The sequence below is a fragment of the Vanessa cardui genome, chromosome 27, assembly GCF_905220365.1.
Source record: "Vanessa cardui chromosome 27, ilVanCard2.1, whole genome shotgun sequence".
Classification (NCBI taxonomy): Eukaryota; Metazoa; Arthropoda; class Insecta; order Lepidoptera; family Nymphalidae; genus Vanessa; species Vanessa cardui.
The window spans coordinates 4,614,307-4,839,697 of record NC_061149.1 but is presented as its reverse complement, the minus strand read 5'-3'; the positions used below and the strand labels follow the sequence as shown (position 1 = coordinate 4,839,697).

Sequence of the window (225,391 nt, the reverse complement as noted above, 5' to 3'; positions counted from 1 at the left end):
GACTCTTCAATCCCAAACCGGTGGTAGCTTTACTCGATGTAGTTGTTAAATGACGATTCAAAAGTGCTTGTAAAAGCCTACTTGAACAAAGTATATTTTGATTATGATTTTAATTTTGTCACGTCATTAATATGAAGGTAATCAGAATAAGGAACGATTCACTTGAGACACCATTTTACAATTTAAAAAAATATATTTTTAAGCAATAAATAAATTACGAAAATAATACTTAGTGTTAAACGTATATAAAAAGTAAAAAAGACTAATCGTGTTCTTAATGTGACATTCAGCTTCCAAATTGGATTACAAATCCACATATTTTCAACGGTAACTATAAAATGACGTGTTATGTATTTCGATAACATTCAAGTAATGTTATAAGCATTTTTAAATAATTTACAAAATTCATCACTACATAGTATAAAACAAAGTTGCTTTCTCTGTCCCTATGTCCCTTGTACGCCTAAATCTTTAAAACTGCGCCATGGCTTTTCATGCTTTTTTTTAATAGATAGAGTGATTTGAGAGGAAGGTTTTTATACATATATAACACATGGACAATATAGTGAAGAAACGCTGATAATTTTAGAAGTTTGTAATGTGATGTCGTAAAAATAAACAAATTCTATAGTATCAGTATTGCACTCGTGGGAGGCCATGGCGCGTCGCTAGTAAAAATAAAACACGCACCAGTTTCTAAATTTGATTGTATCATCAACGATTAAATAGAAATTCGCTAGTCACTATTTCCACCAATGAAATGACCTAGGTATATTAATCAATAAAACTAGCCAATCAGATCGATCGATCACGTGCACACACTAACACATGTAAAAAGAAATCGAACGTTATCTGAATTCCATTTTTGATTTGCTAACTGCCATTGTCTATTCTATTTTCAACTGAAAAACGGTTTTGAATGATTTAAAGATATATTATTTTTTTTTGGTCTTATTTTATTTTTGAACTCATGTTTTACAGACGTGAGTCCCATGTACCTTCTTCCTTTTGTTTTGACATTATTGTTACCATTAAGTAGAACTCCAGGAGCATCATATCAGATTCTGACAAAGGATCTGCTAGAATACTCTGAACAAATCCAACAAACATACTTTTAAACTAGATAAGACTGTCTTGCCACATTCGATCAATATATCTCCAGAAACCATTTTAAATATATATAAATAAGAAACCTTAAACTTTTTGACTGGAAATGGCCGGACCTAAGCCGATGAGCTGTATTAATATATAACCTGTCTTTTTTAATCTGGCAAACCAAGGTATGTGAGGAGGAAATATATTAGATCAGGCTTGTACTCTTTGTATTTATAATTCATCTCGTGCTCAGCAGTGAAGGAAAAACATCGTGAGGAAACCTGTGTCTAATTTTATAGAAATTGTGCCACAATTGCATTTCACTAATACACATTGGAGCGGGATGGAATATGATATTATGAACTTCTCTTCCGTGGGAAATTTATATGATGTTGATGCATTGTCCGTTTTATTTTCAACTGATTTAATGAATGAATAGGAAATATATTAGGCTTGTGTTTTTTGAAATATTTCTTATCTATTTTCATCTATCTTTTATATTTTCCTAACATTATCAAATCATACCTGTAGCCTACATAATATTTAGTAATTGATCGCCCCTCGTCTTCAATCAATACTAATTTAGCGCACGCCAGTGCACTTGTGAGGTTTCTTTGGCTTAAGGGATTATTAAACTGTGTGTGTGTCAATAGTGGTGGAACCGAAATTCATTGTTTCACGACAAAGGGTTTGCTTGATACTGAATTTAAAAAATGAATTTTCAATTTAAAAATCGAACCTCTGATTGATTTTAGGCATTCATATAAAGTTCCTTGTACATGGCACAGATGTAGTATTAAAAAAAAAATTGTACAATTTTTTTCCACCCGTGAGTTTTGAGGTCTGAAGTGGAGTACCTTATCTGTATAGCTACGTGTATTAATTTGATCTGTTGAGTAGTCAATTTTATATATAATTTTTATTTATTATATAGATACTTCTTACTGACCAGATATTTTATTAATGAATCATTTACAAGATTAAATCTGTACTATATAAATGGGAAAGTAACTCTGACTGTTACGCTTTCGTAACTAAATAATATAATCGAATTTGATTAAATTAGCTTGAACACCAAATACATAAACTACTTTTTTATACCTAAACACTTCAAACATAACACGCTGGGCATATCGCACCCAAAAATATTTAAAAATAGAACAATAACTGGTTTCGAATGTAGATTGTACCGAAAACAACCGAATCGAAATATAAATTTCCACCAATGAAATGGCCTGGTTTTAATAATTAAATACAATGAAATCAACCAATCAGATCAATCGATGCGATCACGTTTACACACACATGTAAAAATCGAAATTCTCTGAATTCCTTTTTTGAATTGCCGATTGTTATCGACAACGATTATTTTATTACCGTGTATACATACGTTTTTGAAATTGGTATAGTAGGACACAACTTAGATGTAGCATCGATAAATTCAATAAAACCGATTATAGCCGATTTATGCAACCAATAGCTCCCTATCGCGCCATTCGACGCTATTCGTCGCTACATATAAATCGACATGTCAAATTGACGAATTTATTAGGTCGTATGAAATTAAAAGTTATTACGTTTGTGTAAAGATCATATTCACGTGAGAAATAAATATTGATAATTTGGGATGGCTTACTTAATTCGGATGTGATCGGTTTTACGAATCTTGCCGATGCTACATCTAAGTTGCGTCGTACTATACAAAGTAAATATCGTAGAGTCAATAAGAAATAAGTCAAAAGCAAAGCCAATATATCAAAAGATAGATTATGACGTATGGCGGGAAGACAATTTAAAAAATAATCATTTCGTATTTATTGAACTTTAACTTTTTCAATCCCAGATTTTTAACAGCTTGGAAGCGATCGATTTATCTCGTTTGACATCTAAACAATTTTTTTTTACTTTGTACAGAGTTAACAGATTTTTTTTAATAATATGTGTATTTTATTATCGTTAACTTCTGTATTTTATCGGTAAATGATAAAAATCATCGAGTCAAAATTCGGTGATTTTCATACAGCTTTTTTATCTATTTTTTGGGACTTTTCAGCGGCTTAGCCAAATCTCATCGTTCGCTTAATAATATTGCCACCACAACCAACAATAATAATAACCTCATGACCGTAACTTATTTAATTTAAACTGGTAAATCATTTTTGCCACGTCTGAGTCGAGTATAGACAGTGCGTTTTGAAAACGCCGACATCCTTTAAATTTACATCGAAATATCGCGACAACTTTTGTGTCATGGCAGCATTTCGGGCATATACCACTAGGAAATTACGTATATCACAGTGATCACAGTTTGGGGAGTATAATTCCATCTTACAGGATAAATGTTAATTTGATTAACATACCATAATGTTATTAAGTTTGTCATCGTTTTCAACAAAATTTGGACGTTGACAACAACAATAATAGCCTGCAATTTGTCACTGCTGGTCTAACGCCTCTCTCTTAGAATAGAAGGTTTGAAATATTTTCCACGCTATTCCAATGTGAGTTGGTAGAATACACATGTGGCAGAATTTCTATGAAATTAGAAACATGCATTTCTCACGATGTTTTCCTTCACCACCGAGCACGAGATGAATTATAAACACAAATTAGCGTTGGCAACTACTAATAAAATAAATAACACACAAACCGTGACCCTATTTTACTAATGGGATGAAATAAAAGCCTATGTCCTGCCCGTGGACACGAACTATATCCATACCGATTTACATCTAAATCGGATCAGCAGTTTAAGTCTGAGGCATAGAGTTACTTTCCTATTTATAATATTAGTACGGACATTTTAGAAAAGACAATTCAGAAGTTCTTGTAAAAATCTACTCGATAAATGTTTGTTACCCATTAGTAATTTTTGTTTCAAAAAAATCTAAGTCAAAATCAAATTTTGCACTTTTGAATCGTCATTTAACAATGAAGTGCAGAGCTACCATCGGTTTGGAAAGTAGATTATACCGAGAAACGGCTAGAAACTCAGTAGTTACTCATTTTCTTTCTTTGTATTGTCTCATGGAATATTAATGTAATCCATGACATTTGTTTTAAAAGAAATTGCTTCAAAACCAGTCATCATCCTCACCATACCCCTTATCTCAATTTACTTGCAACATCTTCTTCCTTACTTCATATCTGTCCTCATCTCACAAGTAACATACTTTCCAGCCGTATCTTTCACACAATCCAACCATGGTTCCTTGGTCATCCCCTTCCTCTGAATCCAATATTAATATTGCCTCAAAACCAGCATGAAATAATAATAAGCCACTACACATCCCTCTGATTGTTGACTAATATTCCACAGCTGTTTTCAAGCACGTCAGCATATTATTAAGCATACCTAAATCATATCTCATTACTACATTATCTAGTACCGTTAAGATCGTTATCATTCTCACGAAGATTCACATGTTTGACATTGATAAGGAAAAAGTATTTTTGTCTAAATGCTGCTTCTCCGCTTTACTCTGAAACCGATTCTGAAGATTTAACTGCACCATCGATTTTGTGCATAACTTTAAATTAGACCAATACCTATGCTAATTTATTTTTAACAAAAATTTTCCCTTTCGTTTTAGTTATTTTCCTATTCCTGGTCCTAGAAAGCGTACAAAATGCCTCTGTTACCAAATTAAAAAAAAATGTCTAGGGACGCTCGTGTGCGAAATGTTATTATACAATTATTGGGTTCATGGTTGATGGGGTACTTTGGGAATGAAACTGACTATCTCCAATTTATTTCTTTTTTGATTTTGAATATTTTATTATTAATAATCACAAGTTCCAAAAATCTTGTGGAGTCTCTTTAGCCAGTTCTTGTCATGAATTTTCGTCATTTCAGGGTATTTTTTTTTCCGAAACGGTAGTGTTAGGCTTGACAATAAATAAGTAAGTATAGCTTCAATATTGAATAAAGGTGATTTGATTTGACTTAAATTTCAAGATTTAAAAGTTTAAGATGCTCGTTTATTTTCCGGGAATTGCAGCAAATATTCAAACTGTATTTGCAGTTTAAGACAATGTTTCCTGTTGATTTTACCGCCGACAATATTCGATGATAAAGCAATTGTCATATTAGTCCTTAAACATTGATTTGGTAATCGATATTCGCTGTAATATTGGACTAAGATTTGACAGTTTGTAGGCGATGACCTCTGTAACTACTGTACGATTCTTTAATTGATTATTTTTTTCACTATTCCAAAACTAATATACCAAAAGTGACTTAGGGTATATTTTATTTCAGTATAAATTCTTATAATTACGGAAAGCTACGGGCAAATATATTTTTTATATAAAATAGTAGCGAGCCGCCCCGAATTCGTACTAAAAAACATACTACAGAATTTGTTTATTTACGACATCACATTAGAAACTTTTAAAATTATCACTGTTTCTTTACTATACTGTCTATGTATTATATACAACAACCTTCCTCTCGAATCACTCTATCTATGAAAAAAAACTACATCAATATCCGTTGTCTAATTTTAAAGATCTAAGCATACTTGGGGACAGACAGCTTTACTATACTATGCATTGATAATGATGATGATTTATTAACCTTATTATTTCTTAGGCTGTCAATGATACTTGAGAAATTACTTTAGAATTTTATGATATTGATTAAACTTTTTTTTGTAAAGATAGGTGGACGGACTAATGCGCCACGTGGTGGTAAGTCACCATCGTCTATAAATATTTGCGCTGTAAGAAATATTAACAATTCCTTACAAAGTCGATGGGCCAACTTGGGAACTAAGATGTTATGTCCCTTGTTACACTGGCTTACTCACACTTGAAACGGAAAGACAGGAATGGGTAGCCAGTAGTGTTTTAAATAACTTTGTATTTATTAAACTAAAAATATATCTATACTACATACATACACACATGACTGTACTTTTAAATGTTGAAAAAGAGTGACTACTGTTTCGAGCCGGTTCTTTTCGGTAGAATCTACATTTCCAATGGGTGGTAACTTCACATAATATAGTTGTTAAATGACGATTCAAAACTTGTAAAAGCGTACTTGAATAAAGTATATTTTGATTTGATTTGATTAAACAATGTAGTTACAATATAGGAAAAACTAGCCTTCAAAAATATGCCGCGTGGCTTTGTACCCAAAACCCTGAGACTGCTCTCTGAAGACTGAGACTATTCTCTGAAGTGCTTGGCTCATTTTTTGAACCTTTGGATCACCAGCAGTGTGAACCAGTTACTTAGAATGCTTTCATTACAATTTTTCTAAGTAACTCATCATTATGAGATGTGTGGTCATCAAAACCTAGCCCCGATTATAATAATTGGTATGATAATCTGAGCTCTGATAAAAGTGAGTATTTAAGCAGCTTCAGCGGCTGCATTGGCTTTAAATTTGTTTAGTAAATTAGACTACAATTTTTACAAGATCCTTTTTAGCTTGAAATTTTTATTGGTTGGCTTTGGTCAAGCTGGATTTGAACCAATTAATCTTGTCCTATGAAATTGAAATTTTACGTATTGAATGAATCCAACGCAAGTATATGCTTCAAATTAATTGGCCTATATATGTTTCAAATAAATATATATACAAAGTTTAAAAAAGAAAATATATTGATAATGTTAAATTCAAAATTTAACATTATTTTTGGATGATAAATTTAAATACACATACATACATATATATTTAAAATAAGTGTTTATATATATTTAAAATAATAAAAGTCGCCACACATACTCACCTATATATTTCACGATACGGTCAAACCACACGAATATAAACTAATTTTTTTATTGTTTTATTAAGAGCGCCCGTGTAACACTGGATGGTGGCGTGCCATTGGATGCCTTTTATAGGGGGTGAAGATGTCGCGTATAGATCGACCGATTGGTCGACTGGTCGTTAGATTCATCGGGTATTACGTTTGTGTATAAGCGGAAGCGATTTTTAAAAGCGACTTAATTTTACTAAGAACCAAGTTCAATGTTAAGAAAACGAGCATGTTGACTTAGAAACTGGTAACTTTTGTCACGGTGACTGTTTCGTCACTCTTGTCGAGTCCATGAATATGTATAGAAGTGCGCGCACGTTACGACGTGACAATTGGGTGACATTTGTGTCTGCATCTGTATATATTCACGGACTTGACAAGAGTGACGAAACAGTCACCGTGACAAAAATCACCAGTGCAAGCTAGTTCTTAACCGACAAAAGAATTGAGATTGAAATGAATGCCAAGTTCTGTTAATAATCGTGAAATATATTATAACAATATATACATTTATTATATAGAAATATTATATAGATCACAATTAGGAAAATATCTATCATATCGAGATTATCATTGTTATAAATCACATAGTAATCAAGTAAAAGATTTGGACACACAAATGTCACGATAGCCGCCCTCAGTTCAATCGAAAAAAAATTGTTTTGATGCAAATTTTAAAATTTTATTATATATTATCATCATTGGTTTTATTAGTTAGAATTTTTATAATGTTTAAAAAATCTAGCATAATTTGTACCTCTAATCATCAATTTGTTTAATTTGTATTTTTAATACATATTGTGTAATGTGATCGTACATGGTGAGACTTCCTATAAATATTAGAACATAATATGTCGAGATAATTTTGAAAAGTATTTTTTAATTTGCTATATGTGTTTTGTGCACCGCCAAAGAACAAAACTTACTATCGTTATAAATATGTTTCAGTTCAAAGAGTGTTCTAGCTAGTATAACTAAGGGCCAAAGACATCTGTTTCCAAGATTGGTGGTGCATTGGTGATATTGGCAATTGGCGATGGCGTAATGAATGGTTGATATCTACTACGGTGCCAATGTTTGTTGTCAGTGGTGACCACTTATCAAGTGACCCAGTTGCGCTGCATAGGTAAATTAAAAAAATAATAATGATAAATTTCTACCAAAAACTAAATTTAACCTGAACAGTGTTAATTATCGTCATTCTTTAAGCAAAAAAAGCTTCTATCAGACGATTATTCTAAGCTTACAGTAGGCTGCAGTCCCATTGGTCATATAGATTTAAGCGTCAGTCCAATGAATAGTTATTGTATTTTTCTGACAAGATATTCTTAATTTTAGACTGATTATAGAACTTGTAGTATTGAAAACAGCCAGTAAATTTCCCACTGCTGTTCTAAAGCCTCCTATCCCTCTGATTAGAAGGTTATTAGTATAGGTAATAGAAGTTTAGTAGTATATCCACCACGCTGCTACAATAAGAGTTGGTGACACAATATGTGAAATATTTTCTTTGAAATTAGACACATGCAAGTTACCTCACAACCAAGCTCGAGAACTACAAATACAAATTAAGCACATGAAAATCTAGTGCCAGGGTTTGAAGCGACAATTATCGGTTAAGATACGCGTTCTAACCACTGGGCCATCTCGGCTCTTGTCTTACTTACGTCGCTAATTATTAACCCGCTCCGCTCATGACCAAGCACCGCGTAATATACAAAGCAGAAAACGTTACTAGTAAATACTTTTAATAGATTTTCCGGATAAACTTCAAGCGATCGTTATCTTAATATTATTTTATTATTGTATGTACATACATACATACATACACATGGCATATTGTTAACGGTCTTCATATTATCTAACTTTTTTTTGGACAATGACTGAATTTTTTTTTTTAATTTAAATAGTAAAATTTCGAAAACACTTGTTTCGAATTTCAAATTATTTATATATAGTCTTCAGACGGATTTACGATATTTAATGTATGATGTATGTTCGTATTATTTTACTTGTTTTTGACAATAACTAACTATTTTCGAATCTGTTATTTTAATTTAATAAAAGTTAAATTTCGAAAATTATTGTTTCGAATTTTAAAATTATTCATACATAGTATTCACGGTTTACGAGATTTTATGTATGTATATAATATGTTCTGCGTATTATATTTTATTTTGCGTTTTAAATTTGACCATCTGGAAAATTTTAATCGTCGAAATCAAATGTTATTGAATTAATTTTTAGTCCGTGAAAAACAATTAATGGATATTACTCTCTTGGTGGGGGATTTGTGACAGTCTGGGACCGCCCACTCATCGACTATTCATCCGCCTAGCTGTATTACTCAATATTGTTGTATTCCGGCTTGAAAGGTGACCCAGTGCAACAAATATATGTATCTACAAACGCATTATGTGACGTATTTATATAAGGAACCACCGGCCCCGCCTTCGCACGGATGCAATACTGATACTAAATACTCTACAGATTTTTATTAATTTTTTAACTTTGCCGTCTCGTAAATTCAAATCGTATATAAAAAATACATTGGTAAAAAAGGCTTATTATTCGATACAACATTTTGTAGATGATAAAAAGGCGTGGAATTAATACCTGTTGACTTCCAGGCAGGATATGTTAATTTAAATAATTGGATTAACTAACATGAGTGTATTTTTTTAAATGTTGAAGCTACTGAGTTTCTTAGCCGAGTTGCCGGTTCTTCTAGGTAGAATCTACTTTCCGAACCGGTGGTAGCTTCACTTAATTGTTAAATGACAATTCAAAATTGCTTGTAAAAGCCCACTTGAATGTCCATATATTATATACAAAAACCTCTCGATTCTATCTATTAAAAAAATCTTATCAAAATCCGTTGCGTATTTTGAAAGATCTAAAGCATACAATAGGGTCAGACAGCGGTAAGCGATTTTGTTTTATACTATGTAATGATGATCATGGTTGAAATTTGCAACGCCAATACTACACTGATCTAATATATAAGGTTATATATTATATAAGAAAAATATTCGTGCATTTTTTTATTGCATAATAAATTGTAATCTTATATATTAATCGTGTAAGCCGATTTTTGTCGCAGTGTTTATAGGACGACAACTGCACATAAAAAGTCAGTGTCAGTGGCATTTCCAAGGGCTCCAGCCGTAAAATGTGTAAAGTATTAAAAAGGATTATTGATTGCAATTTAATAAATTATCAAAATTTGACATTTTTTTCTTTTTGTGAAGGCGGAAAAAAGGTTCTCGTTAGAGAGCGGTGCTACGGCTATATAGAACCTATATATAAGAAAAAAAATTAAAGTATATTATTTGACATTCAAATATTTTTAAAATAAAGTTTCATTACCATAGCACCACATTTATATGTGACTTGAAATTGTATCAAAACAAAATCTATCATAGGTTACGAAATACCTAAAAGACTTCTGAATAAGTGTTTAAACAAAAGTTATAAATCTTAACTCAGTACGAGGACACAAAAATTACCTATATATTAATTGTTAAAAATACCTGTTAGGTCAGATATAACTTCAATACAGTTAAATAACATATTAAAAATCATTTATAATAATTAAGGACTTAATATTATAATGACATATATATAATATATACATAGATTTTTAATTAACATATATACAGCCTAATTCAAACGACATAGCTTTTAACAAATCTAAGATGTATATATTATTCCGTGGGACTTTCTAATAGGACTAATATTAGGTAATAAAATATAGTGTCAAAGACGCGTTTCACAATTTGAGATTTTCACGTTTGTGATCTACGATGAGTTTTGAGTGTATTTATTTTGCCAAGTTATATGAAAGATATGGTTTTTTTTTAAGGTTTAGGTTGGCGGACGAGCATACGGGCCACCTGATGGTAAGTGGTCACGATCATATAGACAATGACGCTGTAAGAAATATTAACTATTCCTTACATCGTCAATGTGCCACCAACCTTGTGAACTAAGATGTTACGTCCCTTGTGCCTGTAGTTACACTGGCTCACTCACCCTTCAGGCCGGAACACAACAATACTGAGTACTGTTATTTGGGGGTAGAATAACTGATGAGTGGGAACTTACCCAGACGGGCTTGCACAAAGCCCTACCACCAAGTAATTGGTAAATTAAATGGTTTAGGTATGTAGTAAACGACTAGAAGTTTCTGATGAAAAGCGACTACAGCCGCCCATGAACAGGACGCTGACACTTATCTTGAACGTTCCCAAATCGTACGTCGGAAAAAACAGGCCAGTGTTTTTTGAGGCAAAAAATGAATGAAACTTCGAATTGTTACGCGATGTCGAACGAAATTCAGCAACCAGATTCCAGTCAAAGGATCAAACAGGTAGAAAGGTCGATAATTCGAGTCTGCAGTGACTTACATACAGTTAAATGAAAGAAGCTGGTACTGGGGCACCCGCCCAGAGGCAATAGCACTCCAAGTGAAGCCAAATTTGCGACCTGATCAGTTACAGGTGATAGGCTGATGGGACCTTATTGCCCTAATGAGTACACCAAGCCGACAGCGCTTAGTGTTTCTGCTTAAAAACTGGCGGTATCCATTCTTTTAATGGTTTGTCAGGGGATCGCTCATTAAATCGATCGAATATCTATACCCCGAACAAAGCCTACTATTCTATAATAAATGCTAAAATCTATATTCAATCGAATTGTTTAATAACATGATCATTACATAGCATAAAACAAATTCGTCTACTGTTGTCTGTGGCTATGTATGCTTGAAACTTTAAAATTATCCAACGGATTTTGATGCGTATTTTTTATTAGATAGAGTGATTCGAGAGGAAGGCTTTTGTATATAATACAAAAAATTAACAATTCAGTTACTTAATGGATATATCTTTCTTCATGAAATTTTTTGCCAAGTTCTGATATCACCCATTTTTATGGTATATGTGGTAAACGAGTAGAATATAGTTAAGAAACATTGATCACTTTAGAAAGAGAATAGAAAATTGTTTATTTACGACATTACATTAAACACAATGTTATGCCGTAAATAAATAAGTTCTGTAGTGTATTGAGCCGAGATAGTCCAGAGGTTAGCATCTTAACCAATGATTGGGGGTTCAAACCCAGGCAAGCACCGCTGAATATTCTTGTGCTTAATTTGTGTTTATAATTCATCTCGAGCTCGGCGGTGAAGGAAAACATTGTAAGGAAACCTGCATTTGTCTAATTTCATTGAAATTCTGCCACATGTGTATTCCACCAACCCGCATTGGAACAGCGTGGTGAAATATGTTCCAAACGTTCTCTTCAAAGGGAGAGGAGGCCTTTACCCAGCAGTGGGAAATTTAAAGGCTGTTGTTGTTGTTTGTAGTATATTTAGTAACAGTATTGTATCCGTATCGCCCGGGTACAAAAATCACGTATAACACTCTTACATTCATGAATAAAACATACCTAGAAATATTTTTATATTTTTAGGCTAGAAAAGTGAAATCCTCGACTACTAAAATATGCATATATTATATATATAGACTTCTTGAATCATTATGCTTATTGATTCAAACTGAATGTAGGTCCGTTGCGTAGTTTAGAAGATCTAAGCTTACAGACGGAAGCGAATCTATTTTGTAGCATGAAGATATATGAGTTTTCCAGTAACTGGAGACATCTTTATAAATAAAAACATAAATATTGGACAACATCAGACACATAATGTTGTTCAATGTAACTTTAGATAACTTTTTTTTATGGTATAGGTTGGCGTACGAGCATATGGGCCACCTGATGTTAAGTGGTCACCATCACACGCAGACAATGACGCTGTAAGAAATATTAACTATTCCTTACATCGCCAATGTGCCACCAACCTTGGGAACTATGTAAGATGTTATGTGCCTGTAGTTACACTGACTCACTCACTCTTCAAACCGGAACACAACAATACTGAGTACTGTTATTTGGCGGTAGAATTACTGATGAATGGGTGGTACCTACAGGCTAGCACAAAGCCCTACCAAGTAAAGTAAAGTAAAATAATAGCCTGTACATTTCCCACTGCTGAGATAAGGCCTCCTCTTCCATTAAGGAAAGGGTTTGGAACATATTCCACCACGCTGTTCCAATGCGGGTTGGTGGAATGCACATGTGGCAGAATTTCGATGAAATTAGACACATGCAACCTGCATCGCGATGCAGGTTGCCTCGCGATGTTTTCCCTAACCGCCGAGCATGAGATGAATTATAAACACAAATTAAGCACATATATATATATATAGTGGTGCTTGCCTGGATTTGAACCCGCAATCATCGGTTAAGATTCACGCGTTCTAACCACTGGGCCATCTCAGCTCTTCCACTCTTCTACCACTTTTCTACCACCAAGTAATTTATATAAAGAGCGTAAAAACCTTAACTACATATCTATACATATAATAAAATTGGAGTGTCTGTTTGTAATATTAAAATAGCGCTTTTTTACTCAATGCTTATATATTAATATATGGCACATATACCAAAATAACATTTTATGTCTGTCTGTCTGTGTGTTTGTTTGTTCCGCCTAATCTATGGAACGGCTGGACCGATATTGACGGGACTTTCACTGGCAAATAACTGATATAAAAAGGAGCAACTTAGGCTACAATAATATTTTTTTTGTTAAATTCATACGCGTACAAGGTCGCGGGCACAGCTAGGATTATATTATATGTTACAAATGAATTACATAAGAATATTTATAATGAGAGCGAGAGAGAGATTTATAACCGCGTAAAATAAAAAGCATAGTTGCCAGTATTTCCCTGTTGAATCGCAATTCCGATCCTCTGGACAAATAATGAATCAACCTTCCTATCACCAATAGATAGGTTTGTACTACTAATCTAGGGTCCAAGTGTTTCAACAATAAAGAATTTAATTATTTATTTGCGATTCAACGGGGAAATGCTGCTAGCATTCTTGCCACCATACCAGGCGGTCAAGATTTATACAGTTACCAGTTTTAGAACATCGATGGTTTAATAGAGGATGAAAGTGTGTGTTATGGATTAAATCTTATAAATTTAGTGCAAGCAAAAGCAACTGGTTCAGCTAGATTAAAACGATCACAGTTCACTTTTATACTGCCAATGACAAAATACTTAATCCCTCATCTAGAACGACATCGTCACAATGGCAAAAATTATAAGTGTTATATAGATGTCAATCAAAAAACTATTGAAACAATAATTCTGACAACATTACATTAGAAAGTATGTACGAAATGAGATCGTTTGGAATGAAAAAGTCATTTTAGCCATTGTGACGATGTCGTTCTGGATGAGCTTAATGTTAAACAATAAATGTTTTTTTCTTGGTGGTAGGGCTTTGTGTAAGCCTGTCTGGGTAAGTACCGTCCACTCATCAGATATTCTATCACTAAACAACAGTACTTGTCATTGTTGTGTTCCGGTTTGAAATTCAAGTCAAGCCAGTATAGGTAACTACAGGCACAAGGGACATAACATCTTAGTTCCCAAGATTGTTGGTGCATTGGCGATAAAAGGAATATTTAATGTGTACAGTGCCATTGTCTTTGGGCGGTAGTGACCACTTACCAAGGTGGCCCATATGCTTGTCCAACTAATAGCCTAAATAAATCAATATTTTTTTTTATTTATTGACAAGGTATCGTCCAACTGAGCCCAATCTGTTATCATTCGAATCAGTGAATCTTATAGTTTTATTACTAATTAATATCGGACTAATTTACACTAATGAGCAACCGATACAAACATCTAACGGATGTCTCTGGTCTATGGTGTATAAATAGAGCATATGGTGTATGGTGTAATATTTGTTTCTGATTGAATACTTCAGTGGGAGAAATTGTATAGAAATATATTTACATAGATATCCATTGTTGAGCAATACTTTTGAGAAGATTCGATAAGGATGAGATGCTTTCGTCAACTTACTCCAAAAACTCAAATGATCGTTTCAAATATAATATCTTAAAATCTAAATATTCTTTACTAATGATACGTCCTACGTACAGCTTGACACGATTGCAATGCTGATACTAATTATACTACAGAATGTCTTATCATGTTCACTGTTTTTTAGTGACTCTCTACTATATTGTGCATGTATTACATATAAAACCTCTTGAACCAATCTTTTTATGAAAAAAAAAAAACATATAAAAAACCGTTGCGTAATTTTCAAGATCTAAGCATACATAGGGACAGACAGCGGTAAGCGTCTTTTTTATAATATGAAATGATCATGATTTTATAGATGCACTTTTGAAACGTCATGGTACAATGTTGAAAAAAAATGTAACCATTTCGGAGAGTAGATTCTATTGAAATGAATCGAAAAATATAAGGTCGAAATCGTCAGGTAAATTCCTGATTCCTTCATAATATTGAAGGTATATTGTTAAGCAACTGTAGGAACACTCCCTTTATCAAAAACACCCCAAAACGAGTTTCGGATCCTAAGATTATAAATAAACCAACTAATGAAGGCTTTCGAAGAGAATTTAAGGTTGTTCAGTAAGGAAGTTTCAAGGTTATTGGAGCTGGTGATCACAATCGATGATTACGTGTTCAAACCCAGGCAAGTACCCCTGAATATTCATTTGATTATTTGTGTTTATAATTCATCTCGTGCTCGGCGGTGAAGGAAAACATCGTGAGGAAAGCATGTGTCTAATTTAATAGAAATTCTGCCACATGTGTATTCCACCAACCCGCATTGGAACAGCGTTGTGAAAGATGTTACAAACCTTCTCAAAGGGAGTGGAGGCCTAAGCCCAACTGTGGGAAATTGACAAGCTGTTGTTGCTTTGGTTGTCGTTATAAATAAAATATAAATATGAGAGACAACATCACATACATTACTCTGATCCCAATGTAAGTAGCTGACGCACTTGTGTTATGGAAATCAGAAGTAACGACGGTACCACAAACACCCAGACCCAAGACAACATAGAAAACTAATGGTAATCTACATCGACTCGGCCGGGAATCGAACCTGGGACCTCAGAGTGGCGTACCCATGAAAACCGGTGTACATACCACTCGACCATGGAGGTCGTCAAAGTCGTCAAATCGTTGATCAATTACCATCAAATGGACCATTTGCTCAAGCAACCAATCTTGAATTCGTTGCATGATGATCATGTTATGAAACACCAATTCTTTTCACTCAGATGCCTAAGTCTTCCAACGTTACCTGGAAAAGACCGGTTCTCGTGGAATTTATTGATCTTTCATAAATATAGCAAAACATTATGTTATATATTAAAATTCATTTGATACAGTGGAACACAACTCATAAAGATTTTATCTCTGTTACGATATAAATATGACGGTTGTTTTTATGTTCGTTTTAACAACAGCCTGTAAATATCCCACTGCTGGGCTAAGACCTCCTGTCCCCTTGAAGAGAAAGTTTGGAACATATTCCACCACGCTGCTCCCATGCTACATGTGTATATTGTGGAATACACATTTGGCAGAATTTCTATGAAATTAGACATATGCAGGTTTCCTTATATGTTTTCCTTCACCGACGAACATAAGATTAATTAATTATAAACACAAATTAAGCTCATTAATATTTAGCGGTGCTTGCCTGGGTTTGAACCCGCAATCATCGGTTAAGAGGCACGAGTTCTAACCACTGGGCCATCTCGGATCTCTTCTTTCAACGCGTTTCTGAAACTATCCGTCAGATTTTCTTATAGAAGGTCTTATATGCCGCTGCGGTCTACGACGGGAAATGGCGTCAAAAGCGAACGCAACCGCGCCGCGTAATTAGTATTCGTTCATTAGTTACGTTTCGTAATTTCTTATCTATATGGAATCTACGTATACTGATTCTTATCATTTAAATAAAAAACTTTTAATTATTCATAATTTTATTGATATATTTTTAATATTTTCTGTCATGTTTTTATAACAGTAAAGGTCGTAGCTTAATCATCAATATAATATGTTAAAATGACTGATTGCCTCGTGGCCGCAAATCCCAATGTCATGGGTTCAAATTTTGGAAGTTTCAAGGATGTAGGTATTCTCTTATCGTGAGGCAAACTGTTAGAACTGGCTCTGTATTTCAGGTGCTATCAGATTTTCGTCATTGGATTATAAGTCTGAGAATAGAGTACATATGTGTTTGTGAACATACTTATGCACTTTATAATATAAATTTAAATATACTATAAACATAAAACGACATCGCATACATTAATCTGATCCCAATGTAAGCTAAAGCACTTGTTATATGGAAATCAAAAGTAACGATACAACAAACACCCAAACCCAAGACAGAATAGAAAAGTGAATCGAACCCGGTACCTCGCCGTTTTACCCATGAAACCCGGTGTACACACTACTCGACCACAGATATGTTAATATATCTTTTGTAGTTGGTTTGTAACCCTTAAACACTGGCAACACACTTGCACGCCCCCTGGTGTGAGCCTCTTGTTCGTTTGCCACCTATCATCAAAAAAATCTCTGTGATATGAGGCCATGAAAGAAGCGCTTATATACTAATTACTTCAAACACTTTACATATGTCAAAATACAAAAACAAATTATTTATTGATAAAAGAAATATGATTTACAACCTGAATACCTACAGCAAACATTTTAAGTATATGTGGTTAATATAATCTGTGACAATGTAATTAACACCAGAGGCTTTGCTTGCTACCCTCGGCATTACCAGATATTACGAATGTTCAACAACGATACACTGATCCTAGAAAAATAAATCTTAAGTATCTTGTAATACTGGTCATTATAGTGTAAAGTAATGTTGATTGTAAGCCAATAATACATTAACTACCAAAACTTTGAACTAAAATTATTTCATAATAATATTGTATAATATTTATATATAATATCCGTTTAGTTAACAATCAATCAGACAATTAATTTGCAAATCGGAGGGTGCACATTTACGACCTGTTGTTGAACCATGAAGAGCCAAGATGGCCCAGTTAGAACACGTGCATCTTAACCGATGATTTCGGGTTCAAATCCAGGGAAGCACCGCTATATATATGTGCTTATTATGTGTTTATAATTCGTCTCATGATCTGTATCTCCGGCTACTCGCATCCAGCTCCTGCCTGCCGCCTTGCATAAATCATCACTCCACGCTGCCTGAGGACATCCTACATCCGAGACGCGGTCTCCACTCTAGAACACGTTTTCCCCAACGGTTGTCGGTTCTACGACAAATATGACCAGCCCACTGCCACTTCAGCTTACTAATCTGGTGGGCTATGTCGATGACTTTGGTTCTTTGACCGATCACCTCATTTCTGATGCGATCCCTCAGAGAAACGCCGAGCATAGCCCTTGCCATAGTACGCTGAGTGACTTTAAACGTTGTTTAAGTGACTTGACAATCAAATCAAAATGTATGTGTCAAGTTGGCTTTTATAAGCACTATTTTAAGTGAAGCTACTACCGGTTCGGAAAGTAGATTCTACCGTGAAGAACCAAGTAGTTTTCAAGCGCCGTTACATCGTGTATATTAATAGCATAAGCCTAAGATTTTTATCTAAGTAATTATGGTATTTATTTTATTTGTACTTAACATTACAAGAACATATAACAAAAAAGAGAAGCGTGCAAAGGCGGTATTTTGTTTTTTTTTTTATGGAAAATATTAACTATTCCTTACATCGTCATTGTGCCACCAACCTTGGAAACTAAGATGTTATGTCCCTTGTGCCTGTAGTTACACTGGCTTTACATGGTACAATAGCTGCACGTAGATCGGTTATGGTCTTACTTTGAACAGCTTCAGCCGTAGAGGTGTAGAAAAATAAATAAGATTCTTGAGTGGAATTTATTAAATTATCATGATTAAACAACTAATTATTTTTAGAAAACAAAATAAAGTTACCGGCCACGTAGAAAGCGCAATAAAAAAAGAAAAAAATACAAATCGTGTGACAAACGTAGTATATATTAATCGTCTAATGATATATAAATATATACGTGGCATTAAAATCAGGTAATATAATTATGATAACATAAATATATTATGTTATTGTTCCGGCGTAGTTTGGTTTTTACTTGAGAATCGCTCAATCGTGATATATATATCACGATAAATTAAGCACATGAATCTGCGGTGCTTGCCTGGGTTTGAACCCGCAATCATCAGTTAAGATCGGCCATCTCGACGTGTATATTAATAGCATAAGTCAATTTTTGTCCAAGTGATTATGGGTCAATTTTTTATGAAATATATTTCATCATAATAATATATAATATAATTAGGTGAAGTGGTGCTGTCTTCTATACCTAAAGATTTCCATTATATTACAGTTTTCTTATGTATATTTATTTTAGTAGTAGACTCGATATCACATAAAATATGGTTCAGCAATAATAAAAATTTGTATAAATATATTAAGACAATTTCATACTTATATATAAAAACAAAATGATAAGCTCATCATAGGTAAACAAATACATTGATTAATTACAAAAAGTATTTCAATAATACTAACAACTAAACAATAAATGTAAAATTAAACAACAAAAAGTATGACTTCGTTTTACTCAATTATAATTAATGTACAATATAATAAAAATATATATAAATGAAATAAATAAACCAAATATATAAAAAAAATCACTGTAAACAGTACTGAAAGCTATAAATATGGACTTCTGAAATTTCATTTAATACATATATAGCCTCTTTGCAGGTGGTTTCAGCATACGCTATGACTTTACACAATACATATTAAACAATGTAGAAATTAATTAGGCAAGCTTATTTACGAATACAGCCCATTTTCAGGTAGTCGCAGCATATGTATGACCTTACCCAAAACATATTAAAAGATCTAAAAACATTAATGAATTACATTTATTAATAAAAACTGAAAACAGAACGATACTTTAAAAATATTAAACACATAAAAATTTGTCCTAATTAATAATTGTTGATGTGTTTTAAGGAATTTTATTTTTAAACTATTTTATATGTATATTGATTAGTAAAATCAATAAAATATGTGATTATATTACATTCCGACTAAAACTTGGTTCTTCTCGGTAGAATCTACTTTCCGAACGAGTGGTAGCTTCACTTAATTGTAAAATGATGAATCAAAAGTGCTTGTAAAAGCCTACTTGAATAAAGTTTAATTTGATTTTTGTTTTTTTTTTTTTTGAGCACAGGAGGTTAGGTTAATATAAGATAATGGTTCTTAAAGATTATTTCACCGAATAAAATTTTTAAAATACTCCTACAGATAATAACAAATTGACAGTCAACTGAAATAAGTATCGGGTCAGTACTCAGTATTAGGCAACTGTTTTTATAATAATTATGTCTTGTAAAACTCACATTAGTATTTGTTACTTTATATTAAATATAATATGAATTATTTTTATCTGTACCGACGAGTACCTGTCACTTTGTGTTATAAACATTATATTTTTAATCTGTTAATATGAACATTGACAGATGACAGTTACTCGTCATGGCGGGAAAACTGATAGTCGAAATTTTAACTGAGTATCGAGTAAAAAATTACTGAAGTTGTTAGTTTCGGGATATTTACCATATTTTTCATTTTTATTCGGTGGAGCTCGTGAACAAGACATTCGTAGATAATGTCGAAATATCGAGCTCTACCGAATAAAAATAAAAAACATGGTAAATATCCCGAAATTACTAACTTTAGTAATAAAAATAACCATGTTAATTTAAAATCTTATAGAGTAAAAAATTGTTTTAAAATTGTTATTATTATAAACGGTATAAGAAAATTTTTATGCATCGTTTTATTTCTGAACACACGTATACATATATGTCAAAGATATTTTTTTAATTGTATTAGTGACAAGGTATCGTTCAGTTGAGGCTAATTTCAAATGAAGGACGTAAAACTATTGTTGGAGTCTCTTTGGTCGACAGTGAGGAACCAGGGGGAGTGATATATGAACCCAAACACTGTTTAAATGGTCAATGAGCAATTGTCACTATTAATCTTTCAACATATAATATAACGCATATTATTATATTATTATTATTATATATGTAAAATTAATATTACGAACGATCCGATTTCTGACTTGATTCTTGATAAGAATCAACTTTGTCATATTGATCTTATAACTTAATTATTAATATATTATTAATTAGTTATTAATAATATTTTTATATATGATTGCGCAATATGATATTGGTTATCGATACAAATGATTGGTGCAGGTCAAGGATGATTCGAGATTATTTACTACTAATTTTTGACAGCGAATTTAGTAGTTAGAGCGTCTTCACACTAACCGATGTCGAGATAGCGCAGTGGTTAGAACGCGTGCATCTTAACCGATGATTGCGGCTTTAAACCCAGGTACGCACCACTGAACATTCATGTGCTTAATTTGTGTGTATAATTCATATCCTGCTCACGGTGAAGGAAAAACATCGTGAGGAAACCTGCATGTGTCTAATTTCATACAAATTCTGTCTCGTGTACATTCCACCAACCAGCATTGGAATAGTTCGATGGAATATGTATTGCGGAGAGAAGGCTTTAGCCCAACAGTGGGAAATTTATAGGCTGTTGTTGTTGTTGTCGATCCAAAGACGGTATCTGACAGCCGATAGATAACAAAATCGTTCTGACTCGACCATTTACTAAATAGATTCGTGCAGGCAGGTCATCATAGCATAGTAAAACAGAAAACTTTATTTACTGTGTATATTATATTTGAGACGCAATAAGGATCTTGTACGGAGAAAGGATTGGACACATCTCATTGTGGAGGCTATATATTTTAATTATTTAATACTTTATCTGTTGTAAAAAGTATTTTATGTATTTTACTGTAAAAAGTGGCCTGGTAATACTTATTACAGAATATTTTCCATTTAAATATTGTCTTTAAGAGTATCTTTAAAATATTTATTCATTCGGTGAGATAAATTCAAATTACAAATTAAACCAAGCTTATACCGAGATATATTGTTGGATTAGTAAGAACAATCCTTTCGTATTAATTCAATATCATTTGTTGGTAGCTTTAGTCAAGTCTCATTAAGCCAAACCATCCAGCATCACATACCAACTAACAGCTAAAGTATCGGCGGTTTACAATTAAGTACTGACTTTTCTAAAGCTTTCGATAAATTATCTCATACTTTATTAGTAGAAAAACTTAGAAATTTTGGTATACACGGTGATTTGCTTCGGTGGATTGAATCTTACCTAAGAGATCGTCACCAAGCGGTAACTGTCAAAGGTTACTGCTCATCTTTTGTACCCATTACTTCCGGGGTACCTCAAGGCTCCCATCTTGGTCCTTTGTTTTTCAATATTTTTGTTAATGATATAAATTTAATATTTCAATACAGTAATATACTACTTTATGCTGATGATTTAAAAATTTTTAAAGAAATCAATTCCATCAACGACTGCAACTTATTACAGAATGACTTAAACAATCTATGTAACTATTGTGATAAGAATTTTTTGACTTTAAATGTTGTAAAATGCAACACTATTTCATTTACCCGGAAAAGAATTCCACAAATGTATATGTATAATTTAAATAACATTTCTTTAAATAGGGTGTTTGAGGTTAAAGACCTCGGCATAGTCTTAGACTCTAAGCTTACTTATGCTTCTCACATTTGTTACATAACATCAAAAGCTTATCGAATGCTTGGATTTATTTTAAGAGTTGGTAGGGACTTCAGACAGTGCTCAACTTTGGTTCTGCTCTATAACTCATATGTTCGGTCTACCCTTGAATATGCCTCTACCGTATGGAATCCTCAGTATAAAACTTATATAAATGAATTAGACTCCATTCAAAGAAAATTCTACAAACACATGTGTTATAGAGCTGTATCTTCTGCTAAAATGCAACTCTTGTCTCCTCTTACTTTACGAAGACAAGCTAGAGACCAACTTTTCCTATATAAAATAATTAACAGTTTCGTAGATTCACCTTTCCTATTGTCTAATATTGAATTTAATTGTCCACGAATAAATTCTAGATATAAACCATTATTTAATGTGCCGATTTGTAAAACGAAAAGTACTAATAATATCTTCTTATATCGTAGCTGCCAAAATTATAATAAAGTTTACTCAGATATTGATATATTATTCGAAAAAATGTATTCTTTTAAAAATAAAGTTAATAAGATTAATTTATGTATCAATTCATAGTTTGTTCTGACGTGTATAAATGTTTTGCCTGTAATTTAACTAACCGATGTAGCCATTAATGCCTTCAATTTTGTTTAATGTGTTTTGTTACTTTTTTTTTTTTTTTTTAATTTTAATTTTGTTTCGTTTCATTATATTTATGTTAGATTTTATTCATAACTGCCGAAGAAATTCGTCAGTATACGTTTTTAATGTTTGATTTTATGTATGTTAGTCTTTTTTTTAACTTTAATAATATGTGTCTAATTACCAGTGGAAACTTAGCTGATATATGTAATTTTGTATATTCCTATCCCATAAGTTTATCTTATTGTTTGTTTCCCTAAAATAAAATAAAAAAAATAAATAAATAAAAATAAAAAATAAAATACATTTTACTATGTATCAACGCCATCTATGTTTTAAGTTTGGTACTACAACATTTTAAGATTTCTCTGAACAGATGTAATTTTACAGGTGGATTATTGGCTGTAGACGAAACTGAATACTTATAATACAATTTTTTAAGTGAGTTTTTGACAAAAAAATACTATTTAATAAGTAATAAGAATTAAAAATTAAAACCTTTGTAAACACAAGAGGAAAGTCCAATCAACAACTGTAACATTGAATGAATTCGATATAAATAGTTGTGATATTGAATGTATAGTTTTCATAATGGATTCGTGTTAAAATGGCATAAGTATACAAGCGTACAAGTGAATATAAGACGTTTCGCACGTGACATTAGCCATATAATCTGTCTTTTTGGCACAAATAAAAGTCAAAATAAAAAATATATAAGATGTTAAGTGGAATAATAATATTATATGTTGAAAATACGCATGTATCAGTGTGTAATATTAACAAATAACATGGAATATACCAATTTAAGGTTTGTGTATCTTTATTCATTGGATTTAAAAGTAGGCTATAAGTTTTAAATATGTGTGCCTTTGTAAATATAACGGCAAAGTATATGTTAGTATTTTTGACTATCGTTTGCTTGTTTCAATGAGATTATTACATATACACACACGCAAAACATTTACTTACACATGTTAATATACTTTTTGGCGTATTTGAAATCATCGTAGTTTTTAATGAAATAAGGATTTATGTTTCAAGGCAAGACACCTGCCTAATTTTATGGGCGAATCAGTGGGAACTGTCTAGGGCTCCAGCTCGACTGGATGAATGTAGCTAAAAATATTGAGATAACTCAGTTGATTATTACGAAAAACCACATAATCAAGGATCCCATCTGATCGATCAGGAAATAATGATTATATGATACAGAAAATTCCTTTCCCTGACACTTATATCATACGTGGTTAGACCCCAAGGGCTTAAGGTTTGAAAACACCTAACACTGTGACACGAAGAGTCTGCGATAAAGATGTTTGTTTCATTTTCAAAATAAATATATTTTTTTAGGAAAATATTATTGATCGTTCCTTACATCGATAATGTACCTTTAGTTACACTAGTCATACATTTCAAACAGAAAATCAGCAATTAAGTATCACTGTTCAGCGAAGAATAGGCTATTTGACTGGTTTTTAAAATCCATTTTATATTATTTAGTAGAAGTTTAGGAACCCAGTAAAAGTTGTGTTTTTTATTTCTAGTACTTATTTGCCGAAAAAGATCATATTAAAATTTCCATATTTAAATAGCGCGCAAAAACGCTAGTTGGACAATATGGCGCTGCAATGGGGTCGGTGACGTCACTTTCCTGTATTTTAATCTGTGGTACATATAGTAGAAAAGCAAAGTTTACAAGAAAGTGACTTCATCATTAGCCCGGCCAATCAGTAGCGTTTTGTGTCACGTGACAAACGTTTGAAATATAGCATTTTTATTTATGGATTTTTGAATAAATTAAATATTATTTTCAACTTTCGATAGTAAATAACCATTTTTAAACTCATAATATACACTGATTACAATAATTCACAATTTATTTTTCGGATTGTCAAATAGCCTATTAGATTAATTAGAAAGAAAAGTGATGAGTATAGTATAGGTACCTCCCCATGTAAGTTTCCAGAGCTTACTACCAAACAGAAAAGAAAGTTAATGAAACACGAAAAAACCTCGTGATCGACCTTTTTTTTTCTCGCTGGAAAAACGCATTACGCGCTTTCGCATGCTACCGTGACGCCCTGACGGTCGGCCCGTTTATACGGGCCTCCAACAGCTAGGGGGGATTCCCAGGCAGTGGCGTAGCTATCGTAGGGCCAGGAGGTGCAGTGCACCAGGGCCCCGGAGTGCAGGGGGCCCGCTAAGCTAAACCTTAAGCTTCTGAAGCTAGAAAATCATGACCCTGCGCACAAGATTTCTTATTTGGTATCTATAATTTTAAAGTGTAATTATTAGTTATAGAGGGATGAAAAAGAGGAGATAAGGGCCCGATGCTTTTTCTATGCACTAGGGCCCTTCCTCACCTAGCTACGCCACTGTTCCCAGGGTACTAGGACCCCCCCTGGTCCCTACGGCGCCTATTGAGGCGGAAGGAGAAGGTGCACGTAGCGCCTTTTCCTTCTCCCCCGATCGTCTTCTGCGGAGCGAATCAGCGGTGGCATTCTTTTCCCGCTCCCGCTCCGCGGCTTCCTTCTGCGACATGACACTTTCGCAGAAGGAGCGCATCTCCGACCAGCACATCTCGCTACCGAGCATGGCGTTGATAACGCTCGGCAGCGAGAGGTCTCCGCCCATACTCGCCGTAAGGGTGTGCCTCTGGGGCCCCCACGCAGCACACTCGTACAGGGTGTGGTACGCCGTGTCCACTGGCGCACCACACTCGTGGCAGGAGGGTGACTCCTCCCGCCGCGCTATCCCGTGCAGGTACTTACCGAAGCACCAGTGTCCGGTAAGTACCTGTGTCATTCTGTACGACAGTGTGCCGTGCTTCCTCTCGACCCAGCGACTCAAGTGGGGACGGATCGCCTCCATTGTCGCTAGGCCCGCCGTGGGAGTCTCCAGATCCTCCTGCCATCGGGCGATCAGGGCTTGCTGGGCTAGAGCCCTGATCCGCCCGACCTCCGCCGACCCTGGACGGTCGCCGCGGTCCCTCGCCTCGACCCGGAACCGGTACACTTCCGCGAGCACCTCCGCCTGGAGCTCCGAGGGCGGATCACCCGCGAGAAGCGTCGCATCTCGTGATCGACCTTGTACTACTACTATATCAGTCTATATACCTTGGTAGTCAATTTATCTTTGGTATTTATTAAATACATATTTGAAAAAAAAAATCTTGCCGAAGGTACGACAAATTAACAAATATCGAATATTCATATATCTAGCATAATTACTATATAAGAGAAACAACGTTTTTAATAATAATATTTGTTGGTGAATAATATTCTGATTCTATTTTTAAATATGTTTTTTTTTTCAACGAGGAAAACAAACAACAAAGGACATTATGCATATTATTTATTTTTAATCTGTGATATAAATTAATGATATACATATAAATGAAGACACCATGTTTTTTTCTTTTGATTTCCTTAACATTAATATCATTGGTGCAAAATCAAAGACGTAATCACAATGACATATCTGATGAACTCTGTGGTCGAGTGGTGTTCACCGGTTTGCATGGGCACGCCACTCCGAGATCCTGGGTTCGATTCCCGACCGATTCATGAAGATTATCATTCGTATTCTATGTTGTTGGTTTAGGTATTTGTGGTACCGTCTTTACTTCTGATTTTCCATAACACAAGTGCTTTAGCTACTTACATTATGATCAGAGTAATGTATGTGATGTTGCCTTATTTATTTAAAAAAAGACATAATTAAATTATATACAAGTAAATAATTAATTAAATATATGAGACATCAAAGATCAACAATTAAAACAAGGCTAGTCAAAGAGTCATGGACGCAATACTATAATAAACACACTAACGTCATCTAGTTTAAATAAAGAACAATATATATTTAATATTATAAATGTGAAAGTAACTCACGACCAAACCGCTGAACTGAATTTATTGAAGTTTGATATGATGCAAACTTGAATTCCAAGAAATGATAGGCTTTTTTGCCTAACACTTGACAACCAACACCCTAAAAACCAAGCGACCCGTGTGCGACTACTGGTTTTAGGATATTTTCTTTTCACCAGCTTTTATTAAACTTGTTTAAGTAAAATTTGAATTGGAACCAATTATACTAGACTGTTGAGTCTTCACATGTTATGATTGACCGAAACTTCTACTCTGAAGTGGATACAGATTAATTAATAGCAGACTCGTAATTTATTTTAAAAAGCCTTTGCGCTCTGTTCCGTTTCAGAGTGTAAATGTCACTCGTCAAATATTAATCTATATCTATACAAAGATAACTTAATTAAATAAATTCTTACCTATAGTACGACATGACTTAGATGTAGCATCGACAAAATTTGCAAAACCGATCACATCCGAATTAAGTACGCTAACCCAAATTATCAATATTTATTTATCATGTGAATATAATCTTCATACAATTTCGCTTTCTCAGGCCAACCTGACGCGAGAACCTATAGCGACGAATAGCGTCGAATGGCGCGATAGGGAGCTATTTATATTGGTTATATAAATCGGCCGCAATCGGTTTTATTGAATTTTCCGATGCTACATCTAAGTTGTGTCGTAGTATACATGCAAATATAAATATAATTTCTGAAACGATTCAGTCTTAAATAAAGTTTAAAATGTGTTTATCAATTTCTTTATCATATCAACAGATTCGTTGTCCCCGATCTTATCAATTAACGCCATCGCTTTCTTCGCGTGGTCCTCGTAAAGCATCTTTGTCTTATCAACAGCATCCGTCTTCAGGATATTGAATTTCAAATCCTCATAATCGACGTCATTTACGTTGTTTTTCGCTTGATCGATTATTTTATAAAGTTCCGGGTTACCTTCTAATGCAAATAGAACAGGGGCGCTTGCCAAGCAAAACTGAGCTTCACCCTCTTCTGTTAAGGTTTGTAATTCAGCAGCAGCCTGCCAAGCCAAGCCGACATGACAGCCGAATTGGTAGGCATAGTTTTGATTTTCGCGACTCTCTTTGCCAAGGACCATTGCTGATTGGCATCCTCTACCAAGCAGACTTACGCCATTGTAGACAGTTCGAGCAGTCCATTCCTTTCTTGGCTTACCCAGGACATTATTTGCTGTCATTGACGTTGTATCAAATGTGAAACTAACATCATCGTTGGCTAATTTAGGTTTGCCAGGTAAGGGCATGTTTTGCTCGTCTCTGTCGCCAAAAAATTCGCTTTCAGATAAATCTTTGAGTGCGCTAGATACTATATAAAGCACATCAGCGTTTCTTAGGCCAGCGAGCATGGCGTTTGCTGTTACGAGGAGGTAATCTCCGAGTAGAATGGCTATTTTGTTACCGAATATCGCCGATTCCGTACTTTTCGATCGTTTCGCGAAAGGTACGTTGACTATACCGCGGTGAATGAGGTGCCCAGTTCGCATCATTTCCGTAAGCTCGGCTAGTTCCCTTTGCTGTTGATTGATCGCCTTCGAATTTGAGGTCGACGATTTGACGGACTTTGATAGGAGGAGGATGACAAGGCCCCAGGGCTGAAGATTCTTGCAGTCCCCGTACAGCACGTTCTTCGCTGTTTGCATCACGAGCTGATTGCTGCCGATCTGAAATTTTATTATTGAACGTTTTAGGAAAGTCTGATGCACCAAATCTATCGCATATATGAATAGATAACTAAGTTATAACTTAGTATTATTTCTTAAACATAACTTAATACATACGCTACTCAAAACTAACGAACTAAACACGGTTATCCGTGTATCGCTGGTAGAAGTTAGTTTAAAAATTGGCCCACCTTTAGATAAGGATTATTTTATGTAATATGGGGAAGAAATTGGACAGATAGTTGATTTTTTTTTATGTTATAAGTAGGCGGACGAGCATATGGCCCACCGGATGATAAGTGGTCACCATGACCCATAGGCAATGACGCTGTAAGTAATATTAACTATTCCTTACATCGTCAATGTACCACCAACCTTGGGAACTAAGATGTTATGTCCCTTGTGCCTGTAGTTACACTGGCTCACTCACCCTTCAAACCGGAACACAACAATACTGAGTACTGTTATGTGGCGGTAGGTCTACCCAGACGGGCTTGCACAAAGCCCTACCACTAAGTGATATTACTCTATTGAACGTTACGTTGTATTTTTTAACGATTATTTAATTTACGAATCAGTGGGGAAAGAGTTGGTGTGCTAAGTGGTAACTAACCCGTGTCACGTTTTTCCATTATTTTAGGATATTGTGCAGGTAAGGTTTCCTCACAGTATACGTATAGGTCAATGACATCTTTTAATCTCGGTCCCTGCTTGGATTCCCGGCCGCATCGATGGAGAAAAGTTCATTAATGTTCTATGTTATGTCTGGTTGTTTGTGGTACCGTCGTTACTTCTGATTTTCCATTACACAAGTGCTATAGCTACTTACAATGAGATGAAAGCGTCGTACGTGATGTCTAATATTTATTATTTATTTATCAATAGTATAAGTAAGTGTGAGCTATTACCTAATGACATGGAATACACAAAGGCATGTATAGGCTATATTTTTCATAAATTTTATTTTCTATGTTACATAGAATGCTGTATTGCCATATAAAAAAATAATCTTCCTTAATTCTAAAATTCGTCAGTGTTACAAATATTATAAAAAGAAAGCTGTTGTTTTTTCGGTTCACGCAAAATCTAGTCAACCTACTGATGTTTTACTTTCACCAAAATAAGCTTATATATATTATAATGACTAATATAACGTGATATATCTAAAATATAATAAAATTGATGTGTCTGTTTGTAATATTAAAATAACTGCTTTTTACTAAACGCATATGAATCTATACAAGATACATATACCAAAACCAAAATAATATTATTTACAATTTATTCTGGCTATTTGTTTGTTTCGGCTAATCTCTGAAACGGCCGAACCGATTTTGACGTGACTTTTACTGGCAGATAGCAGATGTAATAAGGATTAACTTAAGATACTTTTTTTTAGGAAAATTATATTTTATACATTAAATAAAAACACGCAATGCAATGTCCAAATTACTTAAATTCAAACGCGTACGGAGTCGCGGGTACAACTATCTTTATATATAAAATGTATGTCGATATTTATCCGAGCTTAAAAAACAAACAAGTGAGGATCGGATTTATTTTCTCATGGTTCCGTAGCACCAGTCAGATATGTAAACAATACTGTAGAATTATTTGCCAGTATCGCTATTACCCGATAAATACAGATTTATCGTCCCGTTTGCAAGTATCTTCAAAGCAAGCTTGCTACATCCTATAACATGTTTTCTTACTTTCATCTTACATCAACTTTCGAGGATGTAAAAAGATGCTACTAAAAAAAATTATGTCTTTCAAATTTTTTCCTGTTACTTACGCTACATGATATTGCTTCTTACAAAACTTGGTACTAGGTCAACGAAAATTGTGACATAAGTGATCATATCTTTTAATTGAATAGATTTAGAGGTTAATAATAAATAATAAATAAATAAATATGAGACAACATCACACACATTACTCTGATCCCAATGTAAGTAGCTGAAGCACTTGTGTTATGGAAATCGGAAGTAACGACGGCACCACAAACACCCAGACCCAAGACAACATAGAAAACTAATCTACATCGACTCGGCCAGGAATCGAACCCGGAACCTCAGAGTGGCGTACCCATGAAAACCGGTGTACACACCACTCAACCATGGAGGTCGTGAAGACGTTTGATGTTTTTACTACTCAAAGAAACTGCTAACTCAGTATTAGGAAATAATTTCAACTTCTACGCGTTTCTGAGTAAAAGAGTTTTGACGGACAAACACACAGGCAGACGAACGAACAGTGGAAAAGGAAATAATCTTATTAGAATTCCACTTTTTATTACACATACAACAACAAACAACAACAGCCTGTTCCAGTGGTGGAATACACATGTGGCAAAATGTCTATCAAATGAGCCACATGCAGGTTTCCTCACGATGTTTTCCTTCGCCGAGCACGAGATGAATTATAAACACAAATTAAGCACGTGAATATTCAGAGGTGATTGCCTGGGTTTGAACCCACGATCGGTAAAGATGCACACGTTCTGACCACTGGGCCATCTCAGCTCATTATTATACGTACGGAACCCTAATTAAAAATTTTAAGGTGCTCTCACTTTTGACGGATTAACAATGAGTCATTGTGGACTACGGGAATTTGTATTCGTTTATTTTGCTTCTTTCCAATGTACTACGTGCTCCATCTGATTTTTTTTTTAAATCCGAGTTTACCTCCTCGAGACGACCTCCATGGTCGAGTGGTATGTACACCTGTTTTCTTGGGTACGCCACTCTGAGGTCCCGGATTCGATTCCTGGCCGAGTCGATGTAGATTACCATTAGTTTTCTACGTTGTCTTGGGTCTGGGTGATTGTGGTACCGTCGTTACTTCTGATTTCCGTAACACAAGTGCTTTAGCTACTTATATTGGGATCAGAGTAATGTATGTGGTGTTGTCTCATATATATACCTACGTAAGGGAAGTTAGCGAGGAAAACATGTTAACTACAGTTAGGAGCATAAGTTTACTTTTACGGCACATTGTTTACTCGTGAAGCTGAACCGAAAGTTATCGTAAACATGATGGTACCACTCTGGTACCGTCGAGCTGGTAGGAAGTCTATATGAGGGGCAGATTGGACTTAGTGGTGAGCTTTGGATTAACACAGGCTAATCATCATAATCATCCCCTCTCAAAACAAACTTTGAGCTTAAAAATAGGGGTCAATAGTAATGGTATATAATAGGGTAATGCTACAATTATTTTATGTAATAAAACATCTGAATTCTGAAAGTATCATTACTCGGATTCGAATCGGCAATTTTCTACATATAATAACCTCTGAGCCATATCGTTTACAGCTTACAGATGATTTTAACTGTAGTACCAGTTTTCTATCAGTAATACTGTTACTGTATTATAAAATAGCAACATGAGTGAGTCACTGATTCACGTGTGAAGTGAAAAGTGAGAAACGTAAATGACTTTCGTGTTGTTAATTTAATTTCAAGTACATAAGTCTACTAGTTCCGCATAAATAAACAATCTATAAAAAACATAAATGTTTGAAACTATGAGCAATTTTTTTATACGGATTATTCATGTATATATTACTTAGTATGAGTTCTAGTTGATTGTTCCGTTAACATTCTTAATTCAAAACAAACACATAACATAACATATAACTAAAGTCGTACACAGTCGGTTAAATAGCTTAAAAAGTTTTTAATACTATAATTTATATATAAAAACTCACCAATTTCCGTAGATAAAGAGCCAGGTTAGCGAATTCATCGCTCAGAAGACATCGCAGATTCATAAAAGATGTCGGATAACCGACCACTTTCTCTGCTTCGCGTATAATATTACTCCAATTTGAAAAAGGAGGTCGCAACAGAACCATAATCTCGTCCTTCGTCAAACTGGCGACCGTTGATTCTAGCCGTTTTTGAAAATAGAACGTCGAGGCGCGTCTAAAGACGCGGGAAACCGTGTAGGTGAAAGCCATGATTCTTTTTTTTTTTAATTTCTATAACGGGTTATGCGTGCGGCTCGACAGCCATGCCGTGTTTGAATGTTTAGATGTTAAATATTAAGACGGTGTTGCTAGCCTTAGAATTCAATTAGCAGGTTTGTGTATTTATTGTTTAAAGTGCTTTATCTAGTTTAAGGTTGTGTTAATATATTTAATAGATCATCTAGTATGATGTTAATCTTTACGTAGAGTCCGGTAATATTAATGTGTTTGGAAGTGATATATTTTGGAACATATTTAAATATGTTGCTATAATTTGTCTAGTACAAGTCTAGTCTCGTAGAATTTAATTCCATTATTATATCATAATATATGTACATCTCTAGAACTACAATTTACACTAAGTCATAATTCAATATACGCCTTAATCCTCCTCATTAATTAGTAGCATAGTATTATTATGATAGTTTTTCGTTTATCACTTAAAAATGCAGTGGAGGAAAAAAAAAGCTAGAAACTTATATTTATTATCTATGTACAAAATTGACTACTAGTACAGGGAACTAAACTATTCTGTCTTTGACAGAACAATGCAGCACATTTTCCATCTCTTTTTATCATTTTTTTTAATAATTCTTGTTAGACTTTAGTATTATTAACATTTAATTAGTATATATAATAATTTCGACCATATAGCGAAATGTATTTCAAACATAAAACATATATCTCTATTTCACAAATAAATGTAATTAAAAGTAAAGTTCACTCATAATGTATTTTATTAGAAAACTATGTGTACATTAGTATTGGTATATAAATATTAAAACTGTTGATTTTTAATAAATATTATTATTATTTTTATTAGTCTTCCGTCAAATTATTGCATCAGGAATGTTTCAACTGCCATAAAATTTTCAATCGAAAAAATTTAATTAGTGATATTATTTTACCCCAATTAAAAGTAGTTTCCTTAAATCTGGCAACACTGAAATGCACTTGACCGTGAAAATTGGTATACATTAGATTCACCGTAACTACAGACAACAAAAATATAAAAAACTGAACTCAAAGGAATGTAAACCTTATTCCGTTACGATAAGGATAAAAAATGAACAAACATAATTACGTATGTGCAATCATAAATTTGGAAGAATTATCCAACCAATTTGTGATGACCTGTATCAAATTATAATAAAACATAAATTATACGACGTTATGACGTTATGAAGGGTCAATTTAAAATGGACTTTTATTCTGTTTCGAAAGTTGCCGAGAAAGAATTTTAATAGACTAATAGTTTCCTAATAAATAAATAAATTAATGTATTATTTTGAAAAATCCAAGAATTTGCGGATTAGATTCTACACACACATATCCATAACTAGGTATATATATACATTTGTAGGACAAACTCATCATTTTCCAAAATGATTTTATGACTTGCCCTCACATTTTCCCCATAATGACTTGAGATGAAGGCTTGCCTGCCCCATACACACACACCCACGCCCCTTGGCGTGTGTACACACGCCAAGGGGCAGCCATCTTGCATCAAAAGTATTAATCTTCCATTAACCAAATCAATGGCATAGGTGATATACGAACACAAAAGTTACCTCATGGAAATTCTACCATCACCTATGGATTTCTGCAACATATAACGCTGGTTAAAACGATATGAGATGGCTGTCTCTACCACAGACGTGGTGTTCCACTAGAGTGCCAGTAACATGCCAGTATTTACACAGTCCCGCCATCGTATTTACGTCGTAGTCTGCACGCACGTTTCCCACTCCAGGTGGTGGTAAATAGTGGAGGAATCTAAGGGGGGAGACGGCCAGTACAGTCAGGAAGAACTGCAGTTGTCGCCAGTCTATTGTGGGAAGTTGCCACTATTCTAGCGGCAAGATACGATGGCCGTCTTGACACATTAAAAAAATGATGTGAAATGTAATTTTATTATCGATATAATATATTAAAATTTTTGTTTTTTTGCCAGTAATTTAATTCAAGTTTTTGTTGCAGGTAGTATCTGATTAAAAGTTTATTATTATTAATTATTAAGTTTAAGTAATATATCAATTTAAATCAAAAATTGGAATTAGAATGAATAACTTTATTAACACATCACATGCAAGAAATAAAGAAAGATATAAAGAACAACAATTTGCTCCTTTGATGTAATTATTTATTAAATACGAAACTTCATGAGCGGGCAAACGTCAAAACGGCCATCATAGCGTGCCGCTACTATAGTTTGCCAGTCTTCCTGCATAATCTAAATGAAAAATGTGATGAGTGACTGCTACCTACTCAAGACAGGCTACCACAATGCCCTACCACAAATATGAAAAGAAATTTATAACTACAGGCACAAGGGACATAACATCTTAGTTCCCAAGGTTGGTGGCGCATTGACGATGTAAGGAATAGTTAATATATTTTTACAGCGTCATTGTCTATGGTCACCATCACGGTGACCACTTTACCATCAGGTGGCCTAAATGCTCGTCCGCCAACCCATAAAAAAATATTTATTAAAAAACCTTAATTCATTAAGATTTTCCCAATAGATAAAGATCTATACATATAATAAATTTGGAGTGTCTGTTTGTAACATTGAAATAACCGCTTTTTTTCTAAATGCATATATGCATACACGGTGGACATACCAAAATAAAATTTTTCACAATTTTTATCTATCTATCTGTCTATTTGTTCCGGATAATCTTGAGCCCGGCTGGACCGATTTTGAAGGGACTTTCACCTGCATGCACTTAGCTCATATAATAATGAGTAACGTACTAATCGGGAACGAAGTTACTGGTACTGCTGGTAAAGGTTCTACTAAGCACACAGATGTAGAACACACACACATACAAACATGTACGTGATACATAGTAATTAAATTTCTATTGCATGATATAGAACACATGACACGAATTAATACACATGAAAGGCGTGACCTTAGTATTTTCATAATTAATAATCTCATTCCGAAATATTGAGTTTTGAAATATTTATTACAAATTGTTACAAGATTAAGTAAGTGTGATAATATGACATGAGAAATTATTTAAATAACGATAAATTTTTTTTGTTTAAGTTTACAAAACTGACTAACAACTAGTGTATACAAAATAAAATCAAAGCTAAAGAGAATGTTATTAAGTTGCAGTCTTCTGGATGTAAACCTAGCATGCTTTAAAAAACATATACCTAGCTTAGTTAACAAGAACAGTACTTGTGTATTTACTGACTAATTAATTATTTAATTATTACATAAAATAATGTGACTTTGTTTTAAGTTTATTTTTAAGAGAACCAACAGATCCACTGAAGACATCTAGAAATTAATAAATTCCAAAATAAGTATTTTAGGTAATTGGTCCGTGTATGCCTCCTAGGGGACTAACCATAATATAAATAAAATATATTTTACTGTTGACGTGGCAAGCGGTTGGCAAGCCTATGTTCATTTCAGTCCGATAAAGACAGTTCTGTATGTATTCTTCTTAAAGGACCACATTATAGTATATTAGCGCATAGCTATAATAGGAATTTAAAACTAATACGTTAAGATACATTTGCAGAGAAATTTAATTCATCAACAGTGTCTTTAAAGTACTACATACATTATACACATATAACATTCATCAATCATTTTGTGTTATCGCGACGAGCTTCATTCATGTAATTACTAAATCTGCAGTTTTTACTTAACAAAACCGTACCTGTACCTGTAAATGCATAAAATTCGTGCTTATTAGATGTCTACACTGTATAAGATACCTACTCTATTTTCAAGTTTATAACTGTTATACTTTCTGAGATTTCGTCAGTAATCAGTGAGTGATATTTCGCTCTTTTATAAATATAGATAGATAAAATAGATTACAGAACTCTAAGTTAACGCCACCGAAAGATTATAACTCAATATGATGCTTATATATATACCCAGGAATGAATGCAGGATTTTGCTTAAGTAACATATTTAGTGGTGATGAACACATAAATGTACGAATTAGCAGCAGTGTCGAAATTTATAAAACTTTGTCTAAATCACACGAAGCCCCCATTCTACTCCCTCAAGGGGTGAATTGAATAAAATATTTGCCTTTTTGGGAGTCAAATGAACTCCGTTTAAGCGTTGAAGTAGAGCAACAGTCTATTTCAGCTTCTTATGTTGCAAATCATGCAACGCTTGTTATTAAAAATGTCTAATTTATTTTACATTAAATAAATAAATAAATAAAAAACAAATCACTTTATCTAGCTTATTACCTGACATAGACAAGGCAGACGATAAGACAAAAAAAAAGCAAACCAAAAATAATTTATCAATTGTTTATTAAAACTTACAAGCATTAATTGTGTGTTGATATGTTACCTTTTTTTCGTGACCTGATCATATCGATTACCTATAATGAGGTCAAATTATATATTATATAATTAACTATGATTCATTAACGCAATTAATTCATTCATTCTTACCGAACATTATAAAAAGGCGTATATGTAGGCAAATGCAAAACTGTTCAGACCAAAACTTCATCGGGGCACAAATTTACTTTCATAGGATTTAAAAAAAACACCTCGTTACAATCGTTATATCCCGACTTTATATGTATATATATGAAAACACCAACAATTTATTTATTATTTACTAAGAATATGTTAAAGTAATAAAACTATTTATTTATTTATTTATTTATTTATTGCTTTAGAAATACCATCGGCATATTCACAAATCATATTTAGGAAAAACAACAAAAGAAAACTTGTACAGTGTGATACACCATTACAGGTATTTACATTTTACATTTTACAACTTACATGTTAACAAAGGTAACTAAACACTACACTCAAACATTTAATAAAATCTGTGAGACTAAATTTTAAACAAAAAAAAAATATCAATACAATAGGATAACAAACAATCTTTGATAACAAAAAGGATATTATAATTATTTGACTTACCAATAACACTAATATTTTTAAATATTAAATATTAATTACTAACTAAAACAGTATTTAAATTTTTCTTAAAACTATCACTACTTAGTTCGTATATGTCGATTACATGGGAGTCAAGTTCATTGTAGGATCTCATACAACGAATTAATGGCGAAAATTTTCCAACATTTGTGCGATATCTAGGAATGGCGAAGGTGCTTTTAATTGGATATCGAGGAATGGTTTTCGGAACATATAAATTTATTTGAGAAAGAAGCCTTGGAGAGTCTATGGAGTTGTGAATGAGCTTGTGTAAAAACATTAAATCGTTCAGAGACCGTCGTTTCTCCAATGTATCTAGCTTAAAGTATTTTAAACGTGTCACATAATCTGCTCGATATGGACAGCGCCTGTCTTTATATGCTAAAAATCTTGTAAAACCCTGTTGAATTTTTTCAAGGCGACTTTTATAAATTTTGTAACTTGGACTCCAAAGTGGTGATGCATATTCTAAAACACTACGAATCAGGGAACGATACAACGTTATAATAGCTTGAATATTTTTAAAGTCATGACATGTTCTTTTAATAAAACCAACGAGTTTCAAGGATTTTTCTAAAATGTTGTTTATATGATTACTGAACTGTAATTTTTTGTCAATAACTACGCCCAAATCTCGGACCTCTTCAACTTCCGCTAATTCTTTATTGTTAATAGTATAGTTACATGAAATGATGTTTCTGTTTTTAGTGAATCTGATATACTGACATTTATTTGCATTAAGTATCATTTTATTGTTATAGCACCACTGTTGTACGGAATTTAAATCGCGTTGCAGAAGTTCTGCATCGTGAATAGTTTTAATTGGCCTGTATAACTTTAAATCGTCAGCGAAAATTGAGTATTCACTATGACAAATGTAGTTCTCGATATCGTTTATAAAAAATAAAAATAATATGGGACCGAGATGGGAACCTTGCGGGACACCAGAATGCGCTACAAATGGTTTAGACTTGAAACCGTTTATAACTACTTGTTGTAATCTATTTTTCAAGTAAGACTCTAACCAACGCAGTAAATCCCCATGTATTCCGTAATGTTTTAGTTTCTGCAATAGGATAGTGTGATCAACCTTGTCAAAAGCACTACTAAAATCAGTATAAATCGCGTCAACCTGGATACCATTATCAACGTAATTAGAGATATCTGAAATGTAACTAACTAAATTACTTACAGTTGATTTATTTTTACAGAAACCGTGTTGATTTGCTGAGATAACATTTGAACTATACTTTGTAATTATTTGGCATATAATACGCTCAAATACCTTTGCAAAATGACTTAAGATGGATATAGGTCTATAATTATCTACTAAATCTCTGTCGCCTTTCTTATATATGGGAACAACATTAGCAATTTTCCAAGCTGACGGAAATACTCCGGTTCTGAAAGATGTTTCGAAAATTAGTTTTAATGGCAGCGTAATATTGTTGTAGGTCATTTTAATAAAAATGAATGGAATCCCATCAGGACCTGCTCCTTTACTAGGGTCAATCGATTTCAAAATATTTTTAATCGAGCGTTCATCAAACTGTACAGAGCTTAAAGAAAATTGGTGGTAAGAGTTTTTAGATGAAAGAGGTAAGTTGTAAAAGCTGTTACAATTATCTTGTGTAAATATGGACGCAAATTTCATTCTGAAGAGATTACAAATTTCTTCTCCAGTTCCAGCAACAAACGAACTATCTGCATTTGCGTACTTCATTTCTTTGGGAATACTTGAAGAGTTTCCACGTGTAGCTTTAATGAAAGACCAAAACCGAGCAGAGTTTTTGCAAACAGCATTTTCAGTACCTTCTTTATAACTGGCATAACAACTATTCGTAACCCTAGCAACACGAGAATTTAAACATTTGAGTTCTAAAAGATCTCTTGGATTGTTATATTTTTTGCATTTCGTTCTGATTTTTTCTTTTTCGGCTATGATTTTTAATAAACTGGATGAGAACCAAGCAGGATATTTTTGATTTCTCGGTTTTGTCTTAGGTATATGATTAATAATAATTGTTTTTAAAATATTATAAAAAATTGAAACCATGCCATCGACATCACCCGCAGCTGATCCAAGCTCTGATTCCCAATCAATCGATTTGAGTTTATCGTTAAGTAAAGCGTAGTCAGCTTTTTTAAAATTATGTGTAGCAAAAGTTTTGTCAATTAATGTACACGTATTATGAAATTTCAGTTGAATTTCTAAAGGTGGATGATGAGAATCAACTTTTGTAAATATATCAGAGCTGTTATCAACGGTAATACCTGAAAAATTTGCAAAAACTAAGTCGAGTATTCTACTATTACTATTTTTAACGTTATTAAATTGCGATAAATGATTTAAAGCCATGAAATCCTCCAATAGATACCCTAAGTATTTAGTATTATTATTTGGTTTTAACAATCCATCCTTGTGACTAGAAACCCAATCAATGAAACTTAAATTAAAATCACCTAATATAATCGTTTCACATAAATTACTTTCCATTACTCTGCTTATATTGTTAATAATATTTTCTAATGAATCAGGTGATACAGGTGGTGGTAGGTAAACTATACAGAACAAAACGTTTTTAGTTATTCCACTCTCACTTAAACGAACGGAAATCCATAAGTCTTCGTTTTTACTTTCAAGATGTCTTATGCGTTTAGATTGTAAACTACTCGATACTCCAAATAAAATGCCGCCTCCTTTTTTCCCAGCCAATGATGTGGTGCACCTATCTCTTCTACAAATCGTATAATTTTTGTTTAAAATTTCGTTGTCATCTATGGAATCATCAAGCCAAGTCTCTGTTGCAGCAATAATATCATAATCATGTGTTAGTGAAGCTAGTTTCATTTCTTGTAGTTTGGTTTTCAAACCACGGACGTTTTGATAGTATATATTGAATTTTTATGGTAATTTACGGACTAATATATAACGGTGTTTTATGATGTTTCAAATATTTTCTAACGCTTCAATGTGACGTATCTGCTTCGCTGGAGACGTATCATTTTTGCGCACAAAGATACGCCCATTTCGGATCCACACATATGTAACACCTTTTTCATGAGCTGCTTGTCTAGTACGGGCATACAAATATTTAAGATGGGGTGATAAATGTTCCGAAACGTAGATAGGTGTTTTTTTGGTGCCAAAACCAAGATGGCCAGTGTGCAATTTATTTTCTCGGTTTGATTTATTAAATTTGGAAACTGCGGCTAAAACTTCGTCTCTGGCTCTGGTACTAAGAAGCTTAACAATAATGGATCTTGGCTTGCTACTTGTTTCGTCCATTTTCCGTACCCTTACACAATTTACTATATCAGCATCTTGTAGCGGAGCTGAAACAGTAGAAGCCAACTGCTTTACAATGGTAATTAGGTTCTCAGACTTATTTTCAGGTACGCCGCTTAGTTCTATATTGTTTTCTCGTGAATGTTGTTCCAATAGAGTCATACGATTTGATAGATTAATAATTGTATGAGACAGTTTTTTATTTTCTTCGGAAAGTACTTTCACTTTATTTTCATATGCATTTAGATCAGTCTTAACTTTATCGTAATCAGCGCTAATAAATTCTATTGTAGATTTAAGATCCTTTAAAGTGGCCAAATCATTTTTAATTGAGTCAAACTCTTTCGCAAAATAAAAACTTACAGCATTTTTGACAGCCTCAGCAACTGCACTTTGTATTTCTTTCCTGATTATAGGCATTAAATTATGAACAAAAGTAAGTGGAAAATTTACACTTAAGTCTTCAATTGAATTTTCAGAAGTAATGTCATGTTTATTTTTTTGTGTTATTAAAACATCGGTTTCTATTGGTGATTGTGTTGGCTTTAAAGGGGTATTAGTATTATCAGATTTCTTGTTTTTACACATATTACACTTCCATTGGTTCCTTTTTTCGATATCCATCAGAGAAAATGACTTGTCAGATATATTCGTACAGGCAATTTCAAAGAACTGAGAACATATCGTGCACCGTAAAAATCTTCGATCTTTTATAGCTTTTTGACAACCCGAACAGGTCTTTCGAGTTGTCGATATTGTTTGAAATTGTATTCACAATTTTATAAGAGTTAAGTTTATTGTTAAATTAACAAAACAACTCTTTATTCAAACAGAAAAAACGGATTGTTGTGTTAAAGACTCACATTAAAAAGCATACAGCGCTTCAAGTTTCGTCTAGGCGTTGGAAGAGAACGGTTTTGCAATACAATTGAAGCGATGGAGCGCTTTATGTTTGTGGCCGGCTCGGAATGCTAAATAGCGTTGTATCCAGCGATGTAAGTGCTAGCGTCAACAACTAAGTGCGTTGGACGCAGTAACACTGCAGTGGTGAAGCGCTACAAGAGTACGTAGCAAACCTCGATGTTGCGGGTTGTCGTAGGTCGTGAACTCAGCACTTATTAAGATTTTGTAAATTGTTTTTGCTTATTACTCACAATTAACTTATAATTTTAGTCAGATTTATACATTGTAAGTTAGCACTGTCCATTAGCAAAACTATGGTATAATTGTTATGAAATATAATTCACTTTTTACTTGAAAACAAAAAATAAACAACAGAGCGTAGTGTTAGCGTGTTAACGTTTTCGGCGGGAAAAGCGTTGAAACTATTTATTTTGGTGCAAGCGATATATTATAGCTATAACATATATTGTTCTTAAATGTTACTACAAATAGCCTTATGTAATGGGACGGTCAAATAGTCAACCAACACTTGCCACAGACATTGGTGCTATGAGAAATATTAACAACTCTAATCAAACCAATGCACCACCAACGTTGGGACCGACATTGGAAGCCAACATGCTATATCTCTTGTGCCTGTAGATACAAGTAGTGTATATATTATATTCTCGATGAGTGCTCTGTGTTTTTAGTTTAGTTGATCAAGCTATTTTGTGCAAAGGTATTATAACTACTTAGAGAGGTAACTTAGTAGTTTATTTTGCGTCCTTCCTCTTTACAATATAGAATAACACCATAGCTATAATTTATTAGGCAAGTCATTTTAGTGATGATTATTTTATCGATATCGATACTTCGTCTAAGATCTCACTTATCGATTATTTTCACTGCCAAGCAATTTAAAGATGCTTATAACTAATGCTCGTGTTCTATATACTAACTCTGCTAATACTTGCTATCCCTTTCTAACACAAAACATTAGAAAGAGATAACGGTATTTTGTTCAAGTTACGATATGTTGCTTAAAGAAATCGCCAATAAAGTTGAACATATCATTATGATATAAACATAATATCACAATAAGCTTATGTTAAAAAATCTGGTATACACATATATCGAGTTATGACTTTACACAATGGGCCTATAATAATTAGAAAGTAGGTTTTAATTACTTTTAAAAGATCCATCAACGTCACCCCGCTACCAACACACACAAACACACAAACAAATAAACATCATGTTAAAAATACTTCTTTATGCTAATACATTTATATTATAATTATATATTTAAAACTCATATTTTCTTAGTGTATCCGTTTTCGTTAAAAGTGTAATCGATTTTAGAACGTCATTGGTATGGCTGTATAAAATAATACAAGATGTTTTTCCGCGCAAACGGATTATTAAAAAAACAAAAGAGAGTCGCCCATGGAACGACGTTTACAAATTATTATAAAATACGATTTGTTAACTTCAAGGCAATAATATTTTATATAAATAAAACCAACAATAAATAAATACTATACATTCTACTGGCGTATTTATTAATCATAATATTGCAATATTAATTGAAATTATAGAAAAAAAAGTATCCATTTTGTAGTCATAAATCGACATATTTACCAAAAATTGCAACATATTATTACATCATTATCTATTATATTATCTATATTTGTTACTAGTAATACCGCTGCTTTGCTCGCGTTTAAAAGTGCTTGTTATCATGTATTAGGTTAGGTTAGTTCAAAATAAGTAGCACATGTTTCTTCGAGTTCAAATAGCTTCATAACAAATTTCATCAAATTCATTTCAGCGGTTTGTTTGCGAAAGAGCTACAGACAGACAGAGTTACTTTTATACTCGTAAATATTAATATAGATAATATAGATTACATAAATGCCCCGTATTGTATCATTTCTTTTTCATTGCTTTCTTTTTCCTGCCCCATATGAGCTCAGTCAGATTCCATTGGAGGTAATAAAACGTGATCGCCAGTAAACCTATTATCACGGGCAGTAGAGGGAAGTATATCGTTCCGTAGAGCAGTCCAAAGATTGGGTAGATCCATATGCCCCGTTCTACATACGTGTAAGTTAATCTGTGAAAGAAATATTTAAATATAGCGTTTATCTATACTTATAATAAATCTGTAGGGATGTCAATTCTGTACATGAAATATTTTTCCAAAATAACTATCAGGGAGTGATCAGGGGTCGATACTGATGCCAAAAATGCAATCAATAAAATTTTTGTCTGTCTGTCTGTCTGTCCGTATAACCGTTATAGAAACAAAAACTACTCGACGGATTTTAACGAAACTTGGTACAATTATTTTTCATACTCCTGAGCTGGTTATAGTATACTTTTCATCACGCTACAGTCAATAGGAGCAGAGCAGTGAAGGGAAATGGGAGAAGTTACTCCATATTTTAAGCTTCCGACGCGTGTACAACCTAAATGGTTACAGCTACATAGAAATTGTGTATTACGGAAAAGTTCTCCTTAAAATTATATAAAAAATATCCCATGACAGCCTTTGTCTATCTTTTATGGTTGTCTCAAAATAACACGTGTCACTCCCAATAGCTTAGTAGTTCGAAGCTTTCTGATTATATTTGTCTATTCCTACGCTTAATATAACACTCTCAATCATCCCAAATTACAAAAGTTAACAGTATTATAACTATTCCATAAAAAAGAAGCATAGAGATCGGTATAGAAACACCAAAGTTATACATGAAATACGCTAATAATAAAGCTATCACACGTGAATACTAAATCTATACTACTATATAAATCTTTAGAGTCTGTCTGTACACTTATTTTTGTCGTAATTCGTCATAAGTATTCTTTTTATGATTGACTGACATAATTTTTACCATTTATGACATTTTTGTCTGTCTGTATGTTCTGAGAACTCGAGAACAGATGCACCGATCTTTATAAAAATTGTTATACAGGAAAAACATGTGCTTGCGCATATGATAGGCTATCTATATACAAAAGTGGATGTGTTTGTATGTGTGTCATCGATAAACTCAGAAACTATTTGATCGTTAAGATTAAATGAATAAAGAGATTATGCTATCCCCATTGATGTAACTCGCCACCAGGTAGCGCTGCGATATAAATATATCTATACCGTTCAACCGATTGTCATGAAAATGAGTACCTACAAATATTTTTTCACGAAGAAAGTGATTATTTCATCCGTATCATTAAAAATAACCATCAGATGGCTCCTTACGTATCACGATACATTTCTATGCTGATCAACCATTCATTGTGCCATCAACAATATATGCGCAGCGTCATCCAAAAGAGCTACTGAAACAACATACCAACAAAAAATACGTTTAGAAACAAATATAATCCGAATATCTACTTTGAGAGTTGCCAAAACAGTTAGTCAACGTAATGATAAAGTTCTAGATCGTCGTTCATCGAGAGCTACTGAAAAATCTGACGAGCGAGCCCAACGACTGAATTATCAATGATTAAAATAGACTAAATCAAGAACTATAACCAATCTCAATAAATCAGCCTTCGATTACGATATAGGTTATGATAACAAGATGTATCCTGATGTGATCATTGGTTCAATGAATATAGTATGTCCATATTGTCACGCTATGATGTTTAAAATAAACTGCTGGTATGTGCTACTCCACTGGCAAAATGTATTTACCACAACAGGTGAACCACCAGAACCTCTTCTTACCTACGTTACGGGAACTACTAAGAAGTCAAAATATTTCCTTCAGTATATTAGAAATTACAATTCTTGCTTTGAAATGACATCATTTGGAGCAACAAATATTGTACAATACAATAATTTCGCGTCTATGTTTAAAGTGTATCATATGATTGGTGCACTTCTTCCAGTATCTAAATAAAATCTCCAGTTTCTGGACATTTATTCCATGGACAACGTATAAAAGGTTGATCTTCGATGCATGTTCAGTACCACAACTAATCAAGATATCATCGCTTTTAGGATTGTGCTTTATGAAAATAAATGTTTAGTTAAAGATTTTAAAACTGATCTAGAAGGTGAAACGACAAATGATTCAAAGTCATTATCAATGCAGATAGAACGTCATTGAATGCAGAGCATGAAAGGCGTTTTAATGCTGCCTTAGCTCCTGAAGTCAGCTGTAGTTGTCGGTACGGAAATTACTAAACGAGGTATTGTTATCACTAAGCGACACAAAAACAATCAAGGTATCGCTGAAACACATCAATCCTATGACATTTATTACGACTATCCAATTATGTTTATGCGAGCAGAAAATGGATATCGTCTCGGACTGTATCAAAATAGACAGGCTCTGTGACATCGAAGAGTTAATTGTATGGTTTTTTTGCGTATCGTATAATGATTAGAGATAATCAATCTAACCATATTCTGAAGTGTCGTCAACTGTTTCAACAATTCATTGTTAACATGTACGCTTTGGTCGAGAACGAATGATTAAACTACATTCGATACAACCAATCAAAACTCTGAGCCAAAGAGTACATTTATTTACGAGATACAATATCGAATGATAAAGTAGCTGCTGATATTGATTAAAGATTTTCGTACAGTGGAAGTCCAAGTCATATGCACGAATATGCTCAGGATGCTTTGACGTACGTTCGCAAGTATTGACAAGGTTGTAGATGTAATAACATCGATATTCGATATAACCGGATAAAAGAGGACGTGTTGGTTTGATGCAAACTTTTACAGACTATAGAAATTTAACTAAAAATTTCATCGTAGTTATATATAACATCGTATAAGTTTATGGGTGTTATGACCAATCTGCAGCCTATCGAGAACATCATTGAAAAATATGAAATAGATGAGGAATATTAAATAATTTAAAGAAGTTCATTAGATCTCGCACGTTTTTTTCTCTTTATTTGTTTCTTTATTATTTGTACATTGTTGATGATCAGTAATTAATTACAAAATAAAAAATGTATTATATTTTATTTCGACTAATGCCCAGCGAAGCGGGCGGGTATAGCTAGTACTACATAAAATTCTATTGTATATAGCGTGTTACTGTTAGTGTAGAGAGAGTCAAGTAATGTATATATTGTGTTTTATAGGTTGCTTCTCAAATTATAGGTATATGATAAAAATGTTTGTAAATATATCCTTTCTTGATGTTTACTAAATTTTATTAAATTTAGTCCAGTGTTTTAACCGTGAAAGTGTTAGAGACATACGGACAGAATAATTTAAACATTTATAGTAGATAGATACATAGGTGTGAAGGTATGTGGTCACGCACCCAGAGACATTAGCAGTGTTAGAACTCTATCACCACCAACCTTTAAACTTGAACACAAAAAAACTAATTGCAATTGGTGGTAGAATATCTGATGAATGAAACCTACCCAAATGAAATTTCCCAGATCAAATCAAATCAATTTTATTCAAGTAAACTTCAGAATGAAGCGTTTTTGAATCGTCAACGATTAAATACTACCACCGTTTCGGAAAGCAGCTTCTAGCGGGAAACGACAAGAGACTCGCATAGTTGCTCTTTTCATATAAACAAATTTCCAATGCTGTTATTTACAGTAATTAGTGTCCTATCATGGAACCCGAGCCTAACTCCAGGGGTTTCTTACCAAACAGTACTCTTTTAATGAATGATACTAGATAATACAAGATTTTATAAATGATAAAAAAGCGTGGAGCTAATACCTGTTGACTTCCACGCAGGATATATTAATTTAAATAATTGTATTTAACTAACATGACTTTGTATTTTTAAATGTTAAAAAAGAATAACTACTGAGTTTCTTGCCGGTTCTTCTCGGTAGATTCTACTTTCCGAACCGGTGGTGGCTTCACTTAATTGTAAAATGACGATTCAAAAGTGCTTGTAAAATCCTACTTGAATAAAGTTAATTTTAATTTGATTTGACCTCTAACACCAAATATATGTATATATTAGTGTCTCTGTGTATATGTAACATATGAAGACTGATCGAGATCAACAGCAAAGAAAAAGGCTTTAAAAGCTTCAAATAGAGTAAATATTTTAATCTCCCATAGTTTGGGCTATTGCTAAAAATATCATGACTTTAAATCCCAACTATTATACTATTATACTGGCATAGACCTTGGTTTGAACGTATTAAAAATAAACTAGCCAGCTATGACACACGGGTATAAAAAAAGGTCCTACATAATGTATATATAGAAGAAAATATATACAAAGACAAATGGGAAATATTTAAAGGTGAGGACTTTTAGACGTACACATGAATTTAACTGAATTCGTATAACAATTAATGACAAAATGATAAACAAACATTACTTTTAATTTGTATAGAGTATACAAATACTCTATACAAATTAGAGTATTTACTTGGTGGTAGGCCTTTGTGCAAGCCCGTCTGGGTAGGTACCTCCCACTCATCAGTTATTCTGCCGCCAAATAACAGTACTCAGTATTGTTGTGTTCCAGTTTGAAGGGTGAGTGAGCCAGTGTAACTACAGGCACAAGGGACGTAACATCTTAGTTCCCAAGGTTGGTGGCACATTGACGATGTAAGGAATAGTTAAAATTTCTTACAGCGTCATTGTCTATGGGTGATGGTGACCACTTACCATCAGGTGGCCCATATGCTCATCCGCCAACCTATACCAATAAAAAAATTAAGCTACTTACATGGAGAAATATAACAGCAAGTGAAAGGCAAGGTGACAGAGATTCCGCTTGTGTGAAACAGGCACGGTCCTTGGCTGGAAGCACACTTCCCAGAGCACAACGCCGATTATGGCAGTATGCATTATGTGGTTCGAAGTGGGTGTCACAACTTTATCCGCGAAACTAGGGAATATCAGCTTTCTGTCGTATAAGAATAAGGACCAAAACACTATGGTCACAACCTGGAATTATGTTAAAATTTTTATTAAACAACTCTTTATCGCCTAATTCACGCGCGCGTTTTCGATTGTCAATTGTTTTCATTATATTCGATGCAGTTTTGAGTAAAATTCATAAATATAGACTATATATATATATACGCACTCATATATATATGAATATAAACACACTAATATATCTACACAAATATATTTATACACTGATATTTAACAACAACAACAGCCTGTAAATTTCGGAAATTTACTGCTGCACTAAAGACTTATCTTCACCGTTTGGAACATATTTCACCACGCTAATCCAATACAGGTTGGTGAAATACGCATGTGACAGAATTTCTATGAAATTAGGCACATACAGGTTTCCTCATGATGTTTTACTTCAACGCCGAGTACGAGATGAATTGTAACACAAATTAAACACATGAATATTCAGCGGTGCTTGTCTGGGTTTGAACCGCGATCATCGGTTTAAATGCACGCGTTCTAACACATTGATATTTAATACGTTTTAACTATAAATACATAAATATACATAACGAAAAACATATATGTAATTAATTTATTAAATAATAATTCTTACTTTTAGCTTTTCACTGTTATGTCACATCAGATGTATACTAAACATGTGAATATCACTACATAGTATAAAACAAAGTTGGTTTTTTTTTGTCCCTATGTCCTTTTGTACACTTAAATCTTTAAATCTACGCAACGGATATAGATGCGGTTTTTTTTAAATAGATAGAGTAATTCGAGAGGTTTTTGTATATAATACATGGGCAATATATAAAGAAACAGTGACAATTTTAGTTTGCAATATGATGTCGAAAATAAATAAATTTTGTAGTATATTGAGATAGCAGGGGCGGATCGATAGTGTTTACATATTTCCTCTATATCTATCACAACCCCATATAGGTCAAGTAATTCCATATGCTTTATTAGCATTTGTAAAAACGACATAAAACACTCACCCAAGTTGAAGGCCATAATATCGCACTAAAGAGAGTGTTCTTAAAGCCTTGGAAATATTTGGATGGCTTATAGTCCTTTTTGGAATTCGACAATAATTTGAAATCGCTCGTCAAACCGACCACTGCGTACAGGATTTGAAGAAACTGAAACAATAGAAGATATTTTATTGATATTGAACTTTAATGTGAATAAGTTAAGATTCAAAGTCAAATAAGATTACGTATCTATTGTATGTATTTACTTGGTGGTAGGGCTTTGTGCAAGCCCGTCTGGGTAGGTACCAGCCACTCATCAGTTATTCTACCGCCAAACAACAGTACTCAGTATTGTTTTGTTCCGGTTTGAAGGGCGAGTGAGCCAGTGTAACTACAGGCACAAGGGACATAATATCTTAGTTCCCAAGGTTGGTGGCACATTGTCGATTTAAGGAATAGTAAATATTTCTTACAGCGTCATTGTCTATGGGTAATGGTGGCCACTTACCATCAGGTGGCCCATATGCTCGTCCGTCAACAAACACACAAAAAAAAAGTATTAAAGGAAGCTTAAACGAATTAGGCATGTAGATTTGTGTACAACAAACCCATTAAATAATAAGGTACAGTCAGAGTTAGAAAACCTTCGTCAGTTAAAAACTAAAGCACTAAACTGACAACTGCATATAAAATTAAACTTACATAGTATGATAACTTAGTTCAAAATAGTGTAACATCTTTAGACTACGTCTAGTTTTATATCGACATGAAACCTTTTTAATGGCGTAATTAGTCGTTAAAATTTTAAAATAGATGTGATATCTTCTACTGAATTGTCAAAATATGTCTGTCAGTGTCGTATATTCGCGATCGAAACGCACACGAAAATACATCTTAAGGTGACGAACCTTTTCCTACCCCGACTGTACATTTAAGATTTTGGTGTATATGCCCTTTATTATTTCAAAATAGATAAGCAGGCTGACGAATAGATCACCGGATGGTAAGGTCACTAATAATAACAACTATTTACATCAACAATAAGCAACAAACCTTGAAAACTAAGATGTTATGTCCTGGGGCTGTATTTACACTGGCTCACCTACTAATGGAACGGATCACAACCATACCAAGTATACATGGCAGTCGAATATCTAATCAGTGGATGGTACCTAACAAAACAAACCCCCACCACCAAATGTGGTATCCAAAATGAATTTTGTTTATAATGTGTGCAAACGATAAAGCATAGTAGAGTTTAAGTAAGGTTATCTGGGTTAATCATATACGGTACCACACTGATGGTATTCATATGGTGGTCAGTGGTAGGTGGTATTTTAGGTGTATATTAAAAGTAATTTGTAATATATTAAATATTATGGCGCTATACAAGGACTTATCTCATTTATCACTTAAAAATACATAAATCAGCATAATAATTAAACATTTTCCTTTACATTTATTACTTCAAATAATAGCCAGTTGCAATTATTAATAATTGCATATTTTATGGTGGCACGACCTATAATGATACAGGTAATTATAAAACAACACAGGAAATGTAATTAATGTTACCTTACCTAGCGCACAATGTTACCTGTAATTGATAACAATGCATATACTTGAAATTTTTTGACGTATTGCAACCGATGGATCGAGAATATTATGACATTACATAATATCTATCTGGGTAAGTGAGCCAGTGGAACTACAGGCGCAAGGGACTTAAAATCAAAGTATTCTTTATTCAAGTAGACTTTTATAAGTATTTTCGAATGGTCATTAACGAACGTTTCATATTTCTTACATCGTCAACGTCTATTGTTATCAGTGACCTTGTAAGTCATTAATCCGCTACACATGTTATAAACAAAGATGATGATGATAGTACCCTGACTGATTTCATCTTCCACTATTGATAGAATCTTGCAAAATTCACAGGATATTGGAATAAAACTAGTTTTAACGGATTTGAATCGCGTATATTAATTATTTTTTACATCCCGACGTTTTGAGCACTTTACCTGTACGGGTAGACCTGTCTACCCGTGACCACGAACGCTGTAATTTCAAATCCGTTATAACGAGTTTTATTCCAATGTGTAATAATCGCAAAAATTTAAGACAACTTTACAGGATGTATTAAATCGTCTTACTTTTCGGGGGTAACACAAAGTCACTCATAACAATCGATGGGGTGACAAATAAGACCAGAAAGAAAATAGGCGCAGAACCAAAGGCATCTGTGCAATCTGCATGTTTTTATACTTTGGAATGCTCCTGAGTACTTAAAAGAATAACCTAGTATTATTGACTCGTGGCTTGAACCAAAGATAAAATTAGCAGCTTTAAGAACTGGTACTTGATTAATAGGGAATAAGGATCGTATGTTAACACAAGAATACCTATAATAATAGTAAACACACACACCACTGTACCACCTGTTGTTGGTTGTTACGAAGAGATTTGGAATTTTACCACATCCAATATGGAATTAATTACAATTTAAAATATCAGACCTCAAAATGTTTTATATGTATAATGAAATGTCAGAAAGTTCCACGGGAAATTAATCTTTATCTTGGGCAAAATATGTGCAAGCAAAGTCAATGACCTATGTTAAAGATAATAATAATAATAACTCTTTATTGTACACACACACTAAAAAAATAAATTTTACATTCAATAACACAATATATAAAAAGAAGAAATGTACAACAGGCGGTCTTATCGCTTAAAATCGAATTTCTTCCAGACAACCAGCGTGGAGGAGTTAATGTGAAAAAGCGGAAAGCGGGTGTATTGCACAGGGTTAAATACTATATGAAATTATATTTATACACAAATTCTTACACTAAACAAGGTAGATACACTACACCAATACCTAAATATATATCAAAACTTATAAATATACATACATACACATACATAAACAAATACTCACGTACATATATAAATAAAAATAAAGATAAAGATACATACATACATACATACATACATACAGATATAGACAGCATGACATAAACTTATGTACGAGTACACTTTGAATACAAATATGAATAGCTAGTAGCAATGTAATTGACAGAATACTTAAAGTCCTAAATACTATTGCTTGACCTTAATTTTAAAAGATTCAAGTGATTTCGCTTGTCTAATGTGAACCGGAAGGGTATTCCACAAGCGTGCTGCTTCAATACAAGAGGACTTGCCGTAATAAGTAGTGGAGTGATATATAATAATCAATCACTCCCAAAGTGTAAATAATCTTAATCAGAAATATTACACATATATTAACAAAATATACACATATCAAATGACCACATCAATGATTAAAGAAGGGAATTATTAGTACAGCACTGAATTAACCAATCAAATCAATAGCGATGAATTAAACAACCAATCAAATCACTTACAAATGTCCAACAGGTAAAATATCGGGGCTGTAATTGGCTGAAAGTGGTCAGTTCGGGATCGTTGGCCAGTTCTCGTTTCATACAATAGTTCATATATACTATGTTGCCGACGTGCATCGCTATTGTGACTGAGTAGCCAAATATGCGAAGATATGTTGCCTTCGACATTGTTATCTGTAAATAAAAAAATAACAAATATTAGTTAAAGATGGAAGAGTGTGTACAACGGTTTTAATGGGTACGGTTGCCAAGGTCCCAAGTTCGATTTCCCGCTTGGATGTTGAAAAAGTTTTTTATGTTGTCTTGGGTCTGGATGTTTGTGGTGCTGTCGTTACTTCTGATTTCCATAACACAAGTGTTTTAGCTACATAAATTGGGATCAGGGTAATGTATGTGATGTTGTCCAATATTTATATTTATTTATTTATATGCCTTCGTTTGCGATTCTAATGACATTAATCACTTAACAGGTTCAGCGCGGAGCAAGGTCTAATACGCCTTAATAGTTTCTTAAAAGTTACGGGGTCAATAAGCCCCGTACTTGGAAAAATATAGTATAGAGTATGATAAGTAGGACTTAGTTTATGAAATAAAATGTATGTATGTATGTATGAATGTCTTTTATGCTTTTTACAGTAGAGCGAACTTACATCAATCGTAATGTTAGGTTAGATATTACAAGCGATATTGTCGTTTCTTTCTTTTTTTCCTATCTCTTTCTATTACACAGGGTCAAAAACAAAAGTTAATTAAACTATTTTGTCTTGCTTTTGTTTTAATTCACACGGTATTTTCATTATTGTTTTCTTTATTATTTAATTATTCTTTAACGTTGTTAATTTATTCCATTGTCTTATTAATTTAATACATATTATGTAGTGAAAGCGACTTCGTTTCTCAGCTGAGTCTCACGGCACATATTTAAGTTTATAGTAGACTAGTTATGTGTTAGACAAAAAAAGTAGCCTATGAACCTCTATGAACTATAAACTCCTTGAAGATCAAATTTGTTTCATACCAAATTTCATCAAATTCGGTTTGGTAGTGTAAAAGCGACAGACAGACAAAGTTACTTTCACAGTTATAATATTAGTATATGTATATTGTAATTTATCATAAAGTTCTGCTCCGTCAAACATGATAACTCTTTTTGCATAATTTCTCTTAATTTTTGGAAGAAAATATAAATTAGTCAACAATTAAACTGACTTGTTACTTTCCATTAATGACGAATTACAGCGTATAGATTAACTAATGATCATTATTTTAACAATAGAATAATTATCTTTATATCATCATAAGTAGTTTCATCATCATCAAAAAGATTTCATCGCTTGCGCCAAGATTGACTTGTTATGTTTCGTTATTCTTAAAAATCTTTTGAATTAATCTAAAGTTTCGCGGGACATTTGTTTTAATTAACAAACAAATCAATTAATAAATTCACAGTATATATCAATTATATAAAGTTTAACGCATGTATCATTGAATCAACTACAAAACAATAATGTCGGTAGTTGACAATTCGTTGCGTCGATAATGCGCGGGAAATTTTGAAAGTAACTGTCAATCCAAGATGGCCGCCCTTTGACGCGACGCGTTAATTACTATACCCTGTACAAGATAGCTTGGTCTTTTTGACACACGGGCTAGTAATGGAAAAATAAAATATAACATATACAAAAGATGGAATGCGTAATTCAAATTAGAATTAGATATTTTCTTAATTTATTTTTCTAAAAAGTGTTATACCAGCTAAAGAGTCCCCAACACACAGTTGACTATAAATTAACAATGATCTTTAATAAGGATTTTTTGTAATCGATATTTACCCTATATTGACACTCTTTCCAACACTTATAAATAACCAAGATGGCGCATGATGCGCTGTCATAAAAAATTAAAATCAAAATAAACTTTATTCAAGTAGGCTTTGACAAGCACTTTTGAAACGTCATTTTACAATTAAGTGAAGTTTCCACCGGTTCGGAAATCTACTATTCTATTATCTGGAATCTACTATTCTACCGAGAAGAACCGACAAGAAACTCTGTAGTTACTCTTTTTTAACTTTTAAAAAATATAAAGTCACGTTAGTTAAATACAATTATTTAAATTAATATATTATTATTATATAATTCAGAAACTATTTAAAATGTAAACAAAAATCTATTCCGCCATTTGCTCCGATTTATATTAAGTTATTGTATCATAATAATTTTTTTCTTTTTAAATTTCTGTTGAGGGCGTAGAATGGATATCAAAAAAAGTAATTGCTTTTGGAGATAGTACTGATTAATAAACAAATTTAATCTTGAATTTCTTGGACCTTGGACTTTGCACATTGTAATTAATATATAATGATAATAATCATTGAAAAAAAAATAGATTTCAGCGAAATGCTATCTGAACTTTGGAATATAAATTAATGTATGTACGACTTTTTATTAATGATTTGTACCTCCATACTGACCGTGCATTTCAAATGTATCTTTAAATTCTTTTTTTAATTTTGGCCTAACGCATATGTTTTTTTTATTACTTGACAGTCATAAATAAATTTGAGGATTCATTCATTTATATTTTTTTTCGACGTGTGCTATTAATTATAACAAAATAAATGTTCGTCCGCAAGTCGTAGTTTCCAAACGAACATTCAAAATATGTCCTTGAAAGGTTATTAATTATTATATATTATATATGTCGAAGCTTCAAAAAGTTTAATTAGGATTTTTTTTTTATTGTACATGCTGGCAATGGCGGATAGTTGATGTAATAAGTAGTAACTTAGACATTTTTTTGAATACAAACGCGCGGAAGTCGCGGGAACAGCTAGTATGAAATACAATCAGAATACATTACATCCCATTTCTATTAGAAATCCTCGTACCAACAGTCGAGCCGAGATAGCCCAGTTGTGTTTGTGATTGATTGCGGGTTCAAATCCAGTCAAGCACCACTGATTCATTTGCTTAAGGGGACTACAGGAGCTAATTGCCCTTGAGAATCACGCGCACACACTTACACTAACGACAAAAACGGCATGTCCCCGCGCGCACTACGCTTAGCGAGGCGGCGAGGTTACGCCTGAATATTCCAACAGATGGCGCCGAACCGCCGCGCGCCGCGCCGAGCGAAAGCGAAGCGAAGTCAATTCTATCAATTCTATCAATCATAGATTTCATAAAAATAGACAGGACAACAAAATTATTTTAATTTCTTTGTGTCATTTAAAAAATTATGATAAAATTAAACTGAATTAATTAAACTTAAATTATTATTACTTTATGTACAAAAAATAGTTAATTTAAACATTTTTTTCTTTAATTTTTACTGTATCAATTCAATTAGTTGTAATACTAAATATTAAATCGTACCTATTTTTAAATTTTGTAAGTTTGTTAAGCGATTTATTAAATAAAATTGGAACTGTTCGTAATTTGTAAATTGACAAAAAGCGTAGAGTTTGTTCGTTTTACTAATATCGGTACACAAAGAAAAAAAATTAAGTTAAAAAAGTTACTATAAAAATAATATCGTCAAGTCGGTTTAGTAAAATTATTGGTTAACTCGGTCTATCACAGTGGGTTTAGTCATAAATCTCATAAAAATAGTTTGGATATTAGAATTATTTGTATTGTTTTTGACTGATATTTGAAATAAAACTGATTTAATTAAATTCAAATATTTTCATTTATTTTTGGTTTAACAAAAAAACAAATAAATTTCGTTTCAATTTTTTTTAATTATTCGTTCGTCGTCGTTCGTTATTAAAATATCTTGGATACTTGCAATCAATATTACACCCACTTTCACTGAAGCTACGAGCTAAAATTTTTCAATTGATACTATTTCCAATCTTTAAAAAATATTGAATTACGTATATGACACTTCTAAATATTTTAGTTCTTTGGTTCACAACAATTACATATTTCAAGATGGCCCAGTGGGTAGAACGCGCGCATCTTATTGCGGGTTCAAACCCAGGCAAGCACCACTAAATATTCATGTGATGTGCTAATTTGTATTTTTTTTTTTTTATTATTATTAAATTTCATCCATACATAACTATATTTCCTATTATAAACAAAATTGATAAAATTAAACTCTAACGTAATAGAAATAGCTTCCGTGTTATTTTTTTCGATTTTCTTAATTCTGAAAAAATAAATGCATAGTTGTTAGGAATTAAATTTTAATAATTATAATATATATATATATATATATATATATTTAAATATAGTCCTTTAAAAATAATAAAATTTTAGTTCAGAGCGCGGGGATCGAACCCGCACATTCTTCTTGGACTTGCTTGCATTGACCAAATACTCCATGGTGACTGTAAGAAATCTGTCGAAAAATCTGATTCTATGCGAACTAATTGCATTGTTTTTAATAAATGTTTCTAATAATCATTATTTATAAAATATATATATGTTTACTAATTAAATACTCTTACCTTTTCATATTATCTTTCATATGTTCGGCTTTTTAATTTATATAATATGAACGTTTTTTAGTTTTCTTCACAGATTGTACTTTATTTCCCATGTTTACAAAATTAAACTTTATAAAAAATAACTTAACAAAAAAATAAATGGCTAACTACAACTAGACTATTTTAACTTAATATATTTATTTACATAAAAGAATAATATTCGACAATTAATTTACAATTAAAATTACACAAAAATAAAATCTACGAGATTTTATTCGCAACGATGCGGTGAAAAGAGCGACACGTCTGTATAGCAACAGGCCTCGGCCGGCAGTGTCTGTACGAGGCGCTCACGCACACATGCTTACGCATTTTGGTCGAAAATAAGAAAATCTGATTTAAAAAAAATCTATTGATTTTACTAAATAATTAAGATAATAAATTTTTAGTATATTGTTTGTAGAATAACCTGACAAAAGACCAAAATTATTGAAGGTATATAAGTGTAGTTAAAAAACAAAAAAAGACTTTTTTAGAGGTAACTTTGCGATTTTTTTCTATCGTACCAAATTAATTACATCATGTTTTCAACACAATTAATAACTAGCATCTATCCTGAAGATTAACATATATTTTTTTCATTTGGTTTATTGCATTGGATTATATACTTTTTGGCATTTTAAAACTTGCATTTAGCTCATGTAGTCCCCTTAATTTGTGTTTATAATTCATCTCATGAGGAAGACATCGTGAGGAAACCTGCATGTGTCTAATTTCATCGAAATTCTGCCTCATATGTGTTCCACCAACTCACATTGGAACATTATGATGGAATATGTTGTAAACCTTCACCTCAAAGGAAGAGGAGGCCTTAACCCAGTAGTGGGAAATTTATAGGCTGTTGTTGTTGTATCAAATCAGGAATAGTTTACCACAATAAGCCTTTGACGCTCATTTCACTAAAACCCAATTAAGCACAAAGAAATTCAAAGGTAAGTTAAAGCCAGCGATTCCCAAACTTTACAGTCTAGTTCCTAAGTTATGTCGACTAACATATGTGCAAAAAGATTTTCTGTTCTATAATTAAATGCTCATTAAATGTAATTAATTATACGAGTGTACGTTGATATAATTAAGGAATTAATTAGAATTTAAATTGCCAATCAACGGAGCGACAATTAAAAGCCTACTTAGATACAACTATTGTTATTGTTATTTTTGCAATAGCATTATTGTAGATGTCAGGACTTTGTATGGGGAACTATTTTTATTCATAGGAGATTATATGTATGTATATATTTGAAACCTCTCTGTATTTATTTAGGATCTTTAATTTAAAAATAAAAAAAGAATAACTGCTGAGTTTCTTGCCGGTTCTTCTCGGTAGAATCTATTTTCCGAACCGGTGGTAGCGTTATTTAATTGTAAAATGACGATTCAAAATTGCTTGTAAAAGCCGACTTGAATAAAATTTATTTTGATTTGATTTAATTCGTATTCATTTTTCACCCACCATTGATCGTTGCGCCTTTATAATAATTATATAGTTCCAATTTATTGCTTACGAACTAAACCGAAACCAAGATGATCCAGTGGTTAGACTGCGTGCATCTTAATCAATGATTACGGGTTCAAACCCAGGCAAGCAGCACTGAATTTTAAACAGGTTTAGACAGTTTAGACAGTTTTAGATAGGTTTTCTCACGATGTTTTCCTTCACCACCGAGCGCGAGATGAATTACAAACGCAAATTTAGCACATGAATATTCTAATAGCAAGTGGTACTTCCCTGGGTTTGAACTTGCAATCATCGGTTAGATGCACACGTTCTAACCACTGGACCATCTCGGATCTTTTTGAAGCTGACACGCGTTTAAGATAATAAAGATGACGCGTTTATTTCAGTTCTTTTGTAGTATGACTATCTAGATATATAAATAATCTGAGGTCAAAATGAAATAAGTTACGAGTAATCAGCGTAATGCTATAACTAGAGAGATTTCATTGTTTGCTTTTTGCGCGTTTACGTAAAAACCACAGATAATATCAGCATCTAAATAACATATAATGTTTATAAATTCAAGGCGAATGTGAAACTGATCGTTTAACTTATATATGTATAGTGTATATGTAAACTTATAAAATTGTTTATCCTGTATATCATACACAGAGAATTTGTGATCTGGATTGCATTTTTAACCGACTTCGAAAAAAAGATGGTTATCAGTTTGATATGTCATGACATAATTATATTTGAGTATTATTTTCCGTTGAGGCTTCCAAGCACGTGTGCTTAATTTCTAAGTGTATCTTTGTGTGTTTGTTTGTACATAAATTTTTATCACTAAGTTAGGTACATTTTAACTTAGGAAACACTTTAATTTTCATAGATATAGAACAGCGTGGTGGAATATGTACCAAACCCTCTTCTTAATGGGAGAGGAGGCCATTAGCCCATCAGTGGGAAATTTACAGGCTGTTACTTCAAGGTAACCTAACTGAAAAGGGACCCTTATAACATCACCGTTTTATGTCTGTCCGTCAAGACTCATTTACTCAGGAATGCGTCGATGTATATTCAAATTAATAATAAGTCCCTACGAGCTGTAATCTGATCTAGCATCTAATTCTTCAAAATATATGGCCGTTACTTTCCATACATTCGCAAATGAAATCAAAACTTATACGTTAAAGAGTTTGTCAGTTACCCTACCTATGACATAGTGTATCTGAAGTAGTCACATCGTGCGTAACTGTCTATCAATGTTTAGTCAGATAAGTAATCATTTGTGTGATAAAAATAAATCGTAATTTAGTTGATTTTATCTAAATCCCCATTGAAATCAATAATAATTCATTTTGCAAAAGTTAAGGAAAGGTTGTCGAATTCGTTCACTGAGGGTTCCGTAGCAAGCAACAGCAGCCTGTAAATTCCCACTGCTGGACTAAAGGCCTCCTCTCCCTTCGAGGAGAAGGTTTGGAACATATTCCACCACGCTGTTCTAATGCGGGTTGGTCGAATAAACATGTGGCAGAGTTTCGATGAAATTAGACACATGCAGATTTCTTCGCGATGTTTTCCTTCATCGCCGAGCACGAGATGAGTTATAAACACAAATTAAGCACATATATATAGTGGTGTTTGCCTGGGTCTGAACCCGCAATCATCGGTTAAGATGCACGCGTTCTAACCACTGGGCCATCTCGGTTCATGGATATACATAGTAATTAGAAATATATCCGTAGGAAAATAATCCATAAAGGTAAAATAAATATAATAGTAAATAAATAACAGTACTCAGTATCGTTGTGTTCCGGTTTGAAGGGTGAGTGAGCCAGTGTAATAGACACAAGGGACATAACATCTTAGTTTCCAAGATTGGTGGCACATTGACGATGTAAAGAATAGTTTATATTTCTTACAGCCATACCATCAGGTGGCCCATATACTCGTCCGCCAACCTATACCATAAAAAAAAATATATTTATTGAACTTAGGCAATCGATTTCCGAATCCACTTTTGTGACAGACATATTAATTCATTATGGTCACTATATTTGTTGCTTTATAAATATTAATTGTACATATAAATCTTTCTCTTCAGTTCTTTACTTATTTATGAAAACCGCATCAAAATCTGTTGCGTAGTTTAAAAGATCTAGACGTAAAGACAGCGACTTTGTTTTATACTATGTAAAGATGTGTGAATCAAAAACAAACTTTTCTTTGTAATTTTGTACACCTTAAATAAATATTATGTTGTTAATAATAACATCCAGGAACAAAAGTCAATTGATAAACTTTTAAATTTAAATAAATAAAAATTTGATAAGTTAAATTTAATTATACGAAACGCATATCACATCACATTTAAATTGGAAAATACAGTCTTGAATAATTAACCTTTTTGCTTTGCGTGATGTTTTATTCATTTAAAAAAAAAGTGATAAACACCAAATAATTGTCAACACTTGCCCACTTAATACAATAAAATGTATATAGTAATATCGGAAACTAGCGACACGCGGCATCACATTAGAAACTTCTTAAATTATCAGTGTTTCTTTACTATATTGTCCATGTATTATATACAAAAACCTTCCTCTTGAATCACTCTATCTATTAAAAAAAAACCGCATCAAAATCCATTGTTTAATTTTAAAGATCTACGCATACATAGGAACAGACAGCGTTGAGCGACTTTGTTTTATACCATGTAATAATAACTTGTGTACGGAACCAAAAGACTTGTAATAAAATAAATCTATGTGAACCTTTCTTGGTGGTAGGTGTGCCTAAGTAGGTACCAGTATCTCATCAAATATTCTACCACCAAACAATAGTACTTAGTATTATTGTCTTTCGATTTGAAGGGTCAGTAACTACAGGCACAAGTGGTAACATCGTAACTCCCAAGATTAGTGGTGTATTGGTAATGAAAGGAATAATTAATGCTGTCAACATCTTTAGGCAGTTGTGTCTACTTCTAAAATATTATTCATAAATAAATAATAAATATGAGACAACATCACATACATTACTCTGATCCCAATGTAAGTAGCCAAAGCACTTGTTATGGAAAATCAGAAGTAACGACGGTACAAACACCAAGTACCAGGACAACATAAAAAGCTAATGACCTTTTTCTACATCGGCTCGGGAAATCGAAACCGGGACCTCTGAGTGGCGTACCCATGAACCGGAAACCGGAGTACACACTACTCGACCATGAAGATTGTCAGTTACCATAAGAACTTTTGGACCATTCGATTATACTAGTTTTCTACACATTACATTACAGTACATTATATATCGTTTGTACCATAAAGGGTTAAAAATTTGGGAGGTATGGTCAGCAAAAAAATTCATTTCAGAATCCATTTGTCTTTTGATGTAATTTACGTTAACCGAACCGTACTGATATATTGTTAATTATATGTCTATACATGACTAGATTATTATGAAAACATAATATAAGAAAAATCATAACATATAAAATCATAAATCATAGTTTGAAGGGTGACTGAGCTAGTGTAACTACAGACACAAGGGACATAACATCTTAGTTCCCGAGGTTGGTGGTACATTGACAATGTATGGACCTATACCATAAAAAAAAATATTAATATTTCTTACAGCGTCATTGTCTATGGGTGATGGTGACCACTTTCCATCAGGTGGCCCATGTACTCGTCCGCCAACCTAAAAATAAATCAGGCTTAGGTACTCTTAAAACTGCTAGGTTTTAAAAAAATGACATTGTTATATATAGAAAAGAAAAGTAACTAGCGTGGTCTGGAGCTAATTAATCATACTGCAATGTGAGTTATATATATTTTTTACAAATTAATACAAATTAAGTAATAATTAATCGGGAAAACGCTTCAATTAAGAAATAATATGATTGGAAATTAGTTCATAAACTTTATATATTTCTATGTAAAGTACGTATACATACAACTTATGTTTGCCTCGGGTAACTCAGGGTAACGGTTATATGGGATTACGGTTATCGTCACACTTTAAGTCAATTTAAATTAAAAAAAACACACACACATTATATCATTTAAAATCAAGTATCAATACAAATACTGTAACAATCATAATTGTTAATAAAGTATCAAAACGATTCGATCCTCTATAACTAAGGCATTATATTAGAAGATTTATAGCCACCAATGATAATACAGTTATAAATATTTGGATCATTTTGAAAATGGAATACCTTAATCACTTTCACTCGCCGTTAATTTTTTTTTATAAGAACTTGTTAAGACGACCGCACACTCACTCTAACGGTACCCCACTGTCCAATATAAATGATGTATGTTATAACTACAATGGCCAGTACAATACGACCCTTCTACATTCAAATTCCAACCTTATATCTTAGAAATAAGTTTCAAAATTAAAATTTAACGGGTCTATTTTAAATGGAACATTGTTTAAGACCAGCTAAGTAAGACCCTTTCACGTTCTAAAAGCAACTTTATTTTAAAGTGCATAAGATTAATAGCTTACCATTGCATTTATATAAAAAATGGTCTTGGAATGCGAATTACCAGTTTAATAAAACCTTTGATCACACCAAAAACAACTCTAATGTTTTAAAAATAAGATCGAAATGGAATATTTCGTAGATCATATACTTTGGTTTATAGTAATTATAGATTCTGTCATTGAAATTCATGGCGTCACTTAAGGTGATAAGGTTGATTATTCAATAATAATATATAGAAGTGATTATAATAATTGATATAAAATTGATTACAGCGATCAGACGGTATAAAGATATCAGTCTCGTCAGTATCATGAATACTTCTTTTGAAAATGGATTATAGAAGGTTTTAGAGCATATACCACGACGCTCTTCTTGCAGATATTGGTGATAAGTTTGGTAAAATCTCAGTTTTAGGTACCAGAACCTCAGTGGCTGTTTTATCTGAAGTGTGTGAAGTTAGCCTTTGAACTGTTAAATAGGTATATAAAGTAAAAAGTAAAGTAACAGTCTGTAAATTCCCCACTGCTGGGATAAGGCCTCCTCTTCCATCAAGGAGATGGTTTGAAACATATTCCACATTGCTGTTCCAATGCGGGTTGGTGGATTGCACATGTGACAGAATTTAGATAAAATTAGACACATGTAGGTTTCCTCACGATGTTTTCCTTCACCGCTTATATATAGTGGTGCTTGCCTGGGCTTGAACTCGCAATCATCGGTTAAGATGCACGCGTTCTAATCACTGGGTCATCTCAGCTAAATATATGAATAAACTTAATTAAAAGTGGATTAGAGTATATTAATACAGTTATAAGTTTCAATATCTTACTCCGAGAATACCTTTTTTATAATGTTTGGTTAGTGGTCAGCCATAGACATGACACCAATACACCACCAACCTTGGGAGTTATGATATGTTCCTTGTGCCTGTAATTACACAGTACACTGACGCACTTACCCTAACCCTTCATACCGAAACACTGCAATACAAAATATCGCTGTTTGGCGTTATAATACCTGACAGTACGTTCTCAAGTTCATTGACTTTCGAGAGTTTTACTGCACAAATATCAAAGTCTTTTGAGTTTCATGTTCTGAATATTTAAGAAAAGTTCCGAAGTGTTCTGGTATCTAATCAAACAAACAACAACAAATTTATATTAACTGTTGTTTAATTTGGTGCGAAAATATACGAAAGTTCTGAAATTTCTTTTATATTATGTCATTGATTTAATTTCTTCTTCAGTCAAAGGTTTCAAATGAAACTCTCACAGCAAAATTTGAAATTTCATATAATAAGGCAGTGTGTGAAATAAGTATAATTAATAGAATATTATTTATATATATATCAGTGTTCGCAGCTTAGCTACGGTTTTATTGATTACTCATTAGGTGTTGGGCATAATAAAGTAAAGCCTTTGTGCTACTTCGGAGTATTATAATTTTACAGAGTTACCCTAGCCTTCAATACGGTGTTATGACATTTGATTCTATATCATAATTTATATCACATTATCATTGCATATTATGAATATAACTGGGGCTATTGAATTTACTTTATTATATACAATTATTATTGTAATTAATTGATAAATAATTTGTAAAATCGTATTTAATATTTATTTTATATGGCATAGCATTTAATACTGGCATGTAACACTATTTATTATTTTAAATATGATTGAGCTGTCATTAGAAAACAATTGGACGATAGCGAAGCATTGTAACAAAAAATAGAGAGATTGAAGCATCATTGTGAAACGAGATTATTATTTTGGCCATCCCGAACTACTGAAATTACAATAAGAATACCAAGTTTCATCATATTCACTACAATGTTTTAGCCTTGAAAGCATAAGATAGACACAAACGAATAGACAAAGTACAGCATTTATAATATTAATATAGATACTCAAAAAGCAGTAATCACCCAATGTATCGTAGTGATTAATGGTTCAAACTTGAGAGGTACCGCTGAATTTACAAGTGTTGGATTTTTATTCATAAATTATCTAATGCTCGTGTATCTTTCACCAAACTACATAAAAACATCATCCCTAAAAAATAACTGTGTCATATATTGTCTTGATCAGGAGGCTCACCTGATGGAAAGTTATTACTAACATCACCCGGGGGCTTGCAGGGGCTTGCAGGTGCCGGCCTTTAACGAAAGTGTAAGCTCTTTTCGTGAAGAAAAATATTATAATACTTATATTAAAAATAGTATTTGCCGTAAATATACAGCTATTATCTTATTAATTTTGCAGTGTATGACTATGGCTCGTATACTATAAAAGATAGATCTACACGAATCTATTAATATCTATAAATTTTCGTACAATATTAACGTGTATTCATTAGAGATCTACCAGCGTTGACCAAATAAACCAGACGGGTGGCTTTCTCTCCAAGAACGCTGACATAATTATTTATACGTCTAACAAATATACAACATATGAACATTTAAAGCTATTGACTTAATCTAAAAATATGTCTATTTGTATAATAGACAGATTTTATATATGTATGGCCTAACGTTAGCGTCACGGGATTACTATCGCGACGTGAAGAGTCAAACCTGCGTTGATAGGTTTTCATAAATTTATTTTACATAAATTGAATCCAATTTTAAGTAATAGCTTTGCTTAAGGAGTGCTAACAGACTCGTGCTCTACCTTTATCAAAGTCAAACTGGCGGAGATTTTTTTACAAAAGCGCCTCATAAAATATATTAGCAATAATTGTAAGCGCCTTTTAAAATATATTAGCAATAATTATAAGCAAACAAATATTGCTCAGTAAAATTTTCAGGGAGATAAGAATTATTTGTGAGCAATAAAATAACGACTATTACAAGTATGGAAAAACTCTGGTTTTCCTTCAAAACATATAAATCTTTAGCCTTTGACAAGTATGGAATGCATTGGTGTAGGAAGGAATGTACTTAAACTCAAATTCAAACTCATTTGTTTTTATTCGATATAGAAGCATTACACTGACTTATTGATGATCAAATGAAACAGTACCACCGGTTCGGAAAAGGAAACACCCTGACCTGAGAAGAACCAGCGAAAGAAACACAGCGGGTACAGTACTTGGTGCGGGACATTGAAAATCAGGATGGAAGGAGGACTGCCACGAGGGCTGGTTCGTTTTTTTGCCCAGAGGATTGAATTGCGATTCAACGGGGAAATGTTAATTTATGTTTATAATTAATTTCGTGCTCGGCGATGAAGAAAAACATCGTGAGGAAACCTACATGTCTCTAATTTCATAGAAATTATGCATGTATATTCCACCAACTCGCATTGGAACAACGTGGTGGAATATGTTTTAAACCATCTCCTCAAAGGGAGAGGAGGCCTTAGCCCAGCTGTGGGTTATTTACAGGCTGTTGTTATTGGGGAAATGCTGCTAGCATTCTTGCCACCATTCCACACTGAAAAAACTATTTTTAATTTACATTTGTATATATTTAAGGACTTACTATTAATAATTATTATATAAATATCTGAACAAGGTTATACAAATTTACATTCATTAGTACTTGATCGCCATTTTGGTTTAAAATTCTAGCTCTTGTGAGTCATGTTAAGCGAATTTGAGCCATATGGAGTTGTTGGAATTTGAAAAATGTACATTGGAGCCGAGATGCCAGCGGTCAAAGATCAATGATGCTTGCGTCATAATCTCTAACGGAATATTGTTCCAAAACAAAAACTACATATGTACTAATAAATAGATGTCTTTTAAAATAAATACAATAAGTACTTAACATCTTTACATAGTATAAAACAAAGTCGCTTTACCTGTCCCTATGTCCCTTTGTACACTTAAATATTTAAAACTACCTAAGAGATTTTGATGCGTTTTTTTAATAGATAGTATGATTCGAGAGAAAGGTTTGTGCATATAATACGTGAACAATATAGTAAAGAAACACTTATCATTTTAGAGGTTTGCAATGTGATGTCGTAAATAAACAAATTCTGTAGTATATCGAGTCGAGATGGGACAGTGGTTAGAACGCGTGCATCTTAACCGATGATTGCGGGTTCAAACCCAGGCAAGCACCGCTGATTCGTGTGCTTAATTTGTCTTTATCATTCATCTCGTGCTCAGCGGTGAAGGAAAACATCGTGAGGAAACCTGCATGTGACAAATTTCATAGAAATTCTGCCACATGTGTATTCCACCAACCCGCATTGGAACCGCGTGATGGAATATGTTCCAAACCTTCTCCTCAAAGGGAGAGGAGTCCTTTAGCCCAGCAGTGGGAATTTACAGGCTGTTGTTGTTGTTGTTGTTGTTGTTGTAGTATATTTGGCATCAGTATTCCACCCCTGCGAAGCCGGGGCGGGTCGCTAGTTAGTTTTGAAACTGGATTTACGACTCGTTTTACATGGGTAGTTGAACTAAAATAATAAGCGGTAAGTAAAAGCCTATAAGTATCCCACGGCTGGGCTAAAAGCCTCTCCGTTTAAGGGGGAGCTCTCCAAATTTTCATCCAACACATGTCGATTTACTCCTGACGTATTTCACCGCAATAGGGAATTAATTATAACTCAATGTGGATAATTCAATGTGGATTTGAATTCAGAATCATCGGTTAAGATTTGTGTATTCCTAACTCTGGACCATACGACTATATCAATGCAATACTTCTAACTAAATAGTAACTGAAATATGTTCTAAAATAAGATACATTTAGTTTTGATCTGCACGTAAAAATCATTATGGGCGTTACTTAAGTAATTTTCTGTAACCTGTCTTTCTTTAAGCGCTGTAAGAAATATTATTTACATCGCCAATGCGCCACCAACCTTGGGAACTAAGATGAACTTAAATAGAATACCTATATATCGAGAAGGGCTCAATATTGAAAGTTCAATACTAGAAATTATCAGTATCAAAACCTTAACCCAATTCGAGTTTCATTAACAGTAAATTATATCAACAATCAAAATTCGTAACGAGTTTAAAAGCAAGGTTAACTGTTTAACGAGAAAGTATTTAGTAAATCATTAAAATAATATTTAAAAAAACAAGTGAACAAAATCTACGAGGGCTTCTTATATTCATTACAATATACAGGGTCGCCATTCCTTGCAAGAGGTTAAAAAACAGCTTATTTGCAGATAATTTCAAGTTAAATGTAATCTCAAGATATCACTTCATAAATTCATTAAAAAGTTATCATGTACTCGGTGGTAGGACTTTGTGCAAGCCCGTCTGGATAGGTACCACCCACTCATCAGATATTCTCCCGCTAAACAACAGTTCGCAGTATTGTTGTGTTCTGGTTTGAAGGGTGATTGAGCCAGTGTAACTACAGGCACAAGGGACATAGCATCTTAGTTCCCAAGATTGGTGGCGCATTGACGATGTAAGGAATAGTTAATATTTTTTACAGCGTCATTGTCTATAGGTGATGGTGACCACTTACCATCAGGTGGCCCATATGCTCGTCCGCCATCCTATACCATACGTTACAAAAGACATTATTGAACTTTAATTTTTTTTTCTATATAATACACCTTTAACCTTTCACCTCACATAATATTATTTAACGTTAAGCATACAATAACTAATTTATTCGCCTAAGCAACAATAACCCAAGCTAGACATTGTAATACTTAATAAATAAAATTTTAACAAAAAGAAAAATCGACTTCAAACAAAACACTATTTTAAAACAAATGAATATGCACGAAAAAGTAATAAAAATAATTGCGTATTCAACATATTTTTTAGAGTCTTCCTAAGTTAAATGAAATGAAAAATATTAGACTACTTAAAAGTCGATTAACGATTATGTCATGTAGTTATAGTTATTGGTATATTTGGAGCCGGTGTCAGCCACGGTGCCCTTGCCCCAACAATCAAAAGAAAGAAGCGATACGAGCCCCTTGATTGATTCAGTATATTATTGAGTAAAAGGTAATTTGTAAAAAACATATTTGTTAAAGTATTCTCGTATTGTTTTTTGATAGATATACTGTAGGGTTTTATTGGCTGACACCGACTCCAAATATAACAATAATTATAACTACATGATATAATCGTTAATCGACTTTTAAGTAGTCTAATATTTTTCAATTCATTTAACTTAGGAAGACTCTAAAAAATATGTTGAATACGCAATTATTTTTATTACTTTTTCGTGCATATTCATTTGTTTTAAAATAGTGTTTTGTTTGAAGTCGGTTTTTCTTTTTGTTAAAATTTTATTTATTTTTTGATTTTATGTGAAGCTGATGTTGACTAACTAATTTTTTTTAATTTGGATAGATTAAGCGTTCCGTTTATATGAGTCAGAAACTACTTCGAGGACAATTTCAAACGAAACTTGCGAATAAAGCAAAAATAGACTTTCGAAAATGCGGATTTAATACGTCACGCGGCGTAAACTACAAGGATCCCTCGAAAGAGCTGTAATCGAACTCAGCAAAAAAACTTTGAAAAAGACCAACTATATTTCGTACATCATATGACATCACATCACATACACAAAATTTGATTAAAGATAGTAAGAAATTCTGCCCCATATCGCACCCTAACTGCGAGCCGTATAGGAGTTCCATCACTACATAGTATAAAACAAAGTCGCTTTCTCTGTCCCTATATCTTTAAATCTACTCAACGGATTTTGATGCAGTTTTTTTTAAAAGATAGTGTGATTCAAGGGGAAGGTTTGTGTATATAATACATGAACAATATAGTAAAGAAACACTGATAATTTTAGAAGTTTGCGATGTGATGTCGTATATAAACAAATTCTGTAGTATATTCAGTATCAGTATTGCACCCGTGCGAAGCCGGGGTGCGTAGCTAGTTGATTATAATATTCGACTATGATAATTACATAAACATAACCACATTACGGAAGGTGACTCAAATATCCAAATAAACTATAAATAAAAGATTCGACCGAGTATCGCTAACGTGCTCCTCAGAATTGTTCCGTTCCCTTCCGTTCCGTTACTTTGTCATGGATCCTGTGCTCAAAACCTTACCAAACTTTCACCAAATTACCCTTGAAGTATATATGTTATAATAAAAAAAGAATTATCAAAATTGGTTAACGTGATTTTCAGTTATTCACCTATTTGTCGCGCATATACGTAATGCAAATTTAAGACTTATGTCGTTTTCACATGGGTACCATCATCGGAAAAAAAAATAAAAAAAATGGGACCCCACGGGAAGCACTACCTTTCAAACAAAAAAAAAATTATCAAAATCGTTCCACCCAGTGAAAAGTTATGAGGTAACAAACATAAAAAAAAAAAAAAAAAAAAAAAAAATACAAACGAATTGATAACCTCCTCCTTTTGGAAGTCGGTTGAAAATAATAATTTCCGTATGACGGTCTAAGTCATCAAATTCTGTAAATATAAATATAAATAAATATTCGAACATTTCCTTAGTTTACTTTGATTTATATACAAGTACAATGGATTTGTGGACGAAAAAATGGTCATATGATCAGAGCCATTGACTCTGGTATAAATTATAAGAATTTCTTCCATCACCAATGGTAACATATCAGTACAGGACGTTGTCCCAAATCGATATTGCATCACGTTAAAAGCTTACAATAAGTATCTATGTTCTATAGGATATATTCCAAGTGGCAATTCTTGTGGGTTCAGTCAGGCTGCAACAAAACAAATCCAGCTAGTTGGCTATAACGTTGAGAGTATGTAACGTGCGCGTCAGTGGCGCCTCCTTGAGCAACTTGGTCCGCCCGGTGGTCACCGCAACGACGGTCGATGTCTCCGCCTAGAATCAACTACCTTAAGACATCAGCATTATGGTCTACACCTCTAAATATATTAAAACATATATAACAGCGCTAGTACTGCTTACCTTGGCTACACTGGCTCATTCGCTCTTCAAACTGGAACACAATAGTACTTAGAATTGTTGCTTTGCAGTTAACTATACGATGACTAGGTACTACTTAGCCAGCTGGGCTTGCATAAAACCCTACCATCCTGTGACTCATCTTTAACGTTAGTAAAGAAGTTAAACTTACCTATCAATGATTAGAAGACTTTGATGTTGGCCGCTAAAACACGCACACTAGTAAAGTAGTTTATCATTCAGTGCAGCCTATTCATTGCAGCCCGTGAATGTTTTGTAAAAAACTTGACAAATATGACAGGTAACATACAAGAAATAGCGTCTCAAATGCAACCTCAGACATCACACTATAATTTTTGTAAAATTCCCTATGTTCCTCCTATGTTTTCTATTTATGTCGTTTGTAGTTTTTATTTCTTATTTCCCTAGCTATAAAGCCCAAACATATAAACATAATGTAAGTATTATGTGTATGAATTAAATTGTGTATCTTTTAAAAAAAATAATAGCATTTTTTTTTGTTCTATGAAATATGAGAATTAACACTAATAAATTAATATTGGGCCTATAAGGTAAATTTTATGACTGCGGCCCGACTATAGTTTATTTTGCTACGTTGTGGCCCTTGCCTACCAAAAGGTTGCCGACAACTGTAGCATCTGTCACGCATAAGATAAAAAAGTTAGCTCTTTTGTTTATTTGAAGAATTTTATATTTATGTTCTTTGTCAGACTACTGCTTTCCACAGCTGAACATAGGCCTCCCCCAGAGTGCGCCAGGTTGCTCGGTCCTCTGCTTCCCTCATCCAGCTTCTTCCAGTGATCCTGCGAATGTCGTCGGACCAGTTATATTTTATGTTAATATATTTTTGTTATAGGTGCCAAATAGGCATCAGGCTTCCCTTTACTATATATATACTATACGTTTATATTCTCAGAAAAGTAAAATATCAATTCAAAAAATACCTAATCACTATACGTTCCAAACCCTCTCCTTAATGGAAGAGGAGGCCTTATCCCAGCCGTGGGAAATTTACAGGCTGTTCCTTTGTTACTTTTTACAATATCTCGAAAAACGACACACACTTAATTTATTTGATAAAAATCATTTACAAATCACACTAACACATAATGGTAACCATATGGTAGCATTGGCAAGAGTCAGGAAAACAAAAGAGGTCCAAGGTCTTATATTACCTCCTTTGACATGTTACAAGATTCTTAATGCCTAATGATTAATACCTTGTAACGTAGTATATAAAAAAGAGTGATCGCGAGTCTCAGAGACTGGTTTACTTGGCGCAAGGTCTGAGTGCTTCGAAAATATATTTAAATTTATGTAAAAGAAAAATTCATTTTCAGTTCTGGTCAAAGTTTAATTTATTTGTTTATCGTTGAGTATTATGATTAAGAATGGATCTTAAATGATCTAATCTTTTCTAACGGAACCACAAAGAGGTGCTTTTTATGAAAATAATGTATAGTTTATGTATTTATTGGGCATTGGGACAGCGTGGTGAAATATGTGCCAACCTTCTCCTCAATGTGAGAGGAGGCCTTAGCCCAGCTGTGGGAAATTTACAGGCTGCTGTTGCTGTTGAATCATAATGATAATGATTTTCTTTTACTTTCATAAAATATATACCACATACTTCGTCTGTTAGGAGATACTCAGAATATAACAAATACATCCAGTTTTTATGTATATGTTAGTTTCGCGTTGTTGATATAAACCAGTTATTGATGTTATGATACAAACTTGTTTGGATTTTAATTAAAATAGTTTTTTGAATACTATTACTAATATTAAGCCTCGCGGTGATACTCACGTTATAGAAGCTTTCTGTGTTGCAATATTATATATAGAGAATAGGCCTAGTCCTTAAGGTACATGACATCGTCCAGTATTATTTATAACTTTACTTTACTTGGTGGTAGAGCTTTGTGCAAACCCGTCTGGTTAGGTACCACCCACTCATCAGTTATTCTACCGCCAAATAACAGTACTCAGTATTGTTGTGTTCCGGTTTGAAGGGTGAGTGAGCCAGTGTAGTACAGGCACAAGGGACATAACATCTTAGTTCCCAAGGTTTGTGGCACATTGACGATTTAAGGAATAGTTAATATTTTTTACAGCGTCATTGTCTATGGGTGATGGTGACCACTTACCATCAACCGCCAACCTATACCACAAAAAAAAACTAAACTATTTGAAGTCCACGTCTTTACTTACTTTAATTGCGTGTTATATAGGTTGTTGTTAGTTACATATGTAAAATAGTAGCGTTATCTTTGGGGTTTAAGCTAACTTTAGAAAAAGTTTTATCAAATTCAAGCAATGGATGAATTGTAAATATATATATAATTAAGCACTTGTAAATTTACTTGGGCTTGCCCGGATTTGAACCTGCAATTATCTAAATCTAACTACTCTACTACTACTAACAGTTATCTCTATCGCGCACAATATATATTTTGTTTGTTATTTTGAGTATATTTTGTGTGTTATGAAGTATTTATTAGACGTAACATAACATAGTGACATATGAAGAAGATTTTGAAGATTAAATTTAAGGCATGTGAAACACTGAAGGTATACAGAGAGACGCGCAAAAAAACAAAGCTTTAAAATATATATAAGAATCAAAGATTTTTTTATTATATAGGTTAGGCTAACGAGCAACCAGGCTACCTGATAATAGCGCAGCTTCTCCCCCCGCCTCAATAGGCGCCGTAGGGACTAGGGGGGTCACAGTACCCCGGGAATCACCCATAGATGTTAGAGGCGCGCATAGGTGGGCCGACCGTCAGGGCGTCATGGTAGCATGCGTAAGCGATCCCGTGGCGTCCATCGAAAGACGGAGAGGGTACCGCTGGTGTTTTAGTGGTAACCCCGGCGTACTTGGGCGCACTCGGCGTCCAGGGCTCCGGGGAGTCCCACAAACACCCCCACTTTCCATCACGTGGGGGAAGCGCGTGAGTTTTTCCAGCGAGAAAAAAAAATGGATACCTATCAGGTAAGCGACAATATATAACAGCAATATAGTGTCAGTCATACTACCTCATAGTCTTAGTATTTATCATATTCTTTTTTAATGTACATATTTTTCTTCGGGTAAGTTACTTATGATGTTTTTCTTCTTGTGTAATATTTTTTTTTTCTCAAGCACAAGGGCTTTTTAGTTTTAGTTTTTTTTTTCTTATAATTTCATTTATTTATTTTCGTGTGCGCGCATGTGTTTATGTTTACCCAGTAGTCAGGGGCCATCTGAAAATCAGTGCTGTGCATCAGCACAGCTTATACTGAGATGAACCCCTTGCTACCTACACTGTGTTTTTTAAATTTAATTATTTTTTTGTCTACAATCGATGTAATTTATTTGTATGTGTAGCAAAGTAAATGGTTTAAATGGTTCAATATTTATTTATTTATTTACTCGTATTAAACTTAGCCGGATAGTTGGATTAGACAATCTTGACCTATTTCTTGATTCAAATAAACAAGACATTGATTACGATTGTGTCTACATTAATGTCACACAGAGCTTGGGAAGCAGGCGATCCACCAGAGAACCAAAGTCATCGACACAGCCCACCGGATTAGTAAGCTGAAGTGACAACCATTAGCTAGTTACATACGACAATATACAATACATAGTTATATAATTATGTATACCACTCAAAATGCAAAAGAAACAACATTTCACATACACAGAATAGAGACCAGATGGTCCAGAGGTTAGAGCGAATATGCCTCTCCTCAAAGGAGGAGGCCTTAGCCCAGCTGTGGGAAATTTACAGGATGTTACTGCTACATACACATGAAATTAATGGTCTTAACTTTAATAGTTTACGCTCGACGATGACTCAGTCAGTCAGGATTATTATTATAGATATATTATTATAGATTATTATTATTTTATAAGCATAAATTTATCTAATACTAATATTATAAATGTGAAAGTAACTCTGTCTGTCTGTATGTCGCCCATGCACTACCAAACCACTGAACAAATTTTGATGGAATTTAGTATGAAGCAATTTTGAAGTACAAGTAAGGACATAGGCTACTTTTTTTGTCTAACACATAACAAACAATTCTCTAAAATGCGAGCGAAGCCGCGGCGACAACTACTTACTACATATAACCACCGGTCATAGAACTAAGTTTTATAAAACTTAGAGTCGAAATGGCCCAGTGGTTAGAACGCGTGCATCTTAACCGATGATTGCGCGTTCAAACCCAGGCAAGATGTTTCATGTGCTTAATTTGTCTTTATAATTCATCTCGTGCTCGGCGGTGAAAGAAAACATCGTGAGGAAACCTGCATGTGACGAATTTCATAGAAATTCTGCCACATGTGTATTTCAGCAACCCGCATTGGAACAGCGTGGTGGAATATGTTCCAAAACTTCTCCTCAAAAGGAGAGGAGGCCTTTAGCCCAGCAGTGGGAATTTACAGGCTGTTGTTGTTGTTGTTATTATAAAACTAAGTCGGCCGCGACTGTCTGTCTGTATATTCGCGATAAACTCCAAAAATGCTGAACGGATTTTCATGAGGTTTCCGCTAATGGACAGCGAGATTTATAATGAAGGTTTAGATATATAATTTATAAAGGTTTCATGTAAATAAATTGAAATAGATCGACGATTTTTAAACATGTCGCAAGGACCAAAATATATAAATAAAAGGTAAAATTATAAATAAATAACTTATATCCATCCGTGCGAAGACGGGTCGGGCCACTTGTTTACTATAATTTATATATAAAAAAATTGACATGAAAAGTTAGAATAGTCGCAAAACATCCAGTGGTCCCGCACTAGGCAAGCCTGTCTTGCGGGTACCAGCTACCGGTTACAATCTCATGCTATTAACAGGAGCTCAGACTATATTATACGATCCCATATCTCATTATATAATAATACATCATATATATAATAAATACAAATATATGTAATACCCAAAAACAAAAACATAAATATAACAATAAAAATAAATATAATTTTAAATCAATATGTTAGCGAATCGCGCTATATTTCCAGTAGAAGGCCAGCATCTATGTAATTACCTAAGAGCAGGTTTTTTCTCATTCGTATGAGAATGTTAATATTTTGTGTTTAGTCGCTGTGTGTGTTTGTGTTGAGATCGACGTGTGACGTTTTAAATAACAATATTGTTAACTGTAAGTTGTTTATATGTTTTTTTTAATCTGTGGACTTTGTTCGAATATTTAAATATACCGGAAAGAACTTGATCGAATTTTGAAAGTAGTATTTTAAGGATTATATAATTATAACTTACGATAAACACGTCTTAGAATATAAAGAAGGATAAAATATCATACGTCAAAAATTACACTAACGATATATTGTTTATATTTTTTTATATTTGTATTAAAAAAAAAACAAAAAAATTAAACAAAAACATAAATATATGTACATATATAACAGCGAAATACCACTGATATATTTATCAGGAAACAAGCGACCGGCCCTGACTTCGCACGGGTGCAATACTGATACTAAATAATAAATATACTACAGAATTTACTTATTTACGACATCACATTGCAAACTTCTGAATTTATCAGTGTTTCTTTACTATATCGTTCATGTATTATATACACAATCCTTCCCCTTGAATCACACTATCTATTTAAAAAAACCGCATCAAAATATGTTGCTTAGTTTTGAAGATTTAAATGTACAAAGGGACATAGGGACAGAAAAAGCGACTTTGATTTATACTATGTAAAGATATCAGAAATTATAACACCTAAAAACTTGAATTTCAGCAGAAAGGTTCCTAGGGGTTAAACATAAGTAATCAGATTTAATGAAACTTCCCCTCTAAGGGGTAAAACCGGGGAGAGAAGTTTGTATTAAATAATAATCATTGAAACGAGTTTGTTTAAGAATCATTATTGATTTTTTCCTAATATTCAAACGTCGAATTACAAAAAAGAACATGTTCGAATTTTTAAATTAATTATTATAACGTTATATCCTAACTTAATTATACTATTAAATTATTATTATAATAGGAAAACTTGACAGTATAAAAACTGTTACATTATAATATTTGTGTGTGTTTTTGTGACGGAACTGCATTTATAAAATTATTAAATATAAATATAATTTTTGTTGAATTTTGTAATACTTAAATTGTGTCATTAGATAAAAAAATACCGAAATGGCCCCGAGATTAGAACGCGGTGATTGCGGGTTCAAACCCAGGCAAGCACCGCTGAATTTTCATGTGCTTAAGAGCTGAGATGGCCGCGTAAGCTGAGATGGCCGCTTGGTTAGAATGGGTGCATCTTAACCGATGATTGCGGGATCAAACCCAGACAAGCACCACTGAATTTTTATGTGCTTAATTTGTGTTTATAATTTATCTCGTTCTCGGCGGTGAAATAAAACATCGCGAGGAAACCTGTATGTGTCTAATTTCAACGAAATTCGATCACATGTGTATTCCACCAACCCGCATTCGAACAGCGTGGTGAAATATGTTCCAAACCTTGTCCTCAAAGGGCGAAGAGGCCTTAGCCCAGCGGTGGGAAATTTACAGGTTGCTGTTATTGTTGTATCTAAATCCAAGTAAGAAATATGTAAATCCAAGGTTTGTCTTTTATCCCAATTCTATTGGAATAGACCATACGTACGAAATTCGAACACATGCACCATTCAACAACCCGCATTGCAGCAGCGTGGTGGAATACCATGCGAACCTTCTCATCAAAGAAAAAAGCTATCCCAGCACTGATAAATATACCAGTTAGCCTGTTAATATAAAAAAACATGTATTTTAAAGAACCAACTGGGATAGTAAAAGTAATATATAACTAATTAATTATAATGTAATAAATGATACAATGGTTTAAAACTATAGCTTATCTCATAATTGAAGGCTCGACCCATTTAATTTTGATTTTCTATAGATTCTATAACTTTAATAAACACAATAATACATATTATATATACTATATTAATTAAGCGTGAATATCTTGAATGAGTTGCTGCAAGTTATATAAATTGGAAAGTCAGAAGTGCTCGATTTAATGATCCTTCAATCTCCGCGGTTGTCAATGGCAAGGATACCTGTAATTAGTGAAAGGAGTTTATTAAAAAAAGGTTTAATTAGCGTTTTATCGATATTAACGTAAAAAGTATTTTGACCATTTTGGTGTTTTCTTTAAGTAAAAAAAAAGTAATAGCCTGTAAATTTCTCACTGCTGGGATAAGGCCTCCTCTTCCATTAGAGAGAGGGTTTGGAACATATTCCATCACGCTGTTCCAATGCAGGTTGGTGGAATGGATATGTGGCAGAATTTCGATGAAATTAGACACGTGCAGGTTTCCTCACGATGTTTTCCTTCGCCGCTGAGCACGAGATGTATTATAAACACAAATTAAGGACATTCATGCAGTTGTGCTTGCCTGGGTTTGAACTTGCAATCGTCGGTTAAGATGCACTCGTTCTAATCACTGGGCCATCTCAGCTCCTTTCTTTAAGTGTCTGCATTAAATCAATATTTGAAAGCACATAACGATCTTAGATTAATCTTTATGGTATGGAAAGTATGTTGATTCCTGAATAATGAAAACATTTGCAGTTGAAAGTCTAGATCGTAAAGAACTTCACCATAGTTAGTCTTCGTCAAATTTGAATGAATGAATGTATGTATGAACGAATGGCTTAATTAATGAATGAGTGAGTGAATGAAATGTACTTTATTGTACACCGCAAACAGAAATAAAGAAAAACACTGAAATAAAGTAAAACAAAATTAATAAGATACAAAAACGCAAAGTTCATTTTGTGTGTTGTACAACGAGCGGACTTATGGCTAATTAGCCATCTCCCTCCAGGCAACCCAATCTGTGAGAGATAACTGAAACCAGCAATGTTGGCGGTGCAGTTATAAGTCGAATTTTATCTGTACTAATAATACAAATTCGACATTATACTGTCTTGTCTGTTTCGCTGTTCGCTTTCACGTTTAATCTGTATTTCACTGTATCGTATTTGATGAAATTTGTAAAACAGGCAAAGAATATAAGCTACTTTTTATACCTACGACAGCAATTGTAATGTTATAAATATTTGACAACATCACATACATTACTCTGATACCAATGTAAATAGTCAAAGCAATTGTGTTATGGAAAATCAGAAGTAACGACGGTATCACAATCACCAAGACCCAGACAACATAGAAAATTTATGAACTTTTTCTAAATCGACTCGGGAGGGAATCGAACCTGGGACCTCGTAGCGGTACGCCATGAAAACCGATGTTCATACTCGACCACGGAGGTCGTATTTTAAAATAAATTAATCAATATATATTTTCATATATCTCTAATTATTTACCCCTTACATCAGTACTTGCGTAAATATTTATCTTTAAAAACATCATTTCAACACCACATAATCACCACATAGTATAAAACAAAGTCGAAACCTATTGACTGTCTGTCCAACGGTTTTTGATACGGGTTTTTTTTTAATAAATATAATTTTTAATCACCCATTTAAGTGGTTTATATGTATATGTATATACGCATATAAAACAAGATACCGGAAAATATAATCAATTTACAATTTTCAAAATTCAAAAAGATTATTAAGACTAAATTAATAAATAAATCATATTATTCATTAAAAGAGGAACTTTTTAGGAAGAAACGCCTGGAGTTAGGCTCGGGTTCCATCATAGGAGACTAATTACTGTAAATAACAGCATTGTAAATCTGTTTATTTGAAAAGAACAACTATGCGAGTTTCTTGCCGTTTCTCCTCGCTAGAAGCTGCTTTCCGAAACGGTGGTAGTATTTAATTATTGACGATTCAAAAACGCTTCATTGTGAAGTTTACTTGAATAAAATTGATTTGATTTGATATAATACATACACAATAGAGTAGAGAAACAGTGATAATATTCAAGGTTTTTTATATGAAGTCGTAAATAATGATTTTTTGCCATTACATTGCAATCATCTATATTAATAATAATAATATTTTCGAAGATATAAAAAAGCTGTGAACTATGTTTATAAAGACATTCTGTAGTATATTTAGTATCATCATTGCACCTGTGCAAATCCGGGTTGGATCGCTAGTCTATACATATAATAAAATTGGAGTGTCTGTTTGTAAAATCAAAATAACTAATAAGCATATTTTTTACAATTTTTGTCTGACGACTGGACCGATTTTGACGGGACTTTCACTGGCAGATAACTTATGTAATAAGGAGTAACTTAGGCTACAATAATATTTTTATTATTGTTAAATTCAAACGCGTACAAGGTCGTGGGCACAGCTAGTATATAATGTTATCAGATTAAAAGATACTTATGATAATCAGAGATAACATATTTTTTCCATCGTCTAATTACTTCTAATGTCATTTATTATTATTTATAATGTTAAAATAAATTACATAGATAAGTTAACCTAGATTCCATTAGTGTCTTAGACGGTGTGGTTGGTAGTATAAGATGTTTTAAATTAATTAAAGTAATTATAAGATCCTGTATGTGTAGCTTAGAAGCCTCCTATTAAAGAGTCTAGCATCACATACATATATTGATGTGCACGTTTACTTGGTGGTAGGGCTTTGTTCAAGCCCGTCTGGGTAGATACCACCCGCTCATCAGTTATTCTACCGCCAAATAACAGTACTCTGTATTGTTGTGTTCTGGTTTGAAGGGTGAGTGAGCCAGTGTAGCTACAGGCACAAGGGACATAACAATTTAGTTCCTAAGGTTGGTGGCACATTGACGATGTAAGGAATAGTTAATATTTCTTACAGCGTCATTGTCTATGGGTGATGGTGACAATTTACCATCAGTTGGCCCATATGCTCGTCCGCCAATCTATACCATAAAAAAAAGAATATGTAGGTTGCCTCACAAAGTTTTCCGAACACATGAATTTAAAGTCCAAAATATTGCATATCCGTGGGTGAACCTACTATTTTCGATTCAGGTGTTCCAACCACTGAACTATCTAGGCTTTTAGGTGTGGATATTTATTATTGAAACATTTTTGTTACAGATTTCCGTGATTATCTTGAGAAGAAAAAAATAATCGTATTTATAATGAGGTAAGTTGGATTATTGACAAATAGATTAATACTTTTTTAACGAATGAACCAATCTGATGGTAACTCCTCACCACTGCTCATAGCCATTGGTACCGAAACAGTACAGATGCATTACATCACCAATGCGCCACCAACATTTAGAACCAAAGTGTTATGCATAAGGGTTGCCTGTCGTGAGCCTGACACCTGCAGTATAGGAAAAGACCTCGAATGAAAACTGACATAATACCGTTACGGGGTTTATTAGACCCCATAACGTTTAATAAAATAAAACTCGATGTGATGTGATCTAATTTTATTTCATTGCGGTGCATTGTCAAAGAGATCTCTTATTAAAGTAGGTACACCATAGTTTTCTGTTTTCAATAGCCATCATATAAATGTATTTATGTCTTTTCTATAATATATCAAATAGATGTTACAGACTCCGCACGAGAGAGAAATCTATGTTTTTCTTAGGCGTATTAGACCTCAAGAAAAAAATCTACACATGTAATAAAATTGGAGTGTCTGTTTGTACTATTAAAATGGCCCTTTCTATTCAATGTATATGTATTTATACACGGTACATATTACCAAAATAACATTTTTTACAATTTTTGTCTGTCTGTCTGTTTGTTCCAGCTAATCTCTGGAACGGCTAGACCGATTTTGACCGGTTCACTGGCAGATAACTGGTATAATAAGGAGTAACTTAGGCTATAATAATTTTTTGTTAAATTCAAATGCATACAAGCTAGTTCACCTAAGCTAGCGGGCACAGCTAGTTTTGAATATATAGAAAAAACCTTTTACGCAATCCTCAACAGCAACGTTCTAGGGCAATCGTCAATATGTATATAACTGGTTTGGCATTGTAAAATGCCAATTGAAATCTATCTCCCAGAACGATTTACCTTCTCATAACTCTTTCACTGACGATTAATATACTAAATATGATTTTTTCCACAGCCCCAAAACATACGTGTACTGGCGGCTAATTGGCCACACGATTGGCTTGGCACTGCACTCTGGCAACAATATCGCAATGCATTTGGCAATGCAGGGCGAAGTCTTGAAGGACCCGGATATAAAGACGCTTAAAGCGACGCAATTGAAATATATCACAATTTGGAATGTTGTAAGTTGGTGTACCAATTGAGATGAATAAGACATTTTTGTAATAAGTAATATCCCTATTACTTCATGAGAAGAACAGCAAATTTAGATCTTTTTTTATGGTATAGGTTGGCGGACGACCATATGGGCCACCTGATGGTAAGTGGTCACCATCACACCCATAGACAATGACGCTGTAAGAAATATTAACTAATCTTTACTTAGTCAATGTGCCCCCAACCTTGATCTATTTTACGAATTTTGCCGATGCTACATCTAAGTTGTGTCGTACTTTACGACAAAAGTCTGTGACAAGTCTGTATCTTATTAATCTTCCATTAATTTTTCGACCTCCATGGTCGAATGGTGTGTACATCGGTTTTCATGGGTTCGCCACTCTGAGGTCCCGGGTTCGATTCCCGGCCGAGTCGATGTAGATTACCATTATTTTCTATGTTGTCTTGGGTCTGGGTGTTTGTGGTACCGTCGTTACTTCTGATTTCCATAACACAAGTTTATTATTAAAGGAAAGTAACAGCCTGTAAGTTACCCACTGCTGGGCTAAGGCCTCCTCTTCCATTAAGGAGAGGGTTTGGAACATATTCCACCACGCTATTCCAATGCGGGTTGGTGGAATGCACATGTGGCAGAATTTCAATGAAATTAGACACATGCAGGTTTCCTCACGATGTTTTCCTTCACCGCCGAGCACGATATAAATTATAAACACGAATTAAGCACATATATATAGTGGTGCTTGCCTGGGCTTGAAGCCGAAATCATTATATATATAATCATTAAGTTTAAGTGACTAAAGATTTTCTTTTCTTTCTAGGCCTTTCAAACACTCTTTCTCCTTATGAGTATAGCGTGTGACTTATCTTTCCTGTACAAAGGAAAAGAGGAACACAAATACATAGCATACATAAGAAGCTTTAAAGATATATTTTTCTCGAATGTCGTGTGGCCTTTAAGTGTGGTAAGTTGATCTAATATTATAAATGTGAAAGTAACTCTGTCTGTCTGTATGTTGTTCTATCACGAATTTGACGAAATTCGCTGTGAAGCAAACTTGAACTTCAAATAAGGACATAGGCTACTTTTCTCCTAAAATATGACAACCAACCTCCTACAAGGGAGTTTTTTTTAATATATAAAAACTGGCAACCCTATCTTCACACCTGTGTAATTTGTTTAAAAAAAATGAAATTACCCATAACTTAATGTTGTCTTAAATTTTCGCGATTACACATTGAAATAAAACTAGTTATAACGGATTTTAATCGCGTACATATATTAATTATTTTTAACATCCCGACATTTCGAGCACTTTACAGCGTTCGTGGTCACGGGTAGACTGTAGTCTACCCATAACTTATAAGTTTAAATCTATACTAATATCTATAAACGTGAAAGTAACTCTGTATATCTGTCGCTCTTTCACAACCAAACCACTGAACTAAATGTGATGAAATTTGGTAAGTATGAAGAAAATTTGAATTCCAACGAAGGATATAGCTTTTATTGTACGCGAGCGTAAACGCAGGCGACATCTAGTAGTAACATAAGACAACGTACATATGAAAGAGACAGCAATAAAAAGAACGAGAGGGAAATATATACTGGAAATTATTGGAATAAACAAGACACATCTGCGTCAAATCAAACAACTTCCCTTTTTAAAAAAAAATGCGGCAGATTCGAATTTGACAGATTGAGATCGCGAATATAATTATTACGATGTAATGTGATTATTGATGGTTATTTGTGTTGTAGACTAAATGTTTTTCTATTGTGGTAGATTGATTGTTATTTTAAATTAAAAATAATTGTTTTAAAAGGTAACCTACTTCCTACTTATGGTTTCAAAAATACATAACACTTTTCTTATATGATGATTTCTGCCACATCAATTCAGTAGAAATTTAAAATTAGAATTGAACAATCTATACAAAGACCATTTTCTTTTCAGACAATATCCGCAGTATTCTGGCCAGTATTTATAATTAACAGAGAATTAATATTCCCCGTGTACATCGATAAAGCACTGAGTTTACTGTCAAACCATATCATGCACACAGCGATAGTTCCCATCGTGTTATGGGAGGTATTCTTCCAGCCCAGAAGTAGACCGAAATCGCACAGATGGCTGGTACTTCATGCGATCATACTTTCCTCGACTTATTTGTATGTGTGAGTATATTTGAAGTCATATTTTAACGCTATAATAGTTGAGTAGAGATTTATGCATTCTTACATATATACATATGTATATAAAATTATGGAAGTAGATTATCCGCAAAATAACTTAAAAGCAAACGTTATATGCTAATTAAACTGTACATTACCATTGCTTGCTACAACAAAAGTGGAAATAAATAGATAAAAACTCAAAAAATGATATTCAAATTTATCATTCACTGTGTGCCCCGACTCTACACGGGTACAATAAGTACGTATTTAAGGGGACTACATGAGCTAAATGCAAGTTTTATAATGCCCAAAAGTATATAATCCAATGCAATAAAAAAAATGAAAAAAATATATGATAATATTCAGGATACATCCTAGCTATTTATTGATATGAAAACATGATGTAATTAATTTGGTTCGATAGAAAAAAATCGCAAAGATACCTCTAAAAAAGTATTTTTTTGTTTCAAAACTATACTTATATACATTCAATAATTTTTGTCTTTTGTCAGATTATTCTACAAACAATATACTAAATAATTATTGTCATAATTTTTTAGTAATATCAATAGATTTTTTTTAAATCAGATTTTCTTATTTTCGAACGAAATGCGTAAGCATGTGTGCGTGAACGCCTCGTACAGACACTGCCGGCCGAGGCCTGTTGCTAAACGGACGTGTCGCTGTTTTCACCGGATCATTGCGTTACGAGATATTTTTTTGTGTAATTTTAATTGTCAAGTATTATTCTTTCTTGTAAATATATATATTAAGTTAAAATAGTCTAGTTGTAATTAGCCATTTGTTTTTTATTCAGTTATTATTAATAAAGTTTCATTTTGCAAATATGGGTAATAAAGTAAAATCTGTGAAAAAAACTCAAAAACGTTCATATAAATTAAGAGCCGAACATATGAACGATATAAAAAGGTAAGAGTATTTTATTAGTAAATATATATATATTCATAAATAATGAATATTGGACACATCTATTAGAAAAAACATTCAATCAGTTCGCATAGAATCAGATTTTTCGTCAAGTTCTCAATCGGTTACCTTGGAGTATTTAGTCAAAGTACGGAAATCTGATGTAAGTGTTTTGGTTCGATCCCCACAAGTCCGAAGTTTTTTTTTAAATGACTATATTTAGAAACATATATTTTTTAATACTTTTTTAATTAATAAAATATAATGATTAACATCTTTTTATTTTTTACAGGATGAAGATAGTGGAAAATCATAACACGGAAGCTGTTTCTAATGCGTAAGAGTTTAATTTTATAGATTTTGTTTATAATAGGAATTATAGTTTTGTATGAATTAATTTTAATAATTAAAAAAAAAAGTGAAGTCGTTACCATAGAAATATGTAATTGTTGTGAACCAAAGATCTAAAATATTTGGATGTGTCATTTGTACGTAAATCAATTTTTTTTTATAGTTTGGAAACACTAAAAAATCACGATGATTGTGAATTAAATGATAAAAGTACACATTCATATAAGCGTGTACTAGAAGAAGCCTCTAATTCACAGGTAATAATATTGTTAACATCATATAAATAAAAATGTTTGAAGTTTAATTGAATCAGTTTTATTTGTTAATCATTTTCAAGTAACAGTCAAGAACAATAGAAATTATATTCTATCGTATCAATTTTTGTGCGATTTATGACCAAACCCATTCTCATTGACCTCGTTAACCAATAATTCAATCAAATCGACTAAACATGTTTTAGATTTTGTTTTAATTTATATATATATATATATATATATATATATATATTATCAAACTTATAAAATGTTAAAAATTGCTATGTTATAATATTTAGTATTAAACAACTAATGTTTTGTAATATAAATTAAATAAAAAAGGTTAAAATTAACAGTCTATTTTTTGTACACAAAATATAAATAAGAATCCTTTAAGTTTAATTGAATCAGTTTAATTTTACCATAATTGATTTTTAAATGACACTTAAAATAAATAAAAATAATTCTGTTGTCCTATCCATTTCTATGACATCTGTGATTGATGGAATTGATAGAATTGACTTCGCTTCGCTTTCGCTCGGCGCGGCGCGCGGCGGTTCGGCGCCATCTGTTGGAATATTCAGGCGTAACCTCGCCGCCTCGCTAAGCGTAGTGCGCGCGGGGACATGCCGTTTTTGTCGTTAGTGTAAGTGTGTGCGCGTGATTCTCAAGGGCAATTAGCTCCTGTAGTCCCCTTAAAACGATGAAATATTGTTTTTACCATCTAGGTAATCTGAAATTCACTACTATAATATGCATGTATTACACAAACAAACTTCCTCTCAAATCACTCTGTTTATTGATGACAATCGCATTAAAATCTGTTGTGTAATTTAAAATATAAAAATCAAAATACTCTTTAATGTACACCAATAAAGAAATCCTTTAGACACGATTAAGAAATATACACAAGAGGTGGCCTTATCGAAAAAAAAGCTATCACTTCCAAGCAACCTTAATATTGTACACTTAGATCTTTTTAAAATCGCAAGTAGTATTAAAACTACATAAGGATTATAACGAAAGAGATAAAAAACTCGTAAAAGTATCTTGTTAAAAAGAGACAAATATATTTCTAACAATCCTCTGTTTTCCAGGTTGTTAGATAATTACGCTGAACATGGAAGATGGCCATATCCAGTACTGAAGATTCTCTACGGAACCCCCTACTTTATTTTATTGTACATCGTCCTTATGATCATCTACGTAATCATGTACTTTATTCAATGGAGTATCACAGATTTTATATTTAAAAAATCTATTAAATTAAATAAGAAAAAGTAACATCACTGTATTTTATTTCATTTTTCTTACAACAATAATAATAAACAACAACAGCCTGTAAATTCCCACTGCTGGGCTAAAGGCTTCCTCTCCCTTTGAGGAGAAGGTTTGGAACATATTCCACCAAGCTGTTCCAATGCGGGTTGGTGGAATACACATTGGGTAGAATTTCTATGAAATTTGTCACATGCAGGTTTCATCACGATGTTTTCCTTCACCGCCGAGCACGAGATGAATTATAAAGACAAATTAAGTACATGAATCAGCGGTGCTTGCCTGGGTTTGAACCCGCAATCATTGGTTAAGATGCACGCTTTCTAACCACTGGGCCATCTCGACTCTTTCTTAATCTATACTAATATGATAGTAACTCTGTTTGTCTGTCGCTCTTGCACTACCAAACCACTAAACCGAATTTGATGAAATTTGCTATGACGTAAACTTGAACTCCAAGTATGGACAAAGGCTACTTTTTGCCTTACACATGGCAATCAACACCCTAAAACTTTAAGCCACGGTTAACAACTAGTATAGAATACGTTATCACATACCGTTTTAACTAATATTACGTCACTTGTCCGTTGGTTACACTGGCTCACTCACAATTTCAACTGGAAAATCATAAAATCAAGTATCAGCAACACAGCAACAGAATAACCGTTTTATCGAACCTGGTTTTCAAAAATCCATTATGAGGTTTTGTGTCTTATCAAATACTTTCGATAATGTGTGGCTTTTTATTAAACATGTATGCCATGGGATCAAAGGCATTCAAACTCATTTACTCATCGTAATGAAAGAGTTACGAATATTGTTATTAACGATAACCAAAACCATTTGGCACTCCGGAACTAACCCCTGGTGGCTGTTTGCATACAGTACCGAAAACATTATTAGGCATTTTAATAATTAAAAAAAATATATACTAAATTAAAAAAAAATAGACTCGGGTTCCATCACAGGACCTTCAGAACAATGATTGTTTCTAATAATCATAACAATAAATAAATATGGGACAACATCAAATACATTACTCTGATCCCAATGTGAGTAGCTAAAGCACTTGTGTTATGGGAAATCAGAAGTAACGACGGAACCTCAAACACCCAGACCCAAGACAACAGAAAATTAATGAATTTTCTACATCGACTCGGCCGGGAATCGAACCCGGGACCTCGGAGTGGCGTACCCATGAAAACCGGTGTACACACCAGTCGACCACGGAGGTCGTCGTGTTTATAATGAACAGCATTCTTAATCTGTTTATTTGAAAATAACAACTAAGCGAATCTCCTGTCATTACCTCTCAATGCTCCGAAATGGCGGCAGAGTTGAAATAATAACGTTTCAAAAACGATTTAAATAATAAAATACAATTAATAAGATTGATTTTGTTTTTGTAACTCTAATCACAAGGGACATAACATCTTAGCTCCCAAGGTTAGTGGCAATTTTATAAAATGAAAAATAATTTATATTTCGCACACTTTCTATAGACAGTGATGACTACTATCCGGTGGCCTTTTCAACCGACTTCCAAAAGGAGGAGGTTATCAATTCGTCTGTATTTTTTTTTTTTTTTTTTTTTTTTATGTTTGTTACCTCATAACTTTTTACTGGGTGGACCGATTTTGATAATTTTTTTTTTGTTTGAAAGGTAGTGCTTCCCGTGGGGTCCCATTTTTTTTTTATTTTTTTCCGATGATGGTATCCGTATGAAAACGACATAAGTCTTAAATTTGCATTATGTATATGCGCGACAAATAGGTGAATAACTCAAAATCACGTTAACCAATTTTGATGATTCTTTTTTTATTATAAAATATATACTTCAAGGGTAGTTTGGTGAAAGTTTGGTAAGATTCTGAGCACAGAATCCATGAAAAATTAAGGGAACGGGAGGGAACGGAACAATTCTGAGGAGCACGTTAGCAATACTCGGTCGAATCTTTTATGTATGGGTTACTTGGATATTTGAATCACCTTCCGGAACGTGGTTATGTTCATATAATTGTCATAATCAAATATTATAATCAACTAGCGACCCGCCCCGACTTCTCACGGGTGCAATACTGATACTAAATATACTAAAGAATTTGTTTATTTACGACATCACATTGCAAACTTCTAAAATTGTCAGTGTTTCTTTACTATATTGTTCATTTATTATACACACAAACCTTCCCCTTGAATTACACTATCTATTAAAAAAAAACCGCATCAAAATCCGTTGCGTAGATTTAAAGATATAGGGACAGAGAAAGCGACTTTGTTTCATACCTACTATGTATTGACGGAACTCCTAAACGACTTACGGTTAGGGTGCGATTTGGGGCAGAATTTCTTTCTGTCTTTAATCAAATTTTGTGTATATGATGTGATGTCATATGATGTACGACATAGCATACGAATTGCTCTTTTGCAAAGTTTTTTTACTGAGGTCGATTACAGCTCATTCGAGGGTGGTACCTTGTAGTTTATGCCGCATGACGTATTAAAGCCGCATTTTCGAAAGTCTTTCTGATTCATATAAACGGCACGCTTAATCTATCCATATTAAGAAAAAAATGTTAGTCTATCAGCTTCACTTAAAATCCAAAAATAAATAAAATTTTAACAAAAAGAAAAACCGACTTCAAACAAAACAGTATTTTAAAACAAATTAAAATGCACTAAAAATAATAAAAATAATTGCATATTTAACACATTTTTGAGAGTCCTCCTAGGTAAAATGAAATGAAAAATATTAGATTACTTAAAAGTCGATTTACGATTATATAATGTAGTTATAATTATTGCTATATTTGGAGTCGGTGTCAGCCAACCCTATACTATACCTATCAAAAAACAATACGAGAATACTTTAAGAAATGTTTCTTACAAATTACCTTTTATACGATATTATACTGGGTCAATCAAGAGGCTCGTATCGCTTCTTTCTTTTGATTGTTGAAGCGTCGGCCTGTGGCTGACACCGGCTCTAAATATAACAATAACTATAACTACGTTATATAATCGTCAATCGACTTTTAAGTAATCTAATATTTTTCATTTCATTTTACCTAGGAGGACTCTCAAAAATGTGTTAAATATGCAATTATTTTTATTATTTTTAGTGCATTTTAATTTGTTTTAAAATACTGTTTTGTTTGAAGTCGGTTTTTCTTTTTGTTAAAATTTTATTTATTGCCAGTCTAACTGCCTACAAAATAAAAAATACTCAACTCAATTCACTCGTCTGATCTACTACGGGTAAAGTTAATAAATAAAAGTTGGGTATATAAATGAAACAAGATCCCTTGCAAGTGATTCGAGGGTAATAATAAAAAACAATAACTTTTATTCCTATTGGTTCTCGTCTCCCAGCTCCATCTACTAAGGTACAATGTTTGTTTGTTCATAAATCAACAAAGCTAAAGTAAGCACACGTTGACCGGCAGACAGCTGTTTTATATTATTATTATAAATACTTTTTTTTATAACAAAACTTTTTATGGAAAAACTTTTTTTTAACAACACAATAAAATTAAGGGCGAGTGATATCCGGTCCCCGGTCAACGTGTGCGTACAAAATATTATATAATCTGTATTTCTTTACATAGATATAATATGATTTATTTTTTTTAATATTTTGTTACTCTTTTAATATGTTCAGTAATGTGTAAAAATATTCAATATTTAACAAATGAATATTTTTTTCATAATATAAAATAATTATCTTATAGAAAACAAGATGTAAAAAATTTCTTTATTTTTCTATTCATTATCGAGATACCTAAAAGGTTCTCTATGTATATAATAGAAGCTCCTTAAATAATTATTGTTGAAATAATTAAACACATGAAAATGAATCGTACACAAAACAATACAAACACATAAACACCGCTTACATATACCTTGCCTTTATTCCAAAACATTTATTCTCTATCATTTATGTGTCCAAATCTATATTATTGTTTCAGTGAAAATTTAGCAAAAACATAGTACAAAAATTTTAGAAATACCTACCAACTACCCAGCAATTAAAACTTTAGCCTAAATCGCGTTCACAGTGGAGATTTTTTTTAAACGTTATTTTTTAATAATAAATTCATTTTTGCCAATCTCAAAAGATGTTAGTTTCGTTAAAAAAATCTTCATTGTGCAAGAGCGCTAATTCTAACACTATCAAGAAAGTCCTTCCGTACGTGAAGGCAACCTGACATCCTTTACCCATTTCCGCACCGATCACAAGTCTAAAATTTAAGAAGTATAGAATGGACACGATTATTTAATAATATTTGTTCTTCTTATACTTTTTTTTTCTAGAGGCATTTTTGTTTGAAATTTCAAAATAAATTCGAGGTCTAGCCTGCTCACAAATGTGATTTCGAATCATTTAATTCGTCAGTCTAAAGACTTTCAGTGTCAAACAATACGAGAAGTCTAACCATCCAATTCAATAAAGAAAAAAAATGACAGTTGAAAGAAAAAAATACAGTTTTTTTCACAAATTTGTGGCAGGCTCAAAATTAGACGGTTATATAACTTTACATTTAGGCAAAAGCGGTTTTTACCGATTTTTCAGTCTTAGTGCTTAAAACTTTTTCGTGCTTTGTACAAAGAGAATATTTCGATTAAATAACATTACTCTCCCTGATATGCAAAAATGATTGAATTACATAAATTGACAAAATTAAAGAAAAAGAGTTTTTTCAACAACACGAAATTGTTTTGCGAAATCATATAATTATGTAACACTAATTCGTCTAGTGCTTTTATATATCATTAAAATTAAAATACTTATTATTTTTTTTATAACATTTTCATTTTATATTTGTCGGTATAAATGTGTGATAATCTCCGTCAACAGCTTACGAAAGGAACCACAAGAATTCTGAAGACAATTGTTTATATAATATATATATTATTTTCAACATAAAATATGAACCACCCGTATTATTTTATACACTATATTTTCTCACTATTTATGCATGATTAATACTATTTTATTATTATCTTTAAACGGAAAGTATGTGTGATATATTAAAAAATATATATTACATAGATAAAATAAAATAAAAAAACGATATAAAATGGAAATAAAAGTTTATAAAAACAAAAAATAAAACAAAAACAATAGACAATAACAGATTGCTTTATTTAACAAAAAATATATAATATATAGAAATATAAAAACAATGTTTTTCACATGAATCCTCAAGAACTTGTCTTCTTCAAATCAATTGTGGAAAAATTGTTTTTTTTTTTAATTTTTAATAGAATGTAAAATTAAAAATAACCCACCGAACCTTATTTAATATAAAATACATACGATTAATAGCTATTTACAAAATACAAGTTAAGATTTATAAGTTTTAACATTAATATAATCCAGTCTATAATAAAGGCTATTTGATGAAACTTAGCATATTGTTAGAAAAAGTTGATGTTTATTAATAATTCTAAGTAACGTAGCAGGCAATTTAAATAATAAAAAAAAAAATAACTAGCAAAAAATATATATATTACGTATGAAAAAATGTACTTTATATCTTATATTATGCGTTTTATTATGCAAAATAATTGCAAAATACCAAAATGGCACCCAAGCGTAGTGCAAAAAAACAAATTGAGATCAAATTTTAACTACAGAAAAAATTAAATTGCCTGCTATTGTAAATAGTTCAAAATGTATTGAATTTTTTTTATTTTATTTTACTCACACAATCAAATCTCATTATTACGTTTGATATGTAAAAATAAAATAAAATTGCGCATTTCAAATTTAGAACGAGTTATTACAATATAAATAAAAAGTTCGAATATAAAAAAAAAGTTCAGAAAAGCAATTATTATAAAAATGTATACAATAACATAAAGATTGACTTTGTAATAATAAGATTTGATCATTAAATTACATTACATAATGTAATATACCTCATTCGTGATTTTGTTCAACAAATATTTACGTTACGATGCAACTTATTATTATTTTAAATTACATATTCATAATCTGTTCGACTAAATTGTTTTATTAAAAAAGCTAACGAAAAAAATTACAAAAAAAGTTGGGCAGTATCATGTATTCCTATATTACAACATAATAGATATACTACATCGAAAAAAAAAACATCAATAGTTATCAATAATCATTTGAAATAAATAACAAGTTACAATTCTCATTAAAAAAAACTGTTAAAATAATTATAAAAAAGACCTATTTTAATTAAATGTTTCGCTTAAAACAAACTGTTGTGTGGTCACGCTAAACCATTATAACTTTTTTTTATTTAATTCTTAATAAAAACTCTATTTCTATTATTATATATTTATATAATAATCATTATTATTTCATCGTCAATATTAGAATACAATTTATGATAATTATACGTAATGTCATTCATGTAATACATAATAATATGTAAAAAATATATTATTATGTAATTACATATACGACGTACTCGGTTTCAAGTATTTCCTTTACTCTACATTTATATGTAAAGTTAACCAATATCTCGCCAAGCGTTCTGACAATATATGTAGAACTGAAGACGCCCATCCGTACTTACGACTCGAATTAAATAAACATTTAAATATTAATATTGTACGTACGTACTAATACATAAATATCATTATAACAGTCTCAAAGTACATACATACAATTATAAATAGGTTAACAAACGGTGAACAGACGCCTCCAGCGATAGTGACGGGGGGGAAGGGGGGAAATAAATGAAACTCAGCTGTCAAGTCTTTAGAAGTCACACGGCCTCACTGCTGCCAACGTCCCGTTATCATAGGCAAAAATGAGATCTAGTCGCAACTCAAAGGAGATACCCTCGATAAATATATATAAATACTCTTTTATCCGTGTGTGTAATCTAAAACGCTGTCTAAAGAAAATAATTCTTTGTACAGAGCTGGGAATACGTGATGTGGATGAGCCGCCTTGAAACGGCATAGCGCCTCCAAATGCAGCAACGACAGTTCTCTGTAATACATCGAAACATAACATGAAACGAAACACTTCATTTAATAACATACACAGAACACAACAACAATACTGTTACATTTATTTTTTCATTTATATTCAGAACATAAACATTTACAAAGAGTATTTATTTAATTCCATTCATTGATTGGAATTTTTTTTGAACATATTATTTATGTATAATATTAATAAGTTTTGCTATAAATCCAGATACATATAACATTTACCTGAAGGTGGGTATCTTAGTGAGAAGAGTGTCTAGTACTGTGACGTCTCCCTTCAAGGGCGCGTGGTTGGTCTCTATCTCGTGGCGCATCGCGGCCATCGACATGTTGAACAAGCACTGAATCTCCGGGTTGCCGCGAACGCCGTGCCGTTCTGTGAATAAATGAAATTATAGATTATAATATACTAGCAATCGCCCGCAGCTTGCTTGTCATATATCAGGCTAAATAGCCTATGTCCTTTGGAGTTGAAGTTTGATTCATACGAAATTTCAGCGAATTAATTTCAAAGGTCGAGAAAGAGCGACAGATAGATAGACAAAGTTACTTTCACGTCTATAATATTAATAGACTAGCTATACCCGCGACCTTTGAACGCGTTTGAATTAAACAAAAAAAATATTATAGTAGCCTAAGTTACTCCTTGTTATATCAGTTATCTGCCCGAAAGTCCCGTCAATATCGGTCCAGTCGTTTTAGAGATTGGCCGGAACGAACAGACAGACAGACAAAAATTGTAAAAAAAAAAGGTTATTTCGGTATATGTACCGTGTATACATACATACATGTGCATAATTTTACTCCAATTTTATTATATGTATAGATTAAATGAATAGTATATACATTTGTTTCTAGCTGAAAACTTAATGATGAGGATATGGTGTTAGTAATATAATATTCACCTGGCCACAACAGCACGAGGCTCTGGTACAGGGCCAGCTCAGTCTCGGTGAGCTTGAGCCGTGCGATTGTCTTGGCGGCGTCGAAGATTCCTGACACCAAGTTCATGTCACGAGGGTCACTGGAAATAGAAGACATGCTTTACTGACAACAACTTAGGTAAATGTGAACATGACATTATAGACCACAGATGTATATAGACAGTCAACAAAACAAACAAACAACAGCCTGTAAATTCCCACTGCTGGGCTAAAGGCCTCTCCCTTTGAGGAGAAGGTTTGGAACATATTCCACCAGGCTGTTCCAATGCGAGTTGGTGGTACACATGTAGCAGAATTTCTATGAAATTTGTCACATGCAGGTTTCCTCACGATGTTTTCCTTCACCGCTGAGCACGAGATGAATTATAAAGACAAATTAAGCACATGAATCAGCGGTGCTTGCCTGGGTTCAAACCCGCAATCATCGGTTAAGATGCACGCGTTCTAACCACTGGGTCATCTCGAATCGAGACAGTCAATGTATATATTTGTTATATATAAATGCATGTGGATTTTTATTAAGGTTCCTCACGATGCTATGCTAGCAAGAACTGCAATTAACTGATATTAACACTCTGTGGTTTGGAATTTGAATTGGTGACTAATAATTGCTTCTGTGATAAATGATAATATTTAATTGATGATGTCTTGCAGTACTCAGCAGTGAATCTCAAGAGAGATGAGAGGATATGTACTTATAGTTAGTAGAGAGCAGTGAGCACAAACTAAAGTAAAAAGAAAAACTTATTGGCTTAAATGTACACTATATACTCAGTATGTTCTATAAAATCAAATCAAAAATCAAAATAAAAATAAACTTTATTCAAGTAGGCTTTTATAAGCACTTTTGAATCGTCATTTTACAATTAAGTGAAGCTACCACCGGTTCGGAAAGTAGATTCTACCGAGAAGAACCGGCAAGAAACTCAGTAGTTATTCTTTTTTAACATTTAAAAAATACAACGTCATGTTGATTAAATACAATTATTTCAATTAATGTATCCTGCTTGGAAGTCAACAGGTATTAACTCCACGCTTATATATATATGTTATATGTTTTATATATGTACGTACCGTGCGTGTACACACTCTCGTATAGGCAGCACGACGTCACCGTACAGTACTTGATCGCGATTCACATCAATCAGCCGTGACAAACGAACTATGGCCAGCTCGAATGAACCTGTAGGGTCACATACATTACAAAATTGAATCTTAAGTATTAAATATTAAAGCTTAAATTTGTTTGAATTACAAATGGACCGTCAGTTAACGTCGAAGAATTTGTAAGGAAAGATAATTTGTTTATATTCTAACAAAGCTTATATGTTTCTGTAGCAAAATATCTAAAAAAATTATATATTTATGTAAATAGTCAAGTCATTGTGTATATATTCAATTAGGTACCACCCACTCATAATATATACTACTACCAAACAACAATACTGAGTATTGTTGTGTGTCAGGTTGAATGGTGAGTAAGTCAGTGTAACAGCACTAAGGACATAACGTCTTAGTTCCCAAGGTCGGTGGCGATCAAAGAAATGGTTAATATTTCTTACAGCACCATTGTCCATGGGCAGTTTTAACCGCTTATCATCAACGTTATGAAAACGTCTATTTATTGTCTACATAAAACAACCAATGTTTTACTGTTAATCTAAAGCGTCCGGCCCAACTGCTTTCCCTAACTCTTATAATCCAATATGACGGCAAATCGGACACAATCGGAATGAGTTGAGGCGCAACATAACTACGTGTTATCCCACCCATCATCAAACCTCAAAGTCTATCTTGCTACTTAGAACTTCGAAGTAACCAATAACTCTTCTAAACTCGATCAGGGATTTGAACCCTGAACATTGAGATCTCCGCCTTATATCTATCCACTAGACCAACGATATAGTCTCTGTTATATCTAAACAGCAAGACAAGTACGACACAACTTAGATGTAGCACCGGCAAATTCAATAAAACCGATTACTGCCAATTTACACGCCCAATAGAAACAGCTCCTTATCGCGCTTTTCGACGCTATACGTCGCTATAGATTCTCGCGTCAGTTCAACCCGAGACAGCAAGTGCATGTAAATCGACGTGTCAAATTGACGAATATATTAGGTCATATGATAGTACAAGTTATAACGTTTGTGTAATGATCATATTCACATACGAAATAAATATTGATAATTTGGAATAGCTTACTTAATTCGGATGTGATCGGTTTTACGAATCTTGCCGATGCTATATCTATGTTGTGTCGTATATAATACGATACTTACCCGATTTAAGTAACAGTATTTGATCGTCTTGACTCAGTTTCATGAAGCCGGGGATGAGTTTCGCGAACTCTATGATGTTTTGTATCATAGCTGTCAGTTTGTCCGCGCAGTCCAACCACATCTCCTCGTATGTCATTGAATTGTAGAACAGCAGTCTGCGGATACATTTTTAAATTATAATCGTTCTTTTTTTGAAAATATTGCATTCTATTTTTTTTTTTTTCGCTTAGCAAAGATGTTACTTTTTTGATTCTATTCCATAAATATAATACAAGTGTCTGTGTAATCGTTATGGACCAATACTAATAGAGTATATATGATAATAGAGTCAGTAACTATGTAATTCTCTAACGGTAGAACCGTACAAGATCCCAGAAAGCAAATAAATGCCTTTGTTTCTAAATTTAAAAAAAATGATACGGGACGCTTTTGTGCGAAGGGTTATTACACAATTAGTGTGTTTATGATTGATAGTAAAAATGTCAAAAAAAAACCGCTGAGTTTGTTTCGCCGGTCTTTTGAGGGTATTTTAATTTCCTACTGGGTGGTAGTGTTTGATTTGTCAATCAATAATATGTGTAATGCTTCTATATTGAATAAATAATTAATAAATAATTTCTTATTTGAAAGTCCCACTGCTGGGCAAAGATTTTAAAAGTATAACTCACTTGGGCACATCTGGTGGTTTCCGGAACATCTCATGAATGTATTCTAGCTTGGGATTCGTATTTGTGTGAGCTTCAGCCAGACTCTTAACCAAAACTTTGCTGATGTCTCCTTCAGCTAGAAAGAAAGATAATTCCAATAAATAACAAAGTATTAAAAAACTATTCAATAAATACTAAGAATACATCTACCAAAGAGTTACATTTAAATTCAGAACATAAATGAAATGTAGACGAGTTTAAATGTAACAAACTACTATACATTAACATTTAAATAATAAGCATAACAAAAAATAAATACTAAATTTTACAACAAAAAAGAAAAACACAAAATTAAATTTGGCTGTACACACTTATACTTTTATACAAAATCAAAATCAAATAAAAAAAATTAAAACGTCAAGCGAAATGAAACATTCTAAGCGCTGTCGAAAAACAATGAATAAAATTATAAATTATTAAAAATACAAAATGGTAGATCCTCTATCACTTCTGTTACTAAGTACATGTGTGATAGCGTGCTGGCGTATGTATTATTATCAATCGTATGTACAATTGTCATTTCAAAATATAACTGCTGGTAATTTTCAGCATGTTTGTTGCCGTGCTGTCTCGCCTTGCCATTGATGCAATTCCCCATTATAATTGTTGAATCGAATGACATCAACAAATTTAAGAAAGAGGTAACCTGCCTTCATATTTTGTACAAGCTTTTATTTAATTTCCTCTTTATTTAAATCTGTAATACTGCATTTATTATCTGTAATGTGTATATTAAATAAAAACTTGTTTTTATACGTTACAATAAAAATAATATAAATTCGTATTTAAGCAATGTGCCAAATTGTTATTAATTCTAGAATTACAATTTTAGTAGCCAATTTTTTTTTTTTCATTATATACTATTTTCCTTTTTTTTATTTCAGGGTGAAGCAAAGGTGTTCTACGTATGCGTCACAAAAAGTGGAGTCATGTTGAAAAAGAGAAAATAATTCAAATCAATATCCCTTCGTGTGTTATGTGTTTTTATAAATAATATTAAATATATTCTTACAGACAATTGCCTTTAAACTAATTAAATAATGAAACAACAACAAAATAAAAGTGTAACAAACTATAGCGATCAAAACAAAATTATTTCTACGATACAAGTTCCAATGAAAGCGATGCGAAGCTATTTTTTTATTTTAAACTTAATGTATAGTCAGGGTAAGAAAACCTTCGTCAGTTTTCAAAAGTATTCCTTTATCAAGTCTTAAGCTCTTAGTACCTTTTGAATCTAAACATCAAATGATCGCGACGCAATATGTCATTCTCGATCGGTAAAGCAGATTATCGCTCACACTGAGCACACGAAAATAGATCTTAAGGTGACGAACCTTTTCTTACCCCGACTGCACGTTCATTTATACTGTCGTTTGTGTAAATATGTAACTGAACGTTTTACGATTTAAAATACTTAATTTTTGATACTCTTGTTAGTTTACAGAATTAAGGTAATATGTATATCGTTAAAAAATTCATCTGTAATGAAGTCCAATTCTGTATTTTCAAAAATGAATTTAATTGAAATGTACAATTAGATTAAAATATTATTTAAACGTCAGTCAATAAAATTTAAAAAAATCTTGCAAAATTATTCGCTAATTTATTTAGTTAATAGCAATTTAGTTATTTTCGCATATCTTTGAATTTTGGCAATAAATAGATTTTTGTTTTCGATTCAACGCGTGAATTTTACGTCGTTTTCATAAGCTATATATATTGCATAAAATGAATAGTTACGTCAATTATTGTATAGTCTATGAAACTAAGAGACGTATAGCCCATTAAACTAGCAAATGTAATAGCTACGCATCGCTCAACGTCGATGAATTTAATCACTTACACGGCAAATCATCGTTTGAACTGCTCGAACCCTGATGTCGTCTGTTGGACACAGCGTTCGGGTTCACCATGCCCATCCCAGACATGTTCATATTCAACGGATCCATCAACCGCCCATGCCCACTGCTGGACGTCAAATCATCCGGACTCAACTCCTCACTAGTCAAAGAGACTGAACTCTGACCGCTAACGAGAACCGTGTTCTGTATGTCCATCGGGCTATTCATGTTTGTCGGGCTATTCAAGAATGTTGTCGAGTCGACATAGCTGGCCACTAAGTTATCGACCCCCATTGATGTCTCCGGTTTGATTTCCTGCTTTATACTGATAACGCCGCTCGATATGGAAGCTGGTGATTGGATCCTCTCATCATATCTGTCGAACTCTATTCTGGTCCGGTTTATATCGTTTATTGTTGATTGTCGCATTGTTGTTGTTGATGTTGTCGCTGTCGCTGTTGATGTGGTCGCTCTGATGCTCTTTTGTTGATCGTCTATTGAGAATGACGTATTAGCATACGCTGACTTCCTTATTTTTAAATTCTATTTTTAAAATTCGAATAGTCCGTTTCATTGTACATACGGCTATAACTGGATTGTTGTGTGAGTACTAAAACTACATATATACCTACATATATACCTACATATATACAATATTACCTATGGGAATGTTTACATGATAAAACCTGATAAACCATTATGTCTTGGACCCTCAATGTAGTTGCATACATAGCGAGGGCAGGTCTGGGTGAATTGGGCACACAATAAAAACTCACCGTGTCCGATAAAGTCAGTATCAAGGAACCCACCACTCTGCTTCGGTTCGTAAGCGGTCGTTGAGTCGACGTAGTCGGCTGACACGTCGTACTGGGGAGGTTGGGCTTGAATGTTCATGTTGGAATTGAGCGGCGGGTTGTTGTACCCGTATGAGGAGAGTGGGGAGCCGTAGCCTGGGTAGCTGAAAATTAAAAAAAATAAAAATTAAGTACCTGAGTTTTTTTATGTTAAAACATTGCGTAATCTATTTAAAATTTAAAAAGCTAATAGTATACAAATTTAATTCAGACAGATAATTCTCGATTCATAAAATCTTGTCAGTAAAACCACGTTATATTCCTTTATGTTTTTTTTTTACATTTAGAATACAGTATAGTTTATTTAAAAGCATTGAATGATTATCACTAAGCAACCTACATAGGATCCATGTTTCATTCATTTATGTACACGGATGTCGTATCGATGAAGCCACAAATTAACGCCTTCGATAGAATTGCTTATTTATGCGCGAGTTAATGCCATCTGTCGGTACGAACAAGAACCACGGAGTACCGCTATCCAATACTAGGTGGCGCTATTTGTCATTACCGTTACACGTCATTCAAGTTTGTCACGAGAGCCCGTTAGGTAATGACTGTCTGCTCCGCCACCGACACGAATGTTTGCAATGAATTACGGGAAAGGTCGCTAACGGTTAGGATTTAGCGGAGAAAGCGTATGTGATACCGATTCGAACTGTACGTTATGCGAACAGCCATGGGAGCGACGCTTCTGAGAAACCGCCTCGCTTAATTACTGGATGCGTTTACCGTTGTATCAGACGACACGATTTCGTAATTATGCAATTAAAATCATACCGTGTGAAGATTACGGTCTAGGCGTTACACAATTTACAGTACGATGAGCGGCAAAACATTAATACGCACTGTTAAACCAGATCAGATATCTAGAAACATCGTAATGTAGCAATATCTGGATTTTGTTTCGGCTATCTGATAACAGATGGCGTTACTCACCTACTGTAATGTCCGTGATACTGATCGCTAGAGCTGGGAGTCTGTTGCTGTGTGTCGTAAACTGAATCCGGTGCAGCATCAGCCTGTGAACGCATCTTCTCCTGGAAATATCTGACTTCATCCTCGACTTTCTCGCGCTGTTTCTTAGACATACGCCCGAACTTCACGGCTGCAATGAAAAACACATTTATAACTCATAATGTACTATTTAAAATCATAAGGAAAAAGTTAATGTCCTAAATTCAATTTTTGTATTATTTGTGAAGTATGTAAAAATTCTTGGAATGAATGTTTCATTTCCGTCCTTAAGAATAAATATTTATAACATATACATTCATTTTCAAATATATACATTACGTATACATTAAGAAAGATAAATAAACTTGTTAAAAATCATTTTCAGTCTTATTGAGTTTTGAATAAATGAGTCGTGTCTATTCAGTATATTTTATATAATAAATGTAACTGTATACGAAATTGTTTAGTGAAAAAGTTCCTAGTACTAAAAACTAGTACAGCTATCCGCTACACGAGCGCTAAAATCGCACATTATGTAACCGGGAACAAGCAATTCCCATCGCCAAGCAAAAACTTGAATATCGATAAATTCAATTAACTCAATGACATGTAACGTTACTTAACACTTACACACAACGATACGTTGCTCGTGTGCGTGAATTAACGTCAATGTGTGCGTGAGTCAAAGCGGCCATTGGCATACTGCCTACTGGCACAACGAACTCTGACGTGCATGTGTGACGTTACGGCTACGTAGAGCGGTCCCGTTCGATAACCCGCACCGATTGAAACGCAATACAATACAAACAATTGTTCACTTATAGCTAGCTATTGAATTTAGCGGCGTTATAGGTTTTTCGGTGGTTATTCTTTTGTCGAAACGTTCGATGAACTGACCGAAATGTTAGATCTCCGTTTTTATACGTGACGTACGTTTGCAGGGATCTTTTATTTTGGTCTTGTTGACTGGTACGTCCAGTTTAATAAAATCTCGTCGTCTGATAATAATGTTTGGTGTGATGTGTCGTATTGTTTTGGCTAGGTTTTTGGAACAGTGGCCTTTAGTTTAATGTTCTATTTAAAAGGTTTTTTTCGACAATGGCGTCTTGTAGAACTTACGTCTAGACTATGTACAAAGGATATTTGTTACGCACAAACAGTCAAAGAATTCTTCTATTTATTATTTATATGAATGTTTCTTTTGACGAGGCACGTATTTGGAGGCATATAAAGGTCATTGACTCACAGAAAACCTACAGAAAAATGTTTTGGTAAATTTATGAAAGACAAATACAATTAGTAATTACACTTGCTTACACACTTTTAAAGCAGAAACACACATAATACGTACTCAAATGAGTAAGATGTAGAGGTCTATATAAGAGTTTGTGTGTGTTTACGATCTGACTTACCAATATTGGTAAAATAGCCAATGTTAGAGGCACAAGGGACATATCTTTACTCCCAATGTTGGTAGCGCGTTGGCGATGTACAGCGCCAATGTTTATGGGTGATGGTGGTTACTTATCATCAGATAGTCCATTTGCCTGTTAACTTGCCTATATTATAAAACAAAGATATTTAACTATCCTCCTAAATAAATATGTTTTAATTAAAATATTCTTCTAGTGTTATAATCGATGTCTTAGGGAATGAAATTGAAGGTTGTAAGTCTGTAAGGTTATAGGTTCGAAACTATATGCTTATATATTTTTTTAACTAATTATTAAATTGAATAAAAAACAGGTCGTTTGTTAACCTCTTTCTTTGAAGTCGATTAATTATTTCGCAATTATAATCTATTCTCAGATGTTACGTGTACAAAAACATACATGTTACGGTAACGCCTGCACGGTTGCACAATCATAGGGATGTGCGTATTATCGATAATACAAAGTTAATTTATCGATGTTTATATTCAACAATTTTTATAACTTTATGATATATTTAACTTTGAAGTTTGTAAAGTAAAGTAAAGTTATCACGAACTGGGTGTCTAAACTATTTACAGAATGAATAAGACTTTCATCATTAATTGAGTAAGTATTTGACGACCTCCGTGGTCGAGTGGTGTGTACACCGGTTTTCATGGGTACGCCACTCCGAGATCCCGGGTTCGATTCCCAATCGAGTCAATGTAGATAATCATTAGTTTTCTATGTTGTCTTGGGTCTGGGTGTTTGTGGTACCGTCGTTACTTCTGATTGCCATAACACAAGTGCTTCACTTACTTACATTGGGATCAGGGTAATGTATGTGATGTTGTCTCATATTTATTAAAGTAATTAATTTTGAGACATCTCATTTTAGTTCGGAACGTTGCAGCGCACTGGTTATTTAAGAAATGTTTAAAATTTCATATGGCGTGGTCTATGGTGGTAGTGTTTATTTGACAATCAATAAGTAAGTGTAATGCTTCTATATTGAATAAAGGAATTTGAGTTTGAGTTTATGGGCAGTGGTAACCTACCACGGTGGCTCATTCGCTCATCCGGATATCTAATTAATTTACCATTAAATATATAAGCGAAAGTAAAGTAAAGTAAAGTAACAGCCTGTAAATTTCCCACTGCTGAGATAAGGCCTCCTCTTCCATTAAGGAGGGGGTTTGGAACATATTCCACCACGCTGTTGCAATGCGTGTTGGTGGAAATATAAGCGATAACGAGTATGATTTATAGACACTTTATCCTTACTGATTAAATATTTTTAAGAAGTAAATATACAATAATATACATAAGTAGTTTGTCAAAATTTTACTTGGAAGGCGTACAAGTATGAAAAATATTAACGATCTTGTAAACCCAAATTCGACTTTGAAATGTTCCGTACCACTACAAAAAAGTTTTGAACTTTGAAACTTTTTTAAATCCTGATTATTCAGCAACTTATATCTCATAAGACACCAATTTTATAAATTTCTAAAGAATTTTCTCTGCAAGAAAATTTACACTAAAAAAATATCACCTCGAAATAATGAATCATATCGATATTTTATAACAGACATCACTAACTGTTACGCAATGCGTCACACCCCTAGAACAGAGAGGAATGGAGGTGGCATGTTATCTTTTTTATTGGTGATTGGAAGAGACAAGTTTAGGGAGCGTTCACGATTTATCAATTCCACTGGGGGACGGTCTGGTACTAGATAAAAATACTACCTAAGTAGTCGGGGATTTACTGAACCGAGGATATATTTATTTAACACATACACATTCTTAGACATTTTCTGCCTCGCACAACCACTTTGTGGAACCAGCTTTCGCCGGCGGTTTTTCCGAACCAATACGACTTGAGACATGGGAACCATGGGAAAAGAAAAGAGCGTACTGCTTTATTAAAGGCCGGCAACGCACCTGCAAGCCCCCTGGTGTTGCAGATGTCCATGGGCGGTGGTAGTCACTTTCCATCAGGTGAGCCTCCTGCTCGTTTGACGACCTCAGTGGTCGAGTTATGTACACCGGTTTTCATGGGTACGCCACTCCGAGGTTCAATTCCCGAGAGAACGTGGAAAGAGTTAATTCGTTCATTAGTTTTCTTTTTTGTCTTGGGTCTGGGTGTTTGTGGTACCGTCGTTACTTCTGATTTTCCATAACACAAATGCTTTAGCTTACATTGGGAGCAGAGTATGTGATGTTGTCCAATATTTATTTATATTTTGTAATCGCCAATGTGTGTCCAACGTTGGCGATTTTATGTTATGTACTTTATTAAGTATGTAATATGGAAGCTTTCAAGGACTCTCGATATGTATATAAAATAAATTATTTCTAAAGCTTCTCTTGTATTTAAAATGAGATGGCATGTCTAGTAAATAATAATTCTATGGTAACATTACGGCTGTGATTCACACGGATTAATGATGTGACTTTATTATTAGCACTTTATCGATATTTTGCAAGAATCTTTTAATTATTTAGACCTAAGACCAACAAAGGAAATTGAGACTAGGGACTTTAATTTTGTATAATCTTCCCACATATATAATAATATATATAAATATATATAATAAAGTAACTTTCTGTCTGTCTGTCTATAACTGTTGTACAGGCAAACCACTGCACTGAAATTCATAAAATTTGGTATGAAGCAATTTTGAACTATTTACATCTAACGCCTGACCAATCACTTCAACAAGTGACAGCCATTTTGACATAAACTGGCCAATATTGTATTACATAGTTTCCACTGAACATTATTAAATTCGAAATTCAAAACCGGGTTATATATTTTATACATGACATTGGCAGAATATTTAGTATTCAACGCCATTGCTGCTCGTTGAGAAAAAAAAAGCTTGTGTTATCACTGGAAGACTGAACTACTTTTCACGCACACGTTTATAATTCTATTTCTATTTTGAAAATGGAACGTTATCTATTATTCAAAATTTGACAAGTAAAGCCACACGTCAGTGTGCAGCGCTGTTAATAAGACTTACTAGAGACAAAAGCCTGTAAATTTCCCACTGCTGGGCTAAAGCCTAAACAGATTCCATCAGGCTGTTCCAATACGGGTTGGTAAAATACACATGTAGCCAAATTTCTATGACTTGCTTGCTTGCCTGGATTTGGACCCGCAGTCATCGGTTAAGATGCTCGCGTTTTAACCACTGGGCCATATTACGTGTGAATCGATAAATAATGATGTTGAAACAACGAACAAAAGATACGACGAAATCTCGATACTTGAAATTCAAAAGGTCGTATGTGAAGGTACCGATTTTACAAGTTAAAAGAAACGTATGTTCCTGTATTCATTTATTTATAACTAACGTCGCAAGGCTATGCTATTTTTACTATATCGTCGATATACAAAAACCTTCCTCTCGAATCACTCTATCTATTAAAGAAAACCGCATCAAAATCCGTTGCGTAATTTCAAAGATCTAAGCATACATAGGGACAGACAGCGTTAAGCGACTTTGTTTTATATTGTGTTATGATAATATAGAATTTATTATATGTTGAATGAAATGTATTTTTAACCGACTTCAAAAAAAGGAAATTCTCAGTTCGATTGTTTGTATGTATGTAAGTATGTTTGTCAACTGTTGGATGTATGTGGATGGACAATGACGCTGTAAGAAATATTAACTATTCCTTACGTCGTCAATGTGCCACCAACCTTGGGAACTAAGATGCTATGTCACTTGTGCCTGCTGTTATACTGGCTCACTCACCCTTCAAACCGGAACACAACAATACTGCATACTGTTGTTTATTTGTTACAATAACAGCAACGTAACATAAGAAATATTTCAATCACACATAAATGCACTGTCGAATTGAGGCCTAAAATAAAACTCAAAGTGACGTCCTTTTATCGATATCGATATATCTGCCCAGTCACTATAAATAACATCGTATTGTGCAATACGTCACTACACGGTCGGGCGGCGTCTCGCTATGCGCGCTATTCAATGATTATAGATTAGTCTAGCTTAGACAAAGGCTTTATTACAATATTCAAGTATTTACATAGAACTTTGTCGTATCCATTGATGTTATGTTGTACCGCAAGGATGTGTATTGTGTATCCTTTCGAAATTATCTCGGACATTCTTGTGACGATTTTAATTCGGTTTTCACGTGCATTTAATTTGACTAATCCTTTATGGTAGTATTTTCAAATTTTGCTTACAATTCTACATAAAAATAAAAATAAAAAACAAAATATTCTCAAACTGTACTGTTGAAAACCAACCACCAGTTCTAATAATAGATTTAACTGAGAAGAACCGGCAAGAAACTAAGTAGCTTCTTACCTCTATTTCAATGACTTCGTATGTCAGTAAAGTACAATGTATTTATATATCCTGCCTAGAAAATATTATTACTAAGTAAACGCTTTTGTTATCATTAATAACTAAGTAACAACTTTACTACCAAAGATTAATAAAAAAATTTTTTTGACTTTTATTCACCAGTAATTTGTTAAGTCTTAAGAAATTTCTCTCCGAAAAAATAATATTATTTAATACTATTACATACAGAAAACACGCAATATATATATAAAATATATTGACGAACAGGGCACTAAACTATACTAGCTGTTTCCTGGTTTTGCCCGTATTATAATAAAATATAATCTTTCTGATATTAGTACGAACAAACAAACAACTCTACAACTTTATATGTTAGTATGTATTTATAAAGGAATTCAATACGCTGGTTACATTTCCACATCGCAACAGTAACGCTATCACGATCGTAAGAATAACATTCTTATCAACGCTGATAAGCGGTCAATGACCCCACGCCTACTTCCTCATACCCACGTGGTTGTACGTTTATTTTGTCTCGCTATAATTTAGTACTATTTATATAATTCTGTGTATTTTTATAAAGGAAATGTTTATTTAAAAATAGAATCTTTTATTTTTGTATATATTACTTTTACTTTACTTAAATAGAAACAAATCAAAGCTAATACGTGGCTTAGATGTACACCACGCTGATTATGTACTCCTGGTACTTTCAGTCACACCGGTCATCTGCACAAACATACCTTCCTTCATTTTATTATCTATCTATCTATCTATCTATATCCTAATATTGTAAATGTGAAAGTAACTATATCTATCCGTCTGTCTATCTTTCTTTCACGTCCAAGTCGCTGAACCGATTTTGATGAAATTTGGTATGAAGCAAACTTGAACTCCAAGAAAGAAACATGACTACCAATACTCTAAAACGCGAAGCCGCGTACGAAAACTAGTCTTATATATGTTACGCATAGAATCAAACAAAGACTGCGTGCTTTCCGAGGCACGGGATCGTAAATATTACCAATTTTTAAACTCCGAGATACAAGCTAGGAATTTCTAATTAAAAAATATATATGTATATATATCGCCTATCGCTATATCGCTCCAGCAACTGAACCTAAGAATGTTGGGTATAAAGTATATGTATATGTTGCTAGACACTAGTCACACAAACAAAACATAGTTCTATAAATAATGTCGTACAAGGAACAAATATTGACGCGAGTGAAATTGCGGGGATCAGCTTGTATATACAATAAGTATAAAGTAGGTTTGTTCATACATCAAAACGTCAAATTGTTTGAAGAACATTTCGCAAGCAGATTGTGATACGGAGACAAGCATTGCTTTTATCTTGATTGATTAAGTTTCGTGAATACCATTCTTGTGTAGTTATCGTGTTATTTGCAAGTAACATCTTATACGAAGTCTGCGTAACTCTTCAAAATTCATGCTGCCCTATTACTTTTAACTCGATGAGTAATAAATTTTTTCTAGATCTTTCTACATACATACAATAAATACTTTTTTTGACGACCTCTGTGGTCGTGTAGTGTTGTACCAGTTTTCATGGGTACGCCACTCTGAGGCGGGTTCAATTCCCGACCGAGCCATTATAGAAAATCGTCATTAGTTATCTATGTAGTCTTGGGTCTGGGTATATGTGGTACCATCGTTACTTCTGATTTTCCATAACACAAGTTCTATAGCTACTACTTCTTACATTAGGATCAGAGTATAATGTATGTGATGTTGTCCAATATATAACTTGGTACTCACCATCGCGACTCATCCCCAATTTGAGACACTTCTGTAGCCGGCAATACTGACATCTATTCCGGTTAACACGGTCGACAACACAGGCCTTGTTCCTCGGGCATTGGTAGTTCACCACTGAAAAGATTAACTGTGTTAATAACTACCACTTATGTTGTATTCTACATAGTATTAAATAGTCTATATTTTAATATACACTAAAGGTGGCTAAGATCTACATTATGCTGGATATGTTCTCCTGGTACTTTCAGTCATAGCGGTCATTCTCAAGGGTAATTTACAACCCCCCTCCCTCCGGGAACATACTAACTTATTTTAATATGAAAATATGCATGCACAGAAAGAAAGACTTAATGTATACATACATACAAAAAACACTACTAGTCGCGCTTCGCGGTTTCACCTACATTAAAGTTAGACTATTGACTTGACAAGCGTGAATTGAATTGAACAAATTGACTGAGACCATCAAAATACACTTTATTCTATACTGCACCATCATCATGCCGGATTTATCTATGGTGATTGATCAATTGATGTGGTAAGTTCACCCATAGAATCTGATCTTATAAGAAGTTCAGACCACTTATTGTATACATGTAATCTTAGCATCTAACATATTTCAAAATAACTCAAGCTATGTGAATACTTTTTGTAAATGCATATCTATTTATTGATACTCACATTAGGTATATGTATCATTTGTGTCAATTTCATACAGGAATCGAACCCGTACTAATTCAAAATCAAACCTCTACAAAAATCAGATAACTTTTATTTTTAAATAGCCCTATTTTTTACTAAAAAAATTAGTGATTTGCATTTTCTATAAAGAACTTTTAAAACCAAGTTTAAGGTTACATATGAATATGAGAAAAAATTAATGAATTAGTGAAGCCGACCTGTACTCTGGGAGCGTCTGAAGAACCCTTTGCACCCTTCACAAGTGATGACGCCGTAGTGAACCCCTGATGACTTGTCCCCGCATACTTTGCAGGGTATTATCTCGATTTGCGCTGTAACAAAGAAATAAGAGACATTTAATTACTGGATAGCAAATTAATTATAATTAAGTTTAAAAATAACAACAATAAATCGTAATTTCGTATATTTTATTTAACTTCAAATCTTCCAAAAAAGCTTTATTCTTGGTATAAAATAACATATGTATATATAGTAAAGTTACGAGTTCTTTTAGCGAGATTAATGTTAACTAAAAGTCGTTAGCAGTCCTTTTAATTTTACATGACAAGAATTATACAACTAAATTTATATATCCTATATGACAAACAAAGAATAAAAAGTCCAAGCTATTAAATACTAAATTTAGAAATTGATATGCTTATAAAATAGGTTCTTACAGTTCAACACTAGGTGAGTTATGTGCTCCTAGTATAAAAATAATATAATAATTATAAATAAATATAACATGATAAAAAAAATGTCTGTCTAATGTTACTACTATAAGTAAAATTATATTAATTTTTTTTCAATAATTTATCAGATATATTTGAAGTTATTTGTCGTGGGTAGTAAAAGCTTCTGTGCAATTTCATCTCGTTTTATCGATCGTAATATCTTCTTAATTGGTAAGAAGTTTGTTTATATTTCCTTCTAGAAGTTCTCTTACTTTACAGTGAAATAGCAATGACAAGGCTTAAATGCATATACTGTGTACATATATATATCTCTGGCTCGAATCGGATTTAAAGTTCTGAAGACCCTGAGGCCACAAAGTAATGCAGGCCCTAGAGCAACAGAGGCGTGGAGACCCTAATATTATGAATTCATTTGAATATTTTAATTTCAATCAGTAAGTTACAATTTTACTTGTATCGGTAACTTTTAAAACAATATTTAATAACATTTTTATAATTTGACTAGATAATGTTAACTCGAAATCTTTGGGTCCTCTCAATAGTAGAGAGAATATTGATAATTTGGTATAGCGTACTTAATTCGGATGTGATCGGTTTTAAGAATTTTGTCGATGCTACATCTAAGTTGTGTCGTACTATATCTCATTTGTGTTTGACTGGCATATAACTCGGAATGTCCGATTAACATCAAAGTATTCTAACAATTGAGATCCTTCTAGATCTTCTAAGGACTTAATAGTGTAATTTTTTAAACGAAGTTCTCATATGCGGCTTACCGCAGAACAATCCTTATATCTCTTTCTAATTATATTTCTATCTCTGTCTAATATATGGCTAACATAACAAAACATATAACAACCTATACTCAACATTGTTTTTTTTTTAATATATATATGAACAGCCAGCTCTTTACCAGCCCAAAAACCTTATTTCGCTTTCTGAAAATAAATCTTTGTTAAATCGTAACAATTTACTAAATTGTAATAAAAATTTTACTAAATAACTTTTCAAAATAAGAACATAACCAATTTCCTACGTGCAGCTGTCTTCCCATAATTATTGGGACAAAAATCGACTTACACTATTAATATATAAGGTGTATATGTATTTAATAATGTGTAATATTTAATATATAGCAAAAGCAACTTCATTCCAATCGATTGTTCTAAGACACATCTCCCATTTTGGTGTCATATATGACTTTTGTTTTTTTTATTGTAGAGCAAAGAACTTACGTAAACATTCAAATTAATGTGTGTCTTCTCAAATTTTTAATATTGACCAAATTTGGGCCTTAGACTACTGGACGAATACTGGGTCAAGATTCAAATTTGGATTCGATTAAGTTTCGCAACCACTGCGTTATCGCGGTTCAATTAAAGTTAAACTAAGCTATTTAAGTATATTTCTAGTTTTAAACAAAGTAAGCATTGTTTTCTATTGCAACAATCAGAATGGCTTACAAAACTAGCATTGAATTACAAATTTAAACAAAATGAAAATAAATTGTTACGTGATACATTGTTATTGGTTTAAATCCATAGGTCCCGGGTTCGATTACCGGTTAGTAACTATCGAAATAATATAAACTATATTACAAATTTATTATTATTATAAAACGTAATTCTATATAAGGTTGTACAATATTCTTGTTATTAACAAGATGGCGTACACGTAATATTTATAGTCTCATAGTATTTTTTTTAATGGATAGCTTGTCTGATAAATAAATAAACATCCTACCATTATATGGTACCATTATAAAGAGTACAGTGATATAAATGTAATATATCTGTCTGTAAGACAATAGTGAAATAAATACACTGTTATCATCGCCTGAGTTGAAAACAAACCGAACTCTTACCGAACCTTAGTCCGTTTTGTATTAAAAAAAAACCATTGCAATAATTCATCGAGTTCCAAATTCAAACATTAACCTACGCACCACGACATAAATCTGACGCGCCATTAGTGACATACCGAAATCGTATAATACCGTGAAAAATTGTCACATAAAAAAATATATTTGAATGAACCGAATTCGTACAGTTCGGAATTCAAAATTTCATACGACCGCCATTTTTGGTCGAGTTCGTCGACCCTACGGCAAGGTCGGAGCGCGGGCGATGACTCCCTTTATATGTGTGAGTGCAACGTCAATTTAATTTATTTTACTCCTTAGCACTATGTAATAAGGATTATAATGCTTTGGTTTGTATTGACAGATGTATTGTAATCCCTTGGCCGTACGGCTCTACGTGTGTGCGGGGAATCCATCTTTGGTTGAGTACGGTATTCCAGATCGATTGCTCTTTTTAATTAGTAAATACTACTACGTGAATATAACAGGTGTTTATAGTATTAGGTATTTGTTGTGGCACTCATACATTGACATACTGTAATCTATATAAAAGATACAATATTATCAATTATACATAGTACTTGTGAGATAGAGATGTATTTGTCAAAATTTATAAATACGTTACTAAGCTCTTCGCTGTTATGAGGCTTTGGTAAGTTGTTCTGAGTTCTGCGTTCCTGGTCCATAAATAAAAAAAAATTATAACATGATGTAAGATCACTTATTTTAACTGTACACCGGCTCACTCAATACATATATTTTACACCTATCTTACTTCAGATGACGTCACGGTAGTTTTACAGTGTAGTACAATTAAATTGTAAAGGTAAGTTTCACACAACTAACCTAACGAATTTGACAGCATAAAATATCTATCTCTTTTGCACGTAAGGTGTGTGAAAAGGATAGTCTATATGATGTCTATCTGAATCGAAACTCATATCGAACAGACTTTTTAAAATAAAACAAAAAGATAAGTTTATAAACCATTAAATAACATCTATTAATCTCTTATTAATTATATTTTAATTGCCCATTAGATTATAGCTTGTAGAAATTTTGAATGTTAATCTGTTTGCTATGTATATTCAAAATACTAAGAAATTTGTATATGTTGAATTATTTAAGGAATAGCTACTATTATGTTATAATATTTTGCCTCGTAAATCTATCAGAGATATATTTTATTAGGGTAAACTAACGTGACATATATCATCGTGTGTGTGTCATGTTCTTTAGTGGGTTTCCAATTCGAAATTCAAATATAAGCAAAATCTTTTACATTCATAATGCAACCCAATATTTTTTTTATTTGTGTTATAATAAAAATTAACTGAAATATTCCTGAATCTAACCTCTAGAACTCTATACTGATATATGTATAAATCTGATAATGACAATGTATAAGTTACTTGGTAGCACTATGTGTCCGGCCATTTGAGTATATACCAACCACCCACTACATTCTACCGCCAAGTAATCCAGTGCCACTACAAGCACATAACGTAGTCTCAAGATTGGTGGCACAATATCTTGTGGTGACCACTTACCATCAGCGATATTATCCATCTAGCGATGCCATAAAAAGTCGAAAATTACTATGAGACTCTTGTTTGAATTGTTTTACAATATACTATACCCTATTTCATGTTATCCTGGTACCCTTGCTTTATAGTTTGTAGGTAGGTTACATTTTACAAAATAAAACGTTATGTTTTAATCTATGTTCTCCTAGTTTCTGTCTGTCAATGGTACCACAAATTCAACTATTGTTTAATGGCAGAGGAAGCCCTTTACAAAACAATGGTAATTAAAAAGCGTAACTCAAATGACAGACAATGCCATATTGCATAATTATAGCGAACGGTTTCGACATTGTTTAATTGTTTCCAACTAATAATGTTGGAAAAATTTAATTAAATGAAAGGTATCCTATTGGTCAATATATTGAGATTATTTTTAAATTAAACCTTTATTTGTAACGATTTACTGAAACAGTTATAATGCAACATTTTCTCTTAGTTAATTAAACAGATATGTGTATGTTCGTATGTATTACCTATGATGTATGTTTATATGTTATAGGATATTAGTCGAATTTGTATATTTAAAGTATTCACAATATATGTGTAATATACGAATTTGATACATTAATATGTCATATAAATTTGATTGTATTTGTTTGATATAGATATGGAAAATAGTAACTACTGAATTTCTTCCATGACGATTTAAAAGTGCCTGTATCCTACTTATAATATCGTGCCAAATATATTTCCGAATTCTTATATATCTTTTGTGTATAAAAATACTATTTGTAAGAAATGTTTAATAATTGTAAGGACACGTGGTCAAGTTTACAATTTTCAAGTTCACGTTATCAAAATCAATATTAAGCTTATTTATGCTGTTAGAGAGAGATGCACAATGCACCCGGTCAGCTGTTCGTGACGTCACGGGTCACCGACCTCGAGCACGGCTCAAATTGTATCACGTTCTGTGACGTCACATCGGGGTTGGTTCGGAATTCGGGCGGGGCTTACGGTTGATTCCAAATTTAAATGCAAGTGTCATAGATTAAATAGTCCTTGCGTTTGAGAGAACATTTTTTTATATGAGGCCAGTATAGTTTTTTTTATTTAAAGATTTTTTTTCTACAGTTATTTTAATTTCCGTAGACCTTGTAAATTTCAGATTATTATTGTTGTTATTCTTTCTATTACTACATGGTCGCCAAGTAATTTATTTGCATTTTCTTACACCAAGGCTATGTAATACAAATTCTAATGAATTATGCAGAAAAATCGCACTTTTACACGAAAGAGGCTTAGCTAATATTATTATCGTTGTGGTCAAAACACAAACATTATCTTATCACTACGCACACCCACATAACGTCACAGTTCATCGACCCCAGACCAAATCCGAGTCTCGAATTTGAATTTTAATCTAACGGCGTGTACGGTACTCGCACAAATATGAAAGATTTGTTGCAAAATCAACTTTATGACTTTAACAATAAGAATTACGCTTTGCTTCACAGTACAGCATAGGTGAATGCCCGCAGATGTCCGAACTAACGTATACCGTACAACTTAAAGTTTTCCACCATATAATATCATCAACGCATCTATTTCAATGGGACAAGGTTTAATTTCAAATGGCAATTAATCCTCGGATACCTTAATAAATTTGCTGGTCCTTTGGCTTCGAAATTCGAATGAATAGTTCTCAGAATAGTTTTGTTACCGAAATTTTACAGCCTCTAAGGAATAAGGACTGAGACGAAATACATTTTATATTTTTCAATTTTCGAACAAAGACTTTCGTTGTGCTCATATTCTCCTGGTACTTAAACGTTATTTGGTAATAAAGTTTGTTTGAAAAGTAGGTATTCTTCGTTTTATTTTTAAACTCTAAGTTTTAGTGAGTTTTTTTAATTATAAATTATTTTTATTATTCTTTCTTCATTCATCTTTTAATTGAAAGAAAATAAAGAACTCAAAAACCAGTAAAAATAAGTTGACAGTACCAGTTTGTAACGTATACTGCAGTTTCATATAATGCAGATTAAAAACAAAATGACATAAAACAAATATTTTTAACTTTTTAATTTCGTAGTTTTTATAGCGATGTTTACGTCGTCGAAGAATTTTATATATATAGTTTTTGGCCACGAATCAGCTGACGTCGTGAGGTCATTGAACCGACACTCAGTGAAAATTGAAATTTTATTTGATATGATGATATATACATATTTTTCATGAAACGGTATAAAAAACTTTTTGAAATCCATTTTAAAAAGTTACTATTATTTTGTCTATAAAAACAAAGTGTCTTTAAAATGTTTTATTTTTAAAAGATTATTTTAATAACTATCAAATCCACCCATCCAATCCAAATATTTCTTAACCTGAAAAAACTAAGCCCCAAAAATTACTATTTCAATAAAAGTATTAATATAACACCTAAGTATTCTGTATTTAATTCTTTTCTTATATACTGCACTCACAATATTATTTTGGCGGAAAAACGAAAAAAAATTATCAAGCCGCCTTACAGGTTAAACCGTTTTACAAGCTTAATTTTCTGGGTAGTATTTGTCTAGGTAGATTCTATTTAGAATAACCGGTAAAGAAACTCTATTGAAACAAACGTAGATTCCACAGAAAGACACAACCGGCAGGATGACTGATCAACCAAAAAATTGTAACATCAAAATCATGCATTCCTAGTTCTTGATTAAAGAATTTCTTACTAGGATAACAGAAGTTTAGAGGACAGTTAAGAGGATGGTAACAGAACATCGCTTAAAAATAGCTAAAGCGTACAAGTACATGCTTTAGTGGGCGGTACACTAAAATGTATGAGGTAATACAATAGGCGTGGTCGAATCTAAGCCTACTCTATTATACGAAGTGAATTTTAACCTTATATAAAAGCGTATAACACAATAAACTTCTATTATAAAGTTTTTATTTTCATTTAAATAATTCAAATGAACATAGAACACATTCGATTTTTAAAAAATATTCGACAGACAATTAATTCTGATATAAAATGTAGAGTGTATAAGAATGTAATATATCTGTGGAACGGTCGTCAAAAAGATTGCCTAATTGAAAATATCTGAAAAAAAAAAAGATTTTCTGTAACATAATATCTTCAAGCTCACGTTAAAGAGCGGAACAGTTACCATAAATGTCATCCAATATGACTCTACGTAACTGAAATAGATAAGTATTACACAGATTATATGCGGATGAAACATATATTATATATTACGAGATGCAGCGCGTTTCGGAAGAGGTTTGAGTACATAATATTATATTATATAAGTTGACCGCTTCGCAGTTTAATCCGCCTTAAACTTTAACTACTGGTTTTAAAAACGTGGACCTCTTATCCTTACAAAAAAAGTAAAATTAAAAAGTAATAAGCAATAATGTGTATTTTTAAAGTTTTAAATTTAGAACGTCTTTTTTGGTGTCGCAACATACAATAAACGATGCGTCAAGGTACGAACGAACATCTTCAGTGTTGCTAGTGTAAAAAAAAGATTAAAAAAGTACTACATGTTATAATATTAAAAGCTTAATAATCTCATTATGATTCATATCAGGAATCCTTTTTAGAATTCATTGTTGAAGTATTTCTTTTATAAATAGAATAAAAAATTTAAAATAAGAATGCGTTCTTATTTCAATTTAAACCGTGTATATTTATCAATGTAAACAAACGATACAACATTGCAACAACAGTGCATTTAACCTAGGTCCCTCACATGTCCTAGTATTGTTGCTACAGACGACAATGACCCAATATCATAGCGTTATCGAAACTGAACGTAATATTTGCAGTGACGTCAGCGGTGTGACGTCACGAGGTCAGTGAACTGGATTGCAGCATGCTTTTTTATTCATAGCACTACATGAACCTAAAGCGAAACGTCTTCGCGCCCTTTAATAATTATTTTATATATATTTTATCTGTACGATTAACAAATAACAAATAACCTTGAAAATAACGCTAATAATTTAAATTTCGAATTTTAATTGCCTATAAATGTTACAATACTCCTTATCTTGAATTAAGACCAATAAAATATACCTAAGTATATTTTCATCATTCAATTTCGTTCAGTCATCCACCTGCCCTCTATAAAAAACCTTAAAACAAAATGGCGCCGATGGACCCGTCACTTAATTTGGAACGCCCTAAAATAAAAGTGACAGCGTGTCGTCACAAGTCACTGACCGACAAGGTGGTGTCGATGACTTATTATTTTATGCAATTGATACTTCAGAATGAAAAAAAAAGATAAAATTATAATTTGTAAATAGTTTATATATCATTCGAAAACTATTTAGCGATAAAAAGTCGAATTGAACGATTAATTTCTTAGATATGTAATAATTAGCTTAAAATACTTGTTTTATTGCTAGCTTCTAGATCGAGTTGAATGAGGTCAGTGACCTATCAATTAAGAACAGCCTTGAACTGATGAATCAAGTTTTGCAGAACAATTTGTCTTTCTAATGTACTGTAAAAGAAATAATACCGTTAATATTTTTACTTTTCTGTTAAAGAGTGGCGGCCTTATCTGTATCTTAATTATAAAGTAAATTCATTTTCTTCATTACATATATTTTTTGCATTGTATACGTTATACCTTTGCTTTAAATTTAAAAAAAGTATAATCAATGACGCGGCATATTAGTACAGATAGTTGTAAAACGATTGAGTAACACCACTAGTCAAAGTGCAAACTGTGTCAAGTGCATTCACCCCACAAAACTGACACGTGCATTGTGTTTTTAAATCCAGAATGTAATAAGTTCCTCGACCATTTGAAAATGGACTTTATGCCGCTACGATTATATTTCATTTTGAAACCGCCTGTAATTGGTTTATAAATACAATGCAACTTATTGTTTCTTTTTTTAAGAATTCGAACGTTTTTTTTTTTTTTAATTAATCATTGCATCGTCGTTAAAATAGGTCAAAATGATACATAATATAACTTTCACTTATGTGTGCGTAATGTTTTATAAATATTGTTTGTGAATTTGTGTGTCCACTGTGACAAAAGTTCTATTTTTGAAACAGACGATATAAATTAATCACTCGATCAATAGAACGATTGTTGATGATTCTAATATATGGTACTTTCACATTAACTGACTATCAGACTATCAAAAATTGTCTTGAGACCTAGTATGTGAAAAGTACCTTAGCAAACTTAACCCAAAAAATAATTTAAAAAATATTCCAGTAATTAATAATCTATGTTACTTAAACCACTTTAAGATGCAATTTTAAATGCGTCATCGTAACCCAAATTTAGGGACAATTAACACAAATAATCCAACGAACAAAGAAAAATCTAATAGCGAAAAATGTAGCCATTAGTGAATTAGGACAAATTATAGATAAACAACTAATTACAATAAGTACTTAGTTTTTAGGGCACATGACGTGATTGCGCCAGTGCAATTATGGATATCAGTAAGTGTAACGATTTGCTACCCCAACCATACCAGTTTAAAAAAAAATAACACACAATTTTTTTTTAATTATATAGGCAAAGGAAATTTACAACTGTATGACTTTATACCTTCCTCCATAAACTGGAACCTTTCAAAAAAAGTTGAATTAAATTCTCGTTATGTATCTATTTCCAATAAGCGAGTTTAACGCTATAGTGAAATATTATATCCCTATAATTACACTGGCTCACTATATTTACAAAAGGGAATACGGATATATTGATTGTGAAATTAATGGATTGGTTAAGCATGTCAATCTAACCCAAGAATGATAAGCAGTGCTAACCATACTGGGTTAAAAAACCCTGATCCTTATCACTGGATAACATTCAGGTTTTTATTGTATTCATTGGATTACAAATTCAAACCGGACAAACATTTGTTATAGTCTTTATAAATCATTGTATATTCGGCGGATGATAGTATCAAAAACCTACCATGTGAACCCATGAACTCGTTTTAGCAGTATGGTGGAAACTTCATTACGACTATTTCAATCACTTATTTATGACCAGCATTAGTATACATCTCTAAATATATATGTACTAATAAGTTTTTTTTACAAAAGAGAATATGACAATAGCCCAAGTGGTCAGAATCGATCCTGTTTCTTTTAAATCGCTAGTAGGCTAAGCCACTGCGCTATTGGCTCTTGAAATAATAAAATAATCAAAATGTATGCTTAATTATTACGTTAAATTTAACTCTAAAACATTAATAAAAATAATCTTTAATATTAATGTACACAATTGATAATAAAACAAATAACATACTTAAGAACTTTGGAATGTATTACGATGAGATAAATAATTATTTGAATTAAAATAAACATACTTTAATATGACATAGTATTATTTTAGTAGATTGATATTTATATATAACACTCTGTATACATTGAGCAAATACCTCTTGGTCCACCATGCTGCCCTAGTACTTGTTAATCTATATTAAATGTTGTCTGTCTGTCTGTTGCTCTTTCACGACTAAACCAATGAACCGAATAGATACTACAAGATACTACAAGAGGACACAGGCTACTTTTTTTGTCTACATGACAACTAACACACTAAAACGCAAGCAAAGCTGCGGGTTGCTACTAGTGGATATATGACTGGTTTTCATCCAACATACAATATATGTACATAATAACAAGCACAAGGAATTGATGCTTGCCTGGGATTGAACTCCCAAACATCGGTTAAGTACCTTCTAACTGCTAAGACGTTTCGTTTGGGACGTTACAGGCAACCAATAAAAGGGGGATGCAAGATATCATTACCGCTAATGTTAGATAAGGATAGAGATAACATATTAATCATTATTGAAAATTAATTGCAAAGACTTGAAATTTAATGTTATTTGCATTAAGTTGCAAGTCCAAGTCATAATATTTATTTATGCAACCTTATTCAAGTAAGTATTACTTATAAGGAGAATCTTATAGAAATAACTCATTCAAAGGCACTTAAAAAGCCGACCATTGCTCTAACTGTGGTACGTGAATCTTAATCAAAATCAAACTATACTTTATTCAAGTAGGCTTTTACAAGAACTTTTGAATCGTCATTTAACAACTATATTAAGTGAAGCTATAGTAGATTCTACCGAAAAGAAACGGCAAGACATTCTGTAGTTACTCTTTTTCAACATTTAAAAATACAGTCATAATAGTTAAATACAATGATATATGTAATACATCCAGCCTGGAAGTCAACAAATATAAATACCACGCTTTTTTAATTTATTCAGTCATTTCTACTCTGATTTTTGACTGTAGCAATCCATATTTAAACTAACAGTTGAAAATATCCAATAAGCTACTTTTTAACCATATAGCTTAAATCGAAATTAAACTCTACTCTATTTAAAACTCTTAAAAGCGCTTTTTAAACCGTCATGTCAGGTAAATTCTTTAAGATTATAACTACTGGAACGATTACAAGATAATCTCAATTTAGGAATTGTCAAAAGATCGGTTTCTTCATAAATAAGTATTACGCAACAACTGAGACGAATAGTCGAGTTCCGAATGACGACGCAAAAAGTATAAGGTTTTATATTTATTCATTAATGTATATGAAAACTCTTTCATCTTATATTTAAATAATTTCTTTAATGAATAGACATCGTTACATTAAAAAGGTTTTTTATAATATTTTATAAAATATAAAAATTAATGTAACAATATCTATCTTAATAAAGTTAAAACTTAAAGTTAAAAATTTTAAGGCAAAGATCCAAATATCGACATTAAAAAAGTTTTTAATGTAATAAAAAAAATAAAAAGAAACACTGACATTTACCTCTGATCGAGTTGGCAGCTTTCTTGTCCATGAACATCCCTGATATAGAGGAACCGAACATCCCCTCGCTATTCCCTGGAGGGGGCGAGGTGCTATCGGCCACAGATCCTGATGTTATGTCCATACCCATCTGGTTATGCATCACGCCCTGGACCTCAGTGTGCGGCTCTCTCTTCAATTGCATACCCTGGGGCAGACCCTGTCCCTGGTGCAGCATCGTCGATGCCGACGAGTGACCTCCATGCTGGTCGGGAGGCCACTGAGAGCCGAACAACTCGTGGAATTGACTGTTATTCATCATTATTCTTTTTTCAAAATTTAACTTTTTAAGTGACCTTCGACCAATGATTGAGAAGACGCACGAATCGTATTCGCATTGCGGCTTAACTAGTATCACTGATTTTTGGTGTTCCTATTTTGTTTTTTTAATTTCCAACTTTGTCGGCTAAGGCAACTTGTCACACCATAAGATTTTTTCTTGAAGAAAAACTTTATGGCACTCTGTCTTATTTTTGTTTTTGTTTTTTTTTTTTTTAATTTGTTTTTCAACTTGGTTGATTTAAGCACCACTATTTAACTGATGTATATGTTCCGGCCGAGCGGCGATGTAAGATTTCTTTTCGCGAAGTTTATTTCTGGTATTAACTTTTTGAAAAGTAACAAGTTTTTTGGCATTTTGTCGCCGTGGTCTTTGTTTTTATTCTTCTTTCCGTCTTAAATAAACATTCTACTAAGGCACTTTTTGATTTATTGTATTTATTTTTAATTTCACTTGCTCCCGTATACTGTTAATATTTCAATTTGCAAATACAGAAAAAAAATCTGTAAAAAAAAAACGAAAGCAGAAAGAAAAGTTTAAGAGAATTTAAAAAGCGAACATTCAAATTGAATATTTGAAAAACGAATCGATTTTAGTTAACCGAAGCGCGTTCAATTATCTAAAATCGTGTTAATCGTTACGTCGAATGTTAAATTCAAATTAGGACGGGAACACGTTCTATTTACGAAAATCCTGGTCACACGCACTTAAAGGCACTGTCACATAAAAAAATGAATGCGTTCACCTCACTAGTGTAAAGAGAAAAAATTTGTACGTTTCTTTTTTGTACTATAGGTTGTTCACAACTCGGCTACGCGTCTGCGACTGGCGGAGGATGTCGACGCCAGGACGGCCCGGAGCTGACTGACGCATTGACGAATCTTCGAGCCGGGCTAACGAAAAATTATATATTTTTTTCATTCGGCCGAATAATCAACTTAGCTAGTGATAGTTCACTCGCCCCGGCCGGAGATGAGCGAAAATTTTCCCCAAATTCGACAGTTAAGGCAAAATTACAACGGAACACCTAAACAACGACAGTAAACGTACTAAAAATGTAATTAGATGTAGGAAAATATTTGCAGGGCACGAGTAATTAAGAGATAAAATGGGCTAGCCGGCGTCGGTGTCACGTAAGGTGGTCGTATCGATGTGTGCGTGCCGCTGTACGGACGCGGCGCGCGCACACAGACGCGTCGGCGTCACACCGTGTCGTTGACCCCGAGACCCAAACAAAGTAGATTTCGGTGAAATGCTATTGAACTCTAGTTCGAATGTGGAATTCTTAGGCGGCTGCATTTTTGGCAATTCGATATTTGAAAAAAATTATATATTTAATCGTTTTTCATATTACGTCAGCATTGTTTTGAACAGGTCGATGACCCCGGAAAATGATCTCCCAACCGGTTATAATGATTTTTCATTTAACGCGGGGGTCTTTCCATACACATTTGACAGTAACGTTCGTTCTTTAACATAAATATTTGTTATCTTATTTTCTTTTTATAAAGAACATCGATTTTTAATATAGTAATAATGTTGCAATAATAAAAATAGCTGAGTCATTGAATTTTCAAATCTCAAGATACGATTCTTGTCTTTGACGTATACTTAATGATTACAGTATTGAATTGAACCTAATACTGTTTGCAAACATTTATTATTACTTTTTTTATTAAACATAGCATAAAAATGTAATTCCATCTGAAATCAAAGTCCAAATCCTCATTCTAAATGATTGTATATATATTGAGTTGTTGTAAAACATACATCAGCAAAAATTACGCGTAACTGATAAAAAAAACACACACAAAAATTATCTGATAAATATTTTACTAACTCTGTGACTATTAAAAATAGTTGCCATAATCGAAAATCGATTCGTTTATATCATCTACTCACTATAAACGAATATTTATTTTATTCACAAATTCGATGACAACACTATTGTAAAAAAAAAACTTACAATTTCAATAGAGAAGGCATAAATCAAAGAGGCAATAAATTCGAAAAAGGAACACAACAAATGTCACACAGTGAACGTGTTCTAAAAGTCTAGATTTAAAATATTTGCCTTTACGAAAGTGCTAAAAATCGCCAATATCGTGTCACATTGTGAGCTATCGTTCTAAAAATAAAATTTTAAAATTCGAACACTCGACGTTCGAAAATATTTATTCACATGAACAAATACACAATAATACATATATTTTTAATTAATCTATTTGACACGAATAACGCGTGTGCCAGATATGATAAATTAAGAAAAGATATATTTTTAACATAATATTATAAATAAGTCGCTTAAAATTTATTATACTTGCGACTCACTAATGCTAAGTTAGTTTGTTAACCCTCGGCATATAGATAATATATTAATACCTCGTGTGTAACTAGCTTATACGCGTGTAACGTACTTTTTATTTATTTAAACTAAAATTTAAGTCAAGGACTCATTCTATAATACCTAAGCTATTTTATAATTAAAAAAAAAAACAAAAAGCGGTTTTAAGACTATTCAACTTGAAAATAGAATATTACTGTATAATATTCCAAGTAAACTAAACTAATTCTGTTAGTTATGAAGCATCTATGTGATGTCTGAATTAAACTCCTAAGAACTCATGCTATCCTAATCTAAATTAAAAATGTAGGCAGGAATCTTTGAATTTTTAACAAAAACAGTATTGAAAATTTTTTACAGTAGGAGGAGGGGGGGGGCGTGACCCCTTAAAAAGGGGGTTTATATACAGCAACAAATTTAAATTTTTGAGCAAATTAAATCTTAATATTGTGAGAGGTTAAAAAAGAATACGTAGCAAATATTAATAATAAACTAATAAAAAATATTATATAAATAATAAGTTATTAATTAAACTTTGCTTTGAATATTTTTCTAATAAAAGTTCGTAAAAGTAAAAGACTATATCTCTATATTATGTTGAAAAAGATTTTTTGGAGTTTTTATTAAATTAAAAGTATTTCGAGCATTTTTTTTTAATTCTGTGTGAATTTTAAATCAAATTCTCTTTAATCTTTTGCTTTATTAAATCGTATCGCAGGAAATCCGTTTGTACAAACCATCAATAAAAATCTCTATCACAGAAACACAATACCCATCGTCAAAGTCGGTTAATTAATGACGAGCACGTGACCCCCGAATCAATAAGCTTGGCGAGAGTGAGAGGAGGAATGTGACGTCACAAGGTCGCCGCCATCAAAAACCGGCCGCGTGGAAATGGTTGGAAAATTTAAGCCGGGCGTGACGGAAATTTAGTGCTCTTTATTTTAGTAGATTTATTTTGGGCGCTGGTTCATATACATTTTTCTTTGATATAATAAAATTTTGATATTTATCTATGGTTCATGTACTGGTAAATGAGATATAACTTAGTGACTAGCTATAGCCCGCAGCTTCGCTCGTGTTTTAAGGCGTTTTTTATCATGTGTTAGTCCTAGCACTTCAAATTTGCTTCATACCAAATTTCATATAATTCTGTTCATTGGTTTGGTCGTGAAAGAACGACAGACAGTCAGACAGTTACTTTCACATTTTATAATATTAAATATAGATGATGACCACGTTTCAAGGGGTTAAAATTGTTTCTTTGTAAAGGGTAATCTCCGGAATTAATGATCCTATATTAAATATTTCTACACTGGTAGAAAACTACACTATTCCTGTGAGCTATAGAGAAGTCGGTGCCAATCGTTTATATTTATACGTAGCAATGCTTCGCTATTTAATTTTACTCATTTTAAATTAAGATGTTGATTTGACAAGCATGGCTCTCTTCATTATTGGAAAAGTTGGTATGGCTGTATGCGCTCATCTTAGAAAGTACTTATTCCACAAAGATCACTTTAGAGAGGGAAGCTGTCTACTCTTAAATAATCAACCTATATTGGGAGAAAAACTAACTAACTAACTGCTGTGAATATATATATGACGGGAAAAACCGCGGTCCAACTTATAGCAAGTATCATATCCGACCCGAAAGTACCAGGGCGACATAACCCAAACGAAAGTACAGATTACCAGCGAGAGTTCTTTGGTAAAAGAAAATTTTTCTTATTCGAAATTCTTAATACCTATATTCGTTTTTACATACTCATGTACAAAGTCGCTGAATTAATTTGATTACGTACATTTAATCTATAAAAAATAGCAATTAAATAACGAAAAAATAAAACGAATTAATTTTATGCATTCTTATCATTGGAGTGTAAATTGTAATGACCGATAACGGGGTAAAATTACTTCTTGTGTTGAATGTAATTGATATAATTGTTTTTAAGAATTTTTCCTTTTTTTTTTAATGTCAAATACTCTCAAACACATATTGATAGTTATTTATTTGTTTTTATGTATCACACAAAAACTTTTGGTACAGATAAAAAAAAATGTAAAAATGTTTCATTTGAGTAATATACATATAAACATATAGTAGCTCATTTCAAAGATATATTTAGGTCCGGATATATAGGCAATGGAGATAGTCCGGCGCCATCTAGCCTAGAGCCCTATTCCCTCGATCTTTATATATGAGGACAACGACACGTCTAATAGGAAATCAGAACACACTAGGAGATAAAACTGTTTAACGTGCTTTGGGAAGATCACAACTCCTGGTCTTAACTTGGAAAGATTCTTGCTTTATACTGATTATTTAAAATAATATCCAATGCTGGTTTTAGGCAAGCAAAACCAATCCCACCGTGAATAATTGTATCTATTTATTTAAAAATATCAATTCAATAATGTAATCCGTTGAATATTACCGGAGTCAAAAGACATTGGTCGAATCGATATAATTCCAATTTCAAAACGAAAAACAACATGGCGTCTGTATTCCGCAAGCAAAAATGGTGAAACGACAATGGAATGAATTCGGAAGTTCAAATTGAGAACATTCGAAATTTAAATCCGATCCGTCGTGGGGCGCGTCCAACGAACTATGAACCTACGTTTGAACTTGGAATGACCTATGAGTGATAGATGTTAGATAACTTTTTTTACAGTTAATTGACCAAACTAATTAACCCATAACTAAAGTGTATTGTTTTATCTGTCACCTTTTGTTATTTTTTTAATAATGAATCTGGAAATCCATATCTACAGCTATTTTGGATGTCATTTCCTGTTGAAATATACCTATATAAGCGGTTTGTAGTCATTTTAACAACTAAATATGTTTATATATGATGTCTTCAACTGCCATGGACTGGAATCCATGCCGATAACTTATTTAAAATAATATAGACTTACCACCATAGGAAGAAATGCCAAACAAGGTTACCAACATAATATCATCCCTCCTAACCTTATAGTAGCTCATTAACCTTTAGGAGTGGAACAATGCCACAATAGAACCTAGGTTGGTGGTAGATGTTAAGGGGTGTGGTAAGACTAACAGTATTATAATCTGAAAAACAGTGTATAATGTTATATTGTTTTATGTTACTATTCTATTCTATATTTGAATAATTTGAGTAGAAAAACTCATAACCAAAAATTCAAGACCTATGTAATAATAAGGGATAGTAGTTCTCAAAGATCTGGATTAAACTGGTTTTTGACAATTCTTTGCATATAAATGACACATAGAAAAGTAGTATAGGCTGTTTATATAGGTTATTTGTAGAGTGCTTTACTTAGAAAATTCCGTATGCTTTTCTCATTCGATCTTGTCTTGTATTTTACCAAATATCTGGTAAAGTAATTCTCAACAGCAACTGTCCAGCTAGAAGTGCCATTGACCCCGGTTTCGGGGTTCGCCGACCGGCCGCCGAACCGAGATAGCGATATTGATCGCCGATTTATAAGTGACAGTTACGCGATACGTCACGGTGTAATGCAACTATTCGATTTTTAAAATATAGATATACAAAACTCTTTTGAAAATTGTAAGTGTATCTTGGGATCGTTGACGTTCGATATTTGAATATTTTCGACGGTAATTGTAACTGTTTTTTTTTTATTCGAATATTTTCAAACCGTTAACAATGCTCGTTGATATTTAATTGCCGTAGTTAATGTGCTAGTTGCTACAGAAATTGGTTGCCAGTTCAAATCCCAAAAAGCCTTATTGAGTTTTCACACTGGCATAACTTCATTGTGTGGAATTGCATAAGTCAGTTGAACTTCTATCACATTCGTAACAACCAATTTGAATTTGGAATATGTACAAATCCTTATTAATCCTAAGGTAAGGTTCCCAGCAAAAGAAAAATTACTGTTACTTACATTCCAAATTTAAAAATCAATGTTTTTAAAACCAGCAATTTAATTTTTAAAATAATGTACCTTTTTATAATTTTGTAGTTCGATTTTAGTTTTGAAACTCTCATTTGTACAATAAAATATTTCAATTCTCTAGTCACAGATTTATAATACTTTAACGAATATATTAAATGAAAATAAGGTCGCAAGCTCTATAAGAGATTTATTATAAATTTTCGTAAGTTAATTTGCCTAATCTCGCTCTCAGAATAGTTAACCTAAAAACTTTTTTTATTCCCTTTCGTTTTTTTTTTTCAATTAAGGCCAGTATTACAGCTTATGCCTAAAATGGTGGTAAATAAATCACTTAAGCATCGACATAGTTAACAATTAAAATATATAAATAACAATCAAAATAAAAGAAAAAGAATTTTTTAAATTAAAAAAAAAAACAACATGGATTTCAAACACTCAATCATTGTCATATTAATAAAATTAAAAAAAAATAAATCATCGAATATTTCATCGAACAAGAAATACATTTGAGAATCGAACGCGCAAAAGCGCGGGAGTTATGAAACAAAAATGGCACCGGGAAGCAACGATAAGACGCTCCTACCCACGTGGTGGGTCAACGGCTGCTCCACTGCGCAATAGAGTTCGCTGAACGCACGCATACACGCACACGACTCAAGCGCAGGTGACTAATTGTTTTTTAAAAGGTCTTTTACATAAACGACTCGAGTATTATATTTACAAGGTGTTTTATAGGGCATGGACTTCGATTTTGTTAATATTGTTAAGCCTTTATTTGTTTAAATAAAAAAAAAAAAGTACAAAGAAATGTTTGAACACGTGTTTTCTTACCAATGTGCTTATAATGATTGTTAATATTTTTAAATTAATAAATATTTTATAAATATACTCAGAAGCGCGATTATTGTTTCCTTAACCTCAAATTTATGCCCACGTTTACATAAATACAGATTAAAAAAATACAAATTGAAAAAAACACAAGGCTTCACGATTCTTTTGAATAAAATGTTCTATAAGATAGGTTGTAACATGTCTTATAAAGCTGTAACTCGTTACCGTTCATTCATTCCGCCCTTAGGGGGAAACGGCCTTAGGTAGTATAATGACCCCCAAAATTAGGGTTCAAAAGTCTTACAAAACTAAGTACTCGTGAGTCAGGAATGAGTTGGAATTACATTGACTCATTAAAAGTACGTGAATTGCAATATTTCTATGTATAAATACTATGACAAGTTTGTTGCAAATATGTTTAAAATAATTACATTGATTTCATGTTCTCCTGGTCTATTTCAACTACGCCTGCTAGTCTTGGACACATTTGGTTGAGTGCACATGTTGTGTGTGTGTGCAAATTCTTATAATAATTGCACACTCTCTATCCGATGGGATGACAAATCTAGCAGCCAACACAGCCAAGCACAACCAACGTCCAAATTGGGTTGGCTACACAATTTTTTAAAAAAAATATATTGGTAGCAAGTTTGTTCCTACATAGGCTAGCTACCTACGTTTTTTTATATCCATCTCATCTATTTATCCATTATATACATACATCTCTACTGAAAAACAATCATAATCATATCTCAAAAAATTTACACAAAAAAGAAATTGTACACCTGAAACTTCCTTATACAGCACATTTTCTTACAAGTTACAGTTGTTAATTAATCCAGAATATTTCATCGAAACGTAGAATTTAATTAAAATCTGTTAAGTAATTTTTATGTGTCGTGCACAAATTTATTTATCAGTTAAACATTGAATTCTATTTATTTAATTTTTATTTTATCTTTTTTATTATGTCCAAAACTCATTTCAAAGTGTAATAATGACTCCAACCAATAGTTTAGTTATATTTTTTAAATATATGAGGTAAGTGTCCTCAGCCCCACCCGCTTAGTGTTAGGAATCACTTAATACTTTACGCCCCATTTCATCCCCCTCGTACTCAAATTACTACAATTCTTAAGTTATGGTTCCCTCACAAATCCTATGTGCGTATGTATATACAACATATATGTACATATGTATATATATGTTGTACGGTCGTCATCAAGGAATTAATGCGGCCCACCAGCACTCAAAACCATCCACCCTTAGAGAAAGGTTTTGTTCAAGAACTGTTTTACAAAATAACCTAATTTAGAAAAAGGTTTCGATCTTATTCCACCACACAGCTCGACCGCTGGTTGGTGGATTAACTTCAAAACTCACTAACCAAACAAACAAAAAAAAACACATTCACTGAAGCGATTGTTACCAAAAAAAGTACTAGGCTACCAGGAATTAATAGGATACATTTTAAATAGTGTAAAATCCTTTTTGAGAAATTGATATTGCACACGGTCTAAATAAAAGTGTACCAGTCTGGTCTATGCTTAACGTTTAGATTGCTAATATGTTTGTTTACTTGTTCTACTTAACCGCCTCAACCGTTGAACTGATTTTCAGAGAATTTGGTACACACGTATCCGGCGTTCATACGGACAGTATTTTTATTTTATATGTATATAATAGGAAGTCTTCTATTTTCAGAAACGATGCGCTGTTTAAATTGTTTTTATTACTTTGAAATCGTTTTAATTATATTAATTATTTGATTTATAAATTAAAATTAATTAAATGAGGTATATTTGATTGTTTCTTTTGTAGTTGTCATTGTGGCATTAATTATTAGTTTATGTTCTATTTTAATTAACAGAACTAGTTTAAGCAAATCGATTCATTTTAAAACGTACGCATATAGATTTATTTTATTTATTGTTTATTTGGGACAAAAATAATAATAATGACAGCTTCACTCCTCATTCATTTATTAATATAATAAATAATCTTTAATTTATCTTTTATTACTTTATAAGAATAGAAAAGAAACATTTTATATCTATATATTAATGTCAGGTGTACTAGGCAGTCATAAAACAGTAAATGAAAACCCGAATAAAAAAAGTAAATAGTGTTGTTTTAAGGACGATTTTGAAACCCATTCTACAAAAAGAACCAGGAGTTAAAAACACGCAAAGAGATTAACCAATACTTTTAATAGTACACTAAGTATTATGAGTTACTCGACAGGTCAACGTTTCATAGTGTCAAGGAACTGTCACACAAAAAGTTTATTTTTAGGCACGCGTCACACTATAGCGACCTTGACGCGGGTTCGAATCCCGACCGACGTCACCCAATTACGGTGGTATTTTAATCGGATATCAACAGTAATTGTGATTGACGTATCTTTGATGTTCCGCCAAAGTTTTCTTAAAGTGTCTAAAGCTTTCTTATGTATCTGTCGACGTTTTGACAGTTTACGAAAACAAAGCGACGGATAGACTAATAGTTTATTTGAAAAACACAATCAGTATTATTTTAATGGACATTTTCATATAGATATTACAGGATACTAAACAATATATACTCATAATTCAAATATAGAGATTTGACAGCAAAGTATTAATTAATCTCTTTACATCTTATGCACTCTTGGTACTTATTATAGAATCACAGTAAAATGACAGTCAAATTTTGACAGTCAGGATTTGCCTGGTGGTATATTTACAGTAAAGTAAACCCTGATTTATTCACCCCATTTTATTTTTAGTATTGGTATTTACACCGAACGGTGAGTGAGTCAGTGTAAATTGCACAATGTATATGGTTATATGCTAGCTACGTTGCGAATATCAGAAAACAGTGATGACAACATATTTCCGACCATTATAGCTCACTCGACTTCTAATAAAAAAGAGCAAACTTCGGCAAACTCGCCTTGTCTGAGGCGGTTGAAATTTGGCACGTCAAATTGCCTCAGGACATTGAACTACCAACAAGTACTGACCTATAGAATGAGAAGTAGAATCTACTTATAAAGATAAATTGTGGTACATTTTATTAGTTTGAAAACTATTTAAAAAAAAATCTCTAGTCTAGTCAGAATCGAACCTAAACTATCAAGGCATGTATTGAAGAATTTGGGACCAAAAATCATGTAAATCGAAAAATAAATAAGCATCCAAGTTTTTAATGTGTTTTCAAACAAAGCATGCATTCTTGAAATAGTTTCACGGCATTAGACATAGCTTTTATAATATATTGAAAAAATCAACAATTGCTGTAGGACCTACGACAACTGTACACGGAAGTATGGACCAGGGTTCATGTTAGGCTGGTGCATTTTTGTCTCGTTGAACCCAATGTCGTTCACCCTTGTTACACAATTTTGCGGATGTTTTGAGTGAATTAGTTCGGATAATAATACTACAGGAGTTTTTAAATAATTATCCATTGAAAAAAAAAGTTTAACTGTTGATAAATTAAAAAAAAACTACCAGGGCACCATAAGGCTTAGGAGATTATCCATGGAATGCTAGCTCTAGTTTACCACGCGGTCTGTACATCCAATTTCTGTTTAAGTAACAGATTTTTATATATGTAATACTAGAGTTTCTGAAACTAGGACAGTTAATATATGTACGTATTTTTTTGTTTCCTAGGAAGTCTTCATTTCATAAATAAATTCACCAATTTCGTGGAAACAATCTCCTTCTCTTTTATAGAATTGTGTTACGACCTAGTATGTTTCCTGATAGCAAAATTTTAACACAGGAAATCAAACTCAGTATATCACTACAGCGCTGGTACGTAACCACGAGTCACTTTCGTTCGCTGGAGAGGTAAATGAACTTCGAAATATTCTCTGACCCCGAGCAACGGGGCTTTGGTTTTTTGTACACACCCAACCCCCATGAAATGTTATGTAAATAAATAATATATCATTTTATAGGGAATTTAACCACCTTTAAAATGGTATAAAAATTATTAAAATCGCTCAAGAGATTTTTGAGTTATTCGTCAAAAACTGATTCTTCATTTTTCTCTAGATATGTAGAATGGTATCATATGTTTTTATAAATAGCTTTATTATAATGACTTAAAGCCTCTTTGAATAATACAGGTAATTTAATTTTCTACCATTATTATAGTACAAACATTTAACCGCTCTACCTTGATAATTACCTATTATATATTACATATTTACGTAAATATAAATTCTGAAAAGATAATTCGAAAAAAATGGTTCTTTATCGCGCCAATTATATATATTTTCAAAAAAAAAATACGCGAAAAATAGCTGAGTATAAAAGTGAAGCGAGTACAATCAACTTTTGTGCGGTCGTTCGTTGAACCCTGAGAAAATTTTCGGCGGTCATCGCCCCGGTCGACACCCGCTTAAACTCTTAGAAAGGGACGGATATATTATTACGTACGCGTCAGAGCGAAATGGGTATAACACGTGATGACTGCCTTTCAGATAAGGCTAGGTATACTCATTGTTTTATAATCAATGAAATACTTATTCTAATGAAAATTACTTGACAAAAAAAATATTTTATTTTATAGTTTAATCATTCAAATTTACTTCTTTCTATCTATAAAGGTAAATGGTGAGTTCAATGACCTCTGTCAGCTGATAGCTAAATGGTATATACAAATACACTTTTAGAACTATTTCCTTATTTAATATTTATTATGTTGTATACTTATATTCTTAAAAGCGTATAGGAATACCAGCCTACAACCTTCTGAAGGTTTTGTGGTTTTAAATTACAAAATGCATAGTGATGATATCCGGGGCAAAATGGTATGATATTTTCATTTTTCCCGGAAAAACATAATCCTGCATTCTTTTCTGGGATATGACCTATTATATGACCAAATTTTATCGAAATCCGTGAAATATTTTTTTCATAACACGAAATCAAGGAAATAAGTCAGATGTATTAAAGTTTCAATAATACTGAAATATTATTTTTATATAATTATATATATGTACTGATATGTCGATATATATAAACAATTTAATATACTTATTGTCAATTGAATGATATCATATGTAAACTTGGTCTAATAAATTATATTTATTTATTGATAAACATTGCACAACAGTAATTAGTGGAACATAATTTGACGCCATTTTGTTTCTGTTTAGAAAAACCACCCCTTTTCAAAACGTGTTGTAAGAATCAAAGAAACTATTTTTGAGTTAAAAGCATCAGCAATTACCTCAAAACTATTATGAAGTACTTGTGGCCTATCCAGGCTTCACACGGGAACATAAAGATTATTTATTTACATTATTTATTGTTTTTTTTTCACCCTTGTCGTTCTATTTCAACTTATTTACTGAAAGATCTTAATAAATTTAATACACAAACCTTCATTATGATTCCATCTGTCTATTTGTAAAGACCATTTCAAAATCCGTTCAGTAGCTTAGAAGTTTAACACGAACATACAGACAGATGGACGATATATAGATAAATGGTTGACGTAATACCCATATTAACCCCCCTCCCTCCTACAAATTGAATTAGAACAAACCGTAATGATGATGGTATAACTTCTTATATAAGAAGCAGTAAATAGTTTCCTTAAAAGCGATTTCATCAAAATATATAAGCATTTGAATTCGATTCGTATAAAAACATTTCCTTTCATTATTGAATAAAATTCCTCGCCCTTTGATAAGGGCCAAGGTCGATGACCTGCCAAATGTATCTCGCTTGTATTTGTAATAAATAACAAACAAATCAGTGCGTTGACCCAGAAAAATATTGTGAAACAATCACTCGTAATTGTCTTACCGAGAAAATGACTTACAATGAGGAAAATATGAACGACGTCAGGTGATTATTGTACTACTAATGTTTTTAATGAAAAAATATAAAAGACATACATGTATCTTCGATTACGTTGTTCGAATTTTGAAATTACAACACGCGGGTCAGTTATGAAAACAAAAAACAATTCTGGTCCTAGAATGATCCTAGAGGTATTCCTAAATCTTTCTCAGAATAGGTAAATCAAAATAAACATGAATCTAAGTCATAATGCATTTTGAATTTGAAATATAATTAAGATAATTGGACTTTAAAATAACGTAGAGTCATTTATTCATCAATTTAATTAATCTTTTTTATGTTTTTTCTTTATAATATCCGGTGAGGCATTTGAATCCACTCTACCTGATGGTAAGTGGAGATGGAATCCAAACGCGATGATGACTGCCTGCCTTTGGCTGTTTCAAATAACAAGAATATATTTATTACTGTAAATTAACATGATAAAAAAATCCCGCTGAGTTTCTTTCGCCGGTTCTTCTCAGTTCTGAGGTATTATATTCCGAATCGTTGGTAGATTTTCGACAATCAATAAGAAAGTGTAAACACTTTATTTTGAATAAAGGTTTTTGACTTTGACTTTGCCTAGTTTGCTATCTTGGAGTAACAGTGCAAAATCCTTAATAAGAAATAACTCGGATTGCCTACACTGGTGACTGGGTAGACTAGTACATTATTTGCCAAGAATATCAGAATTGCAATCACAAACATTCCACGAAATCATTATATGTATAGTAACTGTTTAAATAAATATTGGACAACATCACATACATTACTCTGATACCAATGTAAGCTAAAGCACTTGTGTTATGGAAAATCAGAAGTAACGGTACCACAAACACCCACACCCAAGACAACATTAAAAACTAATAAACTTTTTTCTGTATCAACTCGGGAATTGAACCTCGGAGTGGCGTACCCATGAAAACCGGTGTACTATTCGACCACAGAGGTCGGTTTCATTAGTAATAAAGCCTGAATATAAAAAAATATTATTTTATTTAAAATATAATGATTGTATATTTATTTTTATGTCAATCATAGTATTTTAACATCTGACGGCTATTTTACCTACCATTGTCAAATAATGTTTATAGATAATAAAATTCCAAATATACTTTATTCAAGTAGGCACTTACAAGCACTTTTGAGTATTAAGATGTAGTTTTTATCAAGCAGAGTCTAAATACAAAACGTAACATTTGAAAATACATTTTAAAACTACTCATTTATTTGATGACAATTTAAAACCAATTCTATTTATTTAATAAGATAGTATTTTTGTTAAAAAAATGTGTATTTATTATTTTTAACAGTTTTAAATCACTTATCAAAATATATTGATAATTAATCTATAGAAGATAATGCATACGTTTTCAAGAAACGGAAGTGAGTTTCTTGTCGGTTCTACATTTTAGGCAAGTTGCTTTTGTTATAATTCAATCCTGTGTCATGACGATTGAATAGTACTTAGTAATAATACTTTTATGAGTATTTGTTCTAATGAAGAATGTTTTGAATTCGGAGTTGAATAACTTACACACAGACAAAAAAACCAATTTTATAGTTTTGTGCAAACACGTTTGGGTACCACCCAGTCATCAGATATTCTACCAGTATTGTTGTGTTCCAGTCTGACTGACTGAGCCAGTGTAACTTATTTTTATGACATAGGTGGCAAACGAGCAGGAGGCTCACTCGATGGGAAGTATAACCACCGCCCATGGACATCTGCAACACTAGGGGGCTTGCAGGTGCGTTGCCGGCCTTTAAGAAAGGTGTACGCTCATTTCTTGAAGGTTCCCATGTCGTATCGGTTCGGAAAAACCGCCGCGAGGCACAAGGTACATCTTAAGTTCCCAAGATGTAAGGAAGGTTGTGTGTGGTGACCACTTTAACATAAGCCGGCAATTGCCATATCGCCTACCTACCACTAATTAAATGAAACTCATCTTAAGGTTTCGAAATCTTTCTAATTTATCACAGAAGTGATATCAGTTTTAATGCCTTTCCAGATTCAGTATAGTTCTAATTTAGTGCTTAATTTACTACCAGACGTAAATCTAGTGACCTAGCTCGGTCGATTAACGACTTTTCTAGTTTTTATAGAAATTATACGTTATTGTTTACTGGCTGTTTGAAGCTTTTTATATAAATATTTTAAATAATATCATTATGTTTAAATCTACGTCTATAAGAATCAGTTCAGTTGATTTTGTTTAAGGATATATATTTAATCAAACTTTGAAATTTCGAATTGTTAAGATCTGAATCTGAAAAATCTATTTGGTGGGTTATACAACAACAACAATACCCTGTGAATTCCCACTGCTGGGCTAAAGGCCTCCTCTCCCTTTGAGGAGAAGGTTTGGAACATATTCCACCACGCTGTTCCAATGCGGGTTGGTGGAATCTGGTGGGTATAAAATAATATTTTTAATCTATGTATATATGAAAAAACGTAATATCTAACTTTTTATTAAGTTAGGGACGACCTGGGTTACCTGATCACCAATCCCACATATATTGGTATCAAAACAAATATTAACAATTCACAATACGCCACTAACCTTGGGAACTAAGATGTTATGTCCCTTGTGCCTGTAGGTACACTGGCTAACTCACCCTTCAAACCGGAACACAACAATGCTGAATTCTGCTGTTTAGCGGTAGGACATGTGATCAGTGGATGTAACCTACCCAGAAAGGTTTACATAAAGCCCCAGAATTAAATAATAACATACCACCTTAACTATCAGAAAAAAAATTCAATACAGCATATATTCATCATTATGTGTCCTTTGAAATGATTAATATGTAACATACATATGTACATTTTTGATCTTAGACAAATATATCGCAATGTAAATGCGCTAAGATGTTTTATTGTCATTACTATAAATTAAATTATTTGCTTTTATATTAAGGAGATTAATTAATCGATTTTAAAACTATAATTCTTTCAAATTATTGTTTTTTTTATTAAGAAACGATTCGGTATAAGTACACAGAACGATCAAGAAATATCAAAATGATATCATGAACAACGAAACCGTTACATCTCAATAAATATTTAATATTATATACGAAGCGAATAAATCTCAACAATGATGTATCACCCTTTCACGCCCGAAATCGAACCGGAAAAGAATTAAACATGACTTTCCTTATTGTGTTTTTTTACAAACACAAAGACCATCAACCGCTGTTTAGGATCAACGCACCCGTACCTAGACACGAACCCTAATTGGACATGGGCGGCGCGCCATCTATCGGCGGGTAGCGGAACTAAAGGTCATACGCGAGGTTAACGAACTTCTTGCTGATTGCGCACCTTCTTGACTATTTTTAAACGGACGGACATAATTCGATTGGACGAATGTTTGTTTAATTATAACAATAGTGTAATTATTTTTCCATTACATTTGTGATAAATAATTATTGTATCTCGTTATTGGGTCAATGAACTTTTAAAATGAACACGTAAATTTTAATATAAGCGATATTTTCGTAGATAATTAATTAGTGTTAATTACGCAATGTGCATTTTATAATACTTTGGAGATCTATTACAACACATACAAAGACGACTACATATTATATAACATTAGAACATATTACAAAAGAACAACGTTTTCTCATAGGAAACAAATTAATTTTAAAATAAAAATTCAAAAAGTAATGCTTTTATTTCTACATGGTTTAGATATTAAATAAGTCTCCTGCCACGTTGTACAGGACTCGGCATAACTAAGCAATCGTTAGTCCATCTGTTACAAGCACTCATAAGCCAACTCACTAAAATAATCAGCAATAACTTAGTCGGATAGATACTTTCATTTACTTATAGATTCAAGTGTTTTTGAATCGTCAATTACAATATTTAAATAAATGTAAGGCTACCGGTTCAAAATGTAGATTCACTGAGAACAACCGGTACGAAACTCAGTAGTTTTCAACTGAACCATCAAATAATATGTAAAAATATGTTAGATGGACATCTATTATTATATTTTTATGACCTTACTGAAGATCTAATTGAATAACGTATATTCTCTTTAAATGAATAATTGCATGCAATGTTTCATTAAAATAACTTAAATAACATTGTTTTGAATAACACAGTTTAATTTGTTAAATAATAATATAAACCAATGAATGTTTCAAAACAATCTTCCCTTTTTTCTTGCAATTTAAGATAACAAAACTATAAATAATTATAAACAGAATTTTCATAAGATATTTTTAAGTGAATACATAATATGAACAAGCAGCGCCATCTATTGTCGATTAGCGAGTACTAAAGGTCAAACATTGCCAAACTGGGTTGAACGACCGTGTCGTTTATCTCAATAGTGTTATTATGACGCATTGATGAGTTGTAATATTTTTTTATTACATATTTATTGGAAATATTTCAATGTAATTAATCTTCGATAACAACATATTATAAGGTGATTCGTTACACCTGTAGTTATTTCAATATTTAACTTGTAATGTTTCAAAGTTCAATTTAGCATTTCAATGTAAGATTATTTTCTATAAATATACATAATATGTCGTAATATCTGATTATGAAATTAATTAACAGTGGGAACAGAGCAACTACTGAGTTCCCTGTCTGCTCTTTTGTTAGAATTTACATTTTGATAGTAAATTTTGATTAACTTTTATTAAGAACCTATTATTTTATACAAATATAGTTTGTTTAGATTTTTATATGAATTTAAAAATGATGACTTTGTTGATAGAGTTTGTAACTCTTTATTTATTAATTTCGTTCTATATAATAGCTAATTTACATATATATTATATATTAACAAACATATATATAAATGACTCAATCATAGGAAAAGTAAAAACTTTCAACAGCTGAATTTTTTGTAGTGTTTTAGAGATTCCGTGTTATAATCATCGTCCATCTTGAAATCGTTTTGAGATATGATTAATCGTCGGCTGTACCATTTTTTATTGAGCAAATGATTGATTATCGTCTAGAGTTTTACATACAATCTTACTTAGATATATGCAAATAGCATTAAGCATTCGTTATCAAGTAAGTTTAAGCGGATATGCAATTAACAATAAATCCATATTAACAATAATGTTATCATAATATATAATATAAACTAAATAACTATCTTTAAAATAAGAATTTCAATGATTAAATATATTGAAGATGATATCAACTACAACATATACATATATATATACATTTTTTTAAGTGTTATGTGATAAGTCGATGTTGTAACTTTTTACAATAAATAAACACTAGAAAAGTTTATTTTTTTAACTTTCTCAGTGTTATCTAAGTTATTAATTGTTTTTAGTTTTTAATTGTTTTGATACTTAAATCCTAAAAATCTATTACTAAATTAGTGGTAGAGATCTTTGTGTATCACCCCGCATAATTATATGTCTGGGTAAAGGCATCGAAGATACTTTCCTTACCCGGGCAAAACCCGGTGGTATCGGCTAGCATTGAGGTATTATAATTGATCACCAGTGAAAACCCATCTGAACAGGTATCACTTATATTTATAATAATTCAACCGCTAAACAGTTATATATTTGCTTGTTAGTGAGCCAGTGTAACCCCAGTCATAATGTACATCAAATCTTTATTCCTTGATGGACTTTTAGTTTTAATCTGCTAGTAAAATAGATTAAATAGTGTACACGATTTTTCCTTCACCGCTGAGTGAACCATGAGGAAAGCATGTGTCTAATTTCATCGAAATTCTGCCACATGTGCATTCCACCAACCCGCATTGGAACAGCGGGGTGGAATATGTTCCAAACCCTCCACTCAATGGGAGAGGCCTTAGCCCAGCAGTGGGAAATTTACAGGCTGTTACTTTACCATACGATTTTTATTTCTTCTTTAATTAATAATTAAGTACTCGCGTGAAACAGATATATCTTATTCAATATCGGACTTGTCTAGACTCGCCGACCTTCGGTGTTTCGAACGATATCGCTATCATAGATAAATCGGTCAAGGATTTTTGTATACGAAATATATTCACTAAAAACGTATATAATCAATATAATTAATAATTCATACATATAGGGGATGATATGTATTATGTACACTTCTGATTCGTAACAACACAATATTATTATTTTCATTATAATATTGATTGCTTATGTTATATGCATTTAATTTCATTATAATTAATAATAAATAAAATTGTAAAATATATACTCATCGAATTATTTAGACGATTTCGACGACGTATAGTGTATTAATAATAATTAATGATAAGAATTTAATGTAGAATTATATAATGAAGAAACAATAAATTAATTTCCAAAATATATACGCGTATTTGTCGAGAATCATAATATGAATTGTATAAATATAATAATCAAATATATTATTATAATCTGTGACGAACAACACTATCTTTTAAGAACAATTGGAGCGTACATTATGTTTAAATAACATAACAATAATAAATATATCGACCTATATAAGATATTCCAAATATCCTTTTATATATTTTACATATTATTTCCTTAATCGCTAATTTGTCAACGCATTTGACTACCCCACATATTTTACCAAATTAATTAGACTTTAGTTTGCATGTAGTAATAAAAGAGTATATACGGATCAATTAGCCGACAGTAATAAATAATTAACATGATATATTAATTACTTTCAACGATACAATTAATAAGTCTTTGTATTACAAACAATTTATAATACGGAAAAAATATCGAGTAGCGAAGGAAAACAATACGGCCGGTCAACGCACGATTAGCGTAGCTTTGCACTTTATTATAGAGTAGCTGATAAAAAAATGACATAATGCGTCACTCTGCGAAAGGATAACAATCAGCGCCATCTATTATCGACTTAGGGAAACATGTCAGATACAAACCATTTCCTTAAAAAACTCATTTTATCTCAATTCAAAAGGTTTTTTTTTCTAAGCATTATTAAGGTTTAGACGTTTTTGTTTCTATTTATAGATAAGATAAAAATATAATTTGTAATTTATTAAGTTTACGTATTCGCTTTGTTAATAGTGCTACTACGCACTAGGTGGCGCTGATCGATGATACAAGTTTGTGAACTGTTTTCAACGAATTAAGAAATTTTGTTTTACGTTTCTAGCTATATAAATTCATAGCTAGTCTTAAGATTATTTAATTATAATTACTATTATGAATGACATCTGTAATGAATGTGTGTATGTTTGTAGATTTCGTGTATGTAATGTATGTATGTACGATCGTTTTATTCATTATTCTTAAGCACCCTACGCCTTCAAGGTCAGACGAGATCTTTACAAAAGGACCCTTCATTGCTTTTGTGAATTTCGTTGTAAGCAGAGTTCACTTGGCTGCTTATCACACCGAAGTGTAAAAAACATAAAAAGAATATTCGCCAAAACATCTTAACAAAAATTCAATTTAAAAAATCTATTACCAAGTTACAAACACATTAATTTACAAACATAATATTATGTTTTATATATTAAGATATACTTTTAAATAATATATAATAAACATTCTAAAATCGTATTCCATATTATAAAGTCAAAAACAATTTCAATTGACTCTTACTAGAACTATGAAAACGTCAAATTACAAAATATAGTAAATACAAAGCTACCGGTTCGGAATGTGGATTCTTAAGCCTTGAAATTCAATTAAATCGAGAAACAATCTATTATATTGCGAATTAGTTATTTATTAAAACTTCTATCTTAAATAATAAACAAAAATATTTCTAGCATACCAAATACATCGTCATTAAAATTCACATGTAACATGGTGTTATATGTAAAGCGGGTAAAGCTGTAAAGTGCGACTAGTTAATATATAATAGTATGTACTAAAACCTTCTTCAAAACGAGCTGAATCTCCTGATATAAGTTTCACGTATATCGATTCAGTAATTTTTACAGTAAGGCGTTACAAAAACTCATCTCCAGTTAGGCGATTACACAATTATCAATTGCATTTCGGTGTGAGAGCGGTCTCGTGTGACAGTTATGTTACGAAATCGGGAATATCTAGAAACGGCGATTAATATTTCACGGTTTGACTGCGACTTTGTTTGTATCGAATTAAGCTTTAATACTCGTTTTGATTATTTAAAATCTGGTTTTAACCGGCTACAGTATGACATATGTTCCAGTGGTTAGCTTATAGAGCTGTAGGTACCGAGTTACTGATTTCAATTCCATTGTCAAAGTTTTTCTATAGAGAAGAAAAACTAATAAATAATTGTATCATACAAAATTTCTTATCTATAATATATCTTGGAACTTAACTAACATATAATACATAGTTTGTTCAATTAAAATTAGTAAATAAATAAAATAAAATAGTTAAATTAATAAAGTAGTTAATAAAGTTTGTGCCACGCCCACTAATGTGTAAAATAATATTATATATTATTTTCAATCTGTCTGTATGTCATGGTTTCACGGAACCAAATTCGTTGACATATGGTATAAAGCAAGCTGTACATATATACATAGACTTTATTTCTATACTTTTAGATATATATATGTCACGAAGGAAAAATTAAATAGCGACTATATCAACGTACGTTGAAGTATGTTTCCCATTTAATCAATATTAAGGGATATTAAAAATACAAGCTGATACTAAGTGGAATTCAACATATATAACATATGCTATGCTATCTGGAACAGCGCCAAGTCGAATAACGTCGCAGATGTTTCGGAGTTATTGTGTAACAAACAAACATTTGTGCTTTCTAATTTTCTATATTATTCGTGTTTATAATGCTAACGTGTTGTATTGATTGTGAAATATTTGTTTGACGACCTCCGTGGTCGAATAGTAAACCGGTTTTCATGGGTACGACACTCTGAGGTCCCGGGTTCGATTCCCGAGTCGATGTTGAAAAAGTTCATTGGTCTATGTTGTCTTGGGTCTGGGTGTTTGTGGTATCGTTACTTCTGATTTTCCATAACACAAGTGCTTTAGTTTACATTGGGATCAGAGTAATGTATGTGATGTTGTCCAATATTTAAAAAAAGTATGTATTTTTCGTATAACATATGAATCAGATATGCGTAATTTTGATATTGTATTTTGGAGTGGTTTTTTTTATGAAATTACAATATATTATTATGTCAAAATGGCTTGCAGGTAATCTTGTAATAATTAACATATACTACCTCTCAGACCTGACTTCGCTTGTATATAGTAAAGGACAACGTAAAAAGTATATATCTGAGTTTTCTCTATTGGTCCGCATAGCTCTTTCCGATACGACATTTATTATAAAATTTTAGTTACACACGAAATCACAATTAATCGTTATAATCTTAACTATTATAGTCGATATAAGGCTATAACTACTAAATAGGCTATTTGACTGGTTTTTAAAATCAATTTAATATTATTTAGTAGAAGTTAAGGAACTTAGTAAAAGTTGAGTTTTTTATTTCTAGTACATATTTACCGAAAAATATCATATTAAAAATTCCATATTTAAATAGCGTCAAATAGCCTATTAAAAATTATTTGAATGTCTACATAAATTCAATATTATTTATGCAGCAGAAAAATAATATACCTATTTATATATTTTTAATAAATCTTCATTGAAATAGGTTTTATATTTTTGTTAATCAAAAAATTATTGCACTCGAATAAATGACAATTATTATTATTAATTTTAACCTGCAATATAATTAATAATTATTTCATATTTCTAAAAAACTGGAACCTATAAGTCATAACTAGTGCCTTAGGACAGTTAATTAAAAAAAAAGCACGATTTAACACGACGATGGATTACGTCGCCTTTATTACATTAAATAATATGTAATGCTATACTCGTTACGTGCACATTATGTACGAGTTTAATAAACAAACAATACTTACGTAAAATCAATTATATAATGACGCTTTTTATGTTCATATATATCGTTAAAATATTTTAAACTAAACTAATTTACACTGGAAGCCATTTTTATTTGTCTTTTAGTAATCTATACATATATATAATAAAATTGAATATAAAATTACCGCTTTTTACTACATCTATTTGTTTATATGCTTATAACTAACGGCTGGGTCGATTTTGATGGAACTTTCTTTAGTAGATAGCTGATGTAATGAGGAGTAACTTAGGCTACACCAATAACTTTATTTGTTTAATTCAAACGCGGGTGTCTTAAATAAAATCGCATCGGTCATATTAAGTGTTATATAGGTTGCAAGAAATGGCCTAATGGTATCTGGTCACTGTCTCTGCCTGTACTGAGCATTGCTGTGGTAGAATGTGACGATTATATGAATCATCATATTTTACCACCACCACCAATTACTCAGACGGACCCAAAGCCTTACCACCAAGAAATTCCTAATGTGTCGTATCAAATTCTGTTACATATGTACCCAACAATCTACATTGGAGAAGCGAGATGAAATAGTCCAGGGTTTAAGAGAGAGCTAGTCCAGGGAAAAAAGAAAGGTAATATTTGTATTTATTTGTAATGGTATGCTTTACTAAAAAAATACTGATTTAAGTAAAGTATTGAATGAGATAAGAATCTATGGAATGACCAAAATGTGTCGGAGAAATCTCCGTGACCCCAAAATCCGTTGAACTTGTCCAAGGTCGCTAAGGTCAGATTAGGGCCGGTGAAGTTAGCCCAAAACGTGACCTGACCTGCGACCTATTTTCAATTCAAGTTTGGGGTCAACGCGTACCGATATATTTCGAACGCGAAATCAACAAGTTGCATATTTGCAAGAGTTTCATCAAAATCATTTGATTATTCGTTTATTTAATTTTTATTTTAATTATAGGTAGACTGGCTTAAGAGGCCAGTTGACGACCAATCATGACTTATATTTAAATACTGAAAAAGAGTAGCTACTGAGTTTCTTGCCGGGTCTTCTATCTACATTCAGAACCGGTGTGTAGCTTCACTTAATTGTTAAATGATGATTCAAAAGTGCTTGTAAAAGCCTACTTGAACGAAGCTTACAGCACTGTAAGAAGCATTGAACCATTTCTTACATCGTTAATACACAACTAAGAAATGTGAACGCAACTATACTAATTATTGTTGGTAGCAAAATATCTGATGAGTAGGTGGTACCCAGATGGGCTGGCACAGAACCCTACCACTGTCACCAGTGTCTAAGATTCCACTGATCAACTCAGCATCACAAAAAGTTCCGTTTGATATATTGTTACTAATCGTTACACAGTATAAAACAAAGTCGCTTACCACTGTCCCTATGTATGCTTAGATCTTTGAAACTACGCAACGGATTTTGATGCGGTTTTTTTCAATAGATAGATTGATTCAAGAGTATATGTATAATACATAGACAATATAGTATAGAATGTTTGATAAACTGTGAACATTGTAAGACATTCTGTGTATTAGTATCAGCATTGCAATCGTGCGATACCAGGGCGGGTAATTTAGATATATTTATTTCAAATCAAGTTTATGAAAAACAATTACAGTTATTTTAATATTTTCATCTTTTTTACAAATAGATTCTTATAAGATTCTAACTGGTTCTTATCGGTATAACCACATTTGGAATCCATTTGGATTCATTTAATTTCTAACATATATATTGGACTCTATTATACTGATAAATGTAAGAGGTATCATGTGTATATGTATGTATGTTAGTGTAGGGTACGTTTCAGATTATACGGGTGCTAAAATAGTTTTATTAACAAAAAGCCAGTACGAATAGTTCTTGAATTAAGCCCCAAGTCAAAAGGAAATTGCTAGACAGCAGTACAGCCACGTGGCTCGGGAAAATAGGCCATCTTTTATGGTATTAACAATAAACTATCCCCGTCTCGCTCTGGCCATTGTTTTTTTAATGGGCCCAAGCGGGACGGATATATTTTCCCCTTGTAACTTGATATCGTCCATTTTCGAGGGACAAGAATTTATTGTAGTTTAGAATCATTTCGAAATGCTATTCTTGTATACTTGAATGTGAATGTCAGGTTTTGTGAAAAGGAGTTTGTTACTCGGAAAAGTTTTTATATATTTGTTTTTTTTTTTTTTAATGTTGCTGCAAGGGCGTGGCAAACGCGCTTTGAATAAGCGCTATGAAGCTGTGAAATTTAAATTTTCGAAATTACCCAATGACAAAATTAAATAGTGTATATATAGATATATATTACATATACATTAATTATTGTTCTTAAAGCGATGTGTCATATAAATATATCTACTTGCTTTGCCTTACAATTTCATCGGTGTTATATTTTATATGTATGTAATAAATAGTATATATAGTTTTGGCCTTATTGGTGTATCACTAACTATGCTGTGTTGTGTGTAAGCTTAGCTTACAGTTGTATATCTTATATTCTTAATAAAAGGCTATGTTATATATAAAAGACAAATCTGATTAGTAGTTTACTATATCAACATATAATGTCCGTCCGTCTTAATATATATATTAAAATTTCCTTTTTGTTATTTTTTACGTTTATTTATTTAATCGAACATATATGTATGTATGCTTGTATGATATATAGATATCAAGCTATCGATATAGAAAACAACAGGACAAACATACATATCAATATTATATATAAAATAATTTACAACACACCGTTTCGTAACTATTGCAAACATTGTATGATATGAAAAATTTTGATGCTATTGAAAATAGGTCTTTATGTATGAATATATAAGGGTCAAAGTCGCCTGCAACACTTATCTTTACTTATAGGAAAACCAAGATACGGTCCCTTTGGTACATTCTGTTTACTAATGCGGTTTTTTTTATTATTACGAAGTTTTCCGGGAATATTTGTTATAATAAAAGCTTTGATTTCGTTCCACGTTAAATAGATAACATTTATTATATTTAATTTTCTTATAGAATAGATAGATAGATAATTTAGTTTTCTTTTTCCGTGCCTTTGCCTAAGTGTTCGTTCGTTAATTGCCTTAATATCAATTTAGATACTTAATTAGGAGTCATAAAAACAGAAGCGCCATTAATTGAACTTTTAAAACAACAGTTAGCGTTCAACATAACAACCGTAATTATAAACGTAAATTTTCGCACGAAACTCATCTCCGCTAATTACGCTTTAATTAAACTAATTAAATTTTTCAAGAAACTTTCGCATTTTACTCGTTTACAAAACTTAACTGTAACATGCCATTACATCACATCCAGCCGAGTTGTGTAAAACCTACTTGGACCGAACCTTCTTTCATTCCAAATTTAAAAAAACTCTTTGCACAACACTGTTCACTACACGTCACAGATGAAAATTATTTTTTTAAATTTCGAACTTGCGCGCCGAATCTAAGGACCCGCTCACATAGATGTTGCAAGCGGGCCATCGGGGGAACAACTAGGAAATGTACAGGCACCGAGCACACTACCGCGCGCTCCCACACATCGACACGTTATGCCTACGTGCACGCGCACAGAGGTGCAACGTTTTGACAGGTACATGCGTTTATTTATAGGCCTATTCTATTCTCTTTTCGAAAAATCAAAACATTTTGACAGCTGTCACAGATAAAAAAAATATCTTAATAGCGAATTGTTTCCGATATTGTTTGAAAATTCGAATCCGTGTCGCTAATAAGATGAGAAATGTGAGCATGGAAACGACATAGCGGTTCATAGAGAAAAATGCTACGGCTAAATCACAACAACCGTTATTACATAACAGTACGCGAGAACGAGAGGGGTGTATTCGTGTGGGAGTTAGAGGGAGAGATCCGAGGTTGTGTAACCCAACACAGGGAAAGCTCGTACGTACTTTCTTTGTACATAATCACTAAGGTACTTTGATTCTTTAGAGTGTGGAGATGCTTCTGTGTGCGTGTGTTGCGTACCAAAGGGCGTAAGTGTGCGCGGTGTTTTTCAAAATGGCCTCTCTTTTGAAACGCCAGTGAAGCGAATTCGGGCGCTCGGCGAAGGGATGTGAGTCTCTTTTCGCGCGAACCCGACGAGAGCCTGGCATCTTTTTGAGAGAGTTCAATGACACGCGGTTTGGCATGTATCTGGGCCTACTTATTTTTTCCACAGCCGTAGGCTGAAGTCCACAAAAGACGATATTTTCACGGAACGGAAACTAGGGCATGCGTAGTGCGGTATTTTTTTTATCGATTTTTCCTCGAAATAAAAGGATAAATGTTTAAAGTTTTGCGGGAATTCTCTTGCGTTGCAACAATGAGTTGTTCTAACGAGAATTGACCAAAAATGAGGCCATATAGATAGTAACTTGAAAAAATTTAAGTTCGGCTATTCATCGATAGATGGCGCTATCAACAAAATTTAATTCGATAGGATTAAAATCAATATGTATGTGTTCAGAAAATACAGCATGAGATTCATTTAAAATTTCAGAATAATTAAACAAGTTTTAAATATCAAACGGCACAAATTGTACAAGTTTTATAATTGTCAGCAGTTGCGCCTTGTTTCCCGCCAAAAATAATCAATTAAATTCGTCTTTCGTTTCGTAGAACTTAAATGTAGGTCAAGTTTTTTTTTTTTAATTTTGACAACGAGTCGATCACATACAGCTTTTTTTCATATCAAAATTATAAAAGCCTTAAATTTTAATTGAGCTTTGTCTCAAAATAGATGCTTATACTGTAAATTGCTATTGCATCACAGCGGAGGAAGTGAAATAACAGACATAATATTTGTATAGCTATCTCTTCCTGCCGGTATTTAGCCGTCTCTGTCACACGCGTACAATTCTACGTAAGCGCCATGGAAACGAGTGACGTATGTTTACTCTCTTCTCGCATACATACCACTGTGTGTATCTATCTCGCTCGTGCAAGGCAACGGAGTGCGTTGACCTGTCCTTGTTGCACTTGTGTGCAGCCTTGCGTTACAGTTATACGCAGTTCTTTGTATGTAGTAAACGTGCATCGTAAGGGTCGATTCACACGGCGTTATAATTATGTAGCGACATTTTTAAGATTTTTTAAAGTATTTTTGCATATCAAATAAACGTACGTATTAATAATAGGTTATGTTGTATAATAAATATGGATCCAAACCTGATGATTTCAGATATGTAGTTTTCATTTTACTGCCTTTTAACTCAATCTTACCTGTAAAAGATAATAATCAATTAAAATATACACAAATAAATCTTAACTTTATAATAATTCAGTATGCACAGTTAAATATTACTTCTATAATATAATATATGTGTATGTATTTTTGATAAATATAAGTTGACATACATTAAAAAAAAAGAAAATCTTAGTTAGGCTGCAAACAAATGATACGATCCTTACGCTACGGTTATAAAAAAGTTGCGTCAGAGCCCATAAAAAATGTCTGCTAGGCGTCAACGCGGGTATTACATCACTACGCTCACTCACACATAGCCGTCCGTGTCCGCACGTGCTCGCTGTTCACGTGTCACACACACACGTGAACGAACTAATCTTTTGTGGAATGTTGGCTTCATACCTTAATGAGTACTTTTTAAAAAACGTTCTGAAAAGGAAAACCTCTTTGGTACGCCACCGCTTTGGTGGTTTATTCTGATTGAAATATTTGAAAAGGGAACTAAATTATTTCTGACCTGAAACTTTAAATGTGTAATTATAGCTGTATGAAGGGGTTATGACTAAGTGCTCAGATGTCTCTATTAATGCACTAGCCTTATATACTTTCGTTTCTGTACATTTAAAACAAAGAGTACAACTCATAAAACGATGACCCTCTTTTTTATTTTTTTTTTTATAAAAAATATTAACATAAAGTGTTAATAATTTTGAATATTACTAAAGAATTTGAAATTCAGAATTAGTAGCAGCTATATTATAGTTGGCAAAGATCGCAAATAAATTAAACAAAACGAGCAATGTACTGGCCATAAAATGGCACAGTTTGCTAATAATCGATCTTTGCGGACTCTGCCTAGAAAAGTCTAAAGCCCGGATAGTTCTGCTTTTGCACACTTGGCGGACTTCACCCGTAACACATATTTTAAATATAGAACAATTATAGCAAGGATTTTATTTTGTTGTCGTATTTATTAATTAAATTTGTTTCCCCTATTATTGAACTGAAATAAAAACTATATGAAACACAGTCCGCGTTCATTTTTATATTTAAAATTCGAATGAGCGTGTTCTACGTTTAAGAGCTTGTCGCTGGTATCACAGATTCGTAAGTAATAGATTATTTTGTTTTTTATTTAAAAACAAATTTAATCAGTCAATCATAATTGTTGATATTTATCGAGAAACTGATAACCTAATATATAAATACAATTTGCAAATTGAAAATATCAATAAAAAATTTAATTAATAAGAAGTACAGATAATAAATATGATATTAAAATATAAAAAGGTTCCACTAGTTAAAGGTTTTTCATCTTAAATGTCGTTAGTTGAAATGTTTGAATCAAATACTGCAATGCGGCTCTCCGTAAACATAGTGCACAGCATCTCATCTTAAAGATCATCCGAGCTGATTTTAGTTTCTACTTAAAATTATTGTATAGAAATATAATATTCTAAAGAATTGTACGAGTAATATCATTGAGAAGTAACCTAGACAAATATACTTCGTCTATCATATTACTTACTTCTATTATATTTTCTTACTGGCAATAAATAAACATTAAATTAAGAAAAAAACTGACTCCACACACACTCAAAACAACTTACTCAACACACACACTCAAACATGTATATATCTTAAGAAATTGTAATACATAAATAAGATACATACAGTTCGAAGTAACATTGTAACAATAAAACTGACCTACGATACACATTATGTACACGCGTACAAATGTAAATAACACATATATACATATATAACTTATATCGTAAGCGTATGATGTTTATATGACTCAGTATCGCTTTTGTTTGTATATTATATCTAATAATGTTATAAAGTTGAAGAGTTTGTTTATTTGTTTCAAATTAATTGAGGAAGGATTATTTAATGTTATTAGGAGGGGTCACTTTCCCGTAATTGACTACCCGAAATTTAGGAAATATTTTTAAGTTTATATTTGTTCAATAAATTACCTCTGAACATATATATTTATATTTAAACTAATGTACCACGTATTTTCATATGTGTATGATATTTAATTATTCATAATATAAATTCAAGACTTAAAATATATAACGTTAATAATGTTATTCAAATACTAACAAAACCTACTATACAGCAATTACAATGATTTATTTAATATTGAACGCATCTTTAATAATTTTAGCAGGTTTACAATCTCGCTAATATTTTGACAGTTCCGTTGACAGTTTAATAGATAAATTACAATCGGAGAGTGTTAAAAAACCAGAAACGTATATATTTCGTGCAAGAAATAGCTTATCAAAACACGCCCGCGAGGATTGTAAAGGCGTAAGAGTAGGCCACCTAAAAATAGGCCATTCAACTCTCTTCCTATTTCAGGATTCACTTCCATGCGTAATTATTCAGTGCTTTTTAAATGACGTTGCTAAATAACGTTGGCTTAAAATAAAAATAACGAAAATGAATAATCTGTATATATTATAGAATATAAGGTGAATGAATTGTTATAAAAAAAATATTAATTTCATTTTAAATATATTGTTATATTGTATCTGTGTTTAAAATAAAAAAAAAGAGTATAAATAATAAAAAAGAAAATATATATGACAATACTCATAAATTTCGGTCTTTGTCAAAATATAATTAAAAAAAAGTACATATCTTTTTAAATGACGTTTCAAGCGTTAAACAGGGTACTGTTACTAAGTTCATCTCAGTTCAATAATGCGTCACATCTGGATGCTGGGCCGCATCTCGTCAATTGGTCCAGATCTAATGATGGCATTGTGTCAATGTGCTACGAACGAACTTTAAACTATTACATATTATATATAAACATATACACAAACTTGTATATTTGTTTGTATTAACTGAAACAGTATAAATATATTCTGATATATAACGTGATTTCTATTGAAATGTCATAATAAAAATATAGAAACTTTCATTCTAGAAACTCTTTTGTGAAGAGTTCAGAAGTGTTTTTACACAGATTATATTTGTAAAATATTATAGTAACTAGCTTCTAGACGAAAACTTCTATACCGTACCCGAGTTGTCTATTTTCAATTGCTAGTTAAGGTAAATTGTACTAGATGGCGTTCGCGTGTCATTACTATTTTTTGTCTCATCTAAATCGTACCTCGTGTTTATGTATACATTATTAACGATTTAAACATTCAGTGATCAGTTTTAATTTTCCTTAAGTGTACTTGCAACCTTTACGAAATATTATAACAATTAAAAGCTAATTTTAAAATACGTTGCAAATAACGAAACGCTATATTAAAATAATGAATTATTAATCTAATCACTTCGTTCGGATTCAAGTTAAATTGAATAGTTAAAAAACAATTCTTGCTACTCTGTATTGTAAAGGGAAGAATAGGAATAAAAGCGAGATATATAAAATGAGATCAGAAATAACATTCGTAATATAAACCTATTCTTTTCGTATTAATAATGTTGTTATTTTAGTAACGAGCTAACGTTAAATGCTATTTCTGTTATACGAAATTTCGAAACGAATATGACAACACTTGCTATCCTCTTTTAATACGATATATAAGAAAGAGACAATTATATTATTATTGCAGTCAGTTTAAATAACGATAAAATCTTTATGAACTGTAATCAATAATACGACTTTAGAAAGTTTTTTTTACTTGTAGTGAAAGTAAAAAATATAAATCGGCTGTCGAAGCTGACGAGTGGAACATATTTGCTTAAGATAATATTTTAATTGTAATCGTATGATTAATTATATGTATATATTATATTAATAGTATGTATGAAAATCATTCTTATAGAAAATTGATGGATTGGCTTTTATTGGTTCAAGCAAATATCCCTGAACGGATTTGGATGAAATTTGGAATACACATAATTTGTACCCTGTCTTGACTCTTAGGTACTTAATATAAACCTCCCACTCTTTGTACAATTATAGCTGCAGATAGAAGTAATGTTTGTATATTTTCTAAGCGGGTTAAATTAAATCAAAATTATATTATAAAAAAAATCAAAAATCAACCCTTTTACAAGCACTTTTGAATCGTCAATTAACATTACGTGAAGCTACCACCGGTTCGGAAAGTAGATTCTACCGAGAAGAACCGGCAAGAAACTCAGTAGTTACTCTTTTTCAACATTTAAAAATATGTTTTATATATATATATATATATATATATATATATATATATATATATATATATATATATATATATATATATAACTATAACCATATATATATATGGTTATTCGTGTAGTTCGTGTAACTACGTAACTACTAAGGTGTTGATAAAATTTATTGCCATTACAGATTATAGAGGGATGACATAATATACAATAATTTCACCGGTAACAAGTGTCCAATAAATGAACCATTTTGAATAAATACACAAAGGCATACAGTATACTATATCCAATTGTATAAGTTTAATACATATTTTTAACATTGGCTAACATCAATGGCGAACTACAATCGTATAACCAAAATGTTCAAATGCCTCGTTGCTATAAATAGAAAACCCTTATGTACCATTTCCGTAGATATATCTAGAGTGTCGTGCAACAATAGAACTAAAACAAACGAACCAACTTTATTATCTCGTTCTATATGACCATTACGCTTGTCATTCGCCAAATGTCATCCTAGTATACTAGTATCTGTGTACTTAGAGGCTAACTGTAAGCCGCTATTTTCATATGCGTTCTCAGCTGTGATAGTCTATCTAGACATATATGTAATCAAAGACCATTTCATCACCAATAATGCAATTTTTCTAAAACACAGCAAACACATTACCCTCTTTTGGCTGCGTAGTTAAGTAAATATTATTATTTCGTTATCCTTGCGTCTTGTATTACACAAGTTGAACATCATTGACATTTTGTTTTATATATTATATTAATTTAATGGTTGTCATCCTTTGAAATAACATATAATGAAGGTTATTATATATTAAGCTAGTTACTTACCCCGGCTTCACTTGAATAGCTCAAAATAATTAAATAGCCATTCAATATCTAGGACTTTTTTGTACCGCCATATATGTTTATATAACTATCAAACTTTACATAGAATTTTAAAGCCTTTTGACGACAAATAAATATATTACGTGCACATACAACAATGAACATAGACTATGTTCACTTCGTGAGTCAGTCTGGTGAAAGCGAAATTAGTAATGCCTAAGATATAAACGATATTACTTATTTTGAATCATCATCGAGAAAATGAGAATTAAACAAAGTTTCTAGTCATTTGAGACTTTTATCACAAACTAAACAATAAAATAACGTTACAAATAACTCTTAATATGCTTTATAATTATAAATACATAAAAGACAGACTATATTTAATTACAAATATAGTAAAAAAACTCCAGTTACATTTTAAATTGAAGCATCAATAAAGATTTTGACCAATTATCATACACGCCCTTCGTTTTATTCTTCATCAATACTTACTTGTCTTTAACTTCACTTAATTCGTCTAGTTGAAAATATGCTCATAACAGATGTATTTAGTTAAGTTAATCTCCACATTAGTATACTATCTATCATATTACTCATTTTTAAGATCCCAATTGACAGTAGGCAATATCACGCATTAGCCGTGGTAAAGAAAACTTAATTTTTTTTAAATTTCTGCAATGATGTAAGGCTCGATGTCTATCAAGTATTATTTTATAACATTATCGCTTTAAGCTGTTGTCTATAAAGGATGACCCTAATTCAAGAACAAGGGGTCAATCAAATAATATTAATTTGGATAGCAACACTTTGATAGATGTTACCAGCAATAAAATAACCAAACCTCTATGTAAGCAATATTATTGAAAATCAGATTCAATGTCAAATTAATTAACACATTAAATATATAACGTTATATTTTGTAACGTTACAATGTTACGTGCTATTTAAATATTTGTTCGAAATTAACAATTCATTACGTACTGTCGGTTTGTGTGTTGAATGCAAATTTTTAGCGCGCTTGTAACCTAGGCTGGAAACCTATCTGCATAATTAGGCTTTAACTTTAGGCCTAACATTACTAAAACTGGTCAATGTCGTATTTCTAATCGCTGCATTGAGTACAATGATATTTTTTTATGCATACAATTTTCTATGAAACATAATATAATCATATTGTCTTTTTTATCGAACACAAACAATTACACACACAACGTTAAATGAATATAATAATAAAAAATTAATATATATTTATATGTAAAATAATATAGTCATAACACATACACGTTGTCTAATAAAAGTAACGAATACAGGGGTTTTCAAAAGTTCCGTTATCCATGTGTCAATATTGACCCATGCGAAAATTCACATAGTGTGAAAGCAAGTACTTTTTTTCCTTACAATACGATGCGACGCGCGTGTGCGTTTCGCTTCACTGTGTGCGTGTGACCCACTTACGACTGCGCTCGGATGACTTCGGCTGTTTCCGTCGCGAACATATGCCCGCGCCATCTTAGCCTATAACCTGACCACTGTAAAATGACCCGTAGTTTCATATTATACATTATACTGAAGAGTGTCTTTACATTTTGGACGTTCTATGTATGTATCACGCATGTTTTGAAACTGTTATCATTTTGTCAATTGTAATTTATCATGATTTACTTCCTAATATGTCTTCGCTCTCACTAAAAATATCCGTGGCTTGTGACTTTCAAAATAAATTACTTTCGCAATCCTGACTCACGCTTTCGCTTTTACGCTTCCCATCGATCCTGTGTTCGCGCCAAAAATTCAACTTTTACTTCTGTTGTTGCTCTTTATTATCTTCATTCTTTATAAATTTTAATTTTACTTTTTTTATTTTTTATTAAAGTGTAATTAAAATATATATTTTTTACCAACATAGGGTTCGATAGTTACATTTTAAAATATGACCTTGAAAATTGTATTGTTACTCTGTTAAAGTTTTTTATATAAAGTTCATTGGACTTTAACATTTAGTCCAAAAAGTATTAACATTAAATCTAAACAATAATTTGATGATAGCAATTAAAATAATTACTGAAAAGCAAAATAACGAACATTGTAATTGCTGACAGATAACGTTATACAACATAGTTATAAAGTTAAAATAATAACTATAATGCATATAACACAACGTAACTATTTCCATGAGTTACGACTGGCCGAAAATAAACGCACACATGCATATAAATTTCAACTTTCGAACCGGTGAAAGTTGTCGGAATGGCACGTTGAAAAAATACATTTTGACAGCGGAAGTATCGTACAGAATCTTAGGAAACGCGATCCGTTCGAAATTCGAAACTCAATTATCGATACATTCTTATTGTAATCCGTTCAACAAATAAATGGCAATCATTAAGTTGGGTACACACTTATTGGATTCCTAATGATTTTTGTTTTTTTTTTATTGTTTTTATTAAAATTCGTAATTTAATTGTGACATTTCGTATAACGCATTCGATTATTATTACGTGACGTTAAGTTTCGCGGCTTTCGAATTTTTTTTAGTTTTCAGCATTTTAAATTGTGAATGCTGTGAATTTAAACACGGAATAAGTTATTTCTAACAATATACAATATCGTTTTAATGTTGACTTTCTCCATTGCGTAATACAATTTAATTATGAGATATAAAATTTATTCTTAATTTAAAATTACACTGAAAACGATATCTTGAGTTATTTTAACGGTGTAATATAGTAAGTTTTATAATTATATTTTTTTATCTACACCGGAAATCAAACCAACTACTTAAGGCAGGTGCTTTAGAAACTATGTTTGACTAATAAATAAGCATACTATAAACAAAAACGTCAGCTGCTCTTGATAAACATGTGCTCGAAATGGAAATATATTTGATTTGTGATTTTTTTTAAAAATAATAATCCAGTTTAATCCGGTTCAATATGTTGTTATTACTAGTTTAAATCAGAGACAAATTGTTAATTAACCAACGTGATTAGGTGAGTGTCATAACTAACATATCTGTTTAAAGTATATTATTAAATAGTATAAGGATAACATTTGACGACCTCCGCGGTCGGGTAGAGCGTATACCGATTTTCATAGGCACGCCACTCCGCGGTCCCGGGTTCGATTCCCGGCTGAGTCGTTGTAGAAAAACTTCATTAGTTTTCTACGTCGTCTTGGGTCTGGGTGTTTGTCCGTCGTTACTTCTGATTTCCCATAACACAAGTGGTTTAGCTTACGTAGGGATCAGAGTAATGTATGTGATGTTGTCCAATATTTATTTATTTATTATTTAAAATAAATGTAAGGGTTAATATAAGGATCATTTACAATGTAAGCACTTAAAAGGCCAGTTAACAAGAGGCACGCTATCACACCTTCGGTTATCAACTCGTTTATTATCTAACGGTGAAAGTATACGAATCGCCGCGTATACTCGTTCGACTCGACGAAAATACAATGACGAAATAGCATCTGCGTAAAAACCCGTCGTGTCGACACGTAATTAAGAATTTTAAATGTCTGTCGGTTTGTCATGATGCGATTGGTGCATTTGAAGTTTCTAGAGCCAAAAGTCTCGTGTCCTGTGAGGACGTGTGGAGATTTTTTACCCATAGACAATGACGCTGCAAGAAATATTAACTATTCCTTACATCGTCAATGTGTCACCAATCTTGGTAACTAAGATGTTATGTCCCTTGTGCCTGTAGTTACACTGGCTCACTCACCCTTCAAACCGGAACACTACAATACCGAGTACTCTTATTTGGCGGTAGAATAACTGATGAGTGGTAGTACCTACCCAGACGGGCTTGCACAAAGCTCTACCACCAAGTGATTATACCAATCTGCTGGTCCAATGCTCGTTTTTCTCAAGATGTCATAAATATCATCCATTAAATATAGCATTGTATGCAAAGCGGTCTCAAACTTCATCTCGAACGTCCATTGGTGTCTGAGAGAAGGCTTCGTTGCAATAGAACAATTACAGGCTGTGACTGAAATTTCAACACATCTCCACGTATTATTCGTACCAGGAAATTCTATGATTCTGAGTAAAAACTATTGGATAAATATTTATTTTGTAATATTCTTAATGTAATATTAATATTGTTGAATTTATTTAGTTTTAAAATTTTTTAGTTACCTTAACAAAAAAATGTCTATTTGTGTAATAGTACTTAAAGTAAGTTAAGTCTTTATTGATAGCTTTATTGGTAGCTTCACTTAATTGTTAAATGACGATTCAAAAGTGCTTGTAAAAGCCCACTTTAATAAAGTATATTTTGATTTTCATTTTGATACGCATCAGTTTTTTTTGTGATTGATAAATTAATTTATGAATTACACATTGTTCCTAAGGACATGAAATGATAACTCAAATGTATACCAAATCACATTCAAAACAATAGCAAATCAAACAGATGTTTTCGAACAAAACACAGGTTTCGAAACTCGTATACAAAACGTTGAAGTAGTTCTTTACACAAAAAACTTGATCGATTCGAATTATTTCCTGAAACAGACCACTACAGACAATTTTATTAAATTAACATATTATTTTGAAATTGGTAACATATATATGTTATTGTTTTAATAAACAAATGTTTGCAAATCTGATTACAAATTGAAATAAATAATCTTAATAAATCTCAGACAAACGGATATAGTAATTAAATAAATAATTGCCTGCATATCATGAATACGAAGATGCATCCATCTCATACGATCAATGCATTCTGTAAACATACGGGATTTTATACGAAGCGAAACGCGGCTTTTATTTTCATATAATTTATCTTAGTGAGATGAAGATTTTTAAAACAAGTTTCTATTCGTTTGACCTTTACATGGTCTCGTCGATTTCTTTTCAAAGCCGTATCGATTCGAAATGACAAACTTACGTAAGTTTCAAATATTTTTATCTGATGGTGTGACGCTGTTCAAGTAGAAACAGATTTCTATGGTAAACGACCTCCACGACGGATGGAAATACTGTTCAATTTAAATTATGCTTAGATTTTACAGATTTAAGTTGACACTTCTCTTATGATAATGATCGTGAAAACATACAGTATACAATAATATTTGTAATAGAATGTATTAATAAAAGCTACTTTTTCAGGTGAATTATATGTACGTATGTATGATATTTTTGCTCATTACAGTCGCGTGACTCCTCCGAAATACGGTGAAGGCCCATCGCGTATTAACCGACTATATCTTGAATAATTACATACACATAATGTTAAAAAATACAAATTATAAACGATGTTTATAGTTTAGAATAAAAAAGAATTAAAATATGAGATGCAATACTCTGATTATTGCCATTTTGGAAGTGGGAAGGGGAGGAAAAGAAAAACACATTAACGATTTTCACATTTAACATTTAAACGTCAAAGTGTAACTACTCATATAGAAAGATTATATCCTAAAATCTAATACGAAACGCGCTGCATGTTCTGGCAAAAGTTTTACGTAAATTGGTTTCGTATTTTTTTAGTAAGGCATTATGTAAATCGTCTTCCCGTTCATTAGTAAAGATAGCGTACTTTTCCAATTTTCATAAGGTTTGCTTTGCAGAGAATTGATATGTACAGAAGTTCGACAAACAGACAGTAAGCCCAGAACACGAGCGCTTAGTTAGTCAATATAAAGCCTGTATATTATGTCAAATTTCGTATAATTTTATAATACAAATGAAGTATATTTTTCTCGTGTCGTTCGAACATGTAACTCGCATTGGTGGTACCACCCAATGATCTTACCACCTTTTGTACATGCGATAAGTCACGTTTCCCGTGAGTCTCGTCAAAATATATTTATTTATTCCACAAGGCCTCAGCAACACGCGAATGAAAAATAAATTACACACAAAATGATTAAAGCGTTAAAATTTGCAGGCTTTTTATCTATTATAATAATGTAAAGTGAAAGTTAAATAAAACAACTATTAAAAACTTTTTAATAATTCGGTGTGAACCGAGAATCTTTTAGTATATTATATGTTCACACTTTCCTTGTATATTAACAATTCAGTCGGTCTCTCCATTCTAGGTTTTTTTTAAATGTATGTGTTGCCAGTTCTAACATATAATTATTTTAAAATCTTGTTAATTGTAAATAAATTAACATTAGTGACTTGCAATCAGAACATCTAATGAATATTATGTTAGTTAAATATATAGAATACTTATAGGTATATAGATAAACATTACAAAAAAAAAAACAAACCATCTTTATTTTTCACCATCATTCTTGATTTAAAAAAAAATGAATATTAAAACTATTAGTTACATTGTCCTCACGAAATACACCAGTGTGTCCGAGTCTTTACACGCCATCGAATGACATCATATGAGTGAATAACAAATTTCGAATTTCTTTCACAATTCGATGTAATTTCAATTACATCAAATTTTATTCGAATACAAATAATCGAATACTGACGATTTTTATTTAATATAACAATACAATATTTTTATTCAAAAATCGAACAAATCAGCTAAACTTATTCATAACTCGAATGAATCTCAGTTAATACATAAATCAGATAATTGCAAAGTTTTTCTCATAGTTGTAACTCGAGGCCTAAACCCAGGTAACCTTCTAAGGTATAGGCCTTAACTATCGAAGGCCGATAGTGCACGCGATACGATGACTCGCGCACATCAATTTGAACTTCGAATAAAGAACATTCGATTTTCAAACGTCCAATACAATGTGAATTATTAATCTTTAAAAAAGAATTGTTTTCAAATTTGATTTTCAAATAACATAAATTAACAATGAATGAATGTGTTCTTTTTTTAAATATATTTTTTATGTTTTATTTTATGTCGTCATTTAACCTAAAAATATTTTTTCGGTAGATACCTATCATGTTTGAACTGTAATCATTTTTGCATTACATTTCAGCAAATAAAGGTACTATCTAATATTTATACAACCTACATTTGTGTATTTGGTCATAACTTTCCTTGGAACAATTTTTTGTATGCAACATATATTGTAGAAACAATAATAGTACTAGTATTTGTATCGATTTCTTTTTAAGAAACTTCTAAGATTTTAAATTACATCGAGGAAAATATTCTGTTATATTAAGAGCGATTGTAATTTGCAATAAATAATTTGTATGAAATAAGTTACCACAATATAATAACAAAACTTTTGTCACGTAGAATACAAAGCTTAGAAGTTTCACTTGATTTGAAAGACAAATAACTTGCATTTAACTTTCCAATTTGATTATTGCGATACAAATAAATTTATAAGTTGAATTTTAGCAATAAACAATGTAAAAAAAATTCAAGGTTAAATATTATATATATTTAAAAAATCAAATGGCAATACTATAATAACTCCTTATTCGTCAAATAAACTAAAATCTTTGACTAAAATATCATAATAAATGTAATATAAAACAAAGATGCATTAGAAAACCAATAAATATTCTTAATATAAATAAATAATAAACGAATTTAAAAATAACAGCTGTTATAAAACAGACTTAAAATCAGAACCCCCATCCCGAAATCCATTGTAATTTCAAACGTGGAACTCATAGAACGATTTAAATAAACGACAGAGAAGCAAGGGTCGCACATCCGTACTTCGCATAGATAGACCGGCCTTGCGGGTGCTGTTCAACTTGTGACACACTTTTGACTTGGCTTCAAGCCGTCGCCGTGTGCAATCTAAAAACAACTCTATCACTTTCACTGTAGAGCTATTTTTAGAACGGCGTATCAAAAGAGTGTTTTAATTGAGACGGGCGCAGCGATCCTGTCGCGAATTTCGAAATTTGAATTTCGCGGTTTATACGATTCAGATATAGCGTGGTCTAAGTAAAATATGCAGCTGTGAATTTAAAAATAGAAAGAGATGGATTTTGAACGGTTTCCTTGCATTTTCATTACATAAGGACATCTGTCTTTGTCTACGCTTATAGTAACAGGTATCGCTTCTAGTAGTTACAGTTAGTTCTAAATTCATAGTTTTATTAATAAATATAATGTTATTTACACGATTATGGTATTTATTACAATGCAGTACATTTCATTTTACCGTAATTGCTCGTCAATTATCATTGTCTACTGCGTTGGGCACATGTTCATCTTTAAATCAATATTAATTATTATTTGAAATAGAATAATATGCATTGCTCAACTAATTTTAAGCACATAAGAAAGAATGAGTTTTTTTTTTTAAAAGAAGGGAAAATTCTAGACTAAAAAAGCTATTAGCGACCTTGAAAGAGTTCTTACTGTATTGGTTCCATAAATAGATTTTTCAAAGGAGTTTTAATTGAAAAATCTTTTTTTTATTGTTTGTTTTATTTTCGTTTCGTTATCTAGATACACGAGTACAATGTTTCAAAGGGCTATGTATACCTATTCTGTGGTTAATTTTTATCTGTACACAATACTTGGTTCATGTTTTAGTTGCATATTACATTACTGCCTATAAAACTAGTAACAATACGCTGATATTGAATAAAATGGCGCGTAAAATTTTTAAAAAAAAATATTTTTAGGCAGAATGTCTTTTACCTATTACATTCGATTATTCGATATTTGAAAATTGACATTATAGACGGCGCACTTCCCGTCGACAATGCAATTAGTTGACAAAGTGAAATCCGACCTTCCGAGTTACAACAGTTTAAGCAATTTTGCAACAACCCTGACAAGGTGACTGTTTTTATATAAACAGAACTGATAACTGAATCCAGGTCAACGAGCTTGTCCTTCGATACTTGAAATGGGAAAGTTTCTAATTGCACACTTTTCCTGAAATCATTCGGATTAAGATGAATAAAACCATTCAATTCATTCACTCTTTTAACCTTCAATACGCATTCTGTTAGAAAACGAAAATCATTATCCAAAGCTTATTCTAGTTGGTTCTTAAAACTACCACCGTTTCAGAGAGTTTTACCATATATCTTATTAACTATTCGATCTGTAAGTCTAGTTATATTTAAAAATAACTAACTAACATTATATGTTATATGTTACTATAATATCAGTCAGCCGATTAAGCTTTCACTAATTAGTCAATGGACGTATTTTTAAGTCACAGCTGACCATAAATATGAACATTGTAAAAAACGTAACCCATTCCTTACATTGTTAAAGTTAATATTGGGATGTACAATGTTATACCTTTGCCATGATACTTAAATTCGACGAAACTATGTGTCAAACTTTTATAAATATTCCAATACATGTTACAATTCGAAATTTAAACCGAATGTCATAAAACCAAGGTAAGTTCTAGAACATATCAGACCTAACCCATTCCCTATACTATTTGACTATAAAATGACCGATGACGTCACGTTACAAAACGCACCAACACGCATGCGAATGCGCGTGCGCCGAACGTATGCTTGATAGTTATATGTGCTGCGTTTGTTATAGACTAGTACTTGTACGAGTTCATTAAATATTAAGTATTCTAATTTGCATATACATAGTTGACTTACAATTCGTGTAATTATTATGATAGTATATTTATATAAGATATATTTCGAATTTATTATTTGCTTTAAAGAAAATAAGTCTATTGAGATGTTCTTTAGCTTGAAAAGACGTTACATATATTCAATTAAATAACTAAGTCTACATTATATGTTAGCACATTCAAGAGTAATATGAAGTTTGAATTATGTTATTAGTATGTAAGCGAGTACAATCAATTATGTCAATTCAAATCAATTTCAACAACGACAACAGCCTATAAAGTTGCCCAGCGCTGGGCTAAGGCCTCTTCTCCCTTTGAGGAGACGGTGCGGAACATATTCCACCACGCTGTTCCAATGTGTGTGGAATATAGAGGCAGAATTAGTATGAAATGAGACACATGCAGCTTTCCTTACGATGTTTTCCTGATGAATTATAAACACAATAAAATCAATTTACTATTATAAATCTGTTAGTCGAGTTATAGTGACAGTTCAAACGCAGCACCACTCACACAGTGTAGGCAAGTATTATCATATCAGTCGCTAGTACCTGAGCGCATGTTACACGCATGAATATGTGTACTGCGATCGGTTCGAAAGATACTTGAACGCCAATAAGGGTATTGTCAGAAAATTGACTAATGTTTAAGTCAAATATCAAACGTGGTCTAAAGTCGATAAGAGTCGATTTTTAAAGACTAGTTACTTCCACAGATGATAAGAAATTCGATTCTAATTTTAATTTAATTGTTCATAAAAATTTGACAGTTAACAGTAACGAACTTATGTAATAAATTGACAGTTCCATATTCGAATTATGTTTGCTGTCAAAACTTAAAAGTAATGATTATTGTCATTTTAAATTTAGAATCTTTAGATAGACACATTTTTTTACTAATATTATTTTTATTTGTTTTGTTAGTCAATAAACAGGTACATATAAAGTTAAAGTACATTTAAAAATGGAATAAACAAAATGGCTGCCGCAAAACAGATGTCAATAAACCGCGAAGGTAAAGTACCAAGACGAGTCGCACGCATACGCCGGCTATATGGGTCTTGGCCAGGCAACTTTTTCTCGCTAGTACTAAACTAACGCTGGCCTGTCACATGTTTATACGATCCTGGTACTTTTAGTGCACGTACATATGTTTCATTTCGATTGGTTGTATTGAAAACTTAACAAATTTAACGATTTAGTTACCTTATTAATACGGTCGCCCATTGGTAGAAATTCGACCATTATTATTTCCAAATTGTTTTCTTAACACTTAAGGTCGTTAATATCAACTAAAAAAAAGAAAATCAAAATCAGCTGTAAAAAGCTGGTCGGTTTTTTTTTGCTTATTTATCAATGCAGAAAAGATTGTATATTTCGTACCTAGTTAACTGGTAAAGTTGTTAGCCATATTTAGAATGCTATGCAGTTTAAAAAACTATAACAGCCACCCAATCGTTTTAAAGGAAAGCAATATATTTTTTACATTTCAAATAGACAAAATCAGGGCGCAGTCTCTGTTAAAGAAATAAAAAATGTCGTTGTAGCGTAATTTTTATATAACAAGCTTAGTCACAACAGGTAAAACAAACTCCATTTCTAATAATTAATGAACATAGTATAAACTTTTTTAGAATGATTTTCCTTATTAGCGAGTAATTTTGCTCAACGAAACGCAATACTCAGTTAAACTATGTTAGCCTAGTAGATAAATAAATTCGGGCACAAACAATTAAGTTTTATATTTTAAAAATGGAATTCGAAATTGTATGCAATTTTATGTTCACTATTTGAATTAAAGAAAAAACAAAAAGCCTAAGGCTAATTTAACCTGTCACATATTTCTGCGACCCTGGTAGCTTTGTATAATTGACATACACATTAGTATCGATTTTTTTTATTTATAAAAACTGAAACTAGAGGCTAAGAAATTACATTTTTCGTATCAACAAAATTTTTATTTGCTGATTTAGTTACACTAAAGTTTAGTTATACTAAATCAGTTGCTTCGTAAACAAATATTGCATAGAAGGCAGTGTCGTGTTACAATCAATCGACATTTTGACAAATTCAAAAATACACTATTAAAATGATTATCATGAAACATTATATTTCTTCATACAAACACTACAGAATAAATTATGTGTAACCAAGTAGTTTTTAGGTTATGTGATATATATGTAAAAATGTCTACTCATAAAATTATAACCACTACTGATTAGGTAAACTAGTAAATTCTAGTTATTCTTGTGCTCTATATAACTATATGCTGTGCAATTTTTTATACTTCTAGGAAAGTATAGCAAACCAGTCAATCTAGTAGAATCGTTAATAATATTTTGCTTGACTGTAATTTTTTGGTTTGATTTTTGTAAGAAATTATCACTACATAGTATAAAACAAAGTCGCTTTCTCTGTCCCTATATTTTGTTTGCTTATCTTTAAAACTACGCAACGGATTTTGATGCTGTTTTTTTAATAGATAGAGTGATTCAAGAGAAAGTTTTTTGTATATAATACATGGACAATATGGTAAAGAAACACTGATAATATTAGAAGTTTCTAATTTGATTCTGTAGTTTATTTAGTGTCAATATTGTACCCGTGCGAAGCCGGGTCGCTAGTAATCTATAATTTTGAATCTTAAAAAAAAATGTAGCAACGTCATCACTTTATATTTTACAAGAGGCAAAGACCACAAAGACTAGTCCAATTTCGAGTCGACGCGAACAAAACGCTTAATATCAAACTGGTTGCGTTCAGTTATTCCACCTTATTACGTTACGCAAGAGAACGTGTTTTAAAAAAAGAAACCAGACTTAACAGTGCTTTCATGAAACATGCAAAATGGCCGACGAAATTGTCCTTTATGAAATTTCGAATCGCTTTTGAATTTGTGAGAAAGTGCGTAAATGTCAATTGGTGAACAACAAAAAGAATTCGATTATTATCAGTTTGTAATTATTTAAAAAAAATCTTGTGACATTCTTTTTTTAAAAAATTTTTTTTAATCTTCTCATTACTGGAATTATTTTTGGCCAGGATTTTTCATTGTAATAAAATATAACGGAATGGACTAATTTTGGCTGTGCTACTTAGACATGAAAATTTATATAGTTGCGTATTTTATACATAATTTTTGTTATTTATTCATACGTGTTGCATTTTATGTGTGAATATAGTCGTGTTTGAAGTATAAAAGAGTTTTATTACATAATCATAAGATAGAGCTAGCGACGAAGCGGTAACAGTTACCGAATTTTAATTGGCAACTTTCTTTGGGCATGCAGCTTTCATTGCGTAACTGTAAAATGAGAAACAATTATCTACGTATTAATATACCGGAAAGGAAGTGTTTTGGGCGAACTTTCTAGAAACTATATAATTTTTTTTATGTGAGATCGCTCACGCAATTTATAGGTTTCGATGTTTAATTTTATATTCTCACATAAAAAGAAAGGCGTTACGATATTTGTAATAGTTAATATGAACGTTAAATATGACTTTGTTTGAATTAAAAAAAAAAAAAACATATTTTGACATTTTAGGCTGTATGGATTCGATCACATGACATTTTCGTGAATGAAGAAAAAAAAAAGAACTAAAATTCCCACTTGGTCGCATGGATGGGAACTGGGCGTGATTAAGTGGAAATTACCTTTAATGCTCCCACCTGAGGTGTGTGGCTGTTGACTTTGCTGCACATTGCTCGCCTCCAACTTGGTGCTCACTGAGTTCCACATATCGAACATGTTCAACATCATTGGCCCTCCACGGACCGACACGATCACAATAACATATACATAACACTCATATAATCACACAGTACATAACTCATATCCATTTTACTTTAAAACACTGAAAATACGCAAGTCTCAAAATCGTTCGTCCGGCGTAAAAAAACTTAAGGCTACAGCACTGATCCCCGGTTTTTGTATCATCAGATAATATTGCGTTTTTATATCACTATTTATTTATTATTTAATTTATAAATACATTCTATATATAAACTTCTCAAATGGTCAACTAATGTAAATACGCTATAATTTCTTATTAATCTACTACTTTATTCGGATTTAAATATCAGTCTAAAATTTTCGTTCGTAAGGTTGGGTTTAACGCTCGGGAAGTTACGATCGGGCTATCTAATTATTTGTGATTATTATATAATAGATAAAAACTATTATTTTGTGATTATATATTGCGTATAAATTTTAATAAACTGTGATTATTTTAAACGTGGTTTCAAATATTGTCGAGGTGCGGTTTCATATAAAAAAGTTTGCTTTCGACTCCCGGTATAGTGATGGCGTATCGTTTTTTCCTCTTCATAGTTTGTAATCATCGATCAGGTACTGGCCACTTCAGTACGGTCCGGGTTTGGTGCACATCGTATTAAAAAAAAAAAATTATAATGACAGATGACACGGCGCGAAAATGTATCAGAATTGATTTAGACGTTATTGCGTTTAATTTTTTTTTTTTTGTAGATTTTTTAGCCGCGTTCTCGGATGCACTGAAGTGCAGTTGCAAGGGGGTTTTCAGCTTCAGTCGAGGGAGGGGGGGTCGGAAGCGTTGCTGGGTTCTGCGCATGCCTGAAATCGATCCCGCGTGGCCAGTGAGGTGTTGGGAACTAAAACACTCAACTTGCATCGCTATGTGTATGGCGCTTCCACCACAGACTAAATTGGAAATGCCTTCGAATATATTTCATACGAGTCATTTCTGTTAATTAAATTCGACAATAATCCTTTATATATTAATAATGGTGTACACACTGAAAACCCTTACATTTCTCGAATATAAGCCTATATACATACATATATAAATCATAATTAATATATTCTCTAACTAAAAAGCTTTAAAAACGTCTTAACAAATTAACGTAATAATTTTAGTTAAGCCCTTTATCGTGTTCTATAAATATATAAACATTAACCAATATATTTTATAAACATAGCAGATTACACGACAAATGCCATTTCTACCAACTCTGTGCTCTATGGTATGCCGCATGGAAACGAGTCTATAGTCTATGGTTAGCGCTATATATATATAGGCGTCAGTCCCCTATTATGTCATTTACTTTGATGTTTCTCCCGGGTACATTATACTTCTTACGTTCTATGTAACTGTAGGTGTTTTTGTACCTTTTGTTCACTTGATTATTGAACCTCGTTGTTTATCTATTGTCTTATTAATAAATACATTTAAATTTAGAACGTTCTTCATTCACTATGGACTTAGCGTTCGAATTTTGTTCGATATTCAAATGTTTGTTTAATTCATTAGTGACATAAGTTTATATAAGATATTTTAATCATTTATATAAGTTTTCTTTATTGTTTATTTTTATTATGTTGTTTGATATTTAAATAATCTAAAACCAGATAAGTAGTTTCGTTTTAGACAGTTTTAAATTATTATCAAAACAATAGAATTTTCTAGAATATACATTAAGTTACAGCCTAGTACAAAACATATATGCATGTAATTTAAACAAGTGATCCATTGATTACTACTGAGGTATGATATATTATATGTTACATATATAAGAGTATAAACAATCAAAGTTAAATGAAACATATCGATCTGTCAGCTGTGATGTAATCTCCGTAACCTCTGACATATAAAAACCATATTCATATTAAAACCGACGCATTACTCAAATTAAAAAAATCATATGGAATTTTTTTTTTTTTCATAAAACTTTCGATGACAAATCTGCAGTCATCCGAAGCTGATATTATTTACATGAGGGATATTCGGGACTGAATTAAAAAAAAAATTTACAAGGTCACCGTGATAAGAACTAAATGTAAACAAATTTAAAGCGCTTCATTAAAGCCGTTTTAACGTAAACACATAAGAAGGACATATGTATGTCGATATCTTTAAGATATATGCATACACTCACATATTCATTGCTTATGTGACATGTACTATAATATACAAATTGTGTATCACTACATAGTATAAAACAACGTCGCTTTCTCTGTCCCTATATCCCTAAGTGTGCTTAAATCTTTAAAGCTACGCAACGGATTTTGATGCGGTTTTTTTTAATGGATAGAGTGATTCGAGAGGAAGGTTTTTGTATATAATACATGGACAATATAGTAAAGAAACACTGATAATTTTAGATGTTTGTAATGTGATATAAATAAATAAATTCTATAGTATATTTAGTGTCAGTATTGCACTCGTGGGTCGCTAGTGTTTTATAAAAAAAATAAAGTCATATCTCATTGAAACATTATGATATTCAAATAAGAAATAAGATGTACGATTCGCCAAAACATATCAACATTCAGTTGGTGCGTACGCGCAGGCGACATTACGCAACGCGTTACGACACACACACATACAAAGGCCCACATACAAACGTTTTTTTGATTTAGTGCAAGTTAGAGGCGATGACGTTTGAATTATCGTCATTCAATGAAAAGAAAAAATGTTTTTTTTTTTTTTTAAATCAAATGTCAAATCGAATTATCTAACTGTATTTCAGTTTCGGAAAGAAGCCTGTAGCGAAAAGAAATGCTTAGGAAAACGTATTCTTGCTCTGACGAGAGCATTTTTAACCAAAAAGTATTATTGTAATACGTAATTACTATTTATCTATTATCTGTGTCTTAATTTATTAGATAACTCATTATAAAATTGACATAAATACGCTTGTCATAACGAATGAAAAAAGAAATCAAACATTGTGCATATAAATATAAATAAAAGGGCTTGTGAATGTATACTCATATATCTAAATTATTTATTGTATTTTGGAATATAATAATAATTTAATAGCAGCATTGGACTTTAAAAGACTTGTAACCAATGATGGATTTAATGTTTTGTCTTGGCATTATAATTTAAACTTTTTATTTAAAAAAGAAAACTGTCAGATTTGCATGCGCTTAAATTCAAACGCTTCCATCGCTTGACCACTTTTAATCTGTGCAACAGGATATTTGTAAACCTGATAACATTTAATTAACTATTTTAATTACATCTTTAAGTTCATATAATTACTTAGTTATATATAGTTGCGTCAGCCATCTAAATTTTAATATTCAAATAATGTAATCCTATTTTTCTTTTGCACATTTTTATCTGTCTAAATATAAAATAAATTTGTGTAATTCGTGAAAAAATTATAGTATATTTATCTAATCTTGTGTATTATTTAAATTTTGTGTTATTTATTTCAGGGATTCCCGTTATATAGATAGATTCATTTTTCATACAACCTACCTATATCTTACCCATATTACTGGTTGATGATGGCTGCTAGGGAACTAAGCTAAGCATAAATATACAGCACATTCTATGGGAACTAAAATATGTATAGCTTTTTATGAGCCGACAATGCCAATACAACACGTAGATAATGTAATCATTTTTATTATAATTCATTTCGAACTTACCAGGAGAAAAACCTCTTTAGTAAACCTATCTATGTTAAAGAAACGGTCTTTGCCCTGTTATGGGACATATTTAGATATATTAAAAAAGTCACAGTTTTTTTGAAGAGTCAATTTTCGTTATTTGAGAAATAACTTAAGAACGCCACAGCGTATAACTTACGCCATAATTTTCGAGTGAAAGTTACAACTGCCAAAATCAGTTGTGAAAGTGGCCGAGTGAGATTGATGCTGTAATTATTATTACACATTATAAAACATACGCTAAAAGCAAAAGCCGGATGCAAGATATAGGACCTTTCCTTCGGCATTTTTCGAATTCACTTTTTTTTACGTTGCGAACAAATGTCATTCGATAATTTTGACGTTTCCGCCATCTTGTTTTGTTATTGTGTTTTAGGATATGTGTGTTATAATCACGAACAATAGAAATATGTTTAATATGTTATCGTTAAATAATACGTTAACGAATCGATTTTGATCTTTTATACTTTCTTTTAGTAATATATGAAATTTATCTTAAATAATTTTCGAATACAGAACTACATTTTGCTTTATTTATTAAGGGTATAAAGCACAGATAATAATTATTATTGTAATAAAAAAACTTTCACTTTATTAACTAAGGGTTTATATAAAAGCTTAATTCTGTAAGTACTAGGTATTCATAACAACTCAGGTACCAATTATTACGAATTAAATTAAAAATTATTTCATAAACACTAATGTGCTAATATATGGTCAGTGTATTACTAGTGTTATTTTAGATAGCTCTGTTTAAAGTCTAGATATCTAAGAATTTTGGCCTTTAATTGAGATTTTTATTAAAAAAAAAACAGTCTCTGTCTGTTCCCTTTTGTATAACGATTATAGGACATGTAAATATGTACTATAAAACTTGATTTAAATCTTACTTCAGACGTATATACCGTATGTACGCGTATTTTTTTTTCTGTTTTCTTTTTAAGTAGGTATAAGTTTATACAGCCTATTTTAACAGTTACTGTTTTTGAATTAATAATTGTGTTTAATCTGTTTCAAATAATATTTGAAGAAATTTAATTTAATCGTGTATTTTTTTCGGCACTTTAATTTGTAAAATTGTTTTTTTTTTTAATGATGATCTTTGTCAATTTTATTCAGATGTTGCAATTATATGTTATCTGTGTAATTTAAAATTTGATTGGAAGATATTAAGAATTTAACATCAAATACAGAATCATTGATAATAGCTATGTTCAAGTACGTTCGCTTAGCGTTTTAGTACTTAGGCTAAGTACTTAAAATACGAGTTTTAGGTTAGCGTGCGCCGAGGACGGAGGCGGTAAGAACGAATGGTATTGAATGGAAGTGAATGAAAAAGCTGAATGAGTAATTATATTTTTATAACCGTTTTGCGGTAATGGTTGACACCTATGGCTTAAAATTGTATTTTGATATTGCTTTGATTAATTTTCTTCATTTAAATATTTTTGTATCGCACGATTAGTTGATAACACTACTTCACATTTATGTGCTCCTGGTAATTCAAATATTATTAGGTATTCTTTTCTAAATTGACAACTGCTATTCTTTTCTAAATTGTGATGGTGGGTGCAGATCTAATTGAGAATATGTTTTCATTAACAATGGAGATTATGAAATATTTTTCAGATCAGTTATTTTGTTTTATTTTATATGAAAAAGGTCACGTAAAATAAAAGTTTTATAGTAAAATATATAACTAAATTTATTTATGGAAGTAGACAAAATTATTTTTTTATTGTGCCGTGTGATATATTAGATAATAACACAGCAATCTAATCCCTTTAAATCGACCTAGAAACGAAACAAACAAATTAAGAAACGATAAAATTTATCTCAAAAACAAATAGTTGAAAAAAATGCCCTTCAGTCCCGAAAGAGAAAAATAAATATTTCCCAAGAGTTTCCTAACATCGGACCTCTCTTTCAAACGCAAGGTCGCCTGTTCTAGCTTTCTCACTCGCACAATATGCAATACATCTCTGCAACTAGAGACCTTGATAATTGCAAGTTTCGTGATAGATAATAATTTGTATACGGGTAATTATACAAGCCTTTGCAATTTAAAAAAAAATAGCACTAAACGTTCCTAAGTTATTCTTTGCCAAAAAACATTCTGTCAAAAAAAAAAATTAAAATTAAAAAAAAATACGAAATATATATAAATTAATATACGACGGACGAACAATCTTAATATTATTACTCACATCCAAAACAATTTGTTACAATCCATTAACACAAAAAAGTTCTTATGCACATGCAGAAACTCCTTGGAGTTAAAATTAAAAATATAACTTGTCAGATTGCGTATGAATTTTCGGGTACGAAATTTGAAAGTTTAGGCGCGAATGCGGCCGCGCGCGCGCCTTCTGCAACACTAACTGAATTTTGTAAGCGCAAGCGATACGTGCAAGGCGGTGTGAAGGTACCACAGGCTAATTCTAAGTTCCGAACGGATTTGCGAACGATTTTTTTTTTAAATTTAATATGTCACTTTAAACATTTTATCAATTTTAATTTATATTGAATGTGATCATTTTTAAATATTATTAATACATTATAGGTAGATATGTTATTATAAATATTCATAATATATTATGCAATCGAAAGTTTATGCAAATAGTAATTCGAATTTTAAAAAAAGAATAAGTATTTACATATCGTAATGTAAACAGAATTATATAATTTATTTTATATACAGCCAAAACTTTCTCGAATTAAAAAACAAATAATAGTAATGTCATTACGCGTTTTTTTTTTAATTCATATTTGTAAATAATAAGCCTAAGGAATATAATAGAGAGTTTAAAAAAAAGGCATCTCGGTCAATATATTCACCAGTAATGACCGATGGAGCATAGAAATGACAATCCACGCACAAAATGAATTTTTTAAGCCCTTCACTGATTTTTTTCGCATGTTAACCCTCACTCGGTGGACCCTTTACAAAAATGACAAGCAAAGTCCATTGAGCAGGAACCGGGTGGACCGGTCAAGGGTTGGAGGTTAAAATAGGGGATCAGGATACGTATTCCTGTTACAAATAACAATGTATAATTAGATAACCCGTTGTATGAGAACACAGCATCCGTAGATTGTAAGTTGATTTAAATTTGGGCTTAAAATTATTGTACCTTTGCCATCAATAAAAATTTTAAAAATATCGGGGTACACACACACTCATAAGCCTCATTAAATAGTTTTGTAGATGTCCGGTCTACTAAGTTCAATCTCATTCTCTTGATGCTACATGCTCTTCAGATCCTGAACTCCTGAAGTCCTAGTTTGGCTAAAGATTTTATGGTATTTAAAAAGAAATCTTAGTTTTCGCCCAGTTCGCCATCATGAACTGTCATTTTCAAAGAGAAAATGTAAATTAAAGTGTTTTCATAACCAAATTGAAAAAAGAAAAAATACAAAAGACGAATCGATTGTTTTCGTCGATCAATTCGTAATTAAAAAAAAATATCCCGCTGTTCATTACGAGTGACAGAATTAAAACTTTTTTTACATTAAAATGATCATCCTTAAAATATCTCATAAGTGAAGTAAGTTTCACAAATACACTCCTTTAATGATATATAATAATCACATTGTATAAAACAAAGTCGCTTACCGCTGTCTGTCCCTATGTATGCTTAGATCTTTAAAATTGCGCAACAGATTTTGATGCGGTTATTTTTAATAGATAGCGATTCGCGAGGAAGGTTTTTATACACAATACATGGACAATATAGTAAAGGAACACTGATAATTCTAGCAGCTAATGTGATGTTGTGAATAAACAAATTCTGTAGTATATTTGTTTTTATGGTATAGGTTGGCGGACGAGCATATGGGCCACCTGATGGTAAGTGGTCACCATCACCCATAGACAATGACGCTGTAAGAAATATTAACTATTCCTTACATCGTCAATGTGCCACCAACCTTGGGAACTAAGGTGTTATGTCGCTTGTGCCTGTAGTTACACTGGCTCACTCACCCTTCAAACCGGAACACAACAATACTGAGTACTGTTATTTAAGTTATTTAGTATCAGTATTGCCCGTACGAAGCCGGGGCGGGTCTCTAGTCTATTATAACGAGATACAGTTCTCATATAGTGTATGTAATGTGCGCGAAAGAATTACAGTTCATCAAGACATCACTTAACTATATTTGTCGTTAACGAAGCGTCTGGGTAACAAGTCTAGGAGCTGGGCTGGCCCAGTGGTTAGAACGAGTGCATTTTAACTGATGATATCGGATTCAAACCCAGGCAAGCACCACTATATATATGTGCTTAATTTATGTTTATAATACATCTCGTGTTCTGCGGTGAAGGAAGACATCGTGAGGAACCTCTGTGTTTAATTTAATAGAAATTCTGGCACATGTGTATTCCACCAACCCGCATTGGTACAGCGTGGTGGAATATGTTTCAAACCTTCTCTTTAAAATGAACAGGCTGTTGTTATTATTGTACTACCCTTTACTACCCTTCAAACGGGAAAACAACAATTCTAAGTAGGTACTGTTGTTTGGCGGTAGAATATTTGACGAGTGGGTACCTACCATGGGTTTGCTCAAAACCCCAACCACCAAGTGAATCAATATATTTTTTATCCGTAGACAGACTTGCACATTGGTGAGTTGAAGATAAGGGGTCACCCCCGGCCATAGACAAAACCGCTATACAAAATACTAGTAGTTACCCCCGGCTTCACTCGAATTTTGAGGGGTTGGTTGATAAGTGTCAAAAAAAGTACCCTAGCAAAAAAAAAGTACCCTATGTACTTCATTGGAGTTCAAGTTTGCTTCACACCAAATTACATCAAATTCGGATCAGCGGTTTGATCGTGAAAGAGCGTCAGACAGTCAGACAGAGTTACTTTCACATTTATAATATTAATAATAATATGAGACAACATCGCATACATTACTCTGATTCCAATGTAAGTAGCTAAAGCACTTGTGTTATGGAAAATCAGAAGTAACGACGTTACAAACACCAAGACCCAAGACAACATAGAAAACTAATGATAATCTACATTACGAACCGAACCCGGGACCTCGGAGTGGCGTACCCATGAAAACCGGTGTACACACCACTCGACCACGGAGGTCGTCAAAAAATATAGATTATACGTTTTGCGCAGTTGGTTCCCCCTCGAAAATGGCAGCCGTAACCAAAATCCATTTCAAAGATATCATTATCATCATATCATCCTGAAAAAGAGGGGTCATTGAGACATATATAATATTAGGGGTTTGTGCAATACACGTGTCGAGATGGCCCAGTGGCTAGAACGCGTGCATCTTAACCGATGATTGCGGATTCAAACCCAGGCAAGCACCGCTGAGTCATGTGCTTAATTTGTCTTTATATTTCATATCGTGCTCAGCGGTGAAGGAAAACATCGTGAGGAAACCTGCATGTGACAAATTTCATAGAAATTCTGCCACATGTGTATTCCACCAAACCGCATTGGAACAGCGTGGTGGAATATGTTCCAAACCTTCTCCTCAAAGGAAGAGGAGGCCTTTAGCCCAGCAGTGGGAATTTACAGGCTGTTGTTGTTGTGCAATACACAACACAGATGGTAACCTATCACATATAACACCGGTCAGTAGTGGTCAGAGTTGTATGCTGGTTTGAAGGCTCAATGAACATCTTAGTTTCCAGGGTTGGCAAAGAAGGCATATTCAGTACAAGATGATACAGACGCTAAAAAAGCGTGGAATTAATACTCGTTTACTTCCAGGCAGGACAAATTCAGTGGCCTAGCTAGGTAAAGAAGGGCCCCGGCTCACCCCCTCTTTCCCATCCCTCTTTAACTAATAATTACCCTTTAAAATCATAGATACCATATAAGAAATATTGTAGACATGATCGTATTATTCTAGCTTCAGAAACTTAAGGTTTAGTTTACAGGATCCCCTGAACTCTGGAGCCCTGTTGCTCTGCACCTACCCTACGATAACTACATACATATATGTAATTAACTATCATGACTGTATTTTTAAATGTTATAGTAAACTGCTAAGGTTCTTGCCGGTTCTTCTCGATAGAATCTAGCATAAAGATCAGTTAGACTCACACCTGTATCCCAAATATGACCAAGTCACAGACTCGGTCACAGCTTTGATATTAATTCGAAGACAATATATACGACGATTACAATAACCTAGTTACGAATGATAACGATGATAACATATCAATCTCATATCTCGGTCAATGAACGATAAGAACGAATGAGCGGCTGTAAAAATATATTCGGCTGTATGTATACGTTTTAGCCTCAATGACTTAAAAAACTGAAAAGTATAGATGTTTTTAATTGACAATATTATGCTAGGGAGCTGAGATGGCCCAGTGGTTAGAACGCGTGCATCGGATAAGATTGTCAACTGGGCTATTGGTTCTTGTTATATCTAACAGATCAACATACTGTTATGTAGTATATATCACTATGTATAAAACAAAGTCGCTTTTTCTGTCCCTAGATTCTTATTTATGCTTAAATCTTTAAAACGACGTTTTACGTTACGAGTTTGTAAATATATTGAAATAGTGATGATCTGTCTGTCTGTCTTTCTGTCTGTCTGATCGCATTTACAATATTAGCATGGATTTTGTTATTTGTTATAGGAAAAAGATTTGTAATAATAATTCTTATACAAACGAACATTCAGGTAATCTGTAATACAGGCATTCGTATGCTTATCTCAGACAGAGCAACAACAACAACAGCCAGTAAATTTCCCACTGCTGGGCTAAGACCTCCTCTCCCTATGAGGAGTAGATTTGAAGCATATTCTACCAGAAATTCAGCAAATGAATATTTAATGGTGCTTGCCTTTGAACCCGCAATCATCGGTTAATATGCACGCGTTCTAACCACTGAGCCATCTCGCACATTATATATTATTCAGTTTAATTAAATTCGACCATTTGACCAGCTTTTACGGGTACCTTTTGAATAAGATAAAGATCATTTAACTTTTACAGTAAATATTTAATTTAATATAGATGAAAAATCAGAGGGAATTAAATCTCTAACGCTGGACTAACTCTGCCTAAAGGTTATATAGAAAATAATTTATGGGCATAATTGCCAACCACATCATGCCAGTGACTGGCTCACTTATTTAAACTAAACTAGCGACTCACCCCGGCTTTCGCAAGGGTAAAATACTGATACTAAATATACCTACTATAAAACATGGTTATTTACGGTGTCAAATCTGACTAAAATTGTAAAATTATAGGTGTTTCTTTTCTATATTGTCCATGTATTATATACAAAAACCTTCCTCTCGAATCAATCTATCTATTAAACAAAACCGCATCAAAATCCGTTGCGTTATTTTAAAGATCTAAGCATACATAGGGACAGACAGCGTAAGCGACTTTGTTTTATACTATGTATTGACACGGTACAATGCCTAAGGTTATTTAGGTATGTGCCTAACTTGTAATAGATTCGTTTGCAAAAATTGTCAATAAATTTTTTTCACTTATTAATATATCGTTAGAAGCTGATTCAGCGATTATTAATTAAACGGTGTGTTATACAGGATGTTTGATTTTATCATCGATATTTATATCCCGATTGAGCGGTTATACAGCGGTTCAAGAAATACTAGTTAACATTGTAGGGTATATTTACTGCTTCCCATAATCTGATGATATATCCGGAAAGAATTTAAACACAGGATAATCATTTTCCGAAGCATTGCTTCGATTTAATAATCTATGGAAAAACCTTATTAAATTCCATATGATATTGAACCCACTACCTTGCATCAACATTATTTATAGGTGGATCAACGGTACTTTCAAAGTTGTCGATAAAATTATTATAATGATAAAAAAGCGCTTCTTTAGTATCTGTTGATTTCCTAGCTACATATATGTATATCAATTTAATTGTACTTTTTTAACATACTCTATATTTTAAAATGGTGGTAAAGAGTTACTAGTGACTTTGGCCTGTTCTTCTATGTATAATCTACCTTACGAATGAAATCAAATCAAAATATGCTTTATTCAAGTAGGCTTTTACGAGCACTTTTTAATCGTCACTTAACAACTATATTAAGTGAAGCTACCTCCGGTTCGGAAAGTAGATTCTACCGAGAAGAACCGGCGAGAAACGCTATTTCAACATTTAAACATACAGTCATAATACATATATACAATTATATATGTATGTAATATATCCTGCCTGGAAGTCAACAAGTATTAATTCCAAGCTTAATTATCGTCTGTGTAATCTTGTATTGAGTAATATGCCTTCTATACCGAAATTAAAAACACGGCAAAGTTAAAAATCCATAAATAAACGTTCGTCACGTGACACAAAACGCTCCTGATTGGCCGGGCTTGTGATGAAGTCACTTGCTTGTTAACCCTGCTTGCCTACTATATGTATCACAGATTAAAATACAGGCAAGTGACGTCACCGACCCGCTTTTTCGCGCGCTATTTAAAAATGGAATTTTTAATACGATATTTTTCGGCAAATATGTAATAGGAATAAAAATCATCTTTTACTGGGTTCCTTAACCTCTACTAAATAATATAAAATGGATTTAAAAAAAAACCAGTCAAATAGCCTATTTAACTGTAACTATTCTTCAAAACTGCATTTATGAGCGTAATAAATAAAATATTTTGTTTGTATTTTAACCTCAGTGGTATAATTTCTAGTTTTCGAGATACAGCACTCTCGACCGACATACATCAAAACATAGTTGTCGCCGGCACTTAGATCAACATTGTTAAATGTGAACACTCTGTATAGTTAATTATTTGTTACACAATGTAATTAGAGACGGCTGACGAGTTACTAAGCGGGCTTACATAATACCACACTATGATACGAGCCTGGCTCCACATATATATATATTTTATGTCACAGGTTAGTGAACGGGCATATGGGCCATCTTATGGTTAGTGGTCACCGCTGATAGACAATGGAGCTGTAAGAAATATTAAATAATTTCTTACATTGTGTCCCTTGTGTCTTTTACACTGGCTCACTCACCCTTCAAACCGGAACGCAACAATACTGAGTACTGCTGTTTAGAGGTGAAATATCTGATGAGTGGGTGGTACCTACCCCGACGAATATAGAGAGAATATACAAAATATTGAATTAGTATAAATATCATCAAAATCGATTCAGTAATCTGATGTTATATTTTCTCTTAATAAATATTTAAAGTGCCAAAGGAATTACTGTTACGACTTAAATCGAAGCTTGCTTTGAATGATGATCTGCAACGTTATAATTGTCAAACTTTTCGTTCATTTAGACTCTTTCAATGATATTCTAATAAACAGATATGTTATACCCATACTAAACAACAGAAAAAAGTGTGGCGCGGCGGGGACCGTTTATTTTACATTTCGTTACAAGTAAAAAGGATAGCTTGATAAAAACAATAAGTAAACGGGATAACTAGATGTTTTAATTACGCAAAACGTATTACTATGTAATTATGATGTATTATAACGTATTACTACGTCAAACAACTAAAGGCAAACGTCCCAATTAGGACGTTTTCTAGTCTTCACTTTTTGCGCGTTAGTAACATATCTGTTTACTAGAACATTATTGGGCTCTTTACTCATTTATTCAAAGTAACACGTCAACAAAATTAAAACTAAAATTACAAATGCTTATAAAGTCCCACCTGTTAAGTATTTGTGTATGTATGAGTGTTTCTAGACATTTTTAACTTTGTCGTTTCGTAAATTCAAATGGTTTGTGAAAATACACTGGTAAATAAGGCATATTATTCGATACAAGAATTTATAGATGATAAAAAAGCGTGGAGTTAATACCTGTTGACTTCCAAGCAGGATATATTAATTTAAATAATTGTATTTGACTAACATGACTTTGTATTTATAAAAGTTAAAAAAGCGGAACTACTGAGTTTCTTTCCCCTTCTTCTCGTTAGAATCTACTTTCCGAACCGGTGGTAGCTTCACATAATTGTAAAATGACGATTCAAAAGTGCTTATAAAAGCCTACTTGAATAAAGTTTATTTTGATTTAGATTTTTGTAAGCCATTCACTTATTCCCAGTTTTTTTTTATCTTTACTGTTATTTTGTGTCTTCAAACTCCATGCATAAACAAGCGCTAATATATGTATGTGTGATGATATACTTACGTTTGTACTGACGTCATATCCATACCTTTTATCACTGATTTCATTTCAAACTTACCTGTAACAATTAAACAATTTAACGTTTAATACAATTAAAATAAACTTTACTAAAAATAAAAAAAAATACTAAAATGAGCAACATTTTATAATAGAAGCTAGATCAGCTAGGTCTGAGATGGCCCAGTGGTTAGAACGCGTGCGTCTTAACAGATCATTGCGGAGTCAAACCCAGGCAAGCACAACTGAATATTCATGTGCTTAATTTGTGTTTGTAACTCATCTCGTGCTCGGCGGTGAAGGAAAACATCGTGAGGAAACCAGCATGTGTCTAATTTCATCATAAATCTGCCACACGTGCATTCTCTCAACCCGCATTGGAACAGCGTGGTGGAATATGTTCCAAACCCACTCCTTAATGGTAGAAGAGGCCTTATCTTAGCAGTAATTTCATCATAATTCTGCCATATATGCATTCCATCAACCCGCATTGGAACAGCGTGGTGGAGTATGTTCCAAACCCACTCCTTAATGGAAGAGGAGGCCTTATCGTAGCAGTGGGAAATTTACAGACTGTACTTTACTTTACTTTTATGATACATTTTTTTAAATTAATAATTAAACCAATATACGTAAAACTTATACTAAAGGATCCAATATATTTCTAGAGCTTAATAGACTAATCATTAGCACATCTAAGTTCATACTGTAACCGGTTAAAACCAGATTTAATATTATCAAAACAAGTATAGAAGTTTTATCCATACTAATATTATAAATGGGAAAACAACTCTATCTATCTGTCTCGTTTTAACGCCAATAACTACTGGACTGATTTGAATGAAATTTGGTGCTCAGATAGCCTAGAACCTGAGAAAGGACATAGGCTACTATTTAAATGAAAAAAGTGTTACAAAAAGAGGTCTTACATCAATTTAATACTTTAAGTTAATTTGTAAATATTATCATATTCTACACGAGTAAGGTAGTAGTTCGTTTCGGTAGTAATAAGAATAAAGTCGCAGTCAAACCGTGAAATATTAATCGCCGTTTCTAGATATTCCCGATTTCGTAACATAACTGTCACACGAGACCGCTCTCACACCGAAATGCAATTAATAATTGTGTAATCGCCTAACTGGAGATGAGTTTTTGTAACGCCTTACTGTAAAAACTACTGAAGTACTGAGAAAGTTTTAGTATGTATAGTCTATACCAATGGGAGTAGGATAAAAGACAAACCTTGGATATACATATAGTATATTTCTTACTTGGATTTAGATAATAAAAAGGATTTTAAAGTTATACTTCATATCCACTGTGGATTGATAATACAGCAAAACAACAATAATAAGAACAACAACAGCCTGTAAATTTCCCACTACTGGGCTTTGGCCTCCTCTCCCTTTGAGGAGAAGGTTTGGAACATATTCCACCACGCTGTTCCAATGCGGTTTAGTGGAATACACATGTGGCAGAATTCTATGAAATTAGACACATGCAGGTTTCCTCACGATGTTTTTTTTCGAGCTCGATATGAATTATAAACACAAATTCAGCACATGAAAATTCAGTGAGGCATGCCTGGCTTTTAACCAGCAATCATGAGATTCACGCGTTCTAACCACTGCGCCATCTCGGCCCGATTGTTAATACACCCATTTTTTTTAGAATTTTAACAATTATCAACGAAGTATGTTGACATTTTGACAAGATGGAGGTGCAGATTTTGCTTGCAACACTAAGCATTGCTACAAAACAAAAACTAATGTCTAAAGATCTAAGGTCTAAAGGTCCAAAAACTAACGCTATCAAATTGGTCATTAAAGGCAATCTTTATTTTTATCTAAAACTGGTTACGTTAGACTAACGCTACTACCTATATCTAACTGAGAAAAAATTATAAAACACAAAATTCTATCCCCATTTTACCCCCTTAGATGTGTAGTAGCTGGTTACGTTAGATTAAAATATCTAACACCAATATGTATAACTAACCGAACCTGCTTTACCCGAGCAGAATTTATAAAACACAAACTTCCATCCCCAGTTCTACACCCTTAGGGGTGGAGTTTCGGAATAACCGCGGATGACACCCTATAAGGAACCTATCTGTCAAATTTCAAGTTATTAGTTGTAATCGTTTCTGAGATTTAATGATTAATCAATGAGCATTATATCGCTTTTATTCATATATGTTTTTCAAATACGTTACATGCAAGAACGTTGCGTCCAAACGCGACCTTGAAAATTTACTTTCATCGCGCTGAAAGAAAGTATCACCTTTTTTTCCTACATACCCAAAGCGATGACTGCATCATATATTCTTAATAAACTAAGTATGTTGTTTATTATACCAATATATTACTTTATTCAATAGTTTGGTTATCTGACCAAAGAGGTTTTATATTCGATTTAAAATTCACATTAAAAACTAAATTCTAAATTTAAATGATTACTGTGTTTATATAATATGCATTCAAAATAGTATAACTGTTAAAATTATACAACTCTATACATATTGCGTACAGAATAAACAAGTTCATAGTGTATTCGTGTAGCAGGTTCTTATAGAATCTAAAGTAACGGAATCTATCCCGGATTCGACGGCACACATTAAAGGCGTCGCGTCATTATCTCGCACGTACGACATCAGCTGAGCGCTAAGTGTGTCAGTAGCGGTCTCACAACGGTACAATGCGAAAAAACACGCCTCCGCTATCCGATAACAGATGGCGTTGTTTTACCGTAACGCGAAAAAATCACTTTTTATTTTTATCGGAATCAACTTACGTTATAATTGTATAATTGAATGTGATATGTGGGCATACATTCCGGTGTTCGATTAGAGAGAATATAGGTCATATGATAAGAGCACTTCAATATAGACAACTTTATTATTGATTTATGCTTTATCTATAATAAATTGTTTACGACCAATGTTCGGATACAATAACAATGATTATTTATTAATAGTATTGTGTATTAGTAAGAAGTTATACCGCTAGATGTCAATAGTTTAATCTTTAATGTAATGAGTTACGCAGTTTGTTTTTAAAGTGGTTCTTATCGATGTACAGTTAACACTGGTTCTTATATGTGTCAACTTGTTTACGCTTCGAGCTGAGAGATGGCGCTTTCACGAGTATTTAAACATTACAATTTATTAAATAGTTTTTTACATTTGTAAACAAATACAATATATCTATATAATATAATTGAAACAATTGTACTCATATATCATAAAATAGGTATTGTAATATATAGCTTAGACTGCATAATAAGCTTAGAACACTCAGGGGTTTGAATATTTTTTTGTATTACACAATATCTATAAAACTAAATTGTAACTGCGTTGCTATAACATCACTCATATGCTGGTAGACACTATTACATACTAGACCAGTGGTGAGTATAACTCTCTTATTATAAATAGTTATTTGAACAAATGTTGGCTCACTGGGCCAATATGGCGCAAGGAAAATCTTTAATAAAGCATTTAGAACGCGTGTCTCCCGATGTTTGCAGGTTTTGGACTTTCATATACATACATTATTTTCGGTATTATTGTATATTAGTATATTATTGTATAATTAGTTTCGAGTATACGTCTAATATCAATAAGAATTCTTCCGTAATCCGGACACAAAAAAATAAATAAAAGAAGAAATAGATTTTAATTGATCCTTTTTTTTAATTTTGAATTGCCTTATTGACAAATTTTGATAAAAACTAAAAAATGTAATAACTCAAAAATGGTTTACTTTTGGATCATGTATATGGGGGTTAAAATTATTGCAAATAGTCACCCCTATCACCTCGGAACGGATATACGTCGAATTACCAATAACCCTGTATACATTTATCTGGCTTGTTCTTTCTGGTTTAATTTGATGTTATATATAATAATGTTCCATAAGATATCTACAAAGGTTATGTACTTAAATATTTCGTTGTATATTATTAATTAATATATGTGTTATTAAACACTATGGTAACTCTTTTAGCTCACATTCAAATCAGCCGTCAGTTATCTTGGACAACTGTTAGCTATAATATTTTCCATTCTAGATATATAAATATAATATGATTGTACATTATGTATAAACTTTATGCTTATTTATCTAATGTAATACACAGATAATGTCACAGTCACTAAGTCTATTTAAAAAAACAACTTTTGGAACCCAATTTGGAAACCGACTTGTCTATCTGAGACACAATTAATTAACTTTGTTTTAATCATTGTTTTCGTTTACAATATAATAGAATATACTATACTTTAACAACAACAACAACAACAACAACCTGTAAATTCCCACTGCTGGGCTAAAGGCCTCCTCTCCCTTTGAGGAAAAGGTTTGGAAGATATTCCACCACGCTGTTCAAATGCGAGTTGGTGGAATACACATGTGGCAGAATTTCTATGAAATTTGTCACATGCAGGTTTCCTCGCGATGTTTGCCTTCACCGCTGAGCACGAGATCAATTATAAAGACAAATTAAGCACATGAATCAGTGGTGCTTGCCTGGGTTTGAACCCGCAATCATCGGTTAAGATGCACGCGTTCTAACCACTGGGCCATCTCGACTACTATAGTTTATTGTATACCAAAATAGCGAAGGAAACATACATATATAAACAAATAATACTAATGGTATGTACAGAAGGCGGTCCTATAACTGAGAAAGCTCTTTCAGACAACCTTTGGGTAAACAACATGATTTTAGTAAATTTATGGTATGTTTTTTTTCTATTTTCGGTTACAAAAAATATATTATTAACTACAATTAATAACATTAAGTGCTCAAATACAAATATGAATTAAAATTGTTACTGTATTAATCTTTAGAGTAAGTAATGTTTATTTTATGGATATTATTATTAAATTGTATTTATGTACAGCTCTAAATCTTTTTAGCTCTATGACCTCTACATTAAGGTTGTCTGGAAGAGATCGCTGTTTTAGCATGGGGATCATCGTCCCTTGTGTGTCTTTCGTGTATGTGTATGTGTGGGTGTTTATTGGTGTACAATATATCGTATTTTCTTATTTTTTTTATGTATTTTTGCTGTTTCTAATTACATATAATATATAAGTATATTTACATACGGATTATAAATTGTTTTATAAATTGATTTGTGTCTTAAATAGACTTTTTCTTACCAGTGAATTATTTACTTACTATAAGAAAAACTTATGTTTTCATTCTCACTGTAGCTACCAAACAAAGGAACTATGGTATTATATGTCTGGTTCACTGGTACACTCACCCTTCAAACCAGAGCAAAACAATAAAAATAATTGCTGTTTCGTGGAATAAATAATTAATTTCTTTCTGTGTGTAGTAATTTGTGTTTAATGTTTGAAATAAAAATAGATATTAGTCGTTTTGTGTTCCGATTCGAAGGGCGAGTTAGCCAGGGGAACTACAGGCAAAGGGAACTACGGGCATAACATCGTAATACTTAAGGTACCATGTACTATATAGGTTATCCAGTCGACCTAATCTATTCATATAAAAAAAAAGTCTGTTTGTAGTACTAAAATAACCGCTTATTACTAAGTGCAAGCATTTGTTATTGTCTGTTTATTTGTTCCGGCTAATCACTGAAACGGCTGAACCGATTTTGTACAAGGAACAAACACAATCTTGTTACTCCTGTTACTCGACTGCATAGAGTCAGTAACTCTTTTGTGGGGCAATGTATACGCTTCTACAACAGGATCCCAGAAAGCGTTCAAAATGCTTCTGTTGCCAAATTTGAAAAAAAATTTTAAGGAACGCTTGTGTGCAAAAGGTTACTATACAATTAGCGAGTTTATGTTTGATAGCACACCTTGGGAATGAAACGATAGCCTCCTGGCTATTTCTAATCATATACTACTATGTATCTTATTAATTTGACAAAAAAAAGACCCGCTGACTTTCTTTCGCCGGTTCTTCTCAGGTCAGGGTGTTCCTTTTTCTGAACCGGTGGTAGTGTTAATTTGACAATCAACAAGTAAGTGTAATGCTTCTATATTGAATAAAGGAATTTGAGTTTGAGTTTTGAGTTTTGACGGGACTTTTATTGGGAGATAGTTGATATAATAACGAGAAACTTAGGTTACTTATATTTTAAGATTAGTGTTAAATTAAAAAACGCACGAAGTCACATGCACAGCTATTAGTGAAATAAAGTAACAATTGTTAAGCTTGGACATTTCAACATATAAACGATACTATATTCAGTATCTAAGCCGACATAGCAAACATTCATCTAATAATAAACATACAAATTTAAAGCATAATTGTTTTAGAAGCGTTTTCAGCGCTTGTATTAATAACCCGGCATTTGTAGGGCAATGAGGGGTATTGATCGTGAAGAGTTATATGAGGTATCATATTGACTTATTTAATCTATATTAATATTATAAATGTGAAAGTAACTCTGTCTGTCTGTCGCTTTATCACGACCAAAGTAATGACCCGGTTTTGATGAGATTTGGTGTGAAATCAATTTGAACTCAGAGGAACCAAACATCTTAAACGCGAGCGAACCTCGCACGGCAACTAATACCTAGTATTAACAACTTTAGCAATAGTCAATGATATTCTAATAAACAGATATGTTATATCCATACTAAACAACAGATAAAAGTGTGCCGGGGACCGTTTATTTTACATTTCGTTACAAGTAAAAAGGATAGCTTGATAAAAACAATAAGTAAAAGGGATAACTAGTTGTTTTAATTACGCAAAACGTATTACTACGTAATTATGATGTATTATAACGTATTACTACGTAAAACGACTAAAGGCAAACGTCCCAATTAGGAGGTTTTCTAGTCTTCACTTTTTGCGCGTTAATAACATATCTGTTTACTAAAATATCATTGGCAATAGTTATATTCAAATGGAAATAAGCTCTTATTATCGTTTCAACAATTCCCTGATTCACGTAATTGTATAACGTATATATTAACTATTCTATTTTAAATCAAGTCTTGTTTTTATACACAAAAAAAACATCAAATTCATAAAAGGTTAATTTCGCATTTACAATAATAAGAAAGTATAAAACATTATTAATATTATACTTTTTTATATCTTATAGGTAGGCGAACGAGCATATGGGCCACCTGGTGGTAAGTGGTCATCATCACCCATAGACAATGACGCTGTAAGAAATATTAACTATTCCTTACATCGTCAATGTGCCACCAACCTTGGGAACTAAGATGTTATGTCCTTTGTGTCTATTACACTGGCTCACTCACCCTTCAAACCGGAACACAACAATACTGAGTACTGTTATTTGGTAGAATAACTGATGAGTGGGTTGTACCTACCCAGACGGGCTTGCACAAAGCTCTACTACCAAGTACCATTTTTTTAAAAATATACGATGGGGCACTGTATTATTAGGGGCATTGATTAAGAAATTATTTGTAATCCTATTTAATAAATACCCCCCCCCCCAATTTTAAGCTTATCACTTGTTATATCAGTGACACAACATCTCAAGAGGTAATAATCGATTCTGTGTCTTCTACATCCCTAGTCGGCATAAGCCGCACTATTCATCAAAGCATGGATACGCCCAGCGGTGGGATCTTATATTATTATAACTCATTTCCTCGTATCGCGTGCCGGTATACATTCGACGCGTGACACCATGACATGTGACACGCGTTCCAACGTGACACGTCGACTGTAATCGAATGAATTCGTAAACCAAATAAAGTTATACAGTATTATTCGGATGATTGAGTGATGTGCTTCGAAAATATTATGGACGGGACACATTAGGCGTACAGAAAATATTATACCTATCAAAGTAAGGTAAAGTAACAGCCTGTAAATTTCCACTAAGGAGAGGGTTTGGAACATATTTCACCACGCTGTACCAATCCGATGAAATTAGATACATGCAGGTTTCCTCACGATGTTTTCCTTCACCGCCGAGCACGAGATGAATTACGAACTAACGAACTACGTTATACTACTACTACGAACTACTACTATGAACTAAATTAACGAACCATTGATCCTATATTGGGTGGGATTCGATAGAACAATGCTTGTACCTTAGACATATGGGGACTGTACTTAAATCACTACTGTATATATTTTTTCATATATACTAACTGCACTCTTTATCATGGACAAGTTTTGATCAAAAATCAAAATCAAAATAAACTTTATTCAAGTGGACTTTTACAAGCACATTTGAATCGTCAATTAACAATTAAGTGAAGCTACCACCGGTTTGGAGAGTAGATTCTACCGAGAAGAACCGGCAAGAAACTCAGTAGTTACTCGTTCAACATTTAAAAAATACAAAGTCATGTTAGTTAATACAATTATTTAAATTAATATATCCTGCGTGGAAGTCAACAGGTATTAATTCTACGCTTTTTTATCATATACAAAATCTTGTATCGAGTAATACGCCTCGCTTTTTAATCGACTCTATCATTGAACCCAAGGCCTCATGATGTTCGGCCTTATTCAGCCACTAGACAACACGGTGTCCGTAAAGCGGAGGGTAAATATAGCCCTCCATCAAATATCCGGCGGTTTTTACACAATCTTCACGACTTCAAAGGCCCTTTTCATCTCTTGAAGTTTTTTAAGAATCAGCGACTTTTTAAAATTTTTACTTCGCAATTTTTATACAGAGTGATCTTTTTTATGGACTTTATATTCCTCTGTTACCATGTCTGGCTCTAGTCTTACAACTGAATTTTTTTTTTATGGTATAGGTTGGCGGACGAGCATATGGGCCACCTGATGATAAGTGGTCACTATCACCCATAGACAAAGACGCTGTAAGAAATATTAACTATTCCTTACATCGTCAATGTGCCACCAACCATGGGAACTAAGATTTTATGTCCCTTGTGCCTGTATTTACACTGGCTCACTCACCCTTCAAAACAACAATACTGAGTACTGTTATTTGGCGGTAGAATAACTGGTGAGTGGGTGGTACCTACCCAGACGGGCTTGCACAAAGCCCTACCACCAAGTAAATATTAAATTGTTTTCAAAAGTTTTGCGAATTTTTGGAACTGGTAACAATACAACACTAAATTTAATTCGTTTCAAAGACAAATTAAATAGAAAGTTGTTTTGTAAAAAGTATTTAATGTAATTATTGTAACATTAACTTGGAAACAAAGTTTATCAACGCAGAAGAATGAACAAATAAAAGTCGTCGCGTAAGTAAAAAGCGATTACAGAGGCAACCGGACGATCTTGTAAAAAAGGTTTTGAAGCTAGATTGATTAGTTATTGTCTTAATATTGGACAACATCACATTACTCTGATCTCAATGTAAGCTAAAGCATGAGTTATGGAAAATCAGAAGTAACGGTACCACAAACACCCAGACCCAAGACAACATAGGAAAGTAAGGAACTTTTTCTACATCGACTCGACCGGGAATCCGCCAGTGCACACACTCGACCATGGATTTCGTAAAAACAGATGCATGTCATTTTCAAGACTCGTCTCAATCCAAAATGTAGAAGCTGATCAAGTCTTGAATCAACGAACCATTGAATTCTTATTACCACTAACAACAACAACAGCCTGTAAATTCCCACTGCTGGGCTAAAGGCCTCCTCTCCTTTTGAGGAGAACGTTTGGAAAATATTCCACCACGCTGTTCCAATGCGGGTTGGTAGAATACACATGCGGCAGAATTTCTATAAAATTTGTCACATGCAGGTTTCCTCACGATGTTTTCCTTCACCACTAAGCACGAAATGAATTATAAAGACAAATTAAGCACATGAATCAGCGGTGCTTGCTAGGATTTGAACCCACAATCATCGGTTAAGATGCACGCGTTCTAACCACTGGGCCATCTCGAATCTACCACTAACACTCAGACTCAATACATACATACATGATTACTTGTCGTAACTTATCTCGCGTTTGAGTGATCGTCAGATGTTTTGCATATATTTTGCAACATACAAACAAAGCTACATTTATAATATTAGTATAGATTACAAGAGCCACTTTTCACGTAGTTACGGAGTATTATTCGAAGTGTCATGTCAACCATTTTCAAGGTCCTTGGGAAGCCTGTAAAGTTGTAAAACCCGTCACACGCCGGTTTCAATTTACACTGACGAATTCAATCAAATCAATAAATACGAAATTAAGTATGTCAAACGTTTTTGATGATTATCGTTGTTTTAATTACTTTTATTAATTTCTAGTTGCCGTGGTTTCACTCGCTTTTTTGGTTATGTGTTGGGCAAATAAGTAGTCTATGTCCTTTATCGGTGTTCAAGTTTGCTTCATACTAAATTTCATCAAATTCGGTTCAGCGGTTTGGTCGTGTAAGTACGACAGACAGACAGAGCAACTTTCACATTTATAATATTATATATATTTAAAACTTTAATTGCTCTTGTATTGTATTGAAAACTAAAAATAGATTATTTTTGATGTTCGAATAGATGTGTTGTTGTCGTCCGCCATTTTGTTTTAAGAGTGAATTAATGTTTTGTTTTGTATTAAGAATATATATTTGTGTATACTATTAGTATATAATATAATCATTGTTTATTAGTAAATTGCACATTGCACTTAGCCTTTTATGTCTCTACTTATATGTTTCGTTTGATATATAGTTTAATTAATATATGAATATAAGAATATCTACTAAGTTGTTCTTGCTGATTATTTTCTGTAGAATCTACAATCCGTACCGGTGGACTTATATTTATACTATTTAATAATATTAAAGTCTGTTTTTTTAAGTTACAGACTCTGTATTCACTCGAGTGAAAACTCTGAAAATAGTTAATTAGAAATTTACACCCCACACAATATCAACAAACAAACTTAACCTCGTTCTAATATTAACAAGTAACAATTAGACGAAAACCTTAAAAACTTTTTACAGGATATCTGAAAACTATTAATAGTTATTTATTATTAATGCTGCGTTTTTGATGGCCCAGTGGTTAGAACGCGTGGATCTTAACCGATGATTGCGTGTTCAAACCCAGACAAGCACCACTATATATATGTGCTTTATTAGTGTTTATAATTCATCTCGAGATCGAAGAAAAACATCGCGAGGAAACCTGCATGTCTTATTTCATCGAAATTCTGCCACATGTGTATTCCACCAACCCGCATCGGAATATGTTCCAAACCCTCTCCTTAATGGAAGAGGATGTCATATCCCAGCAGTGGGAAATTTACAGGCTGTTACTTTAATTTACTTTCTTAATTTCATTTCAGTCTATAATGTTTTATATTAGCACATTATCAATAAACATATAAACTATAATAAAACAAATGTTAAATCATTACCCCCGTCTGTACAATCGGTTAGAACAACGTAAACTGTATATGTATATGTAAACTGACGTAATAAAGGCGATACCCCTCCTCCGTCGCACCCCACCCTGAATTATTGATACAAACGCCGCTCTACATATTATTATATATATATATATATATATATGTATATTTGTTTACATGTATTAACAATTACATCGATTTCATTGTATTAGTTAGTGTTATATAATATTTAATCGTATTCTTTATTTGAATAAGGTAGGTATGTTTTAATATATATATTTTTATAATATACAATATGTTGATGATGAATGATGTTGATTTTGTATGTAATTTGGATGTGAAGTTTGTATGAAGATATAGTTTTTTTTTTTAATTTTTTGATGTAATCAATGTCAACAATCCAAAAAGTATTTTATCGTTTCAAGAAAAACTAGATCAGACACTCAAAACGAAAATAAACCGTCCCTATTCTAATAATAAAATGGCCCTTAAATAAATCCCAGTGCACTAAAATAAAGCAATTTACCTGACGCAGTAGTGGTGGCCACGGTCGTTATCGATAATGTCGTGGTTGTCGATGTCTCAGTCGACGTGTTCGCCGCATTCGTCATCTCAACAATACGATCGACCGCTATTCTATTCCCGGGCAGGATACCCGTGCTCTCAGCCGGCGGGGTCTCTTCAACAATTTCAGTCTCTTCGATCTGAGGGCTTGGCGTCGTTTGGCTCAAATCGTTTGCCACAATAACATTGACAGTCGTCAGCGATTCCATGTCAGAATTTTCGACGTGCACTTGAGAATTGTCGATATAAACGGCCGCCGATCTCGCCCCTAGTGTTTCCATGACGCTCTCCGCGAGGGACCGAGTCGATAACTCGTCCATGTCGATATCCTGCTTGATATCGATAATTATCTGGTGACGTTTTCCGCTACCGGACGGGTTCTGAACTTGATGGACGCTCACCTGGGCCTCCGTGCCGGGCTGGGACATGTGGTGCTGGATGACGTGAGTCAGCTGCCCCTCAAGGGTATTGTCCCGATTGCCCGCCATTTTGTATGTCGATATACAATAGTATCGATGTTACACACAACACTTACATTCGAAGCTAGAAGCGATCAGACTTATAAATCAGTCGGGATATTATTGCGCGTACTATTCTAATATAATCGAGGACTCTTATCTAATGAACACAGTTATCACACTCTCGATCACTCCGACGGTCACCGTACATTGTTGTCACTGCACTGCAGCGCGCAGATGCATCGTAAGTGGGTCAGGGGTCAACATCCTAATTTCTTTTTTTGATATAGATTCTTTGTGCGTGGCTTTCGATTTTAATAATGGCAGTGATGGTTGTATAGAGGCACCGGTTGTCACATTGTTGGCATTTCCAGCTGCGGCGGGCGTAGGGCGCGCGTACTGTTTGTTTGGCGTGTGGCCGCACTAGGGACACATTGACACAGTGTCCTATATTTTAGGAACGCGGTCCGCGGACGCGGCCGTCGGTCGTAGCCACTGTGAGGCCTACGAGGCGTAGCGCTACGACGCGCAGCGTAGCAACCACGTAGAGCACTTCCGTGAATTGATCCTTTGATAGATCTTATGATTTTTTTTAAATTCAATTATTGTACAATTTATATTGAATTTTGTTAATTTTACATAACTCTACGAATCAGTTATGTTACTTTAAAATTATTAATAATTAATTTTACTATTAATTATCATAATTTTGCTACCACATTACACGAACTCTTTATCTGACAATTGATTGTTTAATATAAATTCATAAAATCATAAACGGTAACGAGTAATTTTAATATGATCGAAAAACAGTTCCCTTATGTCTCAAGTCCGTTAGGATCGTATCACCGAATCCCACGATTTATCCCTACAAGAACAGCTCATGTATACCCTCAGCATTCGGCGACACGTGCCCACGCATGCGCAGAACACAGTCACAGGTCTCTATCTAACGCCCATTCCTCTCCCTCCCTCCTTCGATCGTTCGGGAATGACGAAAAACATATAATCGAATTTATGTCGGTTCCCGGGGCCTGGCGTGGGTACGGTCAGAAAAAAACGTTTTATTTTTTATTTTTAAAGTAACCATTCGATGTGGTTCAAAGTTTCTAGAAATCTCTAAGAGTGTTGGGGCTGTGTTTAACTTGTGACTCTATAAAGTTCGATTGCAAGCTTTTATTGAACTACTTAATATCAGGAAAACCGTGTTTTTTATTTCTTTATTGATATTTAACTTATTATTTCTAAGTGGCAACACTTGCCAAGAAATATTTTTTATTATGTGTTTTGGGGTCAGATTTACAGGATTACCTCGTTGATTTGCTATTTCGATTCCTTCTAACAAAATTAACTAGCCCGTCTGTTACCAGTGTCAATAAAAACATGAGAAGCATTACTTCGAAATCACGTAATCTGAGAAGTATTACTTCGAGCGACAAATATTATACCGCAAAATAGTAGTACTCAGTATTGGTGTGTTCCGGTTTTAAAGGTGATTGAACCAGTGTACAGGCACAAGGGACATAACACCTTAGTTCCCAAGTTTGGTAATCCATTGACGATGTAAGGAATGGTTAATATTTCTTACAGATACATTGTCTATGGTGACGACCCTTCTCGTCAACTGATTAGCTGATGATTCTGAGTTTAATCTCGTACCGGATTAACTGAGTCTATGTGCTTTGTATATTTATTCATCTCGTGTTGTTTGGATGTTAACTTTCTGAGGAAATCTGCACGGACTGGATGACAATCTGTAGTTTTACATAAACAGGGTCTAATATAGAGTTATAAAACAATAGAGATACAAATTTGAATAATATTCATTTATTTGTGTAACGCTACATTATGATAAAAATAGCTATTATGTAAGCGTGCGATATCTCTGTCTGTTTAATAATCGATACTCTGCTGTAAATATGTTATTTTTTAATTTACTGCACCACTGGAGGCACAGACTATTAGCTTTTCAGGCAAACATAGATTCTTTTTAATGCTATATTTTGGTTTGGATGGTGATTGAGTTTATGTTTGGTGACATTAATGTTGAATCATTATTATCATCATCAACCAATGACAACTGTTGGATATATGAGACGGGAGCCCTTGGTTTGACACATTTCATGATGGTACGGCTGCAGATCCGAGGTCTCCATTCCAAGACAAGTTCCAGTGTTCATTGGTTCTGCGACATTCATGACCAGTTCTTCAAGCTTTGGCTTCACAAAAAATCCTTGTTATTACGACCTTGGAACATTGAGCTACTTCAAAGACAAACAATTTATGAGGAAGGTATTATAACGCGCAAATATGTACTATATTTTCATTCCAATCAATTGACCTCTAATAAGCAAGGACACTACAAATTGCGGGCTACACATAAAAACTATATTAACATAAAATTATATTAACATAAAAAATCCAACAACTCTTTTTTAAGGGAAATTCGAACCCAAGTCTTCTAAACTCTCAACCCTATAAGCCGTAACAAAGTTGCGTACAATTTTTTTTTTTAATCAAGATTATTTTTTTGCTGACGCTTCTGTATTCATATTATGTAACGTTATGATCTAACAGTCCAAAATAAGGAACCCGCGGTAAACACGGCCATTTCGATTCCTTTCATTTTCGCTCATTAAATAAATTATTTTTAGTTTTATTTAATTGTCAAACTTACATTATAGTAGATAATACAGCGATGCTTATTACAATTCGCTTGAAACTGTTATCAGATGTTTGTGTGTACGAGTAGCGCTGTAATATTTTTAAAGGTTTGTGTTTGAAGCGCTGTAGCGCTGTAGGGTGACTTGCAATAATTCGGTTCGTATAAAAGGTGGAAAACATGAAAGAAATCATTTATGTCCCAACTTTCATCGTGACTAGACGTCTTATGTTGTCGATATATTTTAATCTGTAAGACTTAAAATGCAAATACTACTCTGTCCATCTACCTATATACATATATAAAATTTTATGTCGTGACTGATTCCTCATCGAACGCAAACTCTTAATGTCAGGGTCATGAAATTTGATGATATGTGTTGTTTATTGAAGAGACACCCACTAGGGTAAGAATTTTGGAATTTCTAACCCTAAGGGGTTGAAATAGGGGTTGAAAAAATGTATGGTAGTCGATATTTTTTAACGTTAGTCGCATGGTACCTTGTTTTTAGACAACTGATTAAAAAAGGGTAAGTGCTAAGGGTAGAAATAGGACTGTAAACCAGAAATGATATACAAATAGGTCTTAAATCAATATGATATAATAAGGAATTCTGTAATAAAATCAGATATGACGCGGGCAAACCCGCAGGCAACAGTAAGTACATTATAAGTTTCACACATCCTTGGTTATATCCCTTGTGGCTGTTTACACTGGCTCACCCTTAAAATATGTACACAGAAATACAAAACGTAACCATTTACCGATAGAAAATAGTAACGGATCGAATATATTATTTTTGTGACTATATTTAGAATTTAAGAATGTTTACCATCATACTTGACTTACTTAGCTTTATGGGTAAATCAAAATGTACCCCAGAATTAAATAATTGCATTACTCTGAATATATACTGAATATTAAATATTACTACATAGTATAGAACAAAGTCGCTTTCTCTATCCCTATATCCCTATATATGCTTAAATCTTTAAAAATACGTAACGGATTTTGATGCGGTTTTTTTTATTAGATAGAGTGATTCGAAAGGAAGGTTTATGTGTATACTACATGGACATTATAGTAAGGAAACACTTATAATTTAGAAGTTTCCAATGAGATGTCGTAAATAAACAAATTCTGTCGTATATTTAGTATCAGTATTGCACACGTGCGAAGCCGGGGCGGATCTCTAGGCTTTTATATAAAATAAACACTGGGATTTACCAATAAGCCACCTGGGTAATTCTACAATAGTAATTAGTGCTGTAAGAAATATTGACCATTTCTTGCATTGCCAAACCGCCACTAAAATCTTAGACAATCAGCATAACAAAATACTTAGTATTGTTTATGGGATGTAGTTGATGATGAGTGGTACCTAACCCTGCTTTTAGTGTTATAACATATTCAAATAATACAATACATTTGTATTTTTTAAAGTGGTGACTTTCGTACAGGGCCGGATTATTGACGTGATTCCGTTTTCGAGCATCCTTATATATGTTTGGACTAACGCATTTTTTTATGGAATAGTTAGGCATACTCGAAAATAGGCCCTGATAGTAACCTTCCCTAGACTTTTGGAGAGAAAGAAGTATAAACCATTCATTGAAAGACCAATTCAGCACCAACCTTGGTAAATAAGATGTTATGTCCCTTGTGCCTGTAATTACATTGACTGAAAATCTTCAAACCGGAATACAACAATATTCAAATTTGCTGTTTGGTAAAAGAATAAAACTAAAATGTTGAAATTTTTGGATTGTATAGCAGTCCCAGGTCTATGATAGGCGCCTAGGCTAGCCTAGTTGTCTATACTGCGTATTGGACAATCCAGCCCTGTCGGTATATTTTTAAGTGGAGTGGCTGAATGCAGACATTTGTAAAGCATGCAACAAAATAAACGTTGTCTATGGCAGTTGTGACACAGACACCGCTATGCGGAGCTCCTCAAGGCCGCGCCATTTTGTACAATTTTCTATCGCGAGCACTCTTTGACATAATTTTTTTTTTAATGTTTCTATGAGTGCAAGATCGTATGTGAAACAGTTTTTTGTGCTTAAAAACTTTTAGTATTTACTTTTAATGTAAAAAATAAACGTATTTTTTATATTAAAAGAAACAAACTGCATTCTTTATAAAAAATATCATTTATTACGCTATCTTATACGGCTTTTCAAAAGTATTTTTTTATTCGTACGTAAAAAAATACTTTTGAAAATATGTACATATTACATTAATAATAAAATTATTTAGGTTGTGAGACAATACAAATTTATTTTAATTCTTTCAATACACTAGAAGATTTAAAATATAAATAAATAATAATAGATAACCGTTGAATTAAAATTGCGTGTCATAGTTCTCGTGTATTTAACAGTAACAAATAACAATATAATACGAAAAATCAGCTCCAATCGAGCGTGTCCAAACGCAACGTGCAGCCATCTATTAACCGATAGCGGTATTAAATTGCGAATTTAAAAGTAAAACCAACCGAGGTCACGTGCGCCAGCTAACGGTTAATAGCCGAACCGCGTTCATTGAACCGCCGAAACGTTGCGCAATTCGCCGTCATTACGGTATTTTGAAATTGACATTGTCAGGTTGGATGCGACGCGAATTTAAAAAAAAAAACTGTATTTTTTAAATGGGTCACGCTTTGTATGCGTTTGTACGTGTTAACAGTTAGGCATTATAGGTTCTAGGCTAAGTCCTTACAGCCTCAGAACAAGGTCATCTAAGTTTATTATAATAATAACCTAATTTTGTGCCTGGCAATAATATGTAATGGTGATTACGTATTATTAATAATAAATAAACGTATATTTTTCAAAATAATATAAATAACCGTTAAAATAGTAAAACAACTTTCTCAAAAGTACATTTCATAAAATAGCTGTAAAAATATAATATTCTACAAACATAACGGAATAATGTGCGTGCTTTTAAAAAGTTGTCTCTGGTTAGACCGGTCGGGGTGAATGAACTTTTTCGTTGATTCAACAACGGACATTCATAATAATCGTAATAAAATCAAACAGTTATTAATAGACATTAAAATCTTGCTAATAATACACATCTATTCTATATTTACGATCCAGTGTTTTAAATATAGTTTTTTTCTTATACTGTCAACAATGCGTGTGGTATAGACTTAAAAAAAATATATTTCAGTCGTGGCGCATGCGTAATGCATTATATAAAATTAATTATATTTTATTTACATAATTAATTACGTTTAGAATTTTAATAAATAAATACAAATTAGAATCAACAATAGCTGTACAAATCATGACCGCGTGGAATGGTGGCAAGAATGCTAGCAGTATTTTCCCGTTGAATCGTAATGACGACTCTGGGTGAAATGAGCCCTGTGACTATAGTAGGGGTAATAAACCTGAGCTTATATATTGTAGAATGACGATATAGACTTAAAATTGTATTAAAGTACAGTCCTGATTGGTTTATTAATAAATCTAATCAAAATATACTTTATTCAAGTAGGCTTTTACAAGTTTAAATCGTCATTTAACAACTATATTAAGTGACGCTACCACCGGTTCGGAAAGCAGATTCTATCGAGAAGAACCAGCAAGAAAATCAGTAGTGACTCTTTTTCAACATTTTAAAATACAGTCATGTTAATTAAATACAATTATATATATATGTATTGTAAAGCATATCTTTAACAAGAATGAAAATTGATATTCTAAATTTGGAAATAACGTCGTTTCGTAATATGAATATGCATTGATTAGCGTCTTGTGATATTTTAAAGGTATTTAAACCCGATCAATACAATCTTTCAGTTAAAAAAATTAAATTCATAGTTTTTCCATCGACCCTTCTAAAGTGACCAATGACTATGTTCAAATCAGTTTTTGAATACAGACAAACGCTATTGCCGAACAGTTATGTTGTAAAGGTCTTTTAGTTGGAATAATCATTACATAGTATAAAACAAAGTCGCTTACTGCTGTCTGCCTCTATATATGCTTAGATCTTTAAAATTACGCAACGGAGTTTGATGCAGTTTTTTTTATTAGATAGAGTGATTCGAGAGGAAGGTTTTTGTATATAATACATGGACAATATAGTAAAGAAACACCGATAACGACTGAAAAACTCTAAACGTTCTAAGATATTCTGTAGTATTCTAGGGTCGCTAGTACAATTATAGTAATTCTACAAGGTGGTAGGGCTTTGTGCAAGCCCGTCTGGGTAGGTACCACCCAATCATCAGTTATTCTACCGCCAAATAACAGTACTCAGTATTGTTGTGTTCCGGTCTGAAGGGTGAGTGAGCCAGTGTTACTACAGGCACAAGGGACATAACATCTTAGTTCTCAAGGTTGGTAGCACATTGACGATGTTAGGAATAGTTAATATTTCTTACAGCGTCATTGCCTATGGGTGATGGTGTCCACTTACCATCAGGTGGCCCATATGCTCGTCCGCCAACCTATACCATAAAAAAAAATTTGAGATCTTAATTAATGATACACACAATTTGTTTTTCATTTATTACTTTCCAGCTACTGTATCAAACACTACTAATTACAGGGCACAGGTTTGCTTGATACAGCCTAGGGTGAAAGATACACGTGTTGCATAACTTTCGACACGTGTACGGTTCCCAATGTAATTTTCCTTCCTATTCGATATTGAAAGGAATTAAAAAATGCAGGGAAATTCGTGCCCATCTGTCTTTTAACATGTTTGTCTATTTTTGTTTATTTAGGACTAGATTAAATACGTCTGAGTCTCTAGGCAGTTTCGAAGGCCCTGGCAACTTTCTAGCTTTCTTAAATATATATTTTCAATCGCAACGCAAATTTCATAATAACTAGCGATCATTTCTTCGCACATGTGCAATGCTGATACTAAATAAAATATAAAATTTCTTTATAATTTTTAGGTGAACAATACTGTAGTATATTATTTTGAGTTTACCATAGTAGGGCTCAGTCAGCGTTTGCAAAGTAAGAGCAAAAATGTTTTTATTAACGACATTACATTAGAAACCTCTACAATGAGCTGTGTTTCTCTACATTGTGCACATGCACTTATAAACCAGTGTTGAAAAAAGCTGCATCAAAATCTGTTGTGTAATTTTAAAGATCTAAGCATATATAGGGACAGACAGCGGTAAGCGACTTTGTTTTATACTATATAATGATTACGATGATTTCCGATATTTACGAAATCAGATACCTACATTGGTAAAACAAATAGTTTGCTTTAACAATTTTATAAACAAAAACTTTTTTTTAATTTTCTACATATCTAGGAGACCCAATGTGTGGCCTTTGCTTATAATACCTCATGAAGGTTCTGGCCCCGGGGTTACCTTAACTCTGTTAACAGTTAACTTAATGTAATTTGAAGAGGTTTATAAATTACAATATTATCTCATAACTTACTTAATATCCCAACGCTGAATATTAATCTTCCATATTTGAATATGCAATTAAAAAAAACCGTTATTTATCAAACATCCAGTTATGTATCTAGTACCTTTTGCTCTTCTATTTTTGAAACGAATTTTTTTTTTTTACTCAACAAACACTTGCTGATTTTTTTATGAAGCATGATATATATTATAAATACAACATGAAAACTCCTTAGTGCTTGTGCTTAAAACTTGCGATCTTTGCTGCATTCACGTTTTCGTTTGTATTATTTCTGCTTCGAAATTTAAATATCATCGCATAAATTATTGAATGGGAATTTAATTCCTAATTTTAATGTTACTCGATTGTATGGGACTGGCGGTAAATATTAAAATATTTTAAATGTAGTCTTTTACCGCCCATAGACAATGACGCTGTAACAAATATTAACCATTCCTGCGGCACCATTGTGTCTACATTGGAACCTGAGAGGCGATATTCCTTGTGCCTTTATTTACACTGGCTTACCCATCATTTAAAAACACAATAAACACATAAAGAATTTTATTTGTGCTCAATGCTAGTTTTATATAATAGAAAAAAAAAGTAATTTATATTTTCAATACATATAATGTTAATATGATGTGCATGGTGAGACTACTTGTAAGTAGTAGAATTTATGCTTAGATAATTTTGAATTGGTATTTACTTTTCCGAACCGGTGGTAGTGTTTCAATGGACCGTCAATAAGAAAGTGTAATGCTTCTATATTGAATGAAGCAGATTGAGAGTTCCAAAAAGTCCTAATATTAAGTAAAATATATTCAAATATTTAATTATTATTATAGACTAAGAGTTTTCTTTACTATGAAACATTTGTAAGGTAATTTTTAGTCTGACACGCAATGCGATGTTTGTATTTTGTCAACAATGGAGTTCATTTATGTGTTTGTTTTTTTTTCTATGGCGTGTGTTATGGTCTTTATTTCGGCCATTACTCGTGACATTTCACTAAACGTCAAATGCGTCTAGACTTTTATCAGATTGTTTTAAGTTCAGATGCATTTGGCGTTATTATCGGTCAACATTTTTTTTAAATTAAAATAACATGGTTACGATTGTTTTAAAACAAAAGAAAGTCCGTAGCTTATCTTTTCTTTTGCTCGTATATTTGTATTAATAAATAGTCAAAAGTTTATAGTACAACAACTAGATATTTCAAAGTGTATTAGTTGATAATATTTTGTATTTGTAATTTCTAAGTATTGATGTATACAAAATGTGCTTGTTATTAAAGTTTCTTGTATTTCTATAAGCCTCATAATCTCAGCCATTATTAAAAATAAAAAAATTTTTTGTAGAAACATCAATTATCAAATTAATAGTTTTTTTCCCCTAATATAAAAGTGTAGGATTTAAAAAAATATATGTTTTTTGTATTTAACGTTCAACCTTAATAAATATTAAATACAGTATGTATAATTATTACGAATATATCAGAATTTAGTTAATGATGATTGGCTGCATGTCCGTCGCATTTAATTTTATATATGGAACATGTAATCTTAATTTAAATATTTCGCGCCAAAAAGTTTCCGCCTTTCTCAAACGGTCAGTCACGAGTCCAAGGTATAAAGCTTACAGCCATCAAAGATGACTGGTAATTTAGTTAGCTCTTTAAATTAGTTAAATTGCAAACATATAAAACTAATTACAGGCTAATAGCTTTATGTAATACTCCTTTTAATAAATACAACTTATTACCTGTATATTTTACAATAAAGCAGTGGACATATTTAGCCACAATTAGAGGTGTGTCTACATAACGCATGTAATCAAATTATTTGTTTCCATCTTATAGACTTTTGTGATCAAATGAATAAGGGCTATTGTGCTCATCTGAATGTATAAGTGCAATTGAAATTATTTTATTATTTGCATTGAGAAATATTTTTTAATGAAAATTGATCCAAAAAAAATTGCCGCGAAAACTGACATTTAATTTTTTAAACGTCAAAACGTAAACGAGCAAATGCCTGAAGGTATACAGCCTACACCTGTCTCGCTTTTTTTCTCGACTCTCACGGATCGCGACCATGTAACGGAGTACAGTTACACTGTATGTGGGTGAGGCTGCACCGTTAGCGACGTCACGTTGTAGGGACGTGTAGTATTATCGATGTTTTATGTTTGTGATGTGGTTTGTTTATTTATATTGTGTGTGACTTTTTTATTTAGGTTAACTTCGTATATAAGAATTACTTTGAACAAAACTACTAATAAAATATTTATTTGATTGAAGTTGGATTAGATAAGAATTTAAAACGACAAATTAGCTTTCATATCACCCTTCCTATAGTAGGTGTTAATTCAAGTCACAGTTTATTATTTATATAGTCAACGATTACCTCAAATACAGTAAAACAACAAACCAATAAGAAATCTATGTCAAATCATTATCATTCAATACACATGTCGATATAATCGTCAACTCGCACATCACTAGATACCGTACGCTACGTCACGAAGAAAGGGACGTGGCAACGGTACACAGGGCCGTATCGCAAAACTATCGCTTTTTCAACCGTAGGATTGACCCGGACTATCGGAGGTATGTTACACTAGCGTGAGATCCTGACTTCATATATTGAAGCTGTCATGAGTTAAACACTGCTGTCTTCTTCTTTTGATTGTCAAAACAATAATGTTAGAAAGAGATAAATCAATTTTTAACTAAACACTCGATAAACATCACTATACTATAAAATTATAACGGAAAATATAGATTTGATATAAGTTGTATTTATAAACATATTTCAGTCTATATCTTAAAAGCTGGTATAAAGATGCCGAGGTGAATCTGAAATAAACCCCTTACTAACAATCGGTTGCATAGACAAGAACAACAATCGAATTATTACGTGTGTACAGGACATAGACAGATTAATTATTTTTTTTAAAATATACACACAATACCACTGACTGAAATTATTCGTCCTGTCAGTTCCATATATTACATAATACGATTTAAATATGTTTATTGTTGTGTTTCATATACTTTATAACTGCTTTTAATACCTCCAGATTTAAATTTTAATTACTTATGTATATTATTCGATAATGTATTTTAATTTAGGAAATAAATTATTGAAATTAATATTTCTAGAAATGCAGAAAATCCCTAGAAGCTACTTTTCTTGGAATCCTATTAATAAACTTGCGTATATATACATATGTTCGGATACTCAAATAGAATAAAAAATAAATTTACAAACAATACACGTTGCAATAAATACGGAAATTTTAGTAACATGAATTAACAGTCATATATCCGTTATTTGAGTTTTTTTAAAGTTCATTCACCCGTTATCATTGCATCAAATTAATTGACGCTTTTTATTAAAATGCCTCACGCTAAACGAAAGTTATAGAAAAACATTTACAGTTTTAGCCACCGAATTAATACTACATTTTATTTTTGATCTTAAAAATAATTTTACGATTCTGTCATGACATTTAATTAATTTGTTTTGACTTGGTCGTTAAATAACTCTGGATATTACGACAATTCTCAGATGAATTCGGCAGACACGTAACAGATTAATTTTGGCATAAGGCTGTATGATGCAATGTTTCTGCTTTTCCAAAAGGAAAGGATTAAAAAAGTTTAAACGTCAACTTGACGTCGATTCGCGGTATTAATTAAACTTTAAAGAATAAGCTAAGATCTCAATCGCTCATTTACTTTAGAGTCAAATTTAATGTTCCATTTTAAATAATAATACTTATATTCAAACAGTTGACCCATTTAGAAATATAGCCATGGTAGATTATGACAAGAAATAGGATATAGGATACTGTTTTTTTTTAATTAAAAAAAAACACCAACTATTAGTGTAGTTTAATTTACGGTCCAGTGAAGCGGACACAAGCCAAATGATAACAATTATAACTGGATTTATACAATTAATATATAACACACATTTAAACTAAGATCTATATTATATCTATAACTAACAACCAACCCTGGCTTCGCACGAGTGTAATGCTGAAACTATATATGCTACAGAATTTATTTATTTACAACATCTAATTAGAAACTTCTAAAATTATCAGTGTTTCTTTACTATAGTGTCTTTGTATTGTAAACAAAAATCTGCCTCATAAATCACTCTATCTATTAAAAAAAACCGCATCAAAATCCGTTGCGTAATTTTAAAGATCTAAGCATAGAGGGTCAGACAGCAGTAAGCGACTTCGTTCTATACTATTGAATGATAAATATAAGATACCATGTCTTCTTTAATTTATCAATTAAATATTAAAATTTAATACATGATTATATCGATTATAAGTACATGGTATAATGTGTAGTGGATGCGTTCATTTTTATGTCTTGTTATCTAGATAATCTTCTTAGTAGTATCTAAAATCAGAGCTTTTTGTCATTGACAAATTACGTAGTTAGTTTGTTATTATTAAAATTTAATACATGATTATATCGATTATAAGTACATGGTATAATGTGTAGTGGATGCGTTCATTTTTATGTTTTTTTATCTAGGTAATCTTCTTAGTAGTATCTAAAATCAGAGCTTTTTGTCATTGACAAATAACATAGTTACTAAACGCTGTTCAAGTAACTCTTTACACTGGCTCAACACCGTTTACACCGTTACAAGAAAATAAATATTGCAATATTGTATTGGTAAATACTACAAGGAATTATTTGAAGATTTCTAACAAAACGGGACGTCTTTCATTTCTGATATTATTTTAATTAATTTATATAACTGATCTGTTGTATGTTTTGTTATTTAATTATTACGTGAATTATATTCTATTACGTCAAAGAAACAGTTGGTAATACTGAAGTGTCTTATGATGAAAATACTATGAATGAAAAAAGCTCTTCCTAGAACGGTCGCTACTTGTAATGTAAAACAGTCTACCTATCAAAACTAAGTTCTACGCACAATTGTTATATAAATATTCATAAGTTATTTGTAATAATATAAAGTAAATACTAACATAATAATAATAATCTACTTTATGGTCATTTGTTATTTATGAAAGAAAAATAATCGTATTAACGTATTTGATGTGGAAAGCACTTACATTTATTACGAATTTTAAATTACCTGAATATCTCTCGAAATTGTATTACTCATTTTTTTATAGCAGGTCAATGACCGGCATTCGCTAATGTTTGACGCTTAACATCTGGTTGCGAAGATTTTGCTTTTAAAGTTTGTAAGATTAAAAAAAAATTACTCTATATTTAAATTACGAATGTAAAATTTTTTACAGCCCAGATAATATTTAAATACTTTTTCGTTGTTATTTTAACAGATTAAATTGTCCTTTGAAATATTAGACGTTCGAATCGAATCAATTCAAATTTTAAACAATGGCGCCAATGTTAATATTAAAGAAAGTGACGACATTTGGTATTATAATCTACAATTTAAGTTTCGAATGCAATTCAAATTTTATCTGTGTATGCTTTTGTTTCCGTCAACACGAAGTGCATTCACCTTAATATAGAAATATTACCGCTGTTCAGTGAATAAAATGCAAATATGTTATAGATGAATTACTATATTTTTTTGCTATTATCATAATAAATCTATTAATTTTCTTTTATTCTTGTACTATAACGAGATTCAAGATTTTTTTTAGTATTACACTTATTGTAAATATTTTTATTTAATTAAATGAAATTGAGTAGATTACAAAAACATTTTAAAAAATAAATATTTAATAATCATACCTCGTATAGTGCTCGGCATTTTGTCCGCAAAAAAAATCCTCCAGATTAAAAAAAAAATAAATCACCAATCAACACTATAATATAATCCAAACTCCATATTATTCACCGATATCATAGAGTACAACACTGGCACTTTTTCGAAAAAGTATAAACTTGGCGCGATTCGAACTGTCAATGTCAAAACGCGCGGCAAATCGCACGTCCAAGTGACGTGCGAGGAAGTCTGCTTGTGCTTTTTTCGTTCCGCGGCGCGGGCAGCACTCGAGCTAACTGTAATTTTTTTTTTCGTGATACCAGCAGTAACGGTGCGTCCGGTTCTGTGGATCTTCAGATTCTAGACGATTGGTGTTCAATCGATTCTTAGTATGCGTGTCTAATGAGGTTAGTTTTTGCAATGAATTTGCAATAGTCTTTTATCTATTAAAGATATTTAATATATATAAGAATCATGGCTTTTAGAAGAAATATAAAGTAGAAATGTCATAAATATATATTTATAAAATCAATGAAGTAAAACAAAGAGATATGTTTATTTATTTGCAAGCAGTTCATACAAAAAGCTAACCCCATCATTGCATATGTATATCTGTTAGACTATACATAACAATTATTAAATAATTATTACAAAGGCGTTTTTTATTTGTAATGGGTTGGTGAACGAGCAAATCGGCCACCCGGTGGTAAATGATCAGCACTGACCATAGACACTGACATTTTTTTATTTCTACATTTATTTCTTGTGAACTTCTTTCTAAGTTTATTATATTTGTGTACAATAAAGCATATTACATTTATATTGATACCGTGAGAATTTTTAACAATTTTTAACCTGTAACTACTACCACACATCACGTCCCTTGTGCCTTTAATTACACTGGCTCACTCACTTTTCAATCCTCCTTCAAATTAGTAAGTCTGTGGTACCTACCCAAACCCAAAAGCCCTACCATCAACTTTTTAACAAACAATTACCTTTAAAAACTCATTATGTTATAAGCTTTAGAGTTATTTTTACATAGTTAAATAATAACAAAAACATATCAAACAATTACAGACAAATTTGTGATTAAAATTATCTTGTATTATTAAATAAACTTTATCATTCATTCATTTTCTACTTAGCTTAGTCTAGCTGCAATCCAAGTATGTCAATGGAGGTATGACTTCTCTTCTATTCTGAGATTCGCTCGTCGATTCTTCTTTCCACATCCATCAAGTCCCACTTTTCTAAACACTTGACAATCAGCTTAATTTGGCTAGATTATAAGAGTGCAGGGCTCGAAGACTGTTGTTCTGTTTTTAAACTGGAGATCAGTTTAATAAAATCTTATTGGGCTCTCCTGATGGTTAGAGGTCACCACTCCCCATATACTTTACAATGACACTGTAAGATCTATCGACCATTCTTTATATGCGCCATCAACCTTGAATTAAGACTGCTATGTTCCTCGTGCCTGGAGTTACACTGAGTCACTCATACTGCAAATAACAACTAGACAAAGTATTTCTGTTAGAAGGTAGTTATGACTGGTTGAAAGCTCTATAAGTTGTACTAATGTAGGAAAGTAAGGGAGGAGATGTTTACGAACATAGTTGTGCTATATAACCTATCTTGAGCATTTGCACAAGTATCCGCTGAAAAGTGCTATCCTGGCCGGTATCGAACAGACTGATTTTATTATTATTCATCATAATTTAAGAAGAGGCATATTAGTATTTCCATTTATTTGCGACTTTTTGTTAAGAAGACAATTCACCGAAGTTACATATATATGTATACATACAGAGGAGTCACTTTGATGAGGTCCATGAGGCTAAGTAACACTCATTATTTACTCTAAAACACAACTAAATATTGTTATGTCCTTTTTTGTTTTTTTCTCGCTGGAAAACCGCTTTACGCGCTTCCCCCACGTGATGGAAAGTGGGGGGTGTGTGTGGGACTCCCCGATTTCCTGGACGCCCAGTGCGCCCAGGACCACCGGGTTTACCCACTAAAAAACAGCGGTACCCTCTCCGTCTACCGCGACAAATATTGTTGTGTCCTGGTTTAAGGGGTGAGTTAACCAGTGTAATAAAACAAGGGACATAACTTCTTAGTTCCTTAGATAGGTCTCCTACATATGCGATATAAATTACGTTGATTGGTTCTTCGGCGTGTTACATAGTTTAATTGTATTTGATTGATAACTTTTAAAATAATGAAAAAGAGTTGTTTCTGAGTTTCTTGGCGGTTCATTCCTGTGAAATCAACATTCTGAACACGTGGAAGTTTTAAGTATAGGATAATCCTGTAAAATAAATATACAAAAGTGCTCGTAGAATCCTCCCTCAATAAAGTACATTTTGATTTTGTAGAATATCTTCAATGAGAAATTATTAGTCTTCAAAGATCCTTAAAATTTATTACTGGAAAGCAAATACAGAAAACGTATGATAAGTGAAGGGACATTTACTGTTTGTAAATGTCCCTCTTTTGATGAGAATGGTTCGAATCTTATTCTACCTTACTCTTCCACATTACATTCGCCAGATTATCATCTGACACGTGCAGGTTACATGATGTGACTCTGAAATATACATGTGACTATTTAATAGTAATCATAATGAGTTCCAAGTCACTAATAAATAAACTTGTGGCTTGCAAGCTGGAAAAGACGACTCCAAACTAGAAGTTAATTTAAATTCATAATAAATACATTATTTATACAAACATTCAAACAGATGCAAAGAATCTATAGGCTGAATTAGTTATAGCAACGCGGTTAGGTCATGTGAGTCATACCCGAATATTAGTAGGTTAAAATGTAGCACCTAGTTTTCAATTCTTGTTCGGCGATGAAGGAAACATGCATATTGGGCCGGATGAAATTTTTTCACTATTTTTATACTGAAGTTCAGGCAAGAGGGTAATTTGCCAAAATTATGAGGAGTATATGATGATACTTGGTTGTAGGGCTCTGTGCAAGCCTGTCTGGGTAGGTATCACCCACTCATCAGTTATTCTACCGCCAAATAACAGTACTCAGTATTGTTGTGTTCCGGTCTGAAGGGTGAGTGAGCCAGTGTAACTACAGGCACAAGGGACATAACATCTTAGTTCCCAAGGTTGATGGCACATTAACGATGTAAGGAATAGTTACTATTTCTTACAGCGTCTATGGGCGATGGTGACCACTTACCATCAGGTATAGAACTGAAAATAATCCCAGTAATTATTCTTGCATCTTTGAGTGAGAGAGAAGACATTGAAGAGTGGTCGAATATGCTCCTCAATGGGAGCGGAGGTCTTAGCCCAACAGTGAGAAATTTACAGGCTGTTACTATATATACTATACTCGTGAGGTGGGATTGGAACTAGGAGTGAGATTTAATAGCCCAAGGGGTCTGAACCGAACCTGACCTGAACCTGCGACTTTTTGCATCGTCACATTAAACGTTAAGCATTGCGTTATTGACACTTAAAGCACTTAAAGTTTTAATTTTAACACAGTTAATAAAACGGTATTAATATTAAAACTTTAAATAAACATAACACTTATTATTTAACTTTACAAGCTAAAAGTGATTCTTTTGACTAATGCTGTCGTAGTTAATCGAAATTTTGACTCAAGAGAGTCGAAATCAATAATAACAAAACGGAATCACACGAAAGCACTGATACTCGATGGTTTTCAGACAAAACACCTTTTGACTGATTTAGAGTTTTGACTATAACATACATATATATGATACTTTCATAGGATTATACTTTATGATATATATGTATTTCTGAGCTATCGGTACTGATAATGACGATGACAGTTGTCATTATACTGTAACATAGACCTCATCGCCCTTCATGATACTTAACAAATAATTTTAGCTTCCGCAAAACAATCCTATCCGAATCACTTATCGGTTGCTATAGTAAAATTCCCCTATTAATAATTATGTTAAAAACATTAATCTATCAAAGAGGCGATCAGTAATACTTAGCTTGTTTCGGTTTGAATTGTGAGTGAGCCAGTGTAACTACATGCACAAGATGACGTCTTAGATACAAAGGTGCAATGGCGACGTAAGGAACTATAAACTATGGGCTATGATGACCGCTTAGTCCTCCCCCCCAAACCCATCAAAAGATCACATATATAGCTGAATATATAAGTGGTAATATTCTTATTCATCATTATCATTACATAGTATAATAATCTATGCTGACATCTTTAAAATTACGAAACGGATTTCGATGTGGTTTTTTTATTTGATAGACAGAGATAGAGTGAATTAAGGGGATGGTTTTTGTATAAAATAATGGAAAATATAGTAGAGAAACAAGAAAAATTCTTTATTATATTTAGTATCAGCATTGCACCCCTGTGAAGGCGATGGTCGCTAGAATAATATATGTTATGTAATTTATGATAGCATTTAAAAAAACTACTATTTTTATCATAGGAGATTTTAGTAGAATTACTCAATAATCAATACAGATAACATATGACTAATAACAAAGGGCCCGTACTAGCCTTTAAGATTTATTATATTTTATAATGATGCTGTTAAAGAAAAGTAATACATGTGTACATAAAAAAGGTTGACGGGAACTGATGTATACCTTAATTTAAATCTCTTTATATTTATGTAACAACCTTTACGAAGAGCGGAGCCTTTAAATAATTCCTGGGCCAAATTTTAAGATATCATTGTATTTACAAAGAAGTTACATGACATTATATAATTTTCATATGATTACTAGCTGACTTCATGACTGTCATGAATTAACAAACAAACAACCCTTCACTTTATCCCTTTGAAACTCTTCAACTTAAAATAAAGAAGCGTTTGTCTTCCTTGGGCTTCAGGCTTGCTTTGTAATAAAAGTCATTAAAATTGGTTAAGTGGTTATGCTGGCAAACGTAACAAACAGACTTATAGATGGAGTTACTTTTTTTTTAAACAATATTAGTATGTCTTATTTTATAAATATTTGGTTTGTTAAAAAACCCCTTTAACAATGAAGGGACTACATATACAATAGTGGACACTTGAAAAAAAAATCTTTATATATTGAAAATATTTAATTGTTTAAAAATAGACTTGTTTGGTACAGTAGTTAAGTAATAAAAACGTAGTTATATTCGCCTTTTCCTTTGCCTTTCTTTCATAAATTAAAATAAAAAAATTGAAACATATTATGTACGTTCTCGCAATAAACCGTTAATCAAATTAATTAATCTAAAGCTTAAAGCAAAAAACGTTCTAAAATTAAATATTTAATTCGTATGAGATTGGCGTGAGAATGTGAATCTATATCTAAGTTACGGAACTCTAAATTCCCGCGTAAACAAAACGCGCGGGTTCGTTCAACTCAACGGTACCACTCGTCGACCCAGTCGGCGAAGCCTGTTGTGACGTCACAGCTGTTACGCTACCTAGCCCAAGACACTGATACGAACATGTTTGTTAAGTTACGTATTTTTCTCATAAGACATTTTTTTTTTTTTTTTTAAATCGTTTTACTGTTTTTTTGTTATGGTCACATTAAATTTAAGTCCTGAAATATTTATAAGCACATAAAATCTAATTTGCTATTATAGGGTAAAATTAAAACAACTTCAGTTCATCATATTAAATATCAGCATAATCATTTTTATTCAATTCAAAGTATGTAATATGCTTAATTAATACATAATTACACCGAATCCATATTCGAATTTATTTTTTACAAATTAGCGACATCTAGTGATCAGTAGCATGTACAGCGCCATCTATCACTATCAATTAAGACTGTGTAAAGTAAGTGTAACAATCTATTGCTCTAATTCAATAATAGATGGCGGCACTTGTATAAAATTGTCACAGAAAGTCATTCACTTGTGTCAATTTACTTGCGTTTGAACGAGTAGAATGAGATAATCATTTTGTTTACACTACAATAAGTGATTTCAAGAAATGCCGATTACCTGGTAAGTATTTTTACGCTTTTTATGCTTAAATACACTTGTAAAACTTGAACGGTGTGAATTTTGTGCGTTATAATATTCAATACGATTTGTGTAATCTGGTTTTGTAAGTGGATTCAAGATTGCAATGCAAGTTATGCACACGAATTAATCGTGTTAGGTTTAAAACGAAGTAGTGATTAAATCGATTATTAAACCACAATAAAATTGATTAAGTTTCCTTTAAAATACGCGTTTACTAAAAACACAATACCGAGTATCATTTAATTACTATTACTTACGCCAAAGGTTTAAATAGGTTTTATTTTTATTATAAATATTTTGGAGTCTCGTTGAAGACAAAGATTTGATGAATATAAACGCTATTTCAATTTTTCTATATATAATAAGGTAGTAAATCACGGAAAACTGTTCGTATCTAAATTATAGTCACGAAACTATAAATACAGACTAAGAATTAGACTATTAAGCCATTTAAATTTTAATTCTAAAAACTCTTTATATTTTAAACAAAAATAATGCCTCAGGCATTCGTACGAAGTATTTTATTTCGTTTGTTACATTTACATGTTTCTTTTATAGGTATGTAATGAATTGTAATGTCATAGTTTAGTCCACCTAAGCAAAGAGTTTTTATGACTCGGAATGACAGAGCTTATGTCCTAGCCTACTGACATATAAAGTCCTATTTTTCTTTGCAAATGAATGAAACGCCATCTCCATGTCTAAAGCTTGAAGGATCGTTACTCGTTGAAAGGGCGACGTTTTTTTTAGAGCATCAAATTTTTATTACTTTTTAATCTGTAATAAAAATAAAACTATTCCATTCTGAGTGAACAGGTGTTTGACGTCACGATATATTTTTTATAGTTACAAAGTAAAACACAAATGTGAAAGTTTCGATATCGAACAATCGTTGAAAAAAAAAAGAGTCAAATCGATTAATTATTAACAAATTCGTAATTGAAAGCCGAAAGCCGAAATCCAAGATATAAAATGTATCGAAGACTAAAGTGCTTGAAGTTGAACTCGGTGCATATATTCGTCTCGTTCTAACTCGTTGAATTAGTTGTCTTTCTCATATCTCACTTCTCTCAGACATCCCGCGTGCCCAACTCTACTTTATAGGGTTGAACATGAACGTTAATTGAATTTAAACGAGACAATAGAATTACGTTAATTTAAAAATAGAATACTGTTATTTTTCTTTTTTTATTATTTTTAATTATCACATAACTGCCAATAAGATCTACATAAGAGATTATTGAATGACAAATATGACCAGTTCTAAATATATGTCCATATTTAAATCTTAGACGTCAATACACGTGTTTAAAATTGATTATTATGTCCTTAAAGAACCGAAAATAACATGCATTATGATCAAATTAATACAAGTGAGCAGTTACCTTTATATTAAAGATAAAAAATAGGTTTCAAATCAAGTATAAGTCTAAAAGTCCGAAATTTGTAATATAAGTTAATTTTATCAGAGAACAAAATAGAAATTTCAATTAATTTATGACCAAAAACGAAACAGAAAACTAATTTAAAACATTTAAATTATTTGAATTTAAAAATGTAAGTTGTTAATAGATACATGAAAGTAAATCTATAAATCTTAAAAGCACAGATAATATATTCTAAACAAATCAATCGGACAGCCCTGCCTCCGCTCCACATGAAATCAATATTTATGGACACGAATGTTTCACCTCTGCATACTGTCTCCTCTGTAGTCTATACCTACTCTATACTCTATGATATTGATTGGTTTGACCGGCTTGCTTTGCTTCATTGCTATTTGTATAATACACGCCTTACCTTACTTGGGAACCGATTGCGATACATTCGAATTTTGAAATTGACACGTAAATCACTTTCTATTTAAAAAAAATAAAATTTGGATACTCTGTTTAAATAATTCATGATTAAACGGTTGAATTAAAATGTCTTTATAATTGATTAATAAGTACGTAAATTAGTGTACCTAATAAAAACATATTATACGTATATTTTTAAAATTAAAAACTGCATTACTAATCGTAAATACAAGCATACAACTATATTAATTCTTAACCGTTTCTATTATCATAAAACTATGAATATTAATTTTAATAGGTAGTAATTGTTGTGGTTTATTTTTTTCTGTATACTAACCGAACTAAACTGTAAACCCTGAATGAAATAAATGTCATTGTTATGAAATATTATAAAGTCTTTCGAAATAATATAAAAAATCTACATATCAATTTTCATTATTTAATGTTGCCATGATCGTCAAAAAAACTAACCCTAAAACCATTTGTTTTTTAAAACAATGAAAATAAAATTGTAACCATAATCAACAAATATCATTAGACATAAATATAAATAACAACATTTGTTGTCTAACTGCATTTCATGTTATTTACACTAAGTATAAAAAAAAAACATAAGATTTATTTCGTTATGTTGTTATCTCTTGTATCTAAACATTACCAACGATATTTACATTTTCATACGTAACTAGCGTCCCCCGGCTTTGCACGAGTGCAGTGCTGATTCTAAATATAAAACAGAATTTGTTTATTTACGACATCACATTAGAAACTTCTAAAATGATCAGTGTTTCTCTACTATAAGCATTGTGCCTGTATTATACATATAAATCTTTTGCTTGAATCAACCCATCTGTTAAAAAAAAACGCATCTAAATCAGTTGCGTTATTTAAAAGATCTTAGAATACATAGGGACAGATCGCGGTAAGCGACTTTGTTGTTACTATGTTTTTTTTATGGTTTAGGTTGCCGGACGAGCATATGGACCACCTGTTGGTAACTGGTCACCATCACCCATAGACAATGACGCTGTAAGAATTATTAACTATTCCTTACATCGTCAGTGTGCCACAAACCTTGGGAACTAAGATGTTATGTCCCTTGTGCCTGTAGTTACACTGGCTCACTCACCCTTCAAATCAGAACACAACAATACAGAGTACTGTTATTTGGCGGTAGAATAACTGATGAGTGGGTGGTACCTACCCAGACGGGCTTGCACAAAGCCCTACCACCTAGAAAATTGTTAAACCTTTGTGGTTAGACTTTGTGCAATTTTTCCAGGGTTTATCACCTAATATATTCCACCAATCAGCGATGTTTGTTATCGATGCGTTCCAGTTAAGGAGTTTTAAGAGCGCATTGGAATTTACAAAATTAATTTAACATAAAGATACCATCGGTTCGGAATGTTGACCGTGACAAGAATTGACAAATACCAAACTCAATAGATACTGTTTTTATAAGAATTTTAATGGATAATTAATAGTTTATCGTGTATGGAAATTAACAAACAGTTATGTCCATGCTTTTTGTTACGTAATTGTGTATATATTAATATACATATAATTTAATATGAGCTTTTTAAATGTTAAAGCAATAGTTTTAATTTGTACATTGTGTTTTTAACAATCGTTTATCCTAATTGATTATGGACGTGCAACAAAAACTATTGACACTTTTTGTTAAATTAGGAACGCATTTATTTTGTAAAGTAAGCATCCTAAGAAAGAAAAAGAAAGAGTGTACATATATAGTTAATATATGAATTTTACTCATACGAAATCAGGACGAGTAATTTTTAAATAGTAAATAGCTTCTAGCTTTTTAGGAAATCTATAAAATATAAAATCTATTATATGCATACCGTCCCCGGGACACAAATGGGTGCTTGGACCTGCCTGGGTTTGAACCCGCGATCATCGATGAAGATGCACGCGTTGCAAGCACCACTGAATACTCAAGTGCTTAATTAGTGTTTATAATTTATCTCGTGCTCGACGGTGAAGGAAAACATCGTGAAGGAACTTGCATGTGTCTAATTTCATACAAATTCTGCCACATGTGTATTCCACCAACCAGCATTAGAGCGTGGTGGAATAAGTTAGACCAGCTGTGGGAATTTTACAGGCTGTTGTTGTTGTAGTCTCTTTTTTGCTTTGATTATTTTCGCATACTACTGTGACGCCCTGGCACTGAAGGCCCTATATTTAGACAAGTCTGTCACTTATAAGGTTTCCTTGTCCTTGATGCAATGGTATCCTGTCAAGTTCTACTTGGTGGTAGGGCTTTGTGCTAGCCCGTCTGGGTAGGTACCACCCACTCATCAATTATTCTTCCGCCAAATAACAGTACTCAGTATTGTTGTGTTCCGGTTTGAAGGGTGAGTGAGCCAGTGTAACTACAGGCACAAGGGACCTAGCATCTTAGTTCCCAAGGTTGGTGGCACATTGACGATGTAAGGAATAGTTCTATATATATTCTTACAGCGTCATTGTCTATGGGTGATGGTGACCACTTACAATCAGGTGGCCCATATGCTCGTCCGCCAACCTATAACATAAAAAAAAAGTTCACAGAAAGGATATAAAGCCATCGACTGTGCCTAATTTCTCTCCAGTGGTGACGGATCGCCGTCCTACCTCGTGTTATTATTATTATAACATGAAAAAGAGTAACTACTAAGTTTCCTGTCGGTTGTTCTCGGTAGAATCTACTTTCCGAACCGGTGGTAGCTTCACTTAATTGTAGAATGACGATAGGCTTGTAAAAGCCTACTTGAATAAAGTTATTTTTTTTTTATACTGATTATGAGACTGAACAATCAAGAAGAAATAGAGTTTGTAGTTTTCTTTCTTATAATCTCTTACGCGATTGGCAGAAATTCGCTGATGAACACCATCAAAAATTTAAGTCTTTCTTGTACGCGACATATAATAATAATATGAGACAACATCACATACATTACTCTGATCCAAATGTAAGTAGCTAAAGCACTTGTGTTATGGAAAATAAGAAGTAACGACGGTACCACAAACACCCAGACCCAAGACAACATAGAAAACTAATGGTAATCTACATCGACTCGACCGGGATCGAACCCGGGACCTCAAAGTAGCGTACCCATGAAAACCAGTGTACACACCACTCGACCACGGAGGTCGTTGACATAATTGGAGCATTTATTCATCAGGAACATTTCAAATTGACCTTGAAAGTTTAAACGTCTGGTTTACGTTCCAAGTAGTTTTTATTTCAAATATGCAGCTGGCAGATATTAAAAAAGCAACACCTTATTAATATAGTAAGGAGGCCAATAAAGCGATTCGAATTATTTTCTTTACCTAGGACAATTTTGAATATCGATTTTGCATATATCGAAATCGATATCGTCGCAAATTAAATTATTTTAAATAACTAGCGGCCCGTCCCGGATTCACACGGTTTGACATAATTTTTTTTATATTTTTACCTCTTTATATAGTTTTTTTTATCATGGTATGAGCATGTAATGCGGAGGAATGAGGAAAACATTGTGAGGAAGGCCTTGAGCAGGGATGTGGATGGATATAGCGGTAGAGGACGACCAAGGAAACGATGGATGGACTGTGTGAAAGACGATATGGTTAGAAATAATGTTACTTGTGAGATGACGTCTGACAGAGAAGTATGGTAGGAGAAGACATGCTGCGCCGATCCCAAATAAAATTGGGAAAAGGGCAGGAGGATGATGATAATATTTATATAGTTTTTGTTACTTACTTCCGAAATTTCTTCAATTCTCGTTCAATTTCAACTTATATACACAAAAATCGTTTGAATTCCTCTGTCTATTATCGAAAACCGCATGAAAATCCGTTCAATAGTTTTGTAGTTTATCGCGAACATACAGACAGACAGACGCAGCTAGGGGACTTTGTTTTGTAAATTCAATGGTACAAAATACAAAATTATTAACACGAACAGTGTCACAATAGGGCCCTAAAATATCTGCATAAAACTGGTACGCACCAGTTTTTTTGTACGCTATGAACAAAACAAATGCATACAATTCATCTCAGGAAACGTTGTTACGTAGGGCATATTTAAAATAGAGCTACAGATTACAAAAATCACTATATAGTATAAAACGAAGTAGCTTACTCTGTCCCTATATCCCTATGTATGCTTAAATCTTTAAAACTACGCAATGGATTTTGATGAGGTTTTTTTAATAGATAGAGTGATTCGAGGGGAAGGTTTTTGTATATGTTACATGGACAATATAGTAAAGAAACACTGATAATATTAGAAGTTTGTAAAGTGATGGCGTCAAGTTATATTATATAATATATTTAGTATCAGTATAGCACCCGTGCGAAGCCGGGGTGGGACGCTAGTATTTTATAACTCGCTGTAATAATTGTGTGATAACTATTTTATATATTCTATAATTCATTATCAATTATTCAATTACCAGAGGTTATTCCGCCATTTTAATTAATGGCGTAATGTCAGAATGACAGCTAACTTTGACATTCAAGTAATCGAAATAATGAATTTTGTAACTCGTTCGTCGTATTAATCACCTGCCTTTAAAGGGAATTAAAAAAATAACATTCTCGTTCCTTGTGCAAATGGCGCCAAATATGTCCGTAGTATGTTTGTCTAGAAGTATAACTTGTATTGTATGCTTATTTATACATATAATAAAATTGGAGTGTCTGTTTGTAATATTAAAATAGCCATTTTTTACTCAATGCATATGTATTTATACGGTACATATACCAAAATAACATTTTATACAATTTTTGTCGGTCTATCTGTTTGTTCTTGCTAATCTATGGAACGGCTAGACCTATTTAGACGGGACTTTCACTGGCAGATAACTGATATAATAGGGAGTAACTTAGGCTATTATTGATTTTTGTTATATTCAAAGGCGTACAGTCGCGGGCACAGCTAGTTACGTATAAAATTTAAATAACAAACGTATTAAAACTGTATCTTAATGGTCCTGACGAAAGGTCGATATTAAAACATGTTAAGTAATTTAACTCGTAAATTTTCATAAGATGTACAAGGAGGTTTGGAGTTCATTGTGCTGCCCCAATGCGGTTTTGATATTAGGGTAAGAAAAGGTTACGTCACCTTAAGATCTATTTTCGTGTGCTCAGTTTGAGCGATAATCTGCTTTAGCGATCGAGAATGACATATTGCGTCGCAATGATTTGATGTCGAGTCGAGATGGCCCAGTGGTTAGAACGCGTGCATCTTAACCGATGATTGCGGGTTCAAACCCAGGCAAGCACCGCTGATTCATGTGCTTAATTTGTCTTTATAATTCATCTTGTGCTCAGCGGTGAAGGAAAACATCGTGAGGAAATCTGCATGTGACAAATTTCATAGAAATTCTGCGCATTAGAACAGCGTGGTGGAATATGTTTCAAAACCCTCTCCTTAATTGAAGAGGAAGCCTTATCTCAGCAGTGGGAAATTTACAGGTTGTTACTTTGCTTTTTACTTTACTTTTTGTGAATAGGATCTTAACATAAACGTAATAACTTGTAACATTATATGACCTAGGTAATTAATCGTTATTATATATTCGTTACGTTGATTAACATGCACTTGCTGTCTCGGATTGAACTGACACGTGAATCTATAGCGACGGATAGCGTCGAATGGCACGATAGGGAGCTATTTCTATTGGGTGTGTAAATCGGCAGTAATCGGTTTTATTGAATTTCCCGATGTTACATATAATTTGTGTCGTTTTATACGCACCTATAACTTTTTAGAACATCACGATTTATATTGCATTTAATATACGAATAACTAAATAGTAACAACTGTTATTAAATATACAATTTAAACTTGAAAGTAGTTAATTGCAATACGGCTATAAGGAAAAATGTTTACTTTTTGATAGTTAACATTATGAAATACGTAAAACAGAAAGTCATATGAATTAAATATGAAGATGTGAAGGTAGATACTTATTCGTATATATTGTTATTGTGTTGCAATTCGTGGGACTTAATTGCGTTACGTTTATAATTACGTTATAACACAAATACATTTTTACTAGTACACAACGGTACTTTTGATTTTAAACAAATTACTTTCGAGGTTTGGGTGCTATTGATTCATTACTTGGGCAGTCAATAAGGTAAATTATTGATTCGAGCCTTATTTAAGTTTTTACGAATTAAATTTCCGTTTGCATACGGTAAACAGAACGTTTTTGGGCAATGGTATACGCATATATAATAAGATACCGGAAAATATAATCAATTTACCATTCTCAAAATTTTAAAAGATTAAGACTAAATTAATAAATAAATCTTATTATTAATTAAAAGAGAACTTTTTAGAAAGAAACGCCTGGAGTTAGGCTCGGGTTCCATCGTAAGACACTTATTACTGTAAATTGCACATTTGTCAACAGCATTGTAAATCTGTTTATTTTAAAAGAGCAACTATGCGAGTTTCTTGCCGTTTCTTCTCGCTAGAAGCTGCTTTCCGAAACGGTGGTAGTATTTAATTGTTGACGATTCAAAAACGCTTCATAGTGAAGTTTACTTGAATAAAATAGTTTTGATTTGATTTGATTTTAATTAATTTATGAACCTTGTATATAATTTTATAATCATAAAAACTTAATACATTTTATTTATTAGTATGACGAGGTGACTTTGTACACAAACTTGATTGAATGATATTATTTCTTTCAATGAAGCCCCGACAAAAATCGGTCGGTCGGTATACAGATCAGACACTCCTATTTTATTATATGTACAGGCTATCGTCCTCATGGTAATCGCTCTGTGCGAAAGGTTACTATACAATTAGTGAGCTTATATTTGATAGCACAGTTTGGGGATGAAACGATCGCCTCCTGGCTATTTCTATTCATATACAATTATGTATTTAATTATTGAATAAAAAAAGGCCCGCTGAGTTTCTTTTGCTGGTTAGGTTATTGAATATTGTTGGCTAGATATAATTTCTTACTAATACATTTTATATTACCTTTCCGCCTCTAGCCTTGCGAATTAAGAAGTCATGTCTCTTGTAACTTTTTTTATGATACAAGTTTGGGGAGCATATGGCCATCTGGTGGTAAGTGGTCGCGACAGCCCATAGAAAGTTACGCTGTAAAAAATATTAAGCATTCCTTAAATCGTCAATACACCGCCAACCTTGGATACTAAGATGTACCTGTAGTTACACAGACTCACTCACCCTTCAAACCGGAACAAAACATACATACCTACTGAGTACTGTTGTTTGGTGGTAGAAGACACTCAGGTCAGAGTAGTTTTTTTTCGGAACCGGTTATAGTGTTTAATTTGACCATTATTAAGATCAGTGTAATGCTTCTATTTTGAAATAAGTTATTTTAATTTTACTTGTTTGACTTATCAACCGTTCTGCCGCCAAGCAGCAATACTAAGTATTGTTTTCCGGCTTGTTGTGTAGAATATATAATAGTATTAATAGGACTTACCGTCAGGTGACAAATTCACTGGTACGCCTTTTTTATGAAATAAAATATATACAGTACTAATCTGTATAGTAATGTATACAGTACTACAACAAATTAATCAACTGCGTTTACATTACCACAGATATTTATAGTAATACTTTGGCCCATTAATTTGTTTTTACAATATTCACAAATGAAATGTATCAAAAATTATAATCTATACTAATATTCTAAAGGCAAAAGCAAGTATATGTGTCTGTTGCTCAAACCTTTGAAATTTGGTGAAATGATGCTTCATTTCACCAAATTTCAAAGGTGAGCTCCACGGAAGAACATAAACTACTTTTTTACTAACACCTGACAAAAAAAACTTATTTAATCTATATTCTTTTAAGAACTTTTAGTAAATAATTCCTGAAATTGGTACTTATGAATTTTTATCGCTGTGAACTTATAACTATGTCTATAATAATTAATATAAAATACTAAATACGCGAAATTCGAACCGTTAAGTAATTAAATTAAATAATCACCAAGTTAACGTTTATTATGCAAAGTAGGTAACAAAAATGATTAAGTTAACTTGATTTTTACAACTTTTTATTCTACTGGCAACACTTTTGTTAGTTTATTCAGATCAAATCTTGCAAAGTGCAAACTAAGGTCATATACCTCATCATCTTATTCTACGGATTTGTATTTTGACGTGATGGTTCAGTTTAGATGTAAATATATTGATTATCAGCATTACACCCGTATTATATATTACATAAAATATAGCTGGAACAACTTCGTTCCAACCGAGGGCCCCACGACACGTCCATTTTTTTCTATTAATTTTTAAGAGTCCCAACTTAAAATTACTGACGACTGATTATAAACATTTTAGTTCATATTTCCTTAATAATAAGAATCAAAATCCTTTAACAGTAATGTAAGTCCCATACGTGTAATAAAACAGTAATTCGCAATAAATTGTACATTGAATGTTATTATGAAATATTTTATGGATAAAATGATTGCCGCGTTGAATCAAAAATAATATTTTTAATTATTAATGCTCATATTGGTACTTAAGTAGGCTGTTTGTGTATATACTAAAGGTACCTACTTATTTAAAAAAAAAATTGATTTGCGGACAATGTTTTGTTTGAAATAATCTCTTTACTAATTATTTATTTCATGTAAAACAACAATTGATGCTGCGGAGAAAGTGAGTAAAAATTATTTAAGGAATAAAAAACTTATTATTTAATTTTGTC

General features: G+C 32.5%; 4 protein-coding genes and 2 long non-coding RNA genes across 18 annotated transcripts; 3 read left to right on the top strand and 3 right to left on the bottom strand.

Moving 5' to 3' along the window:
* Window positions 1-27,415: 27,415 nt before the first annotated feature.
* LOC124541144 (all trans-polyprenyl-diphosphate synthase PDSS2-like) lies at window positions 27,416-32,768 on the bottom strand. The gene is made up of 2 exons (XM_047118989.1): window positions 32,437-32,768; window positions 27,416-28,721 (listed from the first exon to the last, which is right to left on the bottom strand). The coding sequence occupies exons 1-2, from the start codon at window positions 32,686-32,688 to the stop codon at window positions 27,762-27,764; spliced, it is 1,212 nt and encodes a 403-aa protein (XP_046974945.1). The 5' UTR covers window positions 32,689-32,768; the 3' UTR covers window positions 27,416-27,761.
* Window positions 32,769-43,345: 10,577 nt separating this feature from the next.
* On the bottom strand, window positions 43,346-63,350 carry LOC124541180 (androgen-dependent TFPI-regulating protein-like). 2 transcript variants are annotated; one of them, XM_047119042.1, is made up of 5 exons: window positions 63,004-63,207; window positions 53,107-53,280; window positions 49,718-49,861; window positions 48,526-48,746; window positions 43,346-43,943 (listed from the first exon to the last, which is right to left on the bottom strand). In XM_047119042.1, the coding sequence occupies exons 2-5, from the start codon at window positions 53,272-53,274 to the stop codon at window positions 43,757-43,759; spliced, it is 720 nt and encodes a 239-aa protein (XP_046974998.1). In that variant the 5' UTR covers window positions 53,275-53,280; window positions 63,004-63,207; the 3' UTR covers window positions 43,346-43,756. The 2 variants fall into 2 exon arrangements, with proteins under 2 accessions (XP_046974998.1, XP_046974999.1); XM_047119043.1 differs by lacking the exon at window positions 63,004-63,207 and adding an exon at window positions 63,271-63,350 and having other exon boundaries at window positions 43,347-43,943.
* An 18,143-nt stretch (window positions 63,351-81,493) lies between these two features.
* On the top strand, window positions 81,494-87,643 carry LOC124541268 (androgen-dependent TFPI-regulating protein-like). The gene is made up of 5 exons (XM_047119170.1): window positions 81,494-81,536; window positions 82,488-82,656; window positions 83,470-83,613; window positions 84,607-84,827; window positions 87,457-87,643. Exons 1-5 carry the CDS (start codon window positions 81,532-81,534, stop codon window positions 87,641-87,643), a joined length of 726 nt encoding a protein of 241 aa, XP_046975126.1. The 5' UTR covers window positions 81,494-81,531.
* On the top strand, window positions 85,376-86,409 carry LOC124541269. Its single transcript, XR_006967197.1, has 3 exons — window positions 85,376-85,757; window positions 86,047-86,091; window positions 86,269-86,409. It is a non-coding gene; the product is annotated as an uncharacterized LOC124541269 (long non-coding RNA).
* A 5,119-nt stretch (window positions 87,644-92,762) lies between the features above and the next one.
* Window positions 92,763-209,127, bottom strand: LOC124541029 (probable nuclear hormone receptor HR3). 12 transcript variants are annotated; one of them, XM_047118808.1, is made up of 13 exons: window positions 174,753-174,937; window positions 168,759-168,958; window positions 110,658-110,771; window positions 109,759-109,872; window positions 102,189-102,357; window positions 101,172-101,353; window positions 100,398-100,889; window positions 98,513-98,627; window positions 97,845-97,999; window positions 96,637-96,745; window positions 95,524-95,642; window positions 94,844-94,994; window positions 92,763-94,616 (listed from the first exon to the last, which is right to left on the bottom strand). In XM_047118808.1, exons 2-13 carry the CDS (start codon window positions 168,862-168,864, stop codon window positions 94,490-94,492), a joined length of 1,953 nt encoding a protein of 650 aa, XP_046974764.1. In that variant the 5' UTR covers window positions 168,865-168,958; window positions 174,753-174,937; the 3' UTR covers window positions 92,763-94,489. The 12 variants fall into 12 exon arrangements, with proteins under 12 accessions (XP_046974764.1, XP_046974765.1, XP_046974766.1 ...); XM_047118809.1 differs by having other exon boundaries at window positions 168,774-168,958; XM_047118810.1 differs by lacking the exon at window positions 168,759-168,958 and adding an exon at window positions 150,641-150,694.
* LOC124541030 lies at window positions 98,861-99,724 on the top strand. Its single transcript, XR_006967186.1, has 3 exons — window positions 98,861-99,035; window positions 99,101-99,192; window positions 99,436-99,724. It is a non-coding gene; the product is annotated as an uncharacterized LOC124541030 (long non-coding RNA).
* Window positions 209,128-225,391: the final 16,264 nt, after the last annotated feature.

What these genes read in the sequence shown, in the direction of transcription:
- LOC124541144 (XM_047118989.1), bottom strand. Translation starts at nt 32,688, where the DNA reads ATGGCTTTCACCTACACGGTTTCCCGCGTCTTTAGACGCGCCTCGACG. An exon ending in CTCTTTATCTACGGAAATTG is followed by an intron (nt 28,722 to 32,436) that starts GTGAGTTTTTAT and finishes ATAAAATTTCAG; the next exon opens with ATCGGCAGCAATCAGCTCGT.
- LOC124541180 (XM_047119043.1), bottom strand. Translation starts at nt 53,274, where the DNA reads ATGTCGAAGGCAACATATCTTCGCATATTTGGCTACTCAGTCACAATA. An exon ending in ATTTTACCTGTTGGACATTT is followed by an intron (nt 49,862 to 53,106) that starts GTAAGTGATTTG and finishes CTATTGTTTCAG; the next exon opens with TTTCTTCAAATCCTGTACGC. An exon ending in TTGCTGTTATATTTCTCCAT is followed by an intron (nt 43,944 to 48,525) that starts GTAAGTAGCTTA and finishes TTTCTTTCACAG; the next exon opens with ATTAACTTACACGTATGTAG.
- LOC124541268 (XM_047119170.1), top strand. An exon ending in ATATCACAATTTGGAATGTT is followed by an intron (nt 82,657 to 83,469) that starts GTAAGTTGGTGT and finishes TTTTCTTTCTAG; the next exon opens with GCCTTTCAAACACTCTTTCT. An exon ending in TCCTCGACTTATTTGTATGT is followed by an intron (nt 84,828 to 87,456) that starts GTGAGTATATTT and finishes TCTGTTTTCCAG; the next exon opens with GTTGTTAGATAATTACGCTG.
- LOC124541029 (XM_047118804.1), bottom strand. Translation starts at nt 122,648, where the DNA reads ATGATGAATAACAGTCAATTCCACGAGTTGTTCGGCTCTCAGTGGCCT. An exon ending in TTCAAACGATGATTTGCCGT is followed by an intron (nt 98,628 to 100,397) that starts GTAAGTGATTAA and finishes CTTTCTTTCTAG; the next exon opens with CTGAAGGAGACATCAGCAAA. An exon ending in AATACTGTTACTTAAATCGG is followed by an intron (nt 96,746 to 97,844) that starts GTAAGTATCGTA and finishes GTGACCCTACAG; the next exon opens with GTTCATTCGAGCTGGCCATA.